Source organism: Mobula hypostoma, chromosome X1 (assembly GCF_963921235.1).
Source record: "Mobula hypostoma chromosome X1, sMobHyp1.1, whole genome shotgun sequence".
Taxonomy (NCBI): Eukaryota; Metazoa; Chordata; class Chondrichthyes; order Myliobatiformes; family Myliobatidae; genus Mobula; species Mobula hypostoma.
Genome location: NC_086128.1, coordinates 60,922,638 through 61,210,995, shown reverse-complemented (window position 1 = coordinate 61,210,995; position 288,358 = coordinate 60,922,638). Strand labels below are relative to the sequence as shown.

General features: G+C 51.5%; 3 protein-coding genes across 5 annotated transcripts; 2 read left to right on the top strand and 1 right to left on the bottom strand.

Annotated features, from left to right (window-relative positions):
- The first annotated feature begins 125,243 nt into the window (after positions 1-125,243).
- LOC134340314 (ATP synthase F(0) complex subunit C3, mitochondrial-like) lies at positions 125,244-132,693 on the top strand. Of its 2 annotated transcripts, none has more exons than XM_063037394.1 (5): positions 125,244-125,343; positions 126,183-126,232; positions 127,614-127,691; positions 129,499-129,689; positions 132,398-132,693. In XM_063037394.1, the coding sequence occupies exons 2-5, from the start codon at positions 126,191-126,193 to the stop codon at positions 132,510-132,512; spliced, it is 426 nt and encodes a 141-aa protein (XP_062893464.1). In that variant the 5' UTR covers positions 125,244-125,343; positions 126,183-126,190; the 3' UTR covers positions 132,513-132,693. The 2 variants fall into 2 exon arrangements, with proteins under 2 accessions (XP_062893464.1, XP_062893463.1); XM_063037393.1 differs by having other exon boundaries at positions 125,311-125,411.
- A 4,449-nt stretch (positions 132,694-137,142) lies between these two features.
- On the top strand, positions 137,143-216,116 carry LOC134340505 (ubiquitin-conjugating enzyme E2 Z-like). Of its 2 annotated transcripts, XM_063037817.1 has the most exons (8): positions 137,143-137,335; positions 147,610-147,682; positions 162,847-163,034; positions 170,036-170,147; positions 173,638-173,750; positions 182,634-182,724; positions 209,049-209,324; positions 209,584-209,710. In XM_063037817.1, the coding sequence occupies exons 1-7, from the start codon at positions 137,163-137,165 to the stop codon at positions 209,319-209,321; spliced, it is 1,023 nt and encodes a 340-aa protein (XP_062893887.1). In that variant the 5' UTR covers positions 137,143-137,162; the 3' UTR covers positions 209,322-209,324; positions 209,584-209,710. The 2 variants fall into 2 exon arrangements, with proteins under 2 accessions (XP_062893887.1, XP_062893888.1); XM_063037818.1 differs by lacking the exon at positions 209,049-209,324 and having other exon boundaries at positions 209,584-216,116.
- Positions 216,117-220,456: 4,340 nt separating this feature from the next.
- Positions 220,457-254,258, bottom strand: snf8 (SNF8 subunit of ESCRT-II). Its single transcript, XM_063037819.1, has 8 exons — positions 254,056-254,258; positions 244,306-244,356; positions 243,852-243,990; positions 242,211-242,315; positions 234,235-234,307; positions 227,876-228,017; positions 223,413-223,487; positions 220,457-220,741 (listed from the first exon to the last, which is right to left on the bottom strand). The coding sequence occupies exons 1-8, from the start codon at positions 254,107-254,109 to the stop codon at positions 220,604-220,606; spliced, it is 777 nt and encodes a 258-aa protein (XP_062893889.1). The 5' UTR covers positions 254,110-254,258; the 3' UTR covers positions 220,457-220,603.
- Between the last annotated feature and the right edge of the window lie 34,100 nt (positions 254,259-288,358).

Sequence of the window (288,358 nt, the reverse complement as noted above, 5' to 3'; positions counted from 1 at the left end):
AAACTCGTTAGGTATACCTCTCGGCTGTCCTATACTGTCGATCCGGATTGTCGGGTCGGGCTGATATTTTCTCTTCCTCCGTTTTAGTGTCCGTTGCCTCGAGGTGTCAAACTGTACTGCAGGGGTTACTACAACTTCTTGAATCAGCATAGCACGCGTACGTGTACCTGCCCAATTAAGGGGAAGCGTGGATCTGAGACCTCCCTCCTGTCCACACAGCCACCAGGTATCTGCTAATGGGATGGTCTGGACGTCCAGTGCACCCTCAGGCAGAGGGGTACCTGTCTGGTATCTTCGGCCTGGGGTTACATCCCAAGTCTTAACACAGTTGCCACTGAAATGCCCAACCGAGAGATCACCTGTTCGCGTGAAGCAGTCATAACTCAAATGTTCCTGCATTTTAAGCTTTCCCAATGTGGGTGTCTGGCTTCTTTTATTTATAGCCCACAGCCTGCTGTAATTACAGTTAGAGGCAAGCTTGTTTTGATCAAACTGCGAGGAAGCCTGGTATAACATACACCGATAAGGGCACATTGGAGTGTTGGCCACACACTTCTGATAACAGGGCTTTACCTTAACACAAACCCTCATGAAACAAGCCTTGGTCACACTCGGACACCGCCGTTCACACCGTTCCCTATGCTCCCCTCGCCATTGCGCACAAGTGGAGGAGTTGCATGGCATGGGGACCACATGCTGCGCAGGGCTTGCCCTTGAACACAGTTAACAATTCTGCCTCTTCATCATCCCTGCTGTATAATTTGCCCATTGGTACCACATGTTCTGATACCATGGTAGGGAGGTAACTGTTGTACTTCTTTTACTACTGTCTCTCAGGTTTTGTGGGATCCTAACAGTCCCATGCCACATCTGCCAAATTAACGGTCTCCAAGTCTGCACAAGAGTATCTGAGTGTATCATCCCGGCGGGGCGAGACTGGTCGCCCCCAAGTTGTTCCCATTATCTGAGAAAGTACTACCATCCATAACCCCATCCTCAGGGTCTTCGGGCCTGTCCTCAGGACCAAAAATTTCCCTTATTACTTGGTCAAGTTCCTGCGGTTCAGTGTCAGCTTCTTGTTCCTCTTGTCTGTTCCCTACTGTTTGTTCCTCTTCACCACTTACCTCGGGTGACCCACCAGACTGTACCTGCGGGATTGCTCTAGTGCAGTGATTGAGATGATACCAGGTGGAGCGTCCTTCCACTTGAACTGCGGTGGGTGATGCTTTGGTTACTGTAAAGAGCCCTTCCCTTCTGGGTTCGTTCCACTTTCTTCGAAACGCTCGCATGTAGACCTGATCGCCTGGCTTGATTCGTCCTTCCCCTTGATCGGTCTCTGGCTCTTTCTGTTTTTCCTGTGCATAAATAGAGTTATGTATCATAGTTAATTGCCGCATGTATTGTTTTAATTCCAATTCCAATTGTTCCAAACTAGATCCTTTATATGGTCCTCTCCACTGGGGTACTGGCATGGGCCTTCCGGTTAGCATTTCATGCAGTGTTAGACACGTCATCCGATTAGTCTGCATGCGGTAACCCATCAATGCTAACGGTAGTGCATCGACCCAGTTGAGTTTAGTATCTGCACAGATTTTGCTTAGTTTGGTTTTTAAGATCCCGTTAATTCTTTCCACCGTACCCTGCGACTGTGGGTGATACACACATCCGAATCTTTGCTTTATTCTCAGTGCTTGCAGAACTAACTTGACCACTTTTTGGATGAAAGCTGAACCATTGTCTGAGCTAATTTCTGTCGGTATCCCAAACCTTGGGATCACTTCGTTCGTCAGGAATTTCACCACTGTTCCTGCCCCTTGATCTTTCGAGGGTACTGCCTCTACCCATCTGCTAAATCTGTCGATTACCACTAACATGTATCTTTTCCCTCTTACTGTTTTTATCATGTCTACATAGTCAATTACTAGGTGTTTAAATGGCCCTTCAGGTACGGGTATATGACCTATTGGGGTTGTAATTCCTTTCCGAACATTATTCTGCGCGCATACCTCGCAATGTGACAATACATGGTCTACTGAAGCCTGTAAATAAGGTGACCAAAATCCATCCTTTTTTATTTTCTTTATTACTTCCCCCCTTGCACATTGATCCATCCCATGTGCTTCTGAGATCAGGATAGTCAGTAAAGGGGTGGGAGCTACCAGTAGGCCTTCTTCCGTGGTCCATAGGCCTTCAGGGTTCTGCTTGGCCCCCCTTCGTCTCCACAGTGTTTGTTCTGTCAAAGTTGCCTTTCCCTGTATTTCAATTAGGTCCTCTACCATAGGTTCCGGCTCTAGACTTACCTGGGGTGCAATAACAGCGGATGTACACCCAGACGCTTTCCTGGCTGCTTCATCTGCAGCTTGATTTTCCTTTGTTACTGCATCGTTTCCTGTTTTATGTGCCTGGCATTTTACTATAGCCAGTGCTTTAGGTTTCATCAGCGCTTTTATTAGATCTAAAATCTGCTGACAGTGCTGTATGGGATCTCCATTGCTCTTTTTAAAACCTCTGTGTTTCCACACTGCCCCAAACAAATGACACACTCCATGAGCATATGCTGAATCTGTATAGATATCTACTTTCTCTCCTTCCATCATTTCACACGCTGCCGTCAAAGCTCTGATTTCCGCTAGCTGGGCGGAGCACGGTTGGGGGCAAGCCTCTATTCTGATGCCCTTGAAGTCTGCCTGATCCTGTTGCACTACTGAGAACCCTGCGTGATTCCCATCGTGATCTCTGTAACAAGAGCCATCTACGAACAGGACGCTTTTACCTTCGTCCTCTAATGGTTCTGATCGTAAATCTGTCTCAATTTAGTGAATGTCATTGTTTTCCCTACACAATCATGGGGTTCTCCTTCATACCTCAAAGGGACATAATCAGCTATGTTACTGGTGGTGCATCTCTGTATAGTTATATCTGGAAATGTCAGTAGCATCTGATATGCTGCTATCCTGGCTGGTGTCAACACGAATTTCCCTCTTTCCAGTAGTTCTGCTACCTTGCGGTGTGTGTAGAATCACAGGATAGCCCATGGTTACGAATGATGCCTTTTCATATGCATAGTATAGTGCCGCCAATCCCTGATAACAAGGTGGGTACCCCTGAGCCACCTCATCCAGTTTCACACTGTAGTATGCTATTGGTTGATTTGCTTTACCTGTGCCAGTCTCCTGCATTAGAACTGCCGTGGCATAACCTTCCTGTCGGTTGGATACGTACAGATGAAAGGCCTTCTCATAGTCAGGCAAAGCTAATGCTGGGGCTGACTGCAATTCCTGCTTTATAGGATTGAAAGCCACTTCCACCTCCTCATTCCACTGTAGATTACTCTTCAAGCTTGCATGTCCTGCTTCCTTCATTATTTTCCTTAGTGACGTTACAATTTCAGCATATTCCCCAATCCAATCTGAACTATATCCTGTCAGTCCCAGAAACGTCATCATCTGTCTCACTGTCTGGGGCTTGGGAGCTTTAGTTATAGCCTCAATTTGATCTGGCGCTATCGCCCTCGCTCCCTTGGATATCACTCTACCTAGGTATTCTACCTGTTGCTTGTAAAATTGCAGCTTCTTTTCAGGTACCTTATGCCCTCCATGCGCCAGTTTCTCTAAAAGGGTTATGGTATCCTGTTCCCACTGTCCCTCACTTTCGGTACAAATCAACAAATCATCCACATACTGTCTCAATGTACTTTCCAACAATTTGCCCTCTAGGTCCGCCTTTAACACTTGGTAAAAAATGTGTGGTGAATGTTTAAATCCTTGTGGCATTCTAGTGTAGGTATACTGGTTGCCTCTGTATGTAAACGCAAATAGGTACTGACACTGATCTGCCAGGGGAACGCTGAAAAAAGCCGAACACAAATCAATCACTGAAAAATAGCCTGCTTCTGGTGGAACATTAGTCAAGAGCGTGTGTGGGTTGGGAACTACCGCTGGCCAGTCCTCCACTACCTCGTTCACCACTCGCAAGTCATGCACCAGTCTCCATTTAGACTTATCCACTTTAAGGACAGGTAACAACGGGGTATTACATGGGCTGTCTATCCTTTTAAGTACTCCTGCCTCCAGTAGCCCCTGTATCATTGGCGCTATTCCTTCTTCTGCCTCTGGTTTCAGAGGATATTGTGGTCTGCTGGGTGGAACTCTCCCTTCTTCAGCTTTATTTCTACCGGACTGGCTGTTCTTATTCTCCCTACATCCGTGTCATGTTGTGACCACAGAATAGATGGTAACCTATCCAGCCTGTTATCTTTCTGCTGGCCTTCCTCCTTTCCCAATAATGTCAGGTGTGGTTGAGGAGTTACTTCGACCTCCTTTGTTGTTCCTACCATATCTATATCTACCTCTATTTTAAAGTAGTTGTTGTCTGCCGATACCCACACCTGTGGCATAATTTTCCTCCACACCGCTACGGTTCCAGCGCACTTTACTAAGGGTCCTAGGTCTTCAGACTGATGTCCCTCATTTACCAGCAGCGTTATGTGGGGCTCAGCTTCCGGTATCCTGCACCATTTTTCCAAGAAGGTATTCCACCTGACTTGCAGGACTGCCCCTTGTCTCCCAATTATTATAGCTTCTCCTCTTAGGTGCTGCCGGTTACCTGCCTCCTTATGCCATCTCTCCTCTAACTCTCTGTTCTGAGTTTCGTCAAAACTCACTGCACAATGTAACTCGGATTTGGGCATTACAGTCTGGGGCATGCACTTTTTCCATTTTTCCCAGGTTTCCCAGATCTGATCTTCTATGTCTCCTATCCAAAAGACATTCGCTTTCTTGACTTCCCGCACTAGTAATTGAGCGTTTACTCTTTCCACACTCAACCCACTTCTGGTACATTCTAATTTTAATTCTAGTTTTAATAGGGCATCTCTGCCTAGCAAATTAATCGGAGTTCCTTTGGACATTAATATCGGCAAAACTATTCCTTTGCTGCCCATCCTTAATCTCACTGGAGCTGTACATTGTGTCAACTGTGTTTTCCCCGAGAACCCTACAGTCTTAATAAGTTTTCCTGTCATGGGAAGGTGAAGGGCATACTGCGGCTGTACGCAAGTATACGTGGCTCCAGTATCTATTATCACTGGTGTCAGCTGCCCTTCTAACACAACCTGAACAATGGGTTCCTCTTCTGCCTCCCTTGTTATCACTGGGTAGTGTCCCTTCCCACCTGGGTTCTCTGGGCACCCCTAGCGTCTTGCATAGGGGTTCACAGGTACACTCGGGCCTGCAGGGACTGGTGCTTGGCTAGACTGTGGTTCCCATCTCATTGGTTCCTGCTGGTACGTGATGGCCCATGGCTTACGTCCCTTCTCATGTGTCCTGGCTGGTTACATACCCTGCACAATCTCTCTGTCTCTCTTTCCCCTTGTTTCCTCACTGGCCCTTTCTGCCCATAACTTCTCTGTCCCCTTCCTTGGGATTTCCAGTCCTGTCTGCGCTGCTGTTTAAATTTATCCTGTCCCTGATAGGGCATTTGCGGAAAAGCTCCCCCAAAGACATTTATTATTGGCATGGGGTTTTCTGGGTTCTGTCTTACGGCACGACCGGTCCCTCCATATAATGGCATTTCATTCATTTCAACGGCTGTGCTCAAATCGGTCACTGCTGGCAGCATCTTTTTGCCTTTTTCTTTTCCCTTCTTTTTAAGTTCTTCAAGCTGCATTTGTATCAGCTTTCTTTGCACTTCTTCTTGCTGCTGAGTCAACTTTCATTTGTCTTTTCGATATTTCTCGACCGCATGGACTACGTGGTCCCTGAATTCCTGTGGGGTCATTGACATCAGTCCAACCACTTCCTCAAGTTTAGACTTAACTTGGGGAGGCATTGCATCCAAAACAGTATTTTGGAACATCAAGGTCATAAACGGATTGCCTTCCACTTCTTGTTCAGTTTCCAGTCTCCACCTTTTCAACTGATTTTCTATGTAGGCTGCTGGATTTTCACTGTCTCCCAGTGGATCCCCTTTCATGGCTTTGGGGTCCGGTTTGGGTGGATAGAGCTCCCTGAGGGCCCCCCATACCCTCTGCCTCACTGTCAAATCTGGCCCCGTCAATCAGTGTGCTGTCCGCATTCTGTATACCAGCCGCTTCCATCAGCTCTCGCAGTCCGGAGGTTCCCATCAGCCTTATCAGCAGCGCCTTCAAATCTCCCATAGCCAACATTCGTCCCGTGGTTTCTTCCTCAAAGGCCCTAATCCACTTCCCTGCACCCTCATGTAGGCTGGGCAGGGTGTTTTTCAGCCCTTCCAGGTTCTGGCATCCCCAAGGAATATACTGTACTTGTCCTAATTCTTTTACTAACAACGGCATCATTCTTCCTTTCCTTTCCCACATATCCCAACTCTCCTCCTCACCTGACCCCCCATCTGCTTCTGAGCACGTTTTTACTGGCTGCCACATGATTCTTTCCGGGGTTTCCTTTCTCCCTTGGCCTCCTCGTGGAGTTCTTCCTTTCTGACTCGAGCTAGCATTTGCTTGGGCCCATGCGAAATCCTCAAACTCCCGTTGGAAATGCATTCTCTGCTGTAATTTCCTAATTTCTCCCTCTGTTTCCAATATCTGCCTTTTCACTCTCTCTTTTTCCCCTTCAATGCTCCTATCTCCTATCCTCTGCCTACACTCTCTTGCACCCTCTCTTTCGCCACTTAACTCTTGCTCTCCCGACAAGTCACCTTCTGCTCTGGCCTGTTCAGTTCCGTGCTCATATAACAGAGATTTCTCTTCATTCCTTTTCGCTCTTAATTCTTGTAACCCTTTGATCTCTTCTTCTATTTTCCTTTTCTCCTGTTCTATCTTTGCCCTGTCTTCTGTTACCTTCCGTAGTTCCTCCCGCTCCTTTTCGTGATTCTTTCTTTCCTCCTCGGTATCCCAGACTTTAATTTCTCCATTTAGATCCACTTTTCCTGTTAACATCAGACACTGCTTAAGGGTTTCTTTCTCATAATAGGGAGGAGGTTTTGCTACGTCTTTCAGGTCTGGGTATAGAGCGGAAGCCGGCTCCCTGTTATGCTTTTCCTTTTCTTTATCAGAATGCTCCTTTCGTTTCTCAGTGTCTTTTTCACTTACTATTAATATACTTCCCGTCTTTCTTAACCTTTCTCCCTCCATCCTAAAGAGTTTTAACACTTCCATTTCTTGTTTCCTTTTTTTTCTCTCTTTTCTTGGATTTATTTTTGGGTTGGAGATTTTTAATTAGCGCTTCCATTTCCTCACATAAGCTTACATCAAACGTTCCTTCTCTTGGCCACTTCGTGACCAGATTTTTAGTTCTTTTTTCCCCATTTCTCCGACGTTCCTATAATTTCATCCTGACTTACTGGGAATTTTCTGCTCAGTATTTCTACTGCCGTTCCTTTCTCCGTCATGTTGTCCACTTTTTCCTTTTTCTATTATGGTATTCTTAGAATCTCACGACTTACCTATTTAATAATACTATTTCTCTAATTCTATTTCTATGCCTAGCCTTATGGTTTATCTCACCAGCGTCTGAATTATCTATTAAACTATCTTTATCTCCTATTACATTCTGCCCGTGCAGACCCCTACATAGGGTGGTATCCACAGAACTTTTCCTTTTGTACCTCACCTGTGCAGACCCTTACACTTCTTAAGGCGTTATTCACGAGGATTTTCTCTTTTGCACCTCACCTATTCAAACCCTTACACTTCTTAAGGTGGTATTCACAAGGATTTTCTCTTTCTTTCTTTCCCTGCCCGTTCAAACCTTGGTTTCATGCAAAGCGGTATCCACAGGGACTTACCAACACCACGTGGAATTTTTCTTACCTAACTTCTTATTACTTTATTCGTACTTACCTCCACTGCAGAGCTCTTGATTAATCCTCTGAGCAAATACTGCACTGGTTGCCTTGGCATAAAGCTGATGGATTATATGAATCAGCTTGTGATTGTTGTCCTTGGCACACTAACTCAGTCTCTGCATACAGTATATTCTGCTGTTTGGTTTTTTCCATCCAAATGCCCTAAGAGCAAATGTTTAATCTCTATGTGCATAGTCGCATTCTGTTCCTGGATATTGTCACTCAGTGTTTTGGACACTGCTTAGTTTTGCTTGAGTATTCTCAGTCAGTTCATCATAGGACAGGTAATACAAGAGAAAGAAAAAGATTAAATGTTCAAAGGCCGTGGGTTACATCTTCTGCTGCTGATAATTCCCATAATAAATAAGGTGGGTCAGATGGTGCACCCTGTTGGAATCCCCTTCTAGAGGTCCCGCCACCTAGTTGTGAAGTGGGCTGATGTAAATCTGAGTTTGAATCCTCCTATGTAGCTGGTGATCATGTCTCGAATAGCCACTGGATGCAGTAGTGGTCAAGTCCTTCTGGGATGAGATCATGTGGAATAGACCTGTAGGCGTTTGCAAGTTCTAACCGGACAATTGTTAGGTGGCCTTTTTTTCTGCTCGGCCTCACGGATCAAATGGCTAATCATTGAGATGTGTTCCAGACACCTCGAAAAGTCTAGAATACCGCCTTTCTGAATGGATGTGTTGATCTAACGGTTCTGCGTCATGTAAGAAGTCAGCCTTCTTGTGAGCAGTGAAAAGAAAATTTTACATTCCACATCTAGGAGAGAAATTGTCCTAAACTGGGCAATTGTGGAAGAACCCTCTCCCTTTGGAATAAAGCATCCCTCTGCCAATTTCCAACTTAATGGAATGGTACCTTTGACTCAGATCTTTCTCATGACCTACCACAGCCTCCGAAGTAGTTTTGAGCATTTCTTATATACCTTATAAGGTACGCTGCTTGGACTTGGGGCAGATGATGCTTTAGCTTTCCGGATGATGTCCTGGATTTCCTGCCATGTAGGCTCCTTCACGTTCAGCTCAATTGATGATAAGAAGGTACGACAATAAACTTACCTCAGGTTTTTTAATAAGTCTGGCCTCCTGTGCTTTCAATCTCTTCTTATACTCTTTCTTCAGTTTGCCTACAATACTTCTACTTTTCCTCAGCTCATCTGTCAGTGCACAAATCCTGCCCTCGATATCAGAGTCACTCTCGTCAGAATCTGAATCTATTAGGGATGCAATCAAATTAAAGTTATAGTAGGTAGTAGCTATTCAACCAATTATTTATCATTCAAAATATATACCTCAGCAGGAAGAAATCAACAAACCATTTTACTTAGTTTCTATTCATTTATTGCTACTTGAAGCTTAAGTTTCCAATTAAAATCCATCTAATTCAATGCAGTAATAGCTGCCAGCATTAAATGGAAACTCTCACATACCATTTTGTTTTGTTTATCACACATGTACTGAGATCCCCAGTCTTAGAACACATACTGACTGATCAGCTTCACTATCCTGTACATGGCTAAACACATCCCTGGAAAATGCACTAGCTTGATGCACAATCCTGGTCAACACACAGAATTAATTTTTTTTGAATTTCAAAATATACTTTATTCAAAAATAAAATTATATACAATAAACCATTCAATAACTTTCCATCCTTTACATACGTTTCCATTATGGTCTGTACATATCCATACTTATGGCCACCTACGTGGCACTCCAGTTGTTCACCTTACCACATCATTGTTGAGGGGTATAGTCCCCGCCCACCGACCCCTCCCACTCCCGCGGGTGAAGAAACCTATACCGTGATCCTTCCCCACCGGGCCCTTGCGGTGGCTGCACCAAGTTTCAGTGCGTCCCTCAGCTCGTACTCCTGCAGCCGAGAATGTGCCAGTCGGCAGCATTCTCCCATGGACATCTCCATGTGCTGGCAGATCGTCAAGTTTCGGGCCGACCAAAGAGCGTCTTTCACCGAGTTGATGGTCTGCCAGCAGCACCAGATGTTGGTCTCCGTGTGTGTCCCCGGAAACAGCCCATAGATCAGAGAGTCCTCTGTTACGCAGCTGCTGGGGATGAAACGTGACACCAGCCCGTCCATCCTCCTCCACGCCCTCTCTGCGAACTGACAGTGTGCAAAGAGGTGGGACACAGACTTCTCCTCACTGCAGTCCTCCCGTGGGCAGTGGGGTGCGGAGACGACGTTCCGGGCGTACAGGAGTGCTCTGACTGGGAGGGCCCCTCTCACCACCAGCCAGGCGAGGTCTTGGTGCCTGTTGGTGAGATCTGATGATGAGGCATTTTGCCAGATGAACTGGACGGTCTGCTCGGGGAAGCACCCCACTGTGTCCATCACGTCCTTCTCCTGCAGTGCCTGCAGGACATTACGTGCTGACCACTGCCTGTTGGCCCTGTGGTCAAAGGTGTTCTCCTGGAAGAACTTTTCTATGAAGGACAGGTATGGTGGCAATGACCAGCTGACTGGGGTGTTGCACGGGAGTGGGGCCAGACCCATCCTTCGTAGCCAGGGCGACAGGTAGAAACTGGGCACATAGTGGTACTTGGTGCCCACATCCCTGGGTTCTACGCACAACCTGATGCAGCCACACATGAAGCTGGCCATCAGGGTCAGGGAGACATTGGGGATGTTCTTGCCCCCATTGTCCAGGGACTTGTGCATGATGGTCCGTCTGACCTGCTTCATCTTTGATCCCCAGACGAATCTGAAGACAGCTGGGGTGATTTCCGAGCTGTAGGAGCGGGTGACGGGTCACACCTGTGCCAAGTACAGCAGCCCTGAGAGCACCTCACACCTGATGACCGGGTTCTTGCCCATTGTCGACAGGGAGCACCCTCCCCACAGTCCCAGTTTCTGTTTCAGTTTGGCTGTCCGCTCCTGCCAGTTCTTGTTACACAGCTCAGCCACTCCAAACCAGATCCCCAACACCTTCACGTGATCAGACCCGATGGTGAAGGGGACACTGGATCGGTCAGGCCAGTTGCCGAAGAGCATGGCTTCGCTCTTCGTGCGGTTGACCCTGGCCCCCGATGCTAGCTCGAACTGTTTGCAGATGCTAATCAACCTGCGAACTGACCTCGGGTCAGAGCAGACGACGTCGTCCATATACAGGGAGGTTTTCACTTGGGTCCCTCCACTGCCTGGCAGCGTCACCCCTCTTATGCCCTCATCCCTCCTGATGGCTTCCGCAAAGGGTTCTATGCAACAGACAAACAAGACAGGAGAGAGGGGACCGCCCTGCCTGACTCCAGACCTGATGGGGAAGCTGTCTGTTTCCCAGCCGTTGACCTGGACTGCACTACGGTTGTCTGTGTAGAGCAGTCTGATCCAATGCCGGATTCCCTCCTGAAATCCCATTTTGGAGAGCACGTCTGCCATGTACGTGTGCGATATGCTGTCGAAGGCTTTCTCCTGGTCCAAGCTGACCAGGCAGGCGTTCACCCCACTGTCCTGCACGTAGGGAATGATGTCCCTCAGCAGTGCGAGGCTGTCTGAGATCTTCCTGCCCGGTACAGCACAGGTTTGACCCTGTTGGCGATATCCTTGGACAGGATCTTGTCGTCCACATTCAGGAAAGAGATGGGCCTCCAATTTCTAATGTCCCTCTTTCCCCCTTCTGCTTGTAGATGAGGGTGATGATGCCCTTCTTCATGGACTCTGACATGCTGCCGGCCAGAAGCATAGCATTGTACACTTCCAGCAGGTCTGGGCCCATCCAGTTCCACAGAGCCGACTACAACTCAGCTGACAAGCCGTCGCTTCCGGGAGTCGTACTTGACTCAAAGGAACGGATGGAGCATGTCAGCTCGTCCAGGGTCAGTGGCTGATCCAGACTCTCCCGCTTGCCGTCGTCTAAGACCTGCGTGAAAGACGATAGGAAGTTGTGGGAGGCTGTGGATTCTGTAGCCTTTTTGTCGTACAGACCGGCGTAGAAGGACTTGCAGATCCTCAGTATGTCGGTCTGCGAGGACGCGACTGAGCCGTCCTCTTCCTTAAGGTTGTGGATCACAGAGCTCCCCCTGTGCACCTTTTGGAAGAAGAAGCGTGAGCACGTCTCGTCCTGCTCCATGGTTTGGACCCTTGATCGGAAGATGATCTTGGAGGATTCGGCGGTGAGGTGCTGGGCTTGCCGGCCCCTCACCTCTCGCAATTCCTCCCTGACATCCACCCCCTTCGACTGCAGAAGGAGAAGTTGCTGCAACTCTGTCTGGAGTCTACACAGTTCCCTCTGCTCCTGACTTGCTTTCTGGATACCCTGGCGAATGAAGAACCTCTTGATGTTCTCCTTGGTGGCTTCCCACCAGTGAACCGGGGAATCAAAGAAGGCTTTCAAGGTTCTCCAACCTGTGTACTCCCTCTCTAGTTCCTCGATGTTCTCTGGGGTCAGCAGCTTTACATTCAGCTTCCAAGTACCCCTGCCTGCCTTCAGGTCCTCCCACAAGTGACAGGTGACTCGCAGAAGGCAGTGGTCAGAGAAGAACACCGACGTGACGTCGGTGGCCTCTTCCCCAGGGCACCACTGCTCAATACAAGAGGGCATGCTTTAAGGTAAGGGGTGGGAAGTTCAAGGGGAATATTAGTGGAAGGTTTTTTACTCAGAGAGTGGTTGGTGCGTGGAATGCACTGCCTGAGTCAGTGGTGGAGGAAGATACACACGTGAAGTTTAAGAGACGATAGGTATATGGAGGAATTTAAGGTGGGGGGGTTATATGGGAGGCAGGGATTGAGGGTCGGCACAACATTGTGGGCCGAAGGGCCTGTAATGTGTTGTACGATTCTCTGTCCTGTGTGAGATCTCAGATTCATCTTCGTGAACAGCAGTACAGGTGTTTGATTTGTCATTGCATGAACAGAGTTCTGATACACCAAATGGAAGTTGTCCGCCTTGTACTGTAGGGAAATGTCTCCCTTGCCTATCACTTCAATGGACTTTTTGAAGGTTTGGATAAATCTTTCAGCTAATCCATTCATTGCTGGGCAGTGAGGAGCTCACTTGAAATGTCTGATGCCATTTTTCTTCATGAACAGTCAGAATTCTCCTCACCTGTATTGTGGTTCGTTGTTACTCGCAGTTTATTCTGATAAGCAGTTCCTGGCGAAGGTAGTCCTCAGAGTGGAGACACTCTTTGCTGAGGTGGTTGACTTCCTTGGTATAACTTCCAACCACTTTGAACGAGCATCCACAGCAGTCAGAAACATGAAGTCCACGAATGGTCCAAAGTCAATATGTACTCTTTGCCATGATGACGATGCCACTGCCACAGGTGTAAGGGTGCCTGTGGGAGTGCATTTTCAACTTTTTGGCATCCAGAACAGCTTTTGGTCAAGTCTTCAATCTGTTCATCTATTCCTGGCCACCACGCGTAGCTCCAGACAAGATTCTTCATCTTGACTGTACCCAGGTGTCCTTCATGCAGATTTTCTACCACTCTGGTGTGCAGCTTAGAGGGAACCACAACATTAGATCCACACATCAACATTCTGTGATGTCCTGACATTTGGTCTTATCTCGCTGAGAACTCTGGACAGATAGGGTTACCATGAACTGGCCATCCTTGCAGGATGAATGTTTGACAATGTAGGTCATTCCTCATCTCCCTTTGTTACTGACAATGGGTCCACCAATGCAGTGTGGAACACTTCTGCTGGGTCACAGTATGAGTGCTTTTCTTCTTCAGTTGCCAACAGTGGAAGACGTGACAAGCCATCACTGTTGCTGAGTTGTTTGGTACCCTTGAACTCTATGTCACAAGAGTGGGCTCCTCTGAACAGTGCCCAACATTGTATCCGGGTAGCAGTCATCACTGGAATTCCCTTCCTGGGAGTGAAATGGACACGGGGACTGGTGATCTGTCACTAGCATAAACTTTTGTCCATAGAGGTAGTGGTGGGACTTCTTTATTCCTCATGAGGGACTATGGGACCATCTGTGCGTAGTGTTCTGTACTCGTCAGTGAACTTGAAGGAAACGCAATTGTGCCTTTATATCCGTCTTTCATAATGTGTGACAAAACAGCTCCAGTGCCATACGGGGACGCATTGCAGAGCAGTCTGATGGGCAGGGATGGGTCATAATAGGTGAGCACATCATGGGATGCTTTTATTCCCTTTGTTTTCTTGAATGTTCTTTCACATCTTTCTGACCATTCCCACTTTGCTCCTGTCTGTAACAGTGCATTCAATAGATGCAGCACCACAGCAATGTAGGGGGAAAATGGCGGTAGTAGTTTACAAGGCCCAAGTATGACCTGAGTTGTGACACATATTCTGATTTGGGTGTCTGTTTCAATCTTCTTGTGAGTTATATAAGCCATGCTTGTCAATGACATGTCCACAATATGAGATTTCATTCTGAAAAACTCACATTCCTGTCTCTTTGCACACAGACCGTACTCACTCAGTCAGAAAGCACTTTACCAAGGTTCTGGAGGTGCTCTTCATTGTTCTTGCCAGTCCTGATGATGTCACCAGGTAACATTTGGTCCATTGCTCTCTGCCACGGACGAGACGATTATACTGGAATAGTCCCTTGTGAGTGTTGATTGTAGGGAACTTTCTGCTTGATTTCTCAATCTCCATTTGCAGATAGGCTTGTGACAAGTTAATCTTTGAAATCCTGTCCCCACCTGCCAAAAATGCAAAAATGTTTTCTATTCATGGCAGGAGATGCTGCACAATATGCAGCACTGGGTTGATACTTATCTTGAAATCCCCACATACGTGAGCAGCTCTGGCCTTCCCTTTCTTGATTACTGGGACAATGCTCCACTCAGCCTTGGAGAGAATGCCAGGCACCTCTAAGTTCTGAAGTTCAGCATCGACTTGAGAATGTAGTGCATAAGGCACTGGACACGCTTTATGGAATCTTGGTGCTACTCCTTCATTCAATTCAGTTCTGGCCTTTATGCCTTTGACTTTACTGATCCCCTTCTCAAACACTTTCTCAGTAGCATTGAGCAGCTGTTCCACTCTCTGGTTAGTGCTGCCATTGGCTTTTGGTGCCACAGTAAGAGCCTTAATTGAGTGCCTGTCTAGTTGGACTTTTCTCAACCATTCATGTCCAAAACGTGCTGGCCCTCCACTTTTCAATATATAACTGCTGTGTTTGGCCTCCATATGTGACATTCACCTTCGTAAGACCGTAGGACAAAGGAGCAGAATTAGGCCATTCAGCCCATCGAGTCCACTCCACCATTTCATCATGGCTGATCCCGGATGCCATTCAACCCATACACCTGCCCTCTCTGCATATCCCTGATTCCCTAACCAATCAGGAATCTATCAACTTCCGCTTTAAATATACCCACGGACTTGGTCTCCACCACAGTCTGTGGCAGAGTATTCCACAGATTCACACTTTGCCTAAAAAAATTCCTCCTTACTTCTTTTCTAAAAAGTTGCCCCTCAATTTTGATGCCATGCCCTGTACCTCTGGATACTTCCACTAGAGAAAACATCCTCCCCACATCCACCCTATCTAGTCCTTTCAACATTCTGTAGGTTTCAATGAGATCCCTTGCATTCTTCTAAATTCCAGTGAGTACAGGCCCAAAGCTGCTAAACACTCCTTATATGTTAACTGCTTCGTTCCCAGACTCATCCACATGAACCTCCTCTGGACTCTCTCCAGTGACAATACATCCTTACTGAGATAAGGGACCCAAAACTTTTGACAACACCCCAGGCGCAGCCTGACGGGTGTCTTATAAAGCTTCAGCATTATCTCCTTGTGTTTATATTCTGTCCCCCTTGAAATAGATGCCAACATTGCATTTGCCTTCTTTACCTCACGCTCAACCTGTGAAGTAACATTCTGGGAGTATTGCACAAGGTACAAATGGTACCAATGGGACTAGGAAACCTGCTCTGACACGCAGGGAGATGTTCACTAACCTTTTGAAAGCAGGCATCAGTAAGGAGAAGATTGACAGTGTAGCAACTAATGCAGGGGTCCCCAACCCTTTTTGCACTGCGGACCGGTTTAATATTGACAATATTCTTGCGAACCGGCCGACTGGGTGCGGGGGAGGTGCTCAAGTAGGGTTAAACTCACCTCAACATATCTTTTACAGTTAGGGTTGCCAACTTTCTCAGTTCCAAATAAGGGACAAAAGTAACAGTCAAATCCTGACGAAGGGTCTCGGCCGGAAACGTCGACTGCACCTCTTCCTATAGATGCTGCCTGGCCTGCTGCGTTCACCAGCATTTTTTGTGTGTGTTGACGGGACACTTGTGTTGACCCTGAGAAAGACTACCATGACCATGAAGCCTTACACGGGCACCTGTGCGCGCATGCGTGTACGTGCCGATTTTTTTTCCCACAAATTGATTTTGGCTTAATCTTCCCGACTACACTGTACATACATTATTTCTACTTTATATAGGCTGTGTATTTATCATATCATTCCTGCTTTTCCTATATGTTAGTGTTAATTTTTGGTTTTATGTGTTATTTGGTGTGATTTGGTAGGTTACTCTGGGTCTGGGAACGCTCAAAAAGTTTTCCCATATAAATTAATGGTAATTGCTTCTTCGCTTTACGCCATTTCGGCATGAAAGGTTTCATAGGAACGCTCTACCTTAGCGGGGGAAATACGAGACAAGGGCGGTCCCGTATGGGACAAACCAATTTAGCCCAATATACGGGATGTCCCGACAAATACGGGACAGTTGGCAACCCTATGTTCAAGTTCAACAGTGCGTGACAGGGAATGAGGAAAGGTGCAGCACTTCCTCGCGGCCCGGTGGTTGGGGACCGCTGAACTAAGTTATTGCATGCTATGTATCATGAGCACATGAAAGCTGGGAAGACGCCGGCTGCCCTTTCTGCTCCTCCCATTGTTAGCTGAATTGCAGGACGTAGTGAAAAATGCCATACAGGAGGAGACCGGGAAATGGCGGCTTCCCAACCCCTCCCAAACCTAGGGGGGTGACCGGGCTCCCCCGACATATAAGATCAATTCGATGCAGACCCAGGGGGACCCTAGACCTTCTGCACCTATAGTGGTCCACTGGGCTAAGGGAAATTATCAACGGCTTGTTGCTCTGGCGGATACGGGAGCAGAACATACTGTGATCCCAGGCGATCCCGACAAATGGAGGGGACCTGTGTATAATATTGAAGGGATGGGGGGTGCCCTTACTAGGGCCCGGGAAGTAACGGTGCATGTAACGATCGACAGAAACGTCCCGCATTCTGTATCTGTCCTGATTGCTGAAACCACCGAGTGTATTTTAGGAATGAATGTGTTACGGGGAATGCAATTGAAGACCTCGATAGGGACCTTTAGGTTTGGGATCCGGAGCATGTGGGTGGTAGTCAGAAGGGCTACGTGGGAGCCCCTGTTTATCCCTCCACTGACGCAGATAGTGTCGATTCCATAATACCGGATCCCGGGAGGTCACAAGGAAACAACTGATACTATTGCCTCCTTGGAGCAAGCTGGGGTTATTCGACCCGCCACGTCCCCGTACAATAGCCCGGTCTGGCCGGTATAGAAACCAGACGGGTCCTGGCGAATGACTGTTGATCACCGACGATTGAATCGATACTCTTCCCTGTTGAGTTCTGCTGTGCCCGACATAGTGACGCTGGTAGATGATATTTCCGATGATGCAGATGGTCGATGGTACGCTGTTATTGATTGGGCCAGCACCTTCTTTTCGATCCCCTTGGAGGAGGAATCACAGGAGCAGTTCGCTTTCACCTGGAACGGTCGGCAATATACCTTTACTCGTTTGCCACAGGGATATGTTCATTGTCCTACCTTATGCCACGGGATAGTGGCACGTGATTTGGAGACCCGCGCACTGCCCCCTAACGTCAGAATACACCACTATATCGATGTTGTTATGTTACAGGGACCTGACGAGGAGAGTGTCGCAGAGGCACTGGGGTCCCTGTTACAGTGTGTGCGAGAGAGGGGATGGGCTGTGAATGAAGATAAGGTTCAAGGCCCCAGTCAATCAGTGACGTTTCTGGAGAGCCACTGGCATGCTGGGGAGAGGATTATACCGGAAATGGTACGAAATAAAATTCAAGCCGCAGCTACCCCCACTAATAAGCAGGAAGCTCAGTGCTTTGTGGGGTTATTGGGATATTGGAGAAGACATATTCCCCATGTGACTCTCCTATTGAAACCATTGTACGCTGTCACTCGTAAGAAGAGCGAATTCACATGGGGAGATGAGCAAAAGGAGGCATTCGAGCAGGCCAAAATGGCATTTGGACGAGCCCTTCTCCTTTCACCTCAAGTTCAGTTAATTACAAGTGTCTGTTCAGGATAACGTGGCCGTTTGGAGTCTGTGGCAACTGCAGAATGGAAGGAGGGTGCCCCTAGGGTTCTAGTCACCCACCAAGTCAGAGGCTGCCACATGATATACTGTACTCTGTTCGAACGACAGCTCCTAGCTTGCTACTGGGCCCTGGTGGAAACGGAGTCCATCACGTGATCGGACCCCATGGTGTTGTGACCCGATTTGCCTTTTATGTCCTTTGTGCTGGCCCCAGATACGAAGGTGAGACGGGCGTGCACGGCAGTCATCCATAGTGAAGTGGAAATGGTATAAACAGGACCGGGCTGCTAAAAGACCCGAAGGACTCAGCTGTCTTCATGAACAAGTAGCCAGATTACCTATAACAGCTGGAACCGAGGAAGAGAAGGCGGTTCCCCCTCTCGAACACCTCCTCCATTTGATGGGGCCAGCCATACGAGGAACTGACATCGGATGAAAAGGCTAGTGCCTGGTTTATGGATGGCTCCAGCCGTTGGGTGTCGGGGCGCCAACGGTGGAAGGCCACTGCTCTGCGACCCTCGGACAGTACTCAGTTAATACAAGAAGGAGAGGGCGGGTCCAGTCAGCTGGCAGAACCTGTAGCGGTTACCCTGTCCTTTTCACTCCCCACCAAGGAAATTCTACCAACTCGTGGGCAGCGGCCAATGGAATGGCTATCTGGATGGTGAGTTGGCAGATGCACCAGTGGACAGTTCATAATAGACCTATCTGGGGCAAGGAATATTAGCAAGAGATACGGCAGGAGGCGCGAAGGCGCGACATTTATGTGTATCATGTGAATGCTCACCAAAAGGACCTTAGCCCTACGACGCTCCACAATAATCAAGTAGGCGGATTGGCTGCGGTATCTGCTATTACAGTGCCTCTAGTTAGATGGGCCCACGGACAGTCTGGCCATCTCGAGGAGAAGGGGACGCGAGCGTGGGGACGAGACCATGGGATATCTTTGACGGTGGATGACTGTCGGACTATTGTGTCGGAGTGTCCTATTTGCCAGTAAGTCAAGCCTCGCTCTGTCCCGCGTAGACCTTTCACCTGTATTAAGAGAGGCTCTGTACTGGGTTAAGTATGGCAGATTGATTACATTGGACTCTTGTCCCCACATAAAAATGATAAATCTGCGTTGACAATGGTGGACACCTATTCCGGATTCCTGCTGGCCAGACCCTTCCCCAGTGCCGGTCAGGAACCCACCATCCGAGGGGTGGGGAACCTGACGTCACCTTATGGCACACCCGAGGAAATACAGTCAGATACTGTAATGGATCCCATTTTACAGGGCAACAGATCCAGGATTGTGCGAAAGAACAAGGTATTTATTAGGTCCACCATATACCTTATTACCCCCAGGCAGCTGGTTTGATTGACTGATTAAATGGACTTTTGAAGCAGCAGATTCGATTGATGACCCCCACCCACACTAAGAAGGGTTAGCATTCAGTGCTGCAACAAGCGACGAACGTTCTGAACAATCGACCACAAATGGGGGAGTTTCCCTATTTCCCGTTTGATTCAGACTTATCCTGTGGCTTTAGAGGGGGCTCCCACGAGTGAGATAAGTGAGGTAGCCAGTAAAGTATGGGTGACAGGGCCAAGAGAGGAATGACAGAAGGGGGAAATAGTAGCCCCGACACAGGGCAACACTCGGTGGGTCGCTAGAGAAGGACAGGGGGAATTGCAGTGTTTAAATTCCGAACGCCTGACAGCTCGGAACTAGAACTAATGTTTTCTTGAGTATTACAGACCGATGGCTGGAGTGCTGCTCTGGTACATTGGTCTATTAGGGGCACTTCAGGGGAAGACCCTAGGGTCTGAGCTTGGAACCCCTCCCCAGCCAGTCATAAAAGAAAGTGGAACCTTACGCGACCAATATAGGCAATCTCCGAATTCAATGAGTGATACAGGTGCTCTGTCCAAGGCGAAAGGAAAACACCCTTGGTCTATGGCTCACCGTCCGGAGTCGCGGATTCCCCCTGCTTTTCCCCTCCGTTGAATGGTTTGGGAGGAGGAAGTCTGGCCGGTGCGACCACATTGAAGGATTGAGGACTTTGATGATAGTATCGGGCATGGAAATATGTTTTTGAGAATGAGTTATGAATATGCTGTACGATTGAATGTATCAAAGTGTTGGGTGTGTTCAATGGGTAATATGGATTGTAATAATATTAGTCGTTACAATAGTTACTGACCATGTGCTGAAGTCAATGTGTGCTGCTGTAATTGCTTTCCGGCGTCCGTGATCCGCTATACCACGGTCAGAGGGTGGAGTGTATAGGTAAGTGTGTGGCTCTGAAAATTGGTACGGCAAAAAATGGTTAACAAGTAGGAATTTGTGGGTCTGTCCTGTTTTGAAGGTCTACCTGCGTGTTGGGCAAATTGACCCCTGATACTAGATAAGGGGAGAACAATGTGACTCTGGTCTACCGGATAACATGGCCTGAAAGCAATCTCAAAGTGCTGATTGTGTAAAAGTAATTGCTCTCCTTGTCTCTAAAGAACGTTTTTTTTACATTCATGAGTTGTAAGCTTAATAGGATGCATTGCCCCTGGGGAGGCAAAGGCCGATTGTTGAAGGTCACCCGACCGACAGGTTAGGATCGGGTAAACGTCAGATTGGATGCTTGGTCCCTTCCAGCTGGATTGGGAGGTGGCGATAGTGCTATAAAGGTGGGCAAGTTTTTCTTGGGCAGACCACTCGCCTGGGTCCCACCTGCGGGCCGAGCAGCTGAACAGGCGCCAAGAACCTCCACCCGAGCCAGTCCACAGTCGATCACCTACCTCAGGGACACGCAGACATTGCTAAGTATACTTGACGGTGTAGACCACCAGGGGTTGCTTCTGTTAGCCCTACCTATTAGTGGTGTAGGTACTATACAATATAAAGTATTTCTCACAACTCTCTATTTCTTCCCTGTATTAACAATAAAGTGAGTCTCAGAGGAACTACCGAGTCTGGGTCCATTTGTTCGAGCGAAACCAAATAGTTGCAGCATCCACTAGTTACAGTTATTCTATCTCGAAAATTAGATTTGCGGAAAACACTGACATGTCAGTTTGCCAGTTCTCTGTGACAGAATAACTCCCCAGTTCCCACTGACAAGGCTGTTACCCTATTACAATGAAACGATAGTTCCCCCGTTCACAGGGACGGGACGGTTTCCCCGTTTTCACCGACGGGACGGGACGGGTCCACCGTTTTCACCGACGGGACATGTCCCCCGTTCACACCGACGGGACGGTTCCACCGTTCACACCGACGAGACGGTTCCCCCGGTCTCACCGACGGGACGGTTTCCCCGTTCTCACCGACAGGACGGTTCCCTCGTTCACACCGACGAGACGGTCCCCCCGTTCTCAGGGACGGGAAGCGTCCCCCCGTTCTCAGGGACGGGGCGGTTCCCCTGTTCAGACCGGCGGGACGGTCCCCCACGATCACACCGACCGGTCGGTTCCCCCGTTCCCACCGATGGGACGCGACCCCCGTTCACACCGACGAGGCGGTTCCCCCGTTCACACGGACGGGACCGACGGTTCCCCATTCTCCCCGACGGGACGGGCCCCCGTTCACACCGACGGGTCGGGACGGTTCCCACGTGCACACCGACGGATCGGTTCCCCCGTACTCAGGTACGGGATGTTCCCCCAGTTCTCAGGGACGGGAAGGGCCCGCCCCACGTTCTCAGGGACGGGACGGTTCCCGCGTTTACACCGACGGGGTGGTTGCCCCGTTCACACCAACGGGACGGTCCCTCCGTTCTGAACGGCGGGACCGTCCCCCCGTTAACACCGACGTGACGTTTCCCGCAATCTCACCGACGTGACGGTCCCTCGGTTCTCACCGGCGGCACGTTCCCCCCCCCCCCCCCCGTTCTTAACGCCGGGAATTTTCCCCCGTTCACACCGACGGGACGGTTCCCCCGATCACAGCGACGGGGCGGTTCCCCCGTTCTCACCGACGTGACGTTTCCCCCGTTCAACTGACGGGACGGTCCCACCGTTTTCACCGGCGGCACGTCCCCCCGTTCTCAGCGACGGGACTGTTCACCCGTTCACACCGACGGGACGGTTCCCCCGATCACAGCGACGGGGCGGTTCCCCCGTTCTCACCGACGGGACGGTTCCCCTGTTCACACCGACGGGACGGTTCCCCCGTTCTCACCGACGGGACTGTTTCCCCGTTCACACCGACGGGACGGTTCCTACGTTCACACCGACGGGTCGGTTTTCCCGTTCTCATCGACGGGACGGTTCCCCCTTTCTCACCGACGGGACGGTTCCCCTGTTCACACTGACGGGTCGGTTTTCCCGTTCTCATCGACGGGACGGTTCCCCCGTTGTCACCGACGGGTCAATCCCCCCGTTCACACCGACGGGTCGGTTTCCCCGTTCTTATCGACGGGACAGTTCCCCCGTTGTCACCGACGGGTCGGTCCTCCCGTTCACACCGACGGGACGGATCCACCGTTCTCACCGACGGGACTGTTCCCACGTGCTCTGGGACGGGATCGTCCCCCCCCCCCCCACCGTTCTCAGGGACGGGAAGGGTCCCCCCGGTCTCAGGGACTGGACCGTTCCCGCGTTCACACCGACTGGACGATTCCCCGGTTCACACCGACGGGGCGTTTACCCCGTTCACACCGACGGGACGGTTCTCCCGTTCTCACTGACAGGGCTGTTCCCCCGTTCACACCGATTGGACGGACCCCCGTTCCCACCGACGGGACGGTTCTACGTTGACACCGACGTGACCTTTTCCCGTTCTTACCGGCGGGTCTGCTCCCCCGTTCTCACCGACGGGACGATTTCCCCGTTCTCACCAACGGGACGATTCCCCCGTTCTCACCGGCGGCACGTTCCCCCCGTTCTCAGCGAAGGGATTGTTCGCCCGTTCACACCGACGGGAGTGTTCTCCCCATCACACCGACGGGTCGGTTCCCCGGTTCTCAGGGACGGGACGGTTCCCCCGTTCACACCGACGGGACAGGACGGTTGCACCGTTCACACCGACAGGTCGGTTCCCCCGTTCTCACCGACTGGACGGTTCCCCTGTTCTCACCGACGGGACGGTCCCTCCGTTCTCACCGGCGGTACGGTCCCCCCGTTTACACCGACAGGTCGGTTCCCCCGTTCTCACCGACTGGACGGTTCCCCTGTTCTCAGCGACGGGACGGTCCCTCCGTTCTCACCGGCGGTACGGTCCCCCCGTTTACACCGACGGGACGGTTCCCCCGTTCTCACCGACGGGACGGTTCCCCTCTTCTCACCGACGGGACGATCACTCCGTTCTCACCGTCGGTACGGTCCCCCGTTCACATCGACGGGACGGTTCCCCCGTTTTCACCGACGGGACTGTTTCCCCGTTGACACCGACGGGACGGACACCCGTTCCCACCTACAGTACGGTTTCTACGTTCACACCGACGTGACGCTTTCCGCAATCTCACCGACGTGACGGTTCCCCCGTTCACACCGACCGGACTGTTCCCCCGTTCTCACCGACGGGCCGGTTCCCACGTGCACACCGACGGTTCGGTTCCCCCGTTCTCACGGACGGAACCGGACGGTTCCCCCGTTCACACCGACGGGACGGTTCCCACGTGCACACCAACGGATCGGCTCCCCCTTGCTCAGGTACGGGATGTTCCCCGCGCTCTCAGGGACAAGAAGGGCCCGCCCCACGTTCTCAGGGACGGGACGGTTCCCGCGTTTACACCGACGGGACCGTTCCCCGGTTTACACCGACGGGGTGGTTGCCCCGTTCTCACCGACGGGACGGGTACCCCATTCTCACCGACGGGACGGTTCCGCCGTTCAGACCGATGGGATCCTCCGTTCTCACTGACGGGATGGTCCCCCGTTCACACCGACGGGACTGATACCGCGTTCACACCGACGGGACCGGACGGTTTCGCCGTTCTCACCGACCGGACGGTTCCCCCGTTCTCACCGACCGGACGGGCCAACCGTTCACACAGACGGACGGGTCTCCCGTTCACACCGACGGGACGGTTCCCCCGTTCTCAACGGCAGGACAATACCCCGGTTCACACCGACTTGTTGGTTCCCCCGTGCTCAGCGACGGATCGGTCCGCCCGTTCTTAGGGACGGGAAGTGTCCCCCCGTTCTCAGGGACGGGACGGTTCCCCCGTTCAGACTGACGGGACGGTTCCCCGGTTGTCACCGATGGGACGGTTCCCCTGTTCACACCGAAGTGACGGTTCCCCCGTTCTCACCGACAGGACGGTCCCTCCGTTCTCAGCGACGGGACTGTTCCCACGTGCTCTGGGACGGGACTGATCCCCCGTTCACACCGACGGGACCGCACGGTTCCCCCGTTCGCACCGACGGGACGAGTCCCCCGTTCACACAGACGGGACGGGTCCCCCATTCTCACCGACGGGACGGTTCCCCTGTTCACACTGACGGGTCGGTTTTCCCGTTCTCATCGACGGGACGGTTCCCCCTTTCTCACCGACGGGACGGTTCCCCTGTTCACACTGACGGGTCGGTTTTCCCGTTCTCATCGACGGGACGGTTCCCCCGTTGTCACCGACGGGTCAATCCCCCCGTTCACACCGACCGGACGGTTCCCCCGTTCTCACCGACCGGACGGGCCAACCGTTCACACAGACGGACGGGTCTCCCGTTCACACCGACGGGACGGTTCCCCCGTTCTCAACGGCAGGACAATCCCCCGGTTCACACCGACTTGTTGGTTCCCCCGTGCTCAGCGACGGATCGGTCCGCCCGTTCTTAGGGACGGGACGGTTCCCCCGTTCAGACTGACGGGACGGTTCCCCGGTTGTCACCGATGGGACGGTTCCCCTGTTCACACCGAAGTGACGGTTCCCCCGTTCTCACCGACAGGACGGTCCCTCCGTTCTCAGCGACGGGACTGTTCCCACGTGCTCTGGGACGGGACTGATCCCCCGTTCACACCGACGGGACCGCACGGTTGCCCCGTTCGCACCGACGGGACGAGTCCCCCGTTCACACAGACGGGACGGGTCCCCCATTCTCACCGACGGGACGGTTCCGCCGTTCAGACTGATGGGACGGTTCCTCGGTTCTCACTGACGGGATGGTCCCCCGTTCACACCGACGGGACTGATACCGCGTTCACACCGACGGGGCCGGACGGTTCCCCCGTTCGCACCGACCGGACGGGCCAATCGTTCACACAGACGGGACGGGTCTCCCGTTCACACCGACGGGACGGTTCCCCCGTTCTCAACGGCGGGACGATCCCCTCGTTCACACCGACTTGTCGGTTCCCCCGTGCTCAGCGACGGGTCGGTCCGCCCGTTCTTAGGGAAGGGAAGTGTCCCCCCGTTCTCAGGGACGGGACGGTTCCCGCGTTCACACCGAAGTTTACGGTTCCCCCGTTCTCACCGACAGGACTGTTCCCCGGTTTACACCGACGGGGCGGGTCCCCCGTTTACACCGACGGGACTGATCCCCCGTTCTCACCGACAGAACTGTTCCCCGGTTCACACCGACGGGGCGGTTCCCCCGTTCTAACCGACGGGCCGGTTCCGCCGTTCAGAACGACGGGACGGTTCCTCCGTTCTCACTGACGGGATGGTCCCCGGTTCACACTGACGGGACTGATACCCCGTACACACGGACAGGACTGGACGGTTCCCCCGTTCTCAGGGACGGGAAGTGTCCCCCCGTTCACAGGTACGGGGCGGTTCCCCCGTTCTCACCGACGGGACGGTTCCCCCGTTCGGACCGGCCGGACGGTTCGCCCGTTCTCACTGACGGGACGGTCCCCCCGTTCATACAGACCGGTCGGTTCCCCCGTTCGCACCCACGGGACCGGACGGTTCCCCCGATCACACCGACGGGACGGGTCCCCCGCTCACACCAGCGGGCCTGTTCCCCCGTTCTCACGGACGGGACGATTCCCCCGTTCTCACCGACGGGACGATTCCCCCGTTCTCACCGACGGGACGGTCCCTCCGTTCTCACCGGCGGCACGTTCCCCCCGTTCTCAGCGAAGGGATTGTTCGCCCGTTCACACCGACGGGAGTGTTCCCCCCATCACACCGACGGGTCGGTTCCCCGGTTCTCAGGGACGGGACGGTTACCCCGTTCACACCGACGGGACAGGACGGTTGCACCGTTCACACCGACGGGTCGGTTCACCCGTTCTCACCGACTGGACGGTTCCCCTGTTCTCACCAACGGGACGGTCCCTCCGTTCTCACCGGCGTTACGGTCCCCCCGTTCACACCGACGGAACGGTTCCCCCGTTCTCACCGACGGGACGGTTCCCCTCTTCTCACCGACGGGAAGATCACTCCGTTCTCACCGGCGGTATGGTCCCCCGTTCACACCGACGGGACAGTTCCCCCGTTGTCACCGACAGGTCAGTCCCCCCGTTCACACCGACGGAACGGTTCCCCCGTTCTCACCGACGGGACTGTTTCCCCGTTCACACCGACGGGACGGACCACCGTTCCCACCGACGGGACGGTTCCTACGTTCACACCGACGTGACGTTTCACCCGATCAAACGACGGGACGGTCCCTCCGTTTTCACCGGCGGCACGTCCCCCCGTTCTCAACGACGGGACTGTTCCCCCGTTCACACCGATGGGACGGTTCCCCCGATCTCACCGACGGGGCGGTTCCCCTGTTCACACCGACGGGACGGTTCTCCCGTTCTTACCGACGGGGCGGTTCCCCCGATCACACCGACGTTCGGTTGTCCCGTTCTCATCGACGGGACGCTTCCCCCGTTCTCGCCGAATGGACGGTTTCCCTGTTCACACCGACGGGTCGGTTTTCCCGTTCTCATCGACGGGACGGTTCCCCCTTTCTCACCGACGGGACGGTTCCCCTGTTCACACTGACGGGTCGGTTTTCCCGTTCTCATCGACGGGACGGTTCCCCCGTTGTCACCGACGGGTCAATCCCCCCGTTCACACCGACCGGACGGTTCCCCCGTTCTCACCGACCGGACGGGCCAACCGTTCACACAGACGGACGGGTCTCCCGTTCACACCGACGGGACGGTTCCCCCGTTCTCAACGGCAGGACAATCCCCCGGTTCACACCGACTTGTTGGTTCCCCCGTGCTCAGCGACGGATCGGTCCGCCCGTTCTTAGGGACGGGACGGTTCCCCCGTTCAGACTGACGGGACGGTTCCCCGGTTGTCACCGATGGGACGGTTCCCCTGTTCACACCGAAGTGACGGTTCCCCCGTTCTCACCGACAGGACGGTCCCTCCGTTCTCAGCGACGGGACTGTTCCCACGTGCTCTGGGACGGGACTGATCCCCCGTTCACACCGACGGGACCGCACGGTTGCCCCGTTCGCACCGACGGGACGAGTCCCCCGTTCACACAGACGGGACGGGTCCCCCATTCTCACCGACGGGACGGTTCCGCCGTTCAGACTGATGGGACGGTTCCTCGGTTCTCACTGACGGGATGGTCCCCCGTTCACACCGACGGGACTGATACCGCGTTCACACCGACGGGGCCGGACGGTTCCCCCGTTCGCACCGACCGGACGGGCCAATCGTTCACACAGACGGGACGGGTCTCCCGTTCACACCGACGGGACGGTTCCCCCGTTCTCAACGGCGGGACGATCCCCTCGTTCACACCGACTTGTCGGTTCCCCCGTGCTCAGCGACGGGTCGGTCCGCCCGTTCTTAGGGAAGGGAAGTGTCCCCCCGTTCTCAGGGACGGGACGGTTCCCGCGTTCACACCGAAGTTTACGGTTCCCCCGTTCTCACCGACAGGACTGTTCCCCGGTTTACACCGACGGGGCGGGTCCCCCGTTTACACCGACGGGACTGATCCCCCGTTCTCACCGACAGAACTGTTCCCCGGTTCACACCGACGGGGCGGTTCCCCCGTTCTAACCGACGGGCCGGTTCCGCCGTTCAGAACGACGGGACGGTTCCTCCGTTCTCACTGACGGGATGGTCCCCGGTTCACACTGACGGGACTGATACCCCGTTCACACGGACGGGACTGGACGGTTCCCCCGTTCTCAGGGACGGGAAGTGTCCCCCCGTTCACAGGTACGGGGCGGTTCCCCCGTTCTCACCGACGGGACGGTTCCCCCGTTCGGACCGGCCGGACGGTTCGCCCGTTCTCACTGACGGGACGGTCCCCCCGTTCATACCGACCGGTCGGTTCCCCCGTTCGCACCCACGGGACCGGACGGTTCCCCCGATCACACCGACGGGACGGGTCCCCCGCTCACACCAGCGGGCCTGTTCCCCCGTTCTCACCGACGGGACGATTCCCCCGTTCTCACCGACGGGACGATTCCCCCGTTCTCACCGACGGGACGGTCCCTCCGTTCTCACCGGCGGCATGTTCCCCCCGTTCTCAGCGAAGGGATTGTTCGCCCGTTCACACCGACGGGAGTGTTCCCCCCATCACACCGACGGGTCGGTTCCCCGGTTCTCAGGGACGGGACGGTTACCCCGTTCACACCGACGGGACAGGACGGTTGCACCGTTCACACCGACGGGTCGGTTCACCCGTTCTCACCGACTGGACGGTTCCCCTGTTCTCACCAACGGGACGGTCCCTCCGTTCTCACCGGCGTTACGGTCCCCCCATTCACACCGACGGAACGGTTCCCCCGTTCTCACCGACGGGACGGTTCCCCTCTTCTCACCGACGGGACGATCACTCCGTTCTCACCGGCGGTATGGTCCCCCGTTCACACCGACGGGACAGTTCCCCCGTTGTCACCGACAGGTCAGTCCCCCCGTTCACACCGACGGAACGGTTCCCCCGTTCTCACCGACGGGACTGTTTCCCCGTTCACACCGACGGGACGGACCACCGTTCCCACCGACGGGACGGTTCCTACGTTCACACCGACGTGACGTTTCACCCGATCAAACGACGGGACGGTCCCTCCGTTTTCACCGGCGGCACGTCCCCCCGTTCTCAACGACGGGACTGTTCCCCCGTTCACACCGATGGGACGGTTCCCCCGATCTCACCGACGGGGCGGTTCCCCTGTTCACACCGACGGGACGGTTCTCCCGTTCTTACCGACGGGGCGGTTCCCCCGATCACACCGACGTTCGGTTGTCCCGTTCTCATCGACGGGACGCTTCCCCCGTTCTCGCCGAATGGACGGTTTCCCTGTTCACACCGACGGGTCGGTTTTCCCGTTCTCATCGACGGGACGGTTCCCCCTTTCTCACCGACGGGACGGTTCCCCTGTTCACACTGACGGGTCGGTTTTCCCGTTCTCATCGACGGGACGGTTCCCCCGTTGTCACCGACGGGTCAATCCCCCCGTTCACACCGACCGGACGGTTCCCCCGTTCTCACCGACCGGACGGGCCAACCGTTCACACAGACGGACGGGTCTCCCGTTCACACCGACGGGACGGTTCCCCCGTTCTCAACGGCAGGACAATCCCCCGGTTCACACCGACTTGTTGGTTCCCCCGTGCTCAGCGACGGATCGGTCCGCCCGTTCTTAGGGACGGGACGGTTCCCCCGTTCAGACTGACGGGACGGTTCCCCGGTTGTCACCGATGGGACGGTTCCCCTGTTCACACCGAAGTGACGGTTCCCCCGTTCTCACCGACAGGACGGTCCCTCCGTTCTCAGCGACGGGACTGTTCCCACGTGCTCTGGGACGGGACTGATCCCCCGTTCACACCGACGGGACCGCACGGTTGCCCCGTTCGCACCGACGGGACGAGTCCCCCGTTCACACAGACGGGACGGGTCCCCCATTCTCACCGACGGGACGGTTCCGCCGTTCAGACTGATGGGACGGTTCCTCGGTTCTCACTGACGGGATGGTCCCCCGTTCACACCGACGGGACTGATACCGCGTTCACACCGACGGGGCCGGACGGTTCCCCCGTTCGCACCGACCGGACGGGCCAATCGTTCACACAGACGGGACGGGTCTCCCGTTCACACCGACGGGACGGTTCCCCCGTTCTCAACGGCGGGACGATCCCCTCGTTCACACCGACTTGTCGGTTCCCCCGTGCTCAGCGACGGGTCGGTCCGCCCGTTCTTAGGGAAGGGAAGTGTCCCCCCGTTCTCAGGGACGGGACGGTTCCCGCGTTCACACCGAAATTTACGGTTCCCCCGTTCTCACCGACAGGACTGTTCCCCGGTTTACACCGACGGGGCGGGTCCCCCGTTTACACCGACGGGACTGATCCCCCGTTCTCACCGACAGAACTGTTCCCCGGTTCACACCGACGGGGCGGTTCCCCCGTTCTAACCGACGGGCCGGTTCCGCCGTTCAGAACGACGGGACGGTTCCTCCGTTCTCACTGACGGGATGGTCCCCGGTTCACACTGACGGGACTGATACCCCGTTCACACGGACGGGACTGGACGGTTCCCCCGTTCTCAGGGACGGGAAGTGTCCCCCCGTTCACAGGTACGGGGCGGTTCCCCCGTTCTCACCGACGGGACGGTTCCCCCGTTCGGACCGGCCGGACGGTTCGCCCGTTCTCACTGACGGGACGGTCCCCCCGTTCATACCGACCGGTCGGTTCCCCCGTTCGCACCCACGGGACCGGACGGTTCCCCCGATCACACCGACGGGACGGGTCCCCCGCTCACACCAGCGGGCCTGTTCCCCCGTTCTCACCGACGGGACGATTCCCCCGTTCTCACCGACGGGACGATTCCCCCGTTCTCACCGACGGGACGGTCCCTCCGTTCTCACCGGCGGCATGTTCCCCCCGTTCTCAGCGAAGGGATTGTTCGCCCGTTCACACCGACGGGAGTGTTCCCCCCATCACACCGACGGGTCGGTTCCCCGGTTCTCAGGGACGGGACGGTTACCCCGTTCACACCGACGGGACAGGACGGTTGCACCGTTCACACCGACGGGTCGGTTCACCCGTTCTCACCGACTGGACGGTTCCCCTGTTCTCACCAACGGGACGGTCCCTCCGTTCTCACCGGCGTTACGGTCCCCCCATTCACACCGACGGAACGGTTCCCCCGTTCTCACCGACGGGACGGTTCCCCTCTTCTCACCGACGGGACGATCACTCCGTTCTCACCGGCGGTATGGTCCCCCGTTCACACCGACGGGACAGTTCCCCCGTTGTCACCGACAGGTCAGTCCCCCCGTTCACACCGACGGAACGGTTCCCCCGTTCTCACCGACGGGACTGTTTCCCCGTTCACACCGACGGGACGGACCACCGTTCCCACCGACGGGACGGTTCCTACGTTCACACCGACGTGACGTTTCACCCGATCAAACGACGGGACGGTCCCTCCGTTTTCACCGGCGGCACGTCCCCCCGTTCTCAACGACGGGACTGTTCCCCCGTTCACACCGATGGGACGGTTCCCCCGATCTCACCGACGGGGCGGTTCCCCTGTTCACACCGACGGGACGGTTCTCCCGTTCTTACCGACGGGGCGGTTCCCCCGATCACACCGACGTTCGGTTGTCCCGTTCTCATCGACGGGACGCTTCCCCCGTTCTCGCCGAATGGACGGTTTCCCTGTTCACACCGACGGGTCGGTTTTCCCGTTCTCATCGACGGGACGGTTCCCCCGTTGTCACCGATGGGTCAATCCCCCCGTTCACAACGACGGGACGGTTCCCCCGATCACACCGACGGGTCGGTTCCCCTCGTTCTTATCGACGGGACAGATCCCCCGTTGTCATCGACGGGTCGGTCCCCCCGTTCACACCGACGGGACGGATCCCCCGTTCTCACCGACAGGACTGTTCCCACGTGCTCTGGGACGGGATCGTCCCCCCCGTTCTCAGGGAGGGGAAGGGCCCCCCCGGTCTCAGGGAGTGGACTGGTCCCGTGTTCACACCGACCGGATGGTTCCCCGGTTCACACCGACGGGGCGTTTACCCCGTTCACACTGACGGGACGATTCCCCCGTTGTCACCGACGGGGCGCTTGCCCCGTTCACACCAACGGGTCGGATCCCCCATTCTCACCGACGGGATGGTCCCCCCATTCCCACCGGCGGGACGCGTCCCCCGTTCACACCGACGGCACTGATCCCCCGTTCACACAGACGGGATGGTCCCCCAGTTCACACCGACGGGACCTGACGGTTCCCCCGTTCTCACCGGCGGGACTGTCCCCCCGTTCACACCGACGGAACGGTTCCCCCGATCACACCGACGGGTCGGTCCCCCCGTTCACACCGACTGGAGGGATTCCCCGTTCTCACCGACAGGACTGTTCCCACGGGCTCTGGGACGAGATCGTCCCCCCCGTTCTCAGGGAGAGGAAGGGTCCCCCCGGTCTCAGGTACTGGACTGGTCCCGCGTTCACACCGACGGGACGGTTCCCCTGTTCTCAACGGCGGGACGATCCCCCCGTTCACACCGACTTGTCGGTTCCCCCGTGCTCAGCGACGGGTCGGTCCGTCCGTTCTTAGGGACGGGAAGTGTCCCCCCGTTCTCAGGGACGGGATGGTTCCCGCGTTCAGACTGACGGGACGGTTTCCCGGTTGTCACCGACCGGACGGTTCCCCCGTTCACACCGAAGTGACGGTTCCCCCGTTCTCACCGACAGGACTCTTCCCCCGTTCACACCGACGGGGCGGCTCCCCCGTTCTCACTGACGGGCCGGTTCCGCCGTTCAGACCGACGGGCCGGTTCTTCCGTTCTCACTGACGGGATGGTCCCCCGCTCACACCGACGGGACTGATACCCCGTTCACACCGACGGGACCGGACGGTTCCCCCGTTCTCACCGACCGGACGGTTCCCCCGTTCTCACCGACGGGACGGTCCCTCCGTTCTCAACGGCGGGACGGTCCCCCCGTTCAAAACGATTCGTCGGTTCCCCTGTGCTCAGCGACGGGTCGGTCCGCCCGTTGTTAGGGACGGGAAGTGTCCGCCCGTTCTCAGGGACGGGACTGTTCCCGCGTTCAGACCGACGGGACGATTCCCCCTTTTCCTCCGACGGTACGGTTCACCCGTTCTCACCGACGGTACGGTTCCCCTGTTCACACCGACGCGACGGTTCCAACATTCACACCGACAGGTCGGTTACCCAGTTCTAACCATTGGGACGGTTCCCCCGTTTTCACCCAGACGGGACGGGTCCCTCGTTCTCACCGACGTGCCGGTTCTCCCGTTCACACCGACGGGAGCGCTCCGCCGGTCTTACCGACGGGACGGGACGGTCCCTCCGTTCTCACCGGCGGTACGGTCCACCCGTTCACACCGGTGGGACGCGTCCCCCGTTCTCACCGACGGGACGTTTCCCCTGTTCTCACCGACGGGTCGTCCCTCCGTTCTCACCGGCGGTACGGTCCCCCCGGTCACACCGACCGGTCGGTTCCCCCGTTCTCACCGACGGGACGGTTCCCCCGTTCTCACCGGCGGTACGGTCCCCCCGTTCTCAACGGCGGGACGGTCCCCCGGTTCTCACCGACGGGTCGGTTCCCCCGTTCTCACCGACGGGACGGTTCCCCCGTTCTCACCGGCGGTACGGTCCCCCCGTTCTCAACGGCGGGACGGTCCCCCGGTTCTCACCGACGGGACGGTTCCCCTGTTCTCATCGACGGGACTGTCCTTCCATTCTCAACGGCGGTACGGTCCCCCCGTTCACAACGACTTGTCGGTTCCCCTGTGCTAAGCGACGGGTCGGTCCGCCCGTTCTTAGGGACGAGAAGTGTCCCCCCGTTCTCAGGGACGGGACGGTTCCCCCGTTCACACCGACGGGACGGTCCCCCGTTCTCACCGACTGGACGGTTCCCCGGTTCTCACCGACGGGACGGTTCCCCTGTTCTCATCGACGGGACTGTCCTTCCGTTCTCAACGGCTACGGTCCCCCCGTTCACACCGACGGGACGGTTCCCCCGTTCTCACCGACTGGACGGTTCCCCGGTTCTCACCGACCGGACGGTTCCCCTGTTCTCATCGACGGGACTGTCCTTCCGTTCTCAACGGCGGTACCATCCCCCCGTTCACAACGACTTGTCGGTTCCCCTGTGCTAAGCGACGGGTCGGTCCGCCCGTTCTTAGGGACGAGAAGTGTCCCCCCGTTCTCAGGGACGGGACGGTTCCCCCGTTCACACCGACGGGACGGTTCCCCTGTTGTCAACGACGAGACCGTCCCTCCGTTCTCACCGGCGGTACGGTCCCTCCGTTCTCACCGGCGGTACGGTCCCCCCGTTCTCACCGACTGGACGGTTCCCCGGTTCTCACCGACGGGACGGTTCCCCTGTTCTCACCGATGGGACTGTCCTTCCGTTCTCAACGGCGGTACGGTCCCCCCGTTCACACCGACGGGACGGTTCCCCCGTTCTCACCGACGGGACGATTCCCCTGTTCTCATCGACGGGACTGTCCTTCCGTTCTCACCGGCGGTACGGTCCCCCCGTTCTCAACGGCGGGACGGTCCCCCCGTTCACACCGACGGGACGGTTCCCCTGTTGTCAACGACGGGACCGTCCCTCCGTTCTCACCGGCGGTACGGTCCCTCCGTTCTCACCGGCGGTACCGTCCCCCCGTTCTCACCGACTGGACGGTTCCCCGGTTCTCACCGACGGGACGGTTCCCCTGTTCTCATCGACGGGACTGTCCATCCGTTCTCAACGGCGGTACGGTCCCCCCGTTCACAACGACTTGTCGGTTCCCCTGTGCTAAGCGACGGGTCGGTCCGCCCGTTCTTAGGGACGAGAAGTGCCCCCCCGTTCTCAGGGACGGGACGGTTCCCCCGTTCACACCGACGGGACAGTTCCCCTGTTGTCAACGACGGGGACCGTCCCTCCGTTCTCACCGGCGGTACGGTCCCTCCGTTCTCACCGGCGGTACGGTCCCTCCGTTCTCACCGGCGGTACGGTCCCCCCGTTCTCACCGACTGGACGGTTCCCCGGTTCTCACCGACGGGACGGTTCCCCTGTTCTCATCGACGGGACTGTCCTTCCGTTCTCAACGGCAGTACGGTCCCCCCGGTTCTCACCGACGAGACGGTTCCCCTGTTCTCATCGACGGGGCTGTCCTTCCGTTCTCAACGGCGGTACGGTCCCCCCGTTCACACCGACGGGACGGTTCCCCCGTTCTCACCGACTGGACGGTTCCCCGGTTCTCACCGACGGGACGGTTCCCCTGTTCTCATCGACGGGACTGTCCTTCCGTTCTCAACGGCGGTACGGTCCCCCCGTTCACAATGACTTGTCGGTTCCCCTGTGCTAAGCGACGGGTCGGTCCGCCCGTTCTTAGGGACGAGAAGTGTCCCCCCGTTCTCAGGGACGGGACGGTTCCCCTGTTGTCAACGACGGGACCGTCCCTCCGTTCTCACCGGCGGTACGGTCCCTCCGTTCTCACCGGCGGTACGGTCCCTCCGTTCTCACCGGCGGTACGGTCCCCCCGTTCTCACCGACGGGTCGGTTCCCCTGTTCTCATCGACGGGACTGTCCTTCCGTTCTCAACGGCGGTACGGTCCCCCTGTTCACACCGACGGGACGGTTCCCCCGTTCTCACCGACTGGACGGTTCCCCGGTTCTCACCGACGGGACGGTTCCCCTGTTCTCATCGACGGGACTGTCCTTCCGTTCTCAAAGGCGGTACGGTCCCCCCGTTCTCAACGGCGGGACGGTCCCCCCTTCACACCGACGGGACGGTTCCCCTGTTGTCAACGACGGGACCGTCCCTCCGTTCTCACCGGCGGTACGGTCCCTCCGTTCTCACCGGCGGTACCGTCCCCCCGATCTCACCGACTGGACGGTTCCCCGGTTCTCACCGACGGGACGGTTCCCCTGTTCTCATCGACGGGACTGTCCATCCGTTCTCAACGGCGGTACGGTCCCCCCGTTCACACCGACGGGACGGTTCCCCCGTTCTCACCGACTGGACGGATCCCCGGTTCTCACTGACGGGACGGTTCCCCTGTTCTCATCGACGGGACTGTCCTTCCGTTCTCAACGGCGGTACGGTCCCCCCGTTCACAACGACTTGTCGGTTCCCCTGTGCTAAGCGACGGGTCGGTCCGCCCGTTCTTAGGGACGAGAAGTGCCCCCCCGTTCTCAGGGACGGGACGGTTCCCCCGTTCACACCGACGGGACGGTTCCCCTGTTGTCAACGACGGGGACCGTCCCTCCGTTCTCACCGGCGGTACGGTCCCTCCGTTCTCACCGGCGGTACGGTCCCCCCGTTCTCACCGACTGGACGGTTCCCCGGTTCTCACCGACGGGACGGTTCCCCTGTTCTCGTCGACGGGACTGTCCTTCCGTTCTCAACGGCAGTACGGTCCCCCCGGTTCTCACCGACGAGACGGTTCCCCTGTTCTCATCGACGGGGCTGTCCTTCCGTTCTCAACGGCGGTACGGTCCCCCCGTTCACACCGACGGGACGGTTCCCCCGTTCTCACTGACTGGACGGTTCCCCGGTTCTCACCGACGGGACGGTTCCCCTGTTCTCATCGACGGGACTGTCCTTCCGTTCTCAACGGCGGTACGGTCCCCCCGTTCACAACGACTTGTCGGTTCCCCTGTGCTAAGCGACGGGTCGGTCCGCCCGTTCTTAGGGACGAGAAGTGTCCCCCCGTTCTCAGGGACGGGACGGTTCCCCTGTTGTCAACGACGGGACCGTCCCTCCGTTCTCACCGGCGGTACGGTCCCTCCGTTCTCACCGGCGGTACGGTCCCTCCGTTCTCACCGGCGGTACGGTCCCCCCGTTCTCACCGACTGGACGGTTCCCCTGTTCTCATCGACGGGACTGTCCTTCCGTTCTCAACGGCGGTACGGTCCCCCTGTTCACACCGACGGGACGGTTCCCCCGTTCTCACCGACTGGACGGTTCCCCGGTTCTCACCGACGGGACGGTTCCCCTGTTCTCATCGACGGGACTGTCCTTCCGTTCTCAACGGCAGTACGGTCCCCCCGGTTCTCACCGACGAGACGGTTCCCCTGTTCTCATCGACGGGGCTGTCCTTCCGTTCTCAACGGCGGTACGGTCCCCCCGTTCACACCGACGGGACGGTTCCCCCGTTCTCACCGACTGGACGATTCCCCGGTTCTCACCGACGGGACGGTTCCCCTGTTCTCATCGACGGGACTGTCCTTCCGTTCTCAACGGCGGTACGGTCCCCCCGTTCACAATGACTTGTCGGTTCCCCTGTGCTAAGCGACGGGTCGGTCCGCCCGTTCTTAGGGACGAGAAGTGTCCCCCCGTTCTCAGGGACGGGACGGTTCCCCTGTTGTCAACGACGGGACCGTCCCTCCGTTCTCACCGGCGGTACGGTCCCTCCGTTCTCACCGGCGGTACGGTCCCTCCGTTCTCACCGGCGGTACGGTCCCCCCGTTCTCACCGACGGGACTGTTCCCCTGTTCTCATCGACGGGACTGTCCTTCCGTTCTCAACGGCGGTACGGTCCCCCTGTTCACACCGACGGGACGGTTCCCCCGTTCTCACCGACTGGACGGTTCCCCGGTTCTCACCGACGGGACGGTTCCCCTGTTCTCATCGACGGGACTGTCCTTCCGTTCTCACCGGCGGTACGGTCCCCCCGTTCTCAACGGCGGGACGGTCCCCCCGTTCACACCGACGGGACGGTTCCCCTGTTGTCAACGACGGGACCGTCCCTCCGTTCTCACCGGCGGTACGGTCCCTCCGTTCTCACCGGCGGTACCGTCCCCCCGTTCTCACCGACTGGACGGTTCCCCGGTTCTCACCGACGGGACGGTTCCCCTGTTCTCATCGACGGGACTGTCCATCCGTTCTCAACGGCGGTACGGTCCCCCCGTTCACACCGACGGGACGGTTCCCCCGTTCTCACCGACTGGACGGATCCCCGGTTCTCACCGACGGGACGGTTCCCCTGTTCTCATCGACGGGACTGTCCTTCCGTTCTCAACGGCGGTACGGTCCCCCCGTTCACAACGACTTGTCGGTTCCCCTGTGCTAAGCGACGGGTCGGTCCGCCCGTTCCTAGGGACGAGAAGTGCCCCCCCGTTCTCAGGGACGGGACGGTTCCCCCGTTCACACCGACGGGACGGTTCCCCTGTTGTCAACGACGGGGACCGTCCCTCCGTTCTCACCGGCGGTACGGTCCCTCCGTTCTCACCGGCGGTACGGTCCCCCCGTTCTCACCGACTGGACGGTTCCCCGGTTCTCACCGACGGGACGGTTCCCCTGTTCTCGTCGACGGGACTGTCCTTCCGTTCTCAACGGCAGTACGGTCCCCCCGGTTCTCACCGACGAGACGGTTCCCCTGTTCTCATCGACGGGGCTGTCCTTCCGTTCTCAACGGCGGTACGGTCCCCCCGTTCACACCGACGGGACGGTTCCCCCGTTCTCACCGACTGGACGGTTCCCCGGTTCTCACCGACGGGACGGTTCCCCTGTTCTCATCGACGGGACTGTCCTTCCGTTCTCAACGGCGGTACGGTCCCCCCGTTCACAACGACTTGTCGGTTCCCCTGTGCTAAGCGACGGGTCGGTCCGCCCGTTCTTAGGGACGAGAAGTGTCCCCCCGTTCTCAGGGACGGGACGGTTCCCCTGTTGTCAACGACGGGACCGTCCCTCCGTTCTCACCGGCGGTACGGTCCCTCCGTTCTCACCGGCGGTACGGTCCCTCCGTTCTCACCGGCGGTACGGTCCCCCCATTCTCACCGACTGGACGGTTCCCCTGTTCTCATCGACGGGACTGTCCTTCCGTTCTCAACGGCGGTACGGTCCCCCTGTTCACACCGACGGGACGGTTCCCCCGTTCTCACCGACTGGACGGTTCCCCGGTTCTCACCGACGGGACGGTTCCCCTGTTCTCATCGACGGGACTGTCCTTCCGTTCTCAACGGCGGTACGGTCCCCCCGTTCACACCGACGGGACGGTTCCCCCGTTCTCACCGGCGGTACGGTCCCCCCGTTCTCACCGACGGGACGGTTCCCCTGTGCTAAGCGACGGGTCGGTCCGCCCGTTTTTAGGGACGAGAAGTGTCCCCCCGTTCTCAGGGACGGGACGGTTCCCGCGTTCAGACTGACGGAACGGTTCCCCGGTTGTCACCGACGGCACGGTTCCCCCTTTTCCTCCGACGGGACGGTTCACCCGTTCTCACCGACGGTACGGTTCCCCTGTTCACACCGACAGGACCGTTCCAACATTCACACCGATGGGTCGGTTACCCAGTTCTAACCATTCGGACGGTTCGCCCGTTGTCACCCAGACGGGATGGTTCCCTCGTTCTCACCGACGTGACGGTTCTCCCGTTCACACCGACGGGAGCGTTCCACCGTTCTCACCGACGGGACGGGACGGTTCCTCCGTTCTCACCGGCGGTACGGTCCACCCGTTTACACCGGTGGGACACGTCCCCCGTTCACACCGACGGGACAGGACGGCTCCCCCGTTCTCACCGACGGGACGGTTCCCCCGGTCACACCGACGGTACGGTTCCCCCTTTCTCACCGACGTGCCGGTTCCCCCATTCACTCCAACGGCACCGTTCCGCCGTTCTCACCGACGGGATGGGTCAGGTCCCCCGTTCTCTCCGACGGGACGTGACCCCGTTCACACCGACGGGACGGTTCCACCATTTTCACCAACGGGACGGTTCCCCCCGTTCACACCAACGGGACGGTTCTCCCGTTCTTACCGACGGGGCGGTTCCCCCGATCACACCGACGTTCGGTTGTCCCGTTCTCATCGACGGGACGCTTCCCCCGTTCTCGCCGAATGGACGGTTTCCCTGTTCACACCGACGGGTCGGTTTTCCCGTTCTCATCGACGGGACGGTTCCCCCGTTGTCACCGATGGGTCAATCCCCCCGTTCACAACGACGGGACGGTTCCCCCGATCACACCGACGGGTCGGTTCCCCTCGTTCTTATCGACGGGACAGATCCCCCGTTGTCATCGACGGGTCGGTCCCCCCGTTCACACCGACGGGACGGATCCCCCGTTCTCACCGACAGGACTGTTCCCACGTGCTCTGGGACGGGATCGTCCCCCCCGTTCTCAGGGAGGGGAAGGGCCCCCCCGGTCTCAGGGAGTGGACTGGTCCCGTGTTCACACCGACCGGATGGTTCCCCGGTTCACACCGACGGGGCGTTTACCCCGTTCACACTGACGGGACGATTCCCCCGTTGTCACCGACGGGGCGCTTGCCCCGTTCACACCAACGGGTCGGATCCCCCATTCTCACCGACGGGATGGTCCCCCCATTCCCACCGGCGGGACGCGTCCCCCGTTCACACCGACGGCACTGATCCCCCGTTCACACAGACGGGATGGTCCCCCAGTTCACACCGACGGGACCTGACGGTTCCCCCGTTCTCACCGGCGGGACTGTCCCCCCGTTCACACCGACGGAACGGTTCCCCCGATCACACCGACGGGTCGGTCCCCCCGTTCACACCGACTGGAGGGATTCCCCGTTCTCACCGACAGGACTGTTCCCACGGGCTCTGGGACGAGATCGTCCCCCCCGTTCTCAGGGAGAGGAAGGGTCCCCCCGGTCTCAGGGAGTGGACTGGTCCCGTGTTCACACCGACCGGATGGTTCCCCGGTTCACACCGACGGGGCGTTTACCCCGTTCACACCGAAGTGACGGTTCCCCCGTTCTCACCGACAGGACTCTTCCCCCGTTCACACCGACGGGGCGGCTCCCCCGTTCTCACTGACGGGCCGGTTCCGCCGTTCAGACCGACGGGCCGGTTCTTCCGTTCTCACTGACGGGATGGTCCCCCGCTCACACCGACGGGACTGATACCCCGTTCACACCGACGGGACCGGACGGTTCCCCCGTTCTCACCGACCGGACGGTTCCCCCGTTCTCACCGACGGGACGGTCCCTCCGTTCTCAACGGCGGGACGGTCCCCCCGTTCAAAACGATTCGTCGGTTCCCCTGTGCTCAGCGACGGGTCGGTCCGCCCGTTGTTAGGGACGGGAAGTGTCCGCCCGTTCTCAGGGACGGGACTGTTCCCGCGTTCAGACCGACGGGACGGTTCCCCCTTTTCCTCCGACGGTACGGTTCACCCGTTCTCACCGACGGTACGGTTCCCCTGTTCACACCGACGCGACGGTTCCAACATTCACACCGACAGGTCGGTTACCCAGTTCTAACCATTGGGACGGTTCCCCCGTTTTCACCCAGACGGGACGGGTCCCTCGTTCTCACCGACGTGCCGGTTCTCCCGTTCACACCGACGGGAGCGCTCCGCCGGTCTTACCGACGGGACGGGACGATCCCTCCGTTCTCACCGGCGGTACGGTCCACCCGTTCACACCGGTGGGACGCGTCCCCCGTTCTCACCGACGGGACGTTTCCCCTGTTCTCACCGACGGGTCGTCCCTCCGTTCTCACCGGCGGTACGGTCCCCCCGGTCACACCGACGGGACGGTTCCCCCGTTCTCACCGACGGGACTGTTTCCCCGTTGACACCGACGGGACGGACACCCGATCCCACCTACGGGACGGTTCCTACGTTCACACCGACGTGACGTTTTCCGCAATCTCACAGACGTGACGGTTCCCCCGTTCACACCGACGGGACTGTTCCCCCGTTCTCACCGACGGGCCGCTTCCCACGTGCACACCGACGGTTCGGTTCCCCCGTTCTCACGGACGGGAAGTGTCCCCCCGTTCTCAGTGACGGGGCGGTTCCCCCGTTCTCACCGGCGGGACGGTTCGCCCGTTCTTACCGACGGGACGGTCCCCACGTTCACACCGACCGGTCGGTTCCCCCGTTCTCACCGACGGGACGGTTCCCCCGTTCTCACCGGCGGTACGGTCCCCCCGTTCTCAACGGCGGGACGGTCCCCCGGTTCTCACCGACGGGACGGTTCCCCTGTTCTCATCGACGGGACTGTCCTTCCATTCTCAACGGCGGTACGGTCCCCCCGTTCACAACGACTTGTCGGTTCCCCTGTGCTAAGCGACGGGTCGGTCCGCCCGTTCTTAGGGACGAGAAGTGTCCCCCCGTTCTCAGGGACGGGACGGTTCCCCCGTTCACACCGACGGGACGGTCCCCCGTTCTCACCGACTGGACGGTTCCCCGGTTCTCACCGACGGGACGGTTCCCCTGTTCTCATCGACGGGACTGTCCTTCCGTTCTCAACGGCGGTACCATCCCCCCGTTCACAACGACTTGTCGGTTCCCCTGTGCTAAGCGACGGGTCGGTCCGCCCGTTCTTAGGGACGCGAAGTGTCCCCCCGTTCTCAGGGACGGGACGGTTCCCCCGTTCACACCGACGGGACGGTTCCCCTGTTGTCAACGACGAGACCGTCCCTCCGTTCTCACCGGCGGTACGGTCCCTCCGTTCTCACCGGCGGTACGGTCCCCCCGTTCTCACCGACTGGACGGTTCCCCGGTTCTCACCGACGGGACGGTTCCCCTGTTCTCACCGACGGGACTGTCCTTCCGTTCTCAACGGCGGTACGGTCCCCCCGTTCACACCGACGGGACGGTTCCCCCGTTCTCACCGACGGGACGATTCCCCTGTTCTCATCGACGGGACTGTCCTTCCGTTCTCAACGGCGGTACGGTTCCCCCGTTCACAACGACTTGCCGGTTCCCCTGTGCTAAGCGACGGGTCGGTCCGCCCGTTCTTAGGGACGAGAAGTGTCCCCCCGTTCTCAGGGACGGGACGGTTCCCCCGTTCACACCGACGGGACGGTTCCCCTGTTGTCAACGACGGGACCGTCCCTCCGTTCTCACCGGCGGTACGGTCCCTCCGTTCTCACCGGCGGTACGGTCCCCCCGTTCTCACCGACTGGACGGTTCCCCGGTTCTCACCGACGGGACGGTTCCCCTGTTCTCATCGACGGGACTGTCCTTCCGTTCTCAACGGCGGTACGGTCCCCCCGTTCACTCCGACGGGACGGTTCCCCCGTTCACTCCGACGGGACGGTTCCCCCGTTCTCACCGGCGGTACGGTTCCCCCGTTGTCACCCAGACGAGACGGTTCCCTCGTTCTCACCGACGTGACGGTTCTCCCGTTCACACCGACGGGAGCGTTCCACCGTTCTCACCGACGGGACGGGACGGTTCCTCCGTTCTCACCGGCGGTACGGTCCACCCGTTTACACCGGTGGGACACCTCCCCCGTTCACACCGACGGGACCGGACGGCTCCCCCGTTCTCACCGACGGGACGGTTCCCCCGGTCACACTGACGGTACGGTACCCCCTTTCTCACCGACGTGCCGGTTCCCCCATTCACTCCAACGTGACCGTTCCGCCGTTCTCACCGACGGGATGGGTCAGGTCCCCCGTTCTCTCCGACGGGACGTGACCCCGTTCACACCGACTTGACGGTTCCACCATTTTCACCAACGGGACGGTTCCCCCCGTTCACACCAACGGGACGGTTCCCTGGTTCTCAGGTACTGGACGGTTCCCCCGTTCACACCGACGGGACGGAACGGTTGCAACGTTCACATCGACTGTTCGGTTCCCCGTTCTCACCGACGGGACGGTTCCCCTGTTCTCACCGACGGGACCGTCCCTCCGTTCTCACCGGCGGTACGGTCCCCCCGTTCACACCGAACGGACGCTTCCCCCGTTCTCAACGACGGGACGGTTCCCCTGTTCTCAACGACGGGACTGTCCTTCCGTTCTCACCGGCGGTACGGTCCCCCCGTTCACACCGACGGGACGGTTCCCCCGTTTTCACCGGCGGTACGGTCCCCCCGTTCACACCGACGGGACAGTTCCGCCGTTCTCACCGACAGGACTGTTCCCCGGTTCACACCGACGGGGCGGTTCACCCGTTCTCACCGACAGGACGGTTCCCCCGTTCTCTCCAACGGGACGATTCCCCCGTTCTCACCGACGGGACGGTCCCTCCGTTCTCACCGGCGGCACGTTTCCCCCGTTCTCAGCGAAGGGATTGTTCGCCCGTTCACACCGACGGGAGTGTTCCCCCCATCACAGCGACAGGTCGGTTCCCTCGTTCTCACCGACGGGACGGTTCCCCCGTTCTCACCGACTGGACGGTTCCCCTGTTCTCACCGACGGGACGGTCCCTCCGTTCTCACCGGCGGTACGGTCCCCCCCGTTCACACCGACGGGACGGTTCCCCCGTTCTCACCGACGGGACGGTTCCCCTCTTCTCACCGACGGGACGATCACTCCGTTCTCACCGATGGTACGGTCCCCCGTTCACACCGACGGGACTGTTCCCACGTGCTCTGGGACGGGACGGTCCCCCCGTTCTCACCGACGGGACGAGTCCCCCGTTCACACAGACGGGACGGGCCCCCCATTCTCACCGACGGGACGGTTCCGCCGTTCTCACTGACGGGATGGTCCCCGTTCACACCGACGGGACTGATACCGCGTTCACACCGACGGGGCTGGACGGTTCCCCCGTTCGCACCGACCGGACGGTTCCCCCGTTCTCACCGACCGGACGGTTCCCCGATTCTTACCGACCGGACGGGCCATCCGTTCACACAGACGGGACGGGTCTCCCGTTCACACCGACGGGACGGTTCCCCCGTTCTCAACGGCGGGACGATCCCCCCGTTCACACCGACTTGGCGGTTCCCCCGTGCTCAGCGACGAGTCGGTCCGCCCGTTCTTAGGGACGGGAACTGTCTCCCCGTTCCCAGGGACGGGACGTGTCCCGCGTTCAGACTGACGGGACGGTTTCCCCATTCTCACCGACGGGACGGTTCCGCCGTTCAGACCGACGGGACGGTTCCTCCGTTCTCACTGACGGGATGGTCCCCGGATCACACTGACGGGACTGATACCCCGTTCACACCGATGGGACCGGACGGTTCCCCCGTTCGCACCGACCGAACGGGTCCCCCGTTCACACAGACAGGGCGGGTCTCACGTTCACACCGACTAGACGGTTCCCCCGTTCTCAACGGCGGGACGGTTCCCCCGTTCACACCGACTGGACGGTTCCCCGGTTCTCACCGACGGGACGGTTCCCCTGTTCTCATCGACGGGACTGTCCTTCCGTTCTCAACGGCGGTACGGTCCCCCCGTTCACACCGAACGGGCGCTTCCCCCGTTCTCAACGACGGGACGGTTCCCCTGTTCTCAACGACGGGACTGTCCTTCCGTTCTCACCGGCGGTACGGTCCCCCCGTTCACACCGACGGGACGGTTCCCCCGTTTTCACCGGCGGTACGGTCCCCCCGTTCACACCGACGGGACAGTTCCGCCGTTCTCACCGACAGGACTGTTCCCCGGTTCACACCGACGGGGCGGTTCACCCGTTCTCACCGACAGGACGGTTCCCCCGTTCTCTCCAACGGGACGATTCCCCCGTTCTCACCGACGGGACGGTCCCTCCGTTCTCACCGGCGGCACGTTTCCCCCGTTCTCAGCGAAGGGATTGTTCGCCCGTTCACACCGACGGGAGTGTTCCCCCCATCACAGCGACAGGTCGGTTCCCCCGTTCTCACCGACGGGACGGTTCCCCCGTTCTCACCGACTGGACGGTTCCCCTGTTCTCACCGACGGGACGGTCCCTCCGTTCTCACCGGCGGTACGGTCCCCCCCGTTCACACCGACGGGACGGTTCCCCCGTTCTCACCGACGGGACGGTTCCCCTCTTCTCACCGACGGGACGATCACTCCGTTCTCACCGATGGTACGGTCCCCCGTTCACACCGACGGGACTGTTCCCACGTGCTCTGGGACGGGACGGTCCCCCCGTTCTCACCGACGGGACGAGTCCCCCGTTCACACAGACGGGACGGGCCCCCCATTCTCACCGACGGGACGGTTCCGCCGTTCTCACTGACGGGATGGTCCCCGTTCACACCGACGGGACTGATACCGCGTTCACACCGACGGGGCTGGACGGTTCCCCCGTTCGCACCGACCGGACGGTTCCCCCGTTCTCACCGACCGGACGGTTCCCCGATTCTTACCGACCGGACGGGCCATCCGTTCACACAGACGGGACGGGTCTCCCGTTCACACCGACGGGACGGTTCCCCCGTTCTCAACGGCGGGACGATCCCCCCGTTCACACCGACTTGGCGGTTCCCCCGTGCTCAGCGACGAGTCGGTCCGCCCGTTCTTAGGGACGGGAACTGTCTCCCCGTTCCCAGGGACGGGACGTGTCCCGCGTTCAGACTGACGGGACGGTTTCCCCATTCTCACCGACGGGACGGTTCCGCCGTTCAGACCGACGGGACGGTTCCTCCGTTCTCACTGACGGGATGGTCCCCGGATCACACTGACGGGACTGATACCCCGTTCACACCGATGGGACCGGACGGTTCCCCCGTTCGCACCGACCGAACGGGTCCCCCGTTCACACAGACAGGGCGGGTCTCACGTTCACACCGACTAGACGGTTCCCCCGTTCTCAACGGCGGGACGGTTCCCCCGTTCACACCGACTGGACGGTTCCCCGGTTCTCACCGACGGGACGGTTCCCCTGTTCTCATCGACGGGACTGTCCTTCCGTTCTCAACGGCGGTACGGTCCCCCCGTTCACACCGACGGGACGGTTCCCCCGTTCTCACCGACTGGACGGTTCCCCGGTTCTCACCGACGGGACGGTTCCCCTGTTCTCATCGACGGGACTGTCCTTCCGTTCTCAACGGCGGTACGGTCCCCCCGTTCACAACGACTTGTCGGTTCCCCTGTGCTAAGCGACGGGTCGGTCCGCCCGTTCTTAGGGACGAGAAGTGTCCCCCCGTTCTCAGGGACGGGACGGTTCCCCCGTTCACACCGACGGGACGGTTCCCCTGTTGTCAACGACGGGACCGTCCCTCCGTTCTCACCGGCGGTACGGTCCCTCCGTTCTCACCGGCGGTACGGTCCCCCCGTTCTCACCGACTGGACGGTTCCCCGGTTCTCACCGACGGGACGGTTCCCCTGTTCTCATCGACGGGACTGTCCTTCCGTTCTCAACGGCGGTACGATCCCCCCGTTCACACCGACGGGACGGTTCCCCCGTTCTCACCGAATTGACGGTTCCCCGGTTCTCACCGACGGGACGGTTCCCCTGTTCTCATCGACGGGACTGTCCTTCCGTTCTCAACGGCGGTACGGTCCCCCCGTTCACACCGACGGGACGGTTCCCCCGTTCTCACCGACTGGACGGTTCCCCGGTTCTCACCGACGGGACGGTTCCCCTGTTCTCATCGACGGGACTGTCCTTCCGTTCTCAACGGCGGTACGGTCCCCCCGTTCACACCGACGGGACGGTTCCCCCGTTCTCACCGACAGGACGGTTCCCCGGTTCTCACCGACGGGACGGTTCCCCTGTTCTCATCGACGGGACTGTCCTTCCGTTCTCAACGGCGGTACGGTCCCCCCGTTCACACCGACGGGACGGTTCCCCCGTTCTCACCGACTGGACGGTTCCCCGGTTCTCACCGACGGGACGGTTCCCCTGTTCTCATCGACGGGACTGTCCTTCCGTTCTCAACGGCGGTACGGTCCCCCCATTCACAACGACTTGTTGGTTCCCCTGTGCTAAGCGACGGGTCGGTCCGCCCGTTCTTAGGGACGAGAAGTGTCCCCCCGTTCTCAGGGACGGGACGGTTCCCCCGTTCACACCGACGGGACGGTTCCCCTGTTGTCAACGACGGGACCGTCCCTCCGTTCTCACCGGCGGTACGGTCCCTCCGTTCTCACCGGCGGTACGGTCCCCCCGTTCTCACCGACTGGACGGTTCCCCGGTTCTCACCGACGGGACGGTTCCCCTGTTCTCATCGACGGGACTGTCCTTCCGTTCTCAACGGCGGTACGGTCCCCCCGTTCACACCGACGGGACGGTTCCCCCGTTCTCACCGACTGGACGTTTCCCCGGTTCTCACCGACGGGACGGTTCCCCTGTTCTCATCGACGGGACTGTCCTTCCGTTCTCAACGGCAGTACGGTCCCCCCGTTCACAACGACTTGTCGGTTCCCCCGTTCTCACCGGCGGTACGGTCCCCCCGTTCTCAACGGCGGGACGGTCCCCCCGTTCACACCGACGGGACGGTTCCCCTGTTGTCAACGACGGGACCGTCCCTCCGTTCTCACCGGCGGTACGGTCCCTCCGTTCTCACCGGCGGTACCGTCCCCCCGTTCTCACCGACTGGACGGTTCCCCGGTTCTCACCGACGGGACGGTTCCCTTGTTCTCATCGACGGGACTGTCCTTCCGTTCTCAACGGCGGTACGGTCCCCCCGTTCACACCGACGGGACGGTTCCCCCGTTCTCACCGACTGGACGTTTCCCCGGTTCTCACCGACGGGACGGTTCCCCTGTTCTCATCGACGGGACTGTCCTTCCGTTCTCAACGGCAGTACGGTCCCCCCGTTCACAACGACTTGTCGGTTCCCCCGTTCTCACCGGCGGTACGGTCCCCCCGTTCTCAACGGCGGGACGGTCCCCCCGTTCACACCGACGGGACGGTTCCCCTGTTGTCAACGACGGGACCGTCCCTCCGTTCTCACCGGCGGTACGGTCCCTCCGTTCTCACCGGCGGTACCGTCCCCCCGTTCTCACCGACTGGACGGTTCCCCGGTTCTCACCGACGGGACGGTTCCCTTGTTCTCATCGACGGGACTGTCCTTCCGTTCTCAACGGCGGTACGGTCCCCCCGTTCACACCGACGGGACGGTTCCCCCGTTCTCACCGACTGGACGTTTCCCCGGTTCTCACCGACGGGACGGTTCCCCTGTTCTCATCGACGGGACTGTCCTTCCGTTCTCAACGGCAGTACGGTCCCCCCGTTCACAACGACTTGTCGGTTCCCCTGTGCTAAGCGACGGGTCGGTCCGCCCGTTCTCAGGGACGGGACGGTTCCCCCGTTCACACCGACGGGACGGTTCCCCTGTTCTCATCGACGGGACCGTCCTTCCGTTCTCAACGGCGGTACGGTCCCCCTGTTCACACCGACGGGACGGTTCCCCCGTTCTCACCGACCGGACGGTTCCCCGGTTCTCACCGACGGGACGGTTCCCCTGTTCTCATCGACGGGACTGTCCTTCCGTTCTCAACGGCGGTACGGTCCCCCCGTTCACACCGACGGGACGGTTACCCCGTTCTCACCGGCGGTACGGTCCCCCCGTTCTCACCGACGGGACGGTTCCGGACGCTCTCAACGGCGGGACCGTCCCCCCGTTCACACCGACTTGTCGGTTCCCCTGTGCTAAGCGACCTGTCGGTCCGCCCGTTCTTAGGGACGAGAAGTGTCCCCCCGTTCTCAGGGACGGGACGGTTCCCGCCTTCAGACTGACGGAACGGTTCCCCGGTTGTCACCGACGGCACGGTTCCCCCTTTTCCTCCGACGGTACGGTTCACCCGTTCTCACCGACGGTACGGTTCCCCTGTTCACACCGACGGGACGGTTCCAACATTCACACCGATGGGTCGGTTACCTAGTTCTGACCATTCGGACGGTTCGCCCGTTGTCACCCAGACGAGACGGTTCCCTCGTTCTCACCGACGTGACGGTTCTCCCGTTCACACCGACGGCACGGGACGGTTCCTCCGTTCTCACCGGCGGTACGGTCCACCCGTTCACACCGGTGGGACACGTCCCCCGTTCACACCGACGGGACCGGACGGCTCCCTCGTTCTCACCGACGTGCCGGTTCCCCCATTCACTCCAACGGGACCGTTCCGCCGTTCTCACCGACGGGATGGGTCAGGTCCCCCGTTCTGTCCGACGGGACGTGTCCCCCGTTCACACCAACGGGACGGTTCCCCGGTTCTCAGGTACTGGACGGTTCCCCCGTTCACACCGACGGGACGGAACGGCAGCAACGTCCACATCGACTGTTCGGTTCCCCGTTCTCACCGACGGGACGGTTCCCCTGTTCTCACCGACGGGACCGTCCCTCTGTTCTCACCGGCGGTACGGTCCCCCCGTTCACACCGAACGGACGCTTCCCCCGTTCTCACCGGCGGCACGTTTCCCCCGTTCTCAGCGAAGGGATTGTTCGCCCGTTCACACCGACGGGAGTGTTCCCCCCATCACAGCGACAGGTCGGTTCCCCCGTTCTCACCGACGGGACGGTTCCCCTGTTCTCACCGACGGGACGGTCCCTCCGTTCTCACCGGCGGTACGGTCCCCCCGTTCACACCGAACGGACGCTTCCCCCGTTCTCAACGACGGGACGGTTCCCCTGTTCTCAACGACGGGACTGTCCTTCCGTTCTCACCGGCGGTACGGTCCCCCCGTTCACAGCGACAGGTCGGTTCCCCCGTTCTCACCGACGGGGCGGTCCCTCCGTTCTCACCGGCGGTACGGTCCCCCCCGTTCACACCGACTGGACGGTTCCCCCGTTCTCACCGACGGGACGGTTCCCCTCTTCTCACCGACGGGACGATCACTCCGTTCTCACCGGCGGTACGGTCCCCCGTTCACACCGACGGGACTGTTCCCACGTGCTCTGGGACGGGACGGTCCCCCCGTTCTCACCGACGGGACGAGCCCCCCGTTCACACAGACGGGACGGGCCCCCCATTCTCACCGACGGGACGGTTCCGCCGTTCAGACCGATGGGACGGTTCCTCCGTTCTCACTGACGGGATGGTCCCCGTTCACACCGACGGGACTGATACCGCGTTCACACCGACGGGGCTGGACGGTTCCCCCGTTCGCACCGACCGGACGGTTCCCCCGTTCTCACCGACCGGACGGGCCATCCGTTCACACAGACGGGACGGGTCTCCCGTTCACACCGACGGGACGGTTCCCCCGTTCTCAACGGCGGGACGATCCCCCCGTTCACACCGACTTGGCGGTTCCCCCGTGCTCAGCGAAGAGTCGGTCCGCCCGTTCTTAGTGACGGGAAGTGTCTCCCCGTTCTCAGGGACGGGACGTGTCCCGCGTTCAGACTGACGGGACGGCTCCCCCATTCTCACCGACGGGACGGTTGCGCCGTTCAGACCGACGGGACGGTTCCTCCGTTCTCACTGACGGGATGGTCCCCGGTTCACACTGACGGGACTGATACCCCGTTCACTCCGATTGGACCGGTCGGTTCCCCCGTTCGCACCGTCCGAACGGGTCCCCCGTTCACACAGACAGGGCGGGTCTCACGTTCACACCGACTAGACGGTTCCCCCGTTCTCAACGACTGGTCGGTTCCCCCGTGCTCAGCGACGGGTCGGTCCGCCCTTTCTTAGGGACGGGAAGTGTCCGCCAGTTCTCAGGGACGGGACAGTTCCCGCGTTCAGACTGACGTAACGGTTCCCCGGTTGTCACCAAGGGGCGGTTCCCCCGTTCTCACCGGAGTGACGGTTCCCCCGTTCAGACCGACGGGACGGATCCCCCTTTCCCTCCGACGGGACGGTTCACCCGTTCTCACCGGCGGTACGGTCCCCCCGTTCACACCGACGGGACGGTTCCCACGTTCTCACCGACGGGACTGTTACCCTGTTGACCCCGACGGGACGGACACCCGTACCCACCTACGGGACGGTCCCCCCGTTCACACCGACGGGACGGTTCTCCCGTTCTCACCGACGGGACGGTTCCCCCGTTCTCAACGGCGGGACGATCCCCCCGTTCACACCGACTTGTCGGTTCCCCCGTGCTCAGCGACGGGTCGGTCCACCCGTTCTTAGGGACGGGAAGTGTCCCCCCGTTCTCAGGGACGGGACGGTTCCCGCGTTCAGACTGACGGGACGGTTCCCCTGTTCACATCGAGGTGACGGTTCCCCCGTTCTCACCGACAGGACTGTTCCCCCGTTCAGACCTACGGGACGGTTTCCCCTTTCCCTCCGACGGGACCGGACGGTTCACCCGTTCTCACCGACGGTACGGTTCCCCTGTTCACACCGACGGGACGGTTCCAACATTCACACCGACGGGTCGGTTACCCAGTTCTAACCATTGGGACGGTTCCCCCGTTGTCACCCAGACGGGACGGGTCCCCCATTCTCACCGACGGGACGGATCCTCCGTTCTCACTGACGGGATAGTCCCCGGTTCACACTGACGGGACTGATACCCCGTTCACACCGACGGGACCGGACGGTTCCCCCGTTCTCACTGACCGAACGGGTCCCCCGTTCACACAGACGGGGCGGGTCTCCCGTTCACACCGACGGGACGGTTCCCCCGTTCTCAACGGCGGGACGGTCCCCTCGTTCACAACGACGGTTCGGTTCCTCCGTGCTCAGCGACAGGTCGGTCCGCCCGTTCTTAGGGACGGGAAGTGTCCGCCAGTTCTCAGGGACGGGACAGTTCCCGCGTTCAGACTGACGTAACGGTTCCCCGGTTGTCAAGAAACAACCACTGACGGGACTGATACCCCGTTCACACCGACGGGACTGTTCCCCCTTTCTCACCGATGGGACGGTTCTCACGTGCACACCGACGGGTCGGTTCCCCCGTGCTCAGGGACGGGACGCCCCCCCCCCCGTTCTCAGGGACGGGAAGTGTCCCCCCGTTCACAGGTACGGAGCGGTACTCCCGTTCTCACCGACGGGACGGTTCCCCCGTTCGGAGCGGCCGGACGGTTTGCCCGTTCTCACTGACGGGACGGTCACCCGTTCACACCGACCGGTCGGTTCCCCCGTTCGCACCCACGGGACCGGACGGTTCCCCCGATCACACCGACGGGACGGGTCCCCCGCTCACACCGGCGGGTCTGTTCCCCCGTTCTCACCGACGGGACGATTCCCCCGTTCTCACCAACGGGACGATTCCCCCGTTCTCACCGACGGGACGGTCCCTCCGTTCTCACCGGCGGCACGTTCCCTCCGTTCTCAGCGAAGGGATTGTTCGCCCGTTCACACCGACGGGAGTGTTCCCCCCATCACACCGACGAGTCGGATCCCCGGTTCTCAGGGACGGGACGGTTCCCCCGTTCACACCGACGGGACAGGACAGTTGCACCGTTCACACCGACGGGTCGGTTCCCCCGTTCACACCGACGGGACAGGACAGTTCCCCCGTTCGCACCGACCGGACGGTTCCCCCGTTCTCACCGACCGGACGGTTCCCCGATTCTTACCGACCGGATGGGCCATCTGTTCACACAGACGGGACGGGTCTCCCGTTCACACCGACGGGACGGTTCCCCCGTTCTCAACGGCGGGACGATCCCCCCGTTCACACCGACTTGGCGGTTCCCCCGTGCTCAGCGACGAGTCGGTCCGCCCGTTCTTAGGGACGGGAAGTGTCTCCCCGTTCTCAGGGACGGGACGTGTCCCGCGTTCAGACTGACGGGATGGCTCCCCCATTCTCACCGACGGGACGGTTCCGCCGTTCAGACCGACGGGACGGTTCCTCCGTTCTCACTGACGGGATGGTCCCCGGTTCACACTGACGGGACTGATACCCCGTTCACACCGATGGGACCGGACGGTTCCCCCGTTCGCACCGACCGAACGGGTCCCCCGTTCACACAGACAGGGCGGGTCTCACGTTCACACCGACTGGACGGTTCCCCCGTTCTCAACGGCGGGACGGTCCCCCCGTTCACAACGACGGGTCGGTCCGCCCTTTCTTAGAGACGGGAAGTGTCCGCCAGTTCTCAGGGACGGGACAGTTCCCGCGTTCAGACTGACGTAACGGTTCCCCGGTTGTCACCAACGGGACGGTTCTCCCGTTCTCACGGGAGTGACGGTTCCCCCGTTCAGACCGACGGGACGGTTCCCCCTTTCCCTCCGACGGGACGGTTCACCCGTTCTCACCGGCGGTACGGTCCCCCCGTTCACACCGACGGGACGGTTCCCACGTTCTCACCGACGGGACTGTTTCCCTGTTGACCCCGACGGGACGGACACCCGTACCCACCTACGGGACGGTCCCCCCGTTCACACCGACGGGACGGTTCTCCCGTTCACACCGACTTGTCGTTTCCCCCGTACTCAGCGACGGGTCGGTCCGCCCGTTCTTAGGGACGGGAAGTGTCCCCCCGTTCTCAGGGACGGGACGGTTCCCGCGTTCAGACTGACGGGACGGTTCCCCGGTTGTCACCAACGGGACGGTTCTCCCGTTCTCACCGGAGTGACGGTTCCCCCGTTCAGACCGACGGGACGGTTCCCCCTTTCCCTCCGACGGGACGGTTCACCCGTTCTCACCGGCGGTACGGTCCCCCCGTTCACACCGACGGGACGGTTCCCACGTTCTCACCGACGGGACTGTTTCCCTGTTGACCCCGACGGGACGGACACCCGTACCCACCTACGGGACGGTCCCCCCGTTCACACCGACGGGACGGTTCTCCCGTTCACACCGACTTGTCGTTTCCCCCGTACTCAGCGACGGGTCGGTCCGCCCGTTCTTAGGGACGGGAAGTGTCCCCCCGTTCTCAGGGACGGGACGGTTCCCGCGTTCAGACTGACGGGACGGTTCCCCGGTTGTCACCGACCGGACGGTTCCCCTGTTCACATCGAAGTGACGGTTCCCCCGTTCTCACCGACAGGACTGTTCCCCCGTTCACACCGACGGTACGGTTACCCTGTTCACACCGACGGGACGTTCCCCCCGTTCTCACCAACGGGACGATTCCCCCGTTCTCACCGACGGGACGGTCCCTCCGTTCTCACCGGTGGCACGTTCCCTCCGTTCTCAGCGAAGGGATTGTTCGCCCATTCACACCGACGGGAGTGTTCCCCCCATCACACCAACGAGTCGGTTCCCCGGTTCTCAGGGACGGGACGGTTCCCCCGTTCACACCGACGGGACAGGACGGTTGCACCGTTCACACCGAAGGGTCGGTTCACCCGTTCTCGCCGAATGGACGGTTCCCCTGTTCACACCGACGGGTCGGTTTTCCCGTTCTCATCGACGGGACAGTTCCCCCGTTGTCACCGATGGGTCAATCCCCCCGTTCTCACCGACAGGACTGTTCCCACGTGCTCTGGGACGGGATCGTCCCCGCCGTTCTCAGGGAGGGGAAGGGTCTCCCCGGTCTCAGGTACTGGACTGGTCCCGCGTTCACACCGACGGGACGGTTCCCCGTTCTCAACTGCGGGACGATCCCCCCGTTCACACCGACTTGTCGGTTCCCCCGTGCTCAGCGACGGGTCGTTCCGTCCGTTCTTAGGGACGGGAAGTGTCCCCGCGTTCTCAGGGACGGGACGGTTCCCCCGTTCACACCGAAGTGACGGTTCCCCCGTTCTCACCGACAGGACTGTTCCCCGGTTCACACCGACGGGGATGTTCCCCCGTTCTCACTGACGGGCCGGTTCCGCCGTTCAGACCGACGGGACGGTTCCCCCGTTCTCACTGATGGGATGGTCCCCGGTTCACACCGACGGGACGGTTCCCCCGTTCTCATCGACGGGACTGTTTCCCCGTTGACACCGACGGGACGGACACCCGTTCCCACCTACGGGACGGTTCCCCCGTTCTCACCGACAGGACTGTTCCCCGGTTCACACCGACGGGGATGTTCCCCCGTTCTCACTGACGGGCCGGTTCCGCCGTTCAGACCGACGGGACGGTTCCCCCGTTCTCACTGATGGGATGGTCCCCGGTTCACACCGACGGGACGTTCCCCCCGTTCTCACCAACGGGACGATTCCCCCGTTCTCACCGACGGGACGGTCCCTCCGTTCTCACCGGCGGCACGTTCCCTCCGTTCTCAGCGAAGGGATTGTTCGCCCATTCACACCGACGGGAGTGTTCCCCCCATCACACCAACGAGTCGGTTCCCCGGTTCTCAGGGACGGGACGGTTCCCCCGTTCACACCGACGGGACAGGACGGTTGCACCGTTCACACCGAAGGGTCGGTTCACCCGTTCTCGCCGAATGGACGGTTCCCCTGTTCACACCGACGGGTCGGTTTTCCCGTTCTCATCGACGGGACAGTTCCCCCGTTGTCACCGATGGGTCAATCCCCCCGTTCACAACGACGGGACGGTTCCCCCGATCACACAGACGGGTCGGTTCCCCCGTTCTTATCGACGGGACAGTTCCCCCGTTGTCATCGACGGGTCGGTCCCCCCGTTCACGCCGACGGGATGGATCCCCCGTTCACACAGACGGGATGGTCCCCCAGTTCACACCGACGGGACCTGACGGTTCCCCCGTTCTCACCGGCAGGACTGTCCCCCCGTTCACACCGACGGGACGGTTCCCCCGATCACACCGACGGGTCGGTTCCCCCGTTCTTAACGACGGGACAGTTCCCCCGTTGTCACCGACGGGTCGGTCCCCCCGTTCACACCGACGGGACGGATCCCCCGTTCTCACCGACAGGACTGTTCCCACGTGCTCTGGGACGGGATCGTCCCCGCCGTTCTCAGGGAGGGGAAGGGTCTCCCTGGTCTCAGGTACTGGACTGGTCCCGCGTTCACACCGACGGGACGGTTCCCCGTTCTCAACGGCGGGACGATCCCCCCGTTCACACCGACTTGTCGGTTCCCCCGTGCTCAGCGACGGGTCGGTCCGTCCGTTCTTAGGGACGGGAAGTGTCCCCGCGTTCTCAGGGACGGGACGGTTCCCCCGTTCACACCGAAGTGACGGTTCCCCCGTTCTCACCGACAGGACTGTTCCCCGGTTCACACCGACGGGGATGTTCCCCCGTTCTCACTGACGGGCCGGTTCCGCCGTTCAGACCGACGGGACGGTTCCCCCGTTCTCACTGATGGGATGGTCCCCGGTTCACACCGACGGGACGGTTCCCCCGTTCTCATCGACGGGACTGTTTCCCCGTTGACACCGACGGGACGGACACCCGTTCCCACCTACGGGACGGTTCCTACGTTCACACCGACGTGACGTTTTCCGCAATCTCACAGACGTGACGGTTCCCCCGTTCACACCGACGGGACTGTTCCCCCGTTCTCACCGACGGGCCGCTTCCCACGTGCACACCGACGGTTCGGTTCCCCCGTTCTCACGGACGGGAAGTGTCCCCCCGTTCTCAGGGACGGGGCGGTTCCCCCGTTCTCACCGGCGTGACGGTTCGCCCGTTCTCAACGACGGGACGGTCCCCACGTTCACACCGACCGGTCGGTTCCCCCATTCCCACCGATGGGACGCGTACCCCGTTCACACCAACGGGTCGGGACGGTTCCCCCGTTCACACCGACTGTCGGTCCCAGGTGCACACCGACGGATCGGCTCCCCCTTGCTCAGGTACGGGATGTTCCCCCCGTTCTCAGGGACAAGAAGGGCCCGCCCCACGTTCTCAGGGACGGGACGGTTCCCGTGTTTACACCGACGGGACCGTTCCCCGGTTTACACCGACGGGATGGTTGCCCCGTTCACACCGACGGGACGGTCCCTCCGTTCTCAACGGCGGGACGGCCCCCCGTTAACACCGACGGGACGGTTCCCCTGTTCTCACCGACGGGACTGTTCCGCCGTTTACACCAATGGGACGGACCCCCGTTCCCACCTACGGGACGGTTCCTTCGTTAAAACCGACCTGACGTTTCCCGCAATCTCACCGACGTGACGGTTCCCCCGTTCTCAGCGGAGGGACTGTCCCCCCGTTCACACCAACGGGACGGTTCTCCCGTTCTCACTGACGGGACTGTTCCCCCGTTCACAGCGATGGGACGGACCCCCGTTCCCACCGACGGGACGGTTCCTACGTTCACACCGACGTGACGGTCCCTCCGTTCTCACCGGCGGCACGTTCCCCCCTCTCTCAGCGACGGGAATGTTCCCCCGTTCACACCGGCGGGACGGTTCCTACGTTCACACCGACGTGACGTTTCCCCTGTTCTAACCGACGGGACGGTACCTCCGTTCTGACCGACGGGACTGTTCCCACGTGCTCTGGGACGGGACGGTCCCCCCGTTCTCACGGACGGGAATAATCCCCCGTTCACACCGACGGGACCGCAAGGTTCCCCCGTTCTCACCGACGGAACGAGTCCCACGTTCACACAGACGGAACGAGTCCCACGTTCACACAGACGGGACGGGTCGCCCGTTCTCACCGACGGGACGGTTCCGCCGTTCAGACCGACGGGACGGATCCTCCGTTCTCACCGACGGGACGGTTCCCCCGTTCACACCGAAGTGACGGTTCCCCCGTTCTCACCGACAGGACTATTCCCTGGTTTACACCGACGGGTCGGGTCCCCCGTTTACACCGACGGGAGTGTTCCCCCGTTCTCACCGACAGGACTCTTCCCCGGTTCACACCGACGGGGCGGTTCCCCCGTTCTCACCGACGGGACGGTTCCTCCGTTTTCACTGACGGGATGGTCCCCCGTTCACACTGACGGGACGGGTCTCCCGTTCACACCGACGGGACGGTTACCCCGTTCTCACCGACGGGACGGGTCTCACGTTCACACCGACGGGACGGTTACCCCGTTCTCACCGACGGGACGGTCCCTCCGTTCTCAACGGCGGGACGGTCCCCCCGTTCACACCGACTTGTCGGTTCCCCTGTGCTAAGCGACCTGTCGGTCCGCCCGTTCTTAGGGACGAGAAGTGTCCCCCCGTTCTCAGGGACGGGACGGTTCCCGCGTTCAGACTGACGGAACGGTTCCCCGGTTGTCACCGACGGCACGGTTCCCCCATTTCCTCCGACGGTACGGTTCCCCTGTTCACACCGACGGGACGGTTCCAACATTCACACCGATGGGTCGGTTACCCAGTTCTAACCATTGGGACGGTTCGCCCGTTGTCACCCAGACGAGACGGTTCCCTCGTTCTCACCGACGTGACGGTTCTCCCGTTCACACCGACGGGAGCGTTCCACCGTTCTCACCGACGGGACGGGACGGTTCCTCCGTTCTCACCGGCGGTACGGTCCACCCGTTCACACCGGTGGGACACGTCCCCCGTTCACACCGACGGGACTGGACGGCTCCCCCGTTCTCACCGACGGGACGGTTCCCCCTTTCTCACCGACGTGCCGGTTCCCCCATTCACTCCAACGGGACCATTCCGCCGTTCTCACCGACGGGATGGGTCAGGTCCTCCGTTCTCACCGACGGAACGAGTCCCACGTTCACACAGACGGGACGGGTCGCCCGTTCCCACCGACGGGACGGTTCCTACGTTCACACCGACGTGACGGTCCCTCCGTTCTCACCGGCGGCACGTTCCCCCCTCTCTCAGCGACGGGAATGTTCCCCCGTTCACACCGGCGGGACGGTTCCTACGTTCACACCGACGTGACGTTTCCCCTGTTCTAACCGACGGGACGGTACCTCCGTTCTGACCGACGGGACTGTTCCCACGTGCTCTGGGACGGGACGGTCCCCCCGTTCTCACGGACGGGAATAATCCCCCGTTCACACCGACGGGACCGCAAGGTTCCCCCGTTCTCACCGACGGAACGAGTCCCACGTTCACACAGACGGGACGGGTCGCCCGTTCTCACCGACGGGACGGTTCCGCCGTTCAGACCGATGATACGGTTCCTCCGTTCTCACCGACGGGATGGTCCCCCGTTCACAGCGACGGGACTGATACCGCGTTCACACCGACGGTACCGGACGGTTCCCCCGTTCCAACCGACCGGACAGTTCCCCCGTTCTCACCGACCGGACGGGTCCCCCGTTCACACAGACGGGACGGGTCTCAAGTTCACACCGACGGGACGGTTCCCCCGTTCTCAATGGCGGGACGGTCCCCCCGTTCACACCGACGGGACGGTTCCCCTGTTGTCAACGACGGGACCGTCCCTCCGTTCTCACCGGCGGTACGGTCCCAACGTTCTCACCGACTGGACGGTTCCCCGGTTCTCACCGACGGGACGGTTCCCCTATTCTCATCGACGGGACTGTCCTTCCGTTCTCAACGGCGGTACGGTCCCCCCGTTGACACCGACGGGACGGTTCCCCCCGTTCACAGCGACGGGCGGTTCATACGTTCACACCGACGTGACGTTTCCCCCGTTCTCACCTACGGGACTGTTCTCACGTGCTCTCGGACGGGACGGTCCCCCTGTTCTCACGGACGGGACTGATACCCCATTCATACCGACGGGACCGCACGGTTCCCCCTTTCTCACCGACGGGACGGTTCCGCCGTTCAGACCGACGGGACGGATCCTCCGTTCTCACCGACGGGACGGTACCCCCGTTCACACCGAAGTGACGGTTCCCCCGTTCTCACCGACAGGACTATTCCCTGGTTTACACCGACGGGTCGGGTCCCCCGTTTACACCGACGGGAGTGTTCCCCCGTTCTCACCGACAGGACTCTTCCCCGGTTCACACCGACGGGGCGGTTCCCCCGTTCTCACCGACGGGACGGTTCCTCCGTTTTCACTGACGGGATGGTCCCCCGTTCACACTGACGGGACGGGTCTCCCGTTCACACCGACGGGACGGTTACCCCGTTCTCACCGACGGGACGGGTCTCACGTTCACACCGACGGGACGGTTACCCCGTTCTCACCGACGGGACGGTCCCTCCGTTCTCAACGGCGGGACGGTCCCCCCGTTCACACCGACTTGTCGGTTCCCCTGTGCTAAGCGACCTGTCGGTCCGCCCGTTCTTAGGGACGAGAAGTGTCCCCCCGTTCTCAGGGACGGGACGGTTCCCGCGTTCAGACTGACGGAACGGATCCTCCGTTCTCACCGACGGGACGGTACCCCCGTTCACACCGAAGTGACGGTTCCCCCGTTCTCACCGACAGGACTATTCCCTGGTTTACACCGACGGGTCGGGTCCCCCGTTTACACCGACGGGAGTGTTCCCCCGTTCTCACCGACAGGACTCTTCCCCGGTTCACACCGACGGGGCGGTTCCCCCGTTCTCACCGACGGGACGGTTCCTCCGTTTTCACTGACGGGATGGTCCCCCGTTCACACTGACGGGACGGGTCTCCCGTTCACACCGACGGGACGGTTACCCCGTTCTCACCGACGGGACGGGTCTCACGTTCACACCGACGGGACGGTTACCCCGTTCTCACCGACGGGACGGTCCCTCCGTTCTCAACGGCGGGACGGTCCCCCCGTTCACACCGACTTGTCGGTTCCCCTGTGCTAAGCGACCTGTCGGTCCGCCCGTTCTTAGGGACGAGAAGTGTCCCCCCGTTCTCAGGGACGGGACGGTTCCCGCGTTCAGACTGACGGAACGGTTCCCCGGTTGTCACCGACGGCACGGTTCCCCCATTTCCTCCGACGGTACGGTTCCCCTGTTCACACCGACGGGACGGTTCCAACATTCACACCGATGGGTCGGTTACCCAGTTCTAACCATTGGGACGGTTCGCCCGTTGTCACCCAGACGAGACGGTTCCCTCGTTCTCACCGACGTGACGGTTCTCCCGTTCACACCGACGGGAGCGTTCCACCGTTCTCACCGACGGGACGGGACGGTTCCTCCGTTCTCACTGGCGGTACGGTCCACCCGTTCACACCGGTGGGACACGTCTCCCGTTCACACCGACGGGACTGGACGGCTCCCCCGTTCTCACCGACGGGACGGTTCCCCTGCTCACACCGACGGTACGGTCCCCCCTTTCTCACCGACGTGCCGGTTCCCCCATTCACTCCAACAGGACCGTTCCGCCGTTCTCACCGACGGGATGGGTCAGGTCCCCCGTTCTCACCGACGGAACGAGTCCCACGTTCACACAGACGGGACGGGTCGCCCGTTCTCACCGACGGGACGGTTCCGCCGTTCAGACCGATGAGACGGTTCCTCCGTTCTCACCGACGGGATGGTCCCCCGTTCACAGCGACGGGACTGATACCGCGTTCACACCGACGGTACCGGACGGTTCCCCCGTTCCAACCGACAGGACGGTTCCCCCGTTCTCACCGACCGGACGGGACCCCGTTCACACAGACGGGACGGGTCTCCCGTTCACACCGACGGGACGGTTCCCCCGTTCTCAATGGCGGGACGGTACCCCCGTTCACACCGACTGGACGGTTCCCCTGTTGTCAACGACGGGACCGTCCCTCCGTTCTCACCGGCGGTACGGTTCCCCTGTTCACACCGACGGGATGGTTCCAACATTCACACCGATGGGTCGGTTACCCAGTTCTAACCACTGGGGCGGTTCGCCCGTTGTCACCCAGACGAGACGGTTCCCTCGTTCTCACCGACGTGACGGTTCTCCCGTTCACACCGACGGGAGCGTTCCACCGTTCTCACCGACGGGACGGGACGGTTCCTCCGTCCTCACCGGCGGTACGGTCCACCCGTTCACACCGGTGGGGCACGTCCCCCGTTCTCACCGACGGGACTGTTTCCCCGTTGACACCAACGGGACGGACACCCGTTCCCACCTACGGGACGGTTCCTACGTTCACACTGACGTGACGTTTTCCGCAATCTCACAGACGTGACGGTTCCCCCGTTCACACCGACGGGACTGTTCCTCCGTTCTCACCGACGGGCTGCTTCGCACGTGCACACCGACGGTTCGGTTCCCCCGTTCTCACGGACGGGAAGTGTCCCCCCGTTCTCAGGGACGGGGCGGTTTCCCCGTTCTCACCGGCGTGACGGTTCGCCCGTTCTCACCGACGGGACGGTCCCCACGTTCACAGCGACCGGTCGATTCCCCCATTCCCACCGATGGGACGCGTCCCCCGTTCACACCAACGGGTCGGGACGGTTCCCCCGTTCACACCGACTGTCGGTTCCCACGTGCACACCGACGGATCGGCTCCCCCTTGCTCAGGTACGGGATGTTCCCCCCGTTCTCAGGGACAAGAAGGGCCCGCCCCACGTTCTCAGGGACGGGACGGTTCCCGCGTTTACACCGACGGGACCGTTCCCCGGTTTACACCGACGGGGTGGTTGCCCCGTTCACACCGACGGGACGGTCCCTCCGTTCTGAACGGCGGGACGGCCCCCCGTTAACACCGACGGGACGGTTCCCCTGTTCTCACCGAAGGGACTGTTCCGCCGTTCACACCAATGGGACGGACCCCCGTTCCCATCTACGGGACGATTGCTACGTTAACACCGACCTGACGTTTCCCGCAATCTCACCGACGTGACGGTTCCCCCGTTCTCAGCGGAGGGACTGTCCCCCCGTTCACACCAACGGGACGGTTCTCCCGTTCTCACTGACGGGACTGTTCCCCCGTTCACAGCGATGGGACGGACCCCCGTTCCCACCGACGAGACGGTTCCTACGTTCACACCGACGTGACGGTCCCTCCGTTCTCACCGGCGGCACGTTCCCCCCGCTCTCAGCGACGGGACTGTTCCCCCGTTCACACCGGCGGGACGGTTCCTACGTTCACACCGACGTGACGTTTCCCCTGTTCTAACCGACGGGACGGTACCTCCGTTCTGACCGACGGGACTGTTCCCACGTGCTCTGGGACGGGACGGTCCCCCCGTTCTCACAGACGGGAATAATCCCCCGTTCACACCGACGGGACCGCAAGGTTCCCCCGTTCTCACCGACGGAACGAGTCCCACGTTCACACAGACGGGACGGGCCGCCGTTCTCACCGACGGGACGGTTCCGCCGTTCAGACCGATGAGACGGTTCCTCCGTTCTCAACGACGGGATGGTCCCCCGTTCACAGCGACGGGACTGATACCGCGTTCACACCGACGGTACCGGACGGTTCCCCCGTTCCAACCGACGGGACGGTTCCCCCGTTCTCACCGACCGGACGGGTCCCCCGTTCACACAGACGGGACGGGTCTCCCGTTCACACCGACGGGACGGTTCCCCCGTTCTCAATGGCGGGACGGTCCCCCCGTTCACACCGACGGGACGGTTCCCCTGTTGTCAACGACGGGACCGTCCCTCCGTTCTCACCGGCGGTACGGTCCCTCCGTTCTCACCGGCAGTACGGTCCCATCGTTCTCACCGACTGGACGGTTCCCCGGTTCTCACCGACGGGACGGTTCCCCTGTTCTCATCGACGGGACTGTCCTTCCGTTCTCAACGGCGGTACGGTCCCCCCGTTGACACCGACGTGACGTTTCCCCCGTTCCCACCGACGGGACTGTTCCCACGTGCTCTCGGACGGGACGGTCCCCCTGTTCTCACGGACGGGAGTGATCCCCCATTCACACCGACGGGACCGCACGGTTCCCCCTTTCTCACCGACGGGACGGTTCCGCCGTTCAGACCGACGGGACGGATCCTCCGTTCTCACCGACGGGAGTGTTCCCCCGTTCTCACCGACAGGACTCTTCCCCGGTTCACACCGACGGGGCGGTTCCCCCGTTCTCACCGACGGGACGGTTCCTCCGTTTTCACTGACGGGATGGTCCCCCGTTCACACTGACGGGACGGGTCTCCCGTTCACACCGACGGGACGGTTACCCCGTTCTCACCGACGGGACGGTTCCTCCGTTTTCACTGACGGGATGGTCCCCCGTTCACACTGACGGGACGGGTCTCCCGTTCACACCCACGGGACGGTTACCCCGTTCTCACCGACGGGACGGTCCCTCCGTTCTCAACGGCGGGACGGTCCCCCCGTTCACAACGACGTGCCGGTTCCCCCATTCACTCCAACGGGACGGCTCCCCCGTTCTCACCGATGGGACGGTTCCCCTGCTCACACCGACGGTACGGTTCCCCCTTTCTCACCGACGTGCCGGTTCCCCCATTCACTCCAACGGGACCGTTCCGCCGTTCTCACCGACAGGATGGGTCAGGTCCCCCGTTCTCGCCGACGGAATGAGTCCCACGTTCACACAGACGGGACGGGTCGCCCGTTCTCACCGACGGGACGGTTCCGCCGTTCAGACCGATGAGACGGTTCCTCCGTTCTCACCGACGGGATGGTCCCCCGTTCACAGCGACGGGACTGATACTGCGTTCACACCGACGGTACCGGACGGTTCCCCCGTTCCAACCGACAGGACGGTTCCCCCGTTCTCACCGACCGGACGGGACCCCGTTCACACAGACGGGACGGGTCTCCCGTTCACACCGACGGGACGGTTCCCCCGTTCTCAATGGCGGGACGGTACCCCCGTTCACACCGACTGGACGGTTCCCCTGTTGTCAACGACGGGACCGTCCCTCCATTCTCACCGGCGGTACGGTCCCTCCGTTCTCACCGGCGGTACGGTCCCAACTTTCTCACCGACTGGACGGTTCCCCGGTTCTCACCGACGGGACAGTTCCCCTGTTTTAATCGACGGGACTGTCCTTCCGTTCTCAACGGCGGTACGGTTCCCCCGTTCACACCGACGGGCGGTTCATACGTTCACACCGACGTGACGTTTCCCCCGTTCTCACCGACGGGACTGTTCCCACGTGCTCTCGGACGGGACCGTCCCCCTGTTCTCACGGACGGGACTGATCCCCCATTCACACCGACGGAACCGCACGGTTCCCCCTTTCTCACCGACGGGACGGTTCCGCCGTTCAGACCGACGGGACGGATCCTCCGTTCTCACCGACGGGACGGTTCCCCCGCTCACACCGAAGTGACGGTTCTCCCGTTCACACCGACGGGAGCGTTCCACCGTTCTCACCGACGGGACGGGACGGTTCCTCCGTTCTCACCGGCGGTACGGTCCACCCGTTCACACCGGTGGGACACGTCCCCCGTTCACACCGACGGGACCGGACGGCTCCCCCGTTCTCACCGACGGGACGGTTCCCCTGCTCACACCGACGGTACGGTTCCCCCTTTCTCACCGACGTGCCGGTTCCCCCATTCACTCCAACGGGACCGTTCCGCCGTTCTCACCGACTGGATGGGTCAGGTCCCCCGTTCTCACCGACGGGACGGGTCTCCCGTTCACACCGACGGGACGGTTACCCCGTTCTCACCGACGGGACGGTCCCTCCGTTCTCAACGGCGGGACGGTCCCCCCGTTCACAACGACTTGTCGGTTCCCCTGTGCTAAGCGACGGGTCGGTCCGTCCGTTCTTAGGGACGAGAAGTGTCCCCCCGTTCTCAGGGACGGGACGGTTCCCGCGTTCAGACTGACGGAACGGTTCCCCGGTTGTCACTGACGGCACGGTTCCCCCTTTTCCTCCGACGGGACGGTTCACCCGTTCTCACCGACGGTACGGTTCTCCTGTTCACACCGACGGGACGGTTCCAACATTCACACCGATGGGTCGGTTACCCAGTTCTAACCATTGGGACGGTTCCCCCGTTGTCACCCAGACGAGACGGTTCCCTCGTTCTCACCGACGTGACGGTTCTCCCGTTCACACCGACGGGAGCGTTCCACCGTTCTCACCGACGGGACGGGACGGTTCTTCCGTTCTCACCGGCGGTACGTTCCACCCGTTCACACCGGTGGGACACGTCCCCCGTTCACACCGACGGGACCGGACGGCTCCCCCGTTCTCACCGACGGGACGGTTCCCCTGCTCACACCGACGGTACGGTTCCCCCTTTCTCACCGACGTGCCGGTTCCCCCATTCACTCCAACGGGACCGTTCCGCCGTTCTCACCGACGGGATGGGTCAGGTCCCCCGTTCTCACCGACGGAACGAGTCCCACGTTCACACAGACGGGACGGGTCGCCCGTTCTCACCGACGGGACGGTTCCGCCGTTCAGACCGATAAGACGGTTCCTCCGTTCTCACCGACGGGATGGTCCCCCGTTCACAGCGACGGGACTGATACTGCGTTTACACCGACGGTACCGGACGGTTCCCCCGTTCCAACCGACAGGACGGTTCCCCCGTTCTCACTGACCGGACGGGACCCCGTTCACACAGACGGGACGGGTCTCCCGTTCACACCGACGGGACGGTTCCCCCGTTCTCAATGGCGGGACGGTCCCCCCGTTCACACCGACTGGACGGTTCCCCTGTTGTCAACGACGGGACCGTCCCTCCATTCTCACCGGCGGTACGGTCCCTCCGTTCTCACCGGCGGTACGGTCCCAACTTTCTCACCGACTGGACGGTTCCCCGGTTCTCACCGACGGGACAGTTCCCCTGTTCTCATCGACGGGACTGTCCTTCCGTTCTCAACGGCGGTACGGTTCCCCCGTTCACACCGACGGGCGGTTCATACGTTCACACCGACGTGACGTTTCCCCCGTTCTCACCGACGGGACTGTTCCCACGTGCTCTCGGACGGGACCGTCCCCCTGTTCTCACGGACGGGACTGATCCCCCATTCACACCGACGGGACCGCACGGTTCCCCCTTTCTCACCGACGGGACGGTTCCGCCGTTCAGACCGACGGGACGGATACTCCGTTCTCACCGACGGGACGGTTCCCCCGTTCACACCGAAGTGACGGTTCTCCCGTTCACACAGACGGGACGGGACGGTTCCTCCGTTCTCACCGGCGGTACGGTCCACCCGTTCACACCGGTGGGACACGTCCCCCGTTCACACCGACGGGACCGGACGGCTCCCCCGTTCTCACCGACGGGACGGCTCCCCTGCTCACACCGACGGTACGGTTCCACCTTTCTCACCGACGTGCCGGTTCCCCCATTCACTCCAACGGGACCGTTCCGCCGTTCTCACCGACGGGATGGGTCAGGTCCCCCGTTCTCACCGACGGAACGAGTCCCACGTTCATACAGACGGGACGGGTCGCCCGTTCTCACCGACGGGACGGTTCCGCCGTTCAGACCGATGAGACGGTTCCTCCGTTCTCACCGACGGGATGGTCCCCCGTTCACAGCGACGGGACTGATACCGCGTTCACACCGACGGTACCGGACGGTTCCCCCGTTCCAACCGACAGGACGGTTCCCCCGTTCTCACCGACCGGACGGGACCCCGTTCACACAGACGGGACGGGTCTCCCGTTCACACCGACGGGACGGTTCCCCCGTTCTCAATGGCGGGACGGTCCCCCTGTTCACACCGACTGGACGGTTCCCCTGTTCTCAACGACGGGACCGTCCCTCCGTTCTCACCGGCGGTGCGGTCCCAACTTTCTCACCGACTGGACGGTTCCCCCGTTCACACCGACGGGCGGTTCATACGTTCACACCGACGTGACGTTTCCCCCGTTCTCACCGACGGGACTGTTCCCATGTGCTCTCGGACGGGACGGTCCCACTGTTCTCACGGACGGGACTGATCCCCCATTCACACCGACGGGACCGCATGGTTCCCCCTTTCTCACCGACGGGACGGTTCCGCCGTTCAGACCGAAGTGACGGTTCCCCCGTTCTCACCGACAGGACTCTTCCCCGGTTCACACCGACGGGGCGGTTCCCCCGTTCTCACCGACGGGACGGTTCCGCCGTTCAGACCGACGGGACGGTTCCTCCGTTTTCACTGACGGGATGGTCCCCCGTTCATACCGACGGGACTGATACCCCTTTCACACCGACGGGACCGGACGGTTCCCCCGTTCTCACCGACCGGATGGGTCCCCCGTTCACACTGACGGGACGGGTCTCCCGTTCACACCGACGGGACGGTTACCCCGTTCTCACCGACGGGACGGTCCCTCCGTTCTCAACGGCGGGACGGTCCCCCCGTTCACAACGACTTGTCGGTTCCCCTGTGCTAAGCGACGGGTCGGTCCGCCCGTTCTTAGGGACGAGAAGTGTCCCCCCGTTCTCAGGGACGGGACGGTTCCCGCGTTCAGACTGACGGAACGGTTCCCCGGTTGTCACCGACGGCACGGTTCCCCCTTTTCCTCCGACGGGACGGTTCACCCGTTCTCACCGACGGTACGGTTCCCCTGTTCACACCGACGGGACGGTTCCAACATTCACACCGATGTGTCGGTTACCCAGTTCTAACCATTCGGACGGTTCGCCCGTTGTCACCCAGACGAGACGGTTCCCTCGTTCTCACCGACGTGACGGTTCTCCCGTTCACACCGACGGGAGCGTTCCACCGTTCTCACCGACGGGACGGGACGGTTCCTCCGTTCTCACCGACGGGACTGTTTCCCCGTTGACACCGACGGGACAGACACCCGTTCCCACCTACGGGACGGTTCCTACGTTCACACCGACGTGACGTTTTCCGCAATCTCACAGACGTGACGGTTCCCCCGTTCACACCGACGGGACTGTTCCCCCGTTCTCACCGACGGGCCGCTTCGCACGTGCACATTGACGGTTCGGTTCCCCCGTTCTCACGGACGGGAAGTGTCCCCCCTTTCTCAGGGACGGGGCGGTTTCCCCGTTCTCACCGGCGTGACGGTTCGCCCGTTCTCACCGACGGGACGGTCCCCACGTTCACACCGACCGGTCGATTCCCCCATTCCCACCGATGGGACGCGTCCCCCGTTCACACCAACGGGTCGGGACGGTTCCCCCGTTCACACCGACTGTCGGTTCCCACGTGCACACCGACGGATCGGCTCCCCCTTGCTCAGGTACGGATGTTCCCCCCGTTCTCAGGGACAAGAAGGGCCCGCCCCACGTTCTCAGGGACGGGACGGTTCCCGCGTTTACACCGACGGGACCGTTCCCCGGTTTACACCGACGGGATGGTTGCCCCGTTCACACCGACGGGACGGTCCCTCCGTTCTGAACGGCGGGACGGCCCCCCGTTAACACCGACGGGACGGTTCCCCTGTTCTCACCGACGGGACTGTTCCGCCGTTCACACCAATGGGACGGACCCCCGTTCCCACCTACGGGACGGTTCCTACGTTAACACCGCCCTGACGTTTCCCGCAATCTCACCGACGTGACGGTTCCCCCGTTCTCAGCGGAGGGACTGTCCCCCCGTTCACACCGACGGGACGGTTCCCCTGTTCTCAACGACGGGACTGTCCTTCCGTTCTCACCGGCGGTACGGTCCCCCCGTTCACACCGACGTTACTGTTCCCCCGTTTTCACCGGCGGTACGGTCCCCCCGTTCACACCGACGGGACGGTTCCACCGTTCTCACCGGCGGCATGGTCCCCCCGTTCACACCGACGGGACGGTTCCCCGGTTCTCACCGACGGGACTGTTTCCCCGTTAACCCCGACGGGACGGACACCCGTACCCACCTACGGGACGGTTCCTACGTTCACACCGACATGACGCTTTCCGCAATCTCACCGACGTGACGGTTCCCCCGTTCACACCGACGGGACTGTTCCCCCTTTCTCACCGATGGGACGGTTCTCACCTGCGCACCGACGGGTCGGTTTCCCCGTGCTCAGGGACGGGAAGTTTCCCCCCGTTCAGAGGGACGGGGCGGTTCCCCCGTTCTCACTGACGGGATGGTCCCCCCGTTCACACAGACGGGACTGATCCCCCGTTCACACCGACGGGACCGCACGGTTCCCCCGTTCTCACCGACGGGACGGCTCCGCCGTTCAGACCGACGGGATGGTTCCTCCGTTCTCACCAACGGGACGGTTCCCCCGTTCACACCGACAGAACTCTTCCCCGGTTTACACCGACGGGTCGGGTCCCCCGTTTACACCGACGGGACTGTTCCCCCGTTCTCACCGACGGGACGGTTCCGCCGTTCAGACCGACGGGACGGTTCCTCCGTTCTCACTGACAGGATGGTCCCCCATTCACACCGACGGGACTGATACCCCGTTCACACCGACGGGACCGGACGGATCCCCCGTTCTCACCGACCGGATGGGTCCCCCGTTCACACAGACGGGGCGGGTCTCCCGTTTCCACCGACGGGACGAATACCCTGTTCTCACCGACGGATCGGGCCCTCCGTTCTCAACGGCGGGACGGTCCCCCCGTGCACAACGACTTGTCGGTTCCCTGTGCTCAGCATGGGTCGGTCCGCCCGTTCTTAGCGACAGGACTGTTCTCCGGTTCACACCGACGGGGCGGTTCCCCCGTTCTCACCGACGGGACGGTTCCGCCGTTCAGACCGACGGGACGGTTCCTCCGTTCTCACTGACAGGATGGTCCCCCATTCACACCGACGGGACTGATACCCCGTTCACACCGACGGGACCGGACGGTTCCCCCGTTCTCACCGACCGGATGGGTCCCCCGTTCACACAGACGGGGCGGGTCTCCCGTTCACACCGACGGGACGGTTACCCTGTTCTCACCGACGGATCGGGCCCTCTGTTCTCAACGGCGGGACGGTCCCCCCGTGCACAACGACTTGTCGGTTCCCTGTGCTCAGCATGGGTCGGTCCGCCCGTTCTTAGCGACGAGAAGTGTCCCACCGTTCTCAGGGACGGGACGGTTCCGCCGTTCAGACCGACGGGACGGTTCCTCCGTTCTCACTGACAGGATGGTCCCCCATTCACACCGACGGGACTGATACCCCGTTCACACCGACGGGACCGGACGGTTCCCCCGTTCTCACCGACCGGATGGGTCCCCCGTTCACACAGACGGGGCGGGTCTCCCGTTCACACCGACGGGACGGTTACCCTGTTCTCACCGACGGATCAGGCCCTCTGTTCTCAACGGCGGGACGGTCCCCCCGTGCACAACGACTTGTCGGTTCCCTGTGCTCAGCATGGGTCGGTCCGCCCGTTCTTAGCGACGAGAAGTGTCCCCCCGTTCTCAGGGACGGGACGGTTCCCCCGTTCTCACCGACGGGACGGTCCCCCCGTTCACACCGACCGGTCGGTTCCCCCATTCCAACCGATGGGACGCGTCCCCCGTTCACACCGACGTGACTGTTCCCCCGTTCACAAGGACGGGACCGGACGGTTCCCCCATTCTGCCCGACGGGACTGGTCCCCGTTCGCACCGACGGGTCGGGACGGTTCCCCCGTTCACACCGACGGGTCGGGACGGTTCCCTCGTTCACACAGACGGGATGGTATCCCCGTTCCCACCGACGGGACGGTTCCCACGCGCACACCGACGGATCGGCTCCCCCGTGCTCAGGTACGGGATGTTCCCCCCGTTCTCAGGGACAAGAAGTGCTCGCCCCACGTTCTCAGGGACGGTCCGGTCCCGCGTTTACACCGACGGGACCGTTCCCCGGTTTACACCGAAGGGGTAGTTGCCCCGTTCACACCGACGGGACTGTCCCTCCGTTCTCAACGGCGGGACGGCCCCCCGTTAACACCGACGGGACGGTCCCTCCGTTCTCACCGGCGGCACGTTTCCCCCGTTCTCAGCGAAGGGATTGTTCGCCCGTTCACACCGACGGGAGTGTTACCCCCATCACAGCGACAGGTCGGTTCCCCCGTTCTCACCGACGGGACGGTTCCCCCGTTCTCACCGACGGGACGGTTCCCCGGTTCTCAGGGACTGGACGTTTCCCCCGTTCACACCGACGGGACGGGACGGTTTCAACGTTCACACCGACGGGTCGGTTCCCCTGTTCTCACCGACGGGACCATCCCTCCGTTCTCACCGGCGGTACGGTCCCCCCGTTCTCACCGACAGGACCGTTCCCCCGTTCTCACCGACGGGACGGTTCCCCCGTTCTCACCGACGGGACTGTTCCCCCGATCACACCGACGGGTCCTTTCCCCCGTTCTCACCGACGGGACGGTTCCCCGGTTCTCAGGAACTGGACGGTCTCCCCGTTCTCAACGACGGGACCGTCCCTCCGTTCTCACCGGCGGTTCGGTCCCCCCGTTCTCACCGAAGTGACGGTTCCCCCGTTCTCACCGACAGGACTGTTTCCCGGTTTACACCGACGGGGCGCGTCCCACGTTTACACCGACGGGACTGTTTCCCCGTTCTCACCGACAGGACTGTTCCCCGGTTCTCAGGAACTGGACGGTCTCCCCGTTCTCAACGACGGGACCGTCCCTCTGTTCTCACCGACGGCACGTTTCCCCCGTTCTCAGCGAATGGATTGTTCGCCCGTTCACACCGACGGGTCGGTTCCCCCGTTCTCACCGACGGGACGGTTCCCCCGTTCTCACAGGCGGTACGGTCCACCCGTTCTCACCGACGGGACGGTTCCCACGTTCTCACCGACGGGACGGTTCCTCCGTTCTCACCGGCAGCACGTTCCCCCCCCCCCCCGCTCTCAGCGATGGGACTGCTCCCCCGTTCACACCGACGGGACCGCACGGCTCCCCCGTTCTCACCGACGGGACGAGTCCCTCGTTCACACAGACGGGACGTGTCCCCCGTTCTCACCGACGGGACGGTTCCTCCGTTCTCACCGACGGGAGGGTTCCCCCGTTCAAACCGAAGTGACGGTTCCCCCGTTCTCACCGACAAGACTGTACCCCGGTTTACACCGACGGGGCGGGTCCCCCGTTCTCACCGATGGGACGGTTCCTCCGTTCTCACCGGCGGTACGGTTCCCCCGCTCTCACCGACGGGACGGTTCCCCCGTTCTCACCGACGGGACTGTTCCCCCGATCACACCGACGGGTCCTTTCCCCCGTTCTTACCGACGGGACGCTTCCCCGGTTCTCAGGAACTGGACGGTCCCCCCCGTTCTCACGGACGGTACTGATCCCCCGTTCACACCGACGGGACCGCACGGTTCCGCGTTCTCACCGACGGAACGAGTCCCCCGTTCACACAGACGGGACGTGTCCCCCGTTCTCACCGGCGGTACGGTTCCCCCGTTCTCACCGACGGGACGGTTCCCCCGTTCTCACCGACGGGACTGTTCCCCCGATCACACTGACGGGTCCTTTCCCCCGTTCTCACCGACGGGACGGTTCCCCTTTTCTCAGGAACTGGACGGTCTCCCCGTTCTCACCGACGGGACCGTCCCTCCGTTCTCACCGGCGGTTCAGTCCCCCCGTTCTCACCGACAGGACTGTTCCCCGGTTCACACCGATGTGACGGACCCCCGTTCCCACCGACGGGACGGTTCCTACGTTCACACCGACGTGACAGTCCCTCCGTTCTCACCGGCGGCACGTTCCCCCCGCTGTCAGCGACGGGACTGCTCCCCCTGCACACCGACGGGACGGTTCCTACGTTCACGCCGACGTGACGTTTCCCCCGTTCTCACCGACGTGACTGTTCCCACGTGCTCTGGGACGGGACGGTCCCCCCGTTCTCACAGACGGGACTGATCCCCCGTTCACACCGACGGGACCGCACGGTTCCCTCGTTCTCACCGACGGGATGGTTCCTCCGTTCTCCCCGACCGGACGGTTCCCCCGTTCACACCGACAGAAATCTTCCCCGGTTTACACCGACGGGTCGGGTCCCCCGTTTACACCGACGGGACTGTTCCCCCGTTTTCATCGGCGTTACGGTCCCCCCGTTCACACCGACGGGACGGTTCCCCCGTTCTCACCGACGGGACTGTTTCCCCGTTGACCCCGACGGGACGGACACCCGTACCCACCTACGGGCGGTTCCTACGTTCACACCGACATGACGCTTTCCGCAATCTCACCGACGTGACGGTTCCCCCGTTCACACCGACGGGACTGTTCCCCCTTTTTCACCGATGGGACGGTTCTCACCTGCACACCGACGGGGCAGTTCCCCCGTTATCACTGACGGGATGGTCCCCCCGTTCACACAGACGGGACGTGTCCCCCATTCTCACCGACGGGACGGTTCCCCCGTTCTCACCGACGGGACTGTTCCCCCGATCACACTGACGGGTCCTTTCCCCCGTTCTCACCGACGGGACGGTTCCCCGGTTCTCAGGAACTGGACGGTCTCCCCGTTCTCACCGACGGGACGGATCCCCTGTTCTCACCGACGGGACCGTCCCTCCATTCTCACAGGCGGTTCGGTCCCCCCGTTCTCACCGACAGGACTGTTCCCCGGTTCACACCGATGGGACGGACCCCCGTTCCCACCGACGGGACGGTTCCTACGTTCACACCGACGTGACAGTCCCTCCGTTCTCACCGGCGGCACGTTCCCCCCGCTGTCAGCGACGGGACTGCTCCCCCGTTCACACCGACGGGACGGTTCCTACGTTCACGCCGATGTGACGTTTCCCCTGTTCTCACCGACGTGACTGTTCCCACGTGCTCTGGGACGGGACGGTCCCCCCGTTCTCACAGACGGGACTGATCCCCCGTTCACACCGACGGGACCGCACGGTTCCCCCGTTCTCACCGACGGGACGGTTCCGCCGTTCAGACCGACGGGATGGTTCCTCCGTTCTCACCGACCGGACGGTTCCCCCGTTCACACCGACAGAACTCTTCCCCGGTTTACACCGACGGGTCGGGTCCCCCGTTTACACCGACGGGACTGTTCCCCCGTTTTCATCGGCGGTACGGTCCCCCCGTTCACACCGACGGGACGGTTCCACCGTTCTCACCGGCGGTATGGTCCCCCCGTTCACACCGACGGGACGGTTCCCCCGTTCTCACCGACGGGACTGTTTCCCCGTTGACCCCGACGGGACGGACACCCGTACCCACCTACGGGCGGTTCCTACGTTCACACCGACATGACGCTTTCCGCAATCTCACCGACGTGACGGTTCCCCCGTTCCCACCGACGGGACTGTTCCCCCTTTCTCACCGATGGGACGGTTCTCACCTGCACACCGACGGGGCAGTTCCCCCGTTATCACTGACGGGATGGTCCCCCCGTTCACACAGACGGGACTGATCCCCCGTTCACACCGACGGGACCGCACGGTTCCCCTATTCTCACCAACGGGACGGTTCCCCCGTTCACACCGACAGAACTCTTCCCCGGTTTACACCGACGGGTCTGGTCCCCGTTTACACCGACGGGAGTGTTACCCCGTTCTCACCGACAGGACGGTTCCGCCGTTCAGACCGACGGGACGGTTCCTCTGTTCTCACTGACAGGATGGTCCCCCATTCACACCGACGGGACTGATACCCCGTTCACACCGACGGGACCGGACGGTTCCCCCGTTCTCACCGACCGGATGGGTCCCCCGTTCACACAGACGGGGCGGGTCTCCCGTTCACACCGACGGGACGTTACCCTGTTCTCACCGACGGGTCGGGCCCTCGGTTCTCAACGGCGGGACGGTCCCCCCGTGCACAACGACTTGTCGGTTCCCTGTGCTCAGCATGGGTCGGTCCGCCCGTTCTTAGCGACGAGAAGTGTCCCACCGTTCTCAGGGACGGGACGGTTCCCGCGTTCAGACTGACGGAACGGTTCCCCGGTTGTCACCGACGGCACGGTTCCCCCATTTCCTCCGACGGTACGGTTCCCCTGTTCACACCGACGGGACGGTTCCAACATTCACACCGATGGGTCGGTTACCCAGTTCTAACCATTGGGACGGTTCGCCCGTTGTCACCCAGACGAGACGGTTCCCTCGTTCTCACCGACGTGACGGTTCTCCCGTTCACACCGACGGGAGCGTTCCACCGTTCTCACCGACGGGACGGGACGGTTCCTCCGTTCTCACCGGCGGTACGGTCCACCCGTTCACACCGGTGGGACACGTCCCCCGTTCACACCGACGGGACCGGACGGCTCCCCCGTTCTCACCGACGGGACGGTTCCCCTGCTCACACCGACGGTACGGTTCCCCCTTTCTCACCGACGTGCCTGTTCCCCCATTCACTCCAACGGGACCGTTCCGCCGTTCTCACCGACGGGATGGGTCAGGTCCCCCGTTCACACCGACAGAACTCTTCCCCGGTTTACACCGACGGGTCTGGTCCCCGTTTACACCGACGGGACTGTTACCCCGTTCTCACCGACGGGACGGTTCAGCCGTTCAGACCGACGGGACGGTTCCTCCGTTCTCACTGACAGGATGGTCCCCCATTCGCACCGACGGGACTGATACCCCGTTCACACCGACGGGACCGGACGGTTCCCCCGTTCTCACCGACCGGATGGGTCCCCCGTTCACACAGACGGGGCGGGTCTCCCGTTCACACCGACGGGACGTTACCCTGTTCTCACCGACGGGTCGGGCCCTCCGTTCTCAACGGCGGGACGGTCCCCCCGTGCACAACGACTTGTCGGTTCCCTGTGCTCAGCATGGGTCGGTCCGCCCGTTCTTAGCGACGAGAAGTGTCCCCCCGTTATCAGGGACGGGACGGTTCCCGCGTTCAGACTGACGGAACGGTTCCCCGGTTGTCACAGACGGGACGGTTCCCCCGTTCTCACCGACGGGACGGTCCCCCCGTGCACACCGACCGGTCGGTTCCCCCATTCCAACCGATGGGACGCGTCCCCCGTTCACACCGACGTGACTGTTCCCCCGTTCACAAGGACGGGACCGGACGGTTCCCCCATTCTGCCCGACGGGACTGGTCCCCGTTCGCACCGACGGGTCGGGACGGTTCCCCCGTTCACACCGACGGGTCGGGACGGATCCCTCGTTCACACAGACGGGATGGTATCCCCGTTCCCACCGACGGGACGGTTCCCACGCGCACACCGACGGATCGGCTCCCCCGTGCTCAGGTACGGGATGTTCCCCCCGTTCTCAGGGACAAGAAGGGCTCGCCCCACGTTCTCAGGGACGGTACGGTTCCCGCGTTTACACCGACGGGACCGTTCCCCGGTTTACACCGAAGGGGTAGTTGCCCCGTTCACACCGACGGGACTGTCCCTCCGTTCTCAACGGCGGGACGGCCCCCCGTTAACACCGACGGGACGGTTCCTACGTTCACACGGACGTGACGTTTCCCGCAATCTCACCGACGTGACGGTTCCTCCGTTCTCAGCGGCGGGACTGTCCCCCCGTTCACACCGACGGAACGGTTCTCCCGTTCTCACTGACGGGACTGTTCCCCCGTTCTCACCGACGGGACGGTTCCGCCGTTCTCACCGACGGGACGGTCCCCCTGTTCTCACCGACGGGACTGTTCCCCCGATCACACCGACGGGTCCTTTCCCCCGTTCTTACCGACGGGACGCTTCCCCGGATCTCAGGAACTGGACGGTCCCTCCGTTCTCACCGACGGGACGGATCCCCTGTTCTTACCGACGGGACCGTCCCTCCGTTCTCACCGGCGGTTCGGTCCCCCCGTTCTCACCGACAGGACTGTACTCTGGTTTACACCGACGGGGCGGGTCCCCCGTTCTCACCGACGGGACGGTCCCTCGGTTCTCACCGACGGGACTGTTCCCACGTGCTCTGGGACGGGACAGTCCCCCCGTTCTCACGGACGGTACTGATCCCCCGTTCACACCGACGGGAACGCACGGTTCCGCGTTCTCACCGACGGAACGAGTCCCCCGTTCACACAGACGGGACGTGTCCCCCGTTCTCACCGACAGGACGGTTCCCCCGTTCTCACCGACGGGACTGTTCCCCCGATCACACTGACGGGTCCTTTCCCCCGTTCTCACCGACGGGACCGTCCCTCCATTCTCACCGGCGGCACGTTCTCCCCGCTGTCAGCGACGGGACTGCTCCCCCGTTCACACCGACGGGACGGTTCCTACGTTCACACCGACGTGACTGTTCCCCCGTTCACAAGCACGGGACCGGACGGTTCCCCCATTCTGCCCGACGGGACTGGTCCCCGTTCACACCGACGGGTCGGGACGGTTCCCTCGTTCACATAGAAGGGATGGTATCCCCGTTCCCACCGACGGGACGGTTCCCACGCGCACACCGACGGATCGGCTCCCCCGTGCTCAGGTACGGGATGTTCCCCCCGTTCTCAGGGACAAGAAGGGCTCGCCCCACGTTCTCAGGGACGGTACGGTTCCCGCGTTTACACCGACGGGACCGTTCCCCGGTTTACACCGAAGGGGTAGTTGCCCCGTTCACACCGACGGGACTGTCCCTCCGTTCTCAACGGCGGGACGGCCCCCCGTTAACACCGACGGGACGGTTCCTACGTTCACACGGACGTGACGTTTCCCGCAATCTCACCGACGTGACGGTTCCTCCGTTCTCAGCGGCGGGACTGTCCCCCCGTTCACACCGACGGAACGGTTCTCCCGTTCTCACTGACGGGACTGTTCCCCCGTTCTCACCGACGGGACGGTTCCGCCGTTCTCACCGACGGGACGGTTCCCCCGTTCTCACCGACGGGACTGTTCCCCCGATCACACTGACGGGTCCTTTCCCCCGTTCTTACCGACGGGACTCTTCCCCGGTTCTCAGGAACTGGACGGTCCCTCCGTTCTCACCGACGGGACGGATCCCCTGTTCTCACCGACGGGACCGTCCCTCCGTTCTCACCGGCGGTTCGGTCCCCCCCGTTCTCACCGACAGGACTGTACTCTGGTTTACACCGACGGGGCGGGTCCCCCGTTCTCACCGACGGGACGGTCCCTCGGTTCTCACCGACGGGACTGTTCCCACGTGCTCTGGGACGGGACAGTCCCCCCGTTCTCACGGACGGTACTGATCCCCCGTTCACACCGACGGGAACGCACGGTTCCGCGTTCTCACCGACGGAACGAGTCCCCCGTTCTCACCGACGGGACGGTTCCGCCGTTCTCACCGACGGGACGGTTCCCCCGTTCTCACCGACGGGACTGTTCCCCCGATCACACCGACGGGTCCTTTCCCCCGTTCTTACCGACGGGACGCTTCCCCGGATCTCAGGAACTGGACGGTTCCTCCGTTCTCAGCGGCGGGACTGTCCCCCCGTTCACACCGACGGGACGGTTCCTACGTTCACACGGACGTGACGTTTCCCGCAATCTCACCGACGTGACGGTTCCTCCGTTCTCAGCGGCGGGACTGTCCCCCCGTTCACACCGACGGAACGGTTCTCCCGTTCTCACTGACGGGACTGTTCCCCCGTTCTCACCGACGGGACGGTTCCGCCGTTCTCACCGACGGGACGGTCCCCCTGTTCTCACCGACGGGACTGTTCCCCCGATCACACCGACGGGTCCTTTCCCCCGTTCTTACCGACGGGACGCTTCCCCGGATCTCAGGAACTGGACGGTCCCTCCGTTCTCACCGACGGGACGGATCCCCTGTTCTTACCGACGGGACCGTCCCTCCGTTCTCACCGGCGGTTCGGTCCCCCCGTTCTCACCGACAGGACTGTACTCTGGTTTACACCGACGGGGCGGGTCCCCCGTTCTCACCGACGGGACGGTCCCTCGGTTCTCACCGACGGGACTGTTCCCACGTGCTCTGGGACGGGACAGTCCCCCCGTTCTCACGGACGGTACTGATCCCCCGTTCACACCGACGGGAACGCACGGTTCCGCGTTCTCACCGACGGAACGAGTCCCCCGTTCACACAGACGGGACGTGTCCCCCGTTCTCACCGACAGGACGGTTCCCCCGTTCTCACCGACGGGACTGTTCCCCCGATCACACTGACGGGTCCTTTCCCCCGTTCTCACCGACGGGACCGTCCCTCCATTCTCACCGGCGGCACGTTCTCCCCGCTGTCAGCGACGGGACTGCTCCCCCGTTCACACCGACGGGACGGTTCCTACGTTCACACCGACGTGACTGTTCCCCCGTTCACAAGCACGGGACCGGACGGTTCCCCCATTCTGCCCGACGGGACTGGTCCCCGTTCACACCGACGGGTCGGGACGGTTCCCTCGTTCACATAGAAGGGATGGTATCCCCGTTCCCACCGACGGGACGGTTCCCACGCGCACACCGACGGATCGGCTCCCCCGTGCTCAGGTACGGGATGTTCCCCCCGTTCTCAGGGACAAGAAGGGCTCGCCCCACGTTCTCAGGGACGGTACGGTTCCCGCGTTTACACCGACGGGACCGTTCCCCGGTTTACACCGAAGGGGTAGTTGCCCCGTTCACACCGACGGGACTGTCCCTCCGTTCTCAACGGCGGGACGGCCCCCCGTTAACACCGACGGGACGGTTCCTACGTTCACACGGACGTGACGTTTCCCGCAATCTCACCGACGTGACGGTTCCTCCGTTCTCAGCGGCGGGACTGTCCCCCCGTTCACACCGACGGAACGGTTCTCCCGTTCTCACTGACGGGACTGTTCCCCCGTTCTCACCGACGGGACGGTTCCGCCGTTCTCACCGACGGGACGGTTCCCCCGTTCTCACCGACGGGACTGTTCCCCCGATCACACTGACGGGTCCTTTCCCCCGTTCTTACCGACGGGACTCTTCCCCGGTTCTCAGGAACTGGACGGTCCCTCCGTTCTCACCGACGGGACGGATCCCCTGTTCTCACCGACGGGACCGTCCCTCCGTTCTCACCGGCGGTTCGGTCCCCCCCGTTCTCACCGACAGGACTGTACTCTGGTTTACACCGACGGGGCGGGTCCCCCGTTCTCACCGACGGGACGGTCCCTCGGTTCTCACCGACGGGACTGTTCCCACGTGCTCTGGGACGGGACAGTCCCCCCGTTCTCACGGACGGTACTGATCCCCCGTTCACACCGACGGGAACGCACGGTTCCGCGTTCTCACCGACGGAACGAGTCCCCCGTTCTCACCGACGGGACGGTTCCGCCGTTCTCACCGACGGGACGGTTCCCCCGTTCTCACCGACGGGACTGTTCCCCCGATCACACCGACGGGTCCTTTCCCCCGTTCTTACCGACGGGACGCTTCCCCGGATCTCAGGAACTGGACGGTCCCTCCGTTCTCACCGACGGGACGGATCCCCTGTTCTTACCGACGGGACCGTCCCTCCGTTCTCACCGGCGGTTCGGTCCCCCCGTTCTCACCGACAGGACTGTACTCTGGTTTACACCGACGGGGCGGGTCCCCCGTTCTCACCGACGGCACGGTCCCTCGGTTCTCACCGACGGGACTGTTCCCACGTGCTCTGGGACGGGACAGTCCCCCCGTTCTCACGGACGGTACTGATCCCCCGTTCACACCGACGGGACCGCACGGTTCCGCGTTCTCACCGACGGAACGAGTCCCCCGTTCACACAGACGGGACGTGTCCCCCGTTCTCACCGACAGGACGGTTCCCCCGTTCTCACCGACGGGACTGTTCCCCCGATCACACTGACGGGTCATTTCCCCCGTTCTCACCGACGGGACGGATCCCCTGTTCTCACCGACGGGACCGTCCCTCCATTCTCACCGGCGGTTCGGTCCCCCCGTTCTCACCGACAGGACTGTTCCCCGGTTCACACCGATGGGATGGACCCCCGTTCCCACCGACGGGACGGTTCCTACGTTCACACCGACGTGACAGTCCCTCCGTTCTCACCGGCGGCACGTTCCCCCGCTGTCAGCGACGGGACTGCTCCCCCGTTCACACCGACGGGACGGTTCCTACGTTCACACCGACGTGACTGTTCCCCCGTTCACAAGCACGGGACCGGACGGTTCCCCCATTCTGCCCGACGGGACTGGTCCCCGTTCACACCGACGGGTCGGGACGGTTCCCTCGTTCACACAGAAGGGATGGTATCCCCGTTCCCACCGACGGGACGGTTCCCACGCGCACACCGACGGATCGGCTCCCCCGTGCTCAGGTACGGGATGTTCCCCCCGTTCTCAGGGACAAGAAGGGCTCGCCCCACGTTCTCAGGGACGGTACGGTTCCCGCGTTTACACCGACGGGACCGTTCCCCGGTTTACACCGAAGGGGTAGTTGCCCCGTTCACACCGACGGGACTGTCCCTCCGTTCTCAACGGCGGGACGGCCCCCCGTTAACACCGACGGGACGGTTCCTACGTTCACACGGACGTGACGTTTCCCGCAATCTCACCGACGTGACGGTTCCTCCGTTCTCAGCGGCGGGACTGTCCCCCCGTTCACACCGACGGAACGGTTCTCCCGTTCTCACTGACGGGACTGTTCCCCCGTTCTCACCGACGGGACGGTTCCGCCGTTCTCACCGACGGGACGGTTCCCCCGTTCTCACCGACGGGACTGTTCCCCCGATCACACTGACGGGTCCTTTCCCCCGTTCTTACCGACGGGACTCTTCCCCGGTTCTCAGGAACTGGACGGTCCCTCCGTTCTCACCGACGGGACGGATCCCCTGTTCTCACCGACGGGACCGTCCCTCCGTTCTCACCGGCGGTTCGGTCCCCCCGTTCTCACCGACAGGACTGTACTCTGGTTTACACCGACGGGGCGGGTCCCCCGTTCTCACCGACGGCACGGTCCCTCGGTTCTCACCGACGGGACTGTTCCCACGTGCTCTGGGACGGGACAGTCCCCCCGTTCTCACGGACGGTACTGATCCCCCGTTCACACCGACGGGACCGCACGGTTCCGCGTTCTCACCGACGGGACGTGTCCCCCGTTCTCACCGACGGGACGGTTCCCCCGTTCTCACCGACGGGACTGTTCCCCCGATCACACTGACGGGTCCTTTCCCCCGTTCTCACCGACGGGACGGATCCCCTGTTCTCACCGACGGGACCGTCCCTCCATTCTCACCGGCGGTTCGGTCCCCCCGTTCTCACCGACGGGACGGTTCCCCGGTTCTCAGGAACTGGACGGTCTCCCCGTTCTCACCGACGGGACGGATCCCCTGTTCTCACCGACGGGACCGTCCCTCCATTCTCACCGGCGGTTTGGTCCCCCGTTCTCACCGACAGGACTGTTCCCCGGTTCACACCGATGGGACGGACCCCCGTTCCCACCGACGGGACGGTTCCTACGTTCACACCGACGTGACAGTCCCTAGGTGCTCTGGGACGGGACGGTCCCCCCGTTCTCACAGACGGGACTGATCCCCCGTTCTCACCGACGGGACGGTTCCGCCGTTGAGACCGACGGGATGGTTCCTCCGTTCTCACCGACCGGACGGTTCCCCCGTTCACACCGACAGAACTCTTCCCCGGTTTACACCGACGGGTCGGGTCCCCCGTTTACACCGACGGGACTGTTCCCCCGTTTTCATCGGCGGTACGGTTCCCCCGTTCACACCGACGGGACGGTTCCACCGTTCTCACCGGCGGTATGGTCTCCCCGTTCACACCGACGGGACGGTTCCCCCGTTCTCACCGACGGGACTGTTTCCCCGTTGACCCCGACGGGACTGTTCCCCCTTTCTCACCGATGGGACGGTTCTCACCTGCACACCGACGGGGCAGTTCCCCCGTTATCACTGACGGGATGGTCCCCCCGTTCACACAGACGGGACTGATCCCCCGTTCACACCGACGGGACCGCACGGTTCCCCTGTTCTCACCAACGGGACGGTTCCCCCGTTCACACCGACAGAACTCTTCCCCGGTTTACACCGACGGGTCTGGTCCCCGTTTACACCGACGGGACTGTTACCCCGTTCTCACCGACAGGACGGTTCCGCCGTTCAGACCGACGGGACGGTTCCTCTGTTCTCACTGACAGGATGGTCCCCCATTCACACCGACGGGACTGATACCTCGTTCACACCGACGGGACCGGACGGTTCCCCCGTTCTCACCGACCGGATGGGTCCCCCGTTCACACAGACGGGGCGGGTCTCCCGTTCACACCGACGTGACTGTTCCCCCGTTCTCACCGACAGGACGGTTCCCCCGTTCTCTCCAACGGGACGATTCCCCCGTTCTCACCGACGGGACGGTCCCTCCGTTCTCACCGGCGGCACGTTTCCCCCGTTCTCAGCGAAGGGATTGTTCGCCCGTTCACACCGACGGGAGTGTTCCCCCCATCACAGCGACAGGTCGGTTCCCCCGTTCTCACCGACGGGACGGTTCCCCCATTCACACCGACGGGACGGTTCCCCGGTTCTCAGGGACTGGACGTTTCCCCCGTTCACACCGACGGGACGGGACGGTTGCAACGTTCACACCGACGGGTCGGTTCCCCTGTTCTCACCGACGGGACACTTCCCTCCGTTCTCACCGGCGGTACGGTCCCCCCGTTCTCACCGACAGGACCGTTCCCCCGTTCTCACCGGCGGGACTGTTCCCCCGATCACACCGACGGGTCCTTTCCCCCGTTCTCACCGACGGGACGGTTCCCCCATTCTCACCGACGGGACGGTTCCCCGTTTCTCAGGGACTGGACGTTTCCCCCGTTCACACCGAAGGGACGGGACGGTTGCAACGTTCACACCGACGGGTCGGTTCCCCTGTTCTCACCGACGGGACCATCCCTCCGTTCTCACCGGCGGTACGGTCCCCCCGTTCTCACCGACAGGACCGTTCCCGCGTTCTCACCGACGGGACTGTTCCCCCGATCAAACCGACGGGTCCTTTCCCCCGTTCTCACCGACGGGACGGTTCCCCGGTTCTCAGGAACTGGACGGTCTCCCCGTTCTCACCGACGGGACGGATCCCCTGTTCTCACCGACGGGACTGTTTCTCGGTTTACACCGACGGGGCGGGTCCCCCGTTTACACCGACGGGACTGTTTCCCCGTTCTCACCGACAGGACTGTTCCCCGGTTCACACCGACGGGGCGGTTCCCCCGTTCTCACCGACGGGACAGTCCCTCCGTTCTCACCGACGGCACGTTTCCCCCGTTCACACCGAAGGGAGTGTTCCCCCCATCACACCGACGGGACGGTTCCCCCGTTCGCACAGGCGGTACGGTCCCCCCGTTCTCACCGACGGGACGGTTCCCACGTTCTCACCGACGGGACGGCTCCTCCGTTCTCACCGGCAGCACGTTCCCCCCGCTCTCAGCGATGGGTCTGCTCCCCCGTTCACACCGACGGGACCGCACGGTTCCCCCGTTCTCACCGACGGGACGAGTCCCCCGTTCACACAGACGGGACGTGTCCCCTGTTCTCACCGACGGGACGGTTCCTCCGTTCTCACCGACGGGAGGGTTCCCCCGTTCAAACCGAAGTGACGGTTCCCCCGTTCCACGGACAGGACTGTACCACGGTTTACACCGACGGGGCGGGTCCCCCGTTCTCACCGACGGGACTGTTCCCCCGTTCTCACCGACGGGGCGGTTCCCCCGTTCTCACCGACAGGACTGTACCCCGGTTTACACCGACGGGGCGGGTCCCCCGTTCTCACCGACGGGACGGTTCCCCCGTTCTCACCGACGGGACTGTTCCCCCGATCACACCGACGGGTCCTTTCCCCCGTTCTTACCGACGGGACGCTTCCCCGGTTCTCAGGAACTGGACGGTCCCTCCGTTCTCACCGACGGGACGGATCCCCTGTTCTCACCGACGGGACTGTCCCTCCGTTCTCACCGGCTGTTCGGTCCCCCCGTTCTCACCGACAGGACTGTACTCTGGTTTACACCGACGGGGCGGGTCCCTCGGTTCTCACCGACGGGACTGTTCCCACGTGCTCTGGGACGGGACGGTCCCCCCGTTCTCACGGACGGTACTGATCCCCCGTTCACACCGACGGGACCGCACGGATCCGCGTTCTCACCGACGGGACGAGTCCCCCGTTCACACACACGGGACGTGTCCCCCGTTCTCACCGGCGGTACGGTTCCCCCGTTCTCACCGACGGGACGGTTCCCCCGTTCTCACCGACGGGACTGTTCCCCCGATCACACTGACGGGTCCTTTCCCTCGTTCTCACCGACGGGACGGTTCCCCGGTTCTCAGGAACTGGACGGTCTCCCCGTTCTCACCGACGGGACGGGTCCCCTGTTCTCACCGACGGGACCGTCCCTCCGTTCTCACCGGCGGTTCGGTCCCCCCGTTCTCACCGAAGTGACGGTTTCCCCGTTCTCACCGACAGGACTGTTCCCCGGTTCACACCGATGGGACGGACCACCGGTCCCACCAACGGGACGGTTCCTACGTTCACACCGACGTGACGGTCCCTCCGTTCTCACCGGTGGCACGTTCCCTCCGCTGTCAGCGACGGGACTGCTCCCCCGTTCACACCGACGGGACGGTTCCTACGTTCACGCCGACGTGACGTTTCCCCCGTTCTCACCGAAGTGACTGTTCCCACGTGCTCTGGGACGGGACGGTCCCCCCCGTTCTCACGGACGGGACGGTTCCGCCGTTCTCACCGACGGGACGAGTCCGCCGTTCACACAGACGGGACATGTCCCCCGTTCTAACCGCCGGGACGGTTCCTCCGTTCTCATCGGCTGTACGGTCCCTCCGTTCTCACCGGCGGTACGGTTCCCCCGTTCTCACCGACGGGAGGTTTCCCCCGTTCTCACCGACGCGACTGTTCCCCCGATCACACCGACGGGTCCTTTCCCCCGTTCTCACCGACAGGACGGTTCCCAGGTTCTCAGGAACTGGACGGTCTCCCCGTTCTCACCGACGGGACGGATCCCCTGTTCTCACCGACGGGACCGTCCCTCCGTTCTCACCGGCGGTTCGGTCCCCCCGTTCTCACCGACCGGACGGTTCCCCCGTTCTCACCGACCGGACGGGTCACCCGTTCATACAGACGGGACGGGTCTCCCGTTCACACCGACGGGACGGTTCCCCCGTTCTCAACGGCGTGACGGTCCCCCCGTTCACACCGACGGGTCGGTTCCCCCGTGCTCAGCGACGGGTCGGTCCGCCCGTTCTTAGGGACGGGAAGTGTCCCCCCCCCCCCGTTCTCACCGACAGGACTGTTCCCCGTTTCACACCGACGGGGCGGTTCCCCCGTTCTCACCGACAGGACGGTTCCCCCGTTCTCTCCAACGGGACGATTCTCCCGTTCTCACCGACGGGCCGGTCCCTCCGTTCTCACCGACGGCACGTTTCCCCCGTTTAGCGAAGGGATTGTTCGCCCGTTCACACCGACGGGAGTGTTCCCCCCATCACAGCGACAGGTCGGTCCCCCAGTTCTCACCGACGGGACGGTTCCCCCGTTCTCACCGACGGGAAGGTTCCCCGGTTCTCAGGGACTGGACGTTTCCCCCGTTCACACCGACGGGACGGGACGGTTGCAACGTTCACACCGACGGGTCGGTTCCCCTGTTCTCACCGACGGGACCATCCCTCCGTTCTCACGGGCGGTACGGTCCCCCCGTTCACACCGACGGGACGGTTCCCCCGTTCTCACCGGCGGTACGGTCGACCCCCCGTTCACACCGACGTGACGTTTCCCCCGTTCTCACCGACGGGACTGTTCCCACGTGCTCTGGGACGGGACGGTCTCCCCGTTCTCACGGTCGGGACTGATCCCCCGTTACACCGACGGGAACGCACGGTTCCGCCGTTCTCACCGACAGGACCGTTCCCATGTTCTCACCGACGGGACGGTTCCCCTGTTCTCAACGATGGGACTGTCCTTCCGTTCTCACCGAGGGTACGGTCCCCCCATTCTCACCGACGGGACGGTTCCCCCGTTCTCACCGACGGGACGGTCCCTCCGTTCTCACCGATGGGACTGTTCCCACGTGCTCTGGGACGGGCGGTCCCCCCCATTCTCACGGACGGGACTGATCCCCCGTTCACATCGCACGGTTCCGCCGTTCTCACCGACGGGACGAGTCCCCCGTTCACACAGACGGGACGTGTCCCCCGTTCTCACCGGCGGTACGGTTCCCCCGTTCTCACCGACGGGACGGTTCAACCGTTCTCACCGACGGGACTGTTCCCCCGATCACACTGACGCGTCCTGTCCCTCGTTCTCACCGACGGGACGGTTCCCCGGTTCTCAGGAACTGGACGGTCTCCCCGTTCTCACCGACGGGACGGATCCCCTGTTCTCACCGACGGGACCGTCCCTCCGTTCTCACCGGCTGTTCGGTCCCCCCGTTCTCACCGAAGTGACGGTTTCCCCGTTCTCACCGACAGGACTGTACCCCGGTTTACACCGACGCGGCGGGTCCCCCGTTCTCACCGACGGGACGGTTCCCCCGTTCTCACCGACGGGACTGTTCCCCCGATCACACCGACGGGTCCTTTCTCCCGTTCTTACCGACGGGACGCTTCCCCGGTTCTCAGGAACTGGACGGTCCCTCCGTTCTCACCGAAGTGACGGTTCCCCCGTTCTCACCGACAGGACTGTTCCCCGTTTATACCGACGGGGCGGGTCCCCCGTTTACACCGACGGGACTGTTTCCCCGTTCTCACCGACAGGACTGTTCCCCGGTTCGCACCGACGGGGCGGTTCCCCCGTTCTCACCGACGGGACAGTCCCTCCGTTCTCACCGGCGGCACGTTTCCCCCGTTCTCAGCGAATGGATTGTTCGCCCGTTCACACCGACGGGAGTGTTCCCCCCATCACACCGACGGGTCGGTTCCCCCGTTCTCACTAACGGGACGGTTCCCCCGTTCTCACAGGCGGTACGGTCCCCCCGTTCTCACCGACGGGACGGTTCCCACGTTCTCACCGACGGGACGGTTCCTCCGTTCTCACCGGCAGCACGTTCCCCCCGCTCTCAGCGACGGGACTGCTCCCCCGTTCACACCGACGGGACGGTTCCTACGTTCACGCCGACGTGACGTTTCCAACGTTCTCACCGACGTGACTGTTCCCACGTGCTCTGGGACGGGACGGTCCCCCCCCCCCCCCGTTCTCACGGACGGGACTGATCCCCCGTTCACACCGACAGGACCGCAAGGTTCCCCCGTTCTCACCGACGGGACGGGTCCACCGTTCTCACCGACGGGACGGTTCCCCTGTTCTCAACGACTGGACTGTCCTTCCGTTCTCACCAGCGGTACGGTCCCCCCTTTGACACCGACGGGACGGTTCCTCCGTTCTCACCGGCGGTGCAGTCCCCCTGTTCTGAGTGACGGGACTGTTCCCCAGTTCACACCGACGGGACGGTTCCTACGTTCACACCGACGTGACGTTTCCTCCGTTCTCACCGACGGGATGGTCCCCCGTTCACACCGACGGGACGGTTCCTACATTCACGCCGACGTGACGTTTCCAACGTTCTAACCGACGGGACGGTCCCTCCGTTCTCACCGACGGGACTGTTCCCACGTGCTCTGTGACGGGACGGTCCCCCCCGTTCTCACGGACGGGACTGATCCCCCGTTCACACCGACGGGACCGCACGGTTCTCCGGTTCTCAGCGACGGGACGGTCCCTCCGTTCTCACCGACGGGACTGTTTCCCCGTTGACACAGACGGGGCGGACACCCGTACCCACCTACGGGACGGTTCCTACCTTCACACCGACGTGACCCTTTCCGCAATCTCACCGACGATACGGTTCCCCCGTTCACACCGACGTGACGTTTCCTCCGTTCTCACCACGGGACTGTTCCCACGTGCTCTGGGACGGGACGGTCCCCGCCCCCCCCCCCCGTTCTCACGGACGGGACTGATCCCCCGTTCTCACCGACTGGTCGGTTCCCCCGTTCTCACCAACGGAACGGTTCCCACGTTCTCACCGACGGGACTGTTACCACGTGCTCTGGGACGGTACGGTTCCCACCCCCCCCCCCCCCATTCTCACGGACGGGACTGATCCCCTGTTCACACCGACGGGACCGTACGGTTCCCCCGTTCTCACCGACGGGACAAGTCCCCCGTTCACACAGACGGTACGTGCCCCTGTTCTCACCGACGGGACGGTTCCCCTGTTCTCACCTTCCGGACGGTCCCTCCGTTCTCACCGGCGGTACGGTCCACCCGTTCTCACTGACGGGACGGTTCCCCCGTTCTCACGGACTGGACGGTTCCCCTGTTCTCACCGACTGGACTGTTTCCCCGTTGACACCGACGGAACGGACACCCGTACCCACCTACGGGACGGTTCCTACGGTCACACCGACGTGACGCTTTCCGCAATCTCACCGACGGGTCGGTTCCCCCGTACACGCCGAAGGGTCGGTACCCCCGATCTCAGGGACGGGACGGTCCCCCCCGGTCTCACCGACAGGACAGTTCCCCAGTTCTCACCGACGGGACGGTTCCCCCGTTCACACTGACGTGACGGTCCCCCCGTTCTAACCGACGGGACGGTTCCCCTGATCACACCGACGGGTCGGTTCCCCCGTTCTCACCGACGTGACGTTTCCCGCAATCTCACCGACGTGACGGTTCCCCCGTTCACACCGACGGGTCGGTTCGCCGGTTCTCAGGGACGGGATGGTCCCCAAACCCTTCTAACCGACGGGACGGTTCCCCTGATCACACCGACGGGTCGGTTCCCCTGTTCTCACCGACCGGTCGGTTCCTCCGTTCCCACCGATGAGACGCGTTTCCCGTTCACACCGACGGGACGGTTCCCCCGTTCACACCGACGGGACGGGACTGTTCCCCCGTTCTCACCGACGTGACGGTTCCCCCGTGCACACCGACGGGTCGGTTCCCCCGATCTCAGGGACGGGACGGTTCCCACGTTCTCACCGACGCGACGGTTCCCCCGTACGTACCGACGGGTCGGTTCCCCCGATCTCAGGGACGGGACGGTCCCCCCGATTTCACCGACAGGACGGTTCCCCAGTTCACACCGACGGGACAGTGCCCCTGTTCTCAGGGTCGGGACGGCACCCCGTTCACACCAACGGGATGGGACACGTTCGCACAGACGGGACGGTTCCCCAGTTTAAACCGACTGGACGTGTCCCCCGTTTCACTGACGGAATGGGTCCCCCTTTCCCACCGACGGGTGGAGTCCATCGTTCTCATCGGCGGGTCAGCTCCCCTGTTCTCAGGGACGCGATGATTCCCACGTTAAAACCGACGGGACTGTTCCGCCGTTCTCACCGACGGGACAAGACGGTTGCACCGTAAACACCGACGGGTCAGTTCCCCGTTCTCACCGACTGGACGGTTCCCCTGTTCTCACCGGCGGTACGCTCCCCCCGTTCACACCTACTGGATGGTTCCTACGTTCACACCGACGTGACGCTTTCCACAATCTCACCGACATGACGGTACACCCGTTCTCACCGACGGGACTGTTCCCCCGTTCTCACCGACGTGACGTTTCCCCCGTTCACACCGACGATACGGGACGGTTCCACCGTTCACACCGACGGGTCGGTTCCCCCGTTCTCACCGACGGGACGGTCCCTCCGTTCTCACCGGTTGGACGGTTCCCCCGTTCACACCGACGGGTCGGTTCGCCGGTTTTCAGGGACGGGATGGTCCCCCAACCCTTCTGACCGACGGGACGGTTCCCCCGTTCACACCGACGGGACGGTACCCCCGTACTCACCGACGGGACGGTTCCCCCGTTCACACCGACGGGTCGGTTCGCCGGTTCTCAGGGACGGGATGGTCCCCCAACCCTTCTCACCGACGTGACGGTTCCCCTGTGCACACCGACGGGTCGGTTCCCCCGATCTCAGGGGCGGTACGGTTCCCACGTTCTCACCGACGCGGCGGTTCGCCCGTACACACCGACGGGTCCACTCCCCGGTTTACACCGAAGGGGTGGTTGCCCCGTTCACACCGACGGGACGGTCCCTCCGTTCTCAACGGCTAGACGGCCCCCCGTTAACACCGACGGGACGGTTCCGACGTTCACACCGACGTGACGTTTCCCGCAATCTCAACGACGTGACGGTTCCCCCGTTCTCAGCGGCGGGACTGTCCTCCCGTTCACACGGACGGGACCGTTCTCCCGTTTTCACTGACGGGACTGTTCCCCCGTTCACACTGATGGGACGGACCCCCGCTCCCACCGACGGCACAGTTCCTACGTTCACACTGACGTGACGGTCCCTCCGTTCTCACCGGCGGCACGTTCCCACCGCTCTCAGCGACGGGACTGTTCCCACGTGCTCTGTGACGGGACGGTCCCCCCCGTTCTCACGGACGGGACTGATCCCCCGTTCACACCGACGGGACCGCACGGTTCTCCGGTTCTCACCGACGGGACGGTCCCTCCGTTCTCACCGACGGGACTGTTTCCCCGTTGACACCGACGGGGCGGACACCCGTACCCACCTACGGGACGGTTCCTACCTTCACACCGACGTGACCCTTTCCGCAATCTCACCGACGATACGGTTCCCCCGTTCACACCGACGTGACGTTTCCTCCGTTCTCACCACGGGACTGTTCCCACGTGCTCTGGGACGGGACGGTCCCCGCCCCCCCCCCCCCGTTCTCACGGACGGGACTGATCCCCCGTTCTCACCAACGGAACGGTTCCCACGTTCTCACCGACGGGACGGTCCCTCCGTTCTCACCGGCTGGACGTTTCACCCGTTCACACCGACGGGTCGGTTCGCCAGTTCTCGAGGACGGGATGGTCCCCCAACCCCTCTCACCGACGGGACGGCTCCCCCGTTCTCAGGTACGGAACGGTTCCCCCGTTCACGCCAACGGGACAGTTCCCCTGTTCTCAGGGACGGGAATGGACCCCGTTCACACCAACGGGATGGGACACGTTCGCACTGACGGGACAGTTCCCCCGTTTAAACCGACTGGACTGGTCCCCCGTTCACACTGACGGGATGGGTCCCCCGTTCCCACCGACGGGCCGGGTCCATCGTTCTCACCATCGGGTCGGCTCCCCCGTTCTCATGACGGGACGGTCCCTCCGTTCTCACCGGCGGCACGAACCCCCCGTTCTCAGCGAAGGGATTCTTCGCCCATTCACACCGACGGGACTGTTCCCCCGATAACACCGACATATCGGTTCCCCCGTACTCACCGACGGGACGTTTCCCCCGTTCACACTGACGGGACGGTTCCCCCGTTCTAACCGACAGGACGGTTCCCCTGATCACACCGACGGGTCCGTTCCCCTGTTCCTACCGACCGACCGGTTCCCCCGTTCCCACCGATGAGACGCGTTTCCCGTTCACACCGACGGGACGGTTCTGTTCCCCCGTTCTCACCGACGTGACGTTTCCCGCAATCTCAACGACGGGACGGTCCCTCCGTTCTCACCGGTTGGACGGTTCCCCCGTTCACACCGACGGGTCGGTACGTGGTTCTCAGGGACGGGATGGTCCCCCAACCCTTCTCACCGACCGGACGGTTCCCCCGTTCACACCGACGGGACGAGACTGTTCGCCTGTTCTCACCGACGTGACGGTTCCCCCGTGCACACCGACGGGTCGGTTCCCCCGATCTCAAGGGCGGGACGGTTCCCACGTTCTCACCGACGCGACGGTTCCCCCGTACACACCGACGGGTCGGTTCCCCGGATCTCAGCGACGAGACGGTCCCCCCGTTCTCACCGACAGGACGGTTCCCCCGTTCACACCGATGGGACGGTTCCCCCGTCTTACCGACGGCACAGCTCCCGCGTTCACAGAGACGGGACGGGACGGTTCCACCGTTCTCACCGACCGGACGGTTCCCCAGTTCACACCGACGGGACGGTTCCCACGTTCTCAGGGACGGGACGGTTCCCCCGTTCACGCCGACGGGACAGTTGTCCTGTCCTCAGGGACTGGACGGGACCCCGTTCACACCAACGGGATGGGACACGTTCGCACCGAAGGGACGGTTCCCCCGTTTAAACCGACTGGACGGGTCCCCCGTTCACACTGACGGGATGGGTCCCCTGTTCCCGCCGAGGGGTCGGGTCCATCGTTCTCATCGACCGGTAGGCTCCCCCGTTCTCAGCGACGGGACGATTCCCACGTTAACACCGACGGGACCGTTCCGCCGTTCTCACCGACGGGACGGTCCCTCGGTTCTCACCGGCGGTACGGTCCCCCCGTTCACACCGAAGGGACGGTTCCCCCGTTCTCACCGACGGGACGAGCCCTCTATTCTCACCGTTGGTACGGTCCCCCCGTTCACACCGATGGGACGGTTCCCCCGTTCTCACCGACGGCACTGTTTCCCCGTTGACACCGAATGGACGGACGCCCGTTCCCACCTACGGGACGGTTCCTACGTTAACACCGACGTGACGCTTTCCGCAATCTCACCGACGTGACGGTACCCCCGTTCAAACCGACGGGACTCTTCCCCGGTTCTCAGCGATGGGACGGTTCCCACGTGCACACCGACGGTTCGGTTCCCCCGTGCTCAGGGATGGGACGGAACCCCCGTTCTCACGGACGGGAAGTGTCACCCCGTTCACAGGGACGGGGCGGTTCCCCCGTTCTCACCGGCGGAACGGTTCGCCCGTTCTCACCGATGGGTTGGTTCCCCCGTTCTCACCGACGTGACGTTTCCCGCAATCTCACGGACGTGACGGTTCCCCCGTTCATACCGACGGGACGGGACGGTTCCACCGTTCACACCGACGGGACGGTTCCACCGTGTACACCGACGGGGCGGTTCCCCCGTTCTCACCAACGGGACGGTTCCCACGTTCTCAGTGACGGGACGGTCCCTCTGTTCTCACCGGTTGGACGGTTCCACCGTTCACACCGACGGGTCGGTTCGCCGGTTCTCAGGGACGGGATGGTCCCCCAACCCTTCTCACCGACGGGACGGTTCCCCCGTTCACACCGACGGGACGGTACCCCGTACTCACCGAAGGCACGATTCCCCCGTTCACACCGACGGGACGGGACTGTTCCCCCGTTCTCACCGACGTGACGGTTCCCCCGTGCACACCGATGGGTCGGTTCCCCCGATCTCAAGGGCGGGACGGTTCCCACGTTCTCACCGACGCGACGGTTCCCCCGTACACACCGACGGGTCGGTTCCCCCGATCTCAGGGACGGGACGTTCCCCCCGTTCTCACCGACACGACGGTTCCCCCGTTCACACCGATGGGACGGTTCCCCCGTTTTACCGACGGCACAGCTCCCGCGTTCACAGAGACGGGACGGGACGGTTCCACCGTTCTCACCGACCGGACGGTTCCCACGTTCACACCGATTGGACGATTCCCACGCTCTCAAGGACGGGACGGTTCCCCCGTTCACGCCGACGGGGCAGTTCCCCTGTTCACTTCACACCAACGGGATGGGACACGTTCGCACCGAAGGGACGGTTCCCCCGTTTAAACAGACTGGACGGGTCACCCGTTCACACTGACGGGATGTGTCCCTCGTTCCAACCGACGGGTCAGGTCCATCGTTCTCACCGACGGGACGTGTCCCCCGTTCACACCGACGTGACGCTTCCCCCATTCTCACCGACGGGACGGTTCCCCCCTTTCACACCAACGGGGCGGTTCCCGGGTTCTCAGGGACGGGACGGCTGCCCCGTTCACACCGACGGGACATGACGGTTGCACCGTACACACCGACGGGTCGGTTCCCCAGTTCTCACCGACTGGACGGTTCCCCTGCTCTCACCGACGTGACGGTCCCTCCGTTCTCACCGGCGGTACGGTCCCCCCGTGCACACCGACGGGTCGGTTCTACCGTTCTCACCGACTGGACGGTTCCCCTGTTCTCACCGACGGGACGGTCTCTCCGTTCTCACCGGCGATACGGTCCACCCGTTCACACCGACGGGCCAGTTCCCCCGTTCTCAACGACGGGACGATCCCTCCGTTCTCACCGGCGGTACGGTCCCCCCGTTCACACCGACCGGACGGTTCCCCCGTTCTCACCGACGGGACTGTTTCCCCCATGACACCGACGGGACGGACACCCGTTCCTACTTTCACACCGACGTGACGCTTTCCGCAATCTCACCGACGTGACGGTACCCCCGTTCACACCGACGGGACTGTTCCGCCGTTCTCACTGTCGGGACGGTTCCCACCTACACACCGACGGTTATGTTCCCGCGTGCTCAGGGACGGGACGGTCCCCCCGTTCTCACGGACGGGAAGTGTCCCCCCGTTCTCAGGAACGGGGCGGTTCCCCCGTGCACACCGAATGGACGGTTCCCCCGATCTCAGGGGCGGGACGTTCCCACGTTCTCACCGACGCGACGGTTCCCCCGTACACACCGACGGGTCGGTTCCTCCGATCTCAGGGACGGGACGTTCCCCCCGTTCTCACCGACAGGACGGTTCCCCCGTTCACACCGATGGGACGGTTCCCCCGTCTTATCGACGGCACAGTTCCCGCGTTCACAGAGACGGAACGGTTGTCCAGTTCTCAGGGACGGGACGATTCCCCCGTACACACCGACGGGTCGGTTCCCCCGATCTCAGGGAAGGGACGGTCCCCCCGTTCTCACCGACAGGACGGTTCCCCCGTTCACACCGATGGGACGGTTCCCCCGTCTTACCGACGGCACAGTTCCCGCGTTCACAGAGACGGAACGGTTGTCCAGTTCTCAGGGACGGGACGATTCCCCCGTTCACACCGACGGGACGGTTCTCCCGTACACACCGACGGGTCGGTTCCCCCGATCTCAGGGACGGGACGTTCCCCCCGTTCTCACCGACCGGACGGTTCCCACGTTCACACCGATGGGACGGTTCCCCCGTTCTCAGGGACGGGACGATTCCCCCGTTCACACCGGCGGGACGGTTCCCCCGTTCTCACCGAAGTGACGGTGCCCCCGTACACAACGACGGGTCGGTTCCCCCGTTCTCACCGACTGGACGGTTCCCCTGTTCTCACCGACGGGACGGTCTCTCCGTTCTCACCGGCGGTACGGTCCCCCCGTTCACACCGACGGGACGGTTCCCCCGTTCTCACCGACGGGACTGTTTCCCCCTTGACACCGACGGGACGGACACCCGTTCCCACCTACGGGACCGTTCCTACTTTCACACCGACGTGACGCTTTCCGCAATCTCACCGACGTGACGGTACCCCCGTTCACACCGACGGGACTGTTCCCCCGTTCTCACCGACGGGACGGTTCCTACGTACACACCGACGGTTCGGTTCCCCCGTGCTCAGGGACGGGACGGTCCCCCCGTTCCCACCGATGGGTCGCGTCCCCCGTTCACACCGACGGGACGGTTCCCCCGTTCACACGGACGGGACCGGACGGTTTCCCCATTCTCCCCGACGGGACGGGCCCCCGTTCACACAGACGGGTCGGGGCGGTTCCCCCGTTCACACCGACGGGTCGGGACGGTTCCCTCGTTCACACAGACGGCACGGTTCCCCCGTTCCCACCGACGGGACGGTTCCCACGTGCACACCGACGGATCGGCTCCCCCGTGCTCAGGTACAGGATGTTCCCCCCGTTCTCAGGGACCGGAAGGGCCACCCCACGTTCTCAGGGACGGGGCGGTTCCCGCGTTTACACCGACGCGACCGTTCCCCGGTTTACACCGACGGCGTGGTTGCCCCGTTCACACCGACGGGACGGTTCCCCGGTTCACACCGATGGGGCGCGCCCCCCGTGCACACCGACGGATCGTTTCCCCCATGCTCAGGTACGGGATGGTCGCCCCGTTCTCAGGGGCGGGAAGGGCCGCCCCACGTTCTCAGGGACGGGACGGTTCCCGCGTTTACACCGATGGGACGGTTCCCCCGTCTTACCGACGGCACAGCTCCCGCGTTCACAGAGACGGGACGGGACATTTCCACCGTTCTCACCGACCGGACGGTTCCCACGTTCACACCGATGGGATGGTTCCCCCGTCTCAGGGACGGGACGATTCCCCCGTTCACATCGACGGGACGGTTCCTCAGTTCACACCGACGGGACGGTTCCCCCGTTCACGCCGGCGGGACAGTTTTCCTGTTCTCAGGGACGGGACGGGACCTCCTTCACACCAACGGGATGAGACACGTTCGCACCGAAGGGACGGTTCCCCCGTTTAAACAGACTGGACGGGTCACCCGTTCACACTGACGGGATGGGTCCCCTGTTCCCACCGACGGGTCAGGTCCATCGTTCTCACCGACGGGACCTGTCCCCCGTTCACACCGACGTGACGGTTCCCCCATTCTCACCGACGGGACGGTTCCCCCCTTTCACACCAACGGGACGGTTCCCCGGTTCTCAGGGACGGGACGGTTCCCCCTTTCACACCGACGGGACAGGACGGTTGCACCGTACACACCGACGGGTCGGTTCCCCCTTTCTCACCGACTGGACGGTTCCCCTGTTCTCACCGACGGGACGGTCCCTCCGTTCTCACCGACAGGACGGTTCCCACGTACACACCGACGGTTCGGTTCTCCCGTGCTCAGGGACGGGACGGTCCCCCCGTTCTCACGGACGGGAAGTGTCCCCCCGTTCTCAGGGACGGGGCGGTTCCCCCGTTCACACCGGCGGGACGGTTCCCCCGTTCCCACCGATGGGTCGCGTCCCCCGTTCACACTGACGGGACGGTTCCCCCGTTCAGACGGACGGGACCGGACGGTTCACTCGTTCACACAGACGGGACGGTTCCCACGTGCACACCGACGGATCGGCTCCCCCGTGCTCAGGTACGGGATGTTCCCCCCGTTCTCAGGGACGGGAAGGGCCCGCCCCACGTTCTCAGGGACGGGACGGTTCCCGCGTTTACACCGACGCGACCGTTCCCCGGTTTACACCGACGGCGTGGTTGCCCCGTTCACACCGACGGGACGGTCCGCCCGTTCTTACCGACCGGACTGTTCCCCCGATCACACCGACGGGTCGGTTCCGCCGTTGACACCGACGGGACGGTTCCCCCGATTACACCGACTGCTAGGTTCCCCCGTTCACACCGACCGGTCGGATCCCCCGTTCCCACCGATGGGACGCGTCCCCCGTTCACACCGACTGGACCGGACGGTTCCTCCGTTCACACCGACGGGACGGGTCCCCCGTTAACACCGACGGGTCGGTTCCCTCGTTCCCACCGATGTGACGTCTCCCGCAATCTCACCGACGTGACGGTTCTCCTGTTCACACCGACGGGTCGGTACTCCCGTTCTCACCGACGGGACGGTTCCCCGGTTCTCCGGGGCGGGGCGGTTCCTACGTTCTCACCGACGGGACGGGTCCCCCGTTCTCACCGACGCGACGGTTCCCCCGTACACACCGACGGGTCGGTTCCCCCGATCTCAGGGACGGGACGGTCCCCCCGTTCTCACCGACAGGACGGATCCCCCGTTCACACCGATGGGACAGTTCCCCCGTCTTACCGACGGCACAGTTCCCGCGTTCACAGAGACGGGACGGGACGGTTTCACCGTTCTCACCGACGGGACGATTTCCCCGTGCATACCGACGGGTCGGTTCTCCCGTTCATACCGACGGGACGGTACCCACTTTCACACCGATGGGACGGTTCCCTCGTTCACACCGACGGGACGGCTCCCGTTCTCAGGGACGAGACGCTTCCCCCCTTCGCACCGACGGGACGGTTCCTCCCTTCGCACCGACGGCCAGTTCCCCCGTTCGCAAGGACGGAACCGTCCCCCCATACACACCGATGGGTCGGTTCCCCGGTTCACGCCGATGGGGCGCGCCCCCTGTGTACACCGACGGTTCGGTTCCCCCGTTCACTCCGACAGGACGTTTGCCCCGTTCTCACCGACGGAACCGGACGGTTCCCCCGTTCACACTAACGGGACGGGACACGTTCGCACCGACGAGTCAGTTCCCCCGTTCGCAAGGACGGAACGGTTCCCCCGTTCACACCGACGGGACGGATCCCCCGTTCACACCTACGGGTCTTTTCCCCCGTTCTCACCGACAGGACGGGTGCCCCCTTCGCACCGACGGGACGGGTGCCCCGTTCGCACCGACGAGTCTTTCCCCCCGTTCTCACCGACAGGGCAGGTCCCCCCGTTCTCAGGAACGGCACGGTTGCCCCGTTCACGCCGACGGTTCGGTACCCCCGTTCATACCGACGGGTCGGGTCCCCCGTTCTCACAGACTGGTCGGTTCCCCCGTTCTCACCGACGTGACGGTTCCCCAGTTCACACCCACGGGACGTTCCCACGTTCTCAGGGACGGGACGGTTCCCTCGTTCACACCGACGGGACAGTTCCCCTGTTCTCAGGGACGGGACGGGACACGTTCGCACCGACGGGACGGTTCCCCCGTTTAAACCGACTGGACGGGTCCCCCGTTCACACTGACGGGATGGGTACCCCGTTCCCACCGACGGGTCAGGTCCATCGTTCTCACCGACGGATCGGTTCCCCCATTCTCAGGGACGGGAGGATTCCCACGTTCACACCGACGGGACGGTTCCCCCGTTCACACCGACGGCACGGTTCCCCCGTTCTCAGGGACGGGACGGTTACCCCGTTCACACCAACGGGACGGGACACGTTCGCACCGACGGGACGGTTCCCCCGTTTAAACCGACTGGACGGTCCCCCCGTTCACACCGACGATTCGGTTCCCCCGTTCACACCGACAGGACGTTTGCCCCGTTCTCAACTACGGGACCGGACGGTTCCTCCGTTCACACCGACGGTTCGGTTCCCCCGTTCATACCGACGGGTCGGGTCCCCCGTTCTCACAGACGGATCGGTTTCCCCGTTCTCACCGACGTGACGGTTCCCCAGTTCACACCCACGGGACGGTTCCCACGTTCTCAGGGACGGGACGGTTCCCTCGTTCACACCGACGGGACAGTTCTCAGGGACGGGACGGGACACGTTTGCACCGATGGGACGGTTCCCCGTCCACACCGACGGGTCGGTTCCCCCGTTCTCAGGGACGGGACGCTGCAGTGAATGAACCCTACACTGTGGTCCTTCCCCACCGAGCCCGTGCAGTGGCTGCACCAGGTTTCAGGTGTCTCTCAGCACGTAGCCTGGAATGTGCCAGTCGGCAGCATCTCCGTGTGTCGGTGGACTGACGTTTTGAGAGGACCCAGATGGGAAATGGTGGCAATACCCAGACCATAAAATGCGGAGGGCATTTGGTCACTGGTGCCTGACCTCCTTCAATAAACTCCTGGCTACAATGGCCTGACCTCATCTCCTCCTTCCTTCCTGTGGGGTATAACCCTTCAATCTCCTACAGTCCAAAAATCCACTTCCCTCACCCTGGGATGCAGAGGGAGTTCACCTGCTTTATCCAGTTCCACCAGCCTCCCATCACCCGCTATCCCACCGCTACCTTGTACTGCAAAACTCGGGCAATCCGTTCAGATTTCAGGACGCCGTCTTCGACGAGTTCAGAGCTCGAGGCCTCGTGCTCGGTGATCAGCAGGTCCTTGGGGGTCGAGGATAAGGATCGAGTCAGAAGTCCGGAAGCTGGGCGGAGGCCCGAGTCTGAGTATATCGCTGAGATCACCAGGGAAGTCGAAGCCCAATATCTGCGAGCCCGAATCCGAGACTCAGCCTGCTGGAAGATAGCCTGTCATGATGTATGTGTGAGGGAGGGAGGTTGGGGCTTGTTTTGTTGCTTGTTGTGTTCCGTGTTGTTCGGCCGAGCATTGTGGGTTTGATATGTTGTCGTTGGCATGTGTAACAACACTTGCAGACTGCCCCCAGCACACCCTTAGTTGTGCTTGTGAATGCAAACGGCACGTTTCACTGTATGCTTTCACGTACCTGTGATAAATAAACTTGTATCTTGAACCTTCAGCCACTGCATTCTTCCAGCAGTTTGTACTTTGTCCAGATTCCAGCACCTGCAGTCTGGTTTGCCTTAGTGAGAGGGCGTAGTAGTGGACTAATCTGGCAAATGGAAGTGGTAGCTGAGAGGGCATTTTGCAGCAACTATCATAAATCTGTAAAGAACGGCAAAAACAGTCTAGAGCGTAAGATGTACTCTGGTTTACGACTGGTTTTATCCACCTAGGATACGAGTTACTTGAAGGTGTGCGAGTGATTGCAGGAGCAGCGAGAACGAGTATAAACCAATAAAAGAAGCAATTCTCAAATCCAAATCCAGGGAGGTAGAGGAGCATACAGGGTAGGCTGGACCGAAGAGAGGGTGGCACAACAGATACTGAGAGCTCCACAGGGGGGAGAATTGGTCCAACGAGAAACTGAAGACATTGCCATTGTGTGGAGGCAGGAGATGTGTATTGTTCTAAGTCAGGGGCTCCCAACCGTTCTTATGCTATGGAAGCTTCCCATTGATTGAGGGGTCCGTGGACCCCAGGTTGGGAACTCCTGTTCTAAGTGAAGACTTGACATCTACCTTTGCAGAAGTTAATGCTAATACCAACACCACCCTATCTCTACCTCCCACAATTTTATATACAAACCCCATTTCCAGAAAAGTTGGGATATTTTCCAAAATGCAATAAAAACAAAAATGTGTGATATGTTAATTCACGTGAACCTTTATTTAACTAGGCAAATGTACAAAGAAAAGATTTTCAATAGTTTTACTGACCAACTTAATTGTATTTTGTAAACATACACAAATTTAGAATTTGATGGCTGCAACACACTCAACAAAAGTTGGGACAGAGGCATGTTTACCATTGTGTTACATCACCTTTCCTTTTAATAACACTTTTTAATCATTTTGGAACTGAGGATACTAATTGTAGTAGATTTGCAATTGGAAAATTTGTCCATTCTTGCTTGATCTAAGACCTCAGCTGCTCAACAGTCCGTGGTCTCCATTGTCTGATTCTCCTCTTCATGATGCACCATACATTTTCAATAGGAGATAGATCTGGACTGGCAGCAGGCCAGTCAAGCACACACACTCTGTGTCTACAAAGCCACGCTGTTGTAGCCTGTGCAGAATGTGGTCCGGCATTGTCCTGCTGAAATAAGCATGGACGTCCCGGGAAGAGACGTCGCCTTGATGGCAACATATGTCTCTCTAAAATCCTAATATACGCCTCAGAGTCAATGGTACCTTCACATAGATGCAACTCACCCATGCCGTGGGCACTGATGCACCCCCATACCATCACAGATGCTGGCTTTTGCACCTTTCGCTGATAACAATCTGGATGGTCGTTTTCATCTTTGGCATGGAGAACTCGACGCCTGTTTTTTTCCAAAAACTAGCTGAAATGTGGACTCATCTGACCATAGCATACGGTTCCACAGTCTTTCGGTCCATCTGAGATGAGCTCGGGCCCAGAGAACTCACCGGCGTTTCTGCATAGAGTTGATGTATGGTTTCCTCCTTGCGTGATACAGTTTCAAGTTGCATTTCTGGATGCAGCGACGGACTGTGTTGAGTGACAATGGTTTTCCGAAGTACTCCCGAGCCCAGGTGGCTATAATTGTCACAGTAGCATGACGGTTTCTTAGACAGTGCCGCCTGAGGGCTCAAAGATCACCCGTATTCAACAGTGGTTTCCGACCTTGCCCTTTACGCACTGAGATGTCTCTGAATTCTCTGAATATTTTCACAATATTATGTACTGTAGATGTTGAAATTCCTAAATTCTCTGCAATCTTGCATTGAGAAATGTTCCTTTTGAACTGACCAACAATTCTCTCACGAATTTTGGCAAAAAGGGGTCTGTCCCAACTTTTGTTGAGTGTGTTGCAGCCATCAAATTCTAAATTTGTGTATGTGTATATTTACAAAATACAGTTAAGTTGGTCAGTAAAACTATTGAAACTCTTTTCTTTGTACGCTTGTCAGTTAAATAAAGGTTCACGTGAATTAACATATCACAGATTTTTGCTTTTATTGCATTTTGGAAAATATCCCAACTTTTCTGGAAATAGGGTTTGTACAATTCGAGAGGGAGAAGGGAAACTAGGAAGTGTCAGTATTACAGTTGAACAAAGGGAACTATGGTGCTTTGAGGGAGGAGCTGGCCAAAGTTCAATGGAACAATACCCTAGCAGGGATGACAGTGGAACAGCAATGGCAAGTGTTCCTGGGAATAATGTGGAAGGTGCAGGATCAGTTCATTCCAAAGAGGAAGAAAGATCCTAAGGGGAGTAAGGGGAGGCCGTGGCTGACAAGGGAAGTAATGGACAGTATAAAAATAAAAGAGAAGAAGTATAACATAGCAAAGACGAGTGGGAAGCCGGAGGATTGGGAAACTTTTAAAGAGCAACAGAAGGTAACTAAAAAGGCAATACGCAGAGAAAAAATGAGGTATGAAGGTAAACTAGCCAAGAATATAAAGGAGGATAGTAAAAGCTTCTTTAGGTATGTGAAAAGGAAAAAAATATTTAAGACCAAAATTGGGCCCTTGAAGACAGAAGCCGGTGAATTTATTATGGGGAACAAGGAAATGGCAGACGAGTTGAACAGGTACATTGGATCTGTCTTCACTAGGGAAGACACAAACAATCTCCCAGATTTGATAGTGGCCAAAGGACCTAGGGTAATGGATGAATTGAAGGAAATTTATATTAGGCAGGAAATGGTGTTGGATAGACTGTTGGCTCTGAAGGCTGATAAGTCCCTGGGACCTGATGGTCTGCATCCCAGGGTACTTAAGGAGGTGGCTTTAGAAATCGTGGATGCATTAGTAATCATTTTCCAATGTTCTATAGATTCAGGATCAGTTCCTGTGGATTGGAGGGTGGCTAATGTTGTCCCTCTCTTCAAGAAAGGAGGAAGAGAGAAAACAGGGAATTGTAGACCGGTTAGCCTGACGTCAGTGGTGGGAAAGATGCAGGAGTCAATTATAAAAGATGAAATTACGACACAACTGGATAGCAGTAACAGGATTGGTCCGAGTCAGCATGGATTTACGAAGGGGAAATCGTGCTTGATTAATCTTCTGGAATTTTTTGAGGATGTAAATATGAAAATGGACAAGGGAGACCCAGTGGATGTAGTGTACCTGGACTTTCAGAAAGCCTTTGATAAGGTCCCACATAGGAGATTAGTGGGCAAAATTAGGGCATATGGTATTGGGGGCAGAGTACTGACATGGATTGAAAATTGGCTGGCTGACAGAAAACAAAGAGTAGCGATTAAGGGGTCCCTTTCAGAATGGCAGGCGGTGACCAGTGGGGTACTGCAGGGTTCAGTGCTGGGACCGCAGCTGTTTACAATATATATTAATGATTTAGTTGAGGGAATTAAAAGTAACATTAGCAAATTTGCCGATGACACAAAGCTGGGTGGCAGTGTGAAATGTGAGGAGGATGTTATGAGAATGCAGGGTAACTTGGACAGGCTGGGTGAGTGGGCAGATGCACGGCATATGCAGTTTAATATGTATACATGTGAGGTTATCCACTTTGGTAAGAACGGGAAGGCAGATTATTATCTAAATGGAGTCAAGTTAGGAAAAGGGGAAGTACAACGAGATCTAGGTGTTCTTGTACATCAGTCACTGAAAGCAAGCATGCAAGTACAGCAGGCAGTGAAGAAAGCTAATGACATTCTGGCCTTCATAACAAGGGGAATTGAGTATAAGAGTCGAGGTCCTTCTGCAGCTGGTCAGGGCCCTGGTGAGACCACACCTGGAGTACTGTGTGCAGTTTTGGTCTCCAAATTTGAGGAAGGACATTCTTGGTATTGAGGGAGTGCAGCGTAGGTTCACAAGGTTAATTCCCGGGATGGCGGGACTGTCATATGTAGAAAGCTTGGAGCGACTGGGCTTGTATACTCTGGAATTTAGAAGGCTGAGGAGGGGATCTGATTGAAACATATAAGACTATTAAGGGATTGGACACGCTGGAGGCAGGAAGCATATTCCCGCTGATGGATGAGTCCAGAACCAGAGGCCACAGTTTAAGAATAAGGAGTAGGCCATTTAGAACGGAGTTGAGGAAAAACTTCTTCACCCAGAGAGTGGTGGATATATGGAATGCTCTGCCCCAGAAGGCTGTGGAGGCCAAGTCTCTGGATGCTTTCAAGAAAGAGATGGTTAGAGCTCTTAAAGATAGCGGAATCAAAGGTTATGGGGAAAAGGCAGGAACTGGATACTGATTGTGGATGATCAGCCATGATCACAGTGAATGGCGGTGCTGGCTCGAAGGGCTGAATGGCCTACTCCTGCGCCTATTTTCTATTGCCTATTGTCAAGTTGAGCATCCGATCGCAGGGCTTGCCCGATAGCTGGCCAGCTACATCACACGAGGGTCTACAGACAGGAAAGATGCGATCACCTTCGATCTAGCAGAGGGTCCAATAACTACCGTAACTTCAAAGTGGCGATGGGCGTGCCGTAAACGGTATTTTGATATATCTGTATTGGCTGTAATGTGATGTGAAAATATCTGATTTCTTTTGGTGACAAAGTCACAGATAAATTCTACTGTGGTTTGCTGTCTGCAGTCATTATTGAAGAGGAAATGCTCGATTTCAGTTGGAGGTTAGTGAAAGTAAAGATGTAATTTTTTCACGTGCAAGTTCACGGACCAGCTGGAATCTATCTACAGACGCCTGAGTGGTCTGTGGGCCCCAGGATAAGAAGCACTGTGAAACAGGGGCACCTCTTTTTCCCTTATCAGCCCGCAGTATGTCGAATTACCTGGTGAATGAGTCGTCTTTGGTGTTCTGCCAGTCTGTGTCTTTATTGATGCTTTGCTGCATGCTTGAGTGCTTGGCGGGGGGTGCCGTTGCTTTTTTTGCGGGTGGGGGGTGTGGGTCGCTGCTTATGAGTGGGAGGGAGGGGAGTTCAGGGGGGGCTTTGGGGTTCTAACATTTAACTGTCATTCGTTCTGTTTTTGTGGATGTTTGCGATGAAGAAGAATTTCAGGATGTATACTGTAAACACCTCTCTGATATTAAATGTACCTATTGAAACCTATTCATGTATTTGTAGACCAACGTGGGGACAGCAAATATTACGTCGACCGAATGAGGAGAAACCTATTCATGAGGATCCATGAAGGTCAACTGGCTGTGAACTGGCCTGACCAACCCTCTTCAGTCTCTACTCACGAAGATCGAGCAGGGGCACAATACTCTACTGGGCACCAGTGCAAAAACCGCGCAGCGTGCAAGAGAACTTCCAGACGCTTGGCTTTCCCGCGAACAACTCTTGTAAATGGATGCATAGGCCTCGATCCTATTTATGAGCCAATGCAGGCAAAATTCCAGCCCACAATGCACCAAGTTGCCCACTCATCCAATCAGCAACAAGATTTCCTCACATTTATGATTACATCATGTTACAAACGTACATACCTCATGGAGATCTTGTGACTTTCTTGTGAGAATGATGTAATGGTCTTTTGGAGGTCACCTGGTGTAGTTTTCCCGCCGATGTGAGGTCACGTGATGACATGTTCACCACAGGTATAAAAAGGAAGACCCCCAGTGACGCAGTTAGTTTTCCGGTTAGAACGTTAATGAGATACTCCGTTCCGCTGCATTATGATGCAGTTTTGATTTTAAACGGAGTTTTATGTTCCTTTGTAAGGTATAGAAGTACTGGGCCGGCAGTTTGACCAATCGCTGCCAAGTTTGTTAATGTATCTTTTCAGTTACATTGGAGAGTGAAGACGGGACCCTGAAGGAGACGTTCGACGGGTTTGGAAAGGATCGACCATTATTGAATTTGTTCAAGAAAGAGTGATCTGTATGAGATAGCCTCTGCTAAAAGTGGTAGAAAAGGCTGTGCAGGATCTAGTCTACGGAGGAGGAAGTCAGTGCCTTTAAAATTGTTTTATTTCCGTCGTCGTGAATCCTGCAGACAAGGCAGGATCCAACTGGGAGTGGCAGTGACGTCGTGTCTTCGAGAAATTCGTTACTTCATGAAAGTCTCTCCTAATTGACTATATAAATCACTTGGACTTTAGAATTTACCATTTGAAGAACTTGTTTGAGTTTATCGCTTTAAGGACTGGTTTCACATTTATCGCTTTAAGAGCTGGTACTGAGTAGCGGTTTACTGAATGGCCGCATAGCCGTTTACTTCCGGTTAGGGTTTTCATTTGTTTTTTTTCATTGTTTATCAGGGTTTAATAAATGCTTGTTTGTTTATAAATGCTGACTCGATATATTCCTTGTTGCCGATCATGTGACAATCACAACTGAGTTTCCGTAATGATGACCAATCAGTTGATTGATAAATGAAACCCCCAGTTTCCTTGGCTGCTCAAGTCTCGGGAAGACAACCTCCGACCCCGCCAAACTCATGAGATCGAGACACGCTAACCCCGGTTTGTGTGGATGTTGTATTCATTTGCTGCCCTGTTACAAATCAGTGCCAAGAAATAACAGGCAGTACACCACATACGATTAAAAGATGATATTAATGAATCTTAATTTGACTATGTTGTAGTGTGGATGAAATCACTGGAGAGACAGAGTCACTGGTAGATACAAAACAGCTTCTTTATTCCACACAACAAGGTACAGCAGGCATCATACGGACAGAGACGCTTTCGGTAGAAAGGTCTGCTAGCCCAGTGTGGGCTCGGTGTTTATATGCTAAACACAAAAGGCAATTGCTACTTAAAAAGTTATAGACAATGCATAGACAATGTTTCCTTTTGAAGCTGCATACAAAACATCACACCATCCTTTCCTTCTGACGCCAACATGTCTGGGTTGGTACTCACAGCCTTTAGTTAAATCCACAATACATTTATTTGGCATTTTACGTGCTAACATAGAGGACAATTAATATTTATAAAGTATAGATAATACTGTCTTCGAAACTACCTGTAAACTTCCCACTTCCATCCACAGCATCTGGCTAGTATTCCAGTATTCACAGCTTTTAGGAAATGCATTGTTATGAACTCAGTCCACAGTACTTTGTCAAACAGAAGACTGGTGGCCAGAGTCATTTAAGTGTAAATGAATCATCTACCCAAAAACTCACTCTAACAGTCTCTCTTCTTGGCCCTCCTGGACAAAAAATTAAATTTGTACCAGAAAAGGCCAACCTAGAAGGATCTGCTCAAATAGGGCAGCAAAAATGCCCTGTCTCGAAATTCCACCCTAATTTTATGTACCTCTATCTATCCTAGCATTACTTAATCACTACCTACCAAATGTTAAGCAGAAGGGCTGTTCTAAGTCTTTAGGAAATGCGGCTCCTTTGGTGTGCCTGCTCTTTCCCTGCAGGCTGATTACAGCTTAATCACGTTCCTTTCTCTTCAGCCCTTCATCCTCTGGTCACTGAAACTCTCCTTCCAGGAGCACCCACAGGCTCTCTCATCGATGTACAGGAAGAGGTTGGGGTGGCCTCTACGTAAATGTCTGCAAGGATCTCTCCCCGGTGGCACACCCTTCCGAACTGTCTGGTCGATCACTGGCCCAACTGCTGAAAAGGGCCCAGCTCCTCAGACTCAGGGTGACTGCTTTCAGATGCCGTGTGCAGTCTGAAATGCAGTCGAAGTGGTGGGACTTGCCGTCTCTGCTTTAACTCAAAAATCCCTCCCCGTCTATTTCCCAATAAATTTCTATCCTATGCTATAAAATTAATCACCTACCTTCAGCAAATAGCCTTCTTCACAGAGTACCATCATCATCACACTTTAGCAGGCTATTCATGGTTTTCTAACACGTTCTTAGTGTCTTCTGACCCGCTCTCAGCGTTTTCTGCCTTTGCATTTTCTCCGGGTATGCTTTCATCAACTGTGGTCAGGTCTGGCATGGACGGCTGGTGCTCCTCTCTTAGGTTCTCTGTAATTACATGGTTACTGGGTACACTTGGTTCTCCACTCTGTCTGTGGGAGCAACAAGAGGGTGAGTTGTATGCTTTAACCTGAGTCCAGTGTTTCCACTGGCTGCCTCGCTGAGTCTGTACACACACACACGTATCATTGGTTAAGAGTACCGTCTGTGGTCCTATCCACTTGGGGGCAAACCCCGGCCTTTCTGGCAGCATCCTCACCATAACTTGGTCGCCGGGCTGTGGAAGGACTATCCCCTTTCCCTCTGGCTCTTTCTGATCAGCGATTCGCTGTTGCTGTTTCGCTCGGTCCTTTAATACTTTAAGTTGATTACAAAGGTCTTTCACATATTGGGTCATTCTATCCCTGTAAGCCCCAGGCTCCCCCAAACCCGTAATTACCCCACAAGGGAGTCGCATTGCTCACCCCATCAATAATTCGTAGGGGCTGAGACCCAAACTGCAGTTCCGGGTTGCGTGCAATCTCATCAAGATTCCTGGTAATACATCAACCCATGTCTTTCCTGTCTGAGCTATAGCTTTGGCTAACGCATTCTTGATTGTTCACTTCATCCTTTCTACCATTCCTGAACTCTGGGGGTGGTAGGGTACGTGGAACTGTTGTCGAATCCCTAGTAGTTGGCACATTTCCTTCATCACTTTCCCCGTGAAATGTGCTCCTTGATCTGAATCCACCTGAACTGGGGTTCCCCACCTTGGGAGGATTTCCTGAACTAGGATCCGTGCAGCGGTGCGGGCGGTGCAGTCCCTTGTTGGGAAAGCCTCTACCCACCAAGTGAAGTGATCCATAATTACCAGACAGTAACGTTTCCCCCTGCTTTTTGGCAGGGGCCCTGTGAAGTCTATGTGGATGTTTTCCCAGGGTCCCCTTGGCCGAGGCTGATTTGCCAGCTGTAGCTTTCTGCCCTTACCAGGGTTATGCTGGGCACAAATAATACAATGGCAGCAGAATTTCTCAACATCCCCGCCCATCCCTGGCCACCACCAGTCCTGCCGGAGGGTTGTGATCATGCTCTGCCTTCCCTGATGCATCACCCCATGATATAACTTTAGTATCTGTCTAATACAGGGTGAGGCCACTGCGACTCTTTCCTCCCCGTGTGTCCAGCACCCATCTGGTCCCTCCTTTGCTCCTACTCTCCTCCATTTTTCCCTTCTCTTCTGCCTCTACCTCTTCAAATAATTTTACTAAGCTGGCTTCTGTCGTTTCCTCCGGCACACTTGCAATTTCAATTGCCTCTTGTTCCTCTGCTGCCTTCTTCGCAGCAATATCTGCCCACTCACTTCCCTTCTGCTCCATGCTCTCACCTTTCTGGTGTGCTTTTACCTTAATCACTGCCACCTCTTCTGACAGGCTCACTGCTTCCGGTAGCTGTTGTATTAGGTGCCCATGCTGAATATTAGCACCTGTCGAAGTTATGAATCCTCATCATGCCCAAGCCATTAGGTAATCATGCACCACCCCGAATGCATACCGGCTGTCGGTATATATATTTACCCATCTGCCCTCACTGTAGCGTAGAGTGTCTATCAGAGCTACCAATTCTTACTCCTTCACTGTCTTATACCTGGTCTGGCAGTCCTTTGCTAGGTGCCCTGGTTGCCAGAAAGCAAAACAACCTCTCCGGGACATCACAGCAGCTGCATCCACTATACCCACTTTACAATTTCTCTTGCCTTTTCTTTGGTCTATCTCACTGGCCCATGAAACTATCGCAGAGTAGTTGGACCCTACCGTTAAGCCTAAATCTAAAACTTCCTGGTGGGCTGAGCTCAGGCCTTCCTTCAGCATTTTTAGGAAGACTGGGTCGTCCCTCCCTGGATTATCCAACCCTGAATACTTCTCATATGTTCGATATTTACGTTCTGCATACTCCATGGCTGTCTCATCAGCCTTTTGAATCACTGCCATTATCGTTCCCCAGCTACTCTCGCCTCCCCCCAGCCGCTGCCTCACTTCCCCTTTAAAAGAGCGATATCTTTCTTCATTACTGGCGCTCCCGATAGTTGCCCATGTACCATCCCGCACCCCCGGGCTATTCTGTCCCACATATTCCTTGTGCACTTGGCTTTCACTAACACGTGTATATCTTTAGGGTGCATCGGGTGAATTTCAACCATTTCCTCGAGCTTGCGCCCGAATTCTGAATTCCCACAGGCGACTTTAAGTGAGGGCAACTCAGACAAGATGCTCTGTTTCTCCCCGGGGGTGAAGGGCTTATGAATAGTTGTAATCAAGGTGAAGGGCAGGCTCGGATCATCAGGGTTCTCAACCTGACGCTGCCTGACCTCAATAGGTGCCATTCTGGTAGATCTATCTGGGTAAACCCTCTCCCTGAGATATCCCCACTCTAATTCCCACACTACGCAAATTATCATAGACGGGTAGCAGTTGAACAGTACATACTTAAAACCGCAGAGTATGTACTCCACGATCTGCCACTTTTGGGTACCTGAATTCATGATACCTGCTGTATTCCTTTGCATCACACTTGCAAACACATACACCAAAATGAAGCTCCCCGAACGAGTATACACGCCCCTACTCCGGCATCTTGAACCGTACCGTTGGTTACCACCTTTCACAACTGGTGGTCAAAGTCTCACCAAGTTAACCAAGTTAACATGCAAAGATTCCTCACGTACATAAACACACGTGCACACGCACACACTACTTTTATATCTACCATTTCAGCTCTCCACGTTCATGTACCTCATGTCCTGTGCACCCCCGACTGAACAGATCCAAGTGCGAGTGTTATTTTAGAAAAATTCTCACCAACTTAGACTGCTAGGAACTCTGGCCACACAACGGGTCACGAAGCATCCCACTCCCGACACCAAATGTTGTAGTGTGGATGAAATCATCGGAGAGACAGAGTCACTGGGAGGAACAAAGCAGCTTCTTTATTCAACACAACAAGCAGACATCATACAGACGGAGACGCTTTCAGTAGAAAGGTCTGCTAGTCCAATGTGGGCTCGATATTTATATGCTAAACACAAAGGCAATCGCTACTTAAAAAGTTATGGACAATGCATAGACAATGCTTCCTCTTGAGGCTACATACAAAACATCACACCTCCTAACTTCATCCTTTCCTTCCGACGCCAACATGTCTGGGTTGGTATCCACAGCCTTTAGGAATGCAATTAAATCCACAATACATTCATTTGGCATTTTACATGCTAACATAGAAGACAATTAATATTTATAAAGTATTGATAATACTGTCTTCAAAACTACAGCTTCTGGTCAAACTACAGTGCCAGAAGCATCTAGTATTCACACCTTTTTAGGAAGCGCATTGTTGTGAACTCAATCCACAGTACATTGTCAAATAGAAGTCTGGTGGCCAAAGTCATTTAAGTGTAAACGAATCATCTACCCAAAAAACTCACTCTAACAGATGACTCCATGTAGGGTTGATCTGGGACTGCTTGGTGTGTTATGTGACGGGGTCCTGATTTACCCCTATGAACTGTGCTTTTGGAAAAGAGAGAGAGAGAGAGAGAGAGAGAGGTGCCCACAGATACCTTGTTAAAAAGAGAGAAAGAAAGAGAGAGGCGAAGACTGCTCACAGCATGTTTACACTTTCTACAAGGACGCTGCCTGCTTGGGAATTCTCACAGAGAGAGAAGGGAGGAGCTGCTTGATGGACAGCTAGTATTCAGCACGGTGAGACAAATAGAAGGTCAGATGATAGACCTGGAGACACATGATTTTGGACACTGAATGAGCTTTGCTGTGCCCACAGAAAAAGTGGGTTTTGGAGGATCGATCAGTGGCTCTCGCATTGTGAAAAGGGCGTGACCGGTGGGGAGTTATTCGTGTGACCAACCCTCGCCTGGGTTGATAATTCCACCACAGAAGAACGGTCCCCTTCGTTATGGTCACAGTCGGTGACTTCTAAAGGATTTTGGAGGATAACAGGAAGATCAACGGCGTCAGCTCACCTGAAGACTCAAATCCCTCTCTCTCTCTCTCTCCCCATCACTACTCAACTCAATACCACGAACTGAACTCAACTTTACTCGTCATTGTAAGACTATTTACCTCCAGACTCCAAGAAGCTTGGTTTTCATATATTTCCACACTTACTTATATATAATCATTGCTAACCTATTTGACATATCTGCATTCATATTACTGTATTGCATAGTTACTAATAAATACCATTAGTTAAAAGCAATACCGGACTCCAAAGTGTTTTCCATCTCTGCTGGATCTTTAACCCGTCATGGGGTATACGACAGTTACTTCCATCTTCTTGGTGCTGATAGTGAGACCGAGGGTGCCACATGCAATGGAAAATTTATCGCTGATGTCCTGCATGTGAGACGTTCTTAATCCTCGACTTCTCAGTGCCTATGCACCAACTTTGCCATCTGAGAATGAGGCCAAGGAAGGCTTTTATCAGACATTGGATGAAGCTCTTTGCCGGATGCCTAAGAATGATAAGATCCTTTTGCTTGGGGATTTCAACGCTAGGGTGGGACAGAACAACAGGATATGGAGTGGAGTGCTCGGTAGGCATGGTATTGGCAAGGTGAATGCAAATGGCATGAGGCTACTTACTCTTTGCTCTGAGCATAACCTTACCATAACCAACACCATCTTCCAGCAGAAGGCAAAATACAAGACCTCATGGATGCACCCTCACTCTAAACATTGGCACATGATCGACTTCATCATTGTGAGACGTAGTGACATCAAGGATGTTCTCATCACCCGTGCCATGAGAGGTGCAGAGTGCTGGACTGACCACCGTATGATTGTGGCCAAGCTCCATATGAAAGTGCAGCCCCCTTGCAGCTGCAAAAACCCAATAAAAAGTGGCTAAATTGCAACCACCTGAGAAACACAGAAGCAAGAAGTGAGTTTCGACGCATCCTAGCTGAGAAACTAAGGGAGCTGGAACCTTGTCTGAGCTCAGAGAATACCATGGAACAACAGTGGACCTATATCAGCTCTGCACTCTATGAGGCAGCAGCCCAATCCATCGGCCATAAGAGCTGGAACCACCAAGACTGGTTTGACGATAACTCAGACACCAACCACAACTTGCTTAAAGACATGCTCAAAGCACACCGGGCAACTTTAGACAACCCTTCATCCACCAGCATCAGGCAGCCTTGGCAGGCAGCTCGGAAGAAAGTGCAAAAGGCAATACGGGCCATACAAAATGAGTGGTGGACTGAAAAGGTACATGAAATCCAGTCCTTTGCCGATAATATTGACATGCATAATTTTTACAATGTTGTCAAAACCATCTACGGCCCAATAAATCGATGTGTTACTCCCCCTGAAAACAGCAGATGGTCTAACACTTCTGAAGAATCAGAATTCCATTCTGCTGAGGTGGGCTGAGCACTTTAACACCGTGCTTAATCAGGACTCTGACGCAGACCCCACCATCCCGGACGAACTGCCTGAACTTCCTCCTATTCACGACCTCAGCCTACCACCAGCCTTCCAGGAGTTTCTATCAGTTGTCCATTCCCTTAAGAACATCAAGTCCCCTGGCACTGACAATATCCCTGCTGAGTTACTGAAGAACGGAGGGTACATGTGTATGCGTACCCTCTACCAGTACATCACCAAGGCCTGGACTGATGAGAACATCCCACAGCAATGGAGAAATGCAAACATGATTGTCATTTATAAGAACAAGGGTGACAAGGCTATCTGCGGCAATAGTAGGGGCATATCACTCCTTTCTGTTGCTGGAAAGGTCCTGGCTAAGGTGATGCTTCAGAGACTCATCGGCAACATCACCGAGTCAATGCTGCTTGAATTGCAGTGTGGATTTAGGAAGAACAGGAGCATGATTGATGTTAGACTGGATTTCTTTTTGGGTAGATGATTTGTTAACACTTAAATGACTTTGGCCACCAGACTTCTATTTTAACTGTTTGACAAAGGACTGTGGATTGAGTCCACCACAATGGGCTTCCTAAAAGGTGTAAATACCAGATGCTTCTGGTGCCTGATGCTGTAGTTTCGAAGACAGTCTTATCTATACATTATAAATATTAATTGTCTTCTATGTTAGCACGTAAAATGCCAAATAAATGTATTGTGGATTGAACTAAAGGCTGTGGATACCAACACAGACATGTTGGCGTCAGAAGGAAAGGATGAAATCGGAAGGTGTGATGTTTGTATGTAACTTCAAAAGGAAGCATTGTCTGTAACTTTTTAAGTAGCCATTGCCTTTGTGTTTAGCATATAAATATCGAGCCCACATTTTAGCGAGCAGACCTTTCTGCGGAAAGCGTCTCCATCCGTTAAGTTGCCTGCTGTACCTTGTGTGGAATAAAGAAGCTGCTTTGTATCTACCAGTGACTCTGTCTCTCCGGTGACTTCATCCACGCTACAACAATCGACATGATCTTCACAGCCTGGCAGCTTCAGGAAAAGTGCCGGGAGCAACATCAGGTCCTGTTTAGGGCCTTTGTCAACCTCTCCAAAGCATTCGACACTGTGCAAAGAGAGCTCTATGGGATGTCCTCCTCAGGTTTGGCTGTCCCAATAAATTTGTTAACATCCTCCGCCAGTTCCACGATGGGATGACTGCTCGGGTGACCATAGGAGAACAAGAGTCCGAGCCCTTCCTTGTAAGCACAGGGGTGAGGCAGGGGTGTGAGCTAGCACCAGTGCTCTTTAGCATCTTCCTCTTGTGTGTTACCAAGTTTCTCCACAACGAGATTGAAGACAGTAGCGGTGTGGCAGTGGACGTCAGATTAGATGGCAACCTCTTTGACATCAGGAGGCTCCACGCAACCACCAAACTCCATAGAGAGCGGGTCCTGGAGCTGCAGTATGCAGACGACTGTGCTCTTGTGGCCCATACTCCGGAGGATCTTCAGACTGTCCTTGCTGTGGTGGTGAGAGCGTACAGCAGGATGGGGCTGACTGTCAGTACCACCAAGACAGAAGTGGAGTACCAGTGTCCCACCCACTCTACCTGCCTTCACTGTTGGTGATGAAAAGCTGTCAGCAGTGCCATCTTTCAAATATCTGGGGAGCATTCTCTCTGAGGATAGCGGCATTGACGACAACATCCAGAGCCGCATCAAACAGGCATCAGCTGCCTTTGGGAGACTTTGGCGTAGAGTCTTTCAGAACAGGAGCCTTTGTCCCTCCACAAAGGTCACCATATACCAAGCGGTCTGTGTCACCACCCTCCTTTATAGCTGTGAAGCTTGGGTAACCTACAGCCATCACATCAAGTCCTTGAAGCGCTTCCACATAAGCTGCCTCCAGCACATCCTGGGAATTACCTGACGTGAGCGGGTGCCTCACACTGAAATACTTGTAAAGACCAACTGCAGGAGTATTGAGGCCATGATCACCCAGCGTCAGCTGCAGTGGCTGGGGCACGTGATAAGGATGCCCCCATGTCGGCTACCCCGCAGAATGATATACGGCCAGCTACATCATGGTTGACGCTCAGCTGGAAGGCTGAAGAAGCGCTATAAGGATCAGATGAAGAATGCTTTAATGAAGTGCAAGATCAGACCCAAGGACCTGGAGGAGGTTGCTGCTGACCGTACCACTTGGCGACAGCTGTGTAGGGACGGGGTTCGTATTCTGGAGATGGAAGGAACACCCAGAAGACAGCAGAAGAGAGCCAGGAGAAATGCAGCCATAGTTGCCACCACTACCACAGATACATGTCCCACCTGCAATAGAGCTTGTAGGTCCAGGATAGGACTGTATAGTCTCAGGGATCTCACTGTTAAAGGAGTAGACGTCGTCATCGGATTTTGATGGAGAACCGAAGAAGAAGCATGCCAGACTCAGAGCTTGCGTCGAGAGCACAGTCGTCAGCGAATAGGTCGTCTCTCAGCTCTGTCTCTTTGACCTTAGTAATAGCTTGAAGCCTGCGCAGGTCGAACACAAATTTGGCTTTCGGCCCTCTACTCCAACACTTGCCAATCACAGGTTTGAACTTCAGGCCTGTAACTCCTGGAGTCAAGGGCCGAAAGTCAAATCTGTGATCAGCAAATCCTGGAGTTGAGACCCGAAGGTTAAATCTGTGGTCAGCGAGTCCCGGAGACGAGGCTCAATGGTCAAACCAGTGAACAATGAGCCCTGTGGTTGAGGCCCGGAAGATCAAGCAGCATCTATGATCGGCAGACATCCCACCTCTCCCGGGAGTTCCGGGAGTCTCCCGCATATCGATAGCGGCTCCCTGATGCCTGCAAATTATATACAATATCCCGGAAATCGATTTTTTAGAGAGGGAGAGGGAGAGGGAAAAAAAAGAAAGAAAGAAAATGAATGAATCCTGTTTGATCTCTCTTTGTGCTAAGTAGATCTATCAGTTTTCTCTGTGGGCGGGCTTTACAGTCGGCCTCTCTCTCTCTCCCATATTCCTCAGTTCAGTTACTGCCGTCTGTAATGACGCTGAAATGACCCGGACAACTGCCGGTGATGAAGTACAAAAGCCTGGCGAAGAAATTCCCAAGGCTGGCGGTGACAACCTGACTACGTGAGGCTGTCCTATACGGGCGGGGCGCGTTGGCGTCTTAAAGGGGATTAGAGCGGGGTTTATTTGGAGCGAAATTCCAAAATCATCGGCTAAGACATCTTTAAAAACGCGCTCGCAGCAAGCAAATTCTTCGGGGTTTTTTTCCTGAAACACTTCCACTTACAGGTGCATCGAAGCCTGCCATCGGGGTTTAAGCGCAGCCGTTTTCAGAAGAAAAACCGATTTTAATAAATACCCGGTCCCCACCGTGGTCTCGTCATTAGGACAGCAAACTGTTTACCTGTGCTGCACACTTTATATGCATTTTGAATTACACTTTATTAAATAATATGGTAATAGATTGTTTTATGTGGTGTGCGTGATATATGGATTGTGGCTTCACTGTGGTCCGGACAGAGGTTGTTTCGTTTGTGGACAATCAGCCAGATGACAATAAACTTGAACTTGAAGATACAGAACTTCTAAATCACTCATTTAAAATCCCCCATTTCGATGTAAAAAAGTAATTTTTGATCCCGACTATTGCAGGCAGTGTGTGTGGGTGTGACTACAGACAGATATGCGATCGGACATTGTCCGAATGGACGTTAAGCAGCGCACACCTGTAATAAGGATACACCTTTTGCTTTTATTTCTTTTAGGGACCACAACATATCAGGGAGGCTAAGCGCAGGGAAGGCTGTTTAAGTATTTCACAGTTCTTTTCAGCAGAAAACCAAAGTCTGACAGAGAAGGTCACCAGAGCTGAGGTGTACTTTACATCTTCCATCGTTGGCATAACCTGCCACTCCAGGTGTGTAAGCACACAGGAAAATGCTTCCTGATTCAGAAATAGCAAAAAACTATGCCTGCTCATCAACCAAGACAGCAGCTATTGTGAACATGGCACATTAAGACAGAATTCCCACTGTCTCTGTCTCACAAACACTTGTGAATCTGATGCCCTTGCAAAATTAACAAATTCAGGTTGAGACCTCCCTGAATTGAGTTTTTGCAGGGTGGGATGTCTGGATCGGCAAATCTTGGAGACAAGCCCTGAAGGTCGAATATGTGTTTGGCTAGTCCTGGAGATGAGGCTCAAAGGGAAAACCCAAGATGTGCACAGGTTTGACCTTCGGACCTCATCTCCAGGACTCACTGATCACAGATTCATCCTTTGGGCCTTGTCTCTGAGACTTACCAATCACAGGTTTGACCATCAAGCCTTGTCTCCAGTACTCGCCCAGAATAGATTTGATCTTTGGGCCCAGACTCCAGGATTCGGAATTCAGAAGCTGCCTTTCAAGTCTTGACTCCAGGATTCGCTGATCACAGATTCAACCTTTGGGCCTTGTCTCCAGGATTCGCTGATCATGGGTTTGACCTTCGGAAGAAGCATTTACAGCCTGAACATGCAGACTGCACACAGTCAAAACTGGACATTAGGACTGAAGCTGGGCGACCAGAGCAACGAGGCAGCACTGGTGTGCTATCGTAAAGACTTTTCCGGTCACAAAGTTCTGCTGAAGTGCCTCCATTGGGCTTCACACACCTCAGTGCAATCAGCAGCTGTGGACTCACTTTCTGAGACACTGCAGTTCACGTCCTTTGTGTTTTTTCTCTGCTTCTTATTTTTTTGCTATTTGTACGATTTGATCGAGAGGCTTCAGCGCTGTGAAGGTGCATCAATTTTATTAGCAGTAATTTTAAAACATGGAACACATCCTGAGGCCCGACAAGTTAGAGCTCGACCCGCAAGCACCTGAAGCTGGAAACACTGTCGAACTCTGGCTGGCCTGCTTCAAATCATACCTGGAGGAGATTGAAGTGACTGAGTCCACTGTGAAGCTCAGAGTTCTCCTCTCCAGGGTCAGTCCACGGGTCTACTCGATGATCAGAGACCAGCCGAGCTACGAAGGCGCAATGAGCACCCTCAGAAGACAATACCTGCGGCCGGTAAACACCATCTATGCGCGACATCGCTTAGCGACACGGCAACAGCGGCCCAGGGAGTCGAGCGCTGAGTTTGTCCGGGCCCTACAGACACTCGTGCGGACCTGTGGATGACGAGACCTGATAGCTGAACAGCGCGGAGCTCCTAGTGAGAGACGCCTTCGTCACGGGGACCAGGTCAGTGTATGTGCGCCAGCGGCTGCTGGAACACGCCGATCTTACCTTACATTTGGCGATTGAGCTGGCCGACATGCTGGAGGCCGCTCTGCACAACTCTGATGCTCTCCAGCCACGCGATCTCCTGACGGCCTCGTAGACACCACAGATCCCGCAACCCGCTGACAAATCGATCACGGCTGCTGCCAGTCACGAGCCCGTGAAGTGCTACTTCTGCGGACTTGAGAAGCACCCCTGGAAACGCTGCCCAGCCCAAGAAGCTACCTGCTCCAGCTGCGGACAGAAGGGACACTTCGCCAAACCGCGAACGGGATCGAGCAGCACCGTATGCGAGGCATTGGGGTCGCCATCTTGCCTGCACGCCGCCACCACGTGCGAGACATGGGGGCGGCCATCTTACGACCCACGGGTGCTCACGGGGCACCCCACTGTGCCGGACCAAGACAGCAACTCAACTCTGGCTTCCGTGACCCTCGACCAAAGCGCTCCCCACCAGCTCGCAAGGTCAATGGTGGAGGGGTGCAGGACAAGCTGCCTGTTTGACATGGGCAGCACGGAGAGTTTTATCCACCCGGACACGGTGCAGCATTGCGGACTCATGATACAGCCGGTAAGTCAGAGGGTCACCATGGCTTCTGGGTCGCATACAACAGACATCCGGCGGGGTTGTACAGCGACGCTAGTGGTGCAGGGCACAGAATATCGGGACTTTACGTTACTGGTTATGCCTCACTGTGTGCCCCTGTGCTATTGGGGTTGGACTTCCAGAGCCACCTGAAAAGCGTGACAATGAAGTATAATGGGCCCCTCTCCCCAATCACTGTCGTAAATCCCCAGTTTTGTAGAGATATGTCACGTACCCCGCTACTGACCACACACACACACCGACCCGCGCATCCCACCCAACATCATGCCAACTGCCACACCACCGACAGCACTTGCGGCCTCTCCGCCCTCAGGATCCCTCCCCCACCGCTGTTCGCCAACCTGACCCCCGACTGTAAACCTGTGGCAACTAAAAGCAGGAGGTACAGCGCGGGGGACAGAGCTTTCATTAAGTCGGAGGTGCAGCGACTGCTCAGGGAGGGGGTCATTGAGGCAAGCACAAGTCCTTGGAGGGCGCAGGTGGTGGTTGTTCGGAACGGGAAGAAGAATAGGATGGTCGTGGACTATAGCCAGACCATCAATAGGTTCACGCAGCTCGACGCGTACCCTCTACCCGCATCGCGGATATGGTCAATCAGATAGCACAGTACAAGGTGTACTCGACCATAGACCTAAAATCCGCTTACCATCAGCTCCCCATCCGCCGGGAGGACAGCCCTTACATCACCTTCGAGGCAGACGGCAGGGTTTATCAATTCCTGTGCGTCCCCTTCGGTGTCACGAATGGTGTATCTGTCTTCCAGAGGGCAATGGACCAGATGGTGGACCAGTGCCAGCTGAAGGCCACGTTCCCATATCTGGATAACATCACCATCTGCGGTCACGACAACAACCTCCAAAAATTTTTCCAGGCGGCCAAAGCTTTCAACCTCACCTATAACAAGGACAAGTGTGTATTTGGGACCACCCGACTTGCTATCCTTGGGTGTGTCGTGGAGAATGGAGTCATTGGCCCTGACCCCGACCGTATGCGCCCCCTGTTGGAACTCCCTCTTCCCAATACCCTCACAGCCCTCAAAAGGTGCCTGGGCTTCTTTTCATATTACACCCAGTGGGTCTCTAACTATGCAGACAAGGCCTGCCCCCTGGTCAAGTCCACCACATTCCCCCTCTCTGCCGAGGCCCATGCGGCCTTCAACTGCATAAAAGGGGACATTGCCAAAGCAGCAATGCATGCGGTGGATGAGGCCATTCCCTTCCAAGTAGAGAGTGACGTCTCCGACTTTGCGCTGGCTGCTACCCTCAACCAGGCGGGAAGACCAGTGGCGTTCTTCTCCCGTACCCTTCAAGGCCCTGAAATTCGGCACTCTGCGGTAGAGAAAGAGGCCCGTATCCACCAGTATATGTACCCCCCAGACACCGTGCACTCCAAATCCTTTACAGACACCACACGACACTCCCATACCGGGCGCGACGCACACGCACGAGGGATTACCGACGCCTAACGTGCTGGCACCTGAAGTCAGGCCGGAGCCAGCACAACCGCCATCACCGGTGCTACGTAGATCACAGCGACGGACTCGACCGCCTGATAGACTTAACCTGTAAATATACTTCTTGTAAATATTGTCAGTCACTTCACCCCGCGGGACTCTTTTTAAAAAAAAAGGAGGGGTGAATGTGGTAAAGCATGTATATATGTTGTAACGGGGTTACCTGTCTGGACACACCCCTCTGCTGACTGCCCCTGTGGCTCCTCCCACAGAACCCTGAATAAAGGTGATTGCGCCATTGCTCCTCCTCTCAGTCCAGGGGCAGATACTCAGCATGGTGGAGATCACACTTTACTGTGAATAAAAGCCTTTCAGTATTTACTCTACTTCCAGTCTTTTGGAGTTATTGATGGTGCATCATGTTGTATGGGGGGGGGGGGCATTTCTTTAAAAGGGTTCCATGGTGTTTGTTTTATGGCTGCCTGCAGCTCCCTAACCCTGACTCATACACCTTTAGACAGTGGGAGGTGACTGGAGCACCCAGAGGAAGCCCGCACGTCAAAGGGAGAGCGTGCAAACTTCTTACAGACAGACGACCTGCTGTTTGGCCGAGTTAAGCGCCAGCCCAGATTAAAAAAGATCAGTATGTTGGGGTCGGGGGCGGGGTGCGAGACACAGAACAGTTCAGCTGACTGCTCCCTGAGGTTTACCTGTCTCTGTGCTGAACAGAGGCTGTGGCCTACACCTGGCCGGAATGCTGACTTGGTTGCCTTGGTGACTGGCTTCATGGCTGTGGACTCACTTTTGTGAACTTCAGTTCTGAACGTTATTTGCTGACTTTTATTGTCTGCACATTGGGTGTTTGACGGTCTTCCTTTTTCAATGGGTTCTGCTGGGTTTCTTTTGTTCTGTGGCCGCCTGTAAGGAGACGAATCTCAAGGGTGTATATCGTATGCATACTTTGATAATAAATGTACTTTTGAACTTTCAACTTTGACTGTAGAACTCGATCACACTGGGAGTCTGGGTAGATCTGTTGTCTAGTTGGGGGGATCTATAGGATTTCTTGGGTGGAGATACGTATCCACTAAAGGAGGTGTGAGACACTCCTTCCCTCCGCTAGCCTGCAGGTCACCCTTGGGCAAGGTGTAGCACCTGCTTAGCCCCCCGATCAGGGTCACGTGAAACCATGGGAGCAGGTGGTGGACGGTCGTACGAGCAGCTGGTGCAGATCACAAGTCCTGGTTATGTGACCACTGACGCCAGGCAGACAGTCTCTGAAGAGTATTGATAATGGTTGGGGTCACCTGTCTTGTAAAGACACTGCCCAGAAGAAGGCGATGGCAAAGCATTTCTGTAGAAAAATTTACCAAGAACAATCATGGTTACGGAGCCACCAAGATCCTCCAGTCCTTTGCGTGTGCTATTGTAAAAGATCATTCAACATAAACCCGTGAATTACAAAAACATAAAAACCAATAACCTGAATTATTACAACAGATTCATCATAATTTGCAAATGAACTTTCCCCAGATAAAGATTAGCTTTCTTTATCAAAACAGCCAGTGAAAGGCATCATTTGTGTCAATGACCAACACAGTCTGAGGCAGCCCGTAAGTACCCAGTGCCCACAACTTACCAGCCCTAACTGGTACATCTCTGGACTGTGGGAGGAATCCAGAGCACCCGGAGGAAACCCACGCGGTCAAGGGCAGAATGAACAATCTCCATACAGACAGCAGTGAGTATTGAACCCGGGTTGCCTGTGCTGTAAAGTGTTACACTCACTGCTATGGTACCGTGCTGTCGCTCCTGGGAAAATAGAATTGAGTGTGCTTTCTAACTTTACCACTGTCTGCATGAAGAAATCCCTCATTTCTGTCTACAGGTTTATTATTGTAAATATTTCAATATGATTACTGACCAGTTATTACCCCTCAGCCATCAGGAAGGAGGTACAGGAGCCTCAGGACTCACACCACCAGGTTCAGGAACAGTTATTACCCCTCAAACATCAGGAAGGAGGTACAGGAGCCTCAGGACCTACACCACCAGGTTCAGGGACAGTTATTACCCCTCAACCATCAGGAAGGAGGTACAGGAGCCTCAGGACTCACACCACCAGATTCAGGAACAGTTATTACCCCTCAACCATCAGGCTCCTGAACCAGAGGGGATAACTTCACTCAACTTCATTTGCCCCATCAGTGAAATGTTCCCAGAACCAATGGACTCACTTTCAAAGACTCTTCATCTCATGTTCTCAATATTTATTTATTATTATTATTTCTTCTTTTTTCTGTTTACACAGTTTTTTTTGTCTTTTGCACACTGGTGAAACACCCAAGTTGGTGCAGTCTATCATTGATTCTGTTATTATTCTAGTTTGGATTTATTGAGAATGCCCGCAAGAAAATAATTCTCAGGGTTGTATATGGTTGACATATATGTACTTTGATAATAAATTTACTTTGAACTTTGAGGAAAGCTTGCCATATTGTTCTATTAGACTTATACACATCAATAGCACTGATTACAGGCATAGGTGGGCAATTAGTTAGTATCTTTTCCCCGGGGTCGAAATGCCTTAAGCTAGAGGGCATGTGTTTCAAGTGGCGGGGGTGGGGGGGGGACTCAAAGGAGATGTGAGGGGTAAGTTTTTTTTACACAGAGTGTGGTGGGTGCTTGGATTGTGCTAGTTGGGCTGGTGGTACAGGCAGATACGATAGAGGCATTTAAGAAGCTGTCTATGAAATGCAGATAATGAACGTGTACCGGCATTACGTATCTTTAGTTCGGCGCAATATTGTGGATCAAAGGACCTGCTCCTTTTGCGTATTCTGTCTAATGTCTGTAAATTTGTGCTATGATGTTAACAATTCCTTCTCTGGTCGCTGATTTTGTCCCAAGCGCAATGTCACCTTGACAGCGGAGCGGACCAGGAAGGGATTCCGCAGTTGCAGCATTGCTCCTCCAGCCAGGCGGGGGCGCGATGACGCCGGGGCATACACATACCCTTACCTCATCCGCCTCCGTACGCTCCTCGGGTGCGCTCCCATTGGGTAGCCGCACCGCCGCTCAGCCATTCCGACCAATCGTCCACGGCCGGACCCGAGAGCGGGGCGAGGAGAGAGAGAGGGGTGGGCGGGAACATCCGCATGCGGAAGGCCAATTAACGGAGAGGAGAGTGGAGGTGACTTAAAGGAGAAGGTGAGTGCGCGGCGGTGGCGCCATTGCGGGACGGAACCTGGGGGAAGGACGGACGTGTTGCACCGCCGGTAATAGGCGCCTTCACTCCCGAACCCGGGGTGTGGGCTAAGGGGTGGTCTGCAGCCGGTGGACTGGGATCTGACTCGTTGAGCTGGCCTCAGGGTGGGGTTGGGCCTGCGGCCTCGGTCGGGGCCTCGGACTTGTAGCCCGGGGCCGACGTGTCGGTGGAGGGAATACGGGTCCGATGCTTTCTTCAGCTGGAATACGCTGCTGGGGAGGTGGGCCGGATGGAGCGAGGGATTGCAAGCCGAATGTTTATTTGCCGGGCACTTTTCCCTTCGCCTACGGGAACCCGTTTTCCTGCTCACGCCTCAATCTGCAGGCGTGTCCGACAAGGAGAGGCCCTCCTGTGTGTACGATTGGCGCCTTTTCCTCGAGGGCCGCCGCTCCCCATTCCCCGTGACGATGACCTAGGCCTCGGCCTGGCTTGAACCCCGCCTCGGCTCGAGGGTTGACTTTATGCCGCCCCTCGTGTCGGCCGGGCTCCGGAGCCCGTTGCCTGTTCTACCATGTATCTATCTCTGTCAGAAATGTTGCCGGGTGTTTGAGAGTCAAACAATGAATTAAACGCCGCCTGTTCCCATTGATTGGAGAAGCAGGGAGTCTCTGTTAATCGGTTTATTTTGTTACCCCTGCGCATTGAACTGGTTATAGCTCAAGTGTTATCTCTGCGTATTAAACTGCAAAGAGGATAAGGGTTGGCTGGTTTAAAGTTGATTAATTTGGGCTGTGCTTAAGTGTTCTGAAACATTTAACTTGTTCCTCCTTTTCCCTTTAAGGTTTAACCATGATGTATGCTTGTGCTAAGTTTGTCTCCTGTCCAGCTGTGGTGAGTGTTTCAACAAAATTACTGCCTCGTTCTCTACACCTCGCTCTCCTTTTCTAATTCCTTTTGTATGAAAAAAAATTAATTTGGTTCTGCAATACATTCTTCTAATTCTGTCACCTTGTCTCTGCTCAGTGAAGTGTACTTTAGTATTAGTAATTTGGGCAAAAGAAAATCTGCAGTCTCTTGTGTACTAGCGGTATCTGCACCTCATCTCTCAGTATTCTGTTACCCGGCACTATAAAACCATGAGATGTAGGAGTAGAGTTGGGCCATTCAGCCCATTGAGTCTGCTTCACTGATCCATTATGGCTGGTTTATCCCTCTCCACCCCATTCCCCTGTAACCTCTGAGGCCCTGAGTAATTAAGAACTTTTATTTACCTCTGCTTTTAATATGCTCTAAGACTTCGCCTCCACAGCCACCTGTGGCAATGAATTCCATAGATTCAGCACTCCAGCTAAAGAAATTCCTCTGTCTGTTCTATAGTGACGTTCTTCTATTCTGAGGCTGTGTCCTCTGGTCCTAGACTCCCCCACGATAGGAAACATCCTCTCCACATCCACTCTATCTGTGTCCTCTGGTCCTAGACTCCCCCACTATAGGAAACATCCTCTCCACATCCACTCTAGCTAGGCCTTTCACTACTGGCATGCACTGTATGGTTGATAGTGACTGACAGAAGCCTCGCTCACCTGGTGCTGCTAGAAATGGTTGGCAGTCAGTGAAACAGTTCGCAATGCTTTGGAAAGGATGCACATTCCTGTAGCTATGGGGAAGTAGGATTGGGGTTTCAGTTGAGTGGGCAGGATTTAGTGTGACAGTGCTTTGCAGGCTGCTGAACATGGGCATTTGGAGGAGGTTGTGGGTGGTCATGTCAAGAGGCAGCATTCAGGCCAAAGGGGGTGGTAGTTGTGTGGGGTAAGTGGCAGGTGAAGAGACTGGTGTTGGGAATAGGGAACATTGGGCAGATTGTCTGTGACCTGGTGAGATGATGGTGCGAGCATCAATTCCTCCACCTTGTTATTTCTCCTCCCCTCCCTCTCTTTCCATTCCCGTTACTATTACCTCTCCATGGCCCACTGTCCTCTCCTGTCAGATTCCTTCTTCATTTAGCCTTTCATCTCTTCGACATATCTCCCCTATCACCTGCCTGATGGCACTTCCATTCCCCTCCCTGTCTTTTGCCCCCTTTCCAATCCTGGTGAAGGGTCTCAATCTGAAATGTAACCGTTGATTGGCACTGTCTGACCCAAGTTCGCCAGTACATTGTGTGCTGCTGAAGGTGCTGACTGAACAGCTTTGTGGGTGTGGCCCATTGATGGATCTGGTTAGGCTGGTAGTTGTTTGATATCATTATTAAACCACTTGATTTCCTTTATAGGTTCGCAGCACTTCAAGGACATTCCTTAGGCCTGTGTCAGCGTCTGTCCTAAGCAGATCAGAGCCCCGAAATGAACAAGTAAGTGTCCACTTTCTGAAAACTTGATGGTTTAGGCACTGTAGAAGTGGGGATGTTGAAGGGCACATCCCTCAAAGCCTGCTCCTTGCTGCTTTTAAAAAAAAAAGCAAAGGAGAGACGTTTGCTTTGTCACATCACACGCATGTCATTTCTGGTGCCAATGTAGCATGCCCATGACTTACCAGCCCTAATAGATTCGTCTTTGGAATGTGGGAGGAATCCCACGGAGACAATGTACAAACTCCTTACAGGAACCACCATTTGAGTAACATGCCTGAATTACTTTGGGATCTGGAATGATAAGAAGCTGCTCCTTCATTGCATCAGGTGCAAATTGTTTTCCACTGAATTTAGTGTTGGTGTTACAAATACAGTGTTCATGTCCATTCGCAAAGAATGTGGCCAAAGCATCAAGGGCATTTTGCAAGGGTTCTTGAGGCTGTGATGGGGTCTAAAAGTTGACAGGTAAATAATATGGGACAGTGATGGGCTATAATCTATCAGTATAGAAAAGGGACACGGGGATTAATGGGCACCTGCTCCATTAATCACTTCACTTCCAGTGCATTCTCCTCTGTGCCAAAGCTAGCTTGCACCGAGGAAGAAGTCGCACGCGTGGCCACAGGTTTCAAACTTTGCCCCAACCAGCCTAATCAATTATCTTCAAGCTTTCCTGGCCTGGCCTCCATTTTGAAACTGTAGTTGATGTGCTTAGTCTGCCTTGACTGTGTTCCCTGATTATCGTTCAGATTTCAGTTTGAACTCTACCTGTCCATGTATCTGGAGTATCGTTCTTTATCTAATTGATGAAAAGGTTGTTGCTGGTCTGTTATAGTTTGCTACATCGTACTCATTAGTCCATTGAGCAGTACAGCACAGGAATGGTCCCTTTGGTCCATGTGCCATATCAAACTAAGCAAGGTAATGGTCCCCAGTCCCTCTATTCTCTGCATAATTCTGTGCCTATCTAAGAGTCTCTTCACTGTCTTTGTCATATCTGCTACCAAACATGACCCCTGCCAGTGCATTCCAGGTATGCCCCACTTTTAAAAAAAAATAATCACTCAAACATCATCTTGCCCCTCAACTGAAATGCATGCCCTCTTCTGGGGTAGTTTTAAAACATGGTGCCCAGAGCTGCATGCAGATGTTCCAGATGAGGTACAGTTATAGTATCTGCATCTTAAACCTTTGATTAAGGTGGTTAACACGACACGAGTGTTTGACCTTGTCTGTGATACTTTAATGCGTATGAATATATGGGTGCCAGGTTGGAGATTTCACCTCCAAAGGAGGTGTGAAGTGCTCCTTCCCTCCGCCAGCCACAGTCTAAGGTGACCTCACACCTCTGTTCACATTTATCCTTTGTATCAAATGGAGCCAGATCCCTTGGTTCTGGTTTTGATTAGACTGTTGTCCTCGGGTGTTGAAGGTCTGTTCTCCCCAAGGGCAGCAGGGTGGTGTAGCGGTTGGAGTTCAATTCCCATCACTGTCTGTAAGGAGCTGTACTTTCTCCCTGTGGCTGTTTGACCTATGGTTCATAATGCACTGACTTTTTGGCCTGTTTTAAAATCAATCTATCCCTTCACCGTGACAGCCCTTTGTTTCTACAGAGCATAATCTAACTTCAGACTGTGGTCGCTGCATTTCAATGTACATCAAGCAGTGTACTACCCCTTCCACTTTGGTCAGGAAAACCTTGAGGTACTCAAATGTGATTTGCTTCAAGTGGTGCAAGGAATGTGGTCAGAGGACTGGTTATGTATTTTGAGGCGCTGACTGTTGATATCCTCCGCTTCCTCTGTAGGCACAGCTCCTCCCCGCACCAGGGAGCGCACTGATGCCGGTTATACAGCGGGACCTCCACACCAGTGTTGCTTCCAGGGACATCGACACCGCTGCTAAGTTTATCGGTGCTGGGGCTGCCACTGTGGGAGTGGCCGGCTCCGGTGCTGGCATTGGGACTGTATTCGGCAGCTTAATTATTGGATATGCCAGGTGAGCATCCTTCATCTGTTAGCCTTTCGTTCTCGCTCTGTAGCATTTTACACACTTCACCACATCTAGTCATCCTTGGCATGGAGGGACTACGTCTGTAGATGCCTCAAAGTTTCTGTAGCAGTTACTTAAAAACAAACCGAAAATCGCTCAGACTAAACACGGGGGTGACACTATATGATAACAATAGAAAGCTAATGTAACTAAAACTAGTGATATAAAAAAAGCAGTCTAAGCATATTCAAACAAACTTAAATGTTAGCGTTAGCCATATTTAAATGTTAAGTGTTCTTAAACAATGAATACAAAAATATCCCATAACCAGCTGAAGACAAAGCATGAATACTTAACTATACTCTTCACATCTTCCACAGCCCAACCCACATGACAAATTACCCACAATGAACTGCACACAAAGTCTGAGCAGGCATAGTGTGTTGGCCTTCATTATGGGATTGAGTTCAAGGGCATCGAGGTAATGAAGCTCTATAAATCCCTGGTGAGATCTCAGTTCAGTTCTAAGGATGTCAAAGATTGGAGGGGCAATTTACCATCAAGCTGCCTGGATTGGAGACCATGTCTTATGGAGCTGAGCAAGTGGAGTTTTATCTCTTTAGAGCAAAGAAGAGGGAGAGATGCCCTGACAGGTGTGTGCAAGATAACAGGTGTAGATAGAATGGATAGCCAAAGGCTTTTCCCCACGGTGGCAATGGATAATGTATGGGGCATTAGCTGTTTTAGGTGATTGAAGAAAACTACTTGAAACCTATTGAATGTGGACAGGCATTGAGATTGTGGATATGGAGAGAATGCTTCCCATGGTGGGGGAGTCTAGGAACAGGAGGCATGACTTCAGAATAGAGTTCTCCGTATAGAACACGGAAATCTGCAGCACATTACAGGCCCTTCGGCCCACAATGTTGTGCCGACCATGTAACCTACACTAGACACTGCCTGGAACTTCCCTAGCGCATAGCCCTCTATTTTTCTAAGCTCCATGTACCTAGTAAGAGACTGTTAAAAGACCCTATTGTATCTGCTTCTGCCGGCAGTGTATTCCACGCACTCACCACTCTCCGTGTGGAAAAACTTACCTCTGACATCCCCTCGGTACCCATTTCCAAGCACCTTAAAACTATGCCCCTTCCTGTTAGCCATTACAGCATTGAGAAAAAGCCTCTGGCTATCAACATGATCAATGCCTCATATCATCTTATACACCTCTATCAGGTCACCTCTTATCCTCCGTCGCTCCAAGGAGAAAGGGCCGAGTTCACTCAACCCATTCTCATAAGGTACACCCTGCAATCCAGGCAACATCCTATGTAAATCTATTTTGAAATGGAGATGATGGATTTCTTTTGCCAAAGTGGTGAATTTGTGAAATTTGTTGCCACTGGCAGCTGTGGAGGCCAAATCATTGGGTATATTTAAGGCAGGGGTTGATAGATTCTTGATTGGTCAGGGCATGAAGGGTACAGGGGGAGGCAGGAGATTGGGGCTGAAGGGAAATGGATGAAATGGTAGAGCAGACTTGATGGGCCAAATGGCCTAATTCTCTTCCTATATCTTAATGGTCTGGGTGTAGGAGAGGATGCCTGGGGTAGGGTTTTTATACAGCGGTGTAGTGCATGAAATGTCCTGCCAGGGGTGGTGGTAGAGGCAGATACTTTAGGGACATTTAAGATAGCCACATTAAAGCATCATAATGCAATCGATGGTTATTGTCACTTTCTAATTCCTGTGCTCATTGGTTTTGCTAGAAGGGTGATTACATTAGTTATAACAGGGTAGTGGTGCTCACAAATAACAGTACTTTGCATTGTGACACAAAGTACTGGGAAACTCAGCAGGTCACGCAGCATCTGTGAAAATAAACAGTCAGCATTTCAGGTTGAGACTCCAGGACTGAAAGGAAAGGGGAAGATGCTGGGGTGGGGGGGGGGGGAGGACGACTGGGAGGATGAATAGCCCAAATGTAATGCGTGAAACCTTGTGAGTTGAGTGGGAAACGTAAAGGAAGAAATCTGATAGGAGAGGAGAGCGGACCATGGGAGAAAGGGGAGGAAAGGCATGTGGGGGGTGGTGATAGGCAACTGAGAGGTGTGTGGAGAACAGAAAAGGAAAGGGGGAGGAGAAATTGATTGTGTCATGAGGTTGGAGACCACCTAGACAGAATGGGATGTTGCTCTTCAAAGTCCCACCCTGCCTCATTGTGGCGGAGGTTATTTTACATTGTTCCTCTTGAGATGAATACCTTCAACTGCTGAGGTCCAAGTAGTGAAAGTACGTCTCATTCTGCTGAGGGAGGGAGCCAGTGGACAGTATCTTTCCCCCCACCCCACCAAATGTCAGGTTGGCCCATGCTAAGACTGCTGAATGCAGGTCAGGAGCGATGTGTGTTGTAGATGGCTTCTGATGTGCTGGGAAAGCGAATGAATAATGTTGAAGAGCTTCTTGGGAGCCAATCCCTAATGTGGGGTGGGTTAATGGGTGGAGGTATCGATCAGCCTTGCTGCTTGGGGAAAGTAACTGGGTTTTGAGTTCCAATCCTGAAGAAGGGTTTTGGCCCAAAACGTCAACTGTTCATTCCGCTCTGTAGATGTTACTAGACCAGGGTTCCTGCAGCATTTCGTGTGTTGCTGATGATTTCCATTGTCTATAGAATCTATTGTTTAAAAGTTTCTTGGCTTTTTATTTGCCTACAGGAACCCTTCCCTGAAACAACAGCTTTTCTCCTACGCCATCCTGGGCTTTGCCCTCTCTGAGGCCATGGGGCTCTTCTGTTTGATGGTTGCCTTCCTCATCCTGTTTGCCATGTAAATTCCTGTGAGATCTGGAAGACGGCCGGGGAAGAGTAAATTATTGTGATGGATGAACGGCTTCTGCCACTATTGAGTATTCAAATGGAGTATCATTTTGTCCAGTCCAATTGTTTAAGAACTTTATCATTTAGTCCAGCAGGATCGATGTCTGAATAAAATGGTTAAACAATCTTCTAAAATGTGTGCTGTTGATGAACTTGACTTTCTGGCCCAGAACCTATGCATACAGTTAGTGTGACGGTTTACAGTGCCAGCTGCAACATTGGGGTTCAGTTTGTACTTGTAAGGAGTTTGTATGTTGTCCCTGCAATTGTGCTTCCTCTGGGTGCTCTGCTTTAGTAGAATATTGCAGCACAGTATAGGCCACTTCAGCCTACGAAGTTGTGCTGACCTTTTAACATCGAGTTCAATCTAATCCTTCCCTCTTGAATGGCCCTCCATTTTTCTATCATCCACCTGCCTATCTAAGAGTCTCTTAAATGTCCTTAATGTATCTCTTACTGCTGTCCTAGTAAAATATTTGACAAATTATTCTGCAAAGAACATCTGCTATCCCCTCAATCACCTTAAAGTTATCATTGTGTTGTATGACGTGGCTGACCACGGTCTTTCCATGACCATGATTGTTCTTGGCAAATTTTTCTCCAGAAGTGGTTTACCATTGCCTTCTGGGCAGTGTCTTTACAAGGCAGGTGACCCCAGCCATTATCAGTGCTCTTCAGCGTGTCTGCCTGGTGTCTGGTTGCATAACCAGGACTAGTGATGTGCTCATAACCGGCTGCTCATACAACCATCTGCCGCCTGTTCCCATGGCTTCACATGACCCTGATGGGGGGGGGGGGGGTCCAGTTCAAAATTGAGTGAAGTTATCTGCACCAGTTTAGGATTCTGAACTGTGCTCAGATCTCTTTCCACCTCAAGCATGTCCGTTCAGGTGCAACATGTCCAAGCAGAAAAGGTAGGGGGTGACACCAAAGTTGTTTTTATCTGAAAAGGAACTGCAATGAATATAAATAGATTCAAGCATAATTAAAATGAGGAAAGGGCTGAGGAACCAAGCAAGTCATAGTATGAAGCAATGCACTTCGCTTACTTGAAGTTTAAATTAAACCTGGTGTGTATATGTTAGCATGCAATACCGAGATTTATTCTTGTAGGAATTCACAGTAGAGCAAAGATGCGATAGCCTCAATGGAAAACTACAGTCAGTCAAACTGCAAATAGGAAGCAAACCTGATAAATAACTTGTTTGCATTGTCAGTGTTAATGTTGATTCAGAAATCTGGTGGCAGAGGGGAAGAAGCTGTTCCTGAGATGTTGACATTAACAGGCATAGAGCAGAAAAAAATTACACAATCTCTGATAGAACATCGAACAGTACAGGGACTTGAGCCATCTGGCCCTTGAATTGGCATAGAAAATTACACCACTGGTGTTCAGGGCAGCAATAAAGGTCAGAGCTTCCTCCTGGTTTTCACTAATATCAGTCATGTAAGTCACATGTGGAGACTCGGGAATACTGTCACATTCAGACATAGGATTCTTCATTGTTTGTGTAACAATTTTGTTTGACCATCCAGTGTTAGCCCTGAGTTGAAACCCCAAACCTAGAGGATTGGTGGTCCATTCTTAATCTGGCCTGTACCCTTTGACTGTTTGCTGTGGGCAACCCTACCAAGAGTCAAAGCATAAAGCCCTGACTCCAGCCAATACAGCCCTCCAGCTCACTGAGGCACGCAAGCCTCCAAACCCTATGACAAGGTCGTGGTCCTCTTGGAGGTGATTCCGCAGAACTGAGAGGTGTACGAGAGACGTAGATTGTGCAGACAGCCAGTCCCACACCACCAGGTTCAAGTTATTTCCTTAAAACCAGGAGAAAACCTGAGTAACACATGCTGCTGCAGGAACTCGGCAGCCAGGCAGCATCCATGGAAAATACAGCTGATGAATTCCATTCACCTCAACACTGAACTGGTACCACAACCTGCAGAATCACTCTCAGTGACTCTTTACAACTCATGTTCCCAGTGTTGTTCATTATTAGCACAGTTTGTCTTTTGCATATCGGTTGTCAGTCTTCATTTATCTGTAGTTTTTCATAAATTTCTTTATATTTCTTTATTTTCCTGTAAATGTCTGCCAGAAAATGAATCTCAGTTGGTAGGGGAACAAAGTGATCGAATACACCAATCATTATTAGGGTTGTGCTGTAGATTTGTAAGGTCGTGAAGAAAAGAAGCCCAAGTGCAAGCTTATTCAAGAAGAAGGGGTGTGAAGTGTGGTTAGATGCAGCTGGAGGGGAACAGGGTTCTTGTCACTGTGTTACAGAAGGATACAGAGGCACTGGAGAACGCTGAGAATGTTTACAAAAAATATCAAATACAAAAGCACATGTCAAGAAATTGGTTTCCCTTGAGAGAGTCACTAAGGGGTCACTTGAAAATAATGAAGTGTTTCATTGTGGTGATTGTAGCACTTATTTTGTCACAGTAGTCGAGCATAATGCATGATAATTTTTAAACTAAATTAAAATAAATGAATAAAAAATTAAGCAAGTAGTGCAAAAAGAGAGCAAAATGAAATTTAAAAAGTATTGAGGTGGTGTTCATGGATTCAATGTACATTTAGAAATCAGAGGCAGAGGGGAAGAAGCTGTTCCTGAATCGTTGAGTGTATGTCTTCAGGCTCCTGTACCTCCTCCCTGATGGTAACGGAGAAGAGGGCATGTCCTGGGTGATGGGGGTCTTTAGTGATGGATGCTGCCTTTTGAAGATGTCCTCTATGCTGAGGAGGCTGCTGTCCATGATGGAGCTGGCTGAATTTGCAACTTTCTGCAGCTTTTTCTTATCCTATGCAGTGGCCCCACCTACACCAGATAGTGATACAAACAGTTAGAATGCTCTCCACAGTACACCTGTAGAAATTTGCAAGTGTTTGGTGACATACCAAGTCAGCGGAGCCAGGTTAACAAACTCTCCTCAAAAATCAAAAGAGCTGTTTGTGGATTACAAGAGGAACAGAGACAGGCTTGCCCTGATCAGCATCAATTGGTTTGCAGTTGAGAGAGAGAGTAGCGTCAAGCTCCCGGGTATACATATCACCAAAGATCTCACCTGGACTGCACACACCGGCTTTGTGGCAAAAAAAAAGCACAACAGCGTTTCTTCCACCTCAGGCGACTGAAGAGTTCTGGATGTGCCCCCAAATCCTCAAGACTTTCTACAGAGGCATCCTGACTGTCTGTATCACTGCCTGGCATGGGAACTGTACCAACCTTGATCACTGGGCACTGCAGAGAGTGGTACGGACAGCCCAGCGCATCTGCGGATGCGAACTTCCCTCCACTGAGGACACTTACAGCAGCAGGTGCAGAAAGGTGGCCTGGAAGATCATCGGGGACACCAGTCACCCGCCCCCCCAACCATAAACTGTTCCAGCTGCTTCCAGCTGGCAAGTGGTACCAGAACATTAAAGCCAGGACCAGCAGACTACAGGACAGCTTCTTTCTACAAGCCATTAGAGTTTTAAATTCACATCTCTGTACATTGCGACAGAGTCAGAACACAAAGATTTTTCCTTCCTTATGTTGTGGGATGGATATGAGATTTAAATAAATTCATATTCAAATTCAGAGATATTGACACCCAGGTGTTAGCCCTCCTATGTTGGGCCATCCGTTTGTGAGATGGTTGTTTTGTCTCACCGGTGTACAGATCTGTGCAGTTCTCATTGCGTTGGACAGCATGTACAATATTGCTCTGTTTATGTTTGGGTGTAGGGTCCTTGGTGTGGACGAATTTCTGTCTGAGTGTGTTTGTACGTTTGAAAAACAGGGATTTGGTATTTGTTGAAAATCCTGCTGAGTTTCTCTGAAAATCCAGCGACATGTGGAATGATTATGCTTTTCCGTCTGCTTTGCTCCTTACCCCTGTCTTTTGGGCTGATGTCCCTGCTGGTTTTTGTTGCCGTCTTGATGAAGACCCAGTCAGGGTAATCGGTGATGAAAGTCATCCCATATGTTCCATCAGATCCAGAGTAACAATTATACAGGAAATGACACTAAACAATCAAGAGTGTCGAACCAGGGGAATATTAGCTTTAGAAAGGGCAAAGACGTAAAGAGGTGCGAGATGCCAGAGGAAGCTGTAAAAGTGGGTACAATTACAATGTTTAATAGGGATGTACACAGGTTCATGGACAACAAATGCAGGCGAGCTTGGATGGACAGGTTGTTCGGCGTGGACAGATTTCCTGCTGTCTGATCCTGACTCCATGCCGGAATAGCCCGCCATTTGGTGCCTTCCGCGTACTGTTCATCGGTCTGCCGTCGGGCGTTCGCCATTTCACAGGGTGCAGAACGCGAAGACACCACGGGGTGACAGTGCCGACCCGCTTCTGAACCAGATGGTGGACGCTGGGAGAGGACAGCAGGTGGCAGTGTTGGGGACGGGCGGCAGTGTTGGCTCCAAGCTTGTGCTCAGGTACTCGGAGCGGACAGCAGGTGGCGGTGTTGGCGGTAGGTGGCAGTAGTAGCTCCAACCGTGTGTGCGGCTATTCGGAGCGGATAGCCCGTGGCGGTAGTGCCGGGAGCGGCCGGCGGCGGCGCTGGTTGACTGCGCCTGCGTCGTGCGAGCCGAGCGAGTTGAACATGGCGGAAGCTCCGGTTGAGGAGAGCGTGAGCCCGATGCTGTTACCAGGCAGCACCGGCTCGGTAGCAACGGGCCTCCTCAGTCAGCTGCAGGCCACCTCCTGGGACCCGACCCTCAGCGCCGACTGGGACAACGAGAAGCCCTCTCAGCCTTGCTTGCTCCGGATTAAAAGGTTAGTTAGCCCCCGGAGGGGAGTGGTGGGCTGAGGTGTCCAGGAAGGGAGAGCAGGTAGAGGAGGGAGAGAGTGGAGGGGGAGGGGAGGGAGAGAGTGGAGGGGGAGGGGAGGGAGAGAGGGGAGGGGAGGGGAGAGTGGAGGGGGAGGGGAGGGAGAGAGGGGAGGGGAGGGGAGAGTGGAGGGGAGGGAGATAAGGGAGGGGAGGGGGAGGGGAGAGAATGGAGGAGAGGGAGATAAGGGAGGGGAGGAGGAGGGAAGTGGAGAGGGGAGGAGAGGAGTAGAAGGGAGGGAGACGCGAGTTTAGGGGAGGAGAGGGAGAGAGTCGGGGGGAGTGAGAGGAGGATGTGTCTGGGAGGGAGAGGAGAGGAGGATGGAGGGGAGTGGAGGAGAGAAGGGGAGGATGGACCAGAGGAAAGAGGGAGGGTGAGGGAATAGGAAAGGGGAGGGAGACAGATACCCCGCCTGGTATCTCCTCATGGAACCGGGGAAAGCTTCGGCATCATTCCATGGGAGGAATAGGGGAACGGGTGGATAGCAAACCCTGCCAGATGATTTGAGATTGACGATAACTAGGGATGGTGGAGGAGAGGGTGGTGACCATGGGGAAGAGAGCTGCAACAGGTTGGTCAGAGATAGTGAGTCATGGAGAGAAGAGACTGGGAGGGGAATTCGGAGGTGCTGTTTCCTTGAGTCATTCACTGGCGCCTTTCACACCCAGCCCTCGCACTACTGCACCACTATCAGTTTCACTTTTAGCACTATGCACAATTCTTCATATTTGTCTTTTAGTACATTCAATTGAAGAAACAGGTTCCGGATCTTCTCCTCTACCCCCCCCCCCCAACCCTGCTCGGAGTCCCACTTTTACTTCCGGATGTTGGGCTTCAGATGGCACTAGCTGTTTATTTTGCAGTGTTTAGAAGGTTGTTTTTTTTCTTGTTTGGATTCTTTAATATGTCCTGTTGGCATTCTAAAGCAGTGGAACAAAATTACTGACAATAAACATGGTGATTTGTATAGTGAGTTGCAGAGAAAACTCATAAGAATACAGACAGAATTTGCCTCTGAAAAGCAAAGAACAAAATCAGAATCAGGTTTATTATCACCGACATCTTTCCTGAAATGTTGTTTTGCAGCAGTACAGGGAAGTACATGAAGTGTACCATACATTACAATAAGTAATGTGTGTGTGTGTATATTCCTTCCTTTCATTTGTTATGCGCTGTGTCTTGATGTGCGATCACAGTCTTTCCATGACCATGATTGTTCTTGGTAAATTTTTCTCCAGAAGTGGTTTGCCATCGCCGCCTTCTGGGCCGCAAGACGGGTGACCCCAGCCATTACCAATAGTCTTCAGAGACTGTCTGCCTGGTGTCAGTGCTTGCAGCAAAAGTAGTGAGGTAGTGTCCATGGATTCATGGTTCATTCAGAAATTTGATGACAGAGGGGAAGGAGCTGTTCCTGAAATGTTGAGTGTCCTGTACCCCCTCCCTGATGGTAGCAATGAGAAGAGGGCATGTCCTGGGTGGTGGGGGTCCGTAGTGATGGATGTCGCCTTTTGAAGGTGTTCTTGATGCTGAGGAGGCCAGTGCCCATGATGGAGCTGATTGAGTTTAGAACCCTCCGCAGCGCAGCTTTTTTCCGATCCTGTGCAGTGACACTCTTCAGTTAGAATGCTCTCCACGCTACATACGCTCTCAACTTTTCTCAGCCGTAGAGTCAGATTGCAGCTGACCTGTACCCTGTGGTCCATCAATCTGCCCTTTCTTCATACGCCACTACTTCCTTAGAAGTTTGTGAAGATACTTGGACAAACTCCTGTTAATGTGTGGTGGAGAGTATCTGATTGTATCACAGCCTGATATGGAAACACTAATGCCCTTGCTTGGAAAAGCCTACAAAAAAGTACTGGGTGCAGGTGGCCCAGTCCATCACGTGTAAAGCCGTCCCCACCATCAAGCACATCTACATGAAACACTGCAGGAAAGCAGCACCCATCATCAAAGACCCCAATCACCCAAGTCATGCTCAATTATTACCCCTCAACCATCAGGATCTTAAATCAGAGGGGATAACTTCACTCAATTTCACTCACCCCAACACTCATCACACCCTATCAACATTCTTTCAAGGACTCTTCATCTCATGTTCTTGATATTTAGTATTATTGCTTTCTCTTTGTATTTACTGTGAATGCCCACAAGGAAATGAATCTCGGGTTTATATCTGATTACACATATGTGCTTTGAATTGCTGCAACAGAGTTATGTATGTACTCAGAAACAGTTACTGTTTGTTGGAGAGCATTCCTGACCAGCAACACTTTGCAAATGGCAGCAACTTCCCACTCCTCAAATTTCCTAGTCAGTAGCAAAAAATCATTTCAACCTTCCGAATAATTCTCCTTAATAGTTTAGAAGCCTGAATCAAGTCACGGGTTAACTTCCTGAATTTTGGACTTGAGGTTTTTAATTTTATCTTTGGTGTTTTGGGTGGCAGGGTGGAGATACGTCTCTACCAAAGGAGGTGTAAGGTGCTCTTTCCCTCTGCTAGCCTGCAGGTCACCCTTGTGCAAGGTGTAGCACCTGCTTAGCCCCCCCCCCCCACCCGTGATCAGGGTCAGGTGAAGCCATGGGATCAGGTGGTGGACAGTCGTATGAGCAGCCGGTGCAGATCACAAGCCCTGGTTATGCAACCACTGACGCCAGGCACACAGTCTTGTAAAGACACTGCCCAGAAGAAGGCGATGGCAAACCACTTCTGGAGAAAAATTTGCCAAGAACAATCATGGTCATGGAAAGACCATGATCGCCCACATCATACAACACGGCACAGCACAGAATGAGCGATTCCAATATTGTTCTGTGTTTTTGGAGCGCGCTGGTATTGTGATGGCAGTGGTGAGCCCCTCCCTGTCACTCTTAAGACCTGTACCTCATTCCTAAGGTGTAAAAGAAACCGGTGTGGTCACGGGGAGAGCATACAAACTCCTTGCAGACCGAACTCCAGTTGTTGGCACTGTAAAATGTTACACTAATCGATATGCTGCCATGCCATTTTTAACTAATTCCTGAAGTTGTCCTTGGTATTTTAATGATTTGTGTACCTGAATCCCCAGGCCTCTCTTTAGAAAGGACTCTGTCCACTTTTTGAAGTGGGCAACCTCGTATTTACTTGTATTAAAATCCATTTGCTGTAGTTTTGCCCTAATTATCAATTAATGCATGAATGACATTGCTCAAATATATTATACAGTTGGTTAACTTCTAAAAAGCTGTGGCTTTGTTCAAACTGAGTCACATTGCAGTAGTCTTAGTTCACGTATCAGGAAGAAGATACAGGAGCCTCAGACCCCACACCACCAAATTCAGGAACAGGTACTACCCCTCAACCATCAGGCTTGACCCAGAATGGATAACTTCACTTACCTCAACACTGCACTGATTCCACAACTTATGGACTCTTAAGGACTCTACAACTCGTGTTCTCTATTTATTGCTTATTTTTTTCTCTTATTTTTGTATTTGCATTGTTTATTCTCATTTGCATATTGGTTATTTGTCCGTCTTTTTCACGTGCAGTTTTTCATTGATTCTATTGTATTTCTTTATCTACTGTGAATACCCACAAGAAAATGAATCTCAGGGTATTATATAGTGACGTATACCTACATAAATTTACTTTGAACTCTGAAATCTCCCCTGCATGTTGAATATTTGAAAGGCTAAGGTGAGATATTTATAGAGCTCGGCCAAAAGCACGTGTTCACATGCTCTGTGCAGTCATTCCCACTGACTTGTTAGCCTCTGGCCTTTCCATAAAGAACATTGGACCTCTTTCCTTTGGACTGATTTAAGGTTTATCTTGTTGATAATAAACACAAATCCTACAGATGCTGGAAATCCAGAGCAACACACACACACAAAATGCTGGAGGAGCTCAACAGGTTTCTATAAAGGGTCTTGACCCGTTACGTCAATGCAGCACCATCATCAGAGTTCCTCCAGCAATTCATGAGAGTGAACAGTTTCAAATTCCTGGGTATCAAGATCTCTGAGGATCTAACCTGGGCCTGACATATCGATGCAGCTATAAAGAAGACAAGACAGTGGCTATATTTCATCAGGCGTTTGAGATTTAGTTTGTCACCTTAATTACTTGATACCTTCTACAGTTGTACTGTGGAGAGCATTCTGACTGGCTGCATCACCGTCTGGTATGGGGGAAGCTACCACACAGGATCATAGTAAGCTGCAGAGTGGTAAAATTAGTCAGCTTCATCATGGGTACTAGCCTCCATAGTATCCAGGATATCTTCAGGGAGTGATACCTCAGAAAAGCGACTTCCATCATCAAGGACCCCCACCACCCAGGGGGTTCCCTCTTCTTATTGTTACCATCAGGGAGGAGGTACAGGAGCAGCTTCTTCCCCTCTGCCATCCGATTTCTGAATGGACATTGAACCCATGGACACCACCTCACTACTTTTTTAAAAATGTATTTCTGTTCTTTGCACTACTTATCTTAATTTATCTATTTAATATAATGAAATTGTTTTTTCTATATTCATCATGTATTGCAATGTGCTGCCACAACGTTGAGATTTCACAACATATGACAATGATATTAAACCTGATTCTGATTTGTGTTTATATTCAAACATGGGTTCATTCTCTTTCAGAAATAGTAGTAGGCTACAGTGTTTTTTTTAGTATACTTGCTGGGCAGCACTCCATTGTCAGAGAGCTATCTTTTTGGTGACTTAAGCTAAACTCTTTGGACCTTCCGACCTATGTTCGTGACTGTTTTATCACCCTTGTTCAATCCCTTCCGACCTATGTTTGTGTACTGTTTTATCACCCCTTGTTCAATCCCTTCCGACCTATGTTCGTAACTGTTTTATCACCCCTTGTTCAATCCCTTCCGACCTATGTTCGTGACACTTCTCACGCTCTTAAACTTCTCGATGATTTTAAGTTCCCTGGCCCCCACCGCTTTATTTTCACCATGGATGTCCAGTCCTTATATACTTCCATCCCCCATCAGGAAGGTCTCAAAGCTCTACGCTTCTTTTTGGATTCCAGACCTAACCAGTTCCCCTCTACCACCACTCTGCTCCGTCTAGCGGAATTAGTCCTTACTCTTAATAATTTCTCCTTTGGCTTCTCCCACTTCCTCCAAACTAAAGGTGTAGCCATGGGCACCCATATGGGTCCTAGCTATGCCTGCCTTTTTGTTGGGTTTGTGGAACAATCTATGTTCCGCGCCTATTCTGGTATCTGTCCCCCACTTTTCCTTCGCTACATCGACGACTGCATTGGCGCTGCTTCCTGCACGCATGCAGAACTCGTTGACTTTATTAACTTTGCCTCCAACTTTCACCCTGCCCTCAAGTTTACCTGGTCCATTTCTGACACCTCCCTCCCCTTTCTAGATCTTTCTGTCTCTGTCTCTGGAGACAGCTTATCCACTGATGTCTACTATAAGCCTACTGACTCTCATAGCTATCTGGACTATTCCTCTTCTCACCCTGTCTCTTGCAAAAACACCATCCCCTTCTCGCAATTCCTCCGTCTCCGCCGCATCTGCTCTCAGGATGAGGCTTTTCATTCTAGGACGAGGGAGATGTCTTCCTTTTTTAAAGAAAGGGGCTTCCCTTCCTCCACTATCAACTCTGTTCTTAAATGCATCTCCCCCATTTCACGTACATCTGCTCTCACTCCATCCTCCCGCCACCCCACTAGGAATAGGGTTCCCCTGGTCCTCACCTACCACCCCACCAGCCTCCGGGTCCACTATATTATTCTCCGTAACTTCTGCCACCTCCAACGGGATCCCACCACTAAGCACATCTTTCCCTCTCTCCCCCCCCCCTGCATTCCGCAGGGATCGCTCCCTACACAACTCCCTTGTCCATTCGTTCCCCCCCCATCCCTCCCCACTGATCTCCCTCCTGGCACTTATCCGTGTAAGCGGAACAAGTGCTACACATGCCCTTACACTTCCTCCCTTACCACCATTCAGGGCCCCAAACAGTCCTTCCAGGTGAGGCAACACTTTACCTGTGAGTCGACTGGGGTGATATACTGCGTCCGGTGCTCCCGATGTGGCCTTTTATATATTGGCGAGACCCGACGCAGACTGGGAGACCGCTTTGCTGAACATCTACGCTCTGTCCGCCAGAGAAAGCAGGATCTCCCAGTGGCCACACATTTTAATTCCACATCCCATTCCCATTCTGACATGTCTATCCACGGCCTCCTCTACTGTAAAGATGAAGCCACACTCAGGTTGGAGGAACAACACCTTATATTCCGTCTGGGTAGCCTCCAACCTGATGGCATGAACATCGACTTCTCTAACTTCCGCTAAGGCCCCACCTCCCCCTCGTACCCCATCTGTTACTTATTTTTATGCACACATTCTTTCTCTCACTTTTTTTCTCCCTCTGTCCCTCTGAATATACCTCTTGCCCATCCTCTGGGTCCCCCCCCCCACCTTGTCTTTCTTCCCGGACCTCCTGTCCCATGATCCTCTCGTATCCCCTTTTGCCTATCACCTGTCCAGCTCATGGCTCCATCCCTCCCCCTCCTGTCTTCTCCTATCATTTTGGATCTCCCCCTCCCCCTCCAACTTTCAAATCCCTTACTCACTCTTCCTTCAGTTAGTCCTGACGAAGGGTCTCGGCCTGAAACGTCGACTGCACCTCTTCCTAGAGATGCTGCCTGGCCTGCTGCGTTCAGCAGCAACTTTGATGTGTGTTGCTAAACTCTTTGGAGTTGATTTAAAGGAAAATGCTATGCCACATTTTTGTAGTGAAGCAGAAGTAATTGTTCCAGAGGCCTGAACAGCATCATATAGCAAAAATATTATCCCTTCATTGAAGTACCCATTTTGTCTGACTCACTATATAGAATTTACACTGGATTTAAAATTTCTGGATGATGTGAAGATTAAGTTTTATAGAGCTATTTATCAATTTGTAACGCTTTACAGCACCGGCTGTGAGATTTGGGTTCAATTCCCACTGCAGTCTGTAATGACTTTGTATGTTCTCTCCGTGACTGTGTGGGTTTCCTCTGGGTGCTCTGGTTTCCTCCCACATCCCAAAGATGTACCAGTTAGGTTTGGTAAGCTGTGGAGCTGCTATGTTGGCGACACTTGCGAGCTGCCCCCAGCACCTCCTTGGACTGTGTTGGATGTTGAATCAAGTGACACCTTTCACTGTATATTTCCATGTACGTGTGACAGAAAGCTAATCTTTAATATTTACTCTCCTAAAACTCTTTTTAGACATATAACTATATGCAGCGTTTTCTGTATTGCTGTAGTAGTCATACTTCAAAATACTTAGTTGTCTCAAACCAGTTTTATTATAGTAAGGATTATCTGTTCTGTACGTGTGGGCACGTGGTCAAGTGGTTAAGGCATTGGACTGGCGACCTGAAGGTCGTGAGTTTGAGCCCCAGCCAAGGCAACGTGTTGTGTCCTTGAGCAAGGTACTTAACCACACATTGCTCTGTGACGACACCAGTGCCAAGCTGTATGGGTCCTAATGCCCTTCCCTTGGACAACATCGGTGTCGTGGAGAGGGGAGACTTGCAGCATGGGCAACTGCTGGTCTTCCATACAACCTTGCCCAGGCCTGCGCCCTGGAGAGCGAAGACTTTCCAGGCACAGATCCGTGGTCTCGCAAGACTAACAGATGCCTTTATTTATTTGTCACATATACATCGAAACATAGTGAAATGCGTCGTTTGCCTCAAAGTCCAACACAGTCCGAGGATGTGCTGGGAGCAAGCCCACAAATGTCACCATGCTTCAGGCACCAAAGTGGCATGCCCATAAGTTACTAATGCTAACATGTACATCTTTGGGATGTAGGAGGAAACTAGAGCACCCAGAGGAAGCCCATGCAGTCACATGAGATAACATACAAACAAATTACAGACAGCGGCCGGAATTGAACCCCAATCTTACAACTGGTGTTGCAAAGCATTGTACCAATGGCGTTTGAGGCAGCCATGAAGGTTGTCCATCTCTCTGTCCTTGGCCATCTTCTCTATTGTGCCCCAGGTGTGGTTCAGGGTCCTCATTTCTACCTCTATTTTACGGCGTCATGTTGTCTTTGGTCTCCCATATTTCCTTCGCCCTTCGGGAGTCCAATGAAGTGCTGTCTTGATGGAGTTGGCCTCTCTTTTCATTACTTGCCCAATACATCTCTGTTTCCTCATGGTTGTGGTCATGTCCTCTTGGTGACACTGGGGGAGTAGGGTGTGTTTGGAGATTTTTCTCGGCCAGAAAATATGGAGGCTCATGGTGTGGAATGATGACAGCCCCGTGCAAGTGTGTGGACAGAACACAGCTCTGGAACAGTTTCGTCTTGGTGTGGACGCTGTGTTTAGTTGATCGCCATATGTTGCACGTTGATCTGAAGATGTTTCTAGCATTGCTGACTCTGCACTGAATGTTGTCATTGGTCTCAGCCATTGGTTTGTCATTTGATAAAAGAACCACTTTTACTGAGACCCTCTGTGTAAGAGTAAAGCATCATTGGAAAGTTGCCTATGAAATCTAGCAGGTCCAAAAATTGTAAAGTTTATTTCTGAATACAATTTCCCTACTGCCAATAGTGATTTCAGTCAAATGGCATGGGACTCTGCACAAGCTGAGGTTGTGTGTTTTCTTTTCATGACTGTTGAATTCCAAAATCTCTTCAACGTTCCCCCATCTTCAAGGGCAAATGACCATCTGCGTTTGTGAGCAGTTTGTCTATGGAAACTCGCAGCTATTCTTCGTTCTATTCTTATCTGATGTTCAGCCTTTATTATTAGCAGCTGGGGCAGTCCAGTTAGGGCTGCGATCTGCTTCATTTGGTCTGCCAGAAATACCAAATAGATGATCCATCTGGACTTCCAACGCCCACCCCTCTTCCCCCCCCAAAAAAAAATCATCCATGTATGCCATCACTGAAGACGATTCGATTCATTCCACATCATATCAACAAATGACTGGATACAGCAAAGACTATGCCACCAGGCAACATAAGACAGGAGCAGATTTAGGCCATTGAATCTGCTCCACCATTCCATCATGACTGATTTATTATCCCTCTCAAACCCACTCTTCTCCCTTCTTCCTGTCACTTTTGACACTGTTACCAAACAAGAACCTATCAACCTCTGCTTTAAATATACCCAATGACTTGGCCTCCACAGCTGTCTGTGGCAATTAATTCACTCTCTGGCTAAAGAAACTACTCTTTCAATAAGTTGTCTTGTTTGATATTTAAGAAGTAACCAGGCCCTGGGTGGTGAAGAAGAGAAGCCCAGTGCAATGTGGGCCATTGCTTAACCTCTCCCTTTGAAAAGGAAGCAGAGAAAAATTGTTTTGATTGCAGAACTGCAGCTTCGGACAGAAACCATTATTACCCCTCAGCTATCAGGCTCTTGAGCCAAAAGGGATAACTTCACTCACCCTAACACTGAACTCTACGTTGAAAGTGAGTACAGTGAAGAGCATTCTAACTGCATCACCACCTGGTATGGTGGATAGGATCGGAAAAAGCTTCAGAAAGTTGTAAACTCTGCCAGCTCCATCATGGGCACTAGCCTCCCAGCATTGAGGACTCCTTCAAAAGGCGATGCCTTCACCCAGGACTTGCCCTGTCACTGTTACCATCAGGGAGGAGGTACAGGAGCCTGAAGGCACACAGTCAACGATTCAGGAACAGCTTCTTCCCCTCTGCCATCCAATTTCTAAATGGACATTCAACCCATGAACACTACCTCACTACTTTTTCCTCCATTTTGCACGACTTAATAATAACACCATAAATTATAATAAATATAAATATATTATGTATTGCAACGTACTGCTGCCACATAACAACAAATTTCACAACATATACCGGTGATATTAAACCTGATTCTGATTTATTATTCCTTTTTGTGTTTTTTTTCTTGTATTTGCGCAATTTGTCTTTTGCATTTACTGCAAATGCCTGCAAGAAACTGAATCTCTGGGTTGTATATGGTGACGATACATACTTTGATAATAAATTAGCCATGAACTTTGTGCTTTTGGGAGAGATGGGCGGAAAAGCACCTTTAAGCATTATTAACATTTTCCTCATACATGGCAAAACTCTACATTTTCTCAGTCAAGTTCCTCTACAGTTTTAAAGACCTTAATTGCAGTGCTTGGTCAGGTTGTCATACCATTGTAATTTAACAGCGAATGTAGTTTAACACTGTCCTCCTTTGATGCAGGGATATCATGTCCATTTACAAAGAGCCACCTCCAGGGATGTTTGTGGTCCCAGACCCTCAGGATATGACTAAGGTATGACTGCAAAGTGTTTTATGTTACACGGCCTAGTACTTCATTTAGTGTCCAGTGTTAAAGCAAAATGCAAATGATGGAAAACAGAAATAAAAGCATTATTTATTTATTAAGAAATACGGCGCAGAACAGTTCCTTCTAACCCAACAGCTCACCTATTTAATGCTAGACTACTCACAGAATAATTATCCTTCTGACCTGTGCGTGTTTGGACTGGGAGGAAACCCGTGTTGTCATGGCCAAAAGGTGCAACCTCCTTGCAGATGGCGCCAGAACTGAACTGTAAACTCCGACACCCCAACGAGGCAAAGGGAAAGTTCAAGCAACACACACAAAATGCTGGTGGAACGCAGCAAGCCAGGCATCATCTATAGGAAGAAGTACAGTTGATGTTTCGAGCCAAGACCCTTCGTCAGGACTAACTGAAAGAAGAGATAATAAGAGGGGGAGGGGAGATTGGAAATGATGGGAGAAGACAGGAGGGGGAGGGATGGAGCCAAGAGCTGGAAAGTTGATTGGCAAAAGGGATACAGAGCTGGAGAAGGGGGAGGATCATGGGACGGGAGACCCAGGGAGAAAGAAAGGGGGAGGGGAGCACCAGAGGAAGATGGAGAGCAGGCAAGGAGTTATTGTGAGAGGGACAGAGAGAGAAGAAAAGGAAAAAATAATAAATAAGGGATGGGGTAGAAGGGGAGAAGGGGCATTAACAGAAGTTAGAGAAGTCAATGTTCACGCCATCAGGTTGGAGGCTACCCAGACGGAATATAAGGTATTGTTCCTCCAACCTGAGTGTGGTTTCATCTTTACAGTAGAGGAGGCCGTGGATAGACATGTCAGAATGGGAATGGGACGTGGAATTAAAATGTGTGGCCACTGGGAGATCCTGCTTTCTCTGGTGGACAGAGTGTAGGTGTTCAGCAAAACGATCTCCCAGTCTGCGTCGGGTCTCGCCAATATATAGAAGGCCACATTGGGAGCACCGGACGCAGTATATCACCCCAGCCGACTCACAGGTGAAGTGCCTTGTTTGATTTGAGACTGTGTCAGGAGTTCTAGTCTCTACCCAAAACATTGCCAATCCCACAGAGCTCCTGCAGAGGCTTGGTTCTTTCCCCGCCCACCCCACACTCTAGGTTTGAGTCATTCTATGTATATACATTTTAAACTAAGTGAAATATTAAAAGGAGGGGGTTTTTTTTCCTTCACAATGTATTACTAGAATCTAAAATGCACTGCCAGAAAGTGTGAGGCCTGGTAAGAAACATTAGCAGGAAAGCACACCAAGTGGCTAAGAGGGCAGATGAGAAATTGACCTTTATTGTAAAGTGGTTGGCTTCGAGCACCTTCGCTCTGTCTGCCACAAATGGCGGGCGTTCCCATTGGCCATCCATTTTAATTTGACTAACCATTCCCATTCTGACAAATCAGTCCATGGCCTGTACTGCTGTGATGAGGCCACTCTCAGGTTGGAAGAGCAGCACCCTGTATTCCATCTGGGTAGCCTCCAAGCTGCTGGCTCAACATCAATTTCTCTAACTTTGGGTAATTTTTTTTTCTTTTCTTCTCCCCCCCCCCCCCAATTCCATTCACCTTTCTGGTTCCCCTCTTACCACATCTCCTGACCTGCCCATCACCTCCTCCTGGTGCCCCTCCTTTTTCCACTATCATATTCATGCTTCTTCATCCTTTACCTCTTCCACCTATCACCTCACAGCTTGTCACTTCATTCCTCCCTGACCACCCACCTACCTGGTCTCATCTATCACCTTCTCAATTGTACTTCTTCTCCTCCCCCCCACCTTATTCTGGCTCCTTTCCCCCTTCCTTTCCAGTCCTAATGAAGGGTCTCAGCTCAATATCAACTGCCTGACCTGCTGAGTTCCTCCAGCATTTTGTTTCTGTTTTTTGGGTTTAGAAACAGGGAAGTTATGTTATAATTGTACAGGTTGAGGTCACACCTAGAGTACTGCTCATAGTTCTGGTCCTTTTTCCTAAGAAAGGAAGTATTAGGATTGGAAACGGTCCAAAGGAGATTCATCAGTCTAATTCCTGGAGTGAGAGCAAAGTTTCATCGAGAGACGCTGGATGTTCCTTGAAGTTGGGTGAATAGGGGCATTTTTTTTTAAACATACTGAGGTGGCAGGGTGGAGATACGTCTCTACCAAAGGAGGTGTGAGGTGTTCCTTCCCTCTGGTAGCCTGCAGATCACCCTTGGGCAAGGTGTAGCACCTTCCCACCCCCCCTCACCTCAATCAGGGTCATGTGAAGCCATGGGAGCAGGTGGTGGATGGTCGTACGAGCAGCCGGTGCAGATCACAAGTCCTGGTTATGTGACCACTTACACCAGGCAGACAATCTCTGAAGAGAATTGGTAATGACTGAGGTCACCCGTCTTGTAAAATAACTGGCCAGAAGAAGACGATGGCAAACCACTTCTGAGGAAAAAAACTTGCCAAGAACAATCATGGTCATGGAAAGACCATGATCACCCACGTTATATGACACAGGAGATAATGATTGATCCAAACAGGGCATGACAGATGTTTGCATCAAATTTCCTTTTACAATGGAAGCTACACACGTGACACATGACGTTTTGCCAGTGGATAATTATCCCAGAGCCCAAGGGGAACAATGGAAGCCCATCCCCGCACCCTAAAATCAAGGGTCGTCAGCTGCTCATAACAGACAGACGCACCTAATTCCCAACATGAGAAGCAACCACACAACTGCAAAGGTCATGAATGTGGATGTGAAATTCTGATGTAGAGATACAGCACATTGGCAGGTCCTTCTGGCCCAATGAGCCCACGCCACTCATTACACCCATGTGACCAATTAACTCACTAACCCGTGGAAGGCAAATGCAATGTTAACATTAATTTTGGGAGGACTAGAATATAAAAAAAGAGTAATGCTGAGGCTTTACAGGGCACTGGTGACACTTCACTTGGACTTTTGGGCTGTTGTGTAAGAAAGGATGTGCTGACATTGGAGAGGGTTCAAAGGAGGCTCACGAGAATGATTCCAGGAATGAAAGGGTTATCGTATGAGGAGCGATTGATAAGGAATTCAGAAGAATGAGGGGGGATCATTGAAAAATAACAGATGTTGAAAGGCCTCAACAGAGTGGATGTAGAAGAGATGTTTCCTATGTTGGGGGAACCTAGGTCCAGAGGGCACAGCCTCAGAAAAGAGGGACGTCCATTTAGACCGGAGATGAAGAATTTCTTTAGCCAGAGGGTGGTGTATCTGTGGAATCATTGCCACAGTTGGCTGTGGAGGCCAACTCTGGGTGTATTTAAAACAGGTTGCCAGATTCTTGATTAGTCAGGGTGTCAAAGGGAGAAAGCAGGAAAATGGGGCTGAGAGGGAAATAGATCAGCCATGATGAAATGGCAGAGCAGATGATGGGCAGAATGGCCTTATTCTGCTCCTGTGTCTTGTGGAATGTGGAAGGAAGCCAGAGCACCCTGAGGAAACCCACACAGTCACAGAGAACGTAAAAAACAACTTGCAGCCAGTGGCGGAATTAAACCTGGTTTACTGGTGCTGTAACAGTGCAATGCTAACCGCTATGCTACCGCGCCATCCCTTCAAGATGCTCCTTTGGAAATTGTGTGCGGACAAGGAAGACATTTAAAGTATTTAATATTTGCTTGTTCTTTTGTGTTCTTAATATGCCAGCTGCTTTACTGCATATAGTTTACTGTGGCCAGCCTGTCCACGCATGCTAGGATTGGCTATTGCCGTGCCCACAGTCGCAATCCTTGTTATAACCTGGGGTCAAGAATGAACTGAAGTACCAAAGGAGAGCTAGTAATCATTGCCCTTGACATCAAGACAGCTTTTACGCCTCTACTTAGATATTTGTGAACATGCCATATGCCAAATCCAGACGTTTGATGAACTTCTCTAATGTGTAGTGGAGAGTATATTGACTGCATCTCAGCCTGGTATGGAAACACTAATGCCCTTGAACGGAAGATCCTGCAAAAGGTAGAGGATACAGCCCAGTCCATCACGGGTAAAACCCTCCCCGCCATTGAGCACATCTACATGAAACGCTGTCACAAGAAAGCAGCACCAATCATCAGGGACCCTCACCACACAGGACATGTTCTCTTCTCGCTGCTACATCAGAAAAAAGATACAGGAGCCTCAGGACTCACATCACCAGGTTCAGGAACAATTTCTACCCCTCAATCATCAGACTCTTAATGCAAAAGAAATAACTTCACTTGTTCCATCGTTGAAATGTTCCCACAATCAATGGACTCTCTTTCAAGGACTCTTTATCTCATGTTTTTGATATTTATTGTTTATTTATTATTTCTTTCATTTTGTATTTGCAGTTTGTTGTCTTTTTCACTCTGGTTGAATGCCACAGTTGAGCAGTGTTACAATGATTCCGTTATGGTTATTATTCTATGGATTTATTGAGTATGCCCGCAAGAAAGTGAATCTCAGGGTTGTGTATGGTGACATTTGTACTATGATAATAAATTTACTTTTAATTTTTGGAGCTCTAGTACAACACTGGGTACCAAATGGAAAACATATCTCTAGGCTGGAGTATTATCTTGCCCAGAGGAAGGATATTGTGGCTTCAGAATTAGGTTTGTTATCACTGACATGTGTTTTGAAATTTGTTGGTTTGCAGCCGCAGAGCATTCAGTATACTGGAAATTACAATAAGAAATATATATTGTAACTAGACAACGCGGTGACCTGTTGGGGCACCCTTTGAGAGAAGGGTAGTGCAGTGTGATGTGACCAGAATGAACATTAAATTTTCCTGAATGCTATTGGTATCACTTTGCTTTGGAAATTGAAGAAGAAAACCTCAGTTTATTAAAGAAGAACGACGCGTAGCAAAGCAAATATAGCTCCTCCTCGTTTAACAAAGGACACTTTTGATCGCATCATTTCTGATTGATCTGCCACCCTTGTGCCTCTCGTTGTCATTCTGGAGACGTGCAGTCCTTTCATCCGCCGTCTCTTCTGCTGTTTATTCTTTATCTCTGATCTTGGAGAGGTGCATTTCTCTGCTCCTTTGTCACTTCCTCTCTCCTCCTCCTGTGCCTGTTTTTGTCATTCTGGAGACATGCAGCCCTTTCATCCCCTGTCTCTTTATTTCTTCTGTTTGTTGTTTGTCTCTGATCCTGGAGACGTGCATTTCTCAGCTCCTTTGTCTCTTCATTTCTCCTCCTCCTATGCCAGTTGTAATTTTGGAGACGTGCATGCCTTTCCTCCTCTGTCCCTTCTTCTCTTATCTTTTTTGTCCTGACTCTTTGATCCTGGAGTTGTGCAGCCCTGGCCTCATCTAATTCTTGTTCTCTCCCTCTCCTTGCCGCTTTCCGACGACGTTTGGCGTCATCTCTTGACCATAATGTCCCCCTTCTCTTTCCACATGGCATAATTAGGCTGACCTTTATTTTTTATCCTAATGCTGGATAGAAGATATGAAGCACTAACACCAAAGGATGCTGATTATTCTTGATGATGTGGTTGGCACTCTCCTAAATGGATGTGATATAGTCACCGCTGTCCTTTGACTGCAGCAAAGGGTTTTATGGGTGTCTCAAAGTACATCATTACAATAAGATTTAATTATCTCTTATTGATGGGTCTCAGTTTGATCTGTCCCAGTCCTGCACATGCTGATGGTGATTAGCAGAATGTGGCCGCTCGAAATTGAGCTGCCCTGCCCTTTCGCTCCGGTCGGTGTCGCTGCTGTGAGCAAAGTGAGTCGCTTCTGAGGCTGGCCGGTCACATGCGTCGTGGTGTCGCGTCACAGTTCCCATCATGGCTGACATCTGCTCTCGAGTGAAAGCGGGGCTGTTGATTTTGGCGAGTGAGCAATTTTATACGAATATATAACCCTGAAATTTGCCTGCAATCTGTAAGTTAGCGCATTTTAAGTCAATTGAGCCAAAAATATTGCCGCTGTAATGCACCGTTTGCGCTAATTGGAGGTCACAAACAGAGCATGAGAGTTTTAGTAGTATATAGGTGGAGTTAGTTTTCAGGGTTCAATGTCCATTCAGGAGTCTGATGGTGGCGAGGGGAAGAGGCTGTTCCTAAATCACTTCAGGTTTCTGTACTTCCTCCCTGTTGGAGTAACAAGAAGAAGGTTGTGAGAGTTCTTACTGATGGATGCTGCCTTTTTGAGGCATTGCCTTTTGAAGATGTCCTCCATGGTGGGGAGGCTAGTGCCTAGGATGAAGCTGGTAAGTTTACAACTCTGCAGCCTTTTCCAATCCTGTGCAGTAAAGTTAATCATCTTGGCCGCAAGTGTTTGTTCCTTCAGGGGTTCCTCCCACTACTGCTGTAGGTCCGATCATTTCTAGCAATGACCTTCCTTGCACTTAGTAGTGGTAGAGTTATACAAAACAGAAATGGAATTACCAAGACCCTTCTGTGCCTTGGTGATTCATGAGCTTGTTTGGACCCCCCCCCCCCCCTTAAATGCTGTCAGTGACTGCTCTGGTATTGATGACGTTCAATACTCTTCAGGAAGGAAGGCCCACATTTGCAACAAAACTTTCAGGATGAAATATCAATGCCTGAACTTAGTCCCCTCAACCTTCCAATCATGGCGACGTGAAGCTGTGGGAGCAAACGAGCGGATTATTGCAGTGTACTGCTGTCACTTAAGTTTCATGACATATGCTAGTCATATTGAACTTTATTCTGATACAGGCACATGGATATTAGAAAAAATGGAGGTCTGTAGAAACGAAGGGCTAATTCATTTTGGAGTAGATAAAAGGTCGGCACAACATCATGAACCAAAGGGCCTATATTGTGCTGTAGTGTTCTATGTTCTAGATTAATTAATCTATCAGGGTCATTTATTTATCACATGTACCTTGAAACATACAGTGAAGTGTGTGTGTGCTAACAGCTAACACAGCCTAAGGGTATGCTGAGGATAGCCTGCAGGTGTCGCCACATAAACCCACAATAAGCAACAACAGCAAAAGAAGCCCCTTACCGGCTTCCCTCCACTGACGCACACACAGAGACAGACCTCTAACCCCTGAACAGGCAGTCTCCTTGCCTCCAGCTTCCAGTGGACTCTGACTCGCAGGTATTGGGCCTTCAACTTCCCTAGGGGACTCATAGAGACTCAGACCCAGGCTTTGGCCTTTGGATCTCAACCTCCGGACTTCTGATTGACCGTTGGAATACCTTATATAGTAAAAAATTGTAATAGCCAACATCTGAATTTAAACAACTACTTGAAGGTTTTGAAAATAATTCAAAAAGGTCCCCACAATGTTTGAAAGTCTTGACGAGGTTCAGAAATTGAACAACGAATCTTCTGTAAATCTAAGCATAACATAACGTCACATAACCATTGAGCATGAGTAGGAGGGAAAACATCTTTCCATTTAAACAAAAGCGTCCTCCTAGCTATAAGAGAGCTAAAGGCCAAAATATGTAAATCAGATGTCTTCAACTTGATATCTTGTCCTGCAACAATACCAAATCATTAGGCTTAAAATTGATTTTGAAAAGTAAAGAAAAAGTTTGAAAAACTTCCTTCCAATATTTTTCAAGACTCGGACAAGTCCAAAACATATGAATTAATGAAGCTTCTCCATTATTACATCTGTCACAGTAGGGAGATATATCCGAATAAAAACGAGATAGCTTATCCTTAGTCATATGAGCTCTATTTACCACCTTAAATTGTATGAGGGAATGGCGAGCACATAACGATGAAGTATTAACTAGTTTAAAAATTTCATTCCAAGTTTCCTCAGACATTGATGTCTGTAAATCTTGTTCCCAGAGATTCTTAATTTTGTCTAAAGGAACATTCCTCATCTCCAGTAACATGCCATAAATATTAGATATTGAACCATTATGAAAAGGTGTCAAATTTAAAATTACATCCAGTAAGTTCTTATCTGAGCTTATAGGAAATGTGCATAATTGACATCTTAGAAAGTCTCTGATTTGTAAATATCTTAAAAAAAGTGAGTTTTGTGTAAGCTATACTTAGCTGACAATTGCGCAAATGAAAAAAGATTTCCCCCAAAAAACATCCCAAAAACATTTAATACCCAACCTGTCCCATTCTTTAAAAACTAAATCAGTCATGGAGGGTTTAAAAAAAAGTTAGAATAAGCGGGACTTGAAAGGGAAAATCTCAATAAACCAAAGTGTTTTCTAAATTGTATCCAGATCCTCAGTATGTTTAACTATTAAATTATAGAAAAACATAGAAGACATACAGCACAATATCAGTTAGTTTACTTACAAATAAAGGAAGTGAGGATCCCAGAAGAGAAATAATAGAAAATTTATTAACAGTTAGCTTCTAAAGAAATCCATACTGGACAGTCTACACGATTAATATAATATAGCCAAAACGTAAGATATCGTATATTAACTGCTCAGTAGTAAAACCTAAAATTAGGTAAGGCTAAACCTCCAGACTGTTCAGATTTTTGAAGATGAACTTTATTTAATCGAGGACATTTATTTTTCCATATATAAGAGGACAAAATAGAATCAAGAGAATCAAAAAAGGATTTAGGAATAAAAATGGGTAAAGCCTGAAAAAGATGTATAAATTTAGGTAGAATATTCATTTTAATAGAATTAATTCGTCCAATCAACGATATTGAAAGAGGTGACCAATTTAATGATATCCTTTTTACATGGTTCAATAAAGTAAGGATGTTTTCTTTAAACGGGTGTTTGTAATTCTTCGTGACTGTTACACCCAAATAAGTAAATTGATTCCTTACAATTTTAAAAGGGAGATTAGAATTAATTACTACCAAATTATTTAAAGGAAATAATTCATTCTTATGTAGGTTCAATTTATATCCTGAAAACTCTCTAAAACGGGAGAGTAAAGAAAGTATGCAAGGTAACGAGGTCTCAACATTAGAGATAAAAAGCAATATATCATCAGCGTAAAGCGAGATTTTGTGAGTAATACCTCTCCTTAAATTACCACAGATATCACTAGATTCTCGAAAAGCAATGGCTGGGGGTTCTAAAGCTAAATCAAGGAGCAAAGGACTCAACGGACAGCCTTGTCTAGTTCCGCGGTGAAGTTTAAATGGTTTGGAATTTTTAAAATTAGTAAGAACCCGAGCAGAAGGAGATAGATAAAGTAATTTAATCCATTGAATAAAATCTGGTCCAAAATTAAATTGTTCTAAGGTTTTAAATAAATAATTCCATTCAACCGGGTCAAAGGCCTTCTCAGCATCTAAGGATATCACACATTCCGATATCTCCTGAGAAGGAGAGTAAATAACATTTAATACACGGCATATAATAAAATGGGAATGTCGGTTTTTAATAAATCCAGTCTGATCATCAGAAATAATAGAACGTAAAATATTTTCAATCCTACGAGCCAGAACTTTAAAAAGAATTTTAGTATCAACATTGAGTAATGAAATTGGTCTACATGAAGAGCATTCAGTTGGGTCCTTGTTCTTTTTTAGGATAAGCAAAATAGAAGCTTCATAAAAAGATTGAGGCAAGCTACCCAATTTGAAAGAATCCAAAATGACTAAGTGTAACTGGTATAATTAATGAAAAAAAAGCCTTATAAAATTCTCCAGAAGATCCACCTGGACCCGGAGTCTTCCCCGAGTGTAATGAACGTATCGCCTCGGCAATTTCCTCATGAGAAATGAGGAAGAAAGATCCATCTGTTTGCAATTATCTGCAGAAGGGGCAGGGATATTTAATTGATCTAGAAAATTATTCATTACAGTACTATCTTTAGAGGAATCAGAACTATAAAGTTTAGAATAGAATTCTCTAAAAGTATCATTTATTTCAGAGTGATCAGTTGTCCTATCACCATTAGTTTTACAAATTTCTTTAATTTGTCGTTTAACTATGGAAGTTTTTAATTGGTTGGCCAATACTTTGCCTGATTTATCTCCATGAATGTAAAATTGAGTTTTATCTTTAAGAAGTTGAGTTTCAATTGGATATGTTAACAGAAGATGATATTTAGTTTTAACTTCAACGTGTCTTTTATATAAAAGAGGATCTGGAGCTATAGTAAACACGAGGAATTCTGCAGATGCTGGAAATTCAAGCAACACACATCAAAGTTGCTGGTGAACACAGCAGGCCAGGCAGCATCTCTAGGAAGAGGTACAGTCGACGAGTTTTATCTTTAAGAAGTTGAGTTTCAATTGCATATGTTAACAGAAGATCATATTTAGTTTTAATACGTCTTTTATGTAAAAGAGGATCTGGAACTATAGTAAACACGAGGAATTCTGCAGATGCTAGAAATTCAAGCAACACACATCAAAGTTGCTGGTGAATGCAGCAGGCCAGGCAGCATCTCTAGGAGGAGGTACAGTTGACGTTTCAGTTAGTCCTGACGAAGGGTCTCGGCCTGAAACGTCGACTGTACCTCTTCCTAGAGACGCTGCCTGGCCTGCTGCATTCACCAGCAACTTTGATCTGGAGCTGTAGCATATTTTTGATCTAATTGTTTCAATTGATTGGCTAATTCAGTTCTTTCTTTATTAGCTTTATTCTTAACACTTGCAGTATAAGAAATAACTTGTCCTCTAATATAGGCCTTGAAAGTATCCCATACAATAAGATTGGAAGTCTCTTCCTTTTTATTCTCTTCAAAAAACAAAATAATATGCTTCTCTAGAAATTTTAAGAATTCCTTATCAGATAACAAAGTTGTATTAAAACACCAAGATCTGTTTGCTTGAGGGAGACCAGGGAGATTTAAAGATAGAAATACAGGAGCATGGTCTGAGACAGCAATCTCTTTATATTCACAGGAACGAACTGATGAAATCATTTGACTAATGATAAAAAAAAACAATCAATCCTGGAATATGTATGATGGACATGGGGGAAAAAAATGAGTACTCTCTATCTAAAGGATGTAAAAAATGCCAAACATCAACAATACCACACTTCAATTAAAAAAAATTGAATAAACAAAGCTGATTTATTAAGAGACACTGATTTAGAAGATGATTGGTCTAAAATTGGGTCCAGCCAACAGTTAAAATCTCCTCCCATCACCAAAGAATAAAGACTCAGATCTGGTAAAAACGAAAAAAAAACTGCTCGAAGAATCCTGGATCATGTACATTTGGGGCATACACTTTGGCAAATACTATTAATTTATTATCTAGTTTTCCTGAAACTATAACAAAATATTCATTGGTATCAGACACTACTTTATGTTGGACAAAGGAAAGTGTATAATCTATAAGAATCGAAACTCCTCTAGATTTGGCCTGAAAAGAAGAATGAAAACAAACTCCCTTCCAATAGCTAAAAAAAAACATAAATTATCACATTTGTGTATGTGAGTTTCTTGTAAGAAAATAATAGGGATCTTAAATTTCCTAATGTAAGCAAAAAATCTTATTACATTTAACAGGGTAATTTAACCCTTTCACGTTAAAACTGAGTAAATTAATAGTTTGGTCCATTTTTAATATTATTTAAAGGAAGGGTTAAAATGTAAGTTAAAACCAACCCGTAAACCTTGAGAAGTGGTAACCAAGCAACAGGTTGGCTAAAAATTCAAAAACAGCTTCTAAGAAAAAAAACCATACCCCACCCACCTCCCAAAGAAAGAAGGCCGACCAATAGAAAGCCGGCATCTACAACTACGGACAAACCCCCCCAAAAAAAAAACCTGATGATCGCTCCAATTCGTTTCAAGGTTATTTATATTCCAACCTAGACAAAACAATATCCAAATAAGAAATTCAATTCTCGTACATCAAAAACACAGTATTAAAAAATACAAAAGGAAATTAGTTATAAAGGTTTACCAAAAATAAAAATGCAACTATTCATACAGAAAGACATTAAACATTAATCTTGTATCTTCATGAAAAAACAGACTAAGCATTTAACCTTCAAATTTAAAAAATCTTTGTGCTTCAGCATTCAAACGAAACCATTCGAGGGAGCCATCTTTAATGAGATTCTCAGTCAAACTGGGTAGCCAGGGGACGGCTTGAACCCTTGTTAAAAAAAAAATCCAATAAAGCTTGTTGAAACTTAACATGTTCCTACATAACCTCAAACAAATAATCTTCAAGAATCTTAATATTCCAACCTATAACCAATCATACCCCTTCGAAGGGATCCGTGAATTTAAAAATTTCTCATTTAATCTTGTGTCTTCATGTAAAGACAAATTAAACAGCTAGGCTTCGGATTTTAAAACCTTTGTGCTTCAACAGTCGAACGAATCCATTCGAAAGATCCATCTTTAAGTGTGATTCTGAGTCAGGCTGGGTAGCGAAGGGAAGGTTAAAACCTAAAAAACATGGACATAACTACTTTGAACTTAGCACGTTCCTGCATAACCTCAGGTGAATAAAGTTTGACAATTCTAGTCTTACAACTGTTATAGTCAATCATGCCTTTTTGATGAGATTCGCGAATTAACAGTTCCTTTGTTTAAAATTCATGAAAACATTATTACTGATCTTGGTCTATCTCCCTTAGGAGGTCTAAAGAGGGGAGATCTGTGAACTCAATCAATCATAGGCAAAGACATCAACATTTCTGGAAATAATTCTTGCAAAAAGTTTGCAAAAGATTCCAAAGGATGATTACCTTCGATTAATTCTTTGAGACCCAGAACCCAGTTGTTTCTTCTACTTCTGTTTTCTAGGTTGATCATCTTCTGTCTTAACTTTTCCGTTGGACTTCGATTGCTTTTCATAAAGCTTTTGCAATTCATCCACTTCTGTTTCCAGAGACGACAAAATTGCTTCATTATTTTTTATACATTTATCGTGCTCATTAAGAGTTTGTTGAATAGAATCCAATTTACCATCTATTTGTTTAAATTCAGAGCTGAATTGTTGAAACTTCTCAGAGGCTTCTTGTGTATGACTTTGCAGCAAATCCATAATAGAATCCAAAGAAGCAAGGAGATCATCCTTTTTGTTATCTCTGGCCCTCCTTGTATCCATAATGAAAGAATGTCACACTTAAAAAGAAGTTTCAAGACAGGTTGGAAATAGTAAGATAATTAGAGTTGGAGCAACAGCAGATTGCTGTTACTCCATCAGCCACCACCAGGAAAATCCTGACTGTTGGGCTTCGATCCTCAATATTGACCCCACAAAATGAATGTGGGCCCCGAACTCCACGCCTCAAAGTCCAGATTCACCGTAGGTAGGACCCTGAACGCAAGGCCTTGAACTCCGAATTCACAGACTCGCGTACCTATGGGGTTACCGGTCCTCATGCCTTCTATCCACACAGAACTCTGATCCTGGAACCCACCATTGACTTGCTTGAGGAGGGTGGAGTGCATCAGCCTTCGTCCTTGCTGGTGTGCCAGCCCTACATCCATCTATGGATGCCCTTCGGCCCACATTCAAATTGCTGGCCTTCGAATATGGAGCGCAGAGTGTAGAGATGTGTTGCTCTCCAGTGTGAGTCTAGTTATCTACCTTGTTAATTCAGTGATATTATTGTTGTGGTAGTCATCATCAAAATTCTAGGAGGTCACCATTCACCAGAACTCTAACTGGACTATTCTGAGCATGCTATGACTGTGAGAATCTTCAGTGAGTGACTTGTTTCCTGACCTCTCGAAGCGTTATTTACAAGATCCAAGCTGGAATGTGACAGAATACCTTCTACATGCCTACAAAAATACAGCTCCAAAATTTACTAAGGGCACTATGACAAACCCACCTCTGAACATTGGGTATTCATTCCTCTATCAACAGTAGATATGAAGATCTGGCTGCGATGGCACTGAGCTACAATCTCCTTTAAAGTTGCAGCTCAGATTTAGTTGTTACTTTAGGTTTTTTTAGGCTTGTAAGATGGCTTTTGAGGGGAGCAAGGATCAGGCTAGGGCTTAGGGACAGGATTGTCAGGGAATTAGACGACAGGCCACAGCGTCTAGGTTGTTTGAAGGTCGGAGGTTGGGCCAACAGACCAGTGAGGACAAGGGCTGGAGCCATCAGACATGAGGAAGAGGGCCTATGACCCCTAAGCAATGAAACCGCAAGGCTGGTGTTCAAGGCCTAGTGCTTAGGGTCCTGTCATTGGTGAGTCCGCTGCTCAAGTCCTTTAGTTCGTCTCCACTCATTTTGATGTCATCGGCGTGTCTTGGTTGGATACTGAAGATCAAAACCCAAAGGTTGGTCAGAAGTCCAGGAGTCGAGGCCCAATGGTCAGAACCTGAAGTCTGCGAATTTCTGAGAGTCTGATGGGGAAATCAAAGGCCCAGTGTTGGCACTGGATTGTGTGATGATACTAGTGGGCTCTTCCCCTCCACCCCCACCCCAAGGACATGCTTCGGTGGTGTTGGTTATTAAAGCAAATGACATATTTCACTGTACTTATGTTTCGATGTACATGTGACAAATATATCAGAATACATGTACCAAGGTTATGTTTTTTTTTTCATTTAAGAAAGTGCTCTGTGGTCCAGATGTAGGTGGCAGATGGGATCAGGCTGGCATGGAGTAGATGGGTTGACGGCTAATACTTTGATTTATGAAGTCCAATGTGCCAAAAGTTCTTTTTGCGACTCTATCTACCTGTGAGTCACTTTCAAGGAATTATGGATCTGTAATCTGAGATACCCCTGTTCTACAACACTCCTCAGTATCCTACCACTCACCACGTAAATACAGCCTTGGTTTGTCCTCGCAAAGTGCAGCACCTCACACTTGTCTGCATTAATGGTAGCGATGCGGTTCATTTCCTAATGCTGTCTGTAAGGAGTATGTACGCTCTCTCCATGACCAGGTGAGTTTCCTTCAGGTGCTCTGGTTTCCTCCCGCCGATGTACCGCTTGCTGGGTTAATTGGTCATTGAAAATTGTCCCGTGATTAGACTGGGATTAAACTGGGGGATTGCTGGGTGACGTAGCTCGAAGAGCCAGAAGGGCCTATTCTGTGCTGTGTCTCATTAAATAAATAAATTCCATGGTCCACATGAGTATCACGAGCTGTTGGTTTTTCATGACTTTAGGTTCATTGGTCACATGGGTGTAATTGGGTGTCATGAGCTCATTGGGCCAGGAGGGCCCGTTACCGTGTTGTATCGCAAAATAAAATAATAACAGTAAGCAGTGTGGAACAAGTGAATCTTAAACGTTTTCTGATCAGATTTTTATGTTCTTTTCCATCCAGATCCATGCACTAATTACAGGACCTTTCGACACACCTTACGAAGGAGGTTTTTTTCTTTTCCTCTTTCGCTGCCCTCCCGACTATCCCATCCACCCACCGAGAGTCAAACTTATGACGACTGGGAGTAACACTGTCCGCTTTAACCCAAACTTTTACAGAAATGGCAAAGTGTGCCTCAGCATACTTGGGTACGTACAAATTGTCAAATGAAAATATGGTGTTTATAAAAGTAAGTAAGCACACTTGAGATGTACCATACTAAACACGAGATTCTGCAGATGCTGGAAAGCCACAGCAACACCCTCAAAATTCTGGAGGAACTCAGCAGGTCAAGCAGCATCTATGGAAAAGAGTACAGTCAACATTTTGAGCCTAGATCCCTCACCAGGACTGGGAAGGGGGAAGATGCCAGAATAAGGTGGGGGAAGGGAAGGAGTTCAAGCTGGAAGGTGACTGTTGAAGCCAGGTGGGTGCGTGGGGGTGGGGGGCAAAGGGCTGGAGAAGGAATGTGATAGGACAAGAAAATGGACCATGGCAGAAAGGGAAGGAGGAGGAGCACTAGGAGAGATGACAGGCAGGTACAGAGAAGAGGTAAGAGGGGTGCCAGAGTGGAGAATTGAAGCAGAGGGATCGGGGAGGGGAAAATACCAGAAGTCAGAGAAATCAATGTTTAATATGCACCATACTAGTCTGGTTCATGACCAAATCCTGAACCTGAAAATTGGATGGGATTTCCCCTTTTCTCTCCAGCCAGCCCATGTTGTGTATCATGTTCAGCTGAGTGGTTTCCCAGCCTTTCCAGACATGCTAGCTATGTCAAAGAGCCATTATATTAACTATTTTTACCAGTACAAGTCAGCAATTGACACACTTCATAAAGAGAGGCAGAATTCTTTCATCTTTTGTGCAGTGGATGTGCAAAGATGCAGATTTTGCACCATCAATTTACAGGCCATGACACTTAGTGTGTAGCATAATAAGCGGTCGAATAATTAGGGGACTGGGATGTAGGAGCTGTGCATCTATTTTCTGTCTATTGTATTTTTTTTGGAGCGTTTTGTTATGGTAATCTGTCTCATGGGTTGGGGCGTGGTAGAAGTAAATGAATATAGTTACGTATTCACACTTGGTCTCAGAGGCAGCTGGGGAGTGATTTTTTTTAGTTGACTGCTAATATTGCTATTATACTGCTTAGTGTCGCTGTTGGACCACTTATTACATTAATTCTGCTATTAGTATATTTTATATGATTGTATTTTGTGACTAAGTTTTTTTGCTATCATAACTCTGCTGTGTTACTGTGTTTTGCACCTTGGCCCCAGAGAAATGCTGTTTGATTGGCTGACAATTAAACTTGAACTTGAGAAACAAATATAGAACACTATAACACAGCAACAGGCTCTTCAGCCCACAATGTCTTCACTGAGCTTGATGGTTGTCCATCATGTCTGAAAAAGACAGGAAACCTGTACAGGAGAGTTGTTAAAGTGGAAAAGCTGCTGCGCTGGGGCAGTTCCACTCTCTCAACCTCAGACGTCTGGGTCCAGTGGTACGAACAAGCGTCGCAAACCGGGCTCTTCCTTGGTTGCAGTGGATGACCACGACATCTAATGTGCCTTGCCATGCCCTTCGCTCTCTGCGGAGTGTTGCAGTACTGCCTTCTAGCCATTTGGATCTCACTGCAGATCTCATCCACCTGGTCTGCTAGGACAAGCATGTCCCCATCTCACCGGGGTTTGGGGTTTGAGGCCCACTGGCTACCCTCACCTGGTTTAGCCCGCCTGTCGAAGCGGTGTATCGGGGTGTGGCCGCTGTCACAATCAAACAGCTACTTGGAGCCACAGGTGAGTGTTGAGTGTCCGGTGGGGAGCTGCCCCGGAATGGATATGACAGGCCTGTTCACCAGAGGTGCTAACCCTCCCTGGACACCCCATACACAATGTGATACCAAGTTAAACACAGCCCATCCCTAGTATGTGTTCTACATCCCTTTGTTCTCTGCCTCTTCACGTGTCTGCCTAAATGCTCCGATTGTTACTGCTTCCACCATGTCTCCTAGCAGTGTATTCCAGGCACCAACCACTCCATGTTTTTTTTAAAACATGCCTTGTAAATCTCCTTTAAACTTTTCCCCTCTTATCTAAAAGCTACATCCTTTAGTATTTGTCATTTCCACACTGGAAAGAAAGATTCTGATTATCTACCCTTTGGATGCCAGGTGGCATGGTAGTAGACTGGTTAGCACATGGCTTTATAGCACCACCAGTAGGGGTTTAGTTCTGCCTCTGTCTGAAACTCCATGGCTTCCCTCTGAGTGCTGCAGTTTCCTCCCATGGGGTTAGTTGTTTTCATGCCATGTCGATGCTGGAAGTATGGCGACACTTGTGGACTCAGCCCCAGCACATCCTCGGACTGTGTTGGTCGTTGATGAAAATGACACATTTCGCTGTATGTTCTAGAGTTTCTAGGTACATGTGACAAATAAAGCTAACTTTAGATTGCTTCTTGGCCTCCGCTACAGAGGAAACAATCCAAATTTGTCCAACACTTCTTTATAGCTAATACTCCCTAATCCAGACAACATCCTGGTGAGCCTCATCTGCACCCTCTTCAAAGCCTCCACATCCTTTCTGTAATGTAGTGATGAAAACTGCATTGAGTACTCCAAATGTGATCAAACCAATATTTAGACTACACTTGGAGTATTGAAAGCTCTAGCATGACTTGCTGTCTTTTCTGCTCCATGTCCTGATCGATAAAGGCACTCTTATTCTCTTGGGTTTGCCACTTCCAAGGAACTATGCACTTGTACCCCACAATCCCTCTACATCAGTGTTCCTAAGGGTCTTGCCATTACTCTTTGACCTATCTCACCACCTAAAATGTGACACTTCACACTTAGTCCATAAGACATAGGAGCAGATTTAGGCTATTCAGCCCATCAAGTCTGCTCTGCCATTCCATGGTTGATTTATTATCCTTCTCATCCCCATACACCTGCCTCTCCCTATAGCCTTTGATGCCCTTAGGAATCATGAACTGATAAACCTCTGCTTTAAATATACTCAATGACTTGGCCTCCACAGTCGTTTGTGGTAGTGAATTCCACAGATTCACCTCCATCTGCCTAAAGAAATTCCTCCCCATCTCTGTTCTAGAGATGCCTTTGTATTCTGAGGCTGTGCCCTCTGATCCTAGACTTCCCCCACTAGTGGAAACATCCTCTGCCTGTCCACTCTATCCAGGGCTTTCAGAATTTGATAGGTTTCAGTGAGATCCATCCCATTCTTCAAAACTTCAGTGAGTACAGGCCCCAGAGCTATCAAACATTCCTTATATGAATGAACCCTTTCATACCAATGATCATTCTTGTAAACCTCCTGCAACCTCTCCAGTGCCAGCACGTCTATTCTTCGATAAAGGGCTCAAAACTTCTCACAATATTCCAAATGCAGTCTAACCAATGCCTATAAAGCCTCTGATTACGTCCTTGCTTTTACATTCCAGTCCTCAAAATGAATGCTAACATTGCATTTGCCTGCCTTACTACTGACTGAACCTGCAAGTTAACCTCTAGGGAACCCTGCAGTAGGACTTCAAAGTCCCTTTGCACCTCAGATTTCTGAATTTGCTCCCCTTTCAGAAAATAGTGTCTCTGACTTTGAGTTAAATTCCATCTACCATTCCTCAGCTTAAATTTTCAACTGATATTAAATTTCTAATTGATAGAATCCAATTGATCCCTTGACAACCTTTCTCACCAACCGCAATCCCATCTACCTGCACCTGGACCATAGCCTTCCACACCATTCTCATCCAAGTATTGTACCTATCCAAACTTTTCTTAAATGTTGCAATTGAACCTGCATCTATCACTTCCACTGGCAACTTGTTCCACACTCGCTCCAGCCTCTGAGTGAAGAAGCTCATCCTTAGATTCCCCTTTAAATTTTTCAGTTTTCACCCTTAACCTATAATCTGTAGTTCGTCTCACCCAACCTCAATGGAAAAAGCCTGCTTGCATTTATCCTATCTAGACCCCTTATAATTTTGTACACCTCTATAATATCTTCCTTCCTTCTCCTAGGAATAAAGTCCTAACCCATTCAAGTTTCCCTACAACTCATGCCTTCAAACTCCCAGCAATACCCTTGTGATTTTTCTCTGCAACCTTTCAAATTTACTGATGTCTTTCCTGCAGGTAGGTAGCCAGGACTGCACACAATGCTCCAAATTTGGTCTCACCAAAGTATTATGCAATTTCAGCATAACATCCAAAATCCTGTACTTAATACTTTGATTTATGAAGTCCAATGTGCCAAAACACTCTTTAAGACCCTCTCAATCTGTGAGACCACTTTCAATGAATTATGGACCTGTAGTTCCAGATCCCTTTGTTCTACCACACTCATCAGTGCCCTACTGCTCATAGTGTAAGTACCACCCTGGTTTGTCCTCCCAAAATGCATCACCTTGCACTTGTCTGGATTAAATTTCATGCCATTTCTCAGCCCATTGTCCCATCTGGTCCAGAGCACTTCACAAGCTTTGGTATCTTTTTTGCTGTCTGCTATGTCATCAATCTTGGTGTCATCCACAAATTGAGCTGATCCAGTTCAGCACGTTATCATCCAGATCATTGACATAGATGACAAGCAAGAATGGATCCAGCAGTGATCCATGTGGCACACGACTAGCAGGCCTCCAACCTGGGGTCCATCAACCCCTCAGTTAATGGTAAGGGTCCATGGCATAAAAAAGGTTGGGAACCCTTAAGTTAGTGACACAATCATCTGCTACCACTATCTCGCTTCTCCCTTTAAGTCAATATTAGATTATGAGAACACTCAGTCCTCTTTTATTATCATTTAGAAATGCATGCATGCAATGTTTCTCCGGCGTGGTATCACAGAAAACAAGACAGACCAAAGACTAACACTAACAAAACCACATAATTATACCATATAGTTACAGCAATGCAAAGCAATACCATAATTTGATGAAGAACAGTCCATAGGCACAGTAAAAAAAAAAGTCTCAAAGTCCCCAAGTTGATCGACTCCCGAATCCCCGATAGCAGCAAAAGGGAGAAACTCCCTGCCATAAACCTCCAGGCACCATCAGCTTACCGGAAACAGCCGACCCTGAGTCCATCCGTCTGAAAACTTCGATCCTCCGATACAGCCTCCTGAGCACCATCCTCTGCCAAGCGCCTTCGACCTCTCCGGCCGCTGAAACATGCAAAGCCGAGGATTTCGAGGCTTCAGCTCCGGAGATTCCGGTTACCACACAGTAGCAGTGGCAGCGAAGCGGGCATTTCAGAAGTTTTCCAGATGTTCCGCTGTGCACTCACGTCTGTCTCCATCAAATCAGGAATTGTGCACGGTCCCCTACTTGACAGATAACAGATATTCATCACTGGAGTGGCCGCGTGTGCTGTCATCGTGCTGCCATCTTCTCCCAACTACTATTTAATCCAATTAACTGCTTCATCCTGAAAGTTAAGTGACTACACGTTTTGGACCAGCCTCCTAGGTGGGACTTTGTCAAAGGCATTGCTAAAGTCCATGTAGACAACCTCCACAAAAAACTCTTATAAGATCAACCACACCCAGACATGTCTGCAAATATTTTAAGCAGATCACTTACAACTTCAGGCAGATTCTAGCACACATCCTTATGAAAAGGGACTGATCAGAATCGTGTTTAATATCACTGGCATATGTCGTGATATTTGTTGTTTTGCAGCAGTACATTACAGTATATAACTAAATCATTTATATAAATAAGTAGTGCAAGAAGAGAAACAGTACTGAGGTGGTATTCATGGATTCAGTGTCCATTCAGACATCAGATGGCAGAGGGGAAGGAGCTGTTCCTGAATCGCTGTGTGTGTGCCTTCAGGCTCCTGTACCTCCTCCCTGGTGGTAACAATGTCCTGGGTGATGGGGGTCCATCATGATGGATGTCGCCTTTTTGAGGCATTGCTCCTTGAAGATGTCCTGGATGCTGAGGAGGCGAGTGCCCATGATGACCACCAGTCAGAAAAATACCCCTCCAAAACTACACTCTGCCTTCTACAATAAAGCCAATGTTGGATCCAATTTATTAACTCACCATGGACCCTATGTGCACCAGATCCAATGTGACTTAATTTGTCGCACTATGTGTGCATGCATTTCTTCAGTTTAATTGTGTCTGGTTACTCATTCCAGTTTGTGCTGTTAATCAAAGAAAATCAAAAATCAACCCTTTCTGGAAATCTGGAGAAAAACCGGGTCACTGGCACTATAATAGTGCAGTGGTTAGCATAATGCTATTACAGTGCCAGTGACCCAGGTTCAATTCCACCGCTGTCTGTGAGGATTCTCCCCGTGACCACTCAAGTTTCCTCCCACAGTCCAAAGACATACAGATGAATTGTTCACATGGGTGTAATTGGGGCGGGGTGGGGTGGGCTCATTAAGCCACAAGGGCTTGTTACCATGCTGTATCTCTAAATAAAGCCAGGAGATGTTTAGTAGATCAGGCAGCATCTGTTCCTGAATGCTTACAGCATTATGCATTCAGTGGTCACTTTTATTAGATACCTCCTCACCCTAATAAAGTGGCCATTGAGTGTATGTTCGTGGTCTTCTGTTGCTGTAGCCCGTCCACTTCAAAGTTCGATGTGTTGTGCATTCAGAGATGCTCTTCTGCACACCACTGTTGTAACATGTGGTTATTTGAGTTACTGTCACCTTCCTGTCAGCTTGAACCGATCTGGTCATTCTCCTCTGACCTCTCTCATTAACAAGGCATTCTTGTCCATAGAACTGACACTCACTGGATTTGTTTTTTGTTTCTTGCACCATTCTCTGTAAACTCTGGGGTCTGTTGTGTGTGAAAATCCCAGGAGATCAGCAGTTTCTGAGGTACTCAAACCACCCCACCTGGCACCAACAATCATTCCACAGTCAAAGTTACTTAGATCTCATTTCTTCACCCATTCTGATGTTTGGTCTGAACAACTGAGCCTCTTGGCCACGTCAGCATGCTTTCATGCATTGAGTTGCTGCCACATGATTGGCTGATTAGATATTTGTATTAACAAGCAGGTGTACCTAATAAAATTTGCTCTGATACCATGTTCAATAGTCTATTCTCGGAACTTTCTACTGTATCTGAAGGAAATACTTTTTTTTTAAAGCACCTGGACAGGTCCTGCTTGGAGTCCAGCCCAGAGCATCTCCTCAGTACTCATATCCATCCAGTCCCTCATGACGGAGAATCCGTATCACAATGAGCCAGGATTTGAGCAGGTGAGCCAAACCCCATTTTAACAACGTTATCGTTTTCAGATATGATCGTCCATTTGTAATTTTCCCATGAAAAAGATTTTTTTGAGGGGAGATTGGGTAAGTAGACAAATGAAACGGAATGGGAGGCTACACTCATCAGCTGAAATGAAGGAGGGTAGGAGCCTCTGAACACAGGTGGAGTGACTGACATGTTTCTATAAGGTATGTGAAGGCATCTGTCTTCAGAGATTCTTGGTCTCGAGTACTGAGGTATGCCATTTAAATATCTGATGAGCTTAAGTAATATGTAATTTATTTTTATCTGCTTTAAGTTCTACTAATCTAATTTTTGATTCCAGTTGTTTTTAAAAGCACTGTTTGTTCTGGAGTCTGTGGGACCAATGAACCTCCACCATATGATAAGATAAAGAGGAAGAATTAGGCCATTCAGTTCATCTGGTCTGTTTCGTCATTCAGTCATATTTTTTTCTTTTCTCAACACCATTCATCTGCGTTCTCCCCGTAACCCTTAATCCCCTTATCAATCCATAAAATATCAATCTCTGTCGTAAATACACACAATGACTGAGCATTCACATCCTTCTGTGGCAATGAATTCCACAGACTCACCACCCTTTCTGCCTGAAGAAATTCCTCCTCATCTCGGTTCTGAAGGGATGTCCCTTTATTCTGAGGCTGTGTCCTCTGGTCCTAGACCCTCCAAAGGAAACGCACTCTCCACATCCACTCTGTCTAGGCCAGGGGTAGGCAACCTTAAGCACAAATGATTTTCTAGCATGTGTTATTCATTAATTTGAGGCAAAACATAATTAGTTGTGTTTAAATGGATAATTCCCATATTTCAAGTTTATTATGGCATTTATCTGGCCCACCGTCCACTCATTAATATGTGATCCAGCCCACAGAGGCAAAAAGGTTGCTGACCCCCTGATCTAGGCCTTTCTGTATTCAGTATTCCCTCCCCCATCCTTCTGAACTCCCATCAAGTACAGACCCAGAGCCATCAAATGTTTCTCATGTGTTAACCCTTTCATTCATTCTACCTCTTTGGTAGAGTATGAAATTTTTTGCAGGGTCCAGGTTTCACTCAAGATTCCAAGATTCCTGTTTCTACTAACCACATGACACTACCCTTTGTTCACTATTGTTCCACCATGCATCGTGGGCATGCTATGTTGGCACTGGATTGTGTGGTAGAACTTGCTGGTTCTTAACGCAAACAACACATTTTGTTGCATGTTTCCATGTATACATGACAAATAAACTTGTATTCATCATCATCAGTGATCACTCGTAGTCGAGTATGATTCTTCTCCTGGTGGTTGATCTGGTCACTTGTGGCCCTTGAGATGACTGAAGAGGCCAATCTGTGATCCACAAGTCCTATTGCAGTGTCGGCAGGTGTAGGTCATTGAAGTGGTGATGGATGTAGCTGGTTGGGTCTTTCCAAGTCTCTCCTTACGTTGACGCCACTTGGTCTCAGCAGCGCGGTGGAGGTGTTCAAAGAATGTGGGTAAGTTAATTGGTCATTGTAAATTGTCCTGTGATTAGGCTAGGGTTAAATAGATGGGTTGTTGGTTGGTGCGGTTTATTGGGCCAGAAGGACGTGTTCTGTGCTGTATCTCTAAATAAAGTTATCTTGAATCTACTCTAATAGGTGCATTTAAAGGCCAGTTTATTTAATAAGCATGTTGTAAATTTTTTAAAGATTCATTGCCGTCAACGATCAAAAGGTTTCAAATAATAACCACTTGGATGTGTTATTCCAGGAATGTGGTTTAATAGCAGCTTATCTTTCTAAAGGCGTCACAGAAGCAAACTCAAAACAAAAAGAATCTCCTTTTAAAGTTGATAGGTGTGGTTTCATGAATGCAGGCTGTGTGGATTTCTCCTGATTCCTAAAGCAGAGGTGGACAGGTTCTTAATTAGTCAGGGTGTCAAAGTTTACAGGGAGAAAGCAGGAGAACAGGATTACAAGGGATGATAAGTCAGACATGATGGGGTGGCGGAGCAGAATTAGGCCATTCAGCCCATTGAGTCTGCTCCTCTATTCCATCTTGGCTGATTTATTATTCCTCTCAATCTCATTCTGCCTTCTTCCCATAACCTTTGATTCCCTGACTAATCAAGAACCTATCACCCTCCACTTTAAATACACCCAATGACTTAACTTCCACAGATGTCTGTGGTAATGAATTCCACAGATTCACCACCCTCTGGCTAAAGAAATTCCTCCTCATCTGTTCTAAATGGCCGTCCCTCTATTTTGAGTTTGCACCCTCTGATCCTAGACTCCCCCCACTATAGGAAATTTCTTCCCCACATTCACCCTATCAAGGCCATTCAATATTTGTTAGGTTTCAGTGAGATTACCCCAATCTTCTGAATTCTAAAGAGTACAGACCCCGACCCATCAAATGCTCCACATACGTTAACCCTTTCTTTCTTGGGATCACCTTCATGAACGTCCTTTTAACCCTCTCCAATGCCAGCACATTTTTGACATTTTCCTGCTCACTCACCAGTAATACATATATTTCCCTACAATCAACTATTGTAACTGCCTACATTCCCCACATTACCCCTTCCCTGCAGTGGCATTTCTGTTTAATTCAGTGATGCCGCATGAAGGAAGTGTGGGAAATGCTAGCCAGGAACTGTTTTCCAGTAATCTAGTGATTGGATATACTTAAGAACCTATCCACCTCTGTTTTGATTAGTAAAGACATCAAAGGTTATGGGAAGAAGGCAGGAGAATGGATTGAGAGGGATAATAAATCATCTGTGATGGAATGGTGGAGCAGACTCGCTGGTCCAAAAGGCCTGTGGTCTTGAGTCAGAATAGAGGGGCGACCCTTTAGGGAGAAATTTCTTTAACTAGAGGGCGGTGAATCTGTGGAATTGATTGCCACTGATGGTAGTGGAAACCAAGTCATTGAGGATATTTAAGGCAGAAGTTGATAGTAAGGACACCAAAGTTTATGGGGAGAAAGCAGGAGAATGGGGTTGAAAGGGATAATAAATCAGCCATGCTGGAATGGTGGAGCAGACTCATTTGGGCCAAATGGCCTAATTCTGCTCCTTTGTCTTGAGGTCTATCTCGTGAGCGCATGTTCATGGCCCTCATGGACGAACAGTCTGTTAGCAGATTCATCATAAGGCCAAGGTACCGGAATGTTGCCATTCCCATTAAAATCCTAGTCCTTTGTTGGTTCTCTGAGTTGGGAGAAAAAAACATATTTGAAGGAGAATGGGTAGGGTAATATTCTTAAATACATTAATGAACATTGGAACGTTACAGCAGAGTACAGGCCTATCGGCCCATGATGCTGTACCAACCTTTTAACCTACTATAATGTCAATCTAATTTTTACGTAACCCTCCATTTTTTTGATCATCCACTTGCCTATTTCTTAAATACCCCCTATTTTATTAATGATTAATGTTAATTCTTTTATTGTTTTAAAACAATTTTTTATAATCATTTTAGGAGAGACATCCGGGAGACAGCAAAAACTATAATGAATGCATACGGCATGAATCTCTCAGAGTTGCTGTTTGTGATATGTTAGATGGCAAGTGTCCCTGCCCAGAAGCACTGAGGTATGTTTATTCCACATGGATTAAGGTGCAATTAGTGAAATTATGTCTCAAGTATTTGATCCAGATGCTTTGTGTAATGGGTCTTTACTCAATACACTGCTCAGTGCAATTTGTTTGATAATTATGTTGAAGATTGAGAGATTTGAATGAAAAGTACAAAGTTTTCATTGGCTGCAGTCAGTAACCAAGGCATACAATATTTAGAACATAGTACACTACGGCACAGTAAAGGCCCTGTTTCCCTCAATGTTGTGCCAACCACTTAACCCACTCTTAAGACCAATCTAACCTTTCCATGTCACATTGCCCTCCATTTTTCTATCTTCTATGTGCCTATCTAAGAGTTTCTTAAATCCACCTAATGTATCGGCCTCTACCACCTCCCCCAGTAGGGCATTCTGTGTTTTAAAATAAAACACTTGCCGCTGAGATTCCCACAGAACTCTTCTCTAATCACATTGGTATTAGCGATTTCTGCCCTAGGAAAAAGTCTCTGGCTATCTATTTGACCTATGCCTCTTATCACCTTGTACACCTCAAACAAGACCATAAGACATGGGAGCAGAATTAGGTCATCGAGCCCATCGAATCTGCTCCGCCATTCAATCATGGCTAATCCTTTTTTTAAAAAGCTTAAGCTCCCTAATCACTTCCGGTTCATTACATAACACCCAATCCAGTATAGCCGATTCCCTAGTAGACTCAATGATGAAAAAACTATCTCTTAGGCATTCTACAAACTCTCTCTCTTGAGATCCATTACCAACCTAATTTTCTCAATCGACCTGCATGTTAAAATTTCCCATGACTACCATAACATTGCCCCTTTGACTCTCCTTTTCTATTTCCTGTTGTAACCTGTGGTCCAACTCCCAGCCAGTGTTGGGAGGCCTGTATATAACTGCCATCAACATCTTTTACCTTTGCAGTTTCTTAACTCAACCCACAAAGATTCAGCATCTTCCAGTCACTTTTCATCCTCCTTGCTCCAAAGAGAAAAGCCCTAGCTCACTCAACGTATCCTGATAGACATGCTCTCTAATCCAGACAACCTCCTGGTAAATCTCTTCCACATCCTTCCTCGAATGAGGCGACCAGAGCTGAACACAGTATTCCAATTGTGGTCTAACCAGTGTTGTATAGAGTGGCAACGTTTGTCGGAATGTTGAGATAAGGAACTGCTGCATGCTTGTCTTGCGGAAACATGGCTCCAGGACAACATCCCATGCCCCATCAATCTTCAGGCCATACCACTCGGATTTGTGCTCATTATTTTGTGACTCTGTTTACTGCATCGTAACTTATGACTGTATGTACTGTGTTTTGCACCTTGGCTCCAGAGGAACAATTTTTCATATAGCTGCATACATGTGCATGGCTGAATGACAATTAAACTTGTACTTAAGATGAAAATGAGAATATTTAATCAGAGTTGCTGTATTCTAGAATGCATCGCCAGAAAGGGTGTAGAAGCTTGTTCAGTGGTGGGGAATTTGATAGTTACATACTTCTGCATACCCACAAAGGACAGGAGACTGGATGGTTCTTCTAAGAGGCCAGCATGATGTTGGGTGAATGGCCTCTTGTGCTCTGTAACTCTAATAGAGGTTATTGAGCACGTGGCTTCATTTGGCTCCTCATAGCTGCACCATTCATTTATGTTCTTCCTCACCCCCAGTCTGTCAAGGACCATGTGGTGCCAGCCTGTGCATCAGCCTCCCCACGTTAAACAAGTCACGCACAAGCATTCTCCACTAAGAGAATCCACGCTAACAGCCTGGATTAAGTTCCATGATGATCAGTAATTGGTGAAGTGGGCAGGAGTGGATCAGCCTCTACAACCACCTGAAGACCCAATAATAGACAATCCCGTAGGAGAACATCATACTCAACTCAAGTGATCGCGCTGTCTCGTGTAGGTGGTACCAAAGCATTTAGGTCCGACACCACCAGGTTCAGGAGCAGTTATTACCTAACAACCATCAGGCACTTGAACCAGCGTGAATAACTTCAGTTGCCATTACATCCTATGGACTCACTTTCATGTGGGTGACCTATTAAATGCTCCCAATGGCCTGCATCTCAAATAGCCTCTGACAACCAAGTCCAGCTCCTGTCCTTCAGGTGTGGCTTAGCTACTAAGCCCGGTGGGACCGTTTCTACTGACAGGAGAACAGGCAAAAGTGGGTTACTGGCGACTTAAAACCAGTCAGTTCAGGCAGATGGGTCTTGTCAGCCGTGGCTGGCAGCTCACCTAAGAGAAGGAAAACTCTGATCTCAACCTTCAGCTGCCTTGCAGCTATACCCACTCATGGGGAAGGCTTCAGGAGTAAACCCTGAGGAAAAAATCCAGAGCTGGAGTCCCTAAGGCAGTCCTACGTTGAGTTCAATGCTGACCGGCAACTCCTGCAACACTGCTGGTGACAAACTGTATCGGTCTCTGCCGTTCCTTTGGGTTCATCAGCTGCACAGAGAGGGGGAGCCTGCTACATGGGCAACAACAGTTTGCTCTCTATATCATACTGCCCAGGTTAGCATATCATGTAGACAGCTAAGATAATAACATCCATGGTGTACCCCAACAACTCCAGTCACATGGGTATAATTGGGTGGTACGGGCTGCAAAGATCTTTTACCAAGCTGTATCTCTTAAAAATAACTTCCAAATTATATAGTCTTCTGACCTATTGCATCCTCTATCTCAAATGCTTCCAAATTGGTTAACCACAGTGCTACCGTCACTGTTACATTAGACATGGATGCCAACTTGGGTACAGCAGGATCCCACAAGAAGCAGTCGACGTTTTGGACCGATTCCCTAGCAGATAAAGGTAAAGGCAAATCCTAAATGATTCTTATTATATAAAGCAAAAGGTTAACTAGAGATGAGTAGGTCTCCTTGAGGATAAATGTGGTCATCTCTGTGTAGAGCCAAAGGTACTGGTTTATTATAAACATAAGAGATTCTGCAGGTGCTGGAAATCCAGAGGAACACACACACAAAATGCCAGAGGAACTCAGCAGCTCAGGCACAGTCTATGGAGAGGGAATAACAAGTCAACATTTCGGGCCATAATCCTCCTTTAGTTCTGACCTGCCAAGTTCCTCCAGCATTTTGTGTTGGCTTACTATTGTCACATTTACCAAGATGCAGTGAAAAACTTGTGTTGCATACAGATCAAATCATCACATTGTATTGAAGTAAAATAAGGTAAAACAATAACAATGCAGAATGAAGTATAAAAGCTACCCAAAAAGTGTAGTAAGGGTAAACAAATAGTACAAAATCATAATAAGGTAGATCGAGAGGCCAAGAGTCCATCTTATCTTGCAAGCGATCCATTCAAGAGTCTGATGGCAATGGGGTAGAAAGTGTCCTTGATCCTGGTGGTATGTGCTTTCACATTTTTGTATCTTCCGCCCAATGGGGGAGGAAAGAAAAGACATTTCTGGGGTGGGTGGGGTGATGGGCAAAGTCTTAAATTAATATTTCTTGTCTGTATTTACCTTGGCGGAAAAAAGGGCATAGGTTTAAGGGAGAAAATAGTGTTATCCGAAAACATACTGACATTTCATAAGAGATGGTGGTGTTGAAGCGCATAAAGGTGGTTGGGTCTCCAGAGCCTGAGCAGGTCCGTCCTCAGACAGTGTGGGAGGGGAAAGGAAAAAAGTGCTGGAGCCTTTGTCAGATGCCATTGTGTCTTCATTACCTGCAGGTGAGGCATTGGAAACTTAAGTTTTAAGTGCAAGTTTAATTGTCATTCAACCATACATGAATACCCATGAATACAGGCAAACATAACAGTGTTCCTCTGGGGCCAAGGTGCAAAACACAGTACCAACAGGCACACACAGCAGAAGGCACACCTACAGTGCCTTGAAAAAAGTATTCAGCCCCCACAACAATTTTCACATTTTACTGTCTCATTTTCTAAATTTTAAATATACTGAAGTAGGATTTTTTGAGCTAATCTGCATAACATTGTGCATCACGTCAAATCAAAAGAAGAATTCCAAAGCCTGTCAACAATTTACTGAAAACTAAAAGCCAAAATTATGAGGCTGAGAAGGTGAATTACTACACTAATTTTCCTCAGGTGTAGTACTGTATATTACCTGACCAACTCACCTAATTCGTTGATGTAGAAAATTGGAGGATTGCCTGAATAAGTACCCCCTCTCTCTGTAAGGTCCAACTGTATAGTAGATTTTCAACAGATCAAACCAAGTGAAGACGAGCATTCAGGACAAGTCAGGGAAATGATAATAGAGAAGCACAAATCTGGGGAAGGGTACAAGACTATTTCAAAGGCACTGAACATACAGTGCAGTCCATTTTGAAAAAATAATGAGACCACACTGCCTAGGTCAGGCCATCCTTCTAAACTTAGTCGACAGAAAAGAACAACTACTATAAGGGAGGCTACTGTGACGCCAGCTGTCACTGAGTGAGCTGCAGAAGTCATTAGCTGCAACTGGACATGAAGTTCATGGCTCTGCAATATCTAAAGCTTTGCACAAAAAGGGTATTTATGGGAGACTGGCCTTGGCTTAAAAAAAAGCATATACTTGCCCATAAGGATTTTGCAAAGCATCACTTACATGATGTAAAGATGTGGTTAGGTGAGACTAATGTGGAACTTTTTGGCCTCAACACTAAGTGGTATGTGTGGTGTAAATCTAATACTGCACATCAGGTTATACCATCCCTACTGTAAAATATAGTGGAGGTAGCATCATGCAATGGGGATGCTTTTCAGCAGTGGGGACTGGAAAATCTGGTTAGGATTGATGGGAAGATAAATGCTGCTAAAGACAGAGAAATCCTGGATTAAGAACCTGCTAGCCTTTGCCAGAAAACTTTATCTGAGAAGGAAGTTAGTCTTTCAGCAGGACAATGGCCCAAAGCACACTGTCAGAATAACCATGGAGTGGCTTCAAATGAAGAAAATTCTCCTTGAGTGACCCAGTCAGAATCCTGACCTTAACCTAATTGAACATCTCTGGCAAGACCTCAAGACCTCCCCAACTAACCTGGCACAGTTTGAGCAATTTTGCAAGGAGAAATGGGCAAATCATGCTCCATTGCAATGTGCAAAGTTAATAGAGGCTTACCCAAAAAGACTACTGGCTGTAGTAGCTGCGAGAGGTGTTCAACTAAGTGCTGAGCAAAGAGGGATGAATACTTTTGAACTGCTGACATTTCAGTTTTTGAATTTTTAGTTTTTCATGCTTTACAATTTTCCCTGTTTTTTGGGCCCTACTCTATAAAAAGGAGCATATGATAAACAAATAAAAGTTCTGAGTTAAATTGATCAAAATCCCTGGTTGTGCACATTTATGTGAACAAAGTGTCGGGGTCTGAATATTTTTACAAGGCATTGTCATTACGAAAGCAGTAAACAGTCACAGAAAAAAAAAGTTCAGCCCAATTCCCTGAGTGTCATGTCTTGTAGATTGGTGGTGCATGGGATGTTGTCGGCAAGACCAAACCTGCAGTAATCTGATCATCACGCGCCAGTGCAGCTACAGACGAATGTAATCCATCTTGTCCTCCATCGGGTGAACATTGGAGGGTAACACTAATGGAAGGGGTCAACCCCCAACCCTGCATGGACGCCCACCACACCACACCACCTCCAGCATCTCCTCCCCTGGGTGACAGGAAGGCTGGAGGGTGACAATTTTATGCATTTATCTAAGAAGGGCTGCAAGGGAAAGACAGGACGCTTGTAGACCCAATGAGCCTTTTAACAAAGGTACGTACAATGCCGGTGGAGATTCTGAGAGACTTGCAAAGGGAAGGGCTAATTAAGGACGGTTCACATGCCTTTATGTGTGGAGAAACCTTGCCTCATGAATTTGAAGAGGTGACCATGAGGATTGACGAGATGGGTGGTAAATGTTCTTATGGTGACATCAGCAAGACCTTTGACAAGGCCCCAGTGGTAAACTGCTCCGAAAGACTAGAATACTTGGGATACAGGCTGATCTAGCCAATCGGATAGAAAATTGGCTTGGTTGTATGAGGTATTGGTTTGTTATTGTCACATGTACCAACGTACATTGAAAAGCTTGCCTTGCATACTGGTCATATAGATCAGATCATAACACAGTGCGCTGAGGTAACATAAGATAAAGCAATAACAATACAGAATAAAGTGTAGCAGCTACCGAAAATGCGCAGTGCAGATAAACAATGAGTAAGATCATAGCGAGGTAGATTGTGAGGTCAAGAGTCCATCATGTCGTACAAAAGGTCCATTCAAGAATCTGATAACAGTGGGGGAGAAGTTGTCCTTGACCCTGGTGGTACATGCTTTCAGGCTTTTGTATCATCTTCCCTTTGGGAAAGGGGAGAAGGGAGAATATCCGAGGTGGGTGGGATCTTAGATTATGCTGGCTGCTCTACTGAGGTGGTGAGAAGTATAGACAGTCCATGGAGGGGAGGCTGGTTCCTGTGATGTGGTGAGAGTTGCTTTTCAGATTGGAATGCTCTGTTCCTTTTTTAATTTTGTTATATATAGTAATGAATTGGATAAGAATTTAGTTTGCAAGTGACACCCAAAATTGGTATAGTGAACAGTGAAGAAGGTTGTTTAAGGCAACTAAGCCAGAGCATGCATACATGGTGAATGGCAGGGCTCTGCAGAGTGGTGTTGAACAGACTTTGAGGGTTATAAGTACGTAACTCTCTGAAAGTGGTGACACAGGTAGAAGGTGGCATATGATACTCTCCGAATAAGGGGTCTGTTTATTCTCCTCCACCATAGATGCTGCCTGACTTGCTGAGCTCCTCCAGCATTTTGTGTGTGTTCTCAAGCTTGGCAGCGTCTGCAGAATCTCTTCTCTGTGTGGCACATTTGCCCTCGTGGGCCATGGCATTGAGTTGAGACGTTGTGTAGCTGTTGTACAAAGCAGTAGTTACACCACATTTGGAGTATTCTTTGCAGGTTCGGTCTCCACCCTATAAAAAGCATGAAATTGAGTTAGTGCAGAAAAGATTTGTGAGGACATTGTCTGGACTGGGGGGCTTGAGCTATGAGAGATTGGATGGGCTGGGACTGTTTTCCCTGGAGCAAAAGAGACCGAGGGGTGATCTTTAAAAATCATGAGGGTCATAGCTAGGTTGAATAGTCATTGAATTTTTCCTGGAGTGGGGGATTCTAAAACAGGGTGGCATAGGTGTAAGATGCAAAGGGAAGGATGCAATTGTTCTGGTTAGTACCTGCTAGGGCCAGTTATAAAGTCATAGTATTACAGTGTAGAAACACGCCCATCAATCTAATCCATCCATGGCCACTAAGATGCCTGTTTGTGGCATCATCAATCCAATTTACATGCATTTGACCCACGATCTCCTGAATGTTTCCTATCCATGTTTGATTGTTATGCACCGTGTCGTATGATGTTGGCGATCATGGTCTTTCCATGACCATGATTGTTCTTGGCAAATTTTTCTACAGAAGTGGTTTGCCATTGCCACCTTCCGGGCAGTGTCTTTACAAGGCGGGTGACCCCAGCCATTATCAATACTCTTCAGAGATTGCTTGGTGTCAGTGGTCGTGTAACCAGGACTTGTGATGTGCACCGGCTGCTCGTTCAACCATCCACCACCTGCTCCCATGCCTTCACGTGACCCTGATCGGGGGCTAAGCAGGTGCTACACCTTGCCTAAGGGTGACCTGCAGGCTAGCGGAAGGAAGGAGCACCTCACACCTCCTTTGGTAGAGACATATCTCTAACCTGCCACCTGTCCTTTCCATGTACCTTCCCAATTGCCTTTTAAGTGTTGTGATTGTACCTTGGACCTGCCTCAGATGGTTATAGGGTCTACAGCAGGGGTTCCCAGCCTTTTTTATGCCATGGGGCACCTCCATTAACTGAGGGTTCCGTGGACTCCAGGTTGGGAACCCCTGGTCTAAAGTAATACCGTACAGAAACTGAGCCTTCAGCCCAACTCATCCTTGCCCATCAGAGGTAGTCCCAGGTACAAGCACAGTACTTAAGGCAATTGGGAAGGTGGCAGATGGTGGTTGTACATGTATCCCTGTGTGGGAGAGTTTTTAAAGTGGAAAAGCCATTGCACTGGGGCAGTCCCACTCCCTCAGAAGTCCAGGTCTAGTGGTACAAACAAGCATCACAACCTGTGGTCTTCTTTGGTTGCAGTGGATGACCATGATGTTGTCAGTGCCTTATCACATCCTTTGCTCTCCATGGAGCATTGCAGAATCACCTTCCTGGCCGTTGGATCTCACTGTAGATCTCATCCGCCCAGTCCGCCAGAGCTGACTTCACATGCTAGGACAGGCATGTCCCTGTCTCACTAGGGTGTGAGGCCCGCTGGCTACCCTCACCTGGTTTAGCACACCTGTTGAAGCGGTGTGCCGGGGTGTGGCCGCTGTCACGTACAAACAGCTCCTTGGAGCCACAGGTGAGAGCAGAGTGTCCGGTGGGGACCAAAGGTGAGTGAGCTGCCCCATAATGGACATGACAAGCCCCTTCTCCAGAGGTGCTACCCCTCCCTGGACACCCCATACACTCCAATAGGGAAGATGTATGATAGGAAGTATTCAGAACAATGTGTCAAATGCATGTAAATTGGATTAGCGAGATAGGCATCTTGGTGGCCGTAGATGGATTGGGCTGATGGATGTGTTTCTATGCTGTAATACTATGACTTTATAACTGGGCCTAGCTGGACTAACCGGAACAATTATATTAGGCGACTACAAGCTTCCTTTGGCAGCAGCTCAGTGGCGATGATCAACAGTTACAGTACGTTGTGCCTAATTCAGCTGTAAGATATATTCAATTCTGTTCTGTTTAGAAATACTACAAATGTGACATAACCTAAATGGTGATTGTTTTCTGTTCACTCAGAAGCGTGATGGAGAAATCTTTCATGGAGTTCTACGATTTCTATGAACTGTCCTGTAAGGATCGGCTTCATCTGCAGGGGCAAACCATGCAGGTAACATAATTTCACTTGCTCCTGTTCATCTCAACTAAACGAAATTTGCTCTTGAACACACACTATTCCAGTTCCTGATCACAACTCTCATTGACAAAATAGTGGCTTACTATATACCGAAACACATGAGATTCTGCAGATGCTGGAGACTGAGAGGAACTGGAGGAACTCGGCAGGTCAGGTGGCATCTATGTAGAGGGATAATTTGCTTAACAATTTAAGAGCCCATGATATTACAGGAAAGTTACTGGTATGGTTAGAGCGTTGGCTGATTGGTAGGAGGCAGCGAGTGGGAATAAAAGTATCCCCTACTGGTTGGCTGCCAGTGACTAGTGGTGTTCCACAGAGATCGGTGTTGGGACGGCTTCTTTTTATCCTGTATATCAATGATTTAGATGATGGAATAGATGACTTTGTTGCCAAGTTTGCAGATGATATGAAGATTGGTGGAGGGGCAAGAAGTATTGAGGAAACAAGTAGGCTGCAGAAGGACTTGGATTAGGAGAATGGGCAAGAAAGTGGCAAATGAAATACAATGTTGGAAAATGCATAGTCATGTACTTTAGAAATATAGAAAACATATAGCACAATACAGGCCCTTCGGCCCACAAAGCTGTGCCGAACATGTCCCTACCTTAGAACTACCTAGGCCAGGGGTCGGCAACCTTTTTGCCTCTGTGGGCCGGATCGCGTATTAATAAGTGGATGGTGGGCCAGATAAATGCCATAATAAACTTGAAATATGGGGATTATCCATTTAGGTACATCTAGTTATGTCTTGCTTCGAATTAGTGAATAACGCATGCTAGAAAATCATTTGTGCTTAACCAAGGATGCCAATTAGTAATCAAAGAACTCAGTTTAGTTGCAATTTATTTCAATCATTTTGAATCTATTACAAGGACACAAAGAATCTTTAAACATAAAATGTATGAACATGATGCATTAAATGTTGGTAAATTAAGTATAATAAAAGAGAAAATTTTAATGCAAACAGTCGATAAATCAATGTGTGAAACTTGAGGCTGGTTGTTGCTTGAAAGCTTCTCAATATTGGGTGTCAGACTTGTTGATGCCAAGAGCAAGACGTTATCCAGATGGGCATCAGTCAGTCTTGTTCTCAAATGGTCCTTGGTGTGCTTCACTTTTGAAAATAATTGCTCACACAGATAAGTGCTGCCAAACAATGATGCCATTTTTTTTGCATGGTCCACTAAGTTAGGATACTTCCCACTTGGATGAATGTATTTTCTATAGAAGTTGAGCACTGCCACATCTTCAGAATGAAATTTTGATCTCAATATGTCATCACACTGCATCTCAATCAATTCCATTTGAAAAATTTATGATGCTGTGTCCACTTCCACATCAAATGGAGTAGCAAACAGCTTGAACTCATTTGCATGCAAGCGAAAATCAGCAAAATGAGATGAGAACTCTTTTCTCAATTCTTGGACCAAAATTCCACTATGGTGGGTCTTGTAATATCGCCTGATATTTGCCACCTTCTTCACAGCAACATTTTCTAGGCAAATGAGACAAACTGGTTTCCCAGCTTGCTCGATGAAGAAGTAATCTAGTATCCAAGTGTCTTGGAAATTTTGGCACTCAGTGTCTACTTTCCTATGTTAATTGGGATTTTTTTCTTCGATTTTATTTTGAAACGCGAGTTATTCAACAAGTATTGTATCACATGTAAGTATCTGGATATCTAACGTGGATTTCTTGTTAAAACACAGTGATGCTGTTTCTGTTTACAAATGTGAACGACCCCATCTGAAAACCTGCGCGTGCACGGAGAGTATCTCATACATATTAATAAGGTAGTCTGCCTTCCCGTCATTCGTATATACCAGTATTTGGTTTGGAACAAAACGGAACCTGGGGCCAGTGTAACAAGACACCATGCATGTCCATCAGTGTGGTCGCGTGAAACACTCAGAATAAGGAAAAATCGCTCGTGGGCCGGATAAGCATAGTATCCCAATATTTGCTCGCAGGCTGGTCAAAATACCTTCGCGGGCTGGATCTGGCCCGTGGGCCGCAGGTCACCTACCCCTGTCCTAGGCTTTACCCATAGCCCTCTATTTTTCTAAGCTCCACATAGCCATCCAGGAGTCTCCAAAAAGACCCTGTCTTTTCCACCTCCGTCACCATCGCCGGCAGCCCATTACACGCACTCACCACTCTCTGCGTAAAAGAACTTACCCCTGACATCTCCTCTGTACCTACTTCCAAGCACTTTGGTAGTAGAATGGGGAGAAAATCCAGGAATCTGAGGTGCAGAGAGACTTGGGAGTCCTTGTGCAGAACACCCTAAAGGTTAACTTGCGGGTAGAGTTGGTGGTAAGGATGGCAAATGCAATGTTAGCATTCATTTCAAGAGGTCTAGAATACAAGAGCAGGGTTGTGATGCTGTGGCTTTATAAGGCACTGGTGAGGCCTCACCTTGAGTATTGTGAACAGTTTTCAGCTCTTCATCTAAGAAAAGATGTGCTGGCATTGGAGAGAGCTCAGAGGAGGTTCACAAGGATGATTCCAGAATGAAACGGTTATCATATGAAGAACATTTGATAGTTCTGGGTCTGTACTTAAATTTAGAAGGACGAAGGGTGATCTCTTTGAAACCGTTCGAATGTTGAAAGGCCTAGACAGTAGATGTGGAAAGAATGTTTCCATGGTGGGGGAGTCTAGGACAAGAGGACACAGCCTCAGGATAGAGGGACGTTCATTTAAAATAGATTTGGAGAAATTTCTTTAGCCAAAGGGTGGTGAATTTGTGGAATTTGTTGCCACATGCAGCTGTGGAGGCCAGGTCGTTAGGTGTATCTAAGACAGCAATTGATAGGTTCTTGATTGGACACAGCATCAAAGATTACGGGGAGAAGACTGGGGAGTGGGGCTGAGGAGGGGAAAGATGAGGATTAGCCATGATTAAATGGCGGAACAGACTTGATGGGCCGAAATACCTTATTGTGCTCCTATGTCTTATGGTTTACATTTTAGGCCGCGATCCAAAATGTCTATTGCTAATCCCCACCATAAATGCTGCGGATTGGCTGAGTTCTTCCAGCATTTTGTGTTTTTTGTTATTCCTAGATCTGTTACCTTGGACACTTTTCTTCCTGTATCCACCTTCAACCTTTTCTTTGAACATTGAATTTACGATAACCTCTTCAGAATGTTTTTTCTTTTTCCCTTTCTGTTCCCATCTGTTCTCATTCCTCCAGTTTTCTTCCCTATCCCTTTACTTCCCCCACTCCCCCCCCCCCCCGGTTCATCCACCCTCACCCACCATATCCTCTTCCACATCTGGTACGCTTGCCTTTCACCTCTACTTAACTTGTTCCCACTCTCATCTTCTGTGCTTATCGGATTCCAGCATGTGCAACAACCTTTGTTACCAGGTCCTCCTCCTCAGGGGAGTTGCAAATACGATATCATCTTGGTTGTAGAATTAGAATTGGACTCCATTTTGCATCTGGTGCATGACCATCTCGAATATTTTAGGTGAGAGCTTCATGCAAGTCAGTTTGGTAAATTATTCTGACTTGTTTCTGATTCAGACTACTGTGAGGAGGCCAACCAGCAACCCTTTTGCTTCTAATGTATTTAGAAAAGGTTCCAGGAATTTCTTTAAACCCTGCTTGCTGAGGCCATTTCACTTCCTCTTCTCGTCCTTCTTGCTTCTTTCTGGTGAGCCCAGATGAAGGGTCACAGCCCAAGTCATCGACTGTTTATTCATTTCCATAGATACTGACCAGAAGGAGATAATTACACTCAATTTCACTCCCCCCTCCATTGAAATGTTTCCACAACTTATGGACTCACAAGGACTCTTCACCTCATGTTCTTGATATTTATTGCTTATTTATTTATTATTATTTGTTTTTGTATTTGCGTAGTTTGTCTTCTGAACGCCCAAGTCAGTGCTTTTCAGTGATTTCAGTGATTTCGTGCATTTATTGAGTATGCCCACAAAAAAATGAAATGAATCTCAGGATCGTACAGTTGCAAGAAAAAGTTTGTGAACCCTTTGCAATTACCTGGTTTTTTGCACTGATAACTCATAAAATGTAGTCTGATCTTCATTTAAGTCACGATAATAGACAAACACAATCTGCCTAAACTAATATCACACAAACAATTGTACTTCTCAATACTGAGTACACCATTTAAACAATCACAGTCCAGGTTCAAAAAGTATGTGAACCCCTGGGGTAATGCCTTTTACAAAGCTACTCGGAGTCCGGTGTTCCAATCAATGAGATGAGATTGGAGGTGTCCTACAGTGCCTGCTCTTCTCAAGAAAGATCTGTTTATGTGCACCATGCCTCGATCAAAACAACTTTCAGGGGGCCTTAGAAGAAGAAATGTAGGGATGCATTGAATGACGTAACAAGACAATGATCCGAAACACAAGAGTAAATCAACAACAGAATGGTTTAAAAAGAAGATTCATGTTTTGGAATGGCCAATTGACAGCCCAGACCTTAACCCAATTGAGATGCTGTGGCGTGACCGAAAGAGGGCCGTTCATACAAAGTATCCCTGAAATATTGATGAACTGAAACAGTTTTGTATAGAGGAACTGTCTGAAATTCCTCCTCGCCATTGTGCAAGTCTAATCAGCAGCTACAGAAAACGTTTGGGAGGTTTTTGCTACTAGAGGAGGTTTTACCAGTTATTAAATACAAGGGTCCACATACTTTTTCCAGCTTGGACTGTGAATGATTAAACAATGTGTTCAATAAAGACAAGAAAAGTACAATTGTTTGTGTGTTACTGGTTTAGGCAGATTGCGTTTGTCTATTATTGTGATTGTGGTTTTGTTCCTGTATTTCATAGCTATCGGGGGAAGATAGATAACAGACTTGTACATTCATACTTTGACAATAAAATAAACCTTTGAACCCTCAATGCAAACATTTCTTCAGATCCATCAGTGATTCATCAGTTCAGTGACTGAGATTAACTCGTGCTTTCTGAAAGTGCAGCTAAAATCTGTCATTAGCAGTCACTGCAAAGAGAAATCAGTGGCAAAACAATGTCAACAGGTTTAAAAGTAATCATATTAACCCTTTCCTAGCACGCTTCCCAAATGTGTCGTCATCTCTCAGTCCTGCACTCATCTGTGTTGGAGACATTGTCATTGGGAAGGGGAGCACTTTGACCAATAGACATAGGAGCAGAATTAGACCATTTGGCTCATCAAGTCTGCTCCACCATTCCATCATGGCTGACTGATTATCCCCTTCAATTCCATAACCTTTGTCTCCATAACCTTTCACGCCCTTACTAATCAAGAATCTCTTCATCTCTTCTTTGAGCATATCTGATGATTTGGCCTCCACGGCCATCTATGGCAATGAATTCTGCAGATTCACTACCCAGTGGCTAAGAAATTCATCCATCTCTGTTCTAAAGGGGCGTCCTTGTATTCTGAGCTGTGCCCTCTGGTCCTATACTCCTCTACTATGTGAAACATCCTCTCCATATCCACTCTATCTTGTCTTTTAATATTTCAAAGGTTTCAAAGGTACATTTAATGTCAAGAAATGTATACAATATACATTCTGAAATACCTTTTCTTCGCAACCATCCACGAAAACTGATGAGTGCCCCCAAAGAATGAATAACAGTTAAATGCTGAACCTCAGCTCCCCCTCCACGCGTAAGCAGCAGCAAAGCAACAATCCCTCTCCCCCACCAGCAAAAAAAAACATCGGCACCTGCCACCAAGCACTCAAGCATGCAGCAAAGCATCAGCAAACACACAGACTTGCAGTACCCCAAAGACTACTCATTCACCTGGTATTCGACATACCGCAGGCTCTCTCTCTCCCTAACAAGGGAAAAAGGGGTGTCCCCGTTTCACAGCGAGAGGGGAGCCATAACAAACAATTCGCTGATTTACGATGTTAAACGTCTGTTGCATCGCTTTTTACGAGCTCTGTGCCCAAAGAACTCGGGTCTCTGGGCACACAGCTAGCAGCCAGCTCGCTGCTTACGATCTTCCATCTCCCATGACACACAGGATTCCTGCATAGTCACCAACCTTCGTTCTGCCCGTCTCTAGAGCCACGAAATCCTGGAACTCCGAAGGCGAGCTAATCTCCTAGGCCACATCCTTGGCATATCGAATAATGGCCAACCGTGAAACCCCCAAGGGCAGGTCCCATTCCCGCAAAGAACCGAAGTCATCGTGTAACTCCAGGTCAGGGTCTTCAAAAGAACCTTGAAAGGGAAAAACAGAGATATTAAGGATAGAAATAGAGCTGTTTCCGAAGATGCAAGCAAAGGGGTTGTCATTGGGTGTCATCATCTCTCCTAAGCTCCAATGTGATTCCCCCCCCATTCTTCTAAACCCCAGCGCGTATAGGCCCAGAGTGATTAAGTGCTCCTCGTATGTTAACCCTTTCATTCCTAGGATAATTCTCGTGAACCTCTTTGGACTCTGTCCAATACCAGCATATCCTTCCTTAGATCAGAGCCCCAAAACTGCTCACGATACTCCAAGTACAGTCTGACCAGTGCCCTAAAAAGCCTCAGCATTACATCCTACTTTTATATTCTCTTGAAATGAATGAACATTATATTTCCCTTCCTTACCACAGAAGCAATACATGATTACACCCATGTTTGTATCAAGGAGCAGTGCATCCTGGAAAGTGGCTGGTAAATCTTCTGAACCTTCCCTGTGCAAATAGTTCTTCACAACTCTCAAGAACTGAGAATTCTGGAGATTCACCATTCTCCGAGGGAAAATATTGCCTTATAATTCAAAGTCAAAGAAAATTTTTTTTATTTAAGTATGAATATATCATCATATACACCCTGAGATTCAAGTTCCTTACAGGCATTCACAGTAAAACAAAGAAATGCAACAGAACCAATAAAAAAGCACACAAGCAAAGACTGACTAAAACACAATGTGCAAATACAAAGAAAACAAATAATAAGTAAATAATACTGAGGACATGTTGCAGAAACCTTGAAAATGAGTCTGTAGGGTGAGTTCAGTGTTGAGGTGAGTGAAGTTACCCACGCTGGTTCAGGAGCCTGATGGTTGAGAGGGTAATAACTGTTCCTGAACCTGGTGGTGTGGGACCTGAGGCTCCTGTACCTCCTTCCTGATGGTTGAGGGGTAATAACTGTTCCTGAACCTGGTGGTGTGGGTCCTGAGGCTCCTGTACCTTCTTCCTGATGGTTGAGGGGTAATAACTGTTCCTGAACCTGGTGGTGTGGGACCTGAGGCTCCTGTACCTTCTTCCTGATGGTTGAGGGGTAATAACTGTTCCTGAACCTGGTGGTGTGGGTCCTGAGGCTCCTGTACCTCCTTCCTGATGGTTGAGGGGTAATAACTGTTCCTGAACCTGGTGGTGTGGGTCCTGAGGCTCCTGTACCTCCTTCCTGATGGTTGAGGGGTAATAACTGTTCCTGAACCTGGTGGTGTGGGTCCTGAGGCTCCTGTACCTCCTTCCTGATGGTTGAGGGGTAATAACTGTTCCTGAACCTGGTGGTGTGAGTCCTGAGGCTCCTGTACCTCCTTCCTGATGGTTGAGGGGTAATAACTGTTCCTGAACCTGGTGGTGTGGGTCCTGAGGCTCCTGTACCTCCTTCCTGATGGTTGAGGTGTAATAACTGTTCCTGAACCTGGTGGTGTGGGTCTTGAAGCTCCTGTTTGAGGCTCCTGTCCCAGCTTCTTGACAGTCAAGGAGTAATAACTGTTCCTGAACCCGGTGGTGTGGGTCCTGGGGCTCCTGTGCCTCCTTCCTAATGGCAGCAGTGAGAAGAGAGTACAGTCTGGATGATGGGGTCCTTGATGATGGATGCTGCTTTCCTGCTACAACGCTCCTTGTAGGTGTGCTCAACGGTGGTGAGGGCTTTGCCTGTGATGGATCACTTCGAGAGCATTTGTCCATTATATGTGGCCTATCAGTGGCGTCAACAGAGCTCTACGAACTAAATAAAAGTGTAGAAGGGATAAGCAGAGCAGCCATTGTCAGGAATAGGCCAGTGGCAAGAGTAGAAGCGACCGGCTTTGACTCAGAAGAGGCTTCAGCTCGGAGGAGGTGTTGGCTCATTGTAAAGCGTCTGTTAAGGTTCCTTTTTGGTTTTTTTTTTAATTACCCTCTCTTAATGAACCATTTAAATGGCTGTGGTGTGCTTTTCGTGCTGGATGTTGGAGAACTAGGAGAACCAGGGTCTCCCGGGGAGCTACATCTGCGTGAAGTGCATCTGGCTGCAGCTCCTTGAAGACCGTGTGAGGGATCTGGAGCAGCGACTGGATGATCTTCGGCTTGTACAGGAGAGTGAGGAGATCATTGATCAAAGTTACAGGGAGGTAGTCACCCCGAAGTTGCAGGAGGCGAGTAGCTGGGTGACTGGCAGGAGAAATGGAAATAGGCAGTTAGAGCAGAGCACCCCTGTGGCCATTCCCCTCAAAAATAAGTATACCACTTTGGATACTTTTGTGGGAGATGACCTTCCAGGAGAATGCCACGGGGACTGGGTTACAGACACCAAGCGTGGGTCTGTGCTACAGTAGGGAAAGAGAGAGAAGAAAGGAGTGGTAGTGATAGGGGACTCGATAGTGAGGGGAACAGACAGGAGAGTCTGTGGACGTGAACGGGACACCCAGATAGTATGTTGTCTCCCAAGTGCCAGGGTCAGGGATGTCTCGGACTGTGTCCACAACATATTGGAGGAGGAGCGGGAGCAGCCAGATGTCTTGGTACATATTGGTACCAATGACATGGGAAGGAAAAGTGATGAGGTCTTGAAAAGAGCATTTAGAGAGCTGTGTAGAACACTGAGAAGCAGAACCAACCGGTAGTAATTTCTGGATTGCTGCCTGTGCCATGCACCAGTGACGGTAGAAACAGGATGATTTGGTAGATAAATGCGTGGCTGAGAAACTGATGCAGGGGGCAGGGTTTCAGGTTCTTGGATAATTAAGATCTCTTCTGGGGGAGGTATGACCTGTTCAAAAGTGACGGGTTTCACCTGAACCCAAGTGGGACCAATATTCTCGAGGGCAGCTTTGTTAGAGCTGTTGAGGAGGGCTTAAACTAACTTGGCAGGGGGGTGGGAACCGGAGTGAAGGGACTCGGGAAAGGATGGATGGTAAAAGGGTAAAGATAATGTGCAGTCAGATTGTCAAGAGGGGCAGGCAGGTGATGGGACTTAGATGCAGCCAATAGGCTGAGTATCAAATCATTAGGGATGCAGAGTCAGAAAGGACAGCAAATACGGTATTCAAGGTGTTGTATCTAAATGCGTGTAGTATAAGAAATAAGGTGGATGATCTTGTTGCAATATTACAGATTATCGGGTATGATGTTGTGGCCATCACTGAATCGTGGCTGAAGGACAGTTGTAGTTGGGAGCTGAATGTCCAAGGTTACACGTTGTATCGGAGGGATAGGGAGGTAGGCAGAGGGGGTGGTATGGCTCTACTGGTAACAAAAATGGCAGTAGAAAGATATGACATAGGATCAGAAGATGTTGAATCCTTGTGGGTTGAGTTAAGAAACTACAAGGGTAAAAGGACGTTGATGATAGTTATATACAGGCCTCCCAACACTAACTGAGAGGTGGACCACAGGTTACAACGGGAAATAGAAAAGGTGTGTCAAAGGGGCAATGTTATGGTAGTCATGGGGAGATTTTAACATGCAGCTTAATTGGGAAAATCAGGTTGGTAATGGATCTCAAGAGAGAGTTTGCTGAATGCCTTAAGGCCACTTTATGCTTCTGCATCAAATCGACGCCGTAGGTACAGTGTAGCCACGTACCGTACTCCGTAGCCTGATGCGCACCTCCCCAAAAATGTAACTACGCGTCGCGGCAACGCAGACCGCAACAACTGTGATTGGTCCTGCATTTCCTCCTACGCTGCAATAGCTTCCCATTGGGCGATTGAAGGGCAGGGGAGGAACTTTGACTGCAATGCTTTCCATAAAGCTTTACAGACCTCTGAAATTATGGAGGACCCTGTGCTTGACGCCAGTTTGTAGCTAGCTGCTACAGCCTGTTGACTTCCACCTGAAGCTAAAACTCGAATGGTGATTGCCAGTCTCTGAGTATACTGTGCATACACTGATGCGAAATAAATGGTTGGAGACGATGAACCAAATCGTCAAATCTGCCTGCCGACATCTGAAAATATTTGAAATGCATTTCCTCGTCCGTCTCTCTCAGTGGCCGGACAAGCACAGAAAATTCACCCTCCTTCAGTTTCAGTCGCCATTGTTTGAAGTTTGAGTTTCTTCGTGGTGAGTTTCAACATGATGAAACTCAACACAGTGGCAAAGAAACCCCACCGACAACTAGTGTTTTGGCAGTGAATTGCAGAGCGATGCAGACACACCAACACACAAGTATAAATGCTCACAACGGCGTAGGCCACTTGTGTAAGCTACTACGCAGAAGTATAAATTAGTATACGCAGAAATAACGTTTTAGAGCTGTTTGTCATTGAGCCTACTAGGGGATCAGCTACACTGGATTGGGTGTATTGTAATGACCTGGAAGTAATTAGGGGGCTTAAGGTAAAAGGACCCTTAGGAACCAGTGATCACAGTAGGATTGTGTTCAGCTTGAAATTTGATAGGGAGAAAGTAAAGTCTGATATAGCAATATTTCAGTGGAATAAGGGAAATTACAGTGCTATGAGGGAGGAGTTGACCAAAGTAAATTGGAAGGAGCTGCTGGCAGGGATGTCAGCAGAGCAGCAATGGGGTGCATTTCTGGGAAAAATGAGGAAGGTGCAGGACACGTGTATTCCAAAAATGAAGAAATACTCAAATGGTAAAATAGTACAACTGTGGCTGACAAGGGAAGTCAAAGCTATTGTAAAAGCAAAAGAAAGGGCATACAACAAAGCAAAAATTAATGGGAAGATAGATGATTGGGAAGTTTTTAAAAACCTTGTGGCGACCCACTTTCTAGCACACACGAACCGGCTCATGAAACAGCACGCGCAGGCAGAGGGCCGGCCCCAAAAAGGGCACCAGGCCATCTTCACCAGCAGGGGGAAAATCCCGTGTGCGGAAAGGTTCTGGGAATATGCATTCCCCACAGCTGTCCCACCCAGGGAGGACGAGAAATGGAAGGCTTTAAAGCAGGCCGCGAAGTTTGAATAAACCACTTCCATCGCAACTCTAACTCACCGACTCCGTGTGGTTATTTTAGCGCTGTATGTAGCACACCGCTACAATTGGTGACCCCAACGACCCATTCGATATTTGGACCAGAGATGACCGATGCCGCATCTGTTCACGCAGTTTCGTTAAAACTGCCAAACTTTTGGCCGCTGCGACCCCATCTGTGGTTTGAATAGGCAGAAGCACAATTCCACATTCGGCAGATAACCTCGGAGTCCACTCGCTACTACTACGTGCTGAGCTCCCTCGACCAGGAGACAGCTGCACAAGTTGAGGAGTTTATACAGTCGCCCCCAGAGAATGACAAATACACAGCAGTCAAAGCCCTGCTCATAAGGACTTTAAGATTCTCTCAGCGCGAACGAGCACGCCGCTTAATGCACCTGGATGGTTTGGGAGACAGGCCGCTGTCAGCATTAATGAACGAGATGCTGGCCCTGGCTGAAGGACACAAACCCTGCCTCATGTTTGAGCAGGCGTTCCTGGAGCAACTGCCCGAGGACATATGCCTGCTGCTGTCCGACGCAGGTTTCAGCAAACCCCGGGAGGTGGCGGCCAGAGCAGATGTGCTGTGGAATGCCAGGAAAGAGAGAGGGGCATCCATCGCACAGATCACCAAGCTGCGTGCCCAATGACAGACCAGACCAGGCCCGGCAGCAGAGCCTACAAAACCTGGCAATGGGAGTGAGGAGCCCAACGAACAATGGTGCTTCTACCACCAGCGGTGGGGCACAGAGGCCCGCTGCTGCAGACCACCTTGCAAATTCCTGGGAAACGCCAAGGCCCAGCTGCTGCTGATCATTACAGCGGCTGGCCATCAGGACAGCCTCCTGTACGTCTGGGACAAGCAGTCGGGACGCCGCTTTTTGGTCGACACCGGAGCAGAGATCAGCGTTTTACCTCCAACGAGTTACGACACCCACAACAGAGAACCGGGACCCACCCTGAGGGCCGCAAATGGCAGCACAATACGAACCTACGGCACCCGCACGGTGCGGCTACAGTTCAGCTCCAGCCGGTTCACGTGGGACTTCACACTGGCCGCCGTGTCCCAACCACTGCTGGGGGCAGATTTTCTGCGAGCCCACAGCCTGCTGGTCGACCTGCAAGGGAAGCGATTAGTCCACGCCAAGACTTTTCAAACGTTCTCCCTGGGTGAAGCACAGTTGCCAGCCCCACACCTGGACTCCATCACGCTGTCCGACGATGAATTCACCAGGGTCCTGACGGATTTCCCATCAGTACTGACACCGCAGTTCATGGCAGCCATGCCCAGACACGGAGTACAGCACCACATCCCAACCCAGGGACCACCCCTCCACGCCCATGCTCGAAGGCTTCCCCCGGACAGGTTCTGACTGGCGAAGGAGGAGTTCAAGAAGATGGAGGAATTGGGGATCATACGACGGTCCGACAGCTCATGGGCCTCCCCCCTGCACATGGTGCCCAAGGCAGCGGGGGGCTGGAGACCATGCGGTGACTACCGCAGACTGAGCGAGGCTACAACGCCAGACCGCTACCCTGTGCCGCACATTCAAGACTTCGCAGCAAATCTACACGGCGCAAGGATCTTTTCCAGGGTAGACCTCGTCCGGGGATACCATCAAATCCCTATACATCCGGACGACATCCCCAAAACAGCACTCATCACCCTGTTCGGACTTTTCGAATTCCTCCGAATGCCGTTTGGTCTAAAGAATGCCGCACAGACGTTCCAGCGGCTAATGGACGCGGTGGGACGCGACCTGGACTTTGCATTCATCTATTTGGACGACATCCTCATAGCCAGCAGTAGTCGGCAGGAGCATCTGTTCCACCTCCGCCAGCTCTACTCCTGCCTGAGCGAATTCGGCCTTACAATCAACCCAGCCAAATGCCAGTTCGGACTCGACACCATCGACTTCCTGGGCCACAGGATTACTAAAGATGGGGCAACCCGCTGCCCCCCAAGGTAGATGCGGTCCGCCACTTCCCCAGACCCAACACAATCAAAGGCCTGCAGGAATTCGTGGGTATGGTGAATTTCTACCACCGTTTCCTCCCCTCAGCAGCCCGAACCATGCGCCCCCTGTTCACCCTGATGTCGGATAAGGGCAAGGACATTACCTGGGACGAAGAGGCCGCAGCCGCTTTCGTTAAAACCAAAGAAGCCTTGGCAAACGCCGCGATGCTAGTGCACCCCAGAACGGACGTTCCTACTGCCCTCACGGTGGATGCATCCAACGCAGCAGTCGGTGGAGTGCTGGAACAACTCATCGAGGGTCGCTGGCAACCCCTGGCGTTCTTCAGCAAACACCTACGACCACCCGAACTCAAATACAGTGCTTTCGACCGGGAGCTATTGGTACTATACCTGGCAATCCGGCATTTCAGGTACTTCTTAGAAGGTAGGCCCTTCACCGCATTCACAGACCACAAACCGCTTACCTTTGCGTTCACTAAGGTGTCCGACCCCTGGTCGTCCCGCCAGCAGCGACATCTGTCCTACATCTCCGAGTACACGACAGACATCCAGCATGTCTCTGGAAAGAACAACGTCGTGGCGGACGCACTTTCCAGACCGACCATACAGGCCCTGTCCCAGGGGGTGGACTATGCAGCGCTGGCAGAGGCACAGCAGGCAGACGCTGAGATCCCCAGTTACAGGACTGCAGTCTCCGGTTTGCAGCTCCAAGACCTCCCCGTAGGCCCAGGTGAGAGGACCCTACTGTGTGACATAGCTACTGACCAACCCCGCCCCGTCGTCCCAGCAGCCTGGCACCGGCGGGTTTTCGAGTCCATTCACAACTTAGCGCACCCCTCCATCAGGACAACCGTCCGGCTGGTCGCCAACAGGTTCGTGTGGCATGGACTTCGTAAACAGGTCAGCGAATGGGCCAAAACGTGCATGCAGTGCCAAACGGCCAAGGTGCAGCGGCACACCAAGGCTCCACCGCAGCGGTTCGAACCCACCCGCCGGAGGTTCGACCACATCCATGTGGATATCGTGGGGCCCCTGCCAGTGTCGCGAGGAGCGCGGTACCTCCTAACTATGATAGACCGGTTCACCAGATGGCCAGAGACGGTCTCGCTCACCGACACCACCGCCAATTCCTGCGCCCGGGCGCTGATCGCAGCCTAGGTAGCGTCCACCATCACCTGAAGTTGGCTCTCATGACCCGCCTGGAGGGGCCTAACTGGGTGGACGAACTTCCCTGGGTCCTGCTCGGAAGCCGCACGGCACCCAAGGAGGATCTGCACACCTCGTCGGCCGAGTTGGTGTACGGCGCACCCCTGGTCGTCCCAGGAGAGTTCATACCAGCCCCAAGGGGGCAAGAGGAAGAACCCACAGCAGTCCTGGACAGACTACGTGAGAGGCTCGGTAACCTGGCCCCCATCCCCACTTCACAGCACGGACAGAGCCCGACCTGCGTACCCAGAGACCTGCAGAACTGTAAGTTTCTTTTTGTTCAACAGGGCGGACACCGGGCACCGCTACAGCGGCCCTACGAGGGGCCATTTACGGTGATCAGCAACAACAGGTCCACGTTCGTGCTGGACATTGGGGGGAGAGAGGAGGTTTTCACGGTGGACCGACTCAAACCGGCCCATGTGGACTTGGCACAGCTGGTCCAGGCTCAGGCACCGCGGCGTGGGGGCAGACCTCCCAAACAGAGGCGACCCACTTTCTAGCACAAGCAAACCGGCTCATGAAACAGCGCGCGCAGGCAGAGGGCCGGCCCCAAAAAGGGCGCCAGGCCATCTTCACCAACAGTGGGAAAATCCCGCGCGTGGAAAGGGTCTGGGAATATGCATTCACAACAGCAGTCCTGCCCAGGGAGGGCGGGAACAGGAAGGCTTTAAAGCAGGCCGTGAAGTTTGAATAAACGGCTTTCATCGCAACTCTAACTCACTGACTACGTGTGGTTATTTTAGCGCTGTGTGTACCACACCGCTACAACCTACAGAGAACAACTAAAAAAAATAATTAGAAGGAAAATGAAAACAAGCTAGCAAATGATATCATAGTGGATAGTAAAAGTTTTTTTTCCAAGTACGTTAAAAATAAAAGAGAAATGAGAAAGAATATATGACTGCTAGAAAATAAGGCTGGAGAAATAATAATGGGGGACAAGCAGATGACTGATGAACTAAATGAGGATTTTGCGTCAGTCTTCACTGTGAAAGACAGCAATATGCCTGATGTTGTTATGTGTGAAGGAAGAGAAGTGGGTGCAGTTACTGTTGCAAGAGAGAAGGTGCTCAAAAAGCTGAAAGACTTAAAGGTGCCTAAGTCACCCAGACCCAGATGAACTGCACCCTGGGGTTCTGAAAGAGTTAATGTTAGAGATTGTGGTAACATTAGAAATGATCTTTCAAAAATCATTGGACTATGGCATGGTGCCAGAAGACTGGAAAATTGCAAACGTCACTCCACGCTTTAAGAAAGGAGGAAGGCGGCAGAAAGGAAATTATAGACCAGTTAGCTTGACCTTAGTGGTTGGGAAGATGTTAGAGTCAATTGTTAAGGATGAGGTGATGGAGTACTTGGTGACACAGGACAAGATAGTACAAAGTCAGCATGGTTTCCTTAAGGGAAAATCCTGCCTGATGAACTTGCTTGAATTATTTGAGAAGATTGCAAGTAGGATAGGTAAAAGGGATGCAGCGGATGTTGTATATTTGGACTTTCAGAAAGCCTTTGATAGGTGCCACATGAGGTTGCTTATCAAGTTAAGAGCCCATGGTATTACAGGAAAATTACTAACATGGTTTGAGCATTGGCTGATTGGTAGGAGGCAGCGAGTGGGAATAAAAGGATCCTTGTCTGGTTGGCTGCCAGTGACTAGTGGTGTTCCACAAGGGGTCGGTGTTGGGACCGCTTTTCTTATGCTGTATATAAATGATTTAGATGATGGAATAGATGGCTTTGTTGCCAAGTTTGCAGATGGTATGAAGATTGGTGGGGGGGCAGGTAGTGTTGAAGAAACAGGTAGGATGCAGAAGGACTTCGACAGATTAGGAGAATGGGCAAGAAAGTGGCAAATGAAATACAATGTTGGAAAATACATGGTCATGCACTTTGGTAGCAGAAATAAATGTGCGGACTATTTTCTAAATGGGGAGAAAATCCAGGAATTCGAGATGCAGAGGGTCTTGGGAGTCCTTGTGCAGAACACCCTAAGGGTTAACTTGCAGGTTAAGTCAGTGGTGAGGAAGGCAAATGCAATGTTAGCATTCATTTCAAGAGGTCTAGAATACAAGAGCAAGGATGTGATGCTGAGGCTTTATAAAGCACTGGTGAAGCCTCACCTTGAATATTGTGAACAGTTTTGGGCCCCTTATCTTAGAAAAGATGTGCTGGCATTGGAGAGGGTCCAGAAGAGGTTCACAAGGACGAGTCCAGGAATGAAACATGCAGCTGTGGAGGCCAGGTCGTTGAGTGTATTTAAGGCAGAGGTTGATAGGTTCTTGATTGGACACTACATCAAAGGTTACGGGGAGAAGGCTGAACTGGGGTTGAGGAGGAGATAGAGAAAAAGGATCGGCCATGATTGAATGGCGGAGCAGACTGGATGGGCCAGATGGCCTAATTCTGCTCCTATGTCTTATGGTCTTATGTTGGGCATTGGAGAGAGTCCAGCAGAGGTTCACAAGAATGATCCCAGGAATGAAAGTGTTAACATGTCTGTTTGGTGGCTCTGGGCCTCTACTCACTAGAGTTTAGGAGAATGAGGGAGACACCTCATTGAAACCTGAATATTGAATGACCTAGATAGAGTGCATTAGGGAGATGTTTCCTGTAGTGGGGGAGTCTAGGACCAGGGGACACAGCCACAGAATAGAAGACCTCCATTTACAACAGAGATGAAGAATATCTTTAGCTAGAGAGTGGTGAATCTGTGGAATCCATTGTCAAAGATGGCTGTGGAAGCCAAGTCATTGGGAATATTTGAAGCAGAGGTTCATAGGTTTGTCATTAGGGCGTCAAAGGTTACACAAAGAAGGCAGAAGAATGGGATTGAGAGGGATAATAAATCAGCCATAACGGAATGGTGGAGCAGACTGGATGGGCAGAATGGCCTAATTCTCCCGTCTTACAGTGCCTATAAAAAGTATTCACTCCCCCTTGAAAGCTTTCGCGTTTTGTTGTTTTACAACATTGAATTACGGTGGATCTAATTTGGCTTTTTTTTGACACTGATCAACAGAAAAGTCTCTTGTCAAAGTGAAAACAAATCTCTACAAATTGGTCTAAATTTGTTACATTCATTAAACATAATAATTGATTGCATAAGTATTCACCCCCTTCAAGTCAGTATTTAGTAGATGCATCTTTGACAGCAATTACAGCCTTGAGTCCTGTGTGGATGTGTCTCTGTCAGATTGCATGGGGATGGTGAACAGCCTCTTTCAAGTCCAGCCACAAAGTCTCAATTGGATTGAGGTCTGGACTCTGACTTGGCCACTCCAGGACATTAATTTTGTTGTTTTCAAGCCATTGGCTTTATGTTTATGGGCATTGTCTTGCTGGAAAACACATCTCCTCCCAAGACACAGTTCTCTTGCAGACTGCATCAGGCTTTCTCTGTGCAGGTTTCCCCTGCCATCCGAAGGTAGAGCGTTCCTATGAAACGGTTCGTAAGCCGGAATGTCGTAAAGCGAAGAAGCAATTACCATTTATTTATATGGGAAAATTTTGTGAGCGTTCGCAGACCCAAAAATAACCTACTAAATCATGCCAAATAACACATAAAACCTAAAATAACAGTAACATATAGTAAAAGCAGGAAAGCTACGATAAATACACAGCCTATATAAAGTAGAAATACTTTTCCACAATCATTACTGAACTGTTCTCCGGAGCGAAAATCTCACGCAAGCGCCGTCGGCAGAAAATCTCATGCAAGCGCTGTTGGCAAAAACACGGCGCAAGCGCTCTCCAGTAACCTTTAAGCTATGAAGCTGCCAAATCACACCAAATAACACATAAAAATACACAGCCTATGTAAAGTAGAAATAATGTATGTACAGTGTCGTATCACTTACCGGAATTGGAACAGCGCCGAGCACACTGATGGTGGTGTGTTAGGCTGAGTTGTCACAGGTTGGGGTGGTGCAGTGGCTCCCACCCTCCAGGCCGCCGACTGATACATTGCCGCGAAGCATGCAGGGGTCCAGCGGTAGCCGGGAGGCACACGGCACATCTTTTTAAAAAAAAGCTGAAATAAACATGCTAATTAATTAGGTGCCGCCCGGCACATAATTGTTGGCCCAGGTCAGTGCCGATTTCCGATTGCGTCGCCTCTGATCTGGGCTGACAATTACGTTTTGGCAGCACCTAATTAATTAGCATGTTTATTTCGGCTTTTTTCTTAAAGATGTGCTGTGTGCCTCCCGGCTACTGCTGCATTCTTCGCGAATCGATATCTGTCCAGGGCCTGGGGGTTGGGGTGGTGGGAAACTAGGGTGTCATCTCATCGTCGTCTGTTTCCATGAGGGTACACAGGTCATCTTCTCCTATGACTGCCTGCCTCGATGTCGAAGGTCGAGGTTCGTTGTCTACTGTGGCTGATGTGGAAGGCTTGCTTGACTGCTGAGCCTCGCGCATTTTTCTATCATACAGTTGTTTGTAAGCACTCAAACTATCTTGCAAATATCCCCTAAACCGACGTACCCTTTCAAAATTAAAGTCGTACTTTATCATTGCAGCGAAAATCTCATGCAGTTGCTTCACGTTCAGTTCGCTACTGCATTCGGTTTCGATTGTTATCCTTTCCTCTTCCAATTGCATCAGCTCTTCATCTATCAGTTCTTGGTCATGGGATGCCAAAACCTCTTCAACATCATCTTCGTCAACTTCCACAAGCCAAACTCACTTTGTCCTTGCTTCGTTCACCACGATCGAAACGCTTAATTATGTCTAGTTTTACACTGTGTAACACCCTTACGAGCTCTTTTAGGCCTTTCCAATACCTCAGAACTCATCTTGCAAACGGCTGCTCACGGGCACGTGTTTAAGCAATGCCGGGGAGAATGCCGTTCCGAATCCGGGGGAGAGCGGCTGCTCGGGGCACACACTGCCTTTTATCGCACGCTGCTTTTTTTGTAACAGTGAAAACACCTTCTGTTAGCGAAAACAGGGAACTAATGTAGGTCTTTCATAACAGTGAGGTTTTGTAAAGTGAACGCTCGAAAAGCGGGGGGGTACCTGTATTTTGCTGCATTCATTTTGCCCTCAACTTTCACAAGCCTTCCAGGGCCTGCTGCAGTGAAGCATCCCCACAGCATGACACAGCCACCACCATGCTTCACGGTAGGGATGGTGTGTTTTTGATGATATTATTTAGTCTGATGGCCAAAAAGCACAATTTTGGTTTCATCGGACCATAGGACCTTCTTCCAGCTGACTTCAGAGTCTCTTTTGTCAAACTTTAGCTGAGATTTTGTGTGTGGTTTTTTCAACAGTGGCTTTCTCTTTGCCTTTCTCCCATCTCAGCCACTGAAGCTTGTAACTCCTCCAGAGTGGTCATAGGTCTCTTGGTGGCCCTCCTCACTCGTCCCCTTCTTGCACGGTCACTCAGGTTTTGAGGACTGCCTGCTCTAGGCAGATTTACAGCTGTGCCATATTCTTCCCAGTTCTTGATGATTGATTTAACTGTACTCCAAAGGATATTCAGTGACTTGGAAATGTTCTTGTATCCGTCTCCTGACTTGTGCTTTTCAATAACCTTTTGCAGAGTTGCTTGGAGTGTTCTTTTGTCTTCATGGTGTAGTTTTTGCCAGGATACTGACTCACCAGCAGTTGGACCTTCCAGATACAGGTGTATTTTTACTACAATCAATTGAAACACTGTGACTGCACACAGGTCGCCAAAAGCAGGCCTCCATTTAACTAATTATGTGACTTCTAAAGCCAAATGACTGCACCAGTGATAACTTGGTGTGTCATATTTCTTCAGCAGTTTGATTGGGGCACGATTGCACAAGCGCGTGGACTTCAGCCAATGAGAACAGCGAGAAGAGTTTAAAAGGAGACAGCTTTATATAGTGGGCGTCAAAGGAGCGGGTGACGGAGTAGAGGGAGACAGAGTAGGAAGGCTTTGGCTCAACGGGGCTTCAGCGATAACGGGTTGAGGCAAGATAGGTTATCTGTGTAGCATACAGACAGGAAATATGTCTGTGAGGCCGTTTTTCTGTGCTCGGTGTCAGATGTGGGAAGTCCGGGAAACTCCCAGCCTCCCGGATGGTCACATCTGCACTGGGTGCGTTGAGCTGCAGCTCCTTTGGGACTGCATTATGGAACTGGAGATGCAGCTCGATGACCTTCGTCTGGTCAGGGAGAGTGAGGAGGTGATAGAGAGGAGTTACAGGCAAGTAGTCACACCGGGGCCTCAGGAGACAGATAAGTGGGTAACAGTCAGGAGAGGGAAGGGCAGGAGTCAGATGCTAGGGAGTATCCCTGTGGCTGTCCCCGTTAACAATGAGTACTCCTGTTTAGAGTACTGTTGAGGGGTGGAAGGGATGGCCTACCTGGGGGAAGCAAAAGTGGCCGTGTCTCTGGCACAGAGTCTGTCCCTGTGGCTCATAAGGGTAGGGAAAGGAAGAGAACAGCAGCAGTGACGGGGGACTCTATAGTTAGGGGGTCAGGCAGGCAATTCTGTGGACACAGGAAAGAGGCACAGATGCCAGGGTCCGGATTTTTTTATGATTATGAAGACACGCAGTCCTCTCATATTGTCATTTAGTAATGCATGCATTAAGAAATGATACATTATTTCCTCCGGTGTGATATCACAAAACACAGGACAAACCAAGACTGAAAAAACTGACAAAACCACATAATTATAACATATAGTTACAACAGTGCACCATACCATAACTTGATGAAGAAGTCCGTGAGCACAGTAAAATTCAAAGTTTCTCAAATGTCCCACATCTCACGCAGACGGGAGAAGGAAGAAAACTCTCCCTGCCATGCCCGACCACAATCCGACTCTGAGTCGTCCGAAAATTTCGAGCTCTGATCAGCTCTCCGACACCGAGTGCTGAGCGCCATCTCTGTCCGAACGATTCAACCTCCTTCTCGGTCACCAACAGCAGGCAAGGCCGGGGATTTTGAGGCCTTCCCTCCGGAAGATTCCCAACCACACAGTAACGACAGCAGCGAACGGCGTTTCAGAAATTTCTCCAGATGTTCCTCTGTGCTATCACGTCCATTCTCCATCAAATCAGAATTATCCACGGCCCCTATTTAACAGATACAAGATCACTTTTCACAGAGGGCTGCGCATGCGCAGGCGCGCCACCATCTTCTCCTCCTGCCTTTCTGATCGCATCCACGATATCCTGAAGTGGGAAGAATAGCCAGAGGTCATGGTACCTATTGGTACCAACGAGATAGGCAGGAAAAGGGAGGAGGTCCTGAAAGCAGACTCCAGGGAGCTAGGAAGAAAGTTGAGAAGCAGGACCTCAATGACAGTCATCTCAGGATTACTGCCTGTGCCATGTGACAGTGAGTTGGAGGATAAATGCGTGGCTGAGGGATTGGAGCAGGGGGCAGGGATTCAGATTTCTGGATCATTGGGACCTCTTCTTGGTCAGGAGTGACCTGTACAAAAAGGACAGGTTGCACTTGAATCCCAGGGGGACCAATATCCTGGTGGAGAGTTTTGCTAAGGCTGTTGGAGAGAGTTTAAACTAGGATTGCTGGGGGGTGGGAACTGAACTGAACAGACAATGGAAGAGGTGGTTGGCTCACAAATAGAGAAAGCTGGGAGACAGTGTGAGAGGGAGGATAGGCAGCTGATAGAGAAGGGACGCGCTCAGACCGATGGTTTGAGATGTGTCTGTTTTAATGCAAGGAGTATTATGAACAAAGCGGATGAGCTTAGAGTGTGGATCAGTACTTGGAGCTATGATGTTGTGGCCATTACAGAGACTTGGATGGCTGAGGGGCAGGAATGGTTACTTAGAGTGCCAGGCTTTAGATGTTTCAGGGAGGCAAAAGAGGTGGGGGCATGGCACTGTTGATTTGAGATCGTGTCACGGCTGCAGAAAAGGAGGAAGACATGGAGGGATTGTCTACAGAGTTTCTGTGGGTGGAAGTCAGGAACAGGAAGGAGTCAATAACTCTACTGGGTGTTTTTATATAGACCACCCAATAGTAACAGGGACATCGAGGAGCAGATAGGGAGACAGATTCTGCAAAGGTGTAATAATAACAGGGTTGTTGTGGTGGGAGATTTTAATTTCCCAAATATTGATTAGCATCGCCCTGGAGCAAGAGGTTTAGACAGCATGGAGTTTGTTAGGTGTGTTCAAGAAGGTTTCTCGACACAATATGTGGATAAGCCTACAAGAGGAGAGGCTGGACTTGATCTGGTATTGGGAAATGAACCTGGTCAGGTGTCAGATCTCTCAGTGGGAGAGCATTTTGGAGACAGTGATCGCAATTCTCTCTCCTTTACCATAGCATTGGAGAAGGATAGGAACAGACAAGTTAGGAAAGCATTTGATTGGAGTAAGGGGAAATATGAGGCTATCAGGCAGGAACTTGGAAGCATAAATTGGAAACAGATGTTCTCAGGGAAACGTATGGAAGAAATGTGGCAAATGTTCAGGGGATATTTGCGTGGAGTTCTGCATAGGTACATTCCAATGGGATGGAAGGGATGGTAGGGTACAGGAACCGTGGTGTACAAAGGCTGTTGTAAATCTAGTCAAGAAGAAAAGAAGAGCTTACGGAAGGTTCAAAAAAACTAGGTAATGATAGAACTCCAGAAGATTATAAGGATAGCTGGAAGGAGCTTAACAAAGAAATTAGGAGAGCCAGAAGGGGCCATGAGAAGGCCTTGGCGAACAAGATTAAGGAAAACCCCAAGGCATTCTACACAGGAGGAGAGAGAAGCAGCACGCCGTGCGTGCGCAGCCCTCCGGTGAAAAATGATAACGTATCCGTTAAATAGGGGCCATGGACAATTCTGATTTGATGGAGATGGACGTGAAAGCACAGAGGAACATCTGCAGAAATTTCTGAAACACTTGTTCGCTGCTGTCGTTACTGCGCGGTCAGGAATCTTTCGGAGGGAAGGCCTCAAAATCCCCAGCTTTGCCTGCCGTTGGCGACTGAGATGGAGGTTGGACCGTTCGGATAGAGATGGTGCTCAGTACTCGGTGTCGGAAAGCTGATCAGAGCTCAAAGTTTTCGGATGACTCAGAGTCGGACCGTGGTCGGGTATGGCAGGGAGAGTTTTTCTTCCTTCTCCCGTCTGCATGAGATGTGGGATATTTGAGTGACTTTGAACTTTTACTGTGCTCATGGACTTCATCAAGTTATGGTATTGTTGCACTGTTGTAACTATATGTTATAATTATGTGGTTTTGTTAGTTTTTTTCAGTCTTGGTCTGTCCTGTGTTTTGTGATATCACACCGGAGGAAATATTGTATCATTTCTTAATGCATGCATTACTAAATGACAATAAAAGAGGACTGCGTGTCTTCATAATCTAATCTGTAAGTATGTGAAGAGCAAGAGGATAAGATGTGAGAGAATAAGACCTATAAAGTGTGACAGTGGGAAAGTGTGTATGGAACCTGAGGAGATAGCAGAGGTACTTGGTGAGTACTTTGCTTCAGTATTCACAATGGAAAAGGATCTTGGCGATTGTAGGGATGTCTTACAGCTGACTGAAAAGCTGGAACATGTAGGTATTAAGAAAGAGGATGTGCTGGAGGTTTTGGAAAGCATCAATTTGAATAAGTCACCAGGACCGGATGAGATGTACCCCAGGCTACTGTGGGAGGCGAGGGAGGAGATTACTGAGCCTCTGGCGATGATCTCTGCATCATCAATGGGGACGGGAGAGGTTCCAGAGGATTGGAGGGTTGTGAATGTTGTTCCCTTATTCAAGTAAGGGAGTAGAGATAGCCCAGGAAATTATAGACCAGTGAGTCTTACTTCAGTAGTTGGTAAATTGATGGAGATCCTGAGAGGCAGGATTTATGAACATTTGGAGAGGCATAATATGATTAGGAATAGTCAGCATGGCTTTGTCAAAGATAGGTCATGCCTTACGAGCCTGATGGAATTTTTTGAGGATGTGACTAAACAGATTGATGAAGGTAGAGCAGTAGGTGTAGTGTATATGGATTTCAGCAAGGCTTTTGATAAGGTACCCCATGCAAGGCTTATTGAGAAAGTAAGGAGGCATGAGATCCAAGGGAGCACTGCTTTGCAGATCCAGAACTGGCTTGCCCACAGAAGGCAAAGATTGGTTGTAGACGGGTCATATTCTGCATGGAGGTCGGTCACCAGTGGTGTGCCTCAGGGATCTGTTCTGAAACCCCTACTCTTTGTGATTTTTATAAATGACCTGGATGATGAAGTGGAGGGATGGGTTAGTAAATTTGCTGATGACACAAAGGTTGGAGGTGTTGTGGATCGTGTAGAAGGCTGTCAGAGGTTACAGCAGGACATCGATAGGATCCAAAACTGGGCTGAGAAGTAAGTGTGAGGTGGTTCATTTTGGTAGGTCAAATATGATGACAGAATATAGTATTAATGGTAAGACTCCTGGCAGTGTGGAGGATCAGAGGGATCTTGGGGTCCGAGTCCATAGGACACTCAAAGCTGCTACGCAGGTTGACTCTGTGGTTAAGAAGGCATACGGTGCATTGGCCTTCATCAATCATGGGATTGAGTTTCAGAGCCGAGAGGTAATGTTGCAGCTATATAGGACCCTGGTCAGACCCCACTTGGAGTACTGTGCTCAATTCTGGTCACCTCACTACGGGAAGAATGTGGAAACCATAGAAATGGCTGGCACGAGAGGGCACAGTTTTAAGGTGCTTGGAAGTAGGTACAGAGGAGATGTCAGGTAAGTTTTTTTTTTACACAGAGAGTGGTGAGTGTGTGGAATGGGCTGCCGGCGGCAGTGGTGGAGGTGGATACGATAGGGTCTTTTAAGAGACTCCTGGACAGGTACATGGAGCTCAGAAAAATAGAGGGCTATGGGTAACCCGAGGTAATTTCTAAGGTAAAAACATGTTCGGCACAGCTTTGTGGGCCAAAGGGCCTGTATTGTGCTGTAGGTTTTCTATGTTTCTATATTAAGGGGGGGGGGAGGGTGAATACTTATGCAATCAGTTATTTTGTGTTTTAAATTTGTAAATTAATTTAGATCACTTTGTAGAGATCTGTTTTCACTTTGACATGAAAATCTTTTCTGATCAGTGTAAAAAAAAAGCGCCAAATTAATTTCACTGTGATTCAATGTTGTAAAATAATAAAACATGAAAACTTCCTGGTGGGAGGGAGGAGTGAATACTTTATGTAGGCACTGTATGGTTTATGGTCTAATGGTCATAGATGCTGCCTGACCTGCTGAATTCCTCCAGCATTTAATTTACTGAATCTCCTGTGTATCAATTAAATTAAATGCCTTTTGAAGGTTCATTTATACCATATCAACTGCATTTCCCTCTTTACATTTCATTACTTTATCAAAATTGACTCAATGTATTATAATTAAAGTACTATAGTTCTAAGTAAACTCACCTCCAAATGACTAAACAGCTCTCTTTGCAACTGGATCCTCAACTTCCTGACCAACAGACCACAATCTGTAAGGATAGTCAATAACACCTCCGCTACAATATTCTTCAATCCAGTTCATGCTCTTTTTGCTGCTGGCATCAGGAAGGAGGGTACAGGACCCTCAGATCCCACACCACCAGTTTCAGGAACAGTTACTACCCCTCAACCATCAGGCTATTGAACCAGTGTGGATAACTTCACTCACCTCAACACTGAACTGATTCCACAACCCACAGATTCACTTTCAAGGACTCTATAATTCATGTTCTTAGTATTATCATTATTTTTGTAATATAGAGACACAACATAGTAACAGGCTCTTCTGGCCCAATGAGCCCGTGCTGCCCAATTACATCCATGTGATCAATCAGCATTCTAACCGGTACGTCCTTGGACTGTTGGAGAAAAAGTGGGTACCCAGAGGAAATGCATGCGATCATGGGGAGAACATAGAAACTCCTTACAGACATGGGCAGTAATTGAACTGGGGCAGTCACTAATGCTGTAATAGTGTTGCGCTTATCGCTACACTACCGCACCGCCCCAAATAAAGTATTATTTCTTTATTATTAAGTCCCACACCACCAGGTTCAGGAACAGTTATTACCCCTCAACCATCAGGAAGGAGTTACAGGAGCCTCAGGACTCACACCACCAGGTTCAGGAACAGTTATTACCACTCAACCATCAGGAAGGAGGTACAGGAGCCTCAGGACCCACACCACCAGGTTCAGGAGCAGTTATTGCCCCTCAAGCATTAGGAAGGAGATACAGGAGCCTCAGGACCCACACCACCAGGTTCAGGAACAGTTATTACCCCTCAACCATCAGGAAGGAGGTACAGTAGCAGGTACAGGTATTGGTTGTCAGTCTTTGTAGATTTTCATTGATTCTATTGTACTTTTCTGTTCTACTCTGAATCTCAGGGTTGTATATGGTGACATAAAGGTACTTGCATAATAAATTCACTTTGAGCTTTGCCCCACAAAATGTCCTCATCAGCTCCTACCGCCTTGTGCTCTCATGACTGTTAAAAGTGTGTATTTGTTGATAATAGTGGTCATTTGGAACTCTCACTGTAAAATACCATATTCTTCTGCCTCTTCTAGGATCCCTTTGGAGAGAGGCGGGGTCATTTTGATTACCAGACCTTATTGAGTCGGCTGCAGGTCATTAGACAACGGTTGAAAAAGAAAAACGAAGAGGACGCGGTGGAAGCCGAGTCTGACAGCAGTTCTTCAGGAAACGAGCAAGACAGTCAAGGTGCCTGCCATCCCTAGGAAACAAGCTCCGGGACAGGCCCCGTCTCTGATGGTGAGGACCCAAAGGAAATTGTGGGCTGAAGCTGCCATCCAGGAGTGAGACTGTACATGTGCTTTTGTAAATAGACCAAAGATCTGGGATCTTTGTGGGCAGCCTGTTTTACTCAGCTTTTGCTTTGTAATGATAGCAAGAGGAAAGAAGGGTAGAATTGCCCTGGTAAGAATCATATAATTATAATTTTTTAAAAAGTTTTTTGCTCTCCGATGCGTACTCCCTAATGGCAGGGCACTGCTTTTATTGTGGAGTGTTGCTCTATAATACCTAGATCACCTGTCAAGGGTGCCTTGTCCTTCTCAGTATAACCGCCTGTTTGAGACGGTATGGGCGTTTTGTGTTTTTATATACTGCCATTCACATGCAGACAAGTCTGTGGTGGCTTCCTCTGGGGTGTGATTGTTCCGAATACCTACAGCTTCAAGACCTGCATTCTGCAGGTACACCAAGGAGAGAGGTATACTTCCAGGGGTTCCCAATCTTTTTTATGCCATGGACCAATGCCACTAAGCAAGGGCTCTGTGGAACCCAGGTTGGGAACCCCTGCCTTAGGAGAAATCTGCAAAAAAGAAAACTCTTCAAATCAACACGGCATCATGTAATTATCGACAAGAAAATTGCCTCTGCACACACTCACAAATTAATCCGTGGGATGTAAAGGCCCTTTGATCTCACAAATACAGTTAAATACTTATTAAATACAAGATGAGTAAGACAAAATACAAAATCAGAATAGTACAGCACAGAAACAGGCCCTTCGGCCCACCTAGTCTGTGCTGAACCATTTAAACTGCCTGGTCCCTTTGACCTGCACCTGGACCAGAGCCTCCATACCCCCTCCCATCCACGTACCTATCCAAACTTCTCTTCAATGTTGAAATTGAAATGGCATCCACACTCACGCTGCCAGCTCATTTCACGCTCACCACTTTCTGGGTGAAGAAGTTTCCCCACGCATGTAATGGAATTTCCACTTGCATGCATCGATGTTAGTGACACTTGATTGTCCTCTGAATGGCGCCACAGTGCTCTGGTGGGTAGTGCAATGCTGTTACAGCTCGCGACGTCAGAGTTCGGAGTTCACTTGCAGCATCCTCTGTAAGAAAGTTTGTAGGCTCTTCCTGTCTGCCTGTGGGTTTCCTCCGGGTGCTCAGATTCCCTCCCACAGTGCAAAGACGTACTAGTGAGTAGGTTCATTGGTCCTGTGATTAGGCTAGTGTTGGATCGGACGGTTGCTGGCTGACGTAGCTCAGTGGTCTGGAAGGACCTGTCCACGCTGTATCTCTCAATAAAAATAAAAAATAAAAACATTTACAGCTTCCCCCATTTTAAACTATTACATCATTCATATTTCATTATGAATAGATTATTCCCAGAAATCTCCACAAATGACCAGTGGTATAATTCCTGTTTGCTCTGGTTACTTTCTTACTAAGTCACTAAAAAAAACACAAATAAGATGTTATCAAACTACCCAGAGGTATGTATTTTTTAAAGGGAAGCTATCTGCTGATGTACATAACCAAGCACCCATCCACTTGTGAAAGGTTTAGTCTGACACTCACGGGCAGCTTTATTCCTGACTTCAAATTCAGTTTATTGTCAATCGGTCGTACACATGTATACTGCCAAATGAAACAATGTTCCTGTGGACCAAGGGGAATGGCACAGTACATATTATACACACACACACACACACAGTAATATTACCTCAAATGAAGTAACAAGTAAGGTGCATTTATGACACAAGTCAAAAAGTAAACAGTATAACGGGACTGGTGTTTCAAGGCTGATGGCAGGGAGTTCAGAAGTCTTATGGCCTGGGGGAAGAAGCTGGTTTGCATCCTGACAGTTCCTGTCCTAAAAGCTGCAATACCTCCTGGTAGAGGGTCAAAAAGATTGTTGAACGGAGGGATCATTGACAATGCTAAGGACTGGCAACTGTAAATATTAAAAATGATGAATTGATCATAGTCTAACTTCAAATCTGACACCTAGTATTGTTGATCAACTGTACTGGACACCTGCAGCTTGTCTTGTGGAATAGCTTGCTCAGTAATCAGCCGTTACAGCTATGGGGGTCGGAGTTCAGAGTTCAATTCCGGTGTCCTCTGTAAGGAAGTGTGTGTGTGTGGGCTCCTACGGGTGTACAGTCCAAAGACGTATCAGTTAAATATTCTACCTGATTTGTCTGTTTCATTATGTATTTATAAGGCAGGTGATAGCTGTCTAGTTCTCTAGATCATATTTGAAGATTGCGTGTTTGTGACCAAGTCCTGAAGCACGGTATATCACATTTCATTTTCTCTAAGTAATATCTCGAATATTCAATGAGCCAGCTCCCTGGAATGGAGCTGTACAGACCAGAAAATGCAAAATATTAGAAATACTCGGTTAGGCAGCATTTGTGAAGAAAGAAACTGGGTTACTAGTTCCGTTCTTACACAGCAAAACTTTTCCCTACAGGTCAAAGGTGGCCGGGTCCTGATTCATTAGTGTCCATTGGGTTAGCAGATTCCTAAGTGTCACCTTGACTTGCTGCCATTTATCGGGGGGAGGAGGAGAGAAACATTCACCAAGCTGCCTTTGTTCCTGATAAGTACTCAAAAGTCCTTTTTGGGAAGTGCTGGAGGATGAGTCCGGGTGTGGTGAACATCCTCAGTCAACCAGCCTGCGATTTCCCCCACTGGGAAAGGCATCTTGGGGAAGGATGCTTCTGCCACTTGGCAGCTACCCAACAAAGAGTTGGGTGCTCCGATAGAAGCTAACTTTGGAAGTGTGCTTGGTTGCTATGTCACGCGCATTATTTCCACATCTTTTAAAGAGGCCAGAAACTATATCCATAAGTAATGATCGCAGATGTTAAGCACTTTTAAATAGACTGTATGATGCAATTAATACTGGAGGCCAGTGTGAGATTTGCTGTTCTAAGCAAATTCATTGGGTAGATACAGTACTTTGCAAAAGTCTGAGGCACATATATATCGCTAGGGTGCCTAAGACTTTTGCACAGTACTGTATTTGTCAATATGGAGCAGACAGCGAGTTTGTAAATCTGGTGGGAGGAAAGGATGTTGGGAATGGTGAGGGTCGGGTGCCACGGGAGGGGTGTGGGACAGGTGGCAGAGAAGGAGTGTCAGGGGCGGGGGCAGACACACCCAGCCCTGAGACACCAGGCAAGGTAATTTGATTCCAAACAATTGGTTTATTGATCATTACAGAATGTCTCTCTGGTGTTTCCCACTCCCTCCCCTCTCCCTTCCCCTTTTCCCAACCATGATTCCCCTCTCCCTTCCCCTTTTCCCAACCATGATTCCCCTCTCCCTCCCCCTTTTCCCAACCATGATTCCCCTCTCCCTTCTCCTTTTCCCAACCACGATTCCCCTCTCCCTTCCCCTTTTCCCAACCATGATTCCCCTCTCCCTTCCCCTTTTCCCAACCATGATTCTCCTCTCCCTTCCCCTTTTCCCAACCATGATTCCCCTCTCCCTTCCCCTTTCCCCAACCACGATTCCCCTCTCCCTTCCCCTTTTCCCAACCATGATTCCCCTCTCCTTACCCCCCACCCCCTTCCCACTCAGTCCACAATACAGACCCGTATCAGAATCAGGTTTATCATCACTCACACGTCATGAAATTTGTTTTTTTTGAGCCAACAGTACAGTGTAATATATAAAATGACAACAGTACACTTCAAAAGTCTTGTTCTCACGCACGCACGCACGCACACGCACGCACACACTGAGGGGTCCGAGGATGCCAGGTTGGAAACTCCTGCTCTCGGATGAACAACACCTGACATCAGTCAGACCACCCGAGTGGCTTAGTTTTAGTGTAATGTCCCGCGACCCTTTATTCGCCAGTACTGCTGCAAAACAGTTCAGGCAACATGCATTCCTCTGGTGTCATTTAAAATCTGTTTTGCATCCTGCACAGACAACACAGTACAACATTGTACCACAAAGAAAGATAGGGTCATGAAAACCATTGTGCAGTTCATAGCTTGGCTTACTTTGCACAAATGTGCAAATACTGCACTGCTACAAATGGAGGGGAACCCCTTTCTTGTGGAATGGAAGCTTCACAGCCCAGAACTAGGAGGAGAATTAGGCCATTCAGCCTGTTGCCATTCCATCATGCCTGATTTTATATATAGGAACCCCTGGGCTAAAAAATTTCCTCCTCATTTCTGTCCTAAAAGGACATCCTTCTATTCTGAGGCTGTGCCATCAGGTCCCAGACTCTCCCACTATATGAGTGCCCCATGTCCACTCTATTTAACCATTTTGATATTTGTTTCAAGGCAAATATTGACTTGGCCATGCATATTCTCTGAATGTGAAGCACGTTTGCCCCTCCAAGTTAGAGCCACCCATACATTAAGACAAAATTTCTCAAAGACGCTATTGCTGAACAGAACGAGTGTTGGAACTGTTTTATTTGGTCCATTACTAGATGAACTTGTTTAATGACCTATCCACCAGAGCCCTGGCCGTTTGGGATGATTGTTGGACTGTGAATGAAAGGATAATCTGCTCTCCCGTTTACTGAGTTTGTGGCTCATCTGTTCATTTCGGGTAGTAACTTGTCAAACTGGAATTGTATTGAAAGCTGTCATTCTGTGATTAGCTGCCAAGCTGATTTTTCTACCCAAAGGCTTACATGAATAATAACTGCTACCAGAATGGAAAGTATCAGAAAAGCATTGCACCAATGGGCTACTCATTGACAAGGAATGCATTGCAAAGATGTTATTAGTGGGAGTCAGCCTAAAAGCTATTACTGTACATTCACTAGGATACCATTGAAGCATACTGGTTGGGATCCAACCAAAAAAAGCACTGATTAAATCATTACTGAATTTTCTCCTTTCCTGCGGGTTGGAAGCTAGATCTCTTTTACATGGGCAGGGAAACCTCAAATCTGTTTCTGGTCAGAAAGGATTCTCCCACAGAGGATTAATCTGTCACCTGTGTTTAGCTTTGTTTGAGCAATGCCTGCAATAATCCAATGCCTTTTGTTTCAACTGTTTTATGGTTAAACCCAATTTTTTATTTTTCTTTGTTAGTTAGTATTTGACTGTATGGTCTACACTTGAGTGAGTGAATATGAGCTGACACTGGCCAACCAGAGCAGAAGATTCTAATTTTTGGAGGTGATGAGTTGGTTCTGACGACTTTAGTTAGTCTTCCCGACCCACTCATCATCCACTGGCACCCAAAATGCTTGTATGTTGGCCTATAATAGGCACTTTACCGTCTCCGCTTTTGGCCAAGTAATCTGCACGTCACTACAGGAACATGTGAGCCATTTGCAGGAGGTTTTGGATGGGGGGGGGTTGGGTGCAAGTGTCCACGAACCATACCTCATCAAAGAATTAGGAAAGAAAATATCAGAGTTGAGAACTTTTTTATATATATAAAAAAAATACATCTGCTTGCATCACCTTTTGTAAATTTAAACACTGGTGTCCTTCAGCCTTGGCTTTGAATGTTAGTCACACCTCAATGCCGCAATGCCTTGGTCAGCAGACCTGGACTATATGGGAGGTTTCTGTTCTCAAAAATACCAGACAGTGCAGCACTAGTTTTGGCCTCCAGTTGGCTTCCTTTTCTGGTGGAAAACTCTACCAAGTAGAGTAATAATTCAGCTTGACGTGCTGTGGAAGTTTGAATGTGAACTTTTGTTTGTCATCAGTGAGCTAGGACTTTATCCAAGGCAACATGAGGGAAGTGAATAATGTTTAATCATGGGCTAGAAGGACAATCCAGTGATGCTGATCAGGCTGGGCAATGATACCGATTGTGCAAGACTGTCCAATCATGGTTAAAGACTAATATGCAAACTATGTAAAAGCACTGATGTTTATTTGTTTCATATTGTACATAAGCAACAAATGAATCTTTTGGTGCAATAAAATTTGCTAATAGCAGAAAATTTACACAACTGCGTGGCTTCATTCTCTGTGGGATGTGTACGAGTCATATTACTGTCAATGGTTGAAATCTCAGCATCATCACCATCATTATGTGCCATGTCATATTGATGTGGGTGATCATGGTCTCATGGTTATGATTATTCTGGACAAATTTTTCAATAGAAGTGGTTTCCATTGCTGCCTTCTGGGCAGTGTCTTTACAAGATGGGTGACCCCAGCCATTATCAATACCCTTCAGAGATTGCCTGGCGTCAGTGGTCGCGTAACCAGGACTTGTGATCTGCACCGGCTGCTCGTACGACCATCCACCACCTGCTCCCACGGTTTCACCTGACCCTGATCGGATCGGTGGGCTAAGCAGGTGCTACACCTTGCCCAAGGGTGACCTGCAGGCTAGCGGAGGGAAGGAGCGCCTCACACCTCCTTTGGTAGAGATGTGTCTCCACCTCGCCACCCTGAAATCTCAGCACAGAGGTTTAAAAAAAACCTTTCAGTTCATTATAAACACAAGAAATTCTGTAGAAGTTGCCTGAGATCCTTCTTTATTCATCACATCACATTATTTAGTTTGTTACATTATAATCCTTCAACTTCAAACCAACACATCAGACAGGACCTCGATTCGAGTCCAGTCACGTTTATTGTCCTGTGCACGGTATGGCGAGGTACAGGTACAAAGAAAGCTTGCAGCAGTATCACAAGCACGTACTGTAGGTACAGACACCACAATAGAAATTATACATAAAGTTATTCTAAGTTATCTATCTGTCAGTCATTCTGTAGTCAACCCACCCACCCGTCTAAGAGAGTCTGCAGATGCTGGAAATCTGGAGCAGCACATGTACGTACGTTCTCCCTGAGGAATGCATGGATTTTCTCCAGGTGCTCCAGTTTTGGACTTTGGTTAATTGGTGATTGTAAATTGTCCTGTGATTAGGCTAGGGTTAAATTGGGTGGGGAGGGGGGTTGATGGATGTTGTGGCTCAAGTGGCCTACTCCATGCTGTATCTCAGTAAAATGCTGGAGGAACTCAGCAGCTCGGGCAGCATCTATGGAGAGGAATAAAGAGCCAATCTTTCGGGCCGAGACCCCTCATCAGGCCCTCATTACATTGGACATTTTACAGAGCAATCCACTTATTGCCCCACAGCCTTGCAAACCTTTTTTTTTTTAGATAACACACAATAAATGCTGGTGAACGCAGCAGGCCAGGCAGCATCTATAGGAAGAGGTACAGTCGACGTTTCGGGCCGAGACCCTTTGTGAGTCCTGACGAAGGGTCTCTGCTCAAAACAGTGACTGTACCTCTTCCTATAGATGCTGCCTGGCCTGCTGCGTTCCACCAGCAATTTTTATGTGTGTTGCTTGAAATTCCAGCACCTGCAGATTTCCTCATGTTCGCGTTTTTTTTTTTAAGATGACTCTTTGTGGACTCCATTGTGTCCACAAAACTAGATTTCACTTGAGAAGCAAGCAATTGAGTTAGTACGTGTGGTTGTCATTTAGGAATTTGGATAAGTTCATGGATGAGAGGGGTATGGAGAGCTATGGTCCAGGTTGAGTTGATGGGACTGTGCATAATTACAATTCAGCACAGAGTAGATATGCTAAAGGACCTGTTTCTGTGCTGTCGTTCTCCATGATTTAAGATGTAATAGTCACTCAGGCTTAAGATGAGTCATTAGGGCTATAGCAGATTCATCACTTTAAATAAGACCATAAAACACAGGAGCAGAATTAGGCCATTCAGCCCATTGAGTCTGTTCTGCCATTCCATCATGGTTAATTTATTAACTTTCTCAATCTCATTCTGCCTTCTCCCCGTAACCTTTAATGCCAGTACTAATCAAGAACCTATCAACCTCTGTTCTAACTATACCTAATGATCTGGCCTCCACTACTGTCTGTGATAAATTCCACAGATTCACCACCCTATGGTTAAAGAAATACCCCATCTCTGTTCTAAAAGGACATCCTTTTATCTTGAGTCTGTGCCCTCTGGGCCTAAACTCCCTCACTATACGAAACATCCTCTCCATGTCCACTCTATCTTGTACCTTGTTGCATTTTTTGTGTGAGAATTTATTGACCCTGCAGGAACAGGAGCATCCCTGCTTTGCTTGCAAGCACCATCCTCTTTTTTTGACAGCACCAAATAATCATGCCTTAACATATTCTGGCTCAGTAAGAAACAATGTTCAAGCTTGGGCAACTCGCCAACTTTCTGGCTGAGCACAGAGTGTGGTTGGGTTAAATACCAGGCAGATGGGCAACAGGCTTGGGATAATACATTTAAATTGCTGAAGAATTCTTTATTTGGTGGAGTGGCCTTCCGGTTTTCTACCATGGATTTGGATGGCGCAGTAAGATGGTGGCAGTAATCAGGTTACTACTCCTGCCACTGTCTGTAAGGAGTTGTACATCCTCCCCGTGACCACTTGCGTTTCTCCCATTTCCTCCCACATTCCAAAGATGATTTGGGTTAGTAAGTTGTGGGCATGCTATGTTGACACATAACATTCTCATCCTTGACACAAACGATGCTTTTCATCGTATGTTTCAATAAAGCTAATCTCTCTTTTTCTTTCTTAAACTTCCACCAATAAGAAAACACGGTAGCTGCCTTGCCAGAAATGAAGGGCTTGCGTGCATCTTGTTTTGAAGTACACTCGGCCACTTTATTAGGTACAGGAGAGGAAGCCGGTGCAGTCTTCTGCTGCTGCAGCCCATCCACTTCAAGGTTCGACAGGTTGTGCATTCAGAGATGCTTTTCTGCACACCACTATAGTAACGCATGGTTATACGAGTTGCTTTTACCTGACCGTAGGCTTGAACCAATCTGGAAGTTCTCCTCGTGTGACCTCTCTCATTAACAAGGCGTTTTCACCTACAAAACTGTCACTCACTGGATGATTTTTGTTTCTCGCATCAACCTCTGTTCAGAGCAGGAGCTCCCAGCCTTTTTTATTCTGTGGACCCCAGTTTGGAAACCCCTGGTCTGGAGACTGTTGTGTGTGAAAATTCCCTGAGATCTGCAGTTTCTGAGATACTCAAGCCACCCCGTCTGGCACCAACAATCATTCCACAGTCAAAGTCACTTAGATCACATTTCTTCCCTATTCTGATATTTGGTCTGAGTAACAACTGAATCTCTTGGCCATGTCTGTGCTTTTATGCACTGAGTTGCTATGACATGATTGGCTGATTAGATATTTGCACAGAGTAAATATGAAGAGAATGTTTCCTAAAGTGGGGGAGTCTAGGACCAGAGGGGACAGCCCAGAATAGAGGGACATCCATTTAGAACTGAGATAATGAATTTCTTTAGCCAGAGTGGTGAATCCATGGAATTTGTTGCCACAGGTGGCTGTGGAGGCTAAGTCAGTGGGTATATTTAAGGTAGAGGTTGGTAGATTCTTGATTACTTGGGGCATGAAAGCAGGAGATTGGGGCTGAGAGGGAAAATGGATCAGCCACGATGAAATGGTGGAGCAGACTCAATGGGCCAAATGGCCTAATTCTGCTCCTATATCTTATGGTCTTAACGAACAGATGTACCTAATAAAATAGCCACTGAGTGGATACTCACTGCTGCTATTTTCCATGCAGTAATTATCCACCAACTGATGACGCTCCAGTCTGTTTTAGGGATGGTGGCTGAAAGAGAAATACTGGGGAATTTTGTACTGTTCATCAAAATTGTATTTATGGAACCATTTCTGCCCTGATGAAAGGGTGGACGTGGTCTGATTGAACAGCTCAAGGTGGCACATCCTGTTGCACTAAATCGTCACGTTAGATTTGTGTGTTCAATCTTGTTGACTGAGTCGTGAACCCAAAAGATGTGTTGGCATTGGAGAGAGTCCAGAGGGGGTTTATGAGTGATCCTGGGAGTAAAAAGGTCTGTGTATAAGGAGCATTTGATGGCTGTGGGTCTGTACTCACTAGATTTCAGAAGAATAGTGGGGTGTCCAGAATCTCGTTGAAACCTATTGCATATTGACAGGCGTAGACAGAGTGCACTTTGAGAGGTTGCTCATTTAGTATTACTTCTTCCTTTTTCTATTTGCACAATTTGTTGTCTTCAGAACGTTGATTGAACCCCCAGGTTGGTGCGGTCTTTTATTGATTCTGTTATGCTTACTATTCTATAGATTTATTGAGAATGCCCACAAGAAAATGAATCTGAGGGTTGTATTTGTGACATATATGTACTTAGATAATGAATTGACTTTAAACTTTGAATCTTTCCAAAAGCAGAGTCTAATACCAGAGGGCATAGTGTTAAGGTGATTGGAGGAAGGTACCGAGGGAGATGTCAGAGGTATGTTCTTTACACAGAGAGTGGTGAGTTCGTGGAACACCCTGCCAGGGGTGGTGCTACAGGCAGATACATCAGGGCATTTAAGAAATTCTTCAATACCCACATGGATGATAGAAAACAGAGGGCTAAGTGGGAGGGAAGGGTTAGATGGATCTTAAGACTAGGTTAAAAGTTTAGCCCAACATCATGGGCCAAAGGGCCTGTGCTGTGCTGTAATGTTCCATGTTTTGATATTTAATGCAAAATGACAAGTTTTACTTTTAGACTTTATTCAACAGCCCTGAAGGCGAGCTTGTTCCTGTATCAGACTCCGCACGACCGAAACTCCAGCTGGCCTGCGGTTCAGCAATACACCTGACATTTTTTTTTAGAAAGATATACAAGCTGATTTCCTTCTCTCCCCCCCCCCCCCCCACCTCTCTACATCCTGGTAAAATTAAACCGTCACCAGCCCTGGCAAAGATCGGAATAGAGACCTCTCTGTAAACTGCAGTACACGAAGTTGCCACCAATAGCAATCTGATCTATCTGGATCTTTTGAAGATCTTCCTCATGGCAAGCTTTCATCAGCTTCTTCTGGTGTCACATCCTGGGAGTACAGATCAGAGAAGAGGGCAGGCAGCCAATACTGTGGCTCCCCGGGAGCTTGTTTGTCAATCCACGCCAAGCCTTCCTTCAACAAGTGTTCCTGAAGAAAAAAGCATGGGAAGGTTTTATTCACAATGGATTTTGACAATGTTATGATATCTGTACACGAGAATCAAGCCCCGGACTACAGGCCATTCAACCCACAATGTTGTGCCAGACCTTTAACCTACTCTCCAGTCAATCTAACCTTTTCCTCCTACATAGCCCTCCATGCACTCACCACTCTGTGTAAAAAAAAAAATCTCTGACATCCCTCCTATACCTTCTTTCCCTCAATCACCTTAAAATTATGCGCACTGGTATTACCCATTTCTGCCTTGGGATAAAGTCCCTGGCTGTCCACTTGATCTCTGCCTCTCATCATCTTGTACATCTCTATCAAGTCACCTCTCATCCTGCATTCCAAAGAGAAAAGCCCTAGCTCAACTTGTCCTCATAAGATGTCCTCTCTCATCCAGGCAGCATCCTGGTAAATCATCTCTGCACCTTCTCGAAACCTTCCACATCCTTCCTATAATGAGGTAGCCATAACTGAACACAGTGGGCACGTGGTCAAGGCATCGGACTAGCTACCTGAAGGTCGTGAGTTCGAGCCCCAGCCAAGGAAACGTGTTGTGTCCTTGAGCAAGGCACTTAATCACACATTGACACTGGTGCCAAGCTGTATGGGTTCTAATGCCCTTCCCCTGGACAACATCGGTGTCGTGGAGAGGGGAGACTTGCAGCATGGGCAACTGCTGGTCTTCCATACAACCTTGCCCAGGCCTGCGCCCTGGAGAGTGAAGACTTTCCAGGCACAGATCCATGGTCTCGCAAGACTAATGGATGCCTTTATAACTGAACACATTATTCTAAGTGTGATCAAACCAGGGTTTTACAAAGCTGAAACATCACCTTGCGCTCTTGAACTCAATCCCTCAACTAATGAAGGCCAATACCTCAAACACCTTCTTAACCACCCTATCAACTTGCGGCAACTTTGAGGGATCTATGGACGCGAAGCCCAATATCCCTCTGTTCCTCCACACTCCCAAGAACCCTGTTATTAACCCTGTATTCTGCCTTCAAATTTGACCTTCCAAAATGAATCACTTATCACTTTTCTGCGTTGAACTCCATCTGTCAACGCTCAGCCCGGCTCTACGTCCATCATGTCCTATTATAACCTATGACAAGCTACAAAATACAGAACTGCAATAAACTTTTATGTCATCTGCAAACTTAGTAACCCACCCTTCCACTTCCTCATCCAAGTCATTTATAAAGAGCAGGGATCTCAGAACGCCGTCTGTCAGGAGCTTGTACTTCTCCCCATGACTGCCTGGGTTTCCTCCGGGTGGTCGGCTTTCCCCCCACAGTCCAGAGACGTACCACCGGTAGGTGAACTGGTCAATGTGGATTGTCCCGATGGGGCCAGTTCAGATTGCTGCTCCACGGCGTTTGCTCGGCTCTGCAGTGAACTATCAGACTCTTGCGGACTTCAGTCCAGAAACAGTTTGCTTACGGTTATTGTTTGCGTGATTTTTATTTTTCAGTGTACATTGAGTGTTCGGCAGTCTTTTTTAGGCATTATTTTGTTATTTTATTCTTTTATTTTTTTTTAAAAGGGCATGATGTGGTTTTTATTCTCCGCACTTTGAGAGTGAGCCATATATTCATTCATTCTTTGGGGTTCTTTGTTTCATGGCTGCCTGTTCGAAAATGAATCTCAAGGCTGTATAATGTATACATACTTTGATAATAAATATACTTTGAACTCTGAAATCCTGTCTCTAAGAATCTTTTCTAATAACTTGCCCACCACTGAAGTAAGGCTCACTGGTCTATAATTCCCAGAATTATCCCTACTCCCTTTCTTGAACGAAGGACCTCCTTTCACTCTCTGCCCTCTGGTTTTGCCTCTTGTTCGGTCAAAAAGCCATAGAAAACTACAGCACAGAAACAGGTCCTTTGGCCCATCTAGTCCGTTGCAAACCAATTAAACTGCCTAGTCCCATCGACCTGCACCTGGACCATAGCCCTTCACACCTCTCCCATCCATGTCCTTATCCAAATCTCTCTCGATTGTTGAAATTGAAATCACGTCTACCACTTGCGTTGGCAGCTCGTCCCACATTCTCATCACTCTCTGAATGAAGTTTCCCCTCATGTTCCCCTTAAACATTTCACCTTTCACCCTTAACCCTTGGCCTCCAGTTGTACTCTCACCCAACCTCAGTGGAAAAAGCCTGCTTGCATTTACCCCATTTGATCATTCATTATGTGTCGTGTCATATTGACGTGGGAAATCATGGTCTATGACCGTAATTGTTCTTGGCAAATTTTTTCTACAGAAGTGGTTTGCCATTGCCTTCTTCTGGGGGAGGGGGGGTGACTAAACAGGTGCTAAGGGTGACCTGCAGGCTAGCAAAGGGAAGGAGTGCCTTCCACCTCCTTTGGTAGCGACGTCTCTCCACCCCACCACCCAACCCTATCTACATACCTCATCTCTATCAAATTTCCCCTACATTTTAGGGGATAAAATTCTAACCTATTCAATCTTCCCCTATAACTCGGGTCCTCCAGTCCCAGCAACATCCTTGTAAATTTTCTCTGAACTGTTTCAATCTTATTTCCCAAAACAGTCAGTCAATGTCTAGAAGATGAAACAGCAGACTGCTCTGACCTCATGAATGGGGGTTACAGGCAATCCAGACCGCATAAATACCTACCAACACCTGGTTGGCACGTTCCGTCTCCCACTTCAGGCTGGATTTGATTTCACTGACAGTTACGTATCCGTTCCTCTGCAAGACAAGGTGAGGATGAGTCGGATCGTGGCCCTGAATAAATCAACATCTACTTACATGAAGCATTTGAAACAAGGCAGGTGAACTGAGAGCATAAATAGAAATATATAAGCATGATCTGATAGCTTGCAAGCTTCCACAGATGTGTGGTGGAGAGCACTCTGACTGGAATGGAGCCTCCAATGTCGACTCAGCTCCCTCACAGGTACAACCCTCGCCACCACTGAGAATATCTTCAAGAGGCACTGCCTGAAGAAAGTCTACTTATCATTAAGGACCCTTACCAACCAGAACATGCCCTCTATCCATTACCACCATCCAGGTGGTGGTACAGGAGCCTGAAGACACACACCCAACGTTTTAGGAACAGCTTTTTACTCTCTTGCCATCTGATTTCTGAACGGACATTGAACCCATGAATGCTACCTCACTCTTTAGGCACTATATTTGTAATTTATGGTAACTTTTGTTTTATGTCCTTACACTGCTGCTGCAAAACAACGAATTTCACATGATTTCAGTCGGTGATAATAATCATGATTCTGATAAAGAGGGACACAGCTGCAGGATGAGAGACTGGAACCAGAACAAGGGGACAGAACAGTGAGGACAAACAGAAGAACAGAAGAAGATGGTGGAGTGGCTCTGTTAATGATGGTCTCAGCGGAATACAGAGTGGGACAACCCAAGTTCAAACTCTGGTTAGGCCACATCAGGAGTAGTGCATGCAGTTCTGTGTTCCCACTATCGGAAGGATGTTGAAGCTTTGGAGAGGGTGCAGAAGAGATTTACCAGGATGCTGCCTGGTTTGCTATCACAAGAGGATGGATAAACTTGAGTTGCTTCCTCTGGAGCGGCGGAGGCTGAGAGGAGATCTGATAGAGGTTTTTAAGATTATGAGATGCTTAGATAGTTCAATCAGGGTTAAAATATCTAATACCAGAGGGCTTGCATTTAAGGTGCCGGGAGTTAATTTCAAAGGAGATGCAAGCAGGATGATTTTTTGATATACAGTGAGCCGTAGGTGCCTGGTATGGTGATAGAGGCAGATACATGAGAGGCTTTTAAGAGATGTTTAGATAGGCATACGAATGGGAGGAAAATGGGAAACTTGGACATCGTGTGGGCAGAACCAGGGTGGAAATGTCAACTACCATGCGTGGAATGGGCTGCTGGCGGCGGCAGAAACAATAGGGTCTTTCAAGAGACTCCTGGATGGTTACATGGAGTTAGAAAAATAGAGGGCTATGGGTAAGCCTAGGTAGTTCTAAGGTAAGGACATGTTCAGCACAGCTTTGTGGGCCGAAGGGCCTGTATTGTGCTGTAGGTTTTCTATGTTTCTTCCAGAGCTTTAAGGTGAGGGGGAAAGTTTAAAGATTTACAGTTTTCTTTGTTTAAACAGAGAGCTGTTGGGTGCCTGGAATGTGCTGCTGAGGAAGATAGAGCTGGCAGGTACAATAACAAGGTGTAAGAGACGTTTAGAAAATGGAAGGATATAAATCACAGATGGGATGTTATGTTGAAGTTGTTTAAGACACTGGTGCGGCATAATTTGGAGTACTGTGTGCAGTTTTGGTCACCTACCTACAGGGAAGATGTAAATACGGTTGAAAGAGTGCAGAGAAAATTTACAAGGATGTCGCTGGGTCTGGAGGACCTGAGTTGTAAGGAAAGATTGATTCCGTAGAACGTAGAAGACTGAGAGGAGATTCGATAGAGGTGCACAAGATTATGAGGGGTAGAGATGAGGTAAATGCAAGCAGGCTCTTTCCACTGACAGTGTGTGGGACTACACCCAGAGGGTTAAGGGTGAAAGGTGAGAAGTTTAAGGGGAGCATGAGGGGGAACTTCTTCACTCAGAGGGTGGTGAGAGAGTGGAACAAGCTGCTGGTACAAGTGGTGGATGTAATTTCAATTCCAATGTTTCAGAGAAGTTTGGATGGGTACATGGATGGGAGGGGTATGGAGGCTGTGGTCTGGGTGCAGGTCGATGGGAGGAGGCAGTTTAAATGGCTCGGCACGATGGGGCTGTTTCTGTGCCATACTTTTTATAACTCTATATGGGCAAATGTGCCGTTGAAATTGGCGTCACAGTCAGGACACTAGGGGCTGAATTGCCTGCTCCCACGTGGTACTGTTCTAAATAATCAGAGCTTGTCAGAAAAATACAGCAGCTAATTCTGGGGGGATGTTTAACCGTGACTGTTTGGGGGCCCTGAGGGAGGCGGTGAATGGACAGGTGTGACACTTAAGTTGCTTGCAGGGATAACATATAAACCATGTACAAACATAAAGTTAGAACTCTATAAGTATGTAAAAGAATTAAACTAAGGGTTGATTACACAGGAAATATGGGGAATTCATGAAGGAAAAGAAGATTGCAGGAGATGAATCAAAGTGCTGTTTTGCAACTGGCTTCATTATGGAGGATGCAGGTGAGGCAACACGTCACTACGAGGCTGTCATGGTTGTCTTGTATCCAGTGCTCCCGATACATCTGTGAGACCTGCTGAGCACCTTCCCTCTATCCGCAACAAGCAGGATTTCCTGGTGACCAACATTTTTAATTCTAATCCCCATTCCTATTCTGACATGTCAGTCCATGGCCTCCTCTACTGTGATGATGAGACCACTCTCAGGTTGGAGGAGCAACACCTCAGATAGAATATATCTGGGTAGCCTCCAACCTGATGGCATGAGCATTGATTTCTCGAACTTCTGGTGATGTCTCCCCCACACCCCTCCTTCTTTTTCCATTCCCCACTCTGGCTCCACCTTTAACCTCATCTGCCTCTCACCACCATCTGGTTCCCTTCCTCCCATGGTCCACTCTCCTCTCCTACCAGATTCCTCCTTCTTCAGCCCTTTACTTTTTCCACCTATCACCTTCCAGCTTCTCACTTCATCCTCCATAACCCATTTACCCACCTCCCTGCCCCCTCACCTATCACCCGCCAGCTTCTACTCCTTCCCCTCCCTCCCACCTTTTTATTCTGCCCTCTTCCCCCTTTCTTTCCAGTCCTGATGAAGGGCCTCGGCCCAAAACCTCGACTGTTTCTTTCTCTCCATTGATGCTGCCTGACCTGCTGAGTTCCTCCAGCACTTTGTGTCTGTTGAGTTTGTGGAGATACTTTGGCAGCCAGACAACATTCCTTGATGATTTGAAAGATTTATACTGCTTGGCACTGAGTAAATTTCCCCTTGTCCTCTTTAACATAGCAATCTTTTCTGTGGGGCTTCAAATTACCACCGTCTAATCCACGATCAAGTGTGCTACCCACTGAAGCAGTTAGTGTTGACATCTGTGGAAAAAAGCTTGTTGTTCACAGATATGATTCTGGGCCTGCATTGAATTGACTGAAGGGTCTGAGTTCAAGTTCAAGTTTAATTGTCATTCAACCATACATGAATATAGCAAAACGAAACAGTGTTACTCTGGGGTCAAGGGGCAAAACACAGTATCAACAGTCACACACCGCACAAGGCACATATAAGAAAACAAACACATATAAGATATCAGTAAAATACAGTCACACACAAAAATATATAGTCCACGTCCCTGAGTCCATGAACGTTGCAGCAGTCTGCAGTCAAACACGATACAGCTTGACTTCCGCTGAGCAAATACTGGGGGGCAGCACTGACACCAGCATGGATTCTGCAGCACACACACCACCTCTGACCCCTCTCTCCTGGTTCTCACAGCTCGCCCTGCCGTCTCGCGATAAGTCAGTGAACCCGACTTGCAGCATTCCACGGGAACGTTGTCCAGCAGGGTCTCGCGATGACAAGGAAAGTGACTAAGACAATCACTTGCTGTGCGGCTGCACACCTCCTCCGACGTCTCCCTGACACAGGCAGCAGCACGGTCTGCAGCAAGTCCAGCCCCTTCAGTTTCCCCGCCAACGAGCAACTTCGTAATATCTAGCATGGTCTTGCAATTGCAAAAATTTTTTTAAAAAGACGGTAACACCTTTGGTTGACCCCGTAGAAGCCACTGCAATTGAACATGCTGCCATCTTACTGGAAGCTGTGGAAGCTTTAAGGGTCGGTCTCTCTCTCACACACACACACAGACACATCCTCGTACACAAGCCCCATTGCAAATACGTCATAATTACCAGCCAATCCTACAGCCCTTAAAACCCTAATGTCTCCCGCTCCGCAATTAGGCTCAGCTCAGTGTCGTATTCTGACAAGGATCCTGGAAAACATACACACCAAATGCTGGAGAAACTCAGCAGGCCTGGCAGCATCTATGGAGAGGAATAAATAGTTGATGTTTCGGGCCAAGACCCTTCTTCAGGATGTCCTGGGATGCCTGACTCTGTTAGGTTATCCATGCTGTGTATAACAGCATGGCCTTGGGAAAGCAGGGCACCTACCTCTGCGATCTGCAGCACCACTGTGTGATCCATGTTGAGTTCTGCAGGGACAGACTGCACCAGGTACCTGCCTCCCACTGGGATAATGGTAAAGCCATTGCCCAACGATTTCAGCTTCTTTATGGCTCGGATGAGATCGTCCCTGGATAAGAAAGTCAGGAGAAAATAAGGTAGCTGAATGCTAAGGAATAAGTTCAAAGTTCAAAGTAAACTTTTTATCAAAGTACATACATTTGAAGTCAGAAGTTTACATACACCTTAGCCAAATACATTGAAACTCAGTTTTTCACAATTCCTGACATTTAATCCTAGGAAATCTCCAAGCCTCCGGGACGTCCACATCTGCACCAGGTGCGCCGAGATGCAGCTCGTAAGGGACCGCGTTAGGGAACTGGAGCTGCAGCTCGATGACCTTCGTCTGGTCAGGGAGAGTGAGGAGTTGATAGAGAGCAGTTACAGGCAGGTGGTCACACCGGGGCCACGGGAGGCAGACAAGTGGGTCACGGTTAGGAGTGGGGAAGGGGAAGAGTCAGGTAATAGAGAGTACCCTTGTGGCTGTGCCCCTTAACAATAGGTACTCCTGTTTGAGTACTGTTGGGGGGGACAGCTTACCCGGGGGAAGCGACAGTGGCCGTGCCTCTGGCACAGAGTCCGGCCCTGTAGCTCAGAAGGGTAGGGAAAGGAAGAGGAGGGCAGTTGTGATAAGGGACTCGATAGTAAGGGGGTCAGATAGGCGATTCTGTGGACACAGTCCAGAGACCCGGATGGTAGTTTGCCTCCCTGGCGCCAGGGTCCGGGATATTTCTGATCGTGTCCAAGATATCCTGAAGTGGGAGGGAGAGGAGCCAGAGGTCGTGGTACATATAGGTACCAATGACATAGGTAGGAAAAGGGGAGAGGTCTTGAAAGGAGAATATAGGGAGTTAGGAAGGGAGTTGAGAAAAAGGACCGCAAAGGTAGTAATCTCGGGATTACTGCCTGTGCCACGTGACAGTGAGAGTAGGAATGCAATTAGGTGGAGGATAAATGCGTGACTGAGGGATTGGAGCAGGGGGCAGGAATTCAAGTTTTTGGATCTTTTGGCACAGGCATGACCTGTACAAAAAGGACGGGTTACACTTGAATCCTAGGGGGACCAATATCCTGGCGGGGAGATTTGTGAGGGCTACTGAGGTGACTTTAAACTAGAATGGTTGGGGGGAGGGAGTCAAATTAAAGAGCCTAAAAGAGAGGAGGTTAGTTCACGAATAGAGAAAGCTAGTAGACAGTGTGTGAGGGAGGATAGGCAGGGGACAGAGAACGGGAGCAATCAGACCAAAGATGTAGGGAACAAGGAAGTAAAAGATAACAAAGTTGGTTGCTCCATTAAGGATAAAAACAGAGTAAGAGGTGGAGAGTTTCTTAAATGCATCTATTTTAATGGTAGGAGCATTGTAAGAAAGGTGATGAGCTTAGAGGATGGATTGATATCTGGAAATATGATGTAGCTATTAGTGAAACGTAGTTGTAGGAGGGGTGTGATTGGCAACTAAATATTCCAGGATTTCTTTGCTTCAGGTGTGATAGAATAGGGGGGGGGCAAGAGGGGGAGGTATTGCATTGCTTGTCAGAGAAAATATGGCAGCTGTGCTCTGGCAGGATAGATTAGAGGACTCGTCCAGGGAGGCTATTTGGGTGGAATTGAGGAATAGGAAAGGTGTAGTAACTCTTATAGGGGTGTATTATAGACCACCTAAAGGGGACCAAGAACTGGAGGAGCAAATTTGTAAGGATATAACAGATATTCATAGTAAGCACAAGGTTGTGATTGTGGGAGGTTTTAATTTTCCACACACAGACTGGGAAGCCCATTCTGTAAAAGGCTGGATGGTTTAGAGTTTGTCAAATGTGTGCAGGGTAGTTTTTTTGCAGCAGTACATAGAGGTACCAATGAGAGAATGGGCAGTGTTGGATCTCCTGTTAGGGAATGAGATAGGGCAGGTGACGGAGGTATGTGTTGGGGAGCACTTCCGGTCCAGTGATCACAATACCATTAGTTTCAATATAATTATGGAGAAGGATAGGACTGGACCTAGGATTGAGATTTTTGACTGGAGAAAGGCTAACTTTGAGGAGATGCGAAAGGATTGAGGAGCAGTGGATTGGGACAATTTGTTTTATGGGAAGGATGTAATAGAGAAATGGAGGTCATTTAAAGGTGAAATTTTGAGGGTACAGAATCTTTATGTTTCTGTTAGGTTGAAAGAAAAGGTTAAAAGTTTGAGAGAGCCATGGTTTTCAAGGGATATAGGAAACTTGGTTTGGAAAAAGAGAGGGATTTACAATAAATATAGGCAGCTTGGAGTTAATGAGGTGCTCGAGGAATATAAAGAATGTAAAAAGAATCTTAAGAAAGAAATTAGAAAAGCTAAAAGATATGAGGTTGCTTTAGCAAGTAAGGTGAAAATAAATCCGAAGGGTTTCTACAGTTATATTAATAGCAAAGGGATAGTGAGGGATAAAATTGGTCCCTTAGAGAATGAAAGTGGATAGCTATGTGTGGAGTCAAAAGAGATGGGGGAGATTTTGAACAATTTCTTTTCTTCGGTATTCACTAAGGAGAAGGATATTGAATTGTGTAAGGTAAGGGAAACAGGTAGGGAAGTTATGGAAAGTATGATGATTAAAGAAGAGGAAGTACTGACACTTTTAAGGAATATAAATGTGGATAAGTCTCCGGGTCCGGACAAGATATTCCCTGGGACCTTGAGGGAAGTTAGTGTGGAAATAGCAGGGGCTCTGACAGAAATATTTCAAATGTTATTAGAAACGGGGATGGTGCCGGAGGATTGGCGTATTGCTCATGTTGTTCCATTGTTTAAAAAGGGTTCTAAGAGTAAACCTGGCAATTATCGGCCTGTGAGTTTGACGTCAGTGGTGGGTAAATTGATGGAAAGTATTCTTAGAGATGGTATATATAATTATCTGGATAGACAGGGTCTGATTAGGAACAGTCAACCTGGATTTGTGTGTGGAAGGTCATGTTTGACAAATCTTATTGAATTTTTTGAAGAGGTTACTAGGAAAGTTGATGAGGGTAAAGCGGTGGATGTTGTCTATATGGACTTCAGTAAGGTCTTTGACAAGGTTCCACACGGAAGGTTAGTTAAGGAAGGTTCAATCATTAGGCATTAATATCAAAGTAGTAAAATAGATTCAGCAGTGGCTGGATGGGAGACGCCAGAGAGTAGTGGTGGAAAACTGTTTGTCAGATTGGAGGCCGGTGACTAGTGGTGTGCCTCAGGGATCTATACTGGGTCCAACATTGTTTGTCATATATATTAATGATCTGGATGATGGGGTGGTAAATTGGATGAGTAAGTATGCAGATAATACTAAGATAGGTGGCGTTGTGGATGATATGGCGTTGTGGTTTTCAAAGCTTGCAGAGAGATTTAGGCCAGTTAGAAGAGTGGGCTGAAAGATGGCAGATGGAGTTTAATGCTGATAAATGTGAGGTGCTACATTTTGGTAGGACTAATCAAAATAGGACATACATGGTAAATGGTAGGGCATTGAAGAATGCTGTAGAACAGAGGGATCTAGGAATAATGGTGCATAGTTCCCTGAAGGTGGAATCTCATGTGGATAGGGTGGTGAAGAAAGCTTTCGGTATGCTGGCCTTTATAAATCAGAGCATTGAGTATAGGAGTTGGGATGCAATGTTGAAATTTTATAAGGCATTGGAGAGGCCAAATTTGGAGTATTGTGTACAGTTGTGGTCACTGAATTATAGGAAAGATGTCAATAAAATTGAGGGAGTATAGAGGAAGTTTACTAAAATGTTGCCTGGGTTTCATCTCCTAAATTACAGAGAAAAGTTGAACAAGTTAGGTCTTTATTCTTTGGAGCGTAGAAGGTTGAGGGGGGACTTGATAGAGGTGTTTAAGATTATGAGGGGGATAGATAGAGTTGACATGGATAGGCTTTTTCCATTGAGAGTGGGGAAGATTCAAACAAGAGGACATGGGTTGAGAATTAGAGGACAAAATTTAGCGGTGACATGAGGGGAACTTCTTTACTCAGAGAGTGGTAGCTGTGTGGAATGAGCTTCCAGCAGAAGTGGTTGAGACAGGTTCGATGTTGTCATTTAAAGTTAAATTGGATAGATATATGGACAGGAAAGGAATGGAGGATTATGGACCGAGTGCAGGTCGGTGGGACTAGGTGAGAGTAGGAGTTTGGCACGGACTAGAAGGGCCGAGATGGCCTGTTTCCGTGCTGTCATTGTTATATGGTTAAAACATTCCCTGTCTTAGGTCACGCAAACACGAGGAATTCTGCAGATGCTGGAAATTCAAGCAACACACATCAAAGTTGCTGGTCAATGGGCCGGATAGCTGACTCCTGCTCCTATTTCTTATGTTCAGAGGTCACTTGGCCCATCGGTTACCTTTGTGTATTCATTCATCACCAAGTGTTTGCCAACTCATCGAGTGTTCATCATGGATTAACTTCGCAGGGCCTTACAGGCAGAGTGTTGTAGTGATTGTACAGAGGGATTGACTGAGCAGATGAGTTGTATGGACCATAGTTCTGGTAGATCTCAGAATCAGTTTTATCATCACTGATACAAAGTCTGCCCGAAACGTCGACTGTACCTCTTCCTAGAGATGCTGCCTGGCCTGCTGCGTTCACCAGCAACTTCGATGTGTGTTGTCTGTCTTAGGTCAGTTAGGATCACTATTTTAAGAATGTGAAATGTCAGAATAATAGTAGAGAGAATGATTTATTTCAGCTTTTATTTTTTTGATCACTTTCCCAGTGGGTCAGAAGTTTACATACACTTTGTTAGTATTTGGTAGCATTGCCTTCAAATTGTTTAACTTGGGTCAAACATTTTGGGTAGCCTTCCACAAGCTTCTCACAGTAAGTTGCTGGAATACTGTTCCATTCCTCCAGACAGAACTGGTATAACTGAGTCAGGTTTGTAGGCCTCCTTGCTCGCACACGTTTTTTCAGTTCAGTGGGAGGGCTTTACCTGTAATGGACTGGACCGTATCCACTACTTTTTGTAGTCTTTCCCCATCAAGGGAATTAGTGTTCCCATACAAAGCTGTGATGCAACTAGTCAATATACTCCCTACCGTGCATCTATAGAAGTTTGTCAAACTTCTAAGAAAGTAGAGGCCTTCTTTGTAATGGCAGTTATATGCTGGACCCATGACAGATCCTCTGAAATGATTATGCCAAGGAATTTAAAGTGGGAAAATGTAAAGCAATTATCAGTTTCACATCACCAGCTGGAGGGTGGAAGAGACAACAGATGGACAAAGAAACAGATCGGGCACTGTGCACATGTTGAGGAGAAGGAGACCATTCAGTCCCCCAAGGTTCATCATCATCAGGTACCCCCTCCACCCAGGCCATGGTCTCTTCACCCTACTACCATCAGGAATGAGGTACAGCAGCCTTAGGTCCCACACTGTTGAGGACATCTTTGAAAGCGATGCCTCAAGAAGGTAGCGTCCATCATGAATGATCCTCACCAGGAAGAATACACCCTCTTCTCAGTGCCACCTCTGGAGGTGGTACAGGAGCCTGAAGGCACACACTCAACACTTTACAAGCAGCTTCTTCCTCTGCACTATCAGGTTGCTGGAAGGTCCATGAACCTACGAACATTACCTCACCGTTTTGTTCTTTTTGCAATATTTATTTATCAAATTTATATTTTCTTCTTATAGCTTAGAGTAATTTTTAGGAACTGCAATATACTGCTGCCGCAAAACAACTTTGTGTCAGTGATGATAAAACTGATTCTGAGATCTACCAGAACTATGGTCCATACAACTCATCTGCTCAGTCAATCCCTCTGTACAATCACTACAACACTCTGCCTGTAAGGCCCTGCGAAGTTAATCCATGATGAACACTCGATGAGTTGGCAAACACTTGGTGATGAATGAATACACAAAGGTAACCGATGGGCCAGGTGACCTCCCTCACAGCTCTGAACATAAGAACTAGGAGCAGGAGTCGGCCATCTGGCCCGTCGAGCCTGCTCTGCCATTCAATAAGATCATGGCTGATCTGGCCATGGACTCACCTCCACCTACCTGCCTTTTCCCCATAACCCTTAATTCCCCTTCAGTGCAAAAATATATCCAACCTTGTCTTAAATATATTTACTGAGGTAGCCTCCACTGCTTCATTGGGCAGAGAGTTCCACAGATTCACCACCCTCTGGGAAAAGCAGTTCCTCCTCATCTCCGTCCAAGTCCAGACAGACTTGGTTATTGGCTGCCATTAGGTGAGGGCAGGTATAGGTGTTACTCATCAATCCAACAGCCCAGCACAATGATTCCCGCTGTACTCACTGACTGACGTCTTGAGCAAACTTGCCTCTTCCTTTCAGCACGCGCTGATGCAGTTCGTCCAGTGTGATCAGACCTGGCCAGGGATACAACAAAAACTGGAATAAGTCCTGCACAGGTCCCATTATAACCATATAACAACTACAGCACGGAAACAGGCCATCTCGGCCCTTCTAGTCCGTGCCGAACGCTTACTCTCACCTAGTCCCACCGACCTGCACTCAGCCCATAACCCTCCATTCCTTTCCTGTCCATATATCTATCCAAATTAACTTTAAACGTCAACATTGAACCTGCTTCAACCACTTCATCTATTACTCCCCAGCTGAGCAACACCACTACCTCAGACTGACTATTGTACACAAGCTCCTCCATCTCACCCCACAACCACCGTCCCTTTCTCCCTCTGGGATCTCTACATTCTGTTCTGGCCCCTTACACATTCTTCAGGACCAGGTTCAGGAACAGTCATTACCCCTCAACCAACTTGAAGCAAAGGGGAAATTTCACTCAACTTCACTTGCCTCATCACTGAACTGTTCCCACATATTGCTTAATTATTTATTATTATTTTGCTTGTTTTTTTGTTGTTTCTTTTATTTACTGAATGCTTGCAAGAAAATTCATCGGTGTTGTCATTTCACAGGATCTGTCGTGGGTTCAGCATGAAAGTACCATTACCAAGAAGGCTCGTCAGTGCCTCTACTTGGAGGTGCATAGATCCTACTTGCTTAGAAGCTTGCATAGATACAGCCTGTCATCTAAAACTTTGACAAACTTCTATAGATACACCGTAGAGAGTGTATTGATGGGTTGTATCACAGTTTGGTATTGAAACACCAATGCTCTTGAACAAAAAAGGTTAGAAAAAGTAGCGGATACGGCCCAGTCTTTCACAGGCAAAGCCCTCCCCAACACTGAGCACATCTACAAGGAAAGCAGCATCCATCATCAAGGTCCCCTGTATCTACTTCATGCTTCTCTTCTCGGTGCTGCCATCAGGAAGTTACAGGAGCCTCAGGTCCCACCTCAACAAGTTCAGGAAGATATTACCCCTCAACCATCAGGCTCTTGAACCGGCGTGGATAACTTCACTCAACTCAACTCTGAACTGATTCCACAACCAATGGACTCACTTTCAAGGACTCTACAACTTGTATTCTCGATATTTGTTGCTTATTTATTATATTTTTACATATTTCTTCTTTTCTTTTGTATTTACAGTTTGTTGTCTTTTGCATGTTGGTTGTTTGTCTGTCTCTGTCGTGTGCGGTTTTTCATTGATCCTATTCTGTCTTTCTATTGACTGTGAATGCCCGCAGGAAAATGAATGTCAGGCTTGTACGTGCTGACATACATGTACTTTGATAATATATTTACTTTGAACTTTGTACTGCTGCCACAAAACAACAAATTTGACATCATACGTCAGTGATAATAAACCTGATTCTGATTCTGCCCACTTTCCTGTCAGCCAATTCAACCACCAGCCTGTACGCCTTTGGGAAGTCAGAGTAAACTAAGCCCACGGGGAAAATGTGCAATGTCTTCAGCGATGCCCTGGGAGACATGGTTTTGGAGTAAGTTGTGTTTCCGTAGCTGAAGTCCCAGGACACACCCTCTCCTCACTGGGTCCTTAGAATCAGTGCCTGAAGCAGCAGACCATGCTGTAATTCCAGCCCTGCTCTACCGAATATCCAGCCTTTTGGCACTGTTTATTGCCTGGGAATCCCAGACTTAGCCCCAATGCCTTGCAAGCTGCTCTAATATATTCTTAACATTACTTGAAAAACGTTTTGCAAACTAAGGCTTTACATAAAAGCCTTTTCCTATTGCAAGTAAGGCCAGGAAAATCTGATTCCCCACTCTCTGAAATGCCTGTTTTTCATCTCCTCTAGTTGTAAAGGAAAAAAATAAAGTTACAGATTAAAGAAATGCACACAAAACACTGGAAGAACACAGCAGGTCAGGTAGCATCTACGGAAAAGAATAAACAGTCGATGTTTCGGGCTGAGACCCTTCATCAGGACTGAGAAGGAAGGGAGAAGGTGCCAGAATGAAAAGGTGGGGGGACGGGGAGGAGGCTAGCTGGAAGGTGACAGGTAAGGCCAGGTTGGTGGGAAAGATAAAGGGCTGGAGAAGAAGGAATCTGATCGGAGAGGAGAGTGGACCATAGGAGGAAGGGAAGGAGGAGGGATCACAGGGGGTGGGGGAGAGTAATAGGCAGGTGAGAAGTAGTAAAAGGTCAGTGTGGGGAAAGGGGGGGTGGGGAATTTTTATTCAACGGAAGGATAAATCGATATTGATGCCATCAGGTTGGAGGCTACCCAGACGGAATATGAGATGTTGCTCCACGACCCTGAGGGTGGCCTCATCTTGGCACGAGAGGAGGCCATGGATCGACACGTCAGAACGGGAATGGAAATCAAATGTTTGGCCACCAGGAAGTCCTGCTTGTGGTGGATGGTGCAGAGATGCTCAACGAAATGATCCCCCAATTTACGACGGGTCTCACCATTGTAGAGGAGGCTGCATCAGGAACATCACACACAATAGGTGAACCCAGCAGATTCACAGGTGAAGTGTTGCCTCACCTGGAAGGACTATTTGGTGCTCTGAATGGAGGTGAAGGAGGAGGTGAATGGGCTGGTGTAGTACATAGGCTGTGTTAAGTGCCTGGAGGGAGATTAGTGGGGAGGGATGAATGGACAAGGGAATCGTGGAGGGAGTGATCCCTGCAGAAAATGGAGAGTAGGGGAGGTAAAGGTAAGTTTAATGATAGGAGCCCTTTGGAGATGATAGAAGTTGCGGAGGACGATGTGTTGGATGTGGAGGCTGATGGGGTGGTAGGTAAGGACAAGAGGGACTCTATCACTATTATGGCAGTGGGAAGATGGGGTGAGTGCAGATGTATGGGAAATGGAGGAGGGTAGCATCAATAGTAGAGAGAAGGAAACCCATCTCTGATGTCCTGGAATGGGAAGCTGTGTCCTAATAACAGATGCGGCAGAGGTGACGAGGCTCAGAGAAGGGAATATCATTCTTACAGGAGATAGGGTGACAAGAGGTATCGTCAAGATAACTATGGGAATCTGTAGGTTTATAGAAACATAGAAAATAGGTACAGGAGTAGGCCATTCGGCCCTTCAAGCCTGCACCGCCATTTATTATGATCATGGCTGATCATCCAACTCAGAACCCTGTACCAGCCTTCTCTCCATACCCCCTGATCCCCGTAGCCACAAGGGCCATATCTAACTCCCTCTTAAATATAGCCAATGAACTGGCCTCAACTGTTTCCTGTGGCGGAGAATTCCACAGATTCACCACTCTCTGTGTGAAGAAGTTTTTCCTAATCTCGGTACTAAAAGGCTTCCCCTTTATCCTCAAACTGTGACCCCTCGTTCTGGACTTCCCCAACATTGGGAACAATCTTCCTGCATCTAGCCTGTCCAATCCCTTTAGGATTTTATACGTTTCAATCAGATCCCCCCTCAATCTTCTAAATTCCAACGAGTACAAGCCCAGTTCATCCAGTCTTTCTTCATATGAAAGTCCTGCCATCCCAGGAATCAATCTGGTGAACCTTCTTTGTACTCCCTCTATGGCAAGGATGTCTTTCCTCAGATTAGGGGACCAAAACTGCACACAATACTCCAGGTGTCGTCTCACCAAGGCCTTGTACAACTGCAGTAGTACCTCCCTGCTCCTGTACTCGAATCCTCTCGCTATAAATGCCAGCATACCATTCGCCTTTTTCACCGCCTGCTGTACCTGCATGCCCACTTTCAATGACTGGTGTATAATGACACCCAGGTCTCGTTGCACCTCCCCTTTTCCTAATCGGCCACCATTCAGATAATAATCTGTTTTCCTATTTTTGCCACCAAAGTGGATAACTTCACATTTATCCACATTAAATTGCATCTGCCATGAATTTGCCCACTCACCCAACCTATCCAAGTCACTCCGCATCCTCTTAGCATCCTCCTCACAGCTAACACTGGCACCCAGCTTCGTGTCATCCGCAAACTTGGAGATGCTGCATTTAATTCCCTCATCCAAGTCATTAATATATATTGTAAACAACTGGGGTCCCAGCACTGAGCCTTGCGGTACCCCACTAGTCACCGCCTGCCATTCTGAAAAGGTCCCGTTTATTCCCACTCTTTGCTTCCTGTCTGCTAACCAATTCTCTATCCACATCAATACCTTACCCCCAATACCGTGTGCTTTAAGTTTGCACACTAATCTCTTGTGTGGGACCTTGTCAAAAGCCTTTTGAAAATCCAAATATACCACATCCACTGGTTCTCCCCTATCCACTCTACTAGTTACATCCTCAAAAAATTCTATGAGATTCGGCAGACATGATTTTCCTCTCACAAATCCATGCTGACTTTGTCCGATGATTTCACCGCTTTCCAAATGTGCTGTTATCACATCTTTGATAACTGACTCCAGCAGTTTCCCCACCACCGACGTTAGGCTAACCGGTCTATAATTCCCCGGTTTCTCTCTCCCTCCTTTTTCAAAAAGTGGGGATACATTAGCCACCCTCCAATCCTCACGAACTAGTCCAGAATCTAACGAGTCTATGAAAGATGTTGGTTGACAGTTTGTCTCCAGAGATTAGAGTTTAGCTTTGTTTGTCACATGTACATTGAAAGATTAAAACGTACAGTGAAGGGGGAAGCATGCCAGAATAAAAAGGTGGGGGTAAGGGGAAGGAGGTTAGCTGGAAGGTGTTAGGTGAAGCCAGGTGGATGGAAAAGGTCAAGGGCTGGAGAGGAAGGAATCTGATAGGATAGAAGAGTGGGAGAAAGGGAAGGAGGGGACCTGGGGGGAAGTGATAGGCAGGAGAAGAGAGGTATAAAGGTGGGAGAGGTGGAAACTTATTTACTGGAAGGAGAAACTGATATTCATGCCATCAAGGTTGGAGGCTACCCAGACGGAATATAAGGCGTTTCTCCTCCACCCTGAGGGTGGCCTCAACTTAGCACAAGAGGACTGACATGTTGGAACGGAAATGGAAATCAGAATTAAAACGCTTGGAGAGAATGTATGAACTCCTCACAGACAGAACCACGGTCACTGGTGATCGCTGCCCCTGTAAAGCGTTGCACTAACTGCTACACAACCATGGCGTCCATTTATGCTACACTGCTGTCCATTGCCTGAAACATCACTTGGAACACTTTGCAAACAAAGGCTTTATATAAAAGCCTGTCACTGTTGCAAGTGAGGCAGAGAGGGTCCCCAGAACTTCATTCCCCACTCTCTGAACAGTCTGATTTTCTTCTCTAGTTGTACCTCTTCAGACACCTTTCAAACGCAAGTATCATCAACCACGCAAGGAAGAGACCACAACGACCATCTCCTCACACAAATTCCGGGTTAAGCCCACCCCACCTCCACATCTATACCCCAGTCACTGCACTGAAAGCACTTCAAACCACTTTTTACAATGCTGTTTACATTGTAAATTAATGCTGGTATTTATGTAGTGATGCATATTTTATTCCATATCGCTGCCTTAACCTCTAAATTTATTCTTCATAGAATTCTTTATAATTAGTGAATGTTATTTTTTCTTGCATGTTGTACCCTGACCAACACACTACAGCAAATTCCTAATACATGCAAGTGTACACTTTATTAGATACCTCCTGTACCTAAGTGGTCACTGAGTGTACGTTTGTGGTCTTCTGCTGCTGTAGTCCATCCACTTTAAGGTTTGATGTGTGGTGCGTTTAGAGATGCTCTTCTGCACACCACTGTTGTAATGTGTGGTTAGAAACATAGAAAACATAGAAGACATACAGCACAATACAGGCCCTTCGGCCCATCAAGCTGTGCCAAACATCTCCCTATCTTAGAACTACCTAGACTTTACCCATAGTCCTCTATTTTCCTGAGCTCCATGTGCCCATCCAGGAGACTCTTAAAAGACCCTGTCGTTTCCACCTCCACCAACCTCGCCGGCAGCCCATTCCACACACTCACCACTCTCTGTAAAAAACTTACCCCTGATTCCCCTCTGTACCTACTTACAAGCACCTTAAAACTGTGCCCTCTCGTGCTAGCCATTTCAGCCCTGGGAAAAAGCCTCTGACTATCCACACGATCAATGCCTCTCATTATCTTGTACACCTCTATCAGGTCACCTCTCATCCTCCATCGCTCCAAGGAGAAAAGGCCAAGTTCACTCAACCCATTCTCATAAGGCATGCTGCCCAATCCAGGCAACATCCTTGTAAATCTCTTCTGCACCCTTTCTATGGTTTCCACATCCTTCCTGTAGTGAGGCAACCAGAACTGAGCGCAGTACTCCAAGTGGGGTCTGACAGGGTCCGATATAGCTGTAACATTACCTCTCGGCTCCTAAACTCAATCCCATGATTGATGAAGGCCAATGCCCCGTATGCCTTCTTAACCACAGAGTCAACCTGTGCAGCAGCTTTGAGTGTCCTATGGACTCGGACCCCAAGATCCCTCTGATCCTCCACACTGCCAAGAGTCTTACCATTAATACTATATTCTGTCATCATATTTGACCTACCAAAATGAATCACCTCACATTGATCTGAGTTGAACTCCATCTGCCACTTCTCAGCCCAGTTTTGCATCCTATCAATGTCCCGCTGTAACCTCTGACAGCCCTCCACACCACCCACAACACACCCAACCTTTGCGTCATCAGCAAATTTACTAACCCACCCCTCCACTTCCTCATCCAGGTCATTTATAAAAATCACAAAGAGTAAGGGTCCCAGGACAGATCCCTGAGGCACACCACTGGTCACTAACCTCCATGCAGAATATGACCCGTCTACAACCACTCTTTGCCTTCTGTGGGCAAGCCAATTCTGGATCCACAAAGCAATGTCCCCTTGGATCCCATGCCTCCTTACTTTCTCAATAAGCCTTGCATGGGGTACCTTATCAAATGCCTTGATAAAATCCATATACACTGCATCTATGGCTGTACCTTCATCAATGTGTTTAATCACATCCTCAAAAAATTTAATCAGGCTCGTAAGGCATGACCTGCCTTTGACAAAGCCATGCTGACTATTCCTAATCATATTACGCCTCTCTAAATGTTCATAAATCTTGCCTCTCAGGATCTTCTCCATCAACTTACCAACCACTGAAGTAAGACTCACTGGGCTATAATTTCCTGGGACATCTCTTTTATACTTTATACTTTATTGTCGCCAAACAATTGATATTAGAATGTACAATCATCACAGCGATATTTGACTCTACTCCCTTTTTTGAATAAGGGAACCACATCTGCAACACTCCAATCCTCCGGAACCTCTCCCGTCCTCATTGATGATGCAAAGATCATTGCCAGAGGCTCAGCAATCTCCTCCCTCGCTTCCCACAGTAGCCTGGGGTACATCCCGTCTGGTCCTGGTGACTTATCCAACTTGATTCTTTCCAAACGCTCCAGCACTTATCTGAGTTACTGTCACCTTCCTGTCAGCTTGAACCACTCTGACCTCTCTCATTAAAGGCATTTTCACCCATAGAGCTGCCACTCACTGGATTTTTTTTTTTGTTTTTCACACCATTCTCTGTAAACTCAAGAAACGACTGTGTGTGAAAATTGCAGGAGGTCAGCAGTGTCTGAGATACTCAAACCAACTGATCTGGCACCAACAATCACTCCATGGTCAAAGTCACTTCGATCACATTCCCTCCCCATTCTGATGTTTGGTCTGAACAACAACTGAACCTCTTGACTACGTCTGCATGCTTTTAATGCATTGAGTTGCTGCCACATTAGATATTTGCATTAACAAGGAGTACAGGCGTACCTAATAAAGTGTGTAGGGTGAAAAAGGCTGATCCTTAAAAACAAAAACTTCCCACGCACTTTAGTTCTTCACTTTAGTCTGGAAAGTGACTTTAGAGTTCCAACCATGAACAAGGCACGAAGACACATGCAAAAATACACAGTGAAGTACCTCCATTTCTGTGTTTCAGAGCCAGACAGACTTCAATAATCTGCACCCCCAACTCGTAGTAAAAGTCTCCAACACCCAGCATCTCCGACCAGAATCCTTTTCCAGCTGAAAAGAGGGAGAGATACTCAATACTGTAACTGATGCTTTGATTCATTTTTAAATACAGCACCATAACAGTGTGCATACACAGTACATTCACACACATTTTAATTGTAATTTAGTTTTTTTAATGTAATACACTGTACTGTTGCCACAAAACAATAAATTTCATGACATATGTCAGTGATATTGAACCAGATTCTGCGGCCTACTCAAACCGCTATCTACTGAGTTCCAAAGGAGCCACTCCCTGGCTCCGCGCAATTCAAGGATACTGATCTCCAGGGCTAAATATCTCGCTGCCGTAATCAGCTGATCTGATGGAGTACACTGGTATCTGAGAGCTGCTCGTACTACCAGAAAGGCTGATGTACAATCACTGAACATCTCATCAGTTGACGGTTCCCTCCTACACCTACACAGATATTTAATTGGCTACATTTGTCATTGTATATTGAAACATACAATGAAATGCGTTGTTTGCGTCAACAACCGACACAGTCCAAGTTGTGCTGTGGGCAGCCCGCAAGTGTCACTATGCTGCCAGTGCACACAGCTTACTAACGGGTACGTCTTTAGGCTGGGAGGAAACCGCGGCACCCGGAGGAAACCCCCGCGGTCACGGGGGAGAACGTGCAAACTCCTTGCAGGCAACAGCAGTAATTGAGCCCAGGCTAACTGCTACACTACCATACCACCTCTTTTTTAAAAAACAGATTTTAAAGATCTTACAATGCAATTTTGGAGTGCTTTCTTGTTCAACTGCAAAGACAAATGTATGAGGGAACAGAATGCTATCAGTTTCTCCTTACACACTGTCTTATCAAACACTCCCAGAACAGGTACAAAATGGGTCAGATTCAGGGTAACGTTCCCTCTTCACTGTACCATCTAATGCGGCCAGGGCAATGACAGCATGGATTAGGCACAGTAAAGCCCCTTGGGCACTCTCCCCTCTCCCATCAAACACCTTCAGGACGAGTATGTAGTGTTATGATTTGTAACCTCAAAACACTAAAGCAATTCAAAGGAAGACATGGGAATCCAAACTGCAGATCTAACTTCGTGTTTTACTTTAAGCGAGGCGCACACATATCATGGGATAATGTCACGACGTATGCAATTCATGTATTTTTAGCTATAACCTGCAGTGAATTATTTAAACAAACTAGACTGCTTAATCAACCAATACATTTTTGCAAGATTACTTAAATATTACTGAAATATTAAATACACATGTAGCAACACACAGAGTGCTGGAGGAAATCCACGACGAGCTCCTTTGTGTGTTGTTCGAGATTTCCATCTGCAGTCTGCCATTTCTCCAGGGCAGGGAACTCTCCCTTCCACAGACACTGCTTCTCCAGCATTGATTGTGAGAGTGGGAGAGAGTGCGAGACACACAGACTCTGGATTTACAGCATCTACAGAATCTTGATTTCAAGTATGTTATGGGTTAGGAAGAGAGTAAAGCTCTATCTACACTATCCCACGTCCACAAAGGTCGTGGGATGTGGGAGGGTAAAGGGAGACCAGGCTTACATGCAAGGGGGTCCACTCCAATCGTAGCACACATGTCTTGAAACTGAACTCGGAACTGTGAGCTTTTCCGTATCTCCTGCTTGTGTTTGCTGGCAAATTCTTCCAGATGTGTCTTGAACATTTCCAGCTGTTTCGACATCTGCAAAATGCAAGACAAACTTTGAAGTGATTGGATAGCCATCCACTGGTATCCCCATCCAGAGAGATGCAGAAAGTTGAAGAAGAGCACAAGGGACGCTGCAGATGCTGGAAATCTTGAGGAACACACACAATGTGTTGGAGAAACCTCGTGGTGAAGTGTCTCGGCCTGAAACATTGACCTTTCCATCGACGCTACCCGACTTGCTGAGCTCCCCCTAGCACTTTGTGTGTGTTCCTCAGCAACTAAAGAGCTAGCATCAGAAACTAAAGTGATAATAAGAAGGCAAAGCAGCTCGAAGCAATGGGCACTGACCTGGGCCAGCTGGTCTTCAGCCATCACTGTTCCTCTCTCCTTATACTTGGCCTAAACAAAAAAAAAGTACATTTATTATCAAAGTATGTTTCCCATATTCCATCTTGAGATTCATTTTCTTTCAGGCACCCACAGGAAAACAAAGAAATACCATGAGACATAGTAGCAGAATTAGGCTATTCAGCCCATCGAGTCTGCTCCACCATTCCATCATGGCTGACTTATTATCTCCCTGAACCCTTCTCCTGCCTTCTTCCTGTAACCTTTGATGCCCTGACTAATCAAGAACCTATCAACCTCCGCTTTAAATATACCCAATGACTTGGCCTCCACAGCCGTCTGTGGCAACAAGTTCCACAGATTCTCCAACTCCTGGCTAAAGAAATTCCTCCTCATCTCTGTTCTAAAGGGATGTCCATGTATTCTGAGGCTGTGCCCTCTGGTCGTAGACTCTCCAATATACAATAGAATCCATGAAAAAGAACGCACACATAACCAACGTTCAATGTGCAAAAGAGGATAAATCATTCAAACAATTAAAAAAAACAAATAATACTGAGACCATGAGCTGCAGAGTCCCCAGCCTGTGGCTTGAGTGAAGTCATCCACACCAGCCCAGGAGCACGATGGTTGTAGGGCAACTACTGCTCCTGAACCTGGTGGCGTGGGACCCAAGAGTCACCCAAGTGGGCAAAATAGAGTCACACACAACCTGTTGGTTCCTCAAGGTAACTGTAGCCAGGAGTAGTGATGAGGACAAGCTCCCACTACCTATTAAATGCTCCCAATGGTGTATGACTCAAATAGCCTCTGACAGCCAAGCCCAGCTCCTGGCATTCACGTGCGGCTTGGCTACTAGACCCGGCGGAACTGTTTCTACTGACAGGAGAAGGGGCAAAGGCCCCTTAAAACCAGTCGCTTTGGGCAGGCGGGGCTCGTCAGCCGTGTCGGCAGCTCACTTAGGAGAAGGAAAACTGATCTCAAACTTCCGCTGCCTTGCGGTTACATCCACTTATGGGGAAGGCTTCAGGAGTAAATCCAGAGGGAAAAACGCTAAGGCAGTCCTATGTTGAGTTCAACGCTGACTGGCAACTCCTGCAACGCTGCTGGTGCCAACCAGTATCGGTCTCTGCCGTTCCTTTGGATTCATCAGATGTGTGGAGAAGGGGAGCCTGCTACAGGGGCAACAGCTTGCTCTCCGTATCGTACTGCCCAGGCTTGTGCGTCTAGACAGCCAGGACACAACATCCATGGTCGACCCTGACCGACATCACTCAAACTGTAAACTCAATGTGGTTAGTATGTCGGAAGCCTTCTTCACCACCTCGTCTACCTGCAGGGAAGTTTCAGGGAGCCACATACTTGTAACACTCATACACAGAAGTTCTGCTTTGGTATATACTAAAATTGTTAAATTTGGAAAGAGTTGTAGTTTGAGGAGCAAGCCAAAAGACCCTCTGAGCAAACTCGCCATACAGGACCTACTTTTCTCAGTCTAATCCCCGCAGCTTTGGTCGGTCTTAAGACTGGAGCACACACAACAACTGAATATTTTACAGAAATAAGTTCTGCAGTCATGGAACGAAAATCATTTCTCCTAATCTCAATTCAAAACCTCTTACTTTAAGCTTTGCTCCCTCAATTCTAGACAGTTCAGAATCAGATTCAGGTTTATTCTGACATACATTGTAAAACTTTTTGTCAATTCCTCACAGAATAGAGTTTATTGTTTATCTTAATATCACCTCTCATTCTTGTCTACTCCAATATGGGCTAATCTTCTTCAAATCTCCATTTAAAGGGTAAGTCACTCACTCAAGGAACATAACACAGATTACTTCTTCAATGGTTTTATCTACTTTCATGGGTTCTATTTTGAGTTCTTCCCTTCAGGGAGGGTTCTGAACCAGAACCCACAACCTGCAGGCTCTGACAAGAGGTGCTGCTGGAGGCTGCTCCAGACAGACAGGTCAGAGGCACCAGCAGAAGGAGCTGGACTTCCACTCTCTTTATCACAATCCCTCTCCTCCATTAGTGGCGTCTGCACAATAGCCCAAGCAGAAATAAACAAATTGTGACTAGACAGGTTGATGAAGGTAGAGCAGTAGATGTAGTGTATATGGATTTCAGCAAGCATTTGATACCCCATGCAAGGCTTATTGAGAAAGTAAGGAGGCATGAGATCCAAGGGGACTCCTTTGTGGATCCAGACCTGGCTTGCCCACAGGAGACAAAGAGTGGTTGTAGACAGGTCATATTCTGCATGGAGGTCAGTGACCAGTGGTGTGCCTCAGGGATCTGTTCTGGGCCCCGTTCTCTTCATGATTTTGAGAAATGACCTGGATGAAGAAGTGGAGGGATGGGTTAGTAAATTTGCTGATGACACAAATGTTGGGGATGTCATGGATAGTGTAGAAGGCTGTCAGAGGTTACAGCAGGACATCGATAGATAGATAGATATACTTCATTGATAGGATGCAGAACTGGGCTGAGAAGTGACAGATGGAGTTCAACCCAGATAAGTGTGAGGTGGTTCATTTTGGTAAGTCAAATATGATGGCAGAATATAGTAAAACTCTTGGCAATGTGGAGGATCAGAGGGATCTTGGGGTCCGAGTCCATAGGACACTCAAAGCTGCTGTGCAGGTTGACTCTGTGGTTAAGAAGGCATCAACCATGGGGTTGAGTTCAAAAGCCAAGAGGTAATGTTGCAGCTATGTAGGACCCTGGTCAGACAACACTTGGAGTACTGTGCTCAGTTCTGGTCACCTCACTACAGGAAGTATGTGGAAACTATAGAAAGGGTGCAGAGGAGATTTACAAGGATGTTGCCTGGATTGGGGAGCATGCCATATGAAAATAGGTTGAGTGAACTCAGCCTTTTCTCCTTGGAGTGGCGGAGGATGAGAGGTGACCTGATGAGAGGCATTTACCTTATGGATAGTCAGAGGCTTTTCCCCAGGGCTGAAATGGCTAGCATGAGAGGGCACAGTTTTAAGGTACTTACTTGGAAGTAGGTACAGAGGAGATGTCAAGGGTAAGTTTTTTTACGCAGAGTGGTGAGTGCGTGGAATGGGCTGCTGGCGACAGTGGTGGAGGTGGAAACGATGGGGTCTTTTAAGCAACTCCTGGATAGGTACATGGAGCTTAGAAAAATAGAGGGCTATGGGTAACCCCAAATAATTTCTAAAGTAAGTACATGTTTGGCACAGCATTCTGCTGTATTCTGCTGTCAGTTTTCTGTGTTTCTAAATACTTCAGATATAAAGTGAACCCACATTGTAGTGAGAAGTTGGTCATGACTAGACTGAACTCCTGCCTCAGCAAGGACCTGGACCCACTGCAGTTTGTCTATCACCACAACAGGTCAACGGCAGATGCAATCTCAATGGCTCTCCACACGGCTTTAGATCACCTGGACAACACAAACGCCTATCTCAGGATACTGTTCATCGACTATAACTCAGCATTTAACATTATCATTCCCACAATCCTGATTGAGAAGTTGCAGAACCTGGGCCTCTGTACCTCCCTCTGCAATTGGATCCTCAACCTGCTAACATGAAGATCACAATCCGTGCGGATTGGTGATAACATCTCCTCCTCGCTGACAATCAACAATGGCACACCTCAGGGGTCTGTGCTTAGCCCACTGCTCTACTCTCTTCCATACCCATGACTGTGTGGCTAGGCATAGCTCAAATACCATCTATAAATTTGCTGATGAGACAACCATTGTTGGTAGAATATCAGGAGGTGACGAGAGGGCGTACAGGAGTGAGGTATGTCAACTATTGGAGTGGTATCACAGCAACAACCTGGCACTCAACGTCAGTAAGACGAAAGAGCTGATTGAGGACTTCAGGAAGGGTAAGATGAAGGAACACATACCAATCCTCATAGTGGGATCAGAAGTGGAGAGGGTGAGCAGCTTCAAATTCCTGGGTGTCAAGATCTCTGAGGATCTAACGTGTTCCCAACATAGTGATGCAGCTACAAAGGTAACTCAGCAGCTATATTTCATTTGGAGTTTGAAGAGATTTGGCATGTCAACAAATACACTCAAAAGCTTCTATAGATGTACTGTGGAGAGCATTCTGACAGGCTGCATCACTGTCTGGTATGGAGGAGGGGGATGGGGAGCTACTGCACAGGACAGAAAGAAGCTGCAGAGAGTTGTAAATCTAGTCAGCTCCATCTTGGGTACTAGCCTACAAAGTACCCAGGACATCTTCAAGGAGCTGTGTCTCAGAAAGACAGCGTCCATTATTAAAGACCTCCAGCACCCAGGGCATGCCCTTTTCTCACTGTTACCATCAGGGAGTGGGTACAGGAGCCTGAAGACACACACTCAACAATTCAGGAACAGCTTCTTCCCCTCTGCCATCAGGGAGGAGGTACAGGATCCTGAAGACACACACTCAGTGATTCAGGAACAGCTTCTTCCACTCTGCCATCCGATTCCTAAATGGACATTGAACCCATGAACACTACCTCACTTTTTTATATATATTATTTCTATTTTTGCATGATATTTAATCTAGTCATTGCATGTATACTGTAACTGATTTACTTATTTTTTTCTTCTTCGATATTCTGTATTGCATTGAACCGCTGCTGCTGAGTTAACAAATGTTCAAGACACATGCTGGTGATAATAAACCTGATTCTGATTCTGAATTAACTTTATGGAGGAGATGCAGAGGGAGAGAAAGGGGGTGAGATGGTTAAAAGGGAGAGGGGAGGAAATGGAAAGAGATGGAGGGAGTTGAGGGGAGACAGAAAATGATGGGATGAGAGGGACGAGGGGGTGAGGGTGGGGACAGGGGAGGAAGGGGGGAGTGAGGGAGGGAGGAAGGGGGGATTGAGGGAGGGAGGAAGGGGGGAGTGAGGGAAGGGGGAGTGAGGGAGGGGGGAGTGAGGGGGGAAGGGGGGAGTGAGGGGGGAAGGGGGAGTGAGGGGGGAAGGGGGGAGTGAGGGGGGAAGGGGGGAGTGAGGGGGGAAGGGGGGAGTGAGGGAGGGAAAAGGAGAAGAGAGGGACGGGACGGGGAGAGAGGGAGGGGACGGGGAGAGAGGGTGGGGACGAGGGGAGAGAGGGTGGGGACGAGGGGAGAGAGGGAGGGGACGAGGGGAGTGAGGGAGGGGACGAGGGGGGAGAGAGGGAGGGGACGAGGGGAGTGAGGGAAGGGAAGAGGGGAGAGAGAGAGGGGAGAGAGGGATGGGACGAGGGGAGAGAGGGAGGGGACGAGGGGAGAGAGGGAGGGGACGAGGGGGGAGAGAGGGAGGGGACGAGGGGGGAGAGAGGGAGGGGACGAGGGGGGAGAGAGGGAGGGGACGAGGGGGGAGAGAGGGAGGGGACGAGGGGGGAGAGAGGGAGGGGACGAGGGGGGAGAGAGGGAGGGGACGAGGGGGGAGAGAGGGATGGGACGAGGGGGGAGAGAGGGATGGGACGAGGGGGGAGAGAGGGATGGGACGAGGGGGGAGAGAGGGAGGGGACGAGGGGGGAGAGAGGGAGGGGACGAGGGGAGAGAGGGAGGGGACGAGGGGAGAGAGGGAGGGGACGAGGGGAGTGAGGGAAGGGAAGAGGGGAGAGAGGGAGGGGACGAGGGGAGTGAGGGAAGGGAAGAGGGAAGAGGGGAGAGAGGGAGGGGTCGAGGGGAGTGAGGGAAGGGAAGAGGGGAGAGAGGGAGGGGACGAGGGGAGTGAGGGAGGGGAAGAGGGGAGAGAGGGAGGGGACGAGGGGGGAGAGAGGGGACGAGGGGGGAGAGAGGGGACGAGGGGGGGAGAGAGGGAGGGGACGAGGGGGGGAGAGAGGGAGGGGACGAGGGGGGGAGAGAGGGAGGGGACGAGGGGGGGAGAGAGGGAGGGGACGAGGGGGGAGAGAGGGAAGGGAAGAGGGGAGAGAGGGAGGGGACGAGGGGGGAGAGAGGGAGGGGACGAGGGGGGGAGAGAGGGAGGGGACGAGGGGGGAGAGAGGGAGGGGACGAGGGGGGGAGAGAGGGAGGGGACGAGGGGGGGAGAGAGGGAGGGGACGAGGGGGGGAGAGAGGGAGGGGACGAGGGGGGGAGAGAGGGAGGGGACGAGGGGGGGAGAGAGGGAGGGGACGAGGGGGGAGAGAGGGAGGGGACGAGGGGGGGAGAGAGGGAGGGGACGAGGGGGCGAGAGAGGGAGGGGACGAGGGGGCGAGAGAGGGAGGGGACGAGGGGGGGAGAGAGGGAGGGGACGAGAGAGGGAGGGGACGAGGGGACGAGAGAGGGAGGGGACGAGGGGACGAGAGAGGGAGGGGACGAGGGGGGGAGAGAGGGAGGGGACGAGGGGGGGAGAGAGGGAGGGGACGAGGGGGGGAGAGAGGGAGGGGACGAGGGGGGGAGAGAGGGAGGGGATGAGGGGAGTGAGGAAGGGAAAGAGGGGAGAGAGGGAGGGGACGAGGGGAGAGAGGGAGGGACGAGGGGAGAGAGCGAGGGACGAGGGGAGAGAGCGAGGGACGAGGGGAGAGAGCGAGGGACGAGGGGAGAGAGCGAGGGACGAGGGGAGAGAGCGAGGGACGAGGGGAGAGAGCGAGGGACGAGGGGAGAGAGCGAGGGGACGAGGGGAGTGAGGGAAGGGAAGAGGGGAGAGAGGGAGGGGTCGAGGGGAGAGAGGGTGGGGTCGAGGGGAGAGAGGGTGGGGACGAGGGGAGTGAGGGAAGGGACGAGGGGAGTGAGGGAAGGGAAGAGGGGAGTGAGGGAAGGGAAGAGGGGAGTGAGGGAAGGGAAGAGGGGAGAGAGGGAGGGGACGGGGGAGAGAGGGAGGGGACGAGGGGAGAGAGGGTGGGGACGAGGGGAGAGAGGGTGGGGACGAGGGGAGAGAGGGTGGGGACGAGGGGAGAGAGGGTGGGGACGAGGGGAGAGAGGGTGGGGACGAGGGGGGAGAGAGGGAGGGGACGGGGAGAGAGGGAGGGGACGGGGAGAGAGGGAGGGGACAGGGAGAGAGGGAGGGGACGAGGGAAGTGAGGGAAGGGAAGAGGGAAGTGAGGGAAGGGAAGAGGGGAGAGAGGGAGGGGACGAGGGGAGTGAGGGAAGGGAAGAGTGGAGAGAGGGAGGGGACGAGGGGAGAGAGCGAGGGGACGAGGGGAGAGAGGGTGGGGACGAGGGGAGTGAGGGAAGGGAAGAGGGGAGAGAGGGAGGGGACGAGGGGGGAGAGAGGGAGGGGACGAGGGGGGAGAGAGGGAGGGGACGAGGGGAGTGAGGGAAGGGAAGAGGGGAGAGAGGGAGGGGACGAGGGGGGGACGGGGAGAGAGGGAGGGGACGAGGGGAGTGAGGGAAGGGAAGAGGGGAGAGAGGGAGGGGACGAGGGGAGTGAGGGAAGGGAAGAGGGGAGTGAGGGAAGGGAAGAGGGGAGAGAGGGAGGGGACGAGGGGAGTGAGGGAAGGGAAGAGGGGAGAGAGGGAGGGGACGAGGGGGGAGAGAGGGAGGGGACGAGGGGAGTGAGGGAAGGGAAGAGTGGAGAGAGGGAGGGGACGAGGGGAGTGAGGGAAGGGACGAGGGGAGTGAGGGAAGGGAAGAGGGGAGTGAGGGAAGGGAAGAGGGGAGAGAGGGAGGGGACGAGGGGAGTGAGGGAGGGGACGAGGGGAGAGAGGGAGGGGACGAGGGGAGAGAGGGTGGGGACGAGGGGAGTGAGGGAGGGGAAGAGGGGAGAGAGGGAGGGGACGAGGGGAGTGAGGGAAGGGAAGAGGGGAGTGAGGGAAGGGAAGAGGGGAGTGAGGGAAGGGAAGAGGGGAGAGAGGGAGGGGACGAGGGGAGTGAGGGAAGGGAAGAGGGGAGAGAGGGAGGGGACGAGGGGAGAGAGGGTGGGGACGAGGGGAGTGAGGGAAGGGAAGAGGGGAGAGAGGGAGGGGACGAGGGGGGAGAGAGGGAGGGGACGAGGGGAGTGAGGGAAGGGAAGAGGGGAGAGAGGGAGGGGACGAGGGGAGTGAGGGAAGGGAAGAGGGGAGTGAGGGAAGGGAAGAGGGGAGAGAGGGAGGGGACGAGGGGAGTGAGGGAGGGGACGAGGGGAGTGAGGGAGGGGACGAGGGGAGAGAGGGAGGGGACGAGGGGAGAGAGGGAGGGGACGAGGGGAGAGAGGGTGGGGACGAGGGGAGAGAGGGAGGGGACGAGGGGGGAGAGAGGGAGGGGACGAGGGGGGAGAGAGGGAGGGGACGAGGGGGGAGAGAGGGAGGGGACGAGGGGAGTGAGGGAAGGGAAGAGGGGAGAGAGGGAGGGGATGAGGGGGGAGAGAGGGAGGGGACGGGGAGAGAGGGAGGGGACGAGGGGAGTGAGGGAAGGGAAGAGGGGAGAGAGGGAGGGGACGAGGGGAGTGAGGGAAGGGAAGAGGGGAGTGAGGGAAGGGAAGAGGGGAGTGAGGGAAGGGAAGAGGGGAGTGAGGGAAGGGAAGAGGGGAGTGAGGGAAGGGAAGAGGGGAGAGAGGGAGGGGACGAGGGGAGTGAGGGAAGGGAAGAGGGGAGAGAGAGGGAGGGGACGAGGGGGGGAGAGGGAGGGGACGGGGAGAGAGGGAGGGGACGGGGAGAGAGGGAGGGGACGAGGGGAGTGAGGGAAGGGAAGAGGGGAGAGAGGGAGGGGACGAGGGGAGTGAGGGAAGGGAAGAGGGGAGTGAGGGAAGGGAAGAGGGGAGTGAGGGAAGGGAAGAGGGGAGAGAGGGAGGGGACGAGGGGAGTGAGGGAAGGGAAGAGGGGAGAGAGGGAGGGGACGAGGGGGGAGAGAGGGAGGGGACGGGGAGAGAGGGAGGGGACGAGGGGAGTGAGGGAAGGGAAGAGGGGAGAGAGGGAGGGGACGAGGGGGGAGAGAGGGAGGGGACGGGGAGAGAGGGAGGGGACGGGGAGAGAGGGAGGGGACGAGGGGGGAGAGAGGGAGGGGACGGGGAGAGAGGAGGGGACGGGGAGAGAGGGGGGGACGAGGGGAGTGAGGGAAGGGAAGAGGGGAGAGAGGGAGGGGACGAGGGGAGTGAGGGAAGGGAAGAGGGGAGTGAGGGAAGGGAAGAGGGGAGTGAGGGAAGGGAAGAGGGGAGAGAGGGAAGGGAAGAGGGGAGAGAGGGAGGGGACGGGGGGGAGAGAGGAAGGGGACGAGGGGAGTGAGGGAAGGGAAGAGGGGAGAGAGGGAGGGGACGAGGGGGGAGAGAGGGAGGGGACGGGGAGAGAGGGAGGGGACGAGGAGAGTGAGGGAAGGGAAGAGGGGAGAGAGAGAGGGGACGAGGGGAGTGAGGGAAGGGAAGAGGGGAGTGAGGGAAGGGAAGAGGGGAGTGAGGGAAGGGAAGAGGGGAGAGAGGGAGGGGACGAGGGGAGTGAGGGAAGGGAAGAGGGGAGTGAGGGAAGGGAAGAGGGGAGAGAGGGAGGGGACGAGGGGGGAGAGAGGGAGGGGACGGGGAGAGAGGGAGGGGACGAGGGGAGTGAGGGAAGGGAAGAGGGGAGTGAGGGAAGGGAAGAGGGGAGAGAGGGAGGGGACGAGGGGAGTGAGGGAAGGGAAGAGGGGAGAGAGGGAGGGGACGAGGGGGGAGAGAGGGAGGGGACGGGGAGAGAGGGAGGGGACGAGGGGAGTGAGGGAAGGGAAGAGGGGAGTGAGGGAAGGGAAGAGGGGAGTGAGGGAAGGGAAGAGGGGAGAGAGGGAGGGGACGAGGGGAGAGAGCGAGGGGACGAGGAAGTGGTTGAAGGGAGGCGGATGGCGTTGAGCGGGAATGAGGAGGAGTCGCGGGCAGCAGAGGCACCAATCAGTCACCCACTTCAGCGAGCTTCTTCCGGGCGATGGCGCCGGCCCCGACCCCCCTGCGGTGCATCGCGATCCTCAGCTTTGTGTCGCCACCGAGAGAGAAGCTTCAGAACGCGGAGCGCGGACCCTGGACGCCACCAAACCCCAGAACGCCGGCCAAGACCTCGGTCTACGTCCAACCATCAGACGCCAGGCCCAGGCTCCGCCTCCCGCCCGCGCAACGCGCCGCAAAATGAAACCATTCCCCGCCCCCGTCCTCCACTTCCCTCTATCTACCTCCACCCCCTGTCCCTCCGTCCACCTGCACCCCACCCCTCTGTTTACGGCACCTCACCTGTCTTCACCACCATTCTCCCCCTCCTCCCCCACCTTCCTCTCTTCTCCACTCATGTTGCCTGTCTTCCCCACCCACCCTCTTCTAACTCATCGTTAGCCCCCACCTCGTTCCACACCCATCCCGCTATCCCCCTCATCTTCCCCTACACTCCTCAACTAACCTCTCATTTCACTCCACCCCGTACCCATTCATTTCCCCATACCCCTTCAGCTTCTCCATCCCCTCATTCACACTTCATCTTCCCCCCTCAAATCCCCATCTTCTCCCCTCCTTCGTCTTAACCCCCCATCTTCACCCCTGACCCTGCGTCCTTCGTCAATTCTACCTACCCTACTTACACCCACAATACCTCCTCTCTCTTCCTCCCCACCTCAGCCTTTCTGCTCCCTCATGTTGCCCACAACCCCACCTTTCTAACCACACCTCTACTCACCGATGTCTTCCCAACTTCATGTTTAAAAGACCAAAATTTTAATTCAAATTTTGACACTTTTAGCCATTGATGAACATTGGTCTAAAATTCTTAACCTATTGCTTTTATGTTTAAAGACTTTTAATAGTGATGGTTTTGGAGGGTGCCTGAGACCTTAGCACTGTCGGAATTTTATGTATTACACTGTACAGCTGCCTGAAAAAAAATCATGACTTCAGTGAGTGATGATAAACTTGATTCTGAGCTGGGTCTCTATTGTGGACTGAGAGTGGGAAGCGGGGGCAGGGAGAGGGGAGGGAGTGGGAAGTACCAGAGAGACATTCTGTAATGGTTAATAAACCAATTGTTGAATCAAATGACCTTTGCCTGGTGTCTCAGGGCTGGGTGTGTCTGCCCCCATCCCCTGCCCCGGCACTCCTCTGCCACCTGTCCCACACCCCTCCTGTGGCACTCCACGCTCACCATTGCCAACATCTTTTGCTTCTGCCAGATTTGCAAACTCTGCTCCACATTGACAAATCCAGTACTAGCCAGAAATCTCAGGCTGTTACACAATACTGTTTGTTGTTGAATTTGTTATTTTGCGGCAGTGGTACAGAGTAAGTTGTAATAAGAAATATTAAGAAATAAATAAGTAGTACAAAAGGAAAGCAAATTAGTGGGGTAGTGTTCGTGGATTCATTGACCAATCAGAAATCTAATGGCGGAGGGGATGGTGAAGAAGCTGTTCTAAAACGTTGGGTGTGTGTCTTCAGGCTCCTGTACCTCCTCCCTGATGGTAGCAATGAGAAGAGGGCATGTCTTGGGTGATGAGGGTTCTTAAATATGGATCTCACACATTTGAAGATGTCCGCAATGGTGGGGAGGCTAGTGCTGAGTTTGCAACCTTCTGCAGCTTTTTCCCGATCCTGTGCATTGCTAGAGTGATGTAGCCAGTCAGAATGCTCTCCATGGTACATCTGCAGAAATTTGCCAGTCTTTGGTGTCATCCCAAATCTCCTCAGCAGTGAAGACAAGAGTATAAACAGAGGATAATACGATCTACATCATGTGATATATATAATTCCATACACTTTATGAATAATGCTCTTCACTTTATTTGACAAGCACACAATAAAACTAGTCACCGAGGGTGATAAAATAAATGCCTTTGTAAATACAATTTCATGAAATTTGCAAATGTTATTGTTTGTGATGGAGGGCCCGATTGCTGATGAGATAATGCAGAAGCGTAGCAGTTAGTGCAATGCTATTACAGTTTGGGGTGTCGGAGTTCAGAGTTCAATTCCGACGGCTGTAAGGACTTTGTTCATCCCTCCCCGTGAGCGTGTGGGTTTCCTCCGAGTGCTCCAGTTTCCTCCCACATTCCAAAGATGGGAGGGTTAGCAGGTTAATTGGTCATTGTAAATTGTCCTGGGATTAGGCTAGGGTTAAATAGTTGGGTTGCGGCTCGTTGGGCCAGAAGAACCTGTTCAACGCTGTATCTTTAAATAAATATAGATAAATAAGTTTCAGAGTAAATATATAATCAAAGTATGTACATGTCTCTATATACTACACTGAGATTCGTTTTGTACAGGCATTTAGAGGAAAATAAAAACAATACAATAGAATTAATGAAAATCTATGAATTAATGAAAAAGTGTGCAAAAGAAGGCCAATCATGCAAATAATAAAAAAACAAATAAATAACTAATACTGAGTTGTAAGGTCATTAAAAGTGAATCTGTAGGTTGTGGAGTCAGTCAGTTTTGAACTATATATAAAAAAGAAAGATGATGTCTCATGAGTGGGCTAGGGCTCTTCTCTCTGAGGTGAAGAACAATGAGAGGTGACCTGATAGAAGTGTACAAGATGATAAGAGGCATCGATCGTGTGGATAGTCAGAGACTTTTCCCAGGGCGGAAATGGCACTAATTTGACAGGGATGGAAACTGGAGTGTGAGGACTGGGGATGGAGCAGTTGGTATTTAAGTCGATGCAGTGTGTGGTGAGACTGTGAGGAAGAACAAGCAGATGATAGGGCAAAATTGCAGTCAGTGGGATGAGTTGTAGTGTACCATGGGGGCAAAATCAAAAAGGGTGATGAATACAGGATGAAAGTGTTATACTCGAATGCACGCAGTATACAGAATAAGGTAGATGATCTTGTAGTACAGTTAGAAACTGGCTCGATCGCGTCAAGTGGAATTACCTTTTTGCAGTTTTAGAAAAATTTGATTTTGGACAAAGTTTTATTACATGGATTAAATTGCTACATTCATGTCCCACTGCTTCTGTCTTGACCAACTCTCAGCTATCCCAGTCTTTCAGTCTTAAACGTGGCACCCGTCAAGGATGCCCTTTAAGTCCCTTACTCTTCGATTTGGCTATAGAGCCACTTGCCATTGCGTTTCGTAGCTGTGCTGAAGTGACAGGGATTTGGAGGGGAAGTGTTGAGCATAAAGTTTGCCTTTATGCTGACGATCTTTTACTTTTTATATCAAACCCAACTCCCTCCTTACCCTCAATGTTTTCACTTCTTAATAAATATAGTCAGCTTTCTGGTTATAAACTTAATTTACATAAGAGTGATCTCTTTCCAATCAATAGAGAAGCAGAAGCTTTAGTATTCCATGACTCCCTTTTAAAGTAATTAACAATCAATTCACTTATTTTGGCATTACAGTAACAAGGAACTTTAAGAATCTTTTTTGAGAAAATTTTACCAATCTTCTAAACTCTATAAAACAGAGTTTGACACAGTGGTCACCCTTGTCTATGTCTCTTGTAGGTCGTATTAATGTTATTAAAATGTATATCCTTCCTAAATTTTTTAATCTATTTCAGTCTTTACCAAATTTTATTTCGAAGGCTTTTTTCAATGGGTTAGATTCTATTATTTTGTCTTATCTCTGGAAGGGTAAACACCTTAGACTTAATAAAGCTCATCTTCAAAAATCTAAAAAGGAAGGTGATATGGCCTTGCCTAATTTTCATTTATATTATTGGGCAGCCAATATTCGTTGTCTTATTTTTTGGTCTTTCTTCCATAATAAGGCTGACTGCCCAAAATGGGTGGCAATGGAGTTGAACTCTACTAAGGATCTTTCAATTTCTGCACTTCCTTGTCATTTGCCTAAACTTATTGTTAATCCTCTTATCAGACATACTTTAAGAATATGGGTTCAGTTCAGAAAATTTAATGGTTTTCATGGTTTTTCTCTCTCTAGCCCTATTTTACACAATCATCTTTTCCTACCTTCTATGCGGGATTCAACATTTTTGGACTGGTATAGAAAGGGTATTAGGCGCTTTGAAGATCTTTTCATAGATAATCGTTTTGCAACTTTTCAACAATTGTCTGTAAAGTTTAATCTACCTAATACTCATTTCTTTAAATAACTTCAAATTAGACATTTCATTAACCCTTTGATATCAAACTTTCCTGAGATGCCTGAGAAAAATGTTCTGGACTTGTTTCTTCGTATCAATCCATTGGGTAAAGGTTTAATATCTGCTATTCAGGATAAGTTAGTGATTTTGAGGCGTGCCCCTTTCCATAAAATCAGAACTGCCTGGGAACAAGATCTAAATATCTCCTTATCTGATGTGGTTTGGAATTTAATTCTTAAGTCAGTCGACTCAACCTCCCTATGTGCTCGTCACTGCCTTTTGCAGTTTAAGGTTGTACACAGGGTTCATACGTCTAAAACTAAATTATCGCGGTTTTATCCCGACATTAGTCCTGTTTGTGATAAGTGTAAAGGGGCTGAGGCTTCCCTTATTCATATGTACTGGACCTGTCCTAGTCTAGAGAAATTCTGGAGAGAAGTTTTTTCAACCCTATCTAACCCTCTGCTTGCTCTTTTTGGCACCTTGGGTGAAATAAGTATGCTCTTCAGTACGACTAAATGTCGAACATTATCTTTTGCCTCTCTCTTGGCTAGACGGTTGGTTCTTCTTAGGTGGCTCAATGGCTTGGTGATATTATGGCCTGTTTAGACCCCAAAAAGATTAATTATTCACTTCTTAATTTGGACATAAAGTTTCATAAGGTGTGGGGACCTTTTCTTGAATATTTTCATAATTCTTCTTTAGGGTAAGTTTGTTTATCCTTTTTTTGTATGCTACAATCCCTTACTTTCAGCTTTTTGTTTTGTAAGTTATACGGTTTTTTGTTGTGAATTACATTATACTTTTGGTAGTCTGCATTATACTTTCTTTTTTCCTATATATATTTACGGTTCTCTGGGGTTGAATGCTCTGATTGATTGTTTTTTTTCCTTTTTATGCAGAAATGGTTGGCCTGGGTTTTTCTTTTTCAGTGGGAGGTTGGGGTGGATACTAATTCTACATAATTCTCTTTTGGGTGCTTTTATCGTATTGTTATGATTTACATATTAAATTTGTTTGTTTTGCACTGTATAAATCTCCATTTTGTTGTTGGGTTTTCTTCTATAGTTTCACTGTCAGTCAGTCAGTGGGTGCTGTCCTGAATCTGGGGTTGGCGGCTATGCACCTCCATCTTCGATCTAGCGACAGCATTGAGTACAGCCTCTCCTCCAGTTTGTTCTCACTGGCCGCCTTGGCACCGCCTTCTGCCGAACTCGAGCCCGAGCCCGAGGCCATATCAGCCTCCAGCCGTGGCCACTTCTTTGAGCTCAGCCCTTCCTTAAACAGAGGCCTTGGGCAGGTCCAGGCATACAGTGCAGCACCCAAGTTCATCATGTCTCTTCTAACTAGGTGCATAGCGTACGATTCGTAGATACGTGGTGAGGCTTTAATCTCTTCCACGGAAGATGGCCGTTGGCTCACAAGGAGCTCATCTGCCCTTCGTCAGGTCTTGTTTTTTTTTAGTCCTGCTGGGTGTCCTCACACCCTCCTCACCAGACTAAGTCCGGTGGGGGAGCCGGCCCAAGTCGCCGACCACTCAATCACGCGACCACAGCCCCCGCCACCAGAAATGCATAAAAAAGTTAATTTAAGAAAAAAGAAATTGGCAGATATGACGTTGTGGCTATCTCCGAGATGTGGCAGAAAGAAGACTAAAATTGGGAGCTTAACATCCAAGGATACAGCTTGTATCAAAAAGACAGGCAGGTAGGCAGAGGGGGTGGGGAGGCTCTGTTGGTAAAAAATGAAATGAAATGCTTAGAAAGAGGTGACTAGGATCGGAAGATGTAGAATCCTTGTGGACAGAGTTAAAAAACTGCAAAGGTAAAAAAGACCCTGATGGAATTATATACAGACCCCCAAACAGTAGCCAGGATGCAGGATATAAATTTCAATGGTAAATAGAAAAGGCATATAAAAAGGGCAATGTTACAATCGTCATGGGGGATTTCAATATGCAGGTAGATTGGGATAATCAGGTTGGTGATGGATCCCAATAGAGAGAAATTGTAGAATGCCTATGAGATGGCTTTTTAGAGCAGCTTGTAATTAAGCCCACGAGGAGAATGACAATTCTGGATTGGGTGTTGTGCAATGAACTAGATTTGATTAGGGAGCTTAAAGTAAAGAAACCCTTGAGAGACTGTGATCATAATATGATAGAAATCACCCTGCAGTTTGAGAAAGAGAAGATACAATCTGATGTATCAGTATTACAATGGAATAAAGGGAATTACAGAGGCATTAGAGAGGAGCTGGCCAAAATTGGGTGGAAGGGAACACTAGCAGGGATGATGGCAGAGCAGCAATGGCTGGAATTTCTGGGAGCAATTTGGAAGGTGCAGGATAGATACATCCCAAAGGTAAAGAAGCATTATAAATGGAGGATGAGGCAACCGTGGATGATAAGGGAAGTCAAAGACAACATAAAAGCAAAAGAGAGGGCATATAATGGAGCAAAAAATTAGTGGGAAGGTAGAGGATTGGGAAGCTTTTAATACAAACAGAAGACAACTAAAAACATAGAAGGAAAGGAAAGATGAAATATGAAGGTAAGCTAACCAAAAATACTAAAGAGGATGCATTAGTGATAATTTTTCAAAACTCGTTAGATTCTGGACTAGTTCCTGAGGATTGGAGGGTGGCTAATGTAACCCCACTTTTTAAAAAAGGAGGGAGAGAGAAACCGGGGAATTATAGACCGGTTAGCCTAACGTCGGTGGTGGGGAAACTGCTGGAGTCAGTTATCAAAGATGTGATAACAGCACATTTGGAAAGCGGTGAAATCATCGGACAAAGTCAGCATGGATTTGTGAAAGGAAAATCATGTCTGACGAATCTCATAGAATTTCTTGAGGATGTAACTAGTAGAGTGGATAGGGAGAGCCAGTGGATGTGGTATATTTGGATTTTCGAAAGGCTTTTGACAAGGTCCCACACAGGAGATTAGTGTGCAAACTTAAAGCACACGGTATTGGGGGTAAGGTATTGATGTGGATAGAGAATTGGTTAGCAGACAGGAAGCAAAGAGTGGGAATAAACGGGACCTTTTCAGAATGGCAGGCGGTGACTAGTGGGGTACCGCAAGGTTCAGTGCTGGGACCCCAGTTGTTTACAATATATATTAATGACTTGGATGAGGGAATTAAATGCAGCATCTCCAAGTTTGCGGATGACACGAAGCTGGGTGGCAGTGTTAGCAGTGAGGAGGATGCTAAGAGGATGCAGGGTGACTTGGATAGGTTGGGTGAGTGGGCAAATTCATGGCAGATGCAATTTAATGTGGATAAATGTGAAGTTATCCACTTTGGTGGCAAAAATAGGAAAACAGATTATTATCTGAATGGTGGCCGATTAGGAAAAGGGGAGGTGCAACGAGACCTGGGTGTCATTATACACCAGTCATTGAAGGTGGGCATGCAGGTACAGCAGGTGGTGAAAAAGGCGAATGGTATGCTGGCATTTATAGCGAGAGGATTCGAGTACAGGAGCAGGGAGGTACTACTGCAGTTGTACAAGGCCTTGGTGAGACCACACCTGGAGTATTGTGTGCAGTTTTGGTCCCCTAATCTGAGGAAAGACATCTTTGCCATAGAGGGAGTACAAAGAAGGTTCACCAGATTGATTCCTGGGATGGCAGGACTTTCATATGAAGAAAGACTGGATGAATTGGGCTTGTACTCGTTGGAATTTAGAAGATTGAGGGGGGATCTGATTGAAACGTATAAAATCCTAAAGGGATTGGACAGGCTAGATGCAGGAAGATTGTTCCCGATGTTGGGGAAGTCCAGAACGAGGGGTCACAGTTTGAGGATGAAGGGGAAGTCTTTTAGGACCGAGATTAGGAAAAACTTCTTCACACAGAGAGTGGTGAATCTGTGGAATTCTCCGCCACAGGAAACAGTTGAGGCCAGTTCATTGGCTATATTTAAGAGGGAGTTAGATATGGCCCTTGTGGCTACGGGGGTCAGGGGGTATGGAGGGAAGGCTGGGGCGGGGTTCTGAGTTGGATGATCAGCCATGATCATAATAAATGGCGGTGCAGGCTCGAAGGGCCGAATGGCCTACTCCTGCACCTATTTTCTATGTTTCTATGTAAAAAGATTTTTCAGATATATGAAGATTTTTCATTTCTGATATCAGAAATTATCTGATCTGGCAACTGTGGATTGGGACAGGCTGTTTTCTGGCAAAGGTGTGCTTGGAAAGTGGGAGGCCTTCAAAAATGAAATTTTGAGAGTATGAAGCTTGTATGTGCCCGTCAGAATAAAAGGTAAAAATACAAGTGTAGGGAAACTTGGTTTTCAAGAGAAATTGAGGCCCTGGTTAAGAGAGGAAAGGAGGTGCATAGCTGGTATAGGCAAGTAGAAACAAATGAGATGGTTGTGGAGTACAAGAAAAGCAAGAGAATGCTTAAGAAAGGAATCAGCAGGGCTAAAAGATGGCATGAGTTTGCTCTAGCAGACAAGATGAAGAAGAATCCTAAGGGATTTTACAGGTATGTTAAGAGCAAAAGGATTGCTAGGGACAAAACTGGTCTTCTGGAAGATCAGAATGGTAACCCATGTGCAGAGCCAAAAGAGATGGGGGAGATCTTAAATGAACTTTTTGCATCTGTGTTTACTCGGGAGATGGATACAGAGTCTATAGAAGTGAGGCAAAGCAGCATCTATTTCATGGACCCTGTGTAGGTTACAGAGGAGGAGGTGTTTGCTACCCTGAGGCAAATCAGGGTGGATAAGTTCCCAGAGCCTGACAAGATGTCCCCTCGGACCCTACGGGAGGCAAGTGCAGAAATTTCAGGGGCCCTAGCAGAGATGTTTAAATCATCGTTAGCGACAGAAGAGGTACCAGAAGATTGGAGGACAGCCAATATTGTTCCACTGTTTGAAAAAAGCTCTAAGCCAGGAAATTATGGGCTGGTGAGTCCAACGTCAGCTGTGGGAAAGTTATTTTGAAAGCCAGAGAGTGGCAGCAGAGGGTTGCCTCTCTGACTGGAGGCCTGTGACTAGTGGTGTGCTGCAGGGACCAGGGTTGAGTCCTTTGCTGTTTGTCATCTATATCAATGATCTGGATGATAACACGGTTAACCGGATCAGCAAATTTGAAGATGACACCAAGATTGGGGGTGTAGTGGACAGTGAGGAAGGCTATCATGGCTTACAGATGGAGTTTAATGCAGACAAGTGTGAGGATTTCCACTTCGGTAGGACTGACCAGGATGGGTGTCACACAATGAACAGTAGGCCACTGAGGAGTGTGGTAGAACAAAGGCATCTGGGAATACAGGGACATAATTTGTTGAAAGTGCCGCCACAGGCAGATAGGGTCGTAAAGAAAGCTTTTGGCACACTGGCCTTCGTAAATCAATATATTGAGTACAGGAGATGGGACGTTATGTTGAAGTTGTATAAGATATTGGCGAGGCCTAATTTGGAGTATTGTGTGCAGTTTTGGTCACCTACCTACAGGGAAGATGTAAATATGGTTGAAAGAGTACAGATAAAATTTACAAGGATGTTGCTGGGTCTGGAGTACCTGAGTTATAAGTAAAGATTGAATAGGTTAGGACTTTATTCTTTGCAACATAGAAGACTGAGGGGAGATTTGATAGAGGTATACGAAATTATGAGGGGTATAGACAGAGTAAATGCAAGCAGGCTTTTTCCACTGAGCTTGTGTGGGTCTACAACCAGAGCTCGTGGCTTAAGGGTGAAAGGTGAGAAGTTTAGGGGGAACATGAGCAGAAACGTCTGGTGAGAGTGTGGAATGAGCTGCCGGCACAAGTGGTCCATGTGAGCTCGATTTCAATGTTTAAAAGAAGTTTGGATAGTTGGGATACAGATGGCTATGGTCCCAGTGCAGGTCGATGGGACTGGGCAGTTTAAATGGTTCAGCATGGACTAGATGGGCCAAAGGGCCTGTTTCTGCACTGCACTTCTCTATAACTCCAAAGAGTAAAAGAGAGCCGAGAGTGGATATTGGACCATTGGAAAATGATGCTGGAGAGGTAGTAATGGGGGACAAGGAAACGGCGGATGAACTGAATAAGTATTTTGCATCAATCTTCACTGTGAAAGACACTGTCAGTATGCCAGAAATTCAGAAGTATCAGGGGGCAGAAATGAGTGCAGTTGTGACTACTAAGGAGAAGGTGGTTGGGAAGCTAAAATGTCTGAAGGTAGATAAGTCACTCAGACCAGATGGACTGTACCCCAGGTTTCTGAAAGAGCTGGCTGAAGAGATTGTGGAGGCACTAACAATGATCTTGCAAGAATCACTAGATTCTGGAATGGTTCCGGAGGACTGGAAAATTGCAAATGTTGCTCCACTATTTAAGAAGGGAGGGAGGCAGAAGAAAGGAAATTACAGGCCAATTAGCCTGATTTCAGTGGTTGGGAAGATGTCGGAGTCTGTTTTTAAGGATGAGGTTTCAGGGTACTCAGACGCACATAATAAAGAAGGCCAGTATCAGCATGGTTCCCTTGAGGGGAAATCTTGCCTGATAAATCTGTTAGAATTCTTTCAGGAATTAATAGGCAAGATATACAAAGGAGAATCGGTGGATGTTGTGTACTTGGATTTTCAGAAGGCCTTTAACAAGGTGCCACACATGAGGCTGTTTAACAAGATAAGAGCCCATGGTACTAACAGGGATAGATTGGCTGATTGACAGGAGGCAAAGATTGGGAATAAAAGGGGCTTATTCTGATTGGCTGCTGGTGACTATTGGTGTTCCGCAGGGGTCAGTATTGGGGTCACTTCTTTTCGTGCTATATGTCAATGATTGGATGATGGAATTGATGGTTTTGTGGCCAGGTTGGCAGATGATACAAAGAGATAAGTGAGGGGGAAAAAATTCAAAAATCAGAGGTGCAAAGGGACTTGGGGAGTCCTGGTGCAGGATTCCCCGAAGGTTAACTTGCAAGTTGAGTCAGTGATAAAGAAAGCAAATGGAATGTTTAGTACAGTATTCATTTCAAGAGGACTAGAATATAAGAGCAAGGATGTGATACTGAGGCTTTATAAGGCATTGATCAGACTGCACTTTTGGAGTATTGAGAGCATTTCTGAGACCGTTATAAAACATAAATCAGTACCGCACAGGAACAGGCCATTCGGCCCACAGTGTTGTGCTGACCTGGCTAAAACGCAAATCAAAACCACCTAAGCATGAATCCCTTCTACTTACACACCAAGTCCATATCCCTCCATCATCCTTACATCCCTGTGCTTATTCAAACATCTCTTAAAAACCTCCAATGTATTTGCCTCCACCACCATCCCAGGCAGCGGATTCCAGGCATCCACCATTCTCTGAGTAAAAAAAACTTACCCCTCACACCCCCTTTGAACCTACCCCCTCTCACCTTCAATGCATACCCTCTGATATTAGACATTTCTACCCTGAGAAACAGATACTCTCTGTCCACTCTACCTGTGCCTCTCATAATCTTGTAAATCTCTATCAGGTCTCCCCTCAGCCTCAGACACTCCAGAGAAAACAACCCAAGTTTAACCAGTCCCTCATGACAGCACATGCCCTCTAAACCAGGTAGCATCCTGGTAAACCTCTTCTGCACCTTCTTCAAAGCCTCAACATCCTTCCTATAGTGGGGCGACTGAAACTGTACACAATACTTCAAATGTGGCCTAATTAGAGTTTTATAAAGTTGCAACATATCCTCCTGACTTTTGAACTCAATGCCTCGACTCATTAAAGCAATCGTTCCATGAGCCGCCTTACCCCCCCCCCCCAGTCGACCTGTGTAGCCACTTTCAAGGAGCTATGAACTTGGCTCCCAAGATCTCTCTGCTCAGCAACACCGTTAAGGACCTTTCCCTGAACAGTGTACTGTCTCCTTGCATTTGCCCAACTGAGGTGCAACACCTCACATTTATCTGGATAAAATTCAATCTGCCATTTCTCAGCCCATATCTGCAACTGATCGATATTCTGCTGTGTTCTTTGCTGCAGCTTCTACGCTGTCCACAACTCCACCAGTCATGCTATCATCTACAAATTTACTAACCCACCCACCTACATTTTCATCCAGGTCATTTATATACATCACAAACAGTAGAGGTCCCAACACAGATCTCTGCGGAACACCACTAATTACAGATCTCCAGACCAAATAAGTCACTTCAACCACTAACTTCTGCCTTCTATGTGCAAGCCAGTTCTGAGTCCAAACAGCCAATTCGCCGTGGATCCCGTGTGTCCTAATCTGCTGGATTAGCCTCCCATGAGGGACCTTGTCAAACGTCTTACTAAAATCCACATAGACAACATCCACTGCCCTACCTTCATCAACCTCTCTTGTCACCTTGTCAAAAAACTCAATTAAGCTGGTAAGGCACAACCTGCCACGCACAAAGCCATGATGGCTCTGCCTAATTAGGCTATGGGTTCCCAAATGCTATATATCCTGTCTCTGAGAATTTTCTCCAGTAATTTCCCTACAACTGACGCGAGACTCACTAGTTTCCAGTATTTTCCCTTGTTCCCTTCTTAAATAGAGGTACAACATTAGCTTCTCACCAGTCAGATATATGCTTCTTTTTTTTAAGAGAAGATGTGCTGGCACTGGAGGGGGTCCGGAAGAGGTTCACAAGACTGGTTCCAGGAATGAACTGGTGGATGTATGAGGAGCATTTGATGGCTCTGGGCCTGGACTCACTGAAGTTTAGAAGAATGGGGGGCGGGGTGGATCTCATTGAAACCTACCAAATATTGAAAGGCCTAGATAGAGTGGATGTGGAGAGAATGTTTCCTATAGTGGACCAGAGGGCACAGCCTCAGAGTAGAGGGACGTCCACTTAGAACAGAGAGGAGGAGGAATTTCTTTAGCCAGAGGGTGGTGAATCTGTAGAATTCATTGTCACAGACAGCTGTGGAGGCCAGGTGACTGAGTATTTAAAGCAGAGGTTGATATGTTCTTGGTTAGTCAGGGCGCCGCAGTTACGGGGAGAAGGCAGGAAAATGGGGTTGAAAGGAATAATAAATCAGACATGATGGAATGGTGGAGCAGACTCAATGGGCCAAGTGGCCTAATTCTGCTCCTAATTTTAAGGTGATTGGAGGGAAGTATAGTGGGGGATGTCAGAGGTAAATTCTTCACACAGAGAGTAGTGGGTGCGTGGAATGCCCTGCCAGGGGTGGTAGGAGAGTCAGGTACCTTAGGGACATTTAAGAGACTCTTAGATGGCACATGATGATAGAAAAATAGAGGGCCATGCAGGAGGAAACGTTTAGATTGATCTTAGAGTAGGTTAAAAGGCTGGCATACCAATATGGGCGGAAGAGCCTGTACTGTGCTGTAATGTTCTATGTTCTATGGACCAGTTGGGCTATAGGGACTATTATTTTTATAATCTATTTATTATGATACTGCCTGGAATAGGGCCTTCTGGTCCTTCGAGCCACGCTGCCTAGCAACCTCTGATTTGACCCTAACCTAATCACAGGACAATTTGCAGACATCCCACCTCTCCTGGAAGTTCCGGGAGTCTCCCGCATATGAATAGTGGCTCCCTGATGCCCGCAAATTATATACAATATCACGGAAATCAATTTTTTGAGAGCGAGCGAGAGAAAGCAAGAGAGAGCGCTTGAGAGCACGTGAGCGACCACGAGAGAGAAAGAGAGAGCGCGCCATGGCAGAGTGTTCCAAAAAATATATAAAATGTACGTCACCCCAGACTACCCTAAAGTGTACCCCTGCCTAATAGGGGTCAAAATGATGACAGTGTTGCTCGCTGCACTGTTTGCAACATTATTGCCCATGGTGGGTTAAGACTGTAAAAGATGTGTTGAGGTGAGTTTAACAGGTGTCATTCGTTCATTAGCATAGCTAACGTTATTTAAACTAGCTGGCCGGCTGCTAAGGAGCTACTCTATTGCAGACATCCCACCTCCCCCGGAAGTCTCCCGCAAATTGATGGCGCTACCTCCCTGAAATGAGTTTTTCCAGGGTGGGATGTCTGAATTTGCAATGACCAATTAACCTCCCAACCGGTCCGTCTTTGGACTGAGGAAACCCACGTGGTCACAGGGTGAACGTACAATCTCCTTTCAGACAGCGGTGGGAATTGAACCCAGGTAAAGCAGTGTGCAAATCACTGCACTACCATGTTGTGTTACACTACAAAGTGGCCCAGAATGACTGCCAGTCCCAAGCTTAAGTGACTTGATGGGCTCTGTGCAGTCACATCATGGTCAAATACTGGTCTAGTGTCGAGAGGCCAGGAGTAATGATCCAGGACAAAAATTCATATTACACCATCGCAGTTGTGGAAACTTTCTGAGGCCCCTCAGTTGCTCAGGGTCAGCTATGGATGTTGTGTCCCAGCTGTCTAGCTACACAAGCCAGAGCAGTACGATATGGAGAGTGAGCTGTTGCTGTGAAACAGGCTCCCCCTCTCCACGCATCTGATGAACCCAAAGGAATGGCAGAGACCAATACCATTTTGCACCAGCAGCTTTGCAGTAATTGCCAGTGTTAAACTCAACGGCGGACTGCCTTACGGTCTCCAGCTGGGGATTTTTCCCTCGGGGTTTACTCCCGAAGTCCCGTGAGTGGGTCTAGTCACAAGGTAGCGGAGGTTTGAGATCAGAATTTTCCTTCTCCTAGATGAGCTGCCAACCACAGCTGGCGAGCCCCGTCTGCCCGAAGCGACTGGTTTTAAGGTGCCAGTAACCCACCTTTGCCCCTTCTCCTGTCAGTAGAAATGGTTCCGCCGGGCTTAGTAGCTAAGCCACACGTGAAAGCCGGGAGCTGGACTCGGTTGTCAGAGGCAATTTGAGACGCACGCCATTGGGAGCATTTAATAGGCGGAGAGTATATTGTCTGGTTGCATCACGGCCTGGTATGGAAAAGCCTACAAAAGTAGTTGATATGACCCAGTCTATCATGGGTAAACCCCCCCCCCCCCACAATTGAGCACATCTATATGGAGCACTGTCACAGGAAAGCAGCATCCATTATCAGAGATCCCTGCCTTCCAGGCCATGCTCTCTTCTCACTGCTGCCATCAGGAAGGAGGTACAGGAGTCTCAGGACTCGCCTACCAGATTCAGGAACAGTTATTACCCCCTCAACCATCAGGAAGGAGGTACAGGAGCCTCAGGACCCACACCACCAGGTTCAGGAACGGTTATTACCCCACAACTGTCAGGCTCTTGAACCAGCATGGATAACTTCACTCACCGCATCATTGAAATGTTCCCACAACCTATGGACTCTTCATCTCATGTTCTCAATTTCTATTGCTTATTTTTTATTATTATTATTATTAATGTGCTTGTTTTTTTGTTTCTTTGTATTTACTTTGTGGGCACAAGAAAGTGAATCTCAGGTTTGTATATGGTGACATATGCATACTTTAATAATAAATTTACTTTGAACCTTGTACATTATGCCTGATGTGAGTTGGGAGAAGAGTTAAAATATGGGAAGGGTAATTATGTTGGCTGCTTTAACAAGGCAGCAAGAAGTGTAGACAGAGTCCATGGGCGGGAGGCTGGAAAATGAATATCAAGTTAGTGTGTGGGCACATATACAGACTTTGATAATAAATTTAGTTTGAACTTTGAGTTTTGGTTTTCTTGATCTGCTTCATATTAATTTCATGTGTGCTTCATATTTCAATATTCAAGGATTCAAAGTACATTTATTATCAAAGTATAAATGCAGTTTACTACTCTGAGATTTGTCTTCTCCACAGACAGCCATGAAACAAAGAAACACCATGGAAGCCGTTCAAAGAGAAACAACACACACACACACACACACACACACACACACACACACCAAAAACGGAAACAAAGAAATGAGCAAAAAAACGCAGAGTATAAAGCACAATATTGAAAGAGTCCGGCACATTCAGTTCAGCTCAGTGTTCGTTACCTGCAGTCTACCCCAACTCAAGATCGTCCAAAATAGCAACAAATAAAGGAGTGACCAGAAACCAGAGACATGAACTACAGAGTCCAATCCACAAGCTGCGTATATGAAGCAGAATTTATGTCTGTATTTTCCAGGGAATTTCCTCCTGCATGTTAGCACAATGATTTAAAACCATGCAATTTATATCACTGATTTATTCATGTTTTCATTACTTATACAAACAATTATACAGCATAAAGCTTATAAAACTCAATTATCATTGATACATTGGTCATCCCTTCACCCTCAATTTCTTGAAAATACAAATAAATAATGTGAAATAAATGCCTAAAGTTAAACATTGATTCTAGCAGTTGGAGGTTGGCCAGACTGCATATAAAAAAATTAAGTTGGATGCAGTCAGTGCTCTCCACTAGAGGGCACCAACCTATCAGACTGAAAAATCTTGTTCTGACATGTCGGTCCATGGCCTGCTCTTGTGCCAGGATGAGGCCACCTTCAGGATGCTGGAGCAGCACCTTATTTTTCTTCTGGGAACATGATGGCATAAATATCGATTTCTCCTTCTGGTAAAATAAATTTCCCTCCCCCTCCCCTTCTTCTATTCCCCACTCTGGCCTCTTACCTCTTCTCACCTGCCTTTCACCTCCCCCTGGTGTCCCTCCTCCTCCCCTTTCTCCCACGGTCCACTCTCCTCTCCGATCAGATTCCTTCCCCTCCAGCCCTTTACCTTTCCCACCCATCACCTCCCCCTGGTGTCCCTCCTCCTTCCCTTTCTCCCACGGTCCGCTCTCCTCTCCGATCAGATTCCTTCCTCTCCAGCCCTTTACCTTTCCCACCTATCACCTCCCCCTGGTGTCCCTCCTCCTTCTCTTTCTCCCACGGTCCACTCTCCTCTCCGATCAGATTCCTTCCTCTCCAGCCCTTTACCTTTCCCACCGATCAGCTCCCCCGGTGTCCCTCCTCCTTCCCTTTCTCCCACGGTCCACTCTCCTCTCCGATCAGATTCCTTCCTCTCCAGCCCTTTACCTTTCCCACCCATCACCTCCCCCTGGTGTCCTTCCTCCTTCCCTTTCTCCCACGGTCCACTCTCCTCTCCGATCAGATTCCTTCCTCTCCAGCCCTTTACCTTTCCCACCCATCACCTCCCCCTGGTGTCCTTCCTCCTTCCCTTTCTCCCACGGTCCACTCTCCTCTCCGATCAGATTCCTTCCTCTCCAGCCCTTTACCTTTCCCACCCATCACCTCCCCCTGGTGTCCCTCCTCCTTCCCTTTCTCCCATGGTCCACTCTCCTCTCCGATCAGATTCCTTCCTCTCCAGCCCTTTACCTTTCCCTCCCATCACCTCCCCCTGGTGTCCCTCCTCCTTCCCTTTCTCCCACGGTCCACTCTCCTCTCCGATCAGATTCCTTCCTCTCCAGCCCTTTACCTTTCCCACCCATCACCTCCCCCTGGTGTCCCTCCTCCTTCCCTTTCTCCCACGGTCCACTCTCCTCTCCGATCAGATTCCTTCCTCTCCAGCCCTTTACTTTTCCCACCCATCATCCCCCCTGGTGTCCCTCCTCCTTCCCTTTCTCCCACAGTCCACTCTCCTCTCCGATCAGATTCCTTCCTCTCCAGCCCTTTACCTTTCCCACCCATCACCTTCCCCTGGTGTCCCTCCTCCTTCCCTTTCTCCCACGGTCCACTCTCCTCTCCGATCAGATTCCTTCCTCTCCAGCCCTTTACCTTTCCCTCCCATCACCTCCCCCTGGTGTCCCTCCTCCTTCCCTTTCTCCCATGGTCCACTCTCCTCTCCGATCAGATTCCTTCCTCTCCAGCCCTTCACCTTTCCCACCCATCACCTCCCCCTGGTGTCCCTCCTCCTTCCCTTTCTCCCACGGTCCACTCTCCTCTCCGATCAGATTCCTTCCTCTCCAGCCCTTTACCTTTCCCACCCATCACCTCCCCCTGGTGTCCCTCCTCCTTCCCTTTCTCCCACAGTCCACTCTCCTCTCCGATCAGATTCCTTCCTCTCCAGCCCTTTACCTTTCCCACCCATCACCTCCCCCTGGTGTCCCTCCTCCTTCCCTTTCTCCCACGGTCCACTCTCCTCTCCGATCAGATTCCTTCCTCTCCAACCCTTTACCTTTCTGACCCATCACCTCCCCCTGGGTCCCTCCTCCTTCCCTTTCTCCCACGGTCCACTCTCCTCTCCGATCAGATTCCTTCCTCTCCAGCCCTTTACCTTTCCCACCCATCACCTCCCCCTGGTGTCCCTCCTCCTTCCCTTTCTCCCATGGTCCACTCTCCTCTTCGATCAGATTCCTTCCTCTCCAGTCCTTTCCTACCCAGCTGGCTTCACCTATCACCTTCCAGCTAATTCCCCTTCCCCTCACCTTTTTATTCTGCCACTTTCCCCCTTCCTTGACAGTCCTCAAAAAAGGTCTTGGCCTGAAGTGTCGACGGTTTATTCATTTCCATGGATGCTACCTGACCTGCATCTTGTGTGTGTTGCTAAAAATCTGTTTCATTATTTTGAATACCTTTTTCATCTTGAGTTAGCTGTGCTCTGAGGATTGTTGCTTTGTTGTGGTGGAGAGGCTTGTCAGTTCTTGACATCCCAAGAGCGACGCCGTCTGGAGTTTGGCCCCTGGTAGGGTCACCCATGGTGGTAAGGTCAGTGGGGAGGATCCAGACAAATAGCGACCCAATAACTGTTCTTGAACCTGGTGGTGTGGGTCCTGAGGCTCCTGTACCTCCTTCCTGATGGTTGAGGGGCAATAACTGTTCTTGAACCTGGTGGTGTGGGTCCTGAGGCTCCTGTACCTCCTTCCTGATGGTTGAGGGGCAATAACTGTTCTTGAACCTGGTGGTGTGGGTCCTGAGGCTCCTGTTCCTCCTTCCTGATGGTTGAGGGGTAATAACTGTTCTTGAACCTGGTGGTGTGGATCCTGAGGCTCCTGTACCTCCTTCCTGATGGTTGAGGGGTAATAACTGTTCCTGAACCTGGTGGTGTGGGTCCTGAGGCTCCTGTACCTCCTTCCTGATGGTTGAGGGGTAATAACTGTTCCTGAACCTGGTGGTGTGGGTCCTGAGGCTCCTGTTCCTCCTTCCTGATGGTTGAGGGGTAATAACTGTTCCTGAACCTGGTGGTGTGGGTCCTGGGGCTCCTGTACCTCCTTCCTGATGGTTGAGGGGTAATAACTGTTCCTGAACCTGGTGGTGTGGGTCCTGAGGCTCCTGTTCCTCCTTCCTGATGGTTGAGGGGTAATAACTGTTCCTGAACCTGGTGGTGTGGGTCCTGGGGCTCCTGTATCTCCTTCCTGATGGTTGAGGGGTAATAACTGTTCCTGAACCTGGTGATGTGAGTCCTGATACTCTTGCACCTCCTTCCTGAGGGCAGCAGAGAGAAGAGAACATGACCTGGGTGGTGGGGGTCCCTGATGACAGATGCTGCTTTCCTACGACAACGCTCCGTGTTGACGTGCTCAGTGGTGGGGAGGGCTTTACCTGTGATGGACTGGGCCATATCCACTACTTTTTGCAGGATTTTCCGTTCAAGGACATTGGTGTGTCCATACCAGACTGTGATGCAACCAGTCAATACACTCTCCACCACACATTTGTAGAAGTTAGTCAAAGTTTTAAATATCATGCCGAATCTTCAGAAACTTCTAAAAAAGCAGAGGCTCTGCCGTGCTTTCTTTGTGCTGGCATTTATGTCCTGCACCTGGGACAGATCGTCTGAAATGATAATACCAAGGAATTTTAAATTGCTAACCCTCTCCACCTCTGATCCCTTGATGAGGACTGGTTCATGGACCTCCAGTTTGCTCCTCCTGAAGTCAATAATCAGCTCGTTGGTCTTGTTGACATTGAGAGAGTGGTTGTTGTTGTGACACCACTCAGCCAGACTTTCAAATCTCCCTCCAATGTGCTGATTTGTCACCACTTCTGATTTGGCCAACGGCAGTAGTGTCAGTAGTAAACTTGAATCTGGCATTGGAGCTGTGCTTAGCTTCACAGTCATAAGTGTAAAGTGAGTAGAGCAGGGGATTTAGCACACAGCCTTGCAGTGTATCTGTACTGATGGAGATTGCGGAAGAGATGTTGCTGCCGAACTGACTGGGGTCTGCAACTGAGAAAATCGAGGATCATTTGCACAAGGACAAGGTCTTGAAGCTTATTGATTAGTTTTGAGGGATAATAGTATTGAATTCAAGTTTAGTATTGAACACTGAGTTCCATCAACGAAGAGCATCCAGATGTATGCATCTTCACTGTCCAGATGTTCCAGGGTTGAATGAATGATATGGCATCTGCTATTGACTTCTGTGGGGTGGATCCAAGTCACTTATCAGGCACGATTTAATTTGTTTCATCACCAACCTCTCGAAGCACTTCATCACAGTGGATGTGATTGTTTCTGGACGATAGTCATTGGTCATAAGACCATAAGACATAGGAACAGAATTAGGCCATTTGGCCCATTGAGTCTGCTCCACCATTCCATCATGGCTGCAATATGATCCCTCTCAACCCCATTCTCCTACCTTCTCCCTGTAACCTTCAATGTCCTTATTAATCAAGAACCTATCAATCTCTGCCTTAAATATACCCAAAGACTTGGCCTGCACAGCTATCTGTGTCAATGAATTCCATAGATTCACCACTCTTTGGTTAAAGAAACGTTTCCTCATCTCCGTTCTAAATGGACATTCCTCGATTCTGAGGCTATGCCCTCTGGTCCTAGACTCCCCCACTATAGGAAACATCCTCTCCACATCCACTCTATCTGTGCCCTCTGGTCCTAGACTCCCCTACTATAGGAAACATCCTCTCCACATCCACTCTATCTGTGCCCTCTGTTCCTAGACTCCACCACTGTAGGAAACATCCTCTCCACACCCACGCTATCTGTGCCCTCTGGTCCTAGACTACCCCACTGTAGGAAATATCCTCTCCACATCCACTCTATCTGTGTCCTCTGGTCCTAGACTCCCCCACTATAGGAAACATCCTCTCCACATCCACTCTATCTGTGCCCTCTGGTCCTAGACTCCCCCACTATAGGAAACATCCTCTCCACATCCACTCTATCTGTGTCCTCTGGTCCTAGACTCCCCCCACTATAGGAAACATCCTCTCCACATCCACTCTATCAGTGTCCTCTGGTCCTAGACTCCCCCACTATAGGAAACATCCTCTCCACATCCACTCTATCTGTGCCCTCTGGTCTTAGACTCCCCCACTATAGGAAACATCCTCTCCACATCCACTCTATCTGTGTCCTCTGGTCCTAGACTCCCCCACTGCAGGAAACATCCTCTCCACATCCACTCTATCTGTGCCCTCTGGTCCTAGACCAGGGGTCCCCAACCTTTTTCGCACTGCGGACCGGTTTCATATTGACAATATTCTTGCGGACTGGCCAACCGGGGGTGGGGGGGGCGGTGGTAGGGTTTCCAACGGACAAGAGTAGCAGTCAAATATGCTGGGTTTACCCGAGATAGACTACAATGACCATGAAGCCTTGCGTGGGCACCAGCGCGCATGTGTAACTTGTGCATGTGTGTACGGTTCTTTTCTACAAATCGTTTTTGGTGATTCTGTTCGGAGGGGAGGGGGTGTTTATCACGACCGGAATATCGGTGATAAGTGGCTAATACACTCAATTTCCTTTCTGAAAGGGTTTATCTAACGAATTTAATATTAAACACACAGCGCATATTTTCCTCGCATGAATATAGTGATAAGTCAATTATCAGGGGAGGATAGGGGAGCTTGAAGTAAGTGTTGAACGAAATTCCAGTAGAAGTGGTAGAGGCAGGTTCAATATTATCATTTAAAGAAAAATTGGATAGGTATATGGACAGGAAAGGAATGGAGGGTTGTGGGCTGAGTGCAGGTCGGTGGGACTAGGTGAGAGTAGCGTTCGACACGGACTAGAAGGGCAGAGATGGCCTGTTTCCGTGCTGTAATTGTTATATGGTTATATAAGTCAATAGCATCATAACATTTTAAGTAACGTTGGGATATTAAACACACAGCACATATTTTCCCTGTATGAACATATAAAATCATTGCAACACACCAATATCGCTGAATCAGTGGGAGCCCTGGGCTTGTTTCCCTGCAACGAGACCGTCCCATCGAGGGGTGATGGGAGACAGCGATACTCGAAGGGGGTTCCTTGTGTCCAGTCTATTCCGCAACTTAGTTTTCGTTGCGTTCATTGCAGAGATATGTTGTAAATGGAAGCAACGTTTTCAGTGCTTTCGTGGCTATCTCAGGATATTCAGCCTTGACTTTCATCCAGAATGCTGGCAGAGATGTTATGTCAAACATACTTTCCAGCCCGTCGTCATTTGCAAGCTCGAGGAGTTGATCTCTTTCCCGCGCTGACATGGATGACGCCCGGGTAATGACCTCGTGTGTGTTCAAGCTTAACAGTGGGCGTGACAGGGAATGAGGAAAGGTGCAGCTGACTCCTGTCGCCAAATCATATCGCTTCCTCGCGGCCCGGTAGCGCATGCTTTGCGGCCCGGTGGTTGGGGACCGCTGATTTAACAGAGCCACAAGAGATGGTAGATGCTGAATCTGAAGTAAGAATCTGCTGGAGGAACTCAGCAGGTCGGGCAACGTGTGTGGGGATGAAGGAATTGTCAACATCTTGGGTTAAAACCTTACACCAGGGCTCCTTGTGTTTCTATCCAGGGGGTCAGGGTGGACATGGAGGATTACAAATACCTGGGGATACGAATTGACAATAAACTGGACTGGTCAAAGAACACTGAGGCTGTCTACAAGAAGGGTCAGAGCCGTCTTTATTTTCTGAGGAGACTGAGGTCCTTTAACATCTGCCGGACGATGCTGAGGATGTTCTACGAGTCTGTGGGAGCAAGTGCTATCATGTTTGCTGTTGTGTGCTGGGGCAGCAGGCTGAGGGTAGCAGACACCAACAGAATCAACAAACTCATTCGTAAGGCCAGTGATGTTATGGGGATGGAACTGGACTCTCTGACGGTGGTGTCTGAAAAGAGGATGCTGTCCAAGTTGCATGCCATCTTGGACATTGTCTCCCATCCACTACATAATGTACTGGGTGGGCACAGGAGTACATTCAGCCAGAGACTCATTCCACCGAGATGCAACACAGAGCGTCATAGGAAGTCATTCCTGCCTGTGGCCATCAAACTTTACAACTCCTCCCTTGGAGGGTCAGACACCCTGAGCCAATAGGCTGGTCCTGGACTTATTTCCTGGCATAATTTACATATTACTATTTAACTATTTATGGTTCTATTACTATTTATTATTTATGGTGCAACTGTAACGAAAACCAGTTTCCCCCGGGATCAATAAAGTATGACTATGACTAATGTTCTTCTGTTGCTTTAACAGAGACCTTGTTTGCTCATCTAGCCAGACAACAAAACTCCCCCTGAAATATTTCAAAGAAAAGAAGGGGTGTTCTCCTTTTCTCCCAACCAAAATGTATCCCTCACTCAGCCTCACTGACAGACAATTCCATTAACACATTGATATTAATGGGCACTTGCTTAGTTGTTTACCAGGTTACATTAGTAACTATACTTCAAAAGTTCTTCCAATTGTTGTAACTGCTTTAGAACATAGAGCACAGTATAGGACCTTTGGCACATGATGTTGTGCCAACCTTTTAACCGACTCTAGGATCAATCAAATCCTTCCCTCCTACAGAACCCTCCATTTTTGTATCATCCATGTGCCTATCTACAGAGTTTGGTTACTGTACTAGTATTCTGGGGTCAGAATGATTGACTTGGACACACAAAAACCCTGGAGGAACTCTACAGGTCAGGCAGCATCTATGGAAATGAATAAACAGTTGGTGTTCCAGGCTGAGATCCTTCAATAGGACTGGAAAGGTGTCATAAGGCGGTGGCTAGGAACGGACCCAAGTGCAAGACACAGACACTGAAGTAATAGGGACAGGACTAGGATACAGGGCGATGGCAAGGACATGGGCATGAAAACCAGGAACCAGGAACAGGACTGGACAAGAGAGCTAGGAGCCCGGGCTTGCACTCCGAGCCAGAGACTGGACAAGGACCCAGTACCTGGGTCTTGCCTCTGGCTCGGACCCCAGAACTAGGCAAGGACAAGGCTTGGCAGGCAGGCAGGATGAGGCTGGAGTCTTCAGGCTTGAGGCTGGGCAGGATCCTCCTGGGCAGGGTGTGGATCTCCACCCAATGGAGGCAAGGGACAGGAAGGGACAGAACCAACCGCAGGAAACGGCAAGGCGGCCTGGCTTACCCGACGGAGGCAAGGGACAGGAAGGGAGCTAAGTACAGGGTGGCTCCAGGACAAGAGAGCAAGACAGGGCAAGGCTTCAGGCAATGCAAGGCAAGACTGAACTTCAGGTGAGGCAAGAGTTACTGGCAAGACAAGGCAAGGCTTCAGGCATTGCAAGGCAAAATGAGAACTTCAGGCGAGGTGAGAGTTACCGGCAAGGCTTCAGGCCAGGAAACAGAAGGCAGGGGAAGGGATACAAGCAGTAAGGACAAGAACAATCCAGCAGCCAGGCCCTGGTCTCTGAAGGTATTTAGGCAGCCAGCCCCAACGAGCATCAGCTGCCTCAATTAGCTCAACCAGAACAGAAACAGGGTAGACAGGAAAACCTGCAGCAAGGGTCGATGGACCGGACCGTGAACCGGAATACAGACTTCATGGACCAGACCATGACAAAAGGAAGGGTGAATATGCCAGAATAAAAAGAAAGTGGTGTGTGGGGGGGGGTGGGGGAGAGGGAAGTAGGAGAAGCTGTGTGATAGGTGAAACCAGGTAGGTGGGAAAGGTAAATGGGCTGGAGAAGAAGGCATCTGATTTGAGGGGAGCTAGAAGTTGGGGGACGGGTGGAGTACAAGCTGGCAGGTGATAGGTGAGGCCAAGTGAGGGAGAAGGACGGTAGGTGGGGGAGGTGGGTAAATGTAGTAAGAAGCTGGGAGACAATAGGTGGGAGAGGTAACGGGCTGAAGAAGGAATCTAATTGGAAAGGATAATGAACCATGGAAAAGAGGTAAGGAGGAGCACCAGGAGGAGGTGATGGGCAGGTGAGGACAAGAGAAAGGGTGAGGGGGAACCAGAATGGGGAACCGAAAAGGAGAGGAGGAAAGGGTGGAGAAATTGCCAGAAGCTGGAGAAATTGATGTTCATACCATCAGATGGAATATGAGATGTTGCTCCTCAAACCTGATTTTGTCCTCATCATTCATAGTAGTAGAGGCTGCCAGGGACAGCCATGTCAGAATGGGAATGAGAAGTCAGATTGAAATGGGAAGCCCCTGGGAGATGCTGCCCTTTGTGGCAGAGTGAAAGTGTTTAATAAAGTGGTCCTCAGATCTGCATAGGTTCTCATCAGTGGAGCACTAGATACAATGGATGACCCAACAGACTTGCAGGTGAAGTATCAACTCACCGGGAAGGACTGCTTGGGGCCCTGATAGTGGTAAGGGAGGAGGTATGGGGCAGGTGTAGCACTTGTCATGCCTGCACGGTTAAGTGCCAGGAAGAAGATCAGTGGGGAGGGATGAGTGGATATGGGAGTCACATAGAGAGCGGTCCCTACAAAAAGCAGAAGGGGGTGGTGAAGATGTACTTAATGGTTGGATCCCGCTGGAGATGGCAGACGTTATGGAGAATGATGTGCTGGATACGGAGGCTCATGGGGTGGTAGGTAACCCTATCTCTGTTATGATGGCGGTGGATGGGCTGAGGGTAGATGTGCAGAAAATGGAGGAGCTCATTTAGGGCAGAATGAGCGTATGTTAGTCAGTTTGGCGTAAATGTGACTCCAGACCCACCCTCTCCCTCTGAAACAAGATAGAAAGCTACTCAGTTTAAATCTTTATTTGTCACACGTACATCAAAACATTCAGTGGAATGAGTCGTTTTGCATCAACGACCACCAGAGTCCAAGGATTGTACTCAGCCAGAAACTTCAACTGCTTATTCCTCCCGCAGATTATATCTGACCTGCTGAGTTCCTCCAGCAATTTGTATGTGTGTCTTTGCATTTCCTAATTTCTTAATTCAGTTTCGTCATTGCCAAATGAATGTTCTTGCTCATAAGTGCTCAAAATATCGAATGACTCCTAAAAGACCGCATCAATGAGGATATTAAGAAACGCTGTTAGTCAAACATTTGCAGTTGACTCACAGACAATGCTGAGATAATGTCACATGATTGCAAAACTAAAATGCAGTAAATCAATTACTATCAACACACAGCAAGCAGCAGGCCAAGCAGCATCTACAGTCGACGTTTCGGGCCGAGACCCTTCGTCAGGACTAAGCTTACCCTCTCCCCCATCCTGTTTCCCCAGGGTGCTCCTCAGGGTTAGAATGCTTTACTACCTGAACCAGGCGGTAATTGGAGACCAATCGGACCGGGTTCTGGACGGAGCCGACACCAAGTGAGTGCCACCCCATTCCTCCTCCTCTCTTCCAGTTAGGCCTGCTGCGTTCACCGGCATTTTTGTGTGTATTGCTTGAAATTCCAGCATCTGCAGATTTCCTCGTGTTTGTGTTTTTAAAATCAATTACTATTTCTGGCGTCAAAAGTCAACAGTAAGGTGCACTTTCTAACAGGCGTGGCATGGTCATTTGTGGACTTCTAGATGATTTTGGTAAAAGGGTGCACAGGAACAAAAAAAAAGCTTCACAGGGTTGTAAGCTCAGCTAGCTCCATCGTAGGCACAAGCCTCCCCAGCATTGAGGATATCTTCAAAAGGCAGTACCTCAAGAAGGCTTCATCCATTACTAAGGGCCTTCACTGCCCAGAATATGCCCTCTTCCTATTACTACCCTCAGGGAGGAGGTCCTGGAGCCTGAAAGCACACACTCAATGTTTTAGGAATATCTTCTTCCCTCTACCAGCAGATTTCTGAATGGTCCATCAACATTACTTCACTATTTTGCTCTCTCTTTGCAATAGTTATCTATATTGTTTTATATTCCTTATATTCTTTATATTGGTTTGATTCGAAGAAGGAAGTCTGAGAGTTGGAGCGGGAGTGCAGAGAAAGACCTTTTTGAAATTTTCGTTATTTTTTTCTCCATCGGCGTTCTGAGAGGCGGGACTGCGCAGGCGTGTGACGTCGGGCAGCGCAGCGCGGCAGATTTAAAAGGAACAGAGCCTCATACAGCGGGCAGCGTAGTTTGCGGGCTGCAGAGTGAGCCGGGAGCAGAGTGAAGGCTTAAGGGCTTCGGCTCAACGGCCTTGGGCGGAAACGGGCGAGGCGAGGAAGGTTTGGTATTCATTTTCTGTTGTTATTTGCGGAGAGGGGCAGTATGAATGTGAGGGCAGTTTGTTGTTCTCGGTGTCGGATGTGGGAGGCCCTGGAGTCTCTAAGCCTCCCGGACGTCTACATCTGCGCCAAGTGCATCAAGATGCAGCTCCTAAGGGACCTCGTTACGGAACTGGAGCTGCAGCTCGATGACCTTCGTCTGGTCAGGGAGAGTGAGGAGTTGATAGAGAGGAGTTACAGGCAGGTGGTCACGCTGGGGCCACGGGAGGCAGACAAGTGGGTCACGGTTAGGAGGGGGAAGGGGAAAAGTCAGGTGATGGGGAGTACCCCGGTGGCTGTGCCCCTTAACAACAGGTACTCCTGTTTGAGTACTGTTGGGGGGGACAGCTTACCCGGGAGAAGCGACAGTGGCCGTGCCTCCGGCACAGAGTCCGGCCCTGTAGCTCAGAAGGGTAGGGCAAGGAAGAGGAGGGCAGTTGTGATAGGGGACTCGATAGTAAGGGGGTCAGATAGGCGATTCTGTGGACGCAGTCCAGAGACCCGGATGGTAGTTTGCCTCCCTGGTGCCAGGGTCCGGGATATTTCTGATCGTGTCCAAGATATCCTGAAGTGGGAGGGTGAGGAGCCAGAGGTCGTGGTACATATAGGTACCAATGACATAGGTAGGAAAAGGGAAGAGGTCCTGAAAGGAGAATATAGGGAGCTAGGAAGGGAGTTGAGAAAAAGGACCGCAAAGGTAGTAATCTCGGGATTACTGCCTGTGCCACGCGACAGTGAGAGTAGGAATGCAATTAGGTGGAGGATAAATGTGTGGCTGAGGGGTTGGAGCAGGAGGCAGGAATTCAAGTTTTTGGATCATTGGGACCTCTTTTGGCGCAGGTGTGACCTGTACAAAAAGGACGGGTTACACTTGAATCCTAGGGGGACCAATATCCTGGCAGGGAGATTAGCGGGGGCTACTGAGGTAACTTTAAACTAGAATGGTTGCGGGGTGGGAATCAAATTAAAGAGGCTAGGCGAGAGGAGGTTAGTTCACAACAGGGGGATGGGAACCAGTGCAGAGAGACAGAGGGGCGTAAAGTGTGGGTAGGAGCAAAAAGCAGTAAGGAGAAAAGTAAAAGTGGCAGGTCGACAAATCCAGGGCAAGCATTAAAAAGGGCCACTTTTCAACATAATTGTATAAGGGCTAAGAGAGTTGTAAAAGAGCGCCTGAAGGGTTTGTGTGTCAATGCAAGGAGCATTTGTGACAAGGTGGATGAATTGAAAGTGCAGATTGTTATTAATGATTATGATATAGTTGGGATCACAGAGACATGGCTCCAGGGTGACCAAGGATGGGAGCTCAACGTTCAGGGATATTCAATATTCAGGAGGGATAGACATGAAGGAAGGGGAGGTGGGGTGGCGTTGCTGGTTAAAGATGAGATTAATGCAATAGAAAGGAAGGACATAAGCCGGGAAGATGTGGAATCGATATGCGTAGAGCTGCGTAACACTAAGGGGCAGAAAACGCTGGTGGGAGTTGTGTACAGGCCACCTAACAGTAGTAGTGAGGTTGGAGATGGTATTAAACAGGAAATTACAAATGTGTGCAATAAAGAAACAGCAGTTATTATGGGTGACTTCAATCTACATGTAGATTGGGTGAACCAAATTGGTAAAGGTGCTGAGGAAGAGGATTTCTTGGAATGTATGCGGGATGGTTTTTTGAACCAACATGTCGAGGAACCAACTAGAGAGCAGGTTATTCTGGACTGGGTTTTGAGCAACGAGGAAGGGTTAATTAGTGATCTTGTCGTGAGAGGCCCCTTGGGTAAGAGTGACCATAATATGGTGGAATTCTTCATTAAGATGGAGAGTGACATAGTTAATTCAGAAACAAAGGTTCTGAACTTAAAGAGGGGTAACTTTGAAGGTATGAGACGTGAATTAGCTAAGATAGACTGGCAAATGACACTTAAAGGATTGACGGTGGATATGCAATGGCAAGCATTTAAAGATTGCATGGATGAACTACAACATTTGTTCATCCCAGTTTGGCAAAAGAATAAATCAAGGAAGGTAGTGCACCCGTGGCTGACAAGAGAAATTAGGGATAGTATCAATTCCAAAGAAGAAGCATACAAGTTAGCCAGAAAAAGTGGCTCACCTGAGGACTGGGAGAAATTCAGAGTTCAGCAGAGGAGGGCAAAGGGCTTAATTAGGAAGGGGAAAAAAGATTATGAGAGAAAACTGGCAGGGAACATAAAAACCGACTGTAAAAGCTTTTATAGATATGTAAAAAGGAAAAGACTGGTAAAGGCAAATGTAGGTCCCCTACAGACAGAAACAGGGGAATTGATTATGGGGAGCAAGGACATGGCAGACCAATTGAATAATTACTTTGGTTCTGTCTTCACTAAAGAGGACATAAATAATCTTCCAGAAATAGTAGGGGACAGAGGGTCCAGTGAGATGGAGGAACTGAGCGAAATACATGTTAGTAGGGAAGTGGTGTTGGGTAAATTGAAGGGATTAAAGGCAGATAAATCCCCAGGGCCAGATGGTCTGCATCCCAGAGTGCTTAAGGAAGTAGCCCAAGAAATAGTGGATGCATTCGTGATAATTTTTCAAAACTCGTTAGATTCTGGACTAGTTCCTGAGGATTGGAGGGTGGCTAATGTAACCCCACTTTTTAAAAAAGGAGGGAGAGAGAAACCGGGGAATTATAGACCAGTTAGCCTAACGTCGGTGGTGGGGAAACTGCTGGAGTCAGTTATCAAAGATGTGATAACAGCACATTTGGAAAGCGGTGAAATCATCGGACAAAGTCAGCATGGATTTGTGAAAGGAAAATCATGTCTGACGAATCTCATAGAATTTTTTGAGGATGTAACTAGTAGAGTGGATAGGGGAGAACCAGTGGATGTGGTATATTTGGATTTTCAAAAGGCTTTTGACAAGGTCCCACACAGGAGATTAGTGTGCAAACTTAAAGCACACGGTATTGGGGGTAAGGTATTGATGTGGATAGAGAATTGGTTAGCAGACAGGAAGCAAAGTGTGGGAATAAACGGGACCTTTTCAGAATGGCAGGCAGTGACTAGTGGGGTACCGCAAGGCTCAGTGCTGGGACCCCAGTTGTTTACAATATATATTAATGACTTGGATGAGGGAATTAAATGCAGCATCTCCAAGTTTGCGGATGACACGAAGCTGGGCGGCAGTGTTAGCTGTGAGGAGGATGCTAAGAGGATGCAGGGTGACTTGGATAGGTTGGGTGAGTGGGCAAATTCATGGCAGATGCAATTTAATGTGGATAAATGTGAAGTTATCCACTTTGGTGGCAAAAATAGGAAAACAGATTATTTTCTGAATGGTGGCCGATTAGGAAAAGGGGAGGTGCAACGAGACCTGGGTGTCATTATACACCAGTCATTGAAAATGGGCATGCAGGTACAGCAGGCGGTGAAAAAGGCGAATGGTATGCTGGCATTTATAGCGAGAGGATTCGAGTACAGGAGCAGGGAGGTACTACTGCAGTTGTACAAGGCCTTGGTGAGACCACACCTGGAGTATTGTGTGCAGTTTTGGTCCCCTAATCTGAGGAAAGACATCCTTGCCATAGAGGGAGTACAAAGAAGGTTCACCAGATTGATTCCTGGGATGGCAGGACTTTCATATGAAGAAAGACTGGATGAACTGGGCTTATACTCGTTGCAATTTAGAAGATTGAGGGAGGATCTGATTGAAACGTATAAAATCCTAAAGGGATTGGACAGGCTAGATGCAGGAAGATTGTTCCCGATGTTGGGGAAGTCCAGAACGAGGGGTCACAGTTTGAGGATAAAGGGGAAGCCTTTTAGGACCGAGATTAGGAAAAACTTCTTCACACAGAGAGTGGTGAATCTGTGGAATTCTCTGCCACAGGAAACTGTTGAGGCCAGTTCATTGGCTATATTTAAGAGGGAGTTAGATATGGCCCTTGTGGCTACGGGGGTCAGGGGGTATGGAGGGAAGGCTGGTGCAGGGTTCTGAGTTGGATGATCAGCCATGATCATACTGAATGGCGGTGCAGGCTCGAAGGGCCGAATGGCCTACTCCTGCACCTATTTTCTATGTTTCTATGTTTCTATGTTATTGTAACTTATAGCAATTTCTTATGTACTGCTGCCACAAACAACACATTTCGCAACAAATGTCAGTGAGAATCAGCCTGATTCTGAACTCATCAGATGACAGTCACATGGCATGTTAATTGACCGCTAATAGCTTTGGAGAGATTAATTTCTGTTAAAAAGATTGAGGCCTGTCAGAGAAAGATTTTATTTCTGACTTACTCTTTCAATCAGAAATCTCTCAAAATCAGGACCATGTGGACATGGCATGAATTGAAATGAACTCGTGCCATCACAGGAGGCTTAGAGCACAGTGGATCTGCAATCCAGATTCATTTCTAATACCACAAAACTACCCGTACCTCTTCTTGTCCCTCATAACAACTGTTCACATTGAGCTAACAAGCAAATCACCTGTGCTCACTCGTATTTAAGGAATGGTGGGGGGGGGAGTTTAACATAGATAAAATTCAAGGAAGGAAAGGGGAAAATTTTAAATATATTTGAAAAACAAAGATGAAATTCACTTAAAAATAAAACTCTACTAAAATGGCATTGAGTTTGCTCCCTATGTGTCACATCTTAATTACATTAGTTAGTGAGGAACTCAAATTAATGAGGAAATGGAGGTCAAAGTAATGAAGGCTCACGAGCCAACACGGTGCTGCTGTGGGTCAGTGAAAAGCAATGCTTCAGTACCTATCAATATGTACATAGTATTTTAAATAACTTTCTGGTTTTTCGTTGCTCCTTTCTTTTCGTGGCCCGAAGTTAACAAACGACACAGAGCCAGATTGAACTGAACTGAGCTGAATATGCCTGGACTGTTTCGATGATTTGTGACTCGGTGTTTAATAGTCTGTGTTTTTTACTCATTTTTTTGTGCAATTTCTTCTTTTTTTTTGCATGTTGGGTGTTTGATGTTTTTCTTCGAATGGTTTCCATGGTGTTCCTTTGTTTTGTGGCTGTCTGTGGAAAGACAAATCACAGGAATCTATTGAAATCTATCTTTTTTTTAACGTATTAATAGTCCCTTATGTACTTCAGCATGACCTGGAATTGTCAACTACACCATAAAATTATTAGGAGCTGGAAATAAACAGTGAGGTGTTGGACTCTGGTTGAAAGTATTTGCATCAAAATGAAAATTTTAATTAAATCTTCTGTATCATAAAAAGGAAAAGCAAAGTGAAAGTTAATTTACTCATAAAAAAAAGTATGTCTTGACCTTTGTCTTATGTAACATTCCAGAGAAGAGTACCAAAGATAAAATTGGGCAGATGACAATGATGCTTATACAAGTGTTGAGACTCAAATGTAAAATAAATTCTTAAGTTGGGTGGCGGGGTGGAGATACATCTCTACCAAAGGGAGTGTAAGGCACTCCTTCCCTCCACTAGCCTGCAGGTCACCCTTGGGCAAGGTGTAGCAGCTGCTTAGCCCCCTGATCAGGGTCACGTGAAGCCACGGGAGCAGGTGGTGGACGGTCGTACGAGCAGCTGGTGCAGATCACAAGTCCTGGTTATGCGACCACGGACACCAGGCAGACAATCTCTGAAGAGTATTGATAATGGCGGGGTCACCCGTCTTGTAAAGACACTGCCCAGAAGGTGGCAATGGCAAACCACTTCTGTAGAAAAATTTGCCAAGAACAATCATGGTCATGGATAATGTAGCCAATATAAGGAATGCAATTCTCTGCATCTCAGGACAGGTGGGATGGATATCAATGGCTTAAAAATCTTTAAGACTGTGAGTGACTGGGAACAGAGGATATATGATTTCCGTATTATGTGTAAGTACTGCGCTGAACAATACCTTACTGTAAAAACCTAGCCTCCCTCCTCCCCTGAAGGCACTGACTTCTGCTGCTATATGGTTCCATTCATTGGAGTATCACAAATTGTATATGTGGGTTTTCAAAGTTCAAAGTAAATTTATTATCAAAGTAGCCTGAGATTCATTTTCTTGTAGGCATACGCAATAAATACAAGAACCATAATAGAATGACTGGAAGACCACGCCAAATGGAGGGATAACAAGAGTGCAAAAGAAAACAAACTGTGCAAATACAAAGAAAAAATAACAATAAATATCGAGAGTGTGAGATGAAACATAGAAACATAGAAAATAGGTGCAGGAGTAGGCCATTCGGCCCTTCGAGCCTGCACCGCCATTTATTATGATCATGGCTGATCATCCAACTCAGAACCCCGCCCCAGCCTTCCCTCCATACCCCCTGACCCCCGTGGCCACAAGGGCCATATCTAACTCCCTCTTAAATATAGCCAATGAACTGGCCTCAACAGTTTCCTGTGGCAGAGAATTCCACAGATTCACCACTCTTTGTGTGAAGAAGTTTTTCCTCATCTCGGTCCTAAAAGGCTTCCCCTCTATCCTCAAACTGTGACCCCTCATTCTGGACTTCCCCAACATCGAGAACAATCTTCCTGCATCTAGCCTGTCCAATCCCTTTAGGATTTTATACATTTCAATCAGATCCTCCCTCAATCTTCTAAATTCCAACGAGTACAAGCCCAGTTCATCCAGTCTTTCTTCATATGAAAGTCCTGCCATCCCAGGAATCAATCTGGTGAACCTTCTTTGTACTCCCTCTATGGCAAAGATGTCTTTCCTCAGATTAGGGGACCAAAACTGGACACAATACTCCAGGTGTGGTCTCACCAAGGCCTTGTACAACTGCAGTAGTACCTCCCTGCTCCTGTACTCGAATCCTCTCGCTATAAATGCCAGCACACCATTCGCCTTTTTCACCGCCTGCTGTACCTGCATGCCCACTTTCAATGACTGGTGTATAATGACACCCAGGTCTCGTTGCACCTCCCCTTTTCCTAATCGGCCACCATTCAGATAATAATCTGTTTTCCT

What these genes read in the sequence shown, in the direction of transcription:
- LOC134340505 (XM_063037817.1), top strand. Translation starts at nt 137,163, where the DNA reads ATGGCGGAAGCTCCGGTTGAGGAGAGCGTGAGCCCGATGCTGTTACCA. An exon ending in ACCCTCAGGATATGACTAAG is followed by an intron (nt 147,683 to 162,846) that starts GTATGACTGCAA and finishes TTTTCCATCCAG; the next exon opens with ATCCATGCACTAATTACAGG. An exon ending in GTGTGCCTCAGCATACTTGG is followed by an intron (nt 163,035 to 170,035) that starts GTACGTACAAAT and finishes TTTTTTTTAAAG; the next exon opens with CACCTGGACAGGTCCTGCTT.
- LOC134340314 (XM_063037394.1), top strand. Translation starts at nt 126,191, where the DNA reads ATGATGTATGCTTGTGCTAAGTTTGTCTCCTGTCCAGCTGTG. An exon ending in TTGTCTCCTGTCCAGCTGTG is followed by an intron (nt 126,233 to 127,613) that starts GTGAGTGTTTCA and finishes TTTCCTTTATAG; the next exon opens with GTTCGCAGCACTTCAAGGAC. An exon ending in TTAATTATTGGATATGCCAG is followed by an intron (nt 129,690 to 132,397) that starts GTGAGCATCCTT and finishes ATTTGCCTACAG; the next exon opens with GAACCCTTCCCTGAAACAAC.
- snf8 (XM_063037819.1), bottom strand. Translation starts at nt 254,109, where the DNA reads ATGCACCGCAGGGGGGTCGGGGCCGGCGCCATCGCCCGGAAGAAGCTC. An exon ending in CTGAAGACCAGCTGGCCCAG is followed by an intron (nt 243,991 to 244,305) that starts GTCAGTGCCCAT and finishes TGCATTTTGCAG; the next exon opens with ATGTCGAAACAGCTGGAAAT. An exon ending in TCTGAAACACAGAAATGGAG is followed by an intron (nt 234,308 to 242,210) that starts GTACTTCACTGT and finishes ATCCCTGGCCAG; the next exon opens with GTCTGATCACACTGGACGAA.